This window comes from Schistocerca americana, chromosome 7 (assembly GCF_021461395.2).
Source record: "Schistocerca americana isolate TAMUIC-IGC-003095 chromosome 7, iqSchAmer2.1, whole genome shotgun sequence".
Taxonomy (NCBI): domain Eukaryota; kingdom Metazoa; phylum Arthropoda; class Insecta; order Orthoptera; family Acrididae; genus Schistocerca; species Schistocerca americana.
In genome coordinates this window covers 542082800-542371157 of record NC_060125.1, presented here as the reverse complement: position 1 = coordinate 542371157, position 288358 = coordinate 542082800, and positions in this window count along the sequence as shown.

The window sequence follows — 288358 nt, the reverse complement described above, 5'->3', positions numbered from 1 at the left end:
GTAGGGAGCGGGACGTCTTCCAGCAATTCTGGCAACGCTCTGGCGAGAAAATTGTAATAGTGCCTGCCATTTAATGGCCTAGGTAGCAGATACTGCCCAATTAAACAGTCCCCAACAAAACCGACCCGCACGTTAATGAAAAACCGCACTTGATGAGCTCTAGTAACTGTGGCATGTGGGTTATCCTCACTCCAAACATGCAAATTGTACATGTTGAAGACTCCATCACGCCCGAACGTTGCTTCATCAGTAAACAACACAGAGGATAGAAATGTAGGATGCATTTCATACTGTTCCAGGTACCACTACGAAAACTGTGCCCTGTGTGGATAATCAACTGGTTCCAGGATGTGGACACGCGGTACGTGAATTAGACGTAACATGTGCTCTCGAAGGACTGTTCTTGCATTCGTCTGATTGGTCCCCATGTTACATGCAATTACACGAGTGCTGATTGAAGGATCCCGCTCCACATGCTGCGAGAAAGCTTCCTCAAATTGCAGCGTTCTTACCGTGCGACGGCGTCCCTGTCCAGGTAATCTGCTAAATGACCCGGCCTCACGCAGACGTTGGTACACAGCAGCAAAGGTCGTATGGTGCGGGATACGGCGATTAGGATATTGTTGTTGATAAACCCGCTGTGCAGCTCGTCCGTTGTGGTGCGCTACGTAGTACGCACCAATCATATCAGTGTACTCACCCCAGGTGCATCGCTCCATTAGTAAACAGAGACAATGCACTGCTACACAGGTGGACAGCAGCTGCCTACAACTGAAGAGCGTAATACGCCTTCTAACAACTGAAGATCGTAATACGGCCTCCACCGGTTTAAATAATTCTCATAGGAAAAAATGACATTAGGGAAAAATATTTGTTTTTATGTCCCCTACAACCTCCCAGAGTTTGGCTCAAATGGCTCTGAGCACTATGCGACTTAACTTCTGAGGTCATCAGTCTCCTGCAACTTAGAACTAATTAAACCTAACTAACATAAGGACATCACATACATCCATGCCCGAGGCAGGATTCGAACCTGCGACCGTAGCGGTCGCTCGGTTCCAGACTGCAGCGCCCAGAACCGGACGGCCACGCCGGCTGGCTGCCAGAGTTTGTCGGTTTAAATACTTTTCACCCTGTATACACTGAAGCGCCAAAGAAACTGGTATAGGCGTGCGTATTCAAATACAGATGTATGCAAACAAACAGAATACGCCTATATAAGATACAAGTGTCCGGCAGAGTTGTGACATCGGTTACTGCTGCTACAGTGACAGCTTATCAAGACGAAAGTGAGTTTGAACGTGGTGTTATAATCGGCGCACGAGCGATGGGACACACTCGTGTATGGTAAATATCAGGAATCCGGTAACACATCAAATCTCCGACATGGCTGCGACCGGGAAAATATCCTGCAAGAACGGTGCCAACGACGACTGAAGAGATTCGTTCTGTGACAGAACTGCAAGCCTTCCGCACATTGCTGCAGACTTCAATGCTGGGCCGTCAACAAGTGTCAGCGTGCGAACAATTCAACGAAACATGGGCTTTCGGAGCTGAAGGCGCACTCGTGTACCCTTGATGACTGCACGACACAAAGCTTTAAGCCTCACATGGGCCTCTAAACATCTACATTGGACTGTTTATGACTGGAAACGTTTTGCCTGGTCGGAAGAGTCTCGTTTCAAATCTTATGACGTGTAGGGATGTGGAGACAGCTTCATGAGTCCACGGCCTCAGCATGTCGGCAGACGAGTGTTGAAGCTGGTGGATGCTCTGTAATGGTGTGCGTCGTGTGTAATTGAAGTGATGTGGGACCCCTCATACCTCCAGATACGGCTCTGACAGATGAACTGTATGTAAGCATCCTGTCTGATCACCTGCATCCATTCATATCAGTTGTGTATTCCGATGGACTTGGGCAATTCCAGCAGGACAGTGCGACACCCCACACGTCCAGAATTGCTACAGAGTGGCTCCAGGAACACTTTTCTGAGTTTATACACTTCCGCTGGCCACCAAACTCCCCAGACATGAACATTATTGAGCATATCTGGGATTCCTTACAACGTGCTGTTCGGAAGAGATCTCCAACCTCTCGTACGCTTGTGGATTTATGGACAGCCCTGCAGAATACATGGTGTCAGTTCCCTCCAGCACTACTTCAGATGTTAGTCGAGTGCATGCCACGTCGCGCTGCCGCACTTCTGGGGACCTTACACGATGCTAGGCAGGTGTACCAGTTTCTTTGGCTCTTGAGTGTATATGGACACTGAGGTCTAAGAAAGTCTGGGTGCTCGAAGAGTCTGCTGCAAGAAGTTGGGCTACCAATGTTACACACAATATTTCGTTTGCACATTTGTATGGAATAAATACTTTTCTGATTTTAACTTCATTTCACCAAAAGGCAGAACTGTACTCAGTGAAAGTATAAGAAGTGCATGGCAGTCTCATCGGCACGTCAAGACAACGAGAGAGATTTTTGTTCTGTGCTGAGAGCCCTGGTAATTTTGTCCCATATTTCTATTTGAAATTCCGCTGTTGCCTTCAGCCCACTAGTTTTCTATAACTTTCAGCCCCTTTGAATTTTGTCGTTCTGATCAACAGGCGAGCGTAATGATTGCACAGTCGTTTCCGAACACAGATTTTCTAAATCTGTCGAACAGGCTATCGATTCAATAAGATCGCCATTCTTCCAAGCATTGGCATTTAAGTTATCTGAGAATTGCTGTTACTCTTCCGTATGGATTGTGCTGAACTGTTATAATCCTAGCACAACGCCTCTGCTTTAGTTGGATGTCTCTCTTGCTGTTCAGACTTCATAAGATCTCCAAACATTGTATCAATTCTTTAGAACTGTTCGTACTAACGTCTTGTTGATTAGATGTATGCAAGTTCTGTGAATAATGAATTCACACGTATCGCTATAACGTTGATGTTACGTGTGAGGTCTTTCACATATTCACTCCACCTTCCCAGGATCTTCCGAACATACACTGATGAGCCAAAACATTATCACCACCTGCTTAATGGCTTGGTTTGTCCGTCTTTGGAACGACATACATTACTGATTCTGCGTATCAGAGATTCGATAGTTTGGTTGGTTGGTTTTGGGGAAGGAGACCAGACAGCGTGGTCATCGGTCTCATCGGATTAGGGAAGGATGGGGAAGGAAGTCGGCCGTGCCCTTTCAGAGGAACCATCCCGGCATTTGCCTGGAGTTATTTAGGGAAATCACGGAAAACCTAAATCAGGATGGCCGGACGCTGGATTGAACCGTCGTCCTTCCGAATGCGAGTCCATTCGATAGTTTGTTGGTAGGTTTGTGCAGGTATGTTTCATTAATTGTCCACGCACAGCTCGTGTAATTTAAGTAAGTAACGGGCCACTGTTTTGCGTACGCGATGATGGTGCCCCACAGCGAATAAGATAGGTTCCATAGGGTTTACATCAGGTAAATTTGGTCGCCGAGACATCTACGTGACTTCACTATAACGCTTCTCAAGCCGTTACAGCACGTTCTGGCACCAAGACAAGGACAGTTATACTGCGGGAATATGACATAGCCGTTGAGGACGACATCAAGCATGAAGGGACGCATGTGGTACGCAGCTGTCGGCGTGTCTTCGATTACTACCACAAGTCCCATGCAAGAGCAGAAGAATGTCTCCCACAGCATAATACTGCTCCCACCAGCCTGCGTCCTTTTCGCACTGCACGTCTCCAGCCGCCTTTTACCTCGATGACGGCGTTCGTGGAGACGACCGTCGACCTACAATATAAAAAAATGTGATTCCCCGTAGTACCGACACGTTTCCATTGATCGACTGTTGAAGCCCGATAGTCCCGTGCCAACTGCAGTCGTAGTTGATGATTTCGTTGGGTCGACATTTGAACATGTAGGGATGGTTTGCTGCGGAGCTCCATGTTCAACAATGTACGATGAAGGGCGTGCTCCGAAACACTTGTATGTGCACCAGTATTGTGCTCTTTCGGATGAGATGCCACAGATCACCGTTTATCCTACTTTACAGAACAGACAAGCCTCCGAACCCCATCTCCTGCGAAAAGCCGTGGACGTCCAGCCATTTAGCGACTAGTGGTAGTTTCACTGTCCTTTTAACTCTTTCCGTAGATGCTCACGACAGTAGCACGTGAACATTCGAGCAGTTTCGCTGCTTTCGAGATATTCGTACACAGGCTCTGCGTAATAATAATCTGTCCTTCGCTAAAGTAGCTTATCTCAATGGATTTCTCCACGTGCAGCCCATATCTTCGCTAGGGTGATCCCCCGTCCATGTCTGCTCCGCTTACATTCGTTTGTTACCGCTTCACGTGCCCGCAGTGCCATCCGGCAGTGTACAATTGTCATAATGTTTTGGTTTGTGCGGGGTAGCCGCCCGAACTGAAGCGCCTTGCCACGGTTTGCGCGGCTTGCCCCTTCGGAGGTTCTAGTCCTACCTCGGGCATGGGTATGTGTGTGTTGTCCTTAGCATAAGTTAGTTTAAGTTAGACTGAGTATTGTTTAAGCCTAGGGACCGATGACCTCAGCAGTTTGGTCACATAGAAACTTACGACAAATTTTCAAGAATTTATATGTGTATCTAAAAGGATAAGGACTCAGACGCGGCCAATCGATTCGGCCCTTGTTTGGCAAATCGCTTCTGTACAACCTAAAGTGAATGACTAAGATACTCCTCCCCCCCCCCCCTCCTCACCACACTCATCAGTTCCTAAAGTTGATGACGCGCTGTCGACTTAGAACTGACCGGATCGATAGCTAATTTAAAACTGAGTCTTTTCCATCAACGTATATGGGGTATGCAAACTCATATTTTCGTGGAAACCGAAGGAAGAAATTATCTGCTGCCACTTACCTACCTAACAGGAAAATGCAGTGCAACGAAAGAACCGCTGGCGTAGCGACCAAGGCATGTGGCAGAGAACCTGTGTTCGACTGTCAACAGTATTCCTTTTTTCATTTGTATTTTTTTCCGTTTCGAAACTGGTAGCAATAGGAGGAATAATTAGGCAAGTAAATCAATAAGAAATATTTTTAATAACTAGGTAGACAAATAAATTTCTGTAACGACAACGTTTCACTTCCATACAAGGCTCACTCCAGACAGATACTTCGGGGAAAAGTTTGCCTAAAACTTAAATTTGTATTAGAAGGTAACAAACTCATATTTTTCAGAAACGATTTGCTGCTATTACCAGTCAGCGTTTTATATCTTCCCTACATCGGCAATCATAAGTAATTTTTCTGCCAAATTGACAAAACTGATCTACTACATTTAGTTTCTTATCTCCTAACTTAATTCCGTCAGCATCGCCTGATCCACTTTGATTACATTCCATTAATCTTGTTTTACTTTTATTTATATTCATTTACTTATCTGACGCATTTCCTACCGCTTTCTAATATTATCTCTAAACACTAACCTCGTAATCGGTTACTACTGGGTATCTTTCTTTGTTACAGGCATTTTCTGACATTTATCCGCGTTCAAAGAGAACTACAATTCATGACACCAAATGTAAATTTTGTCAGGTTGATGTGATTTCCAACGATCGTCCAACGAAGGTATTTCCCTACACACAAAAGCATCGTCAGCCACAGTCTCGTAGTGTTACTGATCCTATCTGACACATCGATAATGTATACTGAGAACATTAGAACTCATGTTACAATTCCTTGGGCACACCTGACATGGTGCGTTCGGCACATACAGTACATTTGAAGAAGTGCTTAATGTCGTTTCTGTGTTGGCCGGCACCACGTCGTGCCGGCGCCATTGTGCATGCAGCGACGGTTGTCCAATCAGATAAAAGGCCGCGATAAGCGAGGCCAGCGCTGTTTACCAGGACACGTGGTAAACCCCGGAAGTGCAGGGGCGTGCGTCGGCCGTCCTCTCGTAACGACCTGAACCAGCTCATCCTTTTACCTGGCGCCGTTGCGTTTGTCACGCGCGCTCTACTCTCACTTCAGTTTGCAAAGCATATATTCCCTTCATCACGACAGGCGTAAGGCTGCAATATTGCCCTGTCTTCTCGTACACTATGTGATCAAAAGTATCCGGACACCTGGCTGAAAATGACTTTCATGTTCGTGACACCCTCCATCGGTAATGCTGGAATTCAACATGGTATTAGCCCACCCTTAGTCTCGATGATAACTTCCACTCTCGCAGGCATACGTTTGATTGGGTGCTGGAAGGCTTCTTGGGAAATGGCAGCCCATTCTTCACGGAGTGCTGCACTGAGGAGAGATATCGATGTGGATCGGTGTGGCCTTATCACGAAGTCTGCGTTCCAAAACATCCCAAAGGTGTTCTGTAGCTTTCAGGTCAGGACCCTGTGCATGTCAGTCCATTACTGGGATGTTATTGTCGTGTAACCACTCCTCCACAGGCCGTGCATTATGAACGTGCTCGATCGTGTTGGAAGATGCAGTAGCCATCTCCGAATACCTCTTCAACAGTGGGAATCAAGAAGGTGCTTAAAACATCAATGTCGGCCCTTGTGACAGTGCCACGCAAAATAACAAGGGGTGCCAGCCCCTCCATGAAAAACACAACTACACCATAACACCACCTCATCCGAATTTTAGTGTTGGCACTACACACGCTGGCTGATGACATTCACCGGGCATTCGCCATACCCACACCCTGCCATCGATCGTCGCATGGAGTACCGTGATTCGTCACTCCCCTCAACGTTTTTTGCGCTGTTCAATCGTCCAATGTTTACACTCCTTACACCAAGCGAGGCGTCGTTTGGCATTTACCGAAGTGATGTGTGGCTTATGAGCAGCCGCTCGACCATGGACTCCAAGTTTTCTCACTTCCCGCCTAAGTGTCATGGTACTTGCAGTGGATCGTTATATAGTTTGGAATTCCTGTGTGATGGTGTGGATAGATGTCTGCCTATTACACATTACGACTCTCTTCAACTGTCGGCGCTCCATGTCAGTCAGCAGACGAGGTCGGCCTGCACGCTTCTGTGCTGTACGTGTCCCTTCAATTTCCACTTGACTGTTACATCGGAAACAGTGGACCTAGGGATGTTTAGGAGTGTGGAAATCTCGCGTACAGACGTATGAAACAGTGACACCCAATCACCTAACCACGTTCGAAGTCCGTGAGTTCCGCGGAGCACCCCATTGTACTCTCTCACGATGTCTAATGACTACTGAGGTCGTTGATATGGAGTACATGGCAGTAGGTGGCAGCACAATGTACCTAATATGAAAAACGTTTGTTTTGCGAGTGTCCGGATACTTTTGATCGAATAGTGTATATCCTAACGTGTGTCCTCCAGTTTCAACATAAGACTAAAGAGCCAACCGGTTACACATAAACCGTAAGTGCATTGATCTAGGTGACAACACCTACTAGGGGTGTCTTCATCAGAATGAACTGTTGCTAAATAGGAAAATTACATTGCTAAAACGCAATAGTCAGAATTTGGAGCAGCTATGCTCAAGCCAAAAGTAAAATAAAATGTTCGTCTTTGCCACATGTTCCCATCTGGGAACAACATCAGACTGACGATGTTGTTGCCTGCTGGGCACACATGGCAAAGAGTAGAACGTTTTATTTTACTTTTGGCTTGAGCATAGCTGCTCCAAATTCTGACTATTGCTTTCTAGCAATGTAATTTTACGATTTAGCAACAGTTCATTCTGAAGAAGACACCCCTAGTAGGTGTGGAAAACTAGGTCAATGTACCTACCGTTTATGTGCAAGAGGTTGGGTGCTTAATCCTATGCTGAAACTGGTATACGACTGCTGAATAATAGCTTGTTCAAAACTGTAAGTGTCTCCTGCAGTTTACACGAGGGGCAGTCAAATGAAAACCGAACGCACACTAGAACGGAACCATGGAACGGTTTCATTCAAAAGTAATCACCACACACGTCAAGACGTTTAACCCTTTGGGAGATGAGACCATCAGTTTCCGTTATGTAGAACGCGGTCGGCAGCTGACGAATTCACAACCGTGCTCACTCATGCACTTCGTCGTCCGACGGAGACCGACGTCCACTCATGTCTTTCTTCAGGTCGCCGAAGATGTGAAATCACACCTGTACAGAGGATATTGCAGTGTTTCCCAACCAAACCGGCAAAACGTAGCCTTCGTCCGATTCGCACTGTTGGACGGGCGTCATCTTCCAACAAGAAGCTTCTCCTACTGGCCGAGTTCCTCGAGCTTGGAACCACAGTCAGTGCGCATCATTATGACGACTCTTTACAGCAACTGGGAAGTGCCATAAAATCAAAAAACCCCAGGAATACTATTGGATGGAATCATCCTGTTAAACGATGTGGTCCCCCCTCACAATGGTAATAGGACGAAGGCCACGATTTTGCGAGTTGGCTGGGAAACACTGCAACATCCTCCGTAGGGACCGGATCTTTCACTGTGTGATTTTCACATCTTTGGCGAGCTGAAATAAGATCCGCTTTGGAATCGGTTTCAGTCTGACGACGAGGTGCAAGACTGTGTTCGCTTTAGGATCCGCCAGCGGCCGATCGCCTTCTGCGAAACAGAAATCGATCGTCTCCTCCCCCAGAGGGATATGTGTATTAACGCACATGGTGATTACTTTTGCTTCTCCAGCGAGTCCGTCGTACTTGTGTCCTTTCTGATCCTTTCAGTCCATCTCACCCGTTGTCTTCGTCTTGGTCTGCTATCTCAGATGTCTTCTTTCACCATTCGGCCTTCTCGACGTTTTATGCATCCGTACCACTTCAGTCTCCTCTATTTCATCACTGATACAATGTCCAGCGTTATGTACAGCTCCTGTAAATCGCGGTATTTCCTTTTCTCCAGTCGTCTTTATCCTTCAAAGGAAATATGTTTCGGAACAACACTTTCAAATGTCAGGAATTTTCATTCTGTCAGTTGGATCACAATAAAAGCCTCCGTTTGGTATAGGATCCTGTGGATCCTAATCTTCGTGGCTCTCAGAAGCCACCGAGCGAGGTGGCGCAGTGGTTAGCACACTGGACTCGCATTCGGGAGGACGACGGTTCAATCCCGCGTCCGGCCATCCTGATTTGGGTTTTTCGGGATTTCCCTAGATCACTCCAGGCAAATGCCGGGATGGTTCCTTTGAAACGGCACGCCCGATTTCCTTCCCCGTCCTTCCATAATCCGATGAGACCGATGACCTCGCTGTTTGGTCTCTTCCCTCAAACAATCCAATCCAATCCAATCTCAGAAGCCGTTACTTGAGCAGCTTTCGGAGGCAAACCTTGACCTGTTTCTTGCTTGAGTTCTTGTAGCTATTTCCTGGTCTGTTTCATTTCTTTCACTGAGTTCTGGACGGCGATATACGAACTCTTTTTACCCTTTCAAAGATTTTACCGTCTTCATGTAAAAGCCGCCATCGTTCTCTCTGCTCACTACGAGATATTTGGTCTTATACGGATCTCGGTCATCCTGTGCTAGTAAAACTACATCACTCTGATGTTGATCCTTCTGCCCAGCTGTAATCCTGTCGCCAGCGTTGTTACCGTTGTCACTGCTGTTTCCAGAACCAGATTAAACAGAAGGGGCCCTATCGTACTCCAGTCCTCACCTTGAACTTCTCCAGTGTCTTTCCATTCGCTTTCACTGTGTATTTTGTCTCTTGTAAATACGCTTGTGTTAGTTTCATTAATTTTCTGGGAGCTTGCGCCCTTTCCAGTTCTTGACATACCCTTGCCTGCTTACACTAACATACGCCGTTTGGAGGTCCACAAGAAATGACATTGGACGTCTCTGCGAAATTCTTAGCTCTTGGATAACAATTGCCTTTTTATATGCAGCTGATTTGTCCTTGTGGGAATTCAAGGACCTCCTCGACGTATAGTTTGCCGCTTCGGGAGACAATGCTCAGGATATTACGCTGAGGTGACAAAAGTCGTGGGATAGCGACGTGCACGTATGTGCGGTAGTATAGCGCACACAAGGTACGAAACAGCAGTGCACTGATGGAACTGACATTTGTGCTCAGGTGATTCAAGTTCCCCAAGTGATTATGGCCGCACGACGGTAATAAACAGACTGTGAACGCTGAATGGTAGTTGGAGCTAGACACGTGGGACATCCCATTTTTGAAATCGTTAGGGAGTTTGATATTCCGAGATCCGCAGTGTCAAGAGCGTGCCGAGAATACCACACATCAGGCCTTACCTCTCACCACGGACAACGCAGTGGCCGACGGATTTCACTTAACGACCGAGAGCAGCGGCCTTTGCGTAGTGCTAACAGATAAGCAACACTGCGTGAAATAGCCGCCGAAATCAATGTGGGACGTACGGCGAACGTATCTGTTAGGACAGTCTAGTTAAATTTGGCGTTAATGGGCTACGGCAGCAGGCGATCGACGCGAGTGTCTTTGCTAACAGCACGACGTCGCCTCAGATGGTGCAAATGGCTCTGAGCACTATGGGATTTGACATCTGTGGTCACCAGTCCCCTAGAACTTAGAACTGCTTAAACCTAACTAACCTAAGGACATCACACACACCCATGCCCGAGGCAGGATTCGAACCTGCGACCGTAGTGGTCACGCGGTTCCAGACTGAAGCGCCTAGAACCGCACGGCCACAACGGCCGGCAACATCGTCTCTCCTGGGCTCGTGACCACATCGGTTTTATCCTAAACGACTGGAAAACGTGACGTGGTCGGATGAGTCCCGATTTCAATTGGTAAGAGCTGATGGCAGGTTTCGAGCGTGGCGCAGACCCCACGAAGTCATGGACCCACGTTTACAAAAAGGCACTGTGGAAGCTGGAGGTAGCTCTATAGTGTTGTGGGCTGTGATTACACGGAAAGGACTGGGTCCTCTGCATGTTCGGTTACTTGGAGACCATTTGCAGCCATTCATGGACGCCATGTACCCGAACAACGATGGAATTTTAATGGATGACAATTTGCCATTTCACTAGGCCACAGTAGTTCGCGATTTGTTTGAAGAACATTCTGGACGATTCTAGCGAATAGTTTGGCCACCCAGACCAGCCGACAAATGACGATTCCTCTATAGTTGTTGGATCTCACTGGGTCTCGTTTCTTATGTATTGGGCAGATAACAGATTTTTTTTAATGCTGGGATCCTCTCTCTCTTCAAAATTAAATAGATCGGATTGTAAATTCCATTCTAAGATAGCTCTTGCCCCTTTCAGCATCTCTGCACGTATTCCATCTTTTCCTGGTGCCTTTCCTTTCTTCAACATTTTTATGCCTCCTGTATACAAAGAATATCATTTGTATGACCCAAGCAGAACTCATAGTGATAAAAAATCGTGATAGTGAGGTGTTTAAGTACCTGTGTTCCATTAAAAGAGTCACAACGTGCAAGAGTTCTTAAAGATCTGTCATAGGTATAACAAGATTTATGGGAAAGTGCTGATTGCTGCAAAAATGTCACTTAATCGTAAAATAACATACAGCTTTAAAATAAAAGCAAAGCAACCTGGGATGTCATAAAAAGGAAACAAAGAGAGAAACAAAGCAATAGTAATAGTAATACAATGGTAAGAGAGAGAAATAGTGTAATAAATGATCCAAACCAATTAGCAAACTATGCAGATGAGCACTTTGTAATTATTTCAGAGGAACTACAACAAAAAGTCTCAAAAACAAATACAACACAAGTAAATAATTATCCACTAAGTACATTGATGCTGCTGCCAACTACAAAGTATGAAGTCATGCAAAATACACAACACTAAGAAATAAAATGTTAGTAGGCCTAGATGAAATGCAATCATGTGTACTCAAACACTACATACACAGGATACAATCTCTCTTAACAAACATTATAAACGAATGCTTCACATCAGGGACTCTTCCAGAGTGTTTAAAACAGTAACAGTTGCACCTACAAAAGAAAGGTAGTGCAGAAGTTGTAGAAAATTACTGGTCCATTTATCTACTCTCACCATCCTAAAAAATAGTACAATCAACTATGAAAGACACATTAATGAGTTACTTGAATAAATATAGCTTTTTATGTAAATCACAAATTGATTTCTGAAGTGGTAGAAGTAGAAAATCAGCTGTAGAGGAATACACAAAAGTGGTACATGATGCTCTTGACAAAGAGGTGTGTGTCACACGCATGTCTTTTGATCTTTCTAAGGCGTTTGATACGGTTGATCACAGAATTTCACTAAATAAGCTAGAAGTATCAGGAATAACAGGTTTTGCTAATGTCTGCTTCTCATCACATGAAGAGTGGGAATAACATATACCTCAAATATGTCTAAAGTTCTAGTAAAATACTTATCAGAGGAAGGAGATGGTAGTATAGGAGTTCCTCAGGGTAGCATTTCCGGACCAATATTATTTCTGATATGTATCAATGACTTCCACACCAGTGTGAGATATGGAGATATGTAACAATGTTACAGTCACTGAGAACACGGGAGACCTCGCAGAGAAAGCAAATGGAGCCCTCAAGGAAGTTTACAATTGATCAATAAGCAATAAAGTGACCCTGAACATAAAGAAAGCAAACGTCATAAATTTCAATTTTGAGAGGAAAATGACACTATTCAATTAAATGTAGATGGAACTTCTACAAACCGTGCAATGAATACAAAATTACCAGGATTGACTATTGATTCTCAGCTGGAGTGATCTGAACATGTAAAGATACTTGTAAACAGAATATCATTAGCATATCATGTCCTTAGAGTCACATCATCAGTATATCACTGTCAGTTACATACAACTCACATGTATGTTCAATTATTAGCTATGACAATCTTTCGCCGCGAGGGATTAGCCGAGCGGTCTCAGGTGCTGCAGTAATGGACTGTGCAGCTGGTCCTGGCGGAGGTTCGGGCATGGGTGTGTGTGTTTGTCCTTAGGATAATTTAGGTCAAGTAGTGAGTAAGCTTAGGGACTGATGACCTTAGCAGTCAAGCCCCATAAGATTTCACACTTTTTTATGACAATCTTTCCTGGGGTCAACTGAACAAAATACGAAAACAAATTTTAAGCTGCAGGAGCGGGTCATGAGAATAATACCCAAAAATAGTATTCAAGGTCACTGTAAAGATCGGTTGAAAACTCTGTAGATTTTAACTGCATCGTGTGAATCCATGTACCAATCAGTTGAACAAATCAGAAATAACATTGGTATTTACTGCAGAAACAGCCCTCTCGATGGCGATGGAACAAAATTTAGACTGAACTTATATTTACCTAACAAGAATAAACATTAAACTCAAGACAGCATTTTCTACCATGGAACAAAACTGTACAAAAATTACCAAAGGAGATTAAATATAAGACTTTCACACTACATTTATCTTTCTTTTTGTTTCCTTTTCAGTTAAATGTACTCCCAAAGCTAAGCGATATTTAATACTAACACCTTAAACCTCTTTCTGAACTCAACACTCATTACAGAGAGATGCTGATTAAGTTTTTCGGAATAGCAAATGCGACGTTGCGGTGCTCAAAATGGTCCTAGACCAACTGATAGTGGGTTTGGTGTTATGAAAGGGTGTGTGTATAATGTGTGCAGTGTGTGCAGTGACCAAGACTGAGAAATGAATGGAAACTTTTAAAAAAGTACGCTATCTCGTAAACGATTCGCACTAGAACCCAGCAACAAACACCACTGGCATTCTAATTCACCGTAATTCATTCTGTTGATGTCAATAGGCATTGTTCCATTTAAAAAAGTGTATGTTTTCACCAAAAATACACTTTCTAAGTATCACTATAATCGGTTGAATACGCACATCAATAGCACTTCCCATTTAAGCAATGTTTGTGATGCAAGTGTTAGATGATTCACCGTATATATAGATATATATAGAACTTACCCCGCAAATATTGCGGAAATACATGTATGTATACAAACACTGACAACTTTTAGGGACAGATTCCTTATACAAAAAAAGATACAATGGGCTCTAAAATGCATACTTTAAGAGCAATGAGCACTTGTTCATTTTCAATACTGTGAAACAGATCTCTTCTACTGGAAAACTTGGTTTTCCATATTTTGTAAGAACGTAGTACACACATCAAAAAATGTTATGCATCAACCTGGTTCCCAGGACTCCTGAAAATAGACATTGACTGTGGATACTATATCACAGACACAGTCCCTTTGACCGTTCAGGAATGTCTCTAAACCCGTCCAAAGATATAAACAACCATGCACGAGGAGCGCCTATTAGCGGAGGGGGTCCGACAGCCGATCAGGTTCAGTCATTCCACCAGGAAGGAGGTACACGGCTCGTGTTATCTTGTAGTTCAACCATGCCTAGACGGTCAATACCGCGGTTCGATCGCGTCAGAAAACAGTTGCATACCAATGGGGGGGAGGGGGGGCGGGATGGGAGGGGTCAGCAACTGACCCCAAAGAAGTTTTTAGGCTAAAACTCCTGTCGTGTTCAGTAGTTTATTTCATAAATACATGACATTTATCGTAAATATAATTGATACAATCGACAATAAGAACAGCTTTTGGTTTACACTCATTGTTGAGTTATAGCGAGTGTTATAACTGAAGATGTAGTAGGTCAACAACCACCACTCGCAGTCAACCGGTAAACAGTGTGGTGAGTGGAAGGTAATATCCTTGTGGCATTTGACAGAATGTACAAGAAGATGAAATTGACAGATGACGAAATTAGAAATTTGCTTGAGAGTTCAGACAATGAATTTAGTGGTAAACTATCCGGAAGCTCGAGCATCTGAAGATATTTTCATACAAAATTCGAAAGAATTTGAAAGGGAAGAAATTGTGTCAACAATTGGAATTCTATTAAACTGTGGAGTCCATAGACAGAACGAGGATAGTTTACGTGATATATTTAGTAAAGAAAACTTTCCGATGTACCGAGCTTCATTTTCGGAGCGTAGACTGAGGCTCTTACTGAAGTGCTTCCGTTTTGATGATGCTCTAACTCAAGCAGCAAGGAAACACCCCACCCGGGTTCCCGGGTTCGATTCCCGGTGGGGTCAGGGATTTTCTCTGCCTCGTGATGGCTGGGTGTTGTGTGGCGTCCTTAGGTTAGTTAGGTTTAAGTAGTTCTAAGTTCTAGAGGACTGATGACCATATATGTTAAGTCCCATAGTGCTCAGAGCCATTTTGAAACACACCAAATTTGCTCCTATCAGGAATATATGGAACATGATAGTAAATTTCCTGACTTTTATAATCCTAGTGAGTCAGTCACAGTGGATAAAGAACTTGTGACCTTCCGTGGGCGATGCCCATTCAGGCTAAATATTCCAACAAAACCAGGAAAATATGGAATAGAGGTGAACCTGTTATGTGATTCAGATACGAAATACTGCTTCGCTGCGGATCCCTACGCTGGAAAGCCCGCTAATGAGAAGAACCATCACAGTGGCCCTGAAATAGTTACAAGATTGATTGAAATGTCTAACTTTGTGAAATGAGAAGAACCATCACAGTGGCCCTGAAATAGTTACAAGATTGATTGAAATGTCTAGCTTGAAACAATCTGGAAGAAATGTTACCGTGGACAGAAAGTTCACTACCGTTCCACTCGAATCTGATCTTTTGAAAGAGATAATAACTACAGTTGGTACTATTCGAAGTAACAAACGCGATGTTCCTACAGAACTCCGTCCTGTTTCTCTAAAAAAAAGCTACACCGGGAACAATCCGATTTGCCTTTAGTGATGATGCCACTTTGATCAGTTACGTGCCTAAGAAAGGAAAGGTTGTTACAGTACTGTCAACCCAACATCATGATATGAATGTGACGGAAGAGAAATCAGACATCATCCTATTCTACAATCGTACAAAGTCAGGAGTGGATACATTCGATAAGTGTGTAAGAACGTACAGCTGCCGCCGAGCAACGCGTCGATGGCGACTGGCGGTGTTTTTCAACTTGATTAACATTGCAGCATACAATTCATATGTTGTAGTTCAAGATACACACAAGGAATGGACAAAAAACTACACGACAGAGAGTTCTGGAAGAAAGAAGTACCTGAAAGATCTTGCTCGTGAACTTTGTGACCTCAACATGAAAAGACGCGCTCAAAATGCTGTAGGCCTACACTTAAAATACACTACAGCGTTATCAACTTTTGTCTATGAGTGTAATCAAAATCAAGGTGCTTTGAGCAGAGGAAACAACGTTACGGAGCCGCGGAAAGTAACACATGCAGCTGTGCATAATCTGCCAAAGAAAGGACGCTGTTACTTATGCGCCAGAAGCGAAGAACGTAAGTACATGAAGGCTTGCACTTTTTGCAGGAAGTATCTCTGCCCTGCACACACCAAGAAAGAAGATGTAGTTAGTATTGTGAAGTGTTCTGAATGTGAATCTGAGTAATCCTTGTAATTGTGAAATTAGTGCAAATAAATGTAAAAAAAAATTTTATATTTTACTAAAAATGTCCCAGAAATCCTTTCCCAGTAATAATAATCAACATTTTAGTCTTCTAATGTGCCAAAATTATGAAAATACATATGTAATGTGATTTATCCTAGATAGAGAATGTGTGATGGTTGTGGGGTCAGTCGCTGACCCCTCCCATTGGCGTTGGCCAGTGCAACATACAGCATTGGTATGCAACTGTTGTGCCAGGAACAGCTCTCGATAAGGGAAGAGCCCAGGCATCGGGGACTGAACAAAAGCGATGTTGCTCGGACATGAAGGAGATACAGAGATACAGGAACTGTCGATGACATGCCATACTCAGGTCGCCCAAGGGCTGCTACTGCATTGTATGACCGGTACCTACGGAATATGCTTCGGGAGAACTCTGACAGCAACGCCGACATGTTGAGTGATGCTTTTCGTGCAGCCACAGGGCGTCGTCTTACGACTCAAACCGTGCGCAACAGGCTGCATGATGCGCAACTTCACTCCCAACGTCCATGGCGAGATCCATCTTTGCAACCACGACACCATGCAGCGCGGTACAGATGGGCCCAACAACATGCCGAATGGACCGCTCAGAATTGGCATCTCGTTTTCTCCATCGATAAGTGTCGCATATGCCTTCAACCACACAATCGTCACAGACGAATATGGAGGCAATCCTGTCAGGCTGAACGCCTTAGGCACACTGTCCAGCGAGTGCAGCAAGGTGAAGTTTCCCTGCTGTTTTGGGGTGGCATTATGAGGGACCGACGTACGCCGCTGGTGGTCATGGAAGGCGCCGTAACAGCTATACGATACATGAATGCCATCCTCCGACCGACACTGCAACCGTGTCGGCAGCACAGTGGCGAGGCATTCATTTCATGGGCGACAATTCGTGCCCCCATCGTGCACATCTTGTAAATCACTTCCAGCAGGATAACGACATCGTTCGACTGGAGTGACCATCATGTTCTCCAGAAATGAACCCTATCGAACATGCCTGGGATAGATTGAAAAGGGCTTTTTATGGGCGACGTGACCCACCAACCAATTTGAGGGATCTACACCGAATTGCCGTGGAGGAGTGGGACAATCTGGACCAACAGTGCTTTGATGAACTTGTGGATAGTATGCCACGACGAATACAGGCATGCATCAGTGCAAGAGGACGTGCTACTGGGTATTAGAGGTGCCCGTGTGTACAGCAATCTGGACCACCACATCTGAAGGTCTCGCTGTATGGTGGCACAACATGCAATGCGTTGTTTTCATGAGCAATAAAAAGGGCGGAAATGATGTTTATGTTGATCTCTATTCCAATTTTCTGTACAGGATCCGGAACTCTCGGAACCGAGGTGATGCAAAACTTTTTTTGATATGTATATACATCAAATCCTTAATCACCTAAAACTTGCGCAACGAATATTGCAGAAATGGAAAGTGACATTGATGTGCAGTATTCACAGAATGAATTGGTAATCATTGTGTCGTACTCTTAGCCAATAAACAGATTGTTCTAATACTTAGAAACTACATTTTTGTGCAAACATACACTTTTTTAAATTTAATAATGTCTATATTCATTAACAAACTAAAAGTAGGGCAAATTAGAATGTAAGTGGTGTTGGCTGCAGAATTCTATTGCGTGTCGTTTACGAGATATCGTATTTTGAAATGTTCCCTCACTGGCATTTGCACAATACCTGTGGTAGTACATATTAAAGATCAATACAAATGGGTTCTCCAGTTGCGTTAATTCTGACCAGTAACGAGACAGCTTACCATAACAGGTTGTGTTCAAAATGACCACCGGCAGCGCCAATAAACTCTTCCAGTATAATATGGAACGACTGCCGCACACGCGCTTTCATTTCAGCGGTGATGTCCAAACAGGGTGCAGTATTGCATCGCTGCTTATCGTCGGTTGTAGCTGATATGTCCTTGTAGACAGCATCTTTCATCTTTCCCCGCAGGAGAAAGTGTACAGGCGTCAAGTCCGAGGGATGGACCTCCCAAGGTACAGGTCTTCCGCGTCCACTCCAACGACTTGGAAACAATTCGTGAAGACAGGGTGTAGTACTTCGTGCACTATGTGCCGGACAGCGATCATCTTGCTATTACACGTTCCACCTAGTTTGCAGAGGAATGCCGGCCGAAGTGGCCGTGCGGTTAAAGGCGCTGCAGTCTGGAACCGCAAGACCGCTACGGTCGCAGGTTCGAATCCTGCCTCGGGCATGGATGTTTGTGATGTCCTTAGGTTGGTTAGGTTTAACTAGTTCTGAGTTCTAGGGGACTAATGACCTCAGCAGTTGAGTCCCATAGTGCTCAGAGCCATTTGAACCATTTTTTTTTTTTTTTTTGCAGAGGAACGTTTTCCAGTATTAGTGAAGGTGGTCTGTCAGGAGACTGTGATACTTGCGCACGTTCAAAAAAAAAAAAAATGGCTCTGAGCACTATGGGACTCAACTGCTGTGGTCATAAGTCCCCTAGAACTTAGAACTACTTAAACTCAACTAACCTAAGGACATCACACACATCCATGCCCGAGGCAGGATTCGAACCTGCGACCGTAGCGTTCGTGCGGTTCCGGACTGTAGCGCCTTTAACCGCTCGGCCACTCCGGCCGGCCTGTGCACGTTCAGTGTCCCATCTATGAAACATGGGCCTGTGAGCTGACTGTTTACCATGCCACACCACTCGTTTACACGCCGTGAGCGCTGACGTTGCACCTGACGAAACCAGCGAAGATTGTCAACAGACCAACAGTGCATGTTTCGGCGATTTACTTGGCCATGATTAGTAAACGTGGCTTCATCACTAAACAAGAGACAAGATATATCTGGATTATTCTGTCGATTCTCATAATCGTTTCGACATAGCTCTTGATGGAGACCCATGTGGTAGGGATGGAACATGTTGATGAGGACACTTACCTGACTCATGCCTCTTCCTTGTGCGATCGCGCGGGAGCTGACGTGTGGATCAACTGCAACACCAGCAATAACGTTGATTTACCCCATATCGTAGTCACTTGCTTCCTTCTGTTATGCTGTCTAAATGTTACACTATCACTTTCACGTAACTGGATGTAGAGGTTGATAACTAATTCCCGAGATGGTTGTCGTCTATTCAGGATATCTTGCCACGTTCACCATAACAGAACGAACTGCATTCCTCGTACCCTCTGCGTACACCATGATCATGTCGGCTTTTTCTGCATTGGTAAATCCCGTTGTCCACCCACGACCTACTGCTTGGATTGTCCCACACTAGCTGGCTGGCAAGTCACAGTGCACTCAAGAAACACTCAAGCACACTGTAAGCAAACATATCAACATCGTACCTAGCAGCTACACAGGTTGAATGATACAAATAAGTGCAGTGTGGAAACTTTTCAAAATAACGATAGCTCGTAAACGACCCGCAGTAGAATCCTGCAATCAACCCCATCCACATTTTAATTTCCCCTACTTTTAGTTCGTTAATGTCAATAGGCAATGTTCCATTTAATAAAGTGTACGTCTACACAAAAATTACACTTTCTGTGTATTATTACAATGTGTTAATTGGCTAACAATACGAGCCCCTGACCACCAATACGTTTTTTGAAAATCGCACATAAACAGCATTTTCCATTTCTGCAGTATTTGAGGTGAAAGTTTAGGTGATTCGCCCTGTATACACTGTGCCGACAGAAGTCTTGGGACACCTCCAAATCTGTTGTCAGACTTCCTTTTGCCCAGCGTAATGAAGCAAATCGACGTGGTGTGGACTTAACAAATCGCTACAAGTACCCTGCAGAAATATTGAGCCACGCTGCCTCTATGCCTGTTCGTAACTGCAGAAGTGTTGCTGATGCAGGAGTTTTTGTGCGAACTGACCTCTCATCATTCACTAGGGCTGTCCAGAATGTTCTTCAAACCAATCGCGAACAGTTGTAACCCAGTGTCATGGTACATCGTCATCCATAAAAGTTCCATCGTTGTTTGGAAAAACCAAGTCCATGAATGGCAGCGAATGGTCTCCAAGTACGCGAACATAACGATTTCCCGTCAATAATCGGTTCAGTTTTACTAGAGGACACATTCTATTCCAGGTAAACACGGACCACACCATTATGCAGTCAACAACAGCTTGCACAGTCCCTTGTTGACAACTTGGGTCCATGATTTTGTACAGTGTCCAACACATGGAACCCTACCATCAGATCTTCCAAGTGAAATCGGGCTCAACTGACCAGGCCACGGTTTTCCAGTCGTCTAGGGTCCAACCGATATGGTCACGAGCCTAGGAGGGGCGCTGCAAGCGATGTAGTGCTGCTAGCAAGCGTCTGTCGGCTGTCTCAGAGAGAGAGAGAGAGCAATTAAATAAAAACCGAACAACCACCATATACAAGGGTGAGTCAAATCAAAACCTTAAATATTTTTTAAATATTATTTATTGTGCTGGAGTGGTACAAAGCTGTATCACTTTTCAACATAATGTCCCCCACGCTCAATGCAAGTTCTCCAGCGCTTACAAAGTGCATAAATTCCCTCAGAAAAAAAATTCTTTTCGTAGTCCGTGCAACCACTCATGCGCCGCGTGGCGTACCTCTTCATCAGAACGGAACTTCTTTCCTCCCATTGCGTCTTTGAGTGGTCCAAACATATGGAAATCACTTGGGGCAAAGTCTGGTGAGTTTGGTGGATGAGGAAGACACCCAAAATGCAGGTCCGTGATTGTTGCAACTGTTGTACAGGCAGTGTGGGGCCTTGCATTGTCATGTTGCAAAAGCAGCAATCCACGTCGCTTTGATTTGATTGCAGGCCGCAGATGATTTTTTAGGAGATCTGTGTATGATGCACTGGTGACAGTGGTCCCTCTAGGCATGTAATGCTCCAAAATGACGCCTTTTTCGTCCCAAAAGAGAGTCAGCATAACCTTCCCTGCTGATGGTACGGTTCGAAACTTCTTTGGTTTTGGTGATGAGGAGTGGCGCCATTCCTTGCTCGCTCTCTTCGTTTCCGGTTGGTGGAAGTGAACCCAGGTGTCGTCCCCAGTAACGATTCTTGCAAGCAAGCCATCACCTACTGGTTCAAAGCGCCGAAGTAGTTCTTCACAAGCATCAACATGTCGTTCTCTCATTTCAGGAGTCAGATACCGTGACACCCATCTTGCAGACACTTTGTGAAACTGGAGCACATGATGCACAATGTGGTGTGCTGACCCATTACTAATCTGTAAACATGCTGCAATGTCATTCAGTGTCAGTCGGTGGTTTTCCTTCACTGTGGCTTCAACTGCTGCAATGTTCTGTGGAGCCACAACTCGTTGTGCCTGACCTGGACGAGGAGCATGTTCTACTGAAGTCACACCGTTTGCGAACTTCCTACTCCATTCGTAGACTTACTGCTGTGACAAACATGCATCACATTACTGAACCTTCATTCATCGATGAATTTCAGTATGTTTCATACCTTCCCTACGCAAAAACCGAATAACAGAAAGCTGTTCTTCCCAGGTGCAAGTCGCAAGGGGGGCGGCCATCTTTACACTGATACTGCGACGGTATGTGTGCATCTGCACTACGTTGTCACCTACAGGCCATTCTGCACGCTGTTTGTAGCACACTCGCCTACTTACTGGATGACAGCGCGAAATTTCGATTTGTTATTACAAATTTAAGGTTTTCATTTGACTCACCCTCGTATATAAAGGGTACCCCAGAAATGCTGCGATGAAGTTCGAGTGGTTGTGGAGGGTGTCTTGAGGAAAAATCGAGGATAAGGAACCTGTGTCTGGAAATGTCATCTGACGATGGTACAGAACGTCGGAGTTATAGGCCGTGGCGCCTGCCACTTGGCCACCCGTTCGCCAGCAGACGTGACTCTGTACGCTGACAAGACAGCAGGAGGGACGCCTCACAATACTGCCTATCATTCAGTGATCGCGACTGACTGCCACGACCGCCAGTGAAGAACATGGAGCTAGTTGCTGCGTAAACTGGCCTTGCCTCCTATGAATGTCATGCTCTGTTGCCTTAATGAATGACGATTTGGAACAGGGGTTTCTATCTGCATTTTTCTGCTCTTCACTGTGTTTCGGTGCACAGGAAAAAAATAAAATGCTGATGGAAACACATGTCCAAAACTGCCATGTGCTATGTCAACAGAGAATCACATTCAAAGGCGTCAAGGCCTGTCTACACAGCAGATGGCTCCACCTTCTCCATTGGCGAACGTGGTAACCAGTCACGATCACTGAACGACAAACAACATTCCGAAACATTCCTCCAACAATCCGTCAGCGTACATAGTCGCGTTTGTTGCCGAAAAGCGGGCCTTGTGGCAGGCACCTGTGCCTGTAACTTCGGCGCTCTGTATCGTCGTTGGATGATGTTTCCTGATACTGGTTTCTACCCTCGAGTCTTCATCCTACAACCCCTCTGAGTTTGTTACAACGTTTCTATGAGAGTGTATAGTGGGTGCAAGTGCAGATACTTTTTATATGTGTTACTTTAACATGTAAACACGCCAATGTATTGGTTGTTTTCTGTCTGCACTGAACAGTCTTCCCACAAACACGTCACATAATTTACGACCTGATGTTTTCTGCACAGACGTAACTGCACCGCTAACTGGACTACGCCTGTCCGTACAGACTAACCGTTGCATGTCCACACGTCACGCTTCAACACTAGACCTGCTGGCCATAGGTAAATAAGCATTAATGCCATGCTCTTGCCATGGCATTACCAATCTAAAAACGTAATATTCCTAACAGCTGTAATTATTAGTCTGCAAATGAGGTAATGTTTTTCAGTATTCTGTCCTCAGTCTACACCAAAAATATCAGTTCCTATACCCGGTACGCCCTTTATATACAGCGTGGTCAGAAATTTCCTGCAAAGCTTAAAGGGTGTTGCAGGGTGGGCTGTGCTGACGAATATTTGTTGAGAAAAAAATTCGATACTTTGTGCCATTTCCGAGTTAGTTAGCACTGAAGTTAACCAAATAGGCCCTTGCGCACGGACATTCAAGCGATGTCGCCAAACGTATTCTTTATTTGGTCTCCTAAAACCGAACAAATATGTGATCCAAAACTAGAACATGGAATGATATTAAGGGTCGAAGCCGAGCCAAAGACTGAGCAGTCTCGTGCGCTGTCATGTAGGCCGTGAGAACAATTGACTCTAATTGTATCTGACAGGCCGCTTGAGTCTGCGTGCACAGTTGCCTAATTGGTTAACTTCAATTATAATTAACTCGGAAATAGTGCAACGTATCGAATTTTGTTCCTAACAACTATTTCTCAAAACAACCTATACCACAATACGCATACCAGATTGTCAAAATGTTTTGTAGCACACTACACAATACAAAGGTACACAGTACCCTATAGAATATCATGTCGAAAGTGGAATTACAATTTTGATTAATTACATAAATAAATGAATAAGGTTTTTTAAATGGATTATATACCTGACATTCACATACAAGCACATAATAGCTCTACAATTTTTGTCTGCCTATCGATTCTTATCATAGGCAAGCATCTGATTAAGAATACTATTGGCACATAGTAAACAAATATAATTATTTGCCAAAAGGTTATTGCAGGTATTCGATTGCACAGTAATAGCAGCTGATCGTTAAAAATTTGAATATGCTGCAACGACGTTACCCATTTGTAGCTAAAATAATGAGAAGTAGAGAGAAAGATGAGACGAAGCATTGTATTAACAGCTGTGGGCAGGTAGCCGCCGCTATGGAGATTTATGGGTCGGAGTAACAGACACTGCTAGCCGAGGATAACCCAGCACCGTCCAAGTGTGTCAGTGTTACCACTCCAGGGCGTGTGTCTCGTTATGGGTGACTTGACTAGGTGTCGGGTTATGGCGAAACAAATGTGCCTCGTGGCCTCATACGTATGTCTGGATTTTGAGGCAGAAGCATTCTCATCGTTGGAGTCCAGCAGCATCGCTGTGACCAGACAGTGAGGAGACTGAGAACCGCTAACAGTAGCCATGGGATTGAGACGGCTCCACCAGCCGCAATCGACACTAAGTTCTTCACGGGTCATAGTGCCACAGCATCTCCAACCTGCCGTGAGTGCCTTCTGCCACCAGCACCAGTTTCCTAGTGGGACTAGCTACCTCAGCACCAGCTGCTATCTGACTCCTGCCTGAGAGTAGTGGGTCTAATCCCACACACAACCATCTCTGCGGGCTGCTCTAGTATACACGTGTGGAGTAGAGGGGCCGCTAGGGCTTCACGCCGATGAGGCAAGTAGGACGCCGCTGATGTCACATGTGTGGCCTCCGGAGACTGCCAGCCTACCATGGGCCTTCCGTCAGCACTACAGGGGCCTCGCCAGCCACGAACAACAGGGTGGGTCATATTTCCCTCACTGAGCACCGTCACTTACTCCCCCCCCCCCCCCCCCCCCCATGACTGTAGCCGCCCTTACACTGCTGCCTTCGTAAGTACGCTGTTTAGGTTTTTATATTGGTAACGCCACGTAGCGCTCTGTATGAAAATCACTGGCTGTGCTGTGTGCAGTCTGTGGCTGGGTGGCATTGTTGTAATATTCGCTATTGTAGTGTTGGGCTGTCGGCTGTTAACAGCGCGTAGCGTTGCTCAGTTGGAGGTGAGCCGCCAGCAGTGGTGATGTGGGGAGAGAAATGGCGGAGTTTTGAAATTTGTAAGACTGGATGTCATGAACTGCTATGTATATTATGATTTTTCAACACTATTAAGGTAAATACATTGTTTGTTCTCTATTAAAATCTTTCATTTGCTAACTATGCCTATCAGTAGTTAGTGCCTTCCGTAGTTTTAATCTTTTATTTAGCTGGCAATAGTGGCGCTCGCTGTATTGCAGTAGTTCGAGTAACGAAGATTTTTGTGAGGTAAGTGATTTGTGAAAGGTATAGGTTAATATCAGTCAGGGCCATTCTTTTGTAGGGATTATTGAAAGTCAGACTGCGTTGCGCTAAAAAATATTGTGTGTCAGTTTAAGGACAGTCATGTATAATTTTTCAAAGGGGACGTTTCATATGTCGACCCTTAGCCGAGGATACCTCACTGGAATCTTCTGATTTTTTTCTTGTAGTTTGTGTAATTAGTGTAGCTATTGTTTATTGCTAGCGCGTAATTGTAGAGAGAATCTTCTTTGTAGTTGCAGTCTTTCATTGTTGTTGTGGCATGAATGTAGATTTCCACCAAGTATTTCGCAGCTGCGCTTGCAATTAACTAGATATTATTTTCAGTGCTATGTTAATGTGATTTCTCATTTTGCTCTTCAAATTGTGCTTTTCTGTGTTGTTGTGTGAAATATTGTGAAAATGGTTCAAATGGCTCTGAGCACTATGGGACTCAACTGCTGAGGTCATTAGTCCCCTAGAACTTAGAACTAGTTAAACCTAACTAACCTAAGGACATCACACACATCCATGCCCGAGGCAGGATTCGAACCTGCGACCGTAGCGGTCTCGCGGTTCCAGACTGCAGCGCCAGAACCGCGCGGCCACTTCGGCCGGCTAAATATTGTGACAATAATGGTGTGTGAAAAACGTAATACTAGGCTCCAAAGTAAACTGAGAAATGACAGTGAAGCCAAAGGAGTGTGTTAGCGCCGCCGAGTAATGAATTAACCAATGTTCAAAGTAGTAATTTGGTAATTGTGCATAGGGAAATGGAGCGGGCGGCAAATAATGGCGTAGACAGTGAAACAATTAGTGAACAGGGAAGCATTATCGATCGATTGGTTGGCAATAGCTCGCCTCAGGAATCCGAAATGACAGGACACAATCTCGCAAATACTGTAGATTCAGGTTTTGGGCCCTCACCGTTTTCTCAAATAAGTCAAGACACATTTTCTGCTTGTCAAAATGTGAATGTTGCCGGTGCAAATTCACTGCCGAAAAGCACTGAGGAACATGTTTCAGACACCAGTGCATTGTTATTACAATTAATACAACAAATGGGACAAACACAGCAAAAGCTTCAAAAGTTAGACACAATGGAACAAAATCTTCAAAAGTTAGACACAATGGAACAACACCAGAGACAAACACAGCAACAGTTAGACACAATGGAACAAAATCTTCGGAAGTTAGACACCACACTTGAACAAACACGTGAAGATTTAACTACTGAGTTACATAACATTGAATCGAAATGTCAAAAAGTCTGTAATGACGTAAAAACACAAATTTGTGAGCATTTCCAACCTATTTTTTCGCGTCATGATAATGCATTACAGAATCACAAAGCAGCCATAAAAGAACTGCAAACCATTAATCATGAAAATCATGAGACCTTGTGGTCTAAACTTGACTCAGTTGCATCTACCGACTCGGTTACGCAACTTGCAAAAACTCAGGAAAACTTAAAGGACACAGTAGATACGATTTCAACACAAATGGACACTCTGAAACTTGGTTCAGAAAAACACACAGAGGAAATAATTTCACTATCGGATAAAGTAGCCGAACTTTCAGATCAGTTCACTAACTTATCTACAAAGGTAGATGTTGATCTGAATGACACAAGACCTGTAGCCTTCACGGACACTGAAGAGTATAAACAAATTAGAAAATTCAAACAAAATCAAAATCAAATCAATACACAGTACAAAAGAGAAATCCGGTAAGTACAAGATCAGTTGGCACAAGTAATACAAGAATTACATATTTCAGAGGACACTCTCGCTCCAGTACGGGAAGAGGGACATAGAAATACGGAACAACCACAAAATAATAACACAGGTCATTCCGGAAATTATGAAAGAAATTGGCAAGGTGCACCGAATTTTGAAATGGAACTGCCGAAATGCCGTAACAATGACCGATATGCGACTCGCCGACATGATGATTTTGACTATAAGCTGTTCATTACTACATGTAAATTTAAAACATTTAAGAATTATGGGAACAACATTCATCCACAAGCGTGGCTCCATCAATTCTCTCATTGTTTTCCTCCCAACTGGTCATTAGAGCACAGATTAGAATTTACGTGTGACTATTTAGAGAATGAACGAGCTGTAAGAATGCGATCGGTCATTCGCGATTGTCACAGTGAAGGAGAATTTTACCATGCCTTCCTCTCAGCATATTGGTCTCAAGCTACACAAGACCGAGTAAAACATAGCATCATAATGATGAAACATTTCGAACAATCTGAATTTTCCAGTCTTGTGAAATATTTTGAAGACATGTTGCACAAGAATCAGTACCTGTCAAACCCATACAGCCCCTCAGAACTCATCCGCATTTGCTTAATCAAATTACCTGAACATTTATGACATATTATTTTGGCAGGACGTTGCAAAGACGTCATTGAAGCTTTTCAGGGACTCTTAAAAGAATTAGAAATTGACACTGACAATTTCGGAACTCGAAAACAGGAACACAACAATTACAGGTCACATCCGACGCAATTCCACGATGAAAGAAATAATAACTGGACACGACAAGGCGATTCTCACAACACAAATCGTGACCAAAACAGACACCACCCGTATGACAACTGTTGGCAGAGTTGTAATAATTACAGGGAAAGATCACCTTTCCGCGGTAGTAACTATCACAGAGACAATCAGAGAAACAGACAATTTGGGAACCAAAATAATTATTATCAAGGGAGACAGAATAACTTTAGACGCAATGGTCCAGCGCGCAGTTACGATTCAGGGAGAAATTCTCCACCACGTGACCAACAAGAAAGAAACTATGGAATCTACCGACACGACGACAGACGATATGATCGTAGCGACAGACCTGGTTTGCATCAGAACTGGCGGGATTCAAACAGAGCAGGGCCCTCTCGACAAGGTGAATTTGTAGGAGTTAGACCTCCAAATCCCAATAACGTCGCGCGCCAACAAAGAAACAGGCAATGACTCGCACCGCAGGCAGCCACGTGCGCTGGCTGGCTCAGGGAAAAATTACATAGACGCTAACCTTGAGAAAAATTCCAGTATTCTTTACTGATGATTACCACATGATAACTGCGTCGAAGTTGAAACACTGTGTACTAGGAAGAGTAAAGGTTTACACCACATTTCACATGTAAAACCATTTATTGAGAGATAATCTGCTTTTTAACTTAGTCTTTGCTATAAAATTTTTCACTTCACATTTCTAGTATGCTTTGTCAGACTTAAGAAACTGTTACCATGCAACAATGTTTGAAGTTAAATATCCAGTCAAGAACCAAGAGAACTTATTTAAACAGAAATTACGAATGCATTGTTATAGTGAACAGAAGTCACAGTGTTATTGTGTGTGTACATTCTTGTTGTTAGTTGCACGATTCCGTAATGACTACAAGGCTTACATACTTAGAACATATACTGGTACTGCTAATGAGATTTTAATGCAACATTTTGGTTTAGTTGAAAATACATTCTGGATTTAAAGTGCTTTCTGTGAGATACCAGATGACACAGTGGTTAGTTTATATGACAGCTACACGATTTTATCACAACGCTACTAATGAGTGACAATTTACAGTGTTGCTTTTGCGGTGTTTCTGTTTTATATCTGCACAGTTTTTCTGAATTATTCTGGAAAGTAAAACATGTTTTAGTAGTAACTTTTGTGGTATAGCTACAATGAGACAGCCTTTTCCATAGCACAACAATACGGTACAGCACAGTACTTTCTTCTTCACGGCAATAAGCGTAATAACTAAGATATCTATATGCAAAGCATTTCAATTTTGTTTATCATGAGGTAAGTACATTGACTTCTGCAGAACTTAGCTTTCGGAGGACGATAACTACAACACTTCCACAGAGATTATCTTACAACAAGACGCACAGTTTAGCGCTACAGTACACATATTTGAGTGATTAATTTTGTACTTAAAACATTTATTTTTAAAGATATTTGAAGTACAATGATACAAAGGTTTTCCGTGATACATTTCATTCCATTGCTGTAATCTGTAACACCTGAGGGTACAATTACATTTATCCTCAGGGGGGTACATGCTTACTTTGTGTACCATGTGTTTGGCAAGCACAAGGAGCCCTAGCTAATATGGTATTTGCTTATACAACTTCACACATCGGTACCATGTTTCTCTAACACACAAATTACACAGCTATCTGATCATTTAACTGAGAGATAAACATTTTTTTTTACTACATCACTGACACATGTTTACGCAATTACACAGTTGGGTAACTTCACACTTACAAAATTGTATTTTGTCTGTAATTTGTTAACTGTTCATATTTTTTCGGAACCATTGTGATACTACGAGAGCTTTGAATGATGTATTTGGTAAGGTAGCATGATTTTAAAGTACGTTTGAGGTAGATGACGCTATTGAAATGAGCAGAGAATTTTTTTAGGTTTTGACATTATTTCAGAAAGCTACAACGTTTTTGAGATTTGACTGAGGCGTTATGAAGTTATTTTTACGACGACGATGTGTATTATGCTGTTGAGGTATGTTTATGATCAATAAGATGATGCTACCGTAAATGAGGAATTTGATTATGCTACGTATTTATTTTGATGATATATTGAAGAAGTGTCGACAAATACGTATATGAATAATGAGTAGTGGTTAGGGACTCTGATTTGTGGAAAAGGATGTTGGAAACCAAGAATCGTACTTTAAGAGTTATGAAATGTGTGTAAATGCGCGAATGTATCACAATGCCTACGAAAACTTTTTGAACACTGTTATATTCATAGGATTTTGTTTCTACACATTTGCAATGCAAATTCTCGACCTGTGAAATTTTTTATATGAGACTGTCACTGTAATGCAAACTGGTGTCGTAAATATTTCAATAAGAAAGTAAAGTGACTGCCTTCACGTAATGAGTTGTGGGCACCCAGCTGCGCAACAGTCACCTGGAAAAAACCCATTGGTGTGTGCCTTTCAGAGGCACAGGTGGAAAAAAAAGAGAGACCATTATCCTTGCTATTGACATTCCTTTGTAGAAAGCATCGTAAATACGACACGCTCATTACTTGGAAATGTATGATAACTCGTACTTTGTGCTACTTATGCTTATGAATTGGTGGGAAATGTTCGCACATCTGCACACCTGATTAGGACAAGTGTCTTTCTACGAGAACTGAGAGAATTTCTACTAACTTATGAAATGCCTCATGACTGCTGAATGATGATCTTATGCTTTACTTTGTACATAGTTGCTTATTTCATTTGATATCTGGTTTCCAGCTGTCTTGCAGCATTGGTTTCATAAAATAAAATTAAATGCATTTGCTAATGTGAACACTTTCTGTCAACAGATCTATTAAATAATTATTTTATGATCCACATTCTTCGAAAAAGGAGCTCTTGGAATGGAAAGAACAATAAGAAGGGATTAATAACAGTAACTGCATATATAATTTTCTTTTCAAGTACTTGGTAATTTTTTGTAGAATTAGTTTTTGTGGTGCACCACTTTAATTACATAGACATTACGATATGAATAGACATTTCCCTTATCTACATTGTTATCTTTAGTGTAATATTTTTTCTTCTTGAGCTTTGTCATGTTAAGATATACGTTATTGCATTTGCTGCTGCTGTTTGCCAGGCTTAATGTTGCTGAATTTTACTTTGTATTACTCTGTTAAGCCAGTTTTACTACGGATTTATTTTTCTTGTTTGCTGCTCATTGTCTTATATTAGTTGTAATATTGCTGCTTGCTTTGCAAATTTGAATTTTTTGTCATTGCTGTTTGTGTTAATTGTTTTGTGCTGCTGCATTGCCTTGTCCCTTAGTTTAGCATCTGAGCTCAGTAGATTTAAGTTAGCTTAAGATGGGGTAGGCCATATAAGAGAACAAGTTGTGATGAATTGTAAGAAATGCATTGAGAAGCTACAAGAAAATGGTTTGGCCAAAAAAGTATTTTGAAAGAGGATATGAACCAAGAAAGTAGGGTTTAGGGACAACAGGTTTAGGTAGGATTTTCTTGGAAATAAATGATGAGGTAAGATAATGGAAAATAAATAATGAGGTAAGAAATGTGTGAACATATAAATACAGAAAGCATGCTTGGAAATAATTTTTTTGGTGGAAGCAAATGTTGAAATAAGAGGAAAGATATATGGAATGAAGTTTTGGGGTGGACTCCAGTACTAAATGTCACACTGAAAACAAACCCTGTCCTGTATTTTTGTGTTATTACACTATGTGAATTTGTGTTTTTCCTGTCTTAATGTGTTTAGCTAATAAGAGTTATGTTGTAGAATTTTTCTGATAATATGTTATTTTCTTTGTAAAGATGTTTAGACATTATTTATTCTGTTCTGTTTTAATGCTCATGTGTGAAGTTGATGTTTCGAAAGTCATTCTGATCTTTTATGTATGTACTCATGTCATAATTCCTGTAACACTGATGTATATGTTATTTCGATTCTTTTGTAAAGCCTGTACTACAAATGTTATCTGTATTGTTTTGTACCTTTGTAATTGTATTCTTATGTTATAAAATTGTAATTGACACCAGTTCATCATATTATTACCTTGTAAGTCCCATTTCACTGCACACGTTTCTGTTGGTCATAGTATATGGACAATATGCGAGAAGTAGGGACTGTTAGTGTTTGCACGTGTGTTAATAATTCAGCAAGGGACTGAATAACAGCGTTGCTGGTTCTAAGGACAATTCCAAAAAATTTATGAGTGCTCAAGTGGTGGTTATGGACTTGCTATATTATCCGCAAGACTCTTCAATGGTGACTGTGCACCTGCACTGCCACAACAGATGGCTGCTGGCCATCTCTACAAGGACTACAGTGGGTCTGCATCTTTGATGACCCACCAATGCCATTATTTCTACAACGACTGCAGTGGGTCTGCACCTCTGGTGGCCCACCAATACCGTAATCTCTACCAGGACTACAGTGGGTCTGCTCTGTGATGACCTACCTACCAATATTCTTCAAAATGTCGAATGACTCTGCTGTGGGTTTGCTCTGTTGTGGCCCATTACCTGTCAGCATGTCAAGAGTCAGCACTGTCTTTCCGCTGGAAGGACAGCACTACTTCTTCAAGACTGCATCGAAATCCACTACTTCCGTGTGCATTGTCTTTTACTGCTCAGACTTTGAGAAAAGGAACGGCAGTTTTACTGTGATGAATGATCAGGACTGTCTGTATGGACTGTGAAAAAATTTTAGCTTTTGACCAACATTGTATTAATAAGTGTCTGTATTTGATATCTTTCTTACTGTAATTATGAAAAAATTTTTCAAATCTGTATTGGCCAGTGCCCAAAACAATTTGTAAAACTTTTTGTGGAGAGCATGGGGGCTATGTAAGTACGCTGTTTAGGTTTTTATATTGATACCGCCACGTAGCGCTCTGTATGAAAATCACTGGCTGTGCTGTGTGCAGTCTGTGGCTGGGTGGCATTGTTGTAATATTCGCTATTGTAGTGTTGGGCTGTCGGTTGTTAACAGCGCGTAGCGTTGCTCAGTTGGAGGTGAGCCGCCAGCAGTGGTGGATGTGGGGAGAGATATGGCGGAGTTTTGAAATTTGTAAGACTGGATGTCATGAACTGCTATGTATATTATGATTTTTCAACACTATTAAGGTAAATACGCTGTTTGTTCTCTATTAAAATCTTTCATTTGCTAACTATGCCTATCAGAAGTTAGTGCCTTCCGTAGTTTGAATCTTTTATTTAGCTGGCAGTAGTGGCGCTCGCTATATTGCAGTAGTTCGAGTAACGAAGATTTTTGTGAGGTAAGTGATTTGTGAAAGGTATAGGTTAATATCAGTCAGGGCCATTCTTTTGTAGGGATTATTGAAAATTAGATTGCGTTGCGCTAAAAAATGTTGTGAGTCAGTTTAAACACAGTCATGTATAATTTTTCAAAGGGGACGCTGGACGTTTCACCTTAAATGAAAACAATAGTTTTATTTCTTGTGTCTGTACCAGAAGTTTGTTGTACCTTGTACGTTCCTGTGTTTTTGTGCTGAAGCCTTGTTTATTCTTTTTATGGATGTAATTGCACATTCCTGGTTTGTAGGAATGAAGATCTGAGTTACTTTAGAAATTGTCAATGTATCTTTTAATATTATTACACTTTTTTTGTATACAGTGGCATGGTTAAGGGTGGAATATTAATCTGTTGAGATTACTTCTTGGAGAGTGCTAGTCTTGAATGGTTGGTAACTATTCTAATGGCTCGTTTTTGTAGTGTAAAGAGGGTTTCTAGGTTTGCCCGATTATGATCCGAGAAAGTGAGACCATAAGTAATAATGGAATTCATGTCAGCAAAGTAGACAGTTCTGCTCTGTCTACTACATACTACACTCCTGGAAATTGAAATAAGAACACAGTGAATTCATTGGCCCAGGAAGGGGAAACTTTATTGACACATTCCTGGGGTCAGATACATCACATGATCACACTGACAGAACCACAGGCACATAGACACAGGCAACAGAGCATGCACAATGTCGGCACTAGTACAGTGTATATCCACCTTTCGCAGCAATGCAGGCTGCTATTCTCCCATGGAGACGATCGTAGAGATGCTGGATGTAGTCCTGTGGAACGGCTTGCCATGCCATTTCCACCTGGCGCCTCAGTTGGACCAGCGTTCGTGCTGGACGTGCAGACCGCGTGAGACGACGCTTCATCCAGTCCCAAACATGCTCAATGGGGGACAGATCTGGACATCTTGCTGGCCAGGGTAGTTGACTTACACCTTCTAGAGCACGTTGGGTGGCATGGGATACATGCGGACGTGCATTGTCCTGTTGGAACAGCAAGTTCCCTTGCCGGTCTAGGAATGGTAGAACGATGGGTTCGATGACGGTTTGGATGTACCGTGCACTATTCAGTGTCCCCTCGACGATCACCAGTGGTGTACGGCCAGTATAGGAGATCGCTCCCCGCACCATGATGCCGGGTGTTGGCCCTGTGTGCCTCGGTCGTATGCAGTCCTGATTGTGGCGCTCACCTGCACGGCGCCAAACACGCATACGACCATCATTGGCACCAAGGCAGAAGCGACTCTCATCGCTGAAGACGACACGTCTCCATTCGTCCCTCCATTCACGCCTGTCGCGACACCACTGGAGGCGGGCTGCACGATGCTGGGGCGTGAGCGGAAGACGGCCTAACGGTGTGCGGGACCGTAGCCCAGCTTCATGGAGACGGTTGCGAATGGTCCTCGCCGATACCCCAGGAGCAACAGTGTCCCTAATTTGCTGGGAAGTAGCGGTGCGGTCCCCTACGGCACTGCGTCGGATCCTACGGTCTTGGTGTGCATCCGTGCGTCGCTGCGGTCCGGTCCCAGGTCGACGGGCACGTGCACCTTCCGCCGACCACTGGCGACAACATCGATGTACTGTGGAGACCTCACGCCCCACGTGTTGAGCAATTCGGCGTTACGTCCACCCGGCCTCCCGCATGCCCACTATACGCCCTCGCTCAAAGTCCGTCAACTGCACGTACGGTTCACGTCCACGCTGTCGCGGCATGCTACCAGTGTTAAAGACTGCGATGGAGCTCCGTATGCCACGGCAAACTGGCTGACACTGACGGCGGCTGTGCACAAATGCTGCGCAGCTAGCGCCATTCGACGGCCAACACCGCGGTTCCTGGTGTGTCCGCTGTGCTGTGCGTGTGATCATTGCTTGTACAGCCCTCTCGCAGTGTCCGGAGCAAGTATGGTGGGTCTGACACACCGGTGTCAATGTGTTCTTTTTTCTATTTCCAGGAGTGTATCTTAATTACACCCAATGAAAAGCAAGCTCAGCTTGAATGTTAGTGAGTTAAAAGATGTGGGCTTTCCAGTTTAAATTTTCGTCTGTATGGACACTTCAAAGATTTGTGAGAAGTTCCCGCTCAGTTCCTTTATCTTGTATTCTCAGTTCTAAATCTTTGTTTTTCTTTAATGGACATATTCATTTTTTGAAACATTTAATGTTAACTTGTTCATTTCAAACCAGTTTTGTAGACATTCCAAAATTCTGGTTGCATATTTTTGGCAATTACTGGTTTATATCAGTTACAACAATGTCTGTATCATCAACAAACATGTTGTGTAAGTACCATTGATTGGAATTTTGATGTCTGAAAATGAGATCTGTAAACAATACCGTAGTTTTCAACGTTTGCTGACCTAATTTCAACTACCTGCCTCCTATCGCAGAGAGATGACTGTACACCAGTGACCTTTTACAACTATATATCTATACAGAATCACAAGTATAATGAATTTCACAAAGGAGCTATTAACAAATCTTACATTACTACATACTCAAAAATGAAAAGTACCTTTGATCATGAAGCAGTATAATATTTATTTGTTCATAGTTTGTAAATTTGGTTATGCTTGTGCTTTTGTATAGATACAAAGTTGCAAAAATTCTACACCTTTGGGGAAAAAAATAATTTTTACACGTATAAACAGTTGCTGATGATGTGTGGTCTATGTGTTTAGTCGTAAGTTATCTGTGAACGGCCTAGAAAGCCGAAATTCGGTCCATAACGTAGTATAAAATAAATATTTTTGTAGGACATCAAGGTTACGTATTCAAGTTTTTAGTAAGTCTATGTTTCTCCAAGCACTGACGGAACATTGCGTAAATTTTGCGCTCTAGACAAATGTTCTCCTGTTAGACTAATAAAGAAAGAATTAAAACCAATAAATGTGTAAAAATTTTTGGGCTGCAAAGGGCACGTTATCGTACAACCTGCCAGCCTGCCTCACAAGCTGGAATGAAAAGTGGAAAAAAGAAAGGACGGTCTCTATGCTGCCAGTGGAAGAGGAAGAGACGGTAATTCGTGGTACGCTGGCAAGTGCCCTCTGGTGTGCTCTGCACAGTGGTTTGCAGGTTGTGGACGTAGATGTGGGTGGCGACGACCCGGATCGTGACAGGGTGGCTCACTCTCTGGAGTGTGCGCTGCTCGCCACTGCACACAGTTAAACGGGACGCCTTTGTGGTCCGTCGTTTGCTGAGGTCGGTCGCGGGATGAATTATTAGACCGGTTCCCGCGACACCGCTTCAAAGATTAACGCGCGGCCGCCGCCGCACAAAAGTTGTTAATTTGAAAACAAACAGAGCCGCACCCTTTGTGTCTGCCCTCTCTTGTCCAGCCCGCCGGCCTTGCTACACTGGCGCCCTTCGCCAGAAGCCCTTTCTGCTCTTTCTGCTCGCCCGGCCGCAAGGTTACGTGGTGGAAGTGGACAGGTGGTGTTCGTTCCCATCTCTGATATACAGAGAGAGAGAGAGAGAGAGAGAGAGAGAGAGAGAGAGAGGCCACCTCTACGGTGACCATGTTTCGTCCAAACAGAGGCAGAACGTACTGACAGACGATAGCCGATAGCGAGGTGCAAAGCCCATAAGAATACCGTCATCACCGAGACGAAAATACAAGGCGAAATTTGCGAAAATTGCTTTAGTAAAGTTTTTTAACAGTTTAGCCACTGCTCAGCCAATGACAAATCTTAAAAGAAAATTGTAAAAAAATGAAACGTCTACAGCCGTCCTTATGATCTTATTTACTGTATAGCTAGCAGTTTCGTCGCTTCAATGCGCCATCTTCAGGCGGCCGTAGTTGATGCTGAAGGAGTTATCACGATGCCTTACTGTAAAAGTAAGATAATTGCTAAATCCTAATATTCACCATCGCTGTGTGTTAAGAATCCGTAATTTCTCGTTATGTGCATAGATTTCGAACTTTTGCTAAGAGACATTGGTAAAACCTAGGATTTACCAATGTAAACTGGTAAAAGCTGGATCTCAGTCCCCTCACGGCTGCGTAGCTTCAGTCAGTCTCGAGCATCGTCCGTACAGTCATCTTCGCGACTAGTTTTAGTGGTATTTCCTCTGCAGCTTTGGATCATTATGAGTGATGTAATGCGTGGCTTATTTTTCGAACTTTTAAGTGAATCAGTGAATAAGAAGGACAACAATTTTTATGTAACTGCTGAGCAATATAATATTCCCTTAAGTGAAGTGGAAAATGCAAAAATCGTTTCCAATAAAATATCTGTTCATTATAGACGTTTGAAACGATATGACGTTCTCAACATCCAAATTCGTTATTACGTTCGTTTGGATAAACAGTTTAACGTACTGCATGAGGCTTTCATTGCTGTAAGCCATGGCGGCCGAACACGGACGATTGTGCAACTGAATAGAAAGTACAAGAACGTGACTGGTGACTCAATCGTTACTTATTTGAGATTATGTGAACCACGTCGAAAAAAAGCAAAAAAACACTGAAAAGGGGTGTTGTAGTGATACCTATCATACACAGTGAAATGAATGCACGGTTCCAAATTGACTTAATCGACATGAAGGCAAACCCAGAAAATAAGTCGAAGTCATACTTGTATACCAAGATCATCTGACAAAATTTGTTAGCCTCCGCGCACTAACTTCGAAAAAGGCTGATTAAGTAGCATATCATCTGTTGGTCATTTTTACCACCTTTGGTGCCCCAAGTATCTTTCTTTTTCATAATGGTAAATAGTTTTGAAACCAAGTCATTCAACGTTTACGTGGGTTGTGGAGTGATATAAAGATAGTCCACGGAAAGCCGAGGCACAGTCAGTGTCAGAGGTCAGTCGAAAGGGCAAATCAAGATATCACAAATATGTTGCCAACTTGGGTGGAAACAAATGAAACTTCAAAATGGTCTGAAGGGCTGAGGTTTGTGCAAGCAATGAAAAATAGGACTTATCATGTAGGCGTTACATGTTTATCATATGTTTGGTTCCAATGAAAATGGGCATTGCGACCTTAGTTTTTCCACTTGATTTAATAAAAAATATAAACGCCGAAGAAGACTTGGAAACAATGTTGAACACCACCTCCACTGACTCACAGGTAACTGAAAATGAAGGCCAAGGAATTGATGCCAGTGAATCAAGTACTGGAACAGAAGGAACGGAGGTAGAAAGTGAGGCTGCAGCAGGTGAGGAAGCATCAGAAACACAGGATTTGACGACAGTTAACAACGAGACACCGCCGCCAGCTGATGGTTGTGACGAGACGCTGACAACTTCCAACAGCGTTAATAAAGTGAAACGGATCCGAGAAGCTGCCAAAGAACGTCTTAAATGTTCAAATGTGTATGAAATCTTATGGGACTTAATTGCTAAGATCAACAGTCCCTAAGCTTACACACTACTTAATGTAAATTATCCTAAGGACAAACACAAACACACACACACCCATGCCCGAGGGAGGACTCGAACCGGGACCAGCCGCACAGTAAAGAAGGTCTTCGATTGCAAGGAACCAAAATGAAAGCAGCCTCATGTAACAAAATTCCAAACTCCAGTTGCGCAGAATATGAGAATTAAAGACTAGCTTGTAGACAGAGCAAAAATTGATGCAAAATCTGTAATAGCAGTAGTAACAAATATTAAGGATGACGAATTTTATCATCTTGGTACCAAAGCTGGTAAAATGAAGTAATTGTACACTAGGAACCAATTTACATTGTGCAAGGAAAATTTTATCAACGTCGAAGGACTAGCAAGAGAAGAACTCAGTCTAAGGTAAGTGATTGCAAAACAATCTTTCGTAGGAGACAAGGGTTCAATTGTGCAACTGCTTTAAAAAATGTCCAACTAAAAAATGCTTGTGTAGATCGTCTTCAATGTTATGTAATTCGAACGCCGCAATAGTGAGCCTTGTTGTAACAAAAATTAACGTTCACAAGGTAACATTTTTTACAACATTTTTCACTAATATGGAATATTGCTCGTTACAATTACATTGGAATGCAAGAATGTTTAAAATGCATAAATTTACAATAAAAACAAACTATTTCAATAAATTACTAAGCTGATTTTTTCAATGAATACGGTTTTACCAGCTGGTATGGGCACATCCTAAGATTTACCAACGTCTGTGGGCAAAAGTTCGAAAGTTATGCATATAATAAGAAGTTTCGAAAGTTCGAAAGTAATGCATATAATAAGAAATTTCAGACTTTTACCACAACGTGATGGTAAGTCTTCGGCTTCAGCAGTTAATTCTAGGATTTACCAATCTTCTTACTTTTACAGTAACATATACACTGCATCAGTGGCCAATATAACTGGTTTGCGCAGGCTGCCTGGAACTGTCGTGTGAGCACAACGATGGTTGTGATGCAAAGTATATATGGATCGTGATAACCACTTCGGCATCAAGATGGCGCATTGAAGCGCCGAAACTGGTAGCTACTTAATAAATAAGATCAAAAGGACGACTGTAAGGCGTTTCGCTTTCTTACAACAGTGAACGGCCGTGGTACCCAAGATCTCCACTCAAAAGGGTGGACGTACAAAACTTAAGAGAAAGTGGCTCATTTTCATTTCTGCGCTGTTTACTTTGCCTGTGTATGAATCGTGTCAACCAGTTAGGTCATTTTCAAGTGATTTTCTGTTCAGTCACGTAATGATATCAATGTAGGTTATTAGAAACTTATTACAATAGAAAAATGTACCATATGCATTAAAATGGGAGCGTCGTTAAATTTGCATTTTGTAAACGTCTTGGTTCATGCTGTTCCGTTTCTTTGGCAGCTTGATATTTTAACAATGAGAGAAACTTCTTAGTACAGGGTATACGGTAAGTCAGTTGTCAAAACTGCGATGGTACATTAATACCAAATAAATGGAAATACATATACAAGGACGTTCTGAAACGTAATGTCTCCGAATTTTTTATGTGTAGACTGTTAAAGCTTTTTAAATGAGACAAACTTTATTTGCATCTCAACATATTTATTTCTCATCGTTCTCGCCCTGGCGATGAACACATGTCTCCCGATGAAGCACAACTTTGTTGATACCATCATTGTAGAATCACTGGCTTTGTTGACGGAGCCACAACCTCACCTCTGCTTGTACACCTTCATGACTATCAAAGTTAAGTCCTCGGAGGTATTCGTTAACGTTCGCAAACAGATGAAAATCGGATGGGGACGAGTCGGTGCCGCATAGAGGATAATCGATGACAATGAACCCAAGGAGTCGCAGAGCTGGTGTGTGGTCTGCCATTGTCATGCTGAAATAGAGGGTGCTCCATGTGTAAACGACATCTTCGAATTCGTGCTTTCAGAAACTCGATTACAGCACATTCATTCTCACGCACCGACATAATTATGTTGAACACCGCCATGTTACACGCTACAATTCGGAGCCCTCTTATGTCAGAGGGTTGCAACTTGCATCAGCGAAGCGGGAAAGTCGACAGAGAAATACGCGAGGCAAGTAATACCTCAGCCGCTATTGAGAACAGAATAAAAAAATTCGTAGGCATTACTCTTCAGCACATCCTTGTATTATCAACACATAAATAGATGGGTAGAGTTTGATGAACCTATAAAAGATGCCCAGTACGGTTTCCATGCTATTCTAAGCAAACACTGCATCTTTTCAACACTGATTTACAAATTTTGCAGCAAATCTTCCGGGACTGTGTGTTTTCAAATTCTGATGGATTTGTTCCATCAAAAGCTGATCACGAACCTTAACGGAATAGAAGTAATGTTTTGGTTTATCCCAGAATAAAAAGTCCGTGGGTGGGATCCAGCGATCGCGGAGCTCATTCAAGTAGTACCCTACCTGCCAATTCATTCACAAAATTCATTTAGGAAGTCTCTCACACTAACTCCACATTGTAGGGGTTTTCCATAGTTTTGCCCCATCAGCTTTTCCTTAACCAGCTGCAGATGTTCAAGAAGTGGAGTATTTTCCAGTTTTAACAACACTTCTCGAAACATATTTAGGTAATTTACAGAAGTGACAGTACCGTTAAAAAAATAAGGCCCGATTATCCCATCGCTGAAAATCCCTGCCCATACACTAGCGGTAGGAGAGTTCAACTCTATCTAGCCACACACCTAATACTGTGAAGCCAAGCACGCGCCACTCCGTCGCGAGTTGAAGATCGCGATATCTAGCGGTAGAAACCAAATTAAAATGGTTAATATTTTCTGTCTCTTGTACTGGATTGTTTTTTAACATTGGGATCCATTTCGTTACTGTGATTTCCAAGGTCGAGTCTGCGTATTCTTACCCACGAAAAGCATTCAGCTTGACACCTTCAGTGATTTTGCAAAACCATCTGACTACTACTTTTTGCTACTCATCTAATCACTGCTTACGATTTTATATTATCTGGGGTGATTGTTTCATCAATAATTTTTTGCGCTTTTCATGGGGAACAAGTTTAACAACACATATATTTGTAGTCCATTTTTCTGTTAGCGCTGTGGTTTCTCTCTTGAACGAGCTTAAAAGCAGAAATAGGTGCTCAGACAGTTTGTACGTTCACTATATCATCTCCATGTACTATATTCGAAAATAACACTAGGGAGACCAAATTTTTCTTCTTAGTATCACAGCAAGGAATTTATTAAAACAAGCCAACATTTTTCTACTTCTTTTATTGATAGTACTATTTGACGCATATCAGTATATTTTAGTTGACAACTTCCAAGGATTGTGTGCCTTTTAATTCTTTGTTTCTCCCGTCGATTTTGACGCTATTAGGTTTCTCCTCTTTCATACTAAACCGACACCGCGAGCTGTGTTTTAATTTATACTAAAGAGCCAAAATACTGGTACACCTGCCTAATATCGTGTAGGTCCCCCACGAGCACGCAGAAGTGCCGCAAAACGACGTGGCATGGACTCGGCTGGTGTCTGAAGTAGTGCTGGAGGGAGTTGACACCATGAATCCCGCAAGGCTGTCCATAAATCCGTAAGAGTACGAGAGGTGGAGATCACTTCTGAACAGCACGTTGCAAAGTATTCCAGATACGCTCAATAATGTTCATTTCTGGGGAGTTTGGTGGCCAATGGAAGTGTTTAAACTCAGAAGAGTGTTTCTGGAGCCACTCTATAGCAATTCTGGACGTGTGGAGTGCCGCATTGTTCTGCTGAAATTACCAAAGTCCGTCGGAATGCACAATGGACATGAATGGATGCAGATGATCAGACAGGATGCTCACGTACCTGTACCGAGCGGTTCTTTCGACTCCAAAGCCCATGTCGATGATGTTTCGTTGAATGGTTCGTACGCTGACACTTGTTGATGGCCCAGCATTGAAATCTACAGCAATTTCAGGAAGGGCTACACTTCAGTCACGTTGAACGATTCTCTTCAGTAGTCGTTGGTACCGTTCTTGCAGCATCTTTTTCCGGTCGTAGCGATGTCGAAGATTTGATGTTTTACCGGATTCCTGATATTCAAGGTACACACGTGAAATGATCGTCGGGAAAATCCCCACTTCATTGCTACCTACAAGACGCTGTATCCCATCTCTTGTGTGCCGACTATAAGATCACGTACAAACTGTCTTAGATCTTGATAGCCTGCCATTGTAGCAGCAGTAACAGATGTAACAACTGCGCCAGACACTTGTCTTATAAAGGCCTTACCGACCGCAGCGCCTTACTCTGCCTGTTTACATATATCTTTGTTTCAATACGCATTCCTTTTCCCTGTCTCTTTGGTGCTTCTGCGTATATTACGTTCATTCTGTAATGTTTTACTTGGATTGTCATGTGCTGTCTGTGCTCGTCTTTTGTCTGTGTTTTCGAGATGTATTACTGACTATTCATGGTTCGGATAGGATGCCCATCTGTCGTTTCACCAAGATTTTATCGAGGAGTGACATGTTTTCACGCGACTTTATGTTGGAATTCGTGGCAAATGAAATATGAGTTTTGCAAGTACACTGCTTTACGTGTACTTTGTTCGGTAGATTATGTTGACTACTAGTCGTTTTACTTATGTAGTTTTGTTCTAGATGCAAATTTGACCTGAAACAGGACTTCGGGATATGAAACCGGTCGTCACAAACAGAAACACATTAAACAGCTATTGCGGATTTGGATTACCACTCAATTTTAATATAGACTTTTTTACTATATCATTTTATCTTGTTCGATTGCCCTTGACATTATGTACAAGTTTTTTATCTGTGGTCGCCCGACCTGTAATGCTATTTTTTCTTCAAAAAATGCTGCAGTAACAAAATAAAAGAAAAAATATAACAAGAGAACGGTCTCTGCTTCACAATATATACTTGTGTCTAAATTTAGACAGTAAATCTGCAGATGTGGTGCATCAAGAGACATTAAAATATTGTCAAGGGAGCTCTTTCAGTAAAGCGCCTTGAAGTGGATGCATACTTAAGATGAACAGTGTTACAGCAACTAAGCACAAATGTGAAAAAAAATGTTCTAACAACGGATACACGCCAGCAGTCAGCGGTAATAGCGAAATCTAAACAAATCTTGGTGTTCTTGACCGTAATAACGCTGAAACTAAAACTTTACAATGCGGGTAAGATGTGGCAGTTACAGGCTTCATAAAGCCTGGTGACCATCTGCACGAAATTTTAATCCTAGAACGCTACATGCGGAAAATGTTACATTTTTACTAAACCGTAGTAAATTTTCTACCTCATACAGGATGACAGTTATTGAACTATATGAAACTTCAGAACGTTCAAACAGCACGGTTTACCGTGGGGCATCATGGGAGTTAGTATGTGCTGTATGGTTTGGTTTAGCGAAGAAGCCCACTTTCAATTGGAAGAGTTCGTCAATAAACAAAGGCTCATTTGGGGGACTGAGAACCCGCATTTCGCGATCGAGAAGTCTCTCCGCCATCAACAGATGACTATGTTGTGTGCAATGTCCAGTCACGGATTAATCGGCGCGATATTACTTGATGGCACGGTGCCTACCGAAGGGTACTTGAAGGCTTTGGAAGATGATTTCATCCCCATCACCCAAAGTGACCCTGATTTCGACAAGATGTGATTCATGCAAGACGGAATTCGGGCCCACTGAAGCAGGAGAATGTTTTATGTTCTGGAGGAGCACTTTGGAGACCGCATTTTGCCTCTGCGGTACCCAGAGGCCACTGGCATTGGCCTCGATTGGCCACCATATTCTCCTGATCTGAACGCATGCGACTCCTCTTTGTGTTGCTATATCAAGGCAAGGGATGGTACCAGACCAAGCTCACTACCCTTCGATACACCTGCAGTATATTTGTGTATCTGTGCTGAGGTGTATGTTTTTCAATATATTTCGATCTGCTTGATACACGCGTAATTTCAATCAACTGTACTCTATTTTATAGACATGACGGAACCACATTTTCACCACCGGCCTTGTTTCCATTTCATCTAGTTTATTTAAGAATATTTTGTAGTCGCCTGTGTTGAATGCTTTAGTCAGATCAAGCAATATACCTTTTGTGTAGTTACCTTCATCCAGTGCTTTTAGGACATGTTTTGTAAGATATGTCGTTGCCAGTTCAGTGCCTTTCCCTGATCGAAAACTGGACTGGTCTTTGGAAAGGAGATTTTACTTAAGTAAGCATTTCATAAGTCTATGTTTCACAATAGTTTCTAATTTTTTGCAAAGCATGTGAGTAGTGAGAATGACCTATAATTTTTAAAATTTTTAGTGTCACACACTTGGAGAGAGGCAGTACTTTAGCGTATTTTAAATAGTCAGGCAAGCTACTCTGTGTGAATGATTGATTTATAACATCATCTAACGATGGTATTAGTCTCTCTATAGAGTCCTCAATCAGACAAGTTCGTACTTTGTCCAGACCTGGTGAAAATTTATTTCTCAGTTTCAAAACTGCTTTACAGAGTTCCCCCTTTGTTGTGGGCAGTAATAGCACTGAATGCAATACACGTATATTTAGCTTTTTGACATAGGGTTGGTTTGAATTTTTCCTGTAATTTTCCTACACTGTTAATGTAGGCTTTATATAGGTTGGCAAACATTTCGATCTTTTATTCTTAGAGTCCCTTTGTCTCTGATTTTTATGTTTGATTGATTCGTCTTTCTGGTACCTATCTTTACCGTATGTAAACATGTGGGAAAGCTGAATTAGATTGACTGCTTTTAATGGGGCTGATGTACTTTAATGTTTGAATGATTTTTGACACCTTTTGTCCCCAATCTGTTTTGTTACATTGATGATAATGGACGTAATACTTAAGGAAAAATCTCTACAAATTTCGGTTTGTACAGTGTCATGACGTTTTTAAATTTTTCATTTGCATGTACCTATGTTTGATCTGCTATTTGCCTCTTTGATTTAGAAAATATTCGTCTACAAACACGCATTTTCTTAGTTTTTACTGAAGCCACTTTTATATTTTCGAGTACAACCTGACAGGAGTGGCCGGTAATCCTAGATCTAGTACACCCAAAATACAGTTTTTTATCTAATCCGTTAGAATATGATAAATAGCTGTCATTGAATGGTCTCTTGTTTTTGTTGCACTGTTAACCATTGACTCTAAACTGAAACTTTGAACGGTACTTAAGAATAAGATACAGGTAGCATCAGGATTCAGTGTAATTAAATTTAGGTCTCCACATATGAGGATGTTACCCTTTGGAATGGATATTATATCAAGAACTCTCCACGTGGAGGCCTGTATAAAACTAAGAAGTCAGTTTTCTACACCCATACTGTTCTCTTAATTCTATTGCTGCCCAAGTCAAAATGGCTTTCTTCACTGACTGTGCATAGATAACTTCTGTCATTAAATAGATAATTTTGTTTTACATAAATACAAGAACTTCTACACTTCATAGATATTCTACAGCATGCACATGTGAAACATCCCCTTAGAAAAATTTATCAATTACTGTGCTGATAAACCTCTACGTTACTGATTTTCAAACAGCTGAGCAAAACTGAACGTACTCAGACATTACCCTCTATACTTATTCTGATCAACACTAAACTGACACACAATATTTTTAGCGCAACGCAATCTGACTCAAAAATCTCTACAAAAGAATGGCTCTGACTAACAATAACCTGTACCTTTCATAAATCACTTACCTCACAAAAATCCGCGTTACTCGAACTACTGCAATACTGCGAGCGCCACTACTTCCAGCTAAATAAAAGATTCTAAATACTGAAGGCACTAACTACTGATAGGCATAGTCAGCAAATGAAAGACTTTGATAGAGAACAAACAATGTATTTACCTTAATAATGTTCAAAAGTTATCATTATATATCAGTTCATGATATCCAGTATTACATATTTACTCTGTCTGGCGGACACACGTCCAGATCGTCCACTCTTAAAATTCTGCCATCTCTCTCCCCATATCCACCACTGTCGGCGGGTCACCTCCAACTGCCCAACACTACAATAGCAAATATTTCAACAATGCAAACCAGCCACAGACTGCACACAGCACAGTCAGTGATTTTCATACAGAGCGCTACGTGACGTTACCAACATAAAAATCTGAACAGCCTACTTACACATGCTAAATTGTAGGACTTAAAGACTACGTGATTAATTTCTCATTCTTTGCACCAATGTTCTGTGGTACAAACAACAGAGCTGTCTATACCTTTCCACTCAATGTGTAGAGGTTACACTTTTTTCGCTACACACTGAGTAATTTGGAAAACAACTGTTAAATTACCAATACTGAATTTAGCATTTTCTCTTCTCTTTGTTTTATTGTTGTTGTGAATGACTTTAAGTGCTTCATTATTTCGATTCAATTCACGTATTTTGTTTTCGCAAGACGTTTTTGAATTAACGTGCCCTTCAGATCATATCAGTTTCCCTTATTTTGCATTATTTTACGTATGTCCACAAGCGTTTTATTAAAAGTCATTGGGGCTAGTCTATTTAAATTCATGTTATCCGTTCCCAGATATTTACCATTTAGGAATTTGTTTGGGTAGATAAATACTGCACCAAGTTCATCGCTCTGTTCCCTAATCACATTGTTTATTTTGTTCAGGTAGGTGTTACTCACTGATCTTCTGATTACCAGTCTTGAACTAGCATACACACTTTTGGTACAGCGAATTACGTTTCGTGTTTCATTTGTGATGTCTACTTGGCATCTACAGCTTCGGGTAGAGTTTGTCCCAACATGATTTGCAACACCTTTGAAATTTGTTTCACAGTCACTACTTCAATTGAGATTGAATTTCTTCGTATTCGTGATATTATTAAAATGTTTGCTGGTTTACTCATATCTGGCGCCAGGGTGAACATCGATATCACAGTTCGAAACTACTACATTTTTCAACATGGAGTAGGCAAAACCAAGGAATTCATAATTGTCACCATGTTTTGTTAGGTCACTTTCAAGTTTGCTCTTTTTCTTGTATATCACTGTTTCCCAACTACGTTAATTTACATATGTTTCCACACAATGAGATCTCGTCGTCTTTTTTGCCGAAATTTGCAAACAAGAATTTTCACGCTTTTCTTTGTACTTGTTAAATGGTTTCCATGTACACAAGATGCTGATTCACTTGTTAGCTTAGCGTTTCTTTCTTTCAGAGATTTAATCTCATTTTTGAGAGATACAATATCATTTTGTAGTAGTTTCATTCTTTCGTCATTTTACGTTATTGAACTTACTAGTACAGTCGTTTCACACTGTAAACAGTCAAAGAAAGACCGGAAAATCGTCACTTACGAATTTTATATTAAATTTTGCGCACTTTTCATGAACTCAACAGTTGCATTTTGCATATGGTGGCTTTCTTACACATGTTTTGTTCTGCTTCTACAAGGAACTATTATTCGAGACTGACTTCTTGTCACACTGTTCATTCTGCGCCATCTTAATACATGTTAACATTTTGTGTGGGTGTATGAACTTTCGGCACAAAAATTTGCATTTGTAAAAGGATTGATAATTGTCGAATATTTTACATTGATCTGCATACAGCAGAAGTGGCACGTGTATCACTGAACTGAGTAATTCTATGTTATTCATTTACAACTGTCTAAAGGTTTTACTTTTATAGCAGATTTGGAAATAAAGTGGATGTATACATTTGTTTACACACTTCATATGGAGCTATTGATTGTTTATGCTGGTAGCTTTAAATCTACTGTACAATTACATCTAATCATCTGAAAACAATAAAACGTTCTTATTTTTCTGCTTATTGTTCATTTCCGACCGAGAATCGCAATAGATCGGGTCATTAGTGTGTTACTTACAGTTTAGATGTTGTGGTGTTATTCCCTTGCTTGTGTTGAGGTAACACAATTATTCCCTTCGCTGTTTTCGTTACATATGCATTTTTGAAGATTCGTTTACAAGCACAGAGTTTCCAAGTTATTACGTGTTGTTATGGCTGTGTGGCGTTCATTTCATTCGTTTCGTGTTTGTTTGTTACACAGCGCGCAGGTTTTTCATGGTTAATTCATGTATGTAGGTATTTGTGTGTGTGTGTGTGTGTGTGTGTGTGTGTGTGTGTCAAATGAACAGTAAACAGAAAAATAAAACAAACGTTTTGTCGTTTCGCAGATGACAAGCTGTATACTATATAGTAGATTTAAAGCTACCAGTGTAAACAACCAAATAGTGTCGTGAGAGGTATATGAACAAAGGTATGCATTCACTTTAATTCCATGTTTACTATAAAACTAAAACCTTTAGACATATCATCAATGAACAACGTAGAATGCCTGAGTTCAGTGATATCTGCCTACAAACATTTTACAAATTTAAATATCTTGTGCAAAACCCATTCAAGAGTTTAACATGTGACAACAGCTTTGCAAAAGTCTTGCATAAGGCATGATTCCCCTTCAATTTTTCTTAGCGGTCATGGAAACAAGAAGAATTGCAACATACAAAAGATGATTGCTTCTCTAGTTTTTTTTTCTGCTTCATGATTCAGAAGAACTTTGGCCAGTAGTATCTTGGGTGAGTTATGAGGGTGCTGATGCATCACTAACTCGAAAACCCTTGACCTTCTTATCCCAAGTGTCATGCCTGTCATTGCAGTATATCCAACAAATGTTTTCGAATTCTCTTATGATTCTCGCCGCTGGGTTTTCTTGTGGGTGGCGCGTGGCAGTGAAATTTCCCTTTATCCTCCTCCTCTGTAGCGTTTCCTTCCATGTGTTCAAAACGAACCGTTTCCATCGTCCGAAAAGGCGTGATTCGCATTCCCAGACATAGCTAGGAAGTCTCTGATGAATGCCTTTGCAACAGAGCTCTCAGAAGCTATATTTAGTAGTGTCAGTGTGACATGTTTCGACACTAACTCGATAGCTACGAGGATGTAGCGGTAACTACATTTTCTCGTCATAGTAGGATCCCCATGAAGTCACGTAATTTCCATGGGATATTGGGGGAAAAGAGAACGACATGTTTTGTGGAAGGGCGTTTTGCCTTCTGGTACTTCACACAAACTGCCATTACCTTTCTCACTTACCATCCCATACTCTTAAAACACATCATTTCTTTCAGTTTGCTAGCATACCTCCCTGGACCAAAACCTGCATAGCTAAAGTGGGTGTGCCAGATCAGCTTATTGAACAGTTCCTGCAGGACACATACCGCGTATGCTGATCGATTTAGATTTCTTCTGCGGAATAATAGATGCTTCTCAGCAGATAAAACTACTTCAAGACAAAGACGTCCTTATTTTTCATCTGCTGTTTTACTTTACATAGCACTGCTTGTCTGTTTTGTTCTTTCACTACATTTTGCACGGTAATACCAATGAAGTACTCGTATGTCACATCTTTCAAGAATAGGATGTCAAACCTGATCTCACCGATTTGCTCCTTCATTCCAAGAGTTAACCCGACTGGCGAGCGTGTCAGCACATCAACACCGATGTTGGTCTTAATAGGAAATAAGTATTCCTGTAGGTAAAGCGTCCAATGAGTGAGCTATTCGAGCATGAGTTTTGCGGACATCAACAAATCCAGGAATCTGTGTTCCGTGTACACCACTGCAACTCTTCCAGACAAATAGTATTGGAATGTGTGGTACGCATATACACTGAAGAGCCAAAGAAACTGGTACACCTGCCTAATATCGTGTAGAGCCCCCACAAGAGCACGCAGAAGTGCCGCAGCACGATGTAGCATGGACTGAACTAATATCTGAAGAAGTGCAGGAGGGAACTGACACCACGAATTCTGCAGGGCTGTCCGTAAATCCGTAAGAGTACGAGGAGTGGGGATCTCTTCTGAACAGCACGTTGCGAGTCATCCCAGGTACGCTCAATAATGTTCATGTCTGGGGAGTTTGACGGCCAGTGGAAGTGTTTATGCGCAGAAGAAAGTTCCTGGAGCCACTCTGTAGCGACTCTGGACTTCTGGAGTGTCGCATTGTCCTGCTGGAATTTCCCACGTCTGTCGGAATCCACAATGGACATGAATGGATGCAGATGATCAGACAGGATGCGTTACCTGCCACAGTCGTATCTAGACGTATTAGGTGTCCCATATCACTCCAACTGCACATGCCCCACACCGTTACAGAGCCTCAACGAGCTTGGACAGTCCCCTGCTGACACGTAGGGTCCATGGATTCATAAAGTTGTCTCCATACGTCCTTCCACTCGATACAATTTGAAAGGAGACTCGTCCGACCAGGAAACATGTTTCCAGTCATCAACAGTCCAACGTCGGTAATGACGGGCCGAGGCGGGGAGTAAGTGTCGTGAAGTCGTCAAGAGTACACGAGTGGGATTTCGGCTCCGAATGCCCATATCGATGATGTTACGTTCAATGGTTCGCACACTGACACTTGTTGATGGCCCAGCATTGAAATCTACAGCAGTTTCAGGAAGGGTTACACTTCTGTCACGTTGAACGATTCTCTTTAGTGGTCGTTGGTACCGTTCTTGCAAGATTTTTTTTTCCGGTCGTAGCGATGTCGCAGATTTGATGTTTTACCGGATTCCTGATATTCAATGTACACTCGCGAAATGATCGTCGGGAAAATCCCACATCATTGCTACCTCGGAGACGCTGTATCCCATCTCTCGACTGTAACACCACATTCAAACTCATCACAATAAATCTTGATAACTTGCCATTGTAGCAGCAGTAGCCGATCTAACAACTGCGCCAGAGACTTATTGTCTTGTTGTCTTACACAGGCTTTGCCGACCGCAGTTCCGTATTCTGCCTGTTTACATGCCTATACGAGTTTCTCTGACGCTTCACTGTAACAGTCGTGTGGATTTTTAGTAGTGGAGTTTAGAAACAAACATTTCGTGACTCGCACCATCTGTCATGATCCATATTCTAGCCCACCAGTCTTTCTCCACATACACACAGTGTTCTCCCTTCCCCCTCTCTAGACTTTATTCATATTATCCAATGGTAGCTACTTTTACTAATTCTTACCAGAGTGAACAACAAGGCAGTCAACTTGCCAGCAGCCTGATGGCTGCGGGTCCCGTGTTCTTAAACATAAAAGCTCCTGATGGCTTCCCATCACACTCCAGAGATCATATCTCTGTATTGTTACAGGCCTACCATGTACCAAAATACTCCCTTCCTGTAGAGAGCAACGTATTGTTATATTGCCCTCCTACACTGTATGCTCACGGTTTATCCTCTTGGCGCCAGCGGACGCCCACATTAAAAACACGGTACAATGGCGCTCAGTTATTTGGGACACAAAACTGACCTTGCCTCTTTGGCGGAGTTCAGCCCACACGCTATACACTGTTCCAAACTTTTTACCTGCTCTCCACGTTTCCGTGATGGTGTTTGTTCTTTGGAGAGGCCTACGGTTGCTCATACTGCTCTTAATGGCCGGACACTATCTCCCTTCTTGGCTTGCCTCTGTTCAGCCTGTCGTCAATAAAACTCCACAGAAGTTCCGAAAGAAAGTTCCGTTATTGTTTTGTTTTTCTCACAGAAACCTTACTGCCGAAAACAAATACACCATGGCACAATGAACACCTTGCAATGTTTTCTAAAAAAGGGCCCTCGACATTGAGCCATTAGCCGTAGCGCGTAATCCGTTTAAAGAAATCGCTGTGACAAAACTCAGTGCCCTGCGATGGAAGGAGTTGTCGCCCAGCCTGCTCCACCTCAGCATTAGTTTTCAAGTGACGTTCCCAGAGTGCGGCATTCAGTGCAGCGAAGAGGCAGCCCGAATGAGCAGAATCGTGGATGTAGGCCGGGTGTCCCCATCCAAAACGACGAATCTGATCCTGTGTGGGCCCAGCTGTGTGTGTGTTTTTCCGTCGTTGTCCAAGAGCACAATACCTTCACTCAAGAGCCCTGGTCTCTTTCGTCAAATGGTGGACCTGACTTTGACGACACTGTATCAGTAACGTGCAGCATTGATGGGTCCTTGCTGGAGGAAATCAAGGAGAGTCACAGCTTCCATATCCCAGAACACTATGGGCATAACTTTTCCTGCGGAGAGTGACAAAGTGCATTTTTTACTCACTGATGAACTGGGACGCTTCCATGTGACTGAGGCGGCCTTGTATTCTGGAGTAAAGTGGTGCAGCCATGTCTCATCGCTTGTGACGATTCTGAACATGAACTCATTTCCTCCGCCGTGTGTACTGCATCAAGTGTTCGTGGCTGATTCCCATTCCTGCACTCATGTTATCGAGAGTCAGGTTTCTCATCGGCCATCTTGCAGACTCTTCTCTGTTAGCCAACACCCACTTCATTCTCCACAATCTTCCTTCGTTCTTTGAACACACTACATCAGCCACCAACGTTCTGACGAGACATGACCCCCTTCACAACACATGGTCTGTAGGGGTTCATGGATGATAGACGCACTAGCCTCACATGACCATTCATACTGGATAGCAGCATACACTTCCATTGGCTACCACGTTATCAACAGACCCCAGACTGCCAACAAGAAGTGTACTCGAGTAACCATAGGTCCGCCGGTCTGTTGCTATTCTCTCTTCTTCAGCACTCTTAGCATGCATCATTCCTCCTCCACTGGCGCCTCTTCCGTTACTGAATCGGCATTGGTGTGGATTCGAATGGCGTTTGTTTGTATCACTTGGTGTACCCTCTTTTAAAAACAGTGACGATACTTACTTTCGCAACCTCCTTCGTACATGGACTGGATATATTAAGTTATTGAAATCTACTAAATCGTTGAGTCTTTCGTGACCACTTGTTCACAAATTGATTGTTGTGTTCTGTCTCGGGTTCTTCTGCGGACGCTTGTTTGATAATTTTTCTGACGTTACGCCAGCACCAGCGGCCAGCCTCATCCTCCATTGCTGGTGCTGAACGGGAGCTTGCGGCCGCGGATTGTATGCATCTGGCGCACAGCTTTTTCCGTGGTCATTGACACTGTAGTTATCCCCTTTCTACCTGCAACAGTCGTTCGCTGCAGAACTGAAATCCAATATCCATTCATCTTTAGGGTTTCTTCTTTCCTGTAGTAGCTATTTTCATGTCTGTGTATTAATAAATTGCCTGTTGACTTCTGTCTCGAGTCCTTCGGCCGAATTTTGTTTGATGACTTTTCTGGAGTTTCCACAGCATGGGAGGCTGACATTGTCAAGATTTCACCCTCCAGTGCTAGTGGTGTTCTGGAGTCGAGCTAGTGGCCGTATGCTAAAGTCGTAGGACTTTTCTGTGGTCAATACCACTGCGATTCTCCACTTGCTATCTGCAAAGGTTGTTCGCTGCAGAACAAGTGTCCTGGTGAAGAACAGCTCGGTAACTTCCTAAGACACCTGAACATCCTCTATGCCAACATAAAATTTACATTAGAAAAGCACCAACAACTACCCTTGCTAGATGTGCTGGCCACGAAGGTTGCCGAAAACCTGGGACAGTGTGTGTTTCGAAAACCGATACACATGGACCGATACCTGTAGGAAATATCAAATCACTACCAGAGCGTCCGGCCCGATAGCTGAGTGGTCAGTGTGACGGATTGCCGTTGTACGCGCCCGGGTTCGATTCCCTGCTGGGTCGGGGATTTTCTCCGCTCAGGAACTGGGTGTTGTGCTGTATTCATCATCATTTCATCCCCATCCGGCGCGCAGGTCGCCCAATGTGGCGTGGAATGTATTAAGACCTGCACCAAGGCGGCCGAACCTGCCCCGCGAGGGGCCTCCCGGCCATTGACACCAAACGCTCTTTTCCATTACCAGAGCCGGAAAAGAGGCGTAATTAATAAGCTCGTAACGTGAGCAAGACGAATATATGAGGCCCAGCATCTCAGAGACGAGATGCAACGCATGAAAAGCGCTCTGGGAAGCAGTGGGTACTCCATCAGTTACATAAGAACAGAATCAAACACTCGCCGAAGTGACATACCGCAAGAAGAAATATGGGGTACGCCTTTCTGCCATACATCCCCAGAGTGATGGACAGAATCGGCCGTATATTCCGAAAACACGGCTTAAAGACTATATATAAACCAACAAAGAAGATCGAAGTGCGTTCTACATCGACAAAGGAGAAAAAGGACTCATTAGTAATATCGGGAATATACCGTATACCATGCTCATGTGGAGACGTCTACGTTGGAATCACTGGACGATCAATCAGCACCAGGGTTACCGAACACAAGCGGCATTTCAGGTTGGGGCAGGTGAAGAAATCGGCGGTGCGGAGCACACTTTGTGTGATACCGACCACATAGTAAAATTCGCGTACACTGAAGTTGTTACTATAGAAAAAAGTAACGGCATCCGCATGTTCAGGGAAAAATGACAATAACTTCAATAACAATGATTAAATCCTCAAGGTGAATGGATCCTGGATGCCCGTTGTAGAGCGAGTGACCGTTGCTGGTAGCAAGAGGAGAACGGCACCGAAAATGACCGTGGAGAAACCCTTGGACGTTGGCGCGCCAGGTACGTAAAATCTGCGGCTATAAGGTCGACTCCAGTTCACCACCAGCAACGGAGGGTGAAGCTTTGACAGAGCAGCCACTCGTAATGGCGAAACGCCAAAACAAATCAACAAACAAACGTCGGTCGAAGAACCCGAGACAGAAGCCAACAGAAAATTTATTAGAATTTAATTATGATACGTGAGAGATTTGACAAAAATTCTCCGGTAGCAAAGTTTCTTCTCAGTCTGCGGGAGACATCTTCAGACATAAAACCGCAACAGTCAGAAAAGAAACATGAGGGAATAATTTTATATGTCGAACGCTGTGTCTCAGGCCAGAAGTTTTATCTTAGGTCTTATAGACTATTTGCAACAAATTTCATGAGAGGGAAAGGTGCACTGTGATGGCGTAGAAAATTTCAACAGTTGTCCGCAAGATGCTCGAGAACGATCGCCACGTATTATGTCATGCTACTATCCAATGAAGATTTTGTTTCTCAAAGGAGCGTTACGTGGGATTTCAATTCCGTATGACATTTATGAGTTCTCTCTCCTACGCTCAAAATAAAGTGAAGTATAAAAGTAGGTGAAATAGGTTGCTTAGGAAACTCTACACTATTTTTCCAATTCAGATTATCTTCAATGCTTACATACATAAATTTCAAAGCTTCTGCCTCGCTTCAAATTCGTCACTACGATGCGCACAACGGGAAATGTTGTGGTTTTGTAAACCTAAGGAAGGGACTATTTGCATAAAATCAGTCAATATTTTTTCTTGCTGTTCACCTACTTGCATTAGCTACAAATCCGCAGAGTAAATACCCTGTTTAAAAAAATCACACTGACTTGTTAAAATGCAAAACTTGCATGCAAGTGAAAAGAAACAACCTCGTAGACTGCAAAGAACGGGTAAGTACAGTTCCACTGTGGCACAAATGTGAAAGGAGGACCAAGTACCCGGCCGGAGTGGCCGTGCGGTTCTAGGCACTACAGTCTCGAACCGAGCGACCGCTACGGTCGCAGGTTCGAATCCTGATTGGGGCACGGATGTGTGTGATGTCATTAGGTTAGTTAGGTTTAATTAGTTCTAAGTTCTAGGCGACTAATGACCTCAGAAGTTAAGTCGCATAGTGCTCAGAGCCATTTGAACCATTTTTTTGAGGAACAAATAAATTTACCTGTGAAACCAAAAAGCTATATAACCAAGAGTAACTGTGATACTGTATTTGTTTTACTAGCAAATTAAGATAAAAATTAAAATTAGTGAATACCCCGCTTCCCAGTTTTCTGTGAGTCCCCGAACTGAGAGAGAGAGAGAGAGAGTGAGATTATCTATTATTATTCCCTCTGCACAGGGGTAATTTTGAGTCAGTTTAATTTTAAGGCAACTGCCTCAGAACTATCGTTACTGGTGGTCACCAAGATGCTGATGACCGTTAGAGAAGCTCCTTAGATTGGAGACGGACGCTAGGAACGCAGGGAAAAATTCCTCGGATATAGTTGGAATTAGTACTACCCAGGTAATGTAAGCTTAACAGATCTGGGGAGTTCCCTCAGTACTAGATGGTAGGACTCATAGCTTTTGTCGGGACGGCATTTTAGGGTGGCAAAGGGAAAACAGCGTCTATGTTCACAGACTGCTCTTTTCTTTCTGGGTTTTGAAATACGACCGAGCAGGCTCACCTAGCTTCACTTTTGTCATTGTTCTGGAGCAGGCAAGCAGGCAACAAGTAGGCCGCGGGTCTGCGTGGACAACCACTAAGCCACCGGCGAGATGCCACGGCCTACAGTCTAAGCTACGCGCCATTGTGTTCCGTTATGGATGCTCTTTGCTAGCAAATTTCTCTGTCTCTCGTCTCAGTTTTATAGGGACTTCATACTTCACAAATTCCCTAACTGTTATTCTAACTGACCCTCGATGGCCCGTGAGCTTGGTATTGAATACTTGTTCTTGATATTGGCCACTCTTTCTTCCCGATTTCAGTGCTTAACATTCGTTTTATGTTGTCTCACAAACCTGGAATGCCGAATATATTTCAAGTATGTAGCCGAGTTTGGACTCTTCCCATTGTTATGACTGTGGTACTGGCCTTGCTGCTCAACTACATTCCCACGATGAACTTCGATTAATCCACATCCACAGCGACTGATCGATTCACATCTGCAAGTGGTATGGATTCAGATGCTCCCGTGTCTACATGGTATGGCATCGCCTTCATTGGCTGCCATTTGTCAGCAGAAAAGACAGACGGGCGAGGTGTATCAGCACATAACGTATGTGCTAGATACGTTGGCTTCAGCCTAAAAATGGCGAGAATGAACTATAAAACAGAAACACGTTCAGTACCGTTTTATCTAGCACTTATTATACATTCAGTAACAAGTGAAGCATGTATTGCAGGCCACTGAAGACGTTTCATTGACAGAAGAAGCGAAACGCCTCTGACAATCTGTCAAATAACATTTTATTTAGTTGTAGTGTTAGAACTTGACACAGTAAGAGGATACTAATTATTGTCATCGACTGCTGCTACTTTGATTCTGAATCCATTCGTGTCATTCTTTACTGGCGTTGAAACTTTCACAGACGTTAGTGCTTTTTCGAAATGGAAATGGAATAATTTTGTCTTCGTGTGCTGTTTCTGAGTAATTGTAATGTTAACATCAGTTAGTAAATGATATGTGTGTGTGTACCAAATGTTTTTGACTGGAGCTCCATTTTACTAGTCAGCCGAAAAAAACCGGCAGGTGAATGTTTTCAAACGTCAGGAATCCTGTAAGCTTTTGAAACTTTCAGATATTTCCTTGCGCATCTAGATATGATCAGGTATTTTCACTTTCCCTTGTTGGACACTCATGTCTTTCCTCAGAACCACGGATATGAAGTTAGTGCATACGTATCGCATCATTTACAGTGTTTCTTCCAGATAGAATAAACCTTTGTAAACATAATTTACATCCACGATAACTGCATCTTTGTGAGAACTTCGAGAACACTTGCTAATAGTTTTGTCATAACTATTTCTAAAACTTTGAGGAATTTATGAAAAATATCGTTGATTACCATTTACTTTATTACCTAGAGATTCTTTTTCGGGAACTGTATATTATTTTCTATTTATTCAATCATTATTTTCTCTTCCTTTGACTAGTTCCAAAATACAATAGTTTCTTTTTCTCTTTTAATAAGGTCATTACCTCATAGCAGGAACAACATTCAGGTTATGGGATTTTGTGAGTTTCTATATTGTGTGAAGGAATGTGTTTCCCCTTATGTATTGTATCTATGGTTGTGTTCTGTCCTGATACTTGTCCAGGATGCACGTTTTGCGTTGCGTCCTGAAAAAATGTTACTACTTTATGCGAAATTTTCGCTCTTTACGTTATGAAACCACATGGGCATTAAGTTTTTCGTTGCTTGGATAATTTTTAATGAATGATTTAATGTTGTTTCTTTTTTATGTGTATTTTGTATATGTCTTATACTTTTTATCCGTGTCTTATTATATTAAAATGTTCTTGTGGCTCTTGTTCTATTAGTGCTATTAATGAGTTCAGTTCAGTACGGCACAGTAACTTGCTTTTTCACGGCAATTTGGGTCGTATGGTATTCCTGAAATGTTAGTATAACGGCGTGTTGAAGAGTAATGCCTCCGATTTTTTAATATGAAAACTCTTAAAACTTCTTAAACAAAACGAGCGTTATTAACATTCCACGTAGTTATTCTTCGTGCCTGCATATTTATTTCTTAACATAGTCACCCTGTCCACGAACACATATCTTCCAACGAGAGATCAGTTTGTTGACACCGTCACTCTAAAATGTTTGCGTTACATATCGCCATGTTAGTCTCTACAATTCGGAACCATCTAATGGAAGAGGGCTGCAGCTGTGTGGACATGAAGAATAAAGATAAAGAATGTTAATAAAGTTTGTTTTTTTGAAGAGATTTAAGAGTTTTCACATAAAAAATTTGGAGGCATTACTTTTTAGCACACACTCGTATAAAAGCCTGTGACAAATGAACTTATGTAGGGACAATGTGACAACGCCTTAATGCGAGGTATTACGTTATTTATCTACAGCAACAGGATTTATAAAGAGTAATTCAGAAGTAGATAACAAACTTAAATGTATGGAAGAGCGAACCAAAAAAATTAAATCGTTGTTGTTCACTAGGTATAACAAAATTTAAAACCTGGAGCGTAAAATAAATTTAAGCTGCATTTACCGGCAAGCATGTGTTTTTACAGAGGTAAATAAAAATATTTTGGGACAGACGAAACGCATTCTCTGCATAGATGGTCTCTCTTTACTCGCAGGGAGCTCCAATAAAGCTTTCGCCCTCTTTGGCATTCCCTTGTCAGCTCCACAGACTTTGCCCGCCCCGGGTTCAAAGAGATGCAAAGACTGCGGTTAGCCAGCTGCGTAAATGTCCACACCCGTGCACCCCCCCCCCCTCCACCCTCCGTCCATCGCTTTGTGCCGTTCTCTAGAATAAAACCCAAAACTGATGCGAGCGATGCCTTTCTAAATTTTCAAACCGTAATGCAGACGTTGTCAAAGGAGTAATCCAGTGACTAACAACGGGAAATCGGCTTTGTATAGGCGCCAATACAAATCAGAGGAAGGAACACAGAGGACTGACAGCTCTTCGAACACGACACCTGTCGAGATGATGCACTAACGGCAGATGTACTGACCTAGCACGTAATGTCAGAAGCTCCATAGAGCTGTTGAAAATTTGTAACGAAATACACGGAGACGTGCAGAGGATACACGGTTGGAGCAGGGAGTGTGTGTGTTGACCTTCAACATCAAAAATGTGGCTTAATGTGCATAGGTAGGGGGACATGTCTGAAAAATTCCTGAATAGAATATGCGGAATAATGTCCAAGAAAGTTTTTAAAATACAACGGCCACATAAAACTAAACATCGGAAAGACAAGTTGTAGACTGAAAGTCATTAGTAGAATTGTAGGGATGTATAGTCCACCCACCAACGACGTATCTAACAAAATCTTTGGTCTGTGAATTCATGAGAACTGATCGTGACCCTGCTACCAAATCCAACTACAATTTGTAGTAGATACGGAGAAGAACCAAAGTCGAATAGTGCAGGTTCATGTGTGAGTACAAGTGTAATACCCTTGAAGGAACCATACCAACATTCGTTTCACGCTGGTTAGGGAAACCCCAGAATACACACACCAGAATTCCCAGACTGGAAATGGAACAATACTACTCTCAAAATTAAAGAGAGAAATCAAAAATTGCACACGTTTCAATTACTTTTCGACGCTTTTACTAATAACGCAAATGTTCACAGCAAATTTTTCCGCAGGGATGTGTAAGCGAAGTTCTCGTACTTCAGAGGCCTGTATTACGCCTTTGCTTTGGAGGGTAGACAGAGTTAACACAAAACATTTAACACAATTAAAAGTAAAACTAACGTAAAATGTGAAAGTAATAAGCAAACATAAAAATATATGTTCTGTCGTTTTAATTTATCACATCCTCGGTTAAAACATAACAGTGCGATGTTTTGAATAATATAACAACGGTATAAATGGAAATGTCGTGTGGCTAGGGCCTCCCGTCGGAGAGACCGTTCGCCTGGTGCAGGTCTTTCGATTTGACGCCACTTCGGCGACCTGCGCGTCGATGGGGATGAAATGATGATGATTAGGACAACACAACACCCAGTCCCTGAGCGGAGAAAATTTCCGACCCAGCCGGGAATCGAACCCGGGCCCGGTAAAATGTAGAAACTAATCACAATTTTCTCGCTCTAAAGTTCTCTTTAATGTTTGTTACTTTAGAATTTAGGTTGGAGACCATCAGAATACGTCCAACCTTTCAACCAGAAGGATAATGTCTGAAATTCTGTGGACAGGCATCTGTTGCTTTAGAATTTTCAATCCTCTTCCGAATTTTCCTCCGTTTTCTTCACTTTTGTTCTGGATATATATCAAATGGAGAGAGCAAAACTTTTATTCATCGATTCTAAAAATATCGTGTTCTACTAGCGTCAACATATCTTTTATTTACTTCGAGTAACCCTTTCAAACCCCTCAAGCAGAAAAAATATTACACTAAAGATAACAATGCAGATAAGGGAAATGTCTATTCACATCGTAATGTCTATGTAATTAAAGTGGTGCACCACAAAAACTAATTCTACAAAAAATTAACAAGTACTTGAAAAGAAAATTATATATGCAGTTACTGTTATTAGTCCCTTCTTATTGCTCTTTCCATTCCAAGAGCTCCTTTTTCGAAGAATGTGGATCATAAAATGATTATTTAATAGATCTGTTGACAGAAAGTGTTCACATTAGCAAATGCATTTAATTTTATTTTATGAAACCAATGCTGCAAGACAGATGGAAACCAGATATCAAATGAAATAAGCAACTATGTACAAAGTAAAGCATAAGAACATCATTCAGTAGTCATGAGGCATTTCGTAAGTTAGTAGAAATTCTCTCAATTCTCGTAGAAAGACACTTGTCCTAATCAGGTGTGCAGATGTACGAATATTTCCCATCAGTTCATAAGCATTTCAGTAAGTAGCACAACGTATGAGTAATCATATGTTTCCAAGTAATGAGCATGTCGTATTTATGATGCTTTCTACAAAGGAATGTCAACAGCAATGATAATGGTCTCTTTTTTTTTTCCATCTGTGCCTCTGAAAGGCACACACTAATGGCTTTTTTCCAGGCGACTGTCACGCAGCTGGGTGCCCACGACTCATTATGTGAAGGTGGTCACTTAACTTTCTTATTGAAATATTTACGACACCAGTTTGCATTACAGTGACAGTCTCATATAAAAAATTTCACAGGTCGAGAATTTGCGTTGCAAATGTGTAGAAACAAAATCCTATGAATATAACAGTGTTCAAAAGGTTTTCGTCGGCATTGTGATACATTCGCGCATTTACACACATTTCATAACTCTTAAAGTACGATTCTTGGTTTCCAACATTCTTTTTCACAAATCAGAGTCCCTAACCACTACTCATTATTCATATATGTACTCGTTGACACTTCTTCAACATTTCATCAAAATAAATATGTAGCATAATCAAATTCCTCATTTACAGTAGCATCATCTTATTGATCATAAACATACCTCAACAGCATAATACACATCATCATCGTAAAAATAACATCATAACACCTCAGTCAAATCTCAAAAACGTCGTGGCTTTCTGCAATAATGTCAAAACCTAAAAAAAATTCTCTGCTCATTCCAATAGCGGCATCTACCTCAAACGTACTTTAAAATCATGCTCCCTTACCAAATACATCATTCAAAGCTCTCGTAGTATCACAATGGTTCCAAAAAAATATGAACAGTTCACAAAGTACAAACAAAATACAATTTCGTAAATGTGAAGTTACCCAACTGTGTAATTGCGTAAACATGTGTCACTGATGTAGTAAAAAAATGTTTATCTCTCAGTGAAATGATCAGATAGCTGTGTAATTTTTGTGTTAGAGAAATATGGTACCGATGTGTAAAGTTGTATAAGCAAATACCATATTAGCTAGGGCTTCTTGTGCTTGCCAAACACATGATACACAAAGTAAGCATGTACCACCCTGAGGATAAATGTAATTGTACCCTCAGGTGTTACAGATTACAGCAATGGAATGAAATGTATCACGAAAACCTTTGTATCATTGTACTTCAAATATCTTTAAAAATAAATGTTTTAAGTACAAAATGAATCACTCAAATATGTGTACTGTAGCGCTAAACTGTACGTCTTGTTGTAAGATAATCTCTGTGGAAGTGTCGTAGTTATCGTCCTCCGAAAGCTAAGTTCTGCAGAAGTCAATGTACTTACCTCATGATAAACAAAATTGAAATGCTTTGCATATAGATATCTTAGTTATTACGCTTATTGCCGTGAAGAAGAAAGTACTGTGCTGTAACGTATTGTTGTGCTACGGAAAAGGCTGTCTAATTGTAACTATACCACAAAAGTTACTACTAAAACATGTATAACTTTCCAGAATAATTCAGAAAAACTGTGCAGATATAAAACAGAAACACAGCAAAAGCAACATTGTAAATTGTCACTCATTAGTAGCGTCGTGATAAAATCTTGTAGCTGTCGTATAAACTAACCACTGTGTTATCTGGTATCTCACAGAAAGCACTTTAAATCCAGAATGAATTTTCAACTAAACCAAAATGTTGCATTAAAATCTCATTAGCAGTACCAGTATATGTTCTAAGTATGTAAGCCTTATAGTCGTTACGTAATCGTGCAACTAACAAGCAAGAATGTACACACACTATATCACTGTGACTTCTGTTCACTATAACAATGCATTCGTAATTTCTGTGTAAATGAGTTCTCTTGGTTCTTGACTGGATATTTAACTTCAAACAGTGTTGCATGGTAACAGTTTCTTAAGTCTGACAAAGCATACTAGAAATGTGAAGTGAAAAATTTTATAGCAAAGACTAAGTTAAAAAGCAGATTATCTCTCAATAAATGGTTTTACATGTGAAATGTGGTGTAAACCTTTACTCTTCCTAGTACACAGTGTTTCAACTTCGACGCAATTATCATGTGGTAAATGTCGGTAAAGAATACTGGAATTTTTCTCAAGGTTAGCGTCTATGTAATTTTTCCCTGAGCCAGCCGGCGCACGTGGCTGCCTGCGGCGCGAGTCATTGCCTGTTTCTTTGTTGGCGCGCGTCGTTATTGGGATTTGGAGGTCTAACTTCTACAAATTCACCTTGTCGAGAGGGCCCTGCTCTGTTTGAATCCCGCCAGTTCTGATGCAATTCAGGTCTGTCGTTACGATCATATCGTCTGTCGTCATGTCGGTAGATTCCATAGTTTCCTTCTTGTTGGTCACGTGGTGGAGAATTTCTCCCTGAATCGTAACTGCGCGCTGGACCGTTGTGTCTAAAGTTATTCTGTCTACCTTCATAATAATTATTTTGGTTCACAAATTGTCTGTTTCTCTGATTGTCTCTGTGATGGTTACTACTGCTGAGAGGTGATCTTTCACTGTAATTATTACAACTCTGCCAACGGTTGTCATACGGGTGGTGTCTGTTTTGGTCACGATTTGTGTTGTGAGAATCACCTTGTCACGTCCAGTTATTATTTCTTTCATCGTGGAATTGCGATGGATGTGACCTGTAATTATTGTGTTCTTGTTCTCGCGTTCCGAAATTGTCAGTGTCAATTTCAAATTCCTGTAAGAGTCCCTGAAAAGCTTCAATGTCGTCTTTGCAACGTCCTTCCAAAATAATATGTCATAAATGTTCAGGTAATTTGATTGATCAAATGCGGATGAGTTCTGAGGGACTGTATGGGTTTGACAGGTACTGATTCTTGTGCAACATGTCTTCAAAATATTTCACAAGACTGAAAAATTCAGATTGTTCCAAATGTTTCATCATTATGATGCTATGTTTTACTCGGTCTTGTGTAGCTTGAGACCAATATGCTGAGAGAAAAGCATGGTAAAATTCTCCTTCACTGTGACAATCGTGAATGACCGATCGCATTCTTACAGCTCGTTCATTCTCTAAATAGCCATACATAAATTCTAATCTGTGCTCTAATGACCAGTTGGGAGGAAAACAATGAGAGAATTGATGGAGCCACGCTTGTGGATGAATGTCGTTGCCAGAATTCTTAAATGTTTTAAATTTACGTGTAGTAATGAACAGCTTATAGTCAAAATCATCATGTCGGCGAGTCGCATATCTGTCATTGTTACGTCGTTTCGGCGGTTCCATTTCAAAATTCGGTGCACCTTGCCAATTTCTTTCATAATTTCCGGAATGTCCTGTGTTATTATTTTGTGGTTGTTCCGTATTTCTATGTCCCTCTTCCCATACTGGAGCGCGAGTATCCTCTGAAATATGTAATTCTTGTATTACTTGTGCCAACTGATCTTGTACTTACCGGATTTCTCTTTTGTACAATGTATTGATTTGATTTTGATTTTATTTGAATTTTCTAATTTGTTCATACTCTTCAGTGTCCGTGAAGGCTACAGGTCTTGTGTCATTCAGATCAACATCTACCTTTGTAGATAAGTTAGTGAACTGATCTGAAAGTTCGGCTACTTTGTCCGATAGTGAAATTATTTCCTCTGTGTGTTTTTCTGAACCAAGTTTCAGAGTGTCCATTTGTGTTGAAATCGTATCTACTGTGTCCTTTAAGTGTTCCTGAGTTTTTGCAAGTTGCGTAACCGCATCGGTAGATGCAACTGAGTCAATTTTAGCCCACAAGGTCTCATGATTTTCATGAACAATGGTTTGCAGTTCTTTTATAGCTGCTTCGTGATTCTGTAATGCATTATCATGACGCGAGAAAATAGGTTGGAAATGCTCACAAATTTGTGTTTTTACGTCATTACAGACTTTTTGACATTTCGATTCAATGTTATGTAACTCAGTAGTTAAATCTTCACGTGTTTGTTCAAGAGTGGTGTCTACCTTCCGAAGATTTTGTTCCATTGTGTCTAACTTTTGAAGCTTTTGCTGTATTTGTCCCATTTGTTGTATTAATTGTAATAACAATGCACTGGTGTCTGAAACATGTTCCTCAGTGCTTTTCGGCAGTGAATTTGCACCGGCAACATTCACATTTTGACAAGCAGAAAATGTGTCTTGACTTATTTGAGAAAACGGTGTGGACCCAAAACCTGAATCTACAGTATTTGCGAGATTGTTTCCTGTCATTTCTGATTCCTGAGGCGAGCTATTGCCGACCAATCGATCGATAATGCTTTCCTGTTCACTAATTGTTTCACTGTCCACGCCATTATTTGCCACCCTCTCCATTTCCCTATGCACAATTACCAAATTACTAGTTTGAACATTAGTTAATTCATTACTCGGAGGCGCTAACACACTGCTTTTGTCTTTACTGTCATTTCTCAGTTTAGAGTAAAAATCTCTCGGTGTACATGCCGCGTCAAATCGGGATAAATCTCCAAGCTTTCGACCACTACCTCCATGGTCGTCGTCAGGGCTAAAACTGACTGTCGTGAACTAGCAAGGTTCCCACTTTTATATGCAAAGGACGGCTACTTATTGGCTGGAATACGTCAGCGATATGGCGCGTAGCGAAGCGGTGCCGTCTACTTCCATAGATGTAGTTGCTATCCCGCGTTGCTTGCAGCGCCATCCCTTGAATCAGGAGGTAAAGTGCGAGAAGTTTTTCTCTGCGATTTTTCTTTATCCAGTGCACTCTTCCAAGTGTTGCTAAGTGCATAGCCGTTGTCTCTATTAAAGTTACTATCGCTAAGTCTAATTTCGACTGCTTCCCGGATCACAGAGTCCCAGTAATTCGATGTGTGGGCCATTACTCTGGTTTCTTCAAATAAAATCTTATGCTTGTTAAGCAGGCTATGTTCAGCCACCGCTGATTTTTCCAAATACCTGTATTTCAGGTGGCGTTGGTGCTCGATGCAGCGGTCGGCAACGGTTCTTACAGACTGGGCCACGTAATTCTTGCCGCATTCGCAAGGAATAGTATAAATTCCCGGCACTCTTAAGCCGAGACTATCTTTGACTGGTCTCAACATTTCCTTAATTTTCCTAGGTGGTCGGAAAACTGGTTTTATTCCTTGCCTCTTCAGGACTCTGGCTATCTTGCTCGTTGTAGCACCGCAAAAAGGAAGCCGCGCTATGTGTTGGTCCTCTTCTTGTATGTGGCCGGCATCGTGTCTTACTTTCTTGGACAATACTGATTTAATTTCACCGGCAGAATAACTATTTCTCTTGAAAACAGTCGTCAAATGGTTAATCTCGGGACCGAGGTGGTCCTTGTCGGAAATAGTCCTGGCTCTGTGTACTAAAGTATTCAGCATAGCTCTCTTCTGAGACGGATGATGGAAGCTATGGCTATGCAGATATAAGTCTGTATGGGTTGGCTTCCTGTACACAGAATGGCCCAGTCGTCCATCCGGCTTTCGCTCTACCAACACATCTAAAAAAGGTAACTTCCCTTCCTTCTCTACCTAGTATCGTCGACGTATCTGTAGAAGCATGATGGGCGGAGGTGAGCACTGCTCAGGGCTCGTTCTTCGAAGTCCTCCATGAAAAAATTCGCTATTGCTGGTGACAGTGGCGAGCCCATGGCTGTTCCATCCGTCATTTCATAATAATTTCCACTATATAAAAAATAAGTGGTCGTCAAGGTATGCCGGAACAACTTCAAAATTTCTGAGGAGAAATGAGCAGCCAACAGTTGTAATGTGTCATCCACAGGTACTTTAGTGAACAGAGAAACCACGTCGAGGCTGACCATGATATCACTTGGGCCTATCTTCATCTGTTTTATGATATCAACAAACATTTTTGAATTTTTAATATGATGTGGGCAGTGACCAACTATAGACACCAACAATTTAGTTAAGTGCTTTGCAAGCTTGTACGTAGGAGAGCCAATAGCGCTAACAATCGGTCTCAACGGGACGTTCTCCTTATGAACCTTTGGCAAACCGTACAGTCTTGGTGGCCTAGGTGCTCTCGGCCGTAAGTTCTTCACCAGTTCGTCGGAGAGGCCAGAGTTTTTTAGTAGCTCCCTTGTCTTCCTGCTGAGCGCCGATGTGGGATCCCGTCTGAGAACTCGGTATGTGCTGTCCTCCAGTAATAATCCAACTTTCTTATGGTAATCTGTAGCATTGAGGATTACCGTGGCGTTCCCCTTGTCAGCAGGTAAAACAACTAGATCTTCATCCTTCTGCAACAATTTCAGTCCTTGTCTCTCCTCTCTGCTGATGTTTGACTTAGGCGGCTTGGATGTCGCTAAAATCCGGCTAGTAGCAAGCCTTACGTCATCCGCTGCTTCTTGAGGAAGATGACGAACTGCTTGTTCCACTCCACTAATGATCTCAACCACCGGTAACTTACGTGGAGCTGGGGCAAAGTTCAATCCTTTACTGAGAGCCGAGATGGTAGCTTCATCAAGTTCCTTGTCAGAGAAGTTGATAACAGTGCGGTGAGCGACGCGGGATAGCAACTACATCTATGGAAGTAGAGGGCACCACTTCACTACGCGCCATATCGCTGACGTATTCCAGCCAATCAGTAGCCGTCCTTTGCATATAAAAGTGGGAACCTCGCTAGTTCACGACAGTCAGTTTTAGCCCTGACGACGACCATGGAGGTAGTGGTCGAAAGCTTGGAGATTTATCCTGATTTGACGCGGCATGTACACCGAGAGATTTTTACTCAAGAAATACGTCGCGAAAGACTTCGTAGCCATATTTCTCAGTTTACTTTGGAGCCTAGTATTACGTTTTTCACACGCCATTATTGTCACAATATTTCACACAACAACACAGAAAAGCACAATTTGAAGAGCAAAATGAAGAATCACATTAACATTGCACTGAAAATAATATCTAGTTAATTGCAAGCGCAGCTGCGAAATACTTGGTGCAAATCTACATGCATGCCACAACAACAATGAAAGACTGCAACTACAAAGAAGATTCTCTCTACAATTACGCGCTAGCAATAAACAATAGCTACACTAATTACATAAGCTACAAGAAAAAACTCAGAAGCTTCCAGTGAGGTATCCTCGGCTAAGGGTCGACATATGAAACGTTCCCTTTGAAAAATTATACATGACTGTCCTTAAACTGACACAATATTTTTTAGCGCAACGCAATCTGACTTTCAATAATCCCTACAAAAGAATGGCCCTGACTAACATTAACCTATACCTTTCACAAATCACTTACCTCACAAAAATCTTCGTTACTCGAACTACTGCAATACAGCGAGCGCCACTACTGCCAGCTAAATAAAAGATTCAAACTACGGAAGGCACTAACTACTGACAGGCATAGTTAGCAAATGAAAGATTTTAATAGAGAACAAACAGTGTATTTACCTTAATAGTGTTGAAAAATCATAATACACATAGCGGTTCATGACATCCAGTCTTACAAATTTCAAAACTCCGCCATTTCTCTCCCCACATCCACCACTGCCGGCGGCTCACCTCCAACTGAGCAACGCTATGCGCTGTTAACAGCCGACAGCCCAACACTACAATAGCGAATATTACAACAATGCCACCCAGCCACAGACTGCACACAGCACAGCCAGTGATATTCATACAGAGCGCTACGTGGCGTTACCAATATAAAAACCTAAACAGCGTACTTACAAAGGCAGCAGTGTAAGGGCGACTACAGTCATGGGGGGGAGGGGGGGGGACTAAGTGACGGTGCTCAGTGAGGCAAATATGACCCACCCTGTTGTCCGTGGCTGGCGAGGCCCCTGTAGAGCTGCCGGAAGGCCCATGGTAGGCTGGCAGTCTCCGGAGGCCACACATGTGACATCAGCGGCGTCCTACTTGCCTCATCGGCGTGAAGCCCTAGCGGCCCCTCTACTCCACACGTGTATACTAGAGCAGCCCGCAGAGATGGTTGTGTGTGGGATTAGACCCACTACTCTCAGGCAGGAGTCAGATAGCAGCTGGTGCTGAGGTAGCTAGTCCCACTAGGAAACTGGTGCTGGTGGCAGAAGGCACTCACGGCAGGTTGGAGATGCTGTGGCACTATGACCCGTGAAGAACTTAGTGTCGATTGTGGCTGGTGCAGCCGTCTCGAACCCATGGCTACTGCTAGCGGTTCCCAGTCTCCTCACTGTCTGGTCACGGCGATGCTGCTGGACTCCAGCGATGAGAATGCTTCTGCCTCAAAATCCAGACATACGTATGAGGCCACGAGGCACATTTGTTTCGCCATAACCCGACACCTAGTCAAGTCACCCATAAAAAGACACACGCCCTGGAGTGGTAACACTGACACATTTGCGACGCAGATCCCAATGCACGGTGCTGGGTTATCCCCAGCTAGCGGTCACCTTGTGTGTCTGTTACTCCGACCCATAAATCTCCACACCGGCGGCTACCTGCCCACAGCTGCTAATACAATGCTTCGTCTCATCTTTCTCTCTACTTCTCATTATTTTAGCTACAAATGGGTAACGCCGTTGCAGCATATTCAAATTTTTAACGATCAGCTGCTATTACTGTGCAATCGAATACCTGCAATAACCTTTTGGCAAATAATTATATTTCTTTACTATGTGGCAATAGTATTCTTAATCAGATGCTTGCCTATGATAAGAATCGATAGGCAGACAAAAATTGTAGAGCTATTATGTGCTTGTATGTGAATGTCAGGTATATAATCCATTTAAAAAACCTTATTCATTTATTTATGTAATTAATCAAAATTGTATTTCCACTTTCGACGTGATATTCTATAGGGTATTGTGTACCTTTGTATTGTGTAGTGTGCTACAAAACATTTTGACAATCTGGTAAGCGTATTGTGGTATAGGCTGTTTTGAGAAATAGTTGTTAGGAACAAAATTCGATACGTTGCACTATTTCCGAGTTAATTATAGTCAAAGTTGGCCAATTAGGCAACTGTGCACGCAGACTCAAGAGGCCTGTCAGATACAATTAGAGTCAATTGTTCTCACGGCCTACTTGACAGCGCACGAGACTGCTCAGTCTTTGGCTCGGCTTCGACCCTTACTATCATTCCATGTTCTAGTTTTGGATCACATATTTGTTCGGTTTTAGGAAACCAAATGAAGAATACGTTTGGCGACATTGCTTGAATATCCGTGCGCAAGGGCCTATTTGGTTAACTTCAGTGCTAACTAACTCGGAAATGGCACAAAGTATCGAATTTTTTTCTTAACAAATATTCGTCAGCACAGCCTTTCCTGCAACACCCTTTAAGCTTTGCAGGCAATTTCTGACCACGCTGTATATAAAGGGCGTACCGGGTATAGGAACTGATATTTTTGGTGTAGCCTGAGGACAGAATACTGAAAAACATTATCTCATTTGCAGACTAATAATTACAGCTGTTAGGAATATTACGTTTTTAGATTGGTAATACCATGGCAAGAGCATGGCATTAATGCTTATTCACCTATGGCCAGCAGGTCAAGTGTTGAAGCGTGACGTGTGGACATGCGACGGTTAGTCTATACGGACAGGCGTAGTCCAGTTAGCGGTGCAGTTACGTCTGTGCAGAAATCATCAGGTCGTAAATTATGTGACGTGTTTGTGGGAAGACTGTTCAGTGCAGACAGAAAACAACCAATACACTGGCGTGTTTACATGTTAAAGTAACACATATAAAAAGTATCTGCACTTGCACCCACTATACACTCACATAGAAACGTTGTAACAAACTCAGAGGCGTTGTAGAATGAAGACTCGAGGGTAGAAACCCGTATCCGGAAACATCATCCAACGACGATACAGAGCGCCGAAGTTACAGGCACAGGTGCCTGCCACAATGCCCGCTTTTCGGCAACAAACGCGACTATGTACGCTGACGGATTGTTGGAGGAATGTTTCGCAATGTTGTTTGTCGTTCAGTGATCGTAACTGGTTACCACGTTCGTCAATGGAGAAGGTGGAGCCAGCTGGTGTGTAGACAGGCCTTGACGCCTTTGAATGTGATTCTGTGTTGACATAGCACATGGCAGTTTCGGACATGTGTTTCCATCAGCATTTTATTTTTTTCCTGTGCACCGAAACACAGTGAAGAGCAGAAAAATGCAGATAGAAACCCCTGTTCCAAATCCTCATTCATTAAGGCAACAGAGCATGACATTCATAGGAGGCAAGGCCAGTTTATGCAGCAACTAGCTCCATGTTCTTCACTGGCGGTCGTGGCAGTCGGTCGCGATCACTGAATGACAGACAGTATTCTGAGGGGTCCCACCTGCTGTCTTGTCAGCGTACAGAGTCACATCTGCTGGCGAACGGGTGGCCTGGTGGCAGGCGGCAGGGCCTATAACTCCGACGTTCTGTACCATCGTCAGATGACATTTCCAGACACAGGTTCCTTATCCTCGATTTTTCCTCAAGACACCCTCCACAACCACTCGAACTTCATCGCAGCATTTCTGGGGTACCCTTTATATACGAGGGTGAGTCAAATGAAAACCTTAAATTTGTAATAACAAATCGAAATTTCGCGCTGTTATGCAGTAAGTAGGTGAGCGTGCTACAAACAGCGTGCAGAATGGCCTGTAGGTGACAACGTAGTGCAGATGCACACATACCGTCGCAGTATCAGTATAAAGATGGCCGCCCCCCTGGCGACTTGCACCTGGGAAGAACAGCTTTCTGTTATTCGGTTTTTGCGTAGTGAAGGTGTGAAACATACTGAAATTCATCGATGAATGAAGGTTCAGTAACGTGATGCATGGAGTAGGAAGTTCGCAAACGGTGTGACTTCAGTAGAACATGCTCCTCGTCCAGGTCAGGCACAACGAGTTGTGACTCCACAGAACATTGCAGCAGTTGAAGCCACAGTGAAGGAAAACCGCCGACTGACACTGAATGACATTGCAGCATGTTCAAAGATTAGTCATGGGTCAGCACACCACATTGTGCATGATGTGCTCCAGTTTCACAAAGTGTCTGCAAGATGGGTGTCACGGTAGCTGACTCCTGAAATGAGAGAACGACATGTTGATGCTTGTGAAGAACTACTTCGGCGCTTTGAACGAGAAGGTGATGGCTCCCTTACAAGAATCGTTACTGGGGACGAAACTGGGTTCACTTCCACCAACCGGAAACGAAGAGAGCGAGCAAGGAATGGCGCCACTCCTCATTACCAAAACCAAAGAAGTTTCGAACAGAACCATCAGCAGGGAAGGTTATGCTGACTCTCTTTTGGGACGAAAAAGGCGTCATTTTGGAGCATTACATGCCTTGAGGGACCACTGTCACCAGTGCATCATACACAGATCTCCTAAAAAATCATCTGCGACCTGCAATCTAATCAAAGCGACGTGGATTGCTGCTTTTGCAACATGACAATGCAAGGCCCCACATTGCCTGTACAACAGTTGCAACAAACACGGACCTGCATTTTGAGTGTCTTCCTCATCCACCAAACTCACCAGACTTTGCCCCAAGTGATTTCCATATGTTTGGACCACTCAAACACGCAATGGGAGGAAAGAAGTTCCGTTCTGATGAAGAGGTACGCCACGCGGCGCATGAGTGGTTGCACGGACTACCAAAAGAATTTTTTTCTGAGGGAATTTATGCACTTTGTAAGCCCTGGAGAACTTGCATTGAGCGTGGGGGACATTATGTTGAAAAGTGATACAGCTTTGTACCACTTCTGCACAATAAATAATATTTTAAAAAATATTTAAGGTTTTCATTTGACTCACCCTTGTATATGGTGGTTGTTCGGTTTTTATTTAATTGCTCTCTCTCCCTCTGAGACAGCCGACAGACGCTTGCTAGCAGCGCTACATCGCCTGCAGCGCCCCTCCTAGGCTCGTGACCATATCGGTTGGACCCTAGACGACTGGAGAACCGTGGCGTGGTCAGAGGAGCCCGATTTCACTTGGAAGATCTGATGGTAGGGTTGCGTGTGTTCCACACTGTGCAAAATCATGGACCCAACTTCTCACAAAGGGACTGTGCAAGCTGTTGTTGACTGCATAATGGTGTGGTCCGTGTTTACCTGGAATAGAATGCGTCCTCTAGTAAAACTGAACCGATTATTGATAGGAAATCTTTATGTTCGCCTACTTGGAGACCATTCGCTGCCATTCATGGACTTGGTTTTTCCAAACAACGATGGAACTTTTATGGATGACGATGTACCATGACACTAGGCTACAACTGCTCGCGATTGGTTTGAAGAACATTCTGGACAGTCCTAGTGAATGATGAGAGGTCAGTTCGCTCACAAACTCCTGCATCAGCAACACTTCTGCAATCACGAACAGGCATAGAGGTAGCATGGGTCAATATTTCTGCAGCGTACTTGTAGCGATTTGTTAATTCCACACCACGTCGATTTGCTTCATTACGCTGGGCAAAAGAAAGTCTGACAAAAGGTTAGGAGGTGTCCCAAGACTTCTGTCGGCACAGTGTATACAGGGCGAATCACCTAAACTTTCACCTCAAATACTGCAGAAATGGAAAATGCTGTTTATGTGCGATTTTCAAAAAACGTATTGGTAGTCAGGGGCTCGTATTGTTAGCCAATTAACACATTGTAATAATACACAGAAAGTGTAATTTTTGTGTAGACGTACACTTTATTAAATGGAACAATGCCTATTGACATTAACGAACTAACAGTAGGGGAAATTAAAATGTGAATGGGGTTCATTGCAGGATTCTACTGCGAGTCGTTTACGAGCTATCGTTATTTCGAAAAGTTTCCACACTGGCACTTGTTTGTATCATTCAACCTGTGTAGCTGCTAGGTACGATGTTGATATGTTTGCTTACAGTGTGCTTGAGTGTTTCTTGAGTGCACTGCGACTTGCCAGCCAGCTAGTGTGGGACAATCCAAGCAGTAGGTCGTGGGTGGACAACGGGATTTACCAATGTAGAAAAAGCCGACATGATCATGGTGTACGCAGAGGGTACGAAGAATGCAGTTCGTTCTGTTATGGTAAACGTGGCAAGATATCCTGAATAGACGTCAACCATCTCGGGAATTAGTTATCAGCCTCTACATCCAGTTACGTGAAAGTGATAGTGTAACACTTAGACAGCATAACAGAAGGAAGCAAGTGACTACGATATGGGGGTAAATCAATGTTATTGCTGGTGTTGCCGTTGATCCACACGTTAGCTCCCGCGCGATCGCACAAGGAAGAGGCATGAGTCAGGTAAGTGTCATCAACATAAGTTCCATCCCTACCACATGGGTCTCCATCAAGAGCTATGTCGAATCGATTATGAGAATCGAAAGAATAATCCAGATATATCTTGTCTCTTGTTTAGTGATGAAGCCATATTTACTAATCATGGCCCCGTAAATCGCCGAAACATGCACTGTTGGTCTGTTGACAATCCCCGTTGGTTTCGTCAGCTGCAACGTCAGCGCTCGCGGCGTGTAAACGAGTGGTGTGGCATGGTAAACCGTCAGCTCACAGGCCCATGTTTCATAGATGGGACACTGAACGTGCACAGGCCGGCCGAAGTGGCCGTGCGGTTAAAGGCGCTGCAGTCTGGAACCGCACGATCGCTACGGTCGCAGGTTCGAATCCTGCCTCGGGCATGGATGTGTGTGATGTCCTTAGGTTAGTTAGGTTTAAGTAGTTCTAAGTTCTAGGGGACTTATGACCACAGATGTTAAGTCCCATAGTGCTCAGAGCCATTTTTTTATGAACGTGCACAAGCATCACAGCCTCCTAACAGACCAGCTTCACTAATACTGGAAAACGTTCCTATGCAAAAAAAAATGGTTCACATGGCTCTGAGCACTATGGGCCTTAACTGCTGAGGTCATTAGTCCCCTAGAACTCAGAACTAGTTAAACCTAACTAACCTAAGGACATCACAAATATCCATGCCCGAGGCAGGATTCGAACCTGCGACCGTAGCGGTCTTGCGGTTCCAGACTGCAGCGCCTTTAACCGCACGGCCACTTCGGCCGGCATTCCTCTGCAAACTAGTTGGAACCTGTAACAGCAACATGATCACTGTCCGGCACATAGTGCACGAAGTACTACACCGTGTCTTCACGAATTGTTTCCAAGTCGTTGGAGTGGACGCGGAAGACCTGTACCTTGGGAGGTCCATCCCTCGGACTTGACGCCTGTACACTTTCCTCTGCGGGGAAAGATGAAAGATGCTGTCTACAAGGACATATCAGCTACAACCGATGATAAGCAGCGATGCAATACAGCAGCCTGTTTGGACATCGCCGCTGAAATGAAAGCGCGTGTGCAGCAGTCGTTCCATACTATACTGGAAGAGTGTATTGGCGCTGCCGGTGGTCATTTTGAACACAACCTGTGATGGTAAGTTGTCTCGTTACTGGTCAGAATTAACGCAACTGGAGAACCCACTTGTATTGATCTTTAATATGTACTACCACAGGTATTGTGCAAATGCCAGTGAGGAAACATTTCAAAATACGATATCTCGTAAACGACACGCAATAGAATTCTGCAGCAAACACCACTTACATTCTAATTTGCCCTACTTTTAGTTTGTTAATGAATACAGACATTATCAAAATTAAAAAAAGTGTATGTTTGCACAAAAATGATGTTTCTAAGTATTAGTACAATCTGTTCATTGGCTAAGAGTACGACACAATGATTAGCAATTCATTCTGTGAATACTGCACATCAATAGCACTTTCCATTTCTGCAATATTCGTTGCGCAAGTTTTAGGTGATTAAGGATTTTATGTATATACATATCAAAAAAAGTTTTGCATCACCTCGGTTCCGAGAGTTCCGGATCCTGTACAGAAAATTGGAATAGAGATCAACATAAACATCATTTCCGCCCTTTTTATTGCTCATGAAAACCACGCATTGCATGTTGTGCCACCATACAGCGAGACCTTTAGATGTGGTGGTCCAGATTGCTGTACACACGGGCACCTCTAATACCCAGTAGCACGTCCTCTTGCACTGATGCATGCCTGTATTCGTCGTGGCATACTATCCACAAGTTCATCAAAGCACTGTTGGTCAAGATTGTCCCACTCCTCCACGGCAATTCGGCGTAGATCCCTCAAAGTGGTTGGTGGGTCGCGTCGCCCATAAAAAGCCCTTTTCAATCAATCCCAGGCATGTTCGATAGGGTTCATGTGTGGAGAACATGCCAGTCACTCCAGTCGAACGATGTCGTTATCCTGCTGGAAGTGATTTACAAGATGTGCATGATGGGGGCACGAATTGTCGCCACTGTGCTGCGGATACGGTTGCAGTGTCGGTCGGAGGATGGCATTCGTGTATCGTACAGCTGTTACGGCGCCTTCCATGACCACCAGCGGCGTACGTCGGCCCCTCATAATGCCACCCCAAAACAGCAGAGATACTTTACCTTGCTGTATGATGATGATGATGTTTGGTTTGTAGGGCGCTCAACGGCGCGGTTATCAGCGCCCGTACAATTTCCCAACCTTTGCTCAGCCCAATTTCGCCACTTTCCTGGATGATGATGAAATGATGAAGACAACACAAACACCCAGTCATCTCGAGGCAGGTGAAAATTCCTGACCCCGCCGGGAATCGAACCCGGGACCCCGTGCTCGGGAAGCGAGAACGCAACCGCGAGACTACGAGCGGCGGACTTTACCTTGCTGTACTCGCTGGACAATGTGTCTAAGGCGTTCAGCCTGACAGGGTTACCTCCATATTCGTCTGTGACGATTGTGTGGTTGCAGGCATATGCGACACTTATCGATGGAGAAAACGAGATACCAATTCTGAGCGGTCCATCCGGCATGTTGTTGGGCCCATCTGTACCGCGCTGCATGGTGTCGTGGTTGCAAAGATGGATCTCGCCTTGGACGTTGGGAGTGAAGTTGCGCATAATGCAGCCTGTTGCGCACGGTTTGAGTCGTAACACGACGTCCTGTGGCTGCACGAAAAGCATCATTCAACATGTCGGCGTTGCTGTCAGAGTTCTCCCGAAGCATATTCCGTAGGTACCGGTCATACAATGCAGTAACAGCCCTTGGGCGACCTGAGTATGGCATGTCATCGACAGTTCCTGTATCTCTGTATCTCCTTCATGTCCGAGCAACATCGCTTTTATTCAGTCCCCGATGCCTGGGCTCTTCCCTTATTGAGAGCTGTTCCTGGCACAACAGTTGCATACCAATGCTGTATGTTGCACTGGCCAACGCCAATGGGAGGGCTCAGCGACTGACCCCACAACCATCACACATTCTCTATCTAGGATAAATCACATTACATATGTATTTTCATAATTTTGGCACATTAGAAGACTAAAATGTTGTTTATTATTACTGGGAAAGGATTTCTAGGACATTTTAAGTAAAAAATAAATAGTTTTTTTTTACATTTATTTGCATTAATTTCACAATACTACTTCCTCTTTCTTGGTGTGTGCAGGGCAGAGATACTTCCTGCAAGAAGTGCAAGCCTTCATGTACTTACGGTCTTTGCTTCTGGAGCATAAGTAACAGCGTTCTTTCTTTGGCAGATTATGCACAGCTGCATGTGTTACTTTCCGCGGCTCCGTAACGTTGTTTCCTCTGCTCACAGCACCTTGATTTTGATTACACTCATAGCCAAAAGTTGATAACGCTGTAGTGCATTTTAAGTGTAGGCCTACAGCATTTTGAGCGCGTCTTTTCATGTTGAGGTCCAAAGTTCACGAGCAAGATCTTTCAGGTACTTGTTTCTTCCGGAACTCTCTGTCGGGTAGTTCTTTGTCCATTCCTTGTGTGTATCTTGAAATACAACATATGAATTGTATGCTGCAATGTCAATCAAGTTGAAAAACACCGCCAGTGGCCATCGACGCGTTGCTCGGCGGCAGCTGTACGTTCTTACACACTTATCGAATGTATCCACTCCTGACTTTGTACGATTAGTAGAAAAGGATGATGTCTGGTTTCTCTTCCGTCACATTCATATCATGATGTTGGGTTGACAGTACTGTAACAACCTTTCCTTTCTTAGGCACGTAACTGATTAAAGTGGCATCATCACTAAAGGCAAATCGGATTGTTGGCGGTGTAGCTTTTTTTTTAGAGAAACAGGACAGAGTTCTGTAGGAACATCGCGTTTGTTACTTCGAATAGTACCAACTGTAGTTATTATCTCTTTCAAAAGATCAGATTCGAGTGGAACGGTAGTGAACTTTCTGTCCATGGTAACATTTCTTCCAGATTGTTTCAAGTTAGACATTTCAATCAATCTTGTAACTATTTCAGGGCCACTGTGATGGTTCTTCTCATTAGCGGGCTTTCCAGCGTAGGGATCCGCAGCGATGCAGTATTTCGTATCTGAATCACATAACAGGTTCACCTCTATTGCATATTTTCCTGGTTTTGTTGGAATATTTAGCCTGAATGGGCATCGCCCATGGAAGGTCACAAGTTCTTCATCCACTGTGACTGTCTCACTAGGATTATAAAAGTCAGGAAACTTACTATCATGTTCCATATATTCCTGATAGGAGCAAATTTGGTGTGCTTCCTTGCTGCTTGAGTTAGAGCATTATCAAAACGGAAGCACTTCAGTAAGAGCCTCAGTCTACGCTCCGAAAATGAAGCTCGGTACATCGGAAAGTTTTCTTTACTAAATATATCACGTAAACTATTCTTGTTCTGTCTATGGACTCCACAGTTCAATAGAATTCCAATTGCTGACACAATTTCTTCCCTTTCAAATTCTTTCGAATTTTGTATGAAAATATCTATAGATGATTCCCTAAGATTTCCAAGCTTTTTATTGGTACACATCAAAATGTTATCCAGGATGTTATTATCGAAGTACACGAGAAAAGCTTTACCTGGTGTATCATGTTTTATCGCTGGCTTAGTTCCTTTCGGGGTTCTCATTACGTTAGCAACATATCTCCTTCTTTGATTTACGTAAGGGCTTCTCTTCCATATCATACTTGACGGGGCCACCATGTCTTTTCCAAGTTGATCAATTTGTGCTTTCGGCCTGGGTCGTCTTCTTGTTGGTTGAACATCTATACAAATATGAAAACAGAACCGAACACTGGCAAACTAAGCACTCTACCGAGACAAACATCCTAATATACTCCAAAATATATGCAAAAAGTAATAAAAATCAATACTCACCCTGTTCATTTTCATCCAACTCGCTGCTGTCAGAAACTATTTGATCTGGAATTTCCATGACTACATCTTCAGTTTCACTGCTTGAGCTTCCGGATAGTTCACCACTAAATTCATTGTCTGACCTCTCAAGCAAATTTCTAATTTCGTCATCTGTCAATTTCATCTTCTTGTACATTCTGTCAAATGCCACAAGGATATTACCTTCCACTCACCACACTGTTTACCAGTTGACTGCGAGTGGTGGTTGTTGACCTGCTACATCTTCAGTTATAACACTCGCTATATCTCCACAATGAGTGTAAACCAAAAGCAGTTCTTATTGTCGATTGTATCAATTATAATTACGATAAATGTCATGTATTTATTAAATAAACTACTGAACACGACAGGAGTTGTAGCCTAAAAACTTCTTTGGGGTCAATTGCTGACCCCCCCCCCCATTGGTATGCAACTGTTTTCGGACGCGATCGAACCGCGGTATTGACCGTCTAGGCATGGTTGAACTACAAGACAACACGAGCCGTGTACCTCCTTCCTGGTGGAATGACTGAACCTGATCGGCTGTCGGACCCCCTTCGCTAATAGGCGCTCCTCGTGCATGGTTGTTTATATCTTTGGACGGGTTTAGAGACATTCCTGAACAGTCAAAGGGACTGTGTCTGTGATATAGTATCCACAGTCAACGTCTATTTTCAGGAGTCCTGTGAACCAGGTTGATGCATAACATTTTTTGATGTGTGTACTACGTTCTTACAAAATATGGAAAACCAAGTTTTCCAATAGAAGAGATCTGTTTCACAGAATTGAAAATGAACAAGTGCTCATTGCTCTTAAAGTCTGCATTTATAGCCCATTGTGTCTTTTTTTGTATAAGGAATCTGTCCCTAAAAGTTGTCAGTGTTTGTATACATACATGTATTTCCGCAATATTTGCGGGGTAAGTTGTATATGTATCTATATATACGGTGAATCATCTAACACTTGCATCACAGACATTGCTTAAATGGGAAGTGCTATTGATGTGCGTATTCAACGAATTATAGTGATACTTGGTAAGTGTATTTTTGGTGAAAACATACAGTTTTTTAAATGGAACAATGCCTATTGACATCAACAGAATGAATTACGGTGAATTAGAATGTCAGTGGTGTTTGTTGCAGGATTCTAGTGCGAATCGTTTACGAGATAGCGTATTTTTTTAAAGTTTCCATTCATTTCATTTCATTTCCATTCATTTCTCAGTCTTGGTCACTGCACACACTGCCACGCTTGTGGATGAATGTCGTTGCCAGAATTCTTAAATGTTTTAAATTTACGTGTAGTAATGAACAGCTTATAGTCAAAATCATCATGTCGGCGAGTCGCATATCGGTCATTGTTACGTTGTTTAGCGGTTCCATTTCAAAATTCGGTGCACCTTGCCAATTTCTTTCATAATTTCCGGAATGTCCTGTGTTATTATTTTGTGGTTGTTCCGTATTTTGTTCTGAAATATATACCATATTACAGTTTCTGAGAAAATAACAGCTATAAAAAATTATAACTTCTGAAATAACGTTACTTGTTAATCCTTGTCTTCCGTACAATGAAAAATGAGGTTTTTATCAGCTATTTTTATTGCTCTTCTTATAAACTCTAGACCCACTGGAAGCACTCTTCTACATTTTACGAAATGCTTCAACCGGCAAGCTCTTTGAATATCTTAACCTAAAGTTTTACGTCATTAAAATTGCTTCACATGTGACATAACACGATCGGCTACAACATTAAAGTGCTTGAAATTTCTGTCCTTTTTTGTTTTTTCAAAGCAGCCATTTTCCTTGTATTTACTTTATTAGCTCTCATCGTTAGACACCAAGTTTTTGCTCCTAGTTTCCTTTTTAGAAATTATGCCAAACACTACTAATATTTTCAGAATGAATTTTCACTCCGCAACGGAGTGTACGCTTACCTCAAACTTACTGAGGTAGAAAGGAATGTAGGAGAGAGGTAATGACTTACGTGAAGCTGTGTACTGTGACCGTGAATCGTACTTGTATAGCTCAGTCGGTAACAGCACTTTCCCGTGAAAGGCAAAGGTCAAAGCTTCAAGGCCCAGTCCAGCACACAGCTTTAAGCTTAAAAGCATTTATTTCGCAATGGAACCTCTTATTTCTCAATGATATCACATCAACCGTGAGGATTATCTTCTAAGAACTGTTTTTATTATTTCTTTATTTGTTTGAGGTCGTGATAGCTACCACTACCTTATAAACTCACTCTACGAGCACGTAGCAAAGTATGTTTTCGGTTTTAAGGCCCTGAAATATTCGCTTTGGTATTAAAGTTGGCCAATGAATGAACAAGAACGCGATTTAACTACTGTTAGTGAAATACGAGGTGTGAACCAACTTCCTTTGCAAGATAGAACAGTAAAGGGGCCTCTAACTTAAGTTAAATCAAGCAATCAAGATGTTCAATTGACCTAATACTACCCATCAGTGTATGAAGGGAGATGTGCAATGCAGAAGTAACTGTACACGGTATTTGATAATATCTAACGAATGAAAATAAAACATCTGAAAGCAAAGTCTCGAAGTATTCTCCCTGCGGCAACACGTGTTCTGAATACCACTACAACCTGCACTTGCCTTAATTAGCTAAAATTTGCATATAAACCAGGAAATGATACTGCTATTAAAGGGAGTTTCTAAAAATACATTCTCTGCGAGGGCAGAGCAATAAATTCTGCAATCAGATTGCACTTGCACGTGCTGCATTCGTGGGCCAAGCTTAAATTGGCACATGTGCAAATGAGCATAAAAGCTCGCAGTACTGAAATATCGTTCCATGAGAAAAATTCATAAGCGATTTGAAATTAAACTCTGTTATTATTCAGAAAGTAGATATAATAGCTCATGAATAACACATGCAATTGTCTGCTTACGTATCAGGTCGTTCTACAGAACCGCACATTTACAAAACAGAAAAGTAATCACATACTCCTGACAGTCCATGTAGTACTGTTTATAGAACGAGGAAGTAATGTGCCAAGTGACCGATATACTCGGATGACCCAATGTAAAATGAATATTGATCGTCATGCCCTCTAACAAAGGCGTGAATCGGACAAAGAGCTATTATCACTCATATGGATATGCAACTGCAAAGCACATTTCGTAAATGAACCAAAAAAAACTGTGTACCGCAAGAAGTAACAGCCACAACAATAACCTCGGACGACGTAGCTTCAGAACCCTCATCTCACTATCACAAGACAAATGTCTGTCTGTACTTTACAAGTCTGCGACAGGACAGAAAATGTTCATAGCTACAGGCGGAAATTAAAATTGCTTTGTCTGCCAGTCCACGCTGCCCTATTGAACATGAAATTCTGCGCCAAGCAATATGATTAGCCAGCGAGACTCCACGTTCACAATACTGGCTAAAGACAAGCCTTGCACTACTCAACCAAAGATGGGGCTACTCTATCAGACGAAAACATTGATTCTGAAGTTTCTGAGTCATACGAGCGCTTTGAAGCTCGCGTGCTGATAGACAACGTTGAAGTTGCTTACAGCAGATAGCGCCCCCTGCGAGTCTGGGGGTTACAGTAGGCCCGAGGTATTCCTGCCTGTCGTAAGAGGCGACTAGAAGGAGTCTCACACGTTTCAACCTTTATGTGATGGTCCCCTGTAGGATTTGACCATATTTCAAAATTTTCCCAGAGAGCGAGTAAATTGTACCGAGACCTCATTCTCCAGCTGTTGGGCGAGGTCACCCTCCTTCCACTCTGCAGTACCGTTTTTGCGCTGACGATGGTAATGGACTTGTTTGCACCTGATATCCAGCATGGTAGCCAGTCCGTTGTGGTGAGGACTCCATGTACTCTGCTGGTTGTAGCCCCCTGAACACACAGGTATCGCTCTGCTGATGCCTGCGCCGTTAACTCCCCACGTATGCCTAGGAGCTGATGCCCATCTCCCTGGGGCATCGGGACTCCCAGCAATGGCCATCCTGCCAGGTGGCCTTTGCTGTGGCTGGGTGGCACCCGTGGGGAGGGCCCCTGGTCGGAGTGCGTGGCATCAGGGCGGATAACACGCCATGAAGAGTACTACATCATCACTTGTTTGTGGTCAACCACAACGCAGTCTCTAAGAGTTGGAGGGCTCAATTTAATGCACAGAAGTATGACCCCAAATCTTTCTCCTCCCTGGCCACACCATGGGAGGAATGCCAGGCTAAGGATGGCAGCGAATCTTGCTCGCCCCGATGCCTAGTATGTACGAGAGCTGATGGGTAATCCTTTGTGTCCATGAAGCCTCAGGTCTTTGTAGAGCATTTAGAGGACAAAACGACGTCTATGAATAAGATTTTAACAAAAGCTGGCTCTGCTATAGTTAAGGAGAGGATCCACTTTACTCGCCGAAAATTAGACCTGATTTCTGAAGAACTTTATTGCCTGCATCTGAAGATGTCTGTGGAGATACCCTATGATTCTTGGAATTGGACTGATGGTACAACTTGGGCCAAATCAGACTGGATTCGTGAGGTGGCCATATCCCGACAGACTGCAAAATTTAGTCGACTGAAGACGACATCGCAGCGAGAAACTGTTATTCGACGCCCTGTTATTAATATGACAGGGAGAGATTTGGACGATGCTACGATGATGGTTTTGAGTAAGGGACTGAATTTTGCACCCACGCCACAGGTTCTGCCATTGCCTTCGTTTATCAGCGCCATTGAAGAAGCTGTTAGACCACTTCCCTCTGATTCAGCAGAGGAAATAAGACGTGAAACATGCCGTGCAATTATGAAGGCTCGCCCACAAAGGAGTAATATATCTGTGGCAGAGAGGGCTGCTCTACGCAAGCTTCGCCTGGATACTCAGACGGTGGTACTCCCAGCAGATAAAGGTAATGCTACTGTTTTATTGTCTCGGGACGAATACCATGATAAGATGTACAATTTATTGAGTGATAGCATGTACCGGAAGATCAGCTGGGATACCACTAACCGAGTGGCGAAGAAAACTGTTTCGCTTCTGAATGATTCTCCCTTTCCACCAGAAGTTGTTCGGAGATTGAAACCAAGTGGTCCGGTGCCTCCTAGACTTTATGGACTACCAAAGGTCCACAAGAAAGATGTTCCTCTACCCCCCATAGTGAGTATGGTTCAAATGGTTCAAATGGCTCTGAGCACTATGGGACTTGATATCTTTGGTCATCAGTCCCCTAGAACTTAGAACTACTTAAACCTAACCTAACCTAAGGACATCACACAACACCCAGTCATCACGAGGCAGAGAAACATAGTGAGTAACATAGGCTCTCCGACCTTTGACGTTGCCAGACATCTGGCATCATTGTTGAGGCCTCTTGTGGGAAAATGTACTCACCACATAAGAAACTCGGCTGACTTCATTAGTAAACTGAAATCATTGAAAATGAACCCGTCTGATTTATTAGTTAGTTTTGATGTGGTGGCTTTATTTACAAAGGTTCCCCTTCCAGAATCTCTACAACTTACTGAAAAAAGTTTTGACAAAGAAATTTCAGCTTTATCTAAACATGTTCTGACATCCACATATTTCTTATTTAACAACGAATTTTTTGAACAGACGGACGGAGTCGCCATGGGTAGTCCCTTATCCCCTCTGGTGGCCAATTTAGTTATGGAGGACTTCGAGGAGAAGGCGCTTGAATCTGCTGACTTTAAACCCACGGTGTTCTGGAGATATGTTGATGACACCTTTGTAGTTTGGCCCCATGGTGAAGACAACTTGCAAGACTTCTTAAGACATCTGAACTCCCTCCACGATCAAATAAAGTTCACAATGGAAATTGAAAAGGAGGGATGCCTTCCATTCTTGGATGTTTTGGTTCGGCGCAGAGAGGATGGCACTTTTGGACATGAAGTGTATAGGAAGCTGACGCACACCGATCTGTATTTACGTGCAAATAGCTGCCACCATCCTGCCCAGACAATGAGTGTTCTCCGAACTTTGACTCACAGAGCGCATATTATTTCTGACGAAAGCGGTCTGCAAGATGAACTTTCCCACTTACAGAGAGTGTTTGAAGACAATGGGTACTCTCCACAACAAATACAGAGGGCACTGAAAATGAAACCGAAAGAGGCCACAAAGAAAACAGATGAAGAAACTTTTAAATCGATGGCCTTCCTGCCATATGCGGGTAGCCTCTCATCAAAAATAGGACGCATTCTCGGCAGACACAAAGTAAAAGTGATTTTTCGTCCTCCACCCAAGACAGCTGCACTCGTGGGCTCCGTCAAAAATGATTTGCTGCTCCGAAAATCTGAAGTTTACAAAATTCCATGTGAATGTGGCCTTTCTTACATCGGACAAACAACTCGTACTGTCCAAGAAAGATGTACAGAACACCGGAGGTACACACGACTTTTACAACCTAACAAGTCGGCAGTGGCAGAGCACTGTATTGATAATGGCCACTGTATGTTGTATGACAACGTCGAAATTTTGACAACTACATCATCCTTTTGGGGCTCGATAGTGAAGGAGGCAATTGAAATTCGCTTGACGACGAATTTAATTAATAGAGATAGTGCTTTCAATCTTGATAAATCATGGAATCCGGCACTTGCTGTGATAAACTCGCAAAGACGTCGCCACAGTGCAGCTCACAATGATATATCGATATGTCAACACAGATCAACTGCGGAGTCATAGATACAACTCGCGCATTATGCACGTCTCTGCCGCCGACCAACGTCTCTCGCGCATTTGCATCTGTGGCCGCATGCGCAGTCGCGTGGTACAACAGTATAAAGTGACGATGCGAGAACTGGAGCGGCCGTCTTGCGGCCCACTCTGAAGATGGCTGAACGTTGTACAGCCGAAATATTAGAAGAAGGAGATTTCTTGCGGCTGCACACCCAAAACTTAATGGAACAGTCTTTGCGCCGCCAAAACCTGAAGATTCACATTTAGAGGGCAAGTTTGGGGTGTTGGAGGGATTGTCCAAATTGCAGTCAGGGGCAGTCTTGATAAAAACTGCCTCCTCTGCCCAGTCACAGGCATTACTCGCTTGTGACCTGCTGGGGGATGTTTCCATCACGCTCCATAAGAACTTAAATATGGTCCAGGGTATTTTTTTCCACAGCGACCTTGTTTTACAATCTGATGACGAGCTGCTCGCCAATTTAGAACGACGACGTGTCTATTTCGCCAGATGTATCCATTGGAGTCCGAGGGATAATCAGGTTGCCACTGGTGCCTTCATCTTGGCCTTCGACGGCGACACATTTCCCGAGAAGGTCAAGGTGATGTCTACCGCTGCGATGTCAAGCCATATATCCCTCTCACGATGTGTTGCTTTAAGTGCTGGAAGTTTGGCCATATGTCATCCTGCTGTACTTCCAGCCTCACATGTCGAGATTGTGGAAGTCCATCGCATCCCGATACTCCATGCACATAGCCCTGGGCCGGATCGGATCCACATTCAGATGATGAAACATCTCTCTTCTGGCTACAAGCGATATCTCCTCGTCATATCCAACTGGATATAGTGCGATGGCGTCTTTCTATCGCAATGGCGGGAGAGCACCATCATTCCGGTGCTCAAACCAGGCAAAAACCCTCTTGATGTCAGCTGCAGAGAGCACCATTCCCCTTGCTCGCTAGACTGTAGGATTCTACAGAAGGAAAGAAAAGTAATGGAATGCAATACCTTGGACCGACTGACCTACACTGAGACTAAAAGGAAATTTGAAAGGCTCCATCCCATGTGCATGACAACATCTTATGCTGTCTCTATAACTACTATACCAGCTCCATCTGTTGCACCAATTCCAGTCAGCTCTCAGAGTCGTAAGACAACAGCTGCCCCCTTGATAATGGGGGGGCACTTCCCTCCCTGTATCTCCCGTGCCACCTCCTTCAGGGGCAGCACCCCTTCCCCCACCCAACCAATGGGGACATCAGACACCCTTCTCAGCCAGAGAAGCGGTTCCCACCAGTGGTAAATCGGACTCCCGCTAGTGGCTGAAGCAGTCACAGGTAGGGCTTCATGGTCCTCCTCAGTTCTGGAGACTGAATCAAAGAAGCCCTCCCAGCTAGAGAAACCCAAGGAACAGCAAGAGAAATCGTAAAAGAAGAGCCCCAAGAACAAGGAAATTGCGGTGGCACCCACACCACCGTTACCTACAAGCTCTGCGTCTGAGGATGAGGTGGAGATTTTGGCTTATGCTGAGGACCTAGATCTAGCCGGACTCTCAGACAAAATGGATATCGTCTGCTCAGGAAATAAGTCGGTTGCAGCAGATGACCCTGAGGCTTAAACGGCCTCATTGAATGTTCCATGTCTTCCCAGCCTTGCGATTACATTATTCTCCAGTGGAATTGCGGCGGTTTTTCCCACTACCTGGCTGAGCTATGGCAATTGTTAAGCTTTAAACCTGCTTTCCGCATTTCCCTCCAGGAAATCTGGTTCCTGGCAATGAAAACCCTTGCCCTCCGCGATTATAGGGGATATTACAAGAATCGTAGTGAATATAATGGAGTGTTAGGTGGAGTTTGCTTGTATGTCCTCAACTCGACATGTAGTGAACCCGTGCCCCTTCAAACTCCTCTTGAAGCTGTGGCAGTCAGGAGATGGACGACACAGGAAATAACTGCCTGCAATGTGTCTCTTCCTCCAGATGGTGCAGTACCCGTGAACGCAGTGGCTGCACTGGTCCATCAACTCCCTAAACCTTTCCTATTTCTTGGAGATTTTAACGCCCATAACCCCTTGTGGGGTGGCACCAGTCAGAGATGTCGAAAATTTACTGTACCAACTCGACCTCTGCCTCTTAAATACTGTGGCCGCCACACATTTCAGTGTGGCTCATGGTAGTTACTCGGCCACTTGTAACGCCGGAAATGCATATCCTCGTATTTCCATCTATTGTATTATAATTTGTTTTCCTTATTTTTGTTACCTGAATATATGACATTTCTGTGTCTTTACATATTGTAATTGTTTTACTATTTGTATATATATATATATTTTATGCATTTAAGTCGATGTATAATTGGTTTGTTTCGTAAATATTATTTGTATTTTTACGCTGGGTCTTGCCTAGGGAAAACTGCTATCGAACGATTACATCGATAGATCGCGTGAAGAATCAAAGTGTGTAGGATCTTTGGTAGTGTTAACACTGCCGCGTGGAGCGCGGGCAGAGGAAGAGGGAGTCTGGCTGGAGTAGCGAGTGGAGCAGGTGTGTGGTGTGAAGCTCCCGCGAGTTGCCGCGCTTTCGGGGTTTGGCAGCATGTAATTGCGCTCGACTTGTGATAATAGTTTCTGACATGGTGTCGCGGACGGGAAGCATTAGCTGGCGCACATCAAGAGCCCGTTTAGTCTGGTGGGCGTGTTGAGAAGAAGGCGCGCCAACATCCAGCTTCTGCAACAGCGACGGCCGACAATGAGTGACTGTCGCCACCTCCTCGATCGACGGCTTCAAACCTTCAATCAACCAACAAGGAAGACTGGAAGCACGTAAAGTTTCAGAACTGTATGGCAGACCTCAGCTTTTCAAACTGTTCAATTTGCCTCGCAAAATTACAGCAACTTAGGGTGAACCTTTGTTGCTCATTGTCCCAATTGCATTGCCAAGCAGGGTCCCTTCCTTTTCCGAAATGAACCCGAGTGTCGTTGAAATTCAAACGCCAACATAATTCCATTTCACTGCTTTAATTTCAAAGTTCAGTTTAAGTATTCATCGCTGGCTACAATACTTAGATTACACAAGCACAAATTAAGAGTGCTAGTTTTGTTACCATATTTTAGCTTACCTGTGACTGCAGCTCAGCTTGGTACGTACTAAATTTTGCTATTGTTAATTGTTCAGAATCATTTAATTCAAGTTCAAAGTTAAATCTCTTATTTCTAAATTGCGTAGATTCAAGTAGCTTTTGAAATGATTGTTGAGGTAGTCCAAGACTAACCGTATTTTACTGAATTTCGATGTGCTTCAAAAAGAAAGCTCACTATTAACTTCAGTCACTAAATTAACTTTCGATTTTCCGGTTTTATTAATTCAATTGCTAAATTATGTCAGAGTGTAGCGAAATTTATTACTTCTGACAAACTTTCAGTTTTCACACTACACGTGTCAACCTTCAGTTCCCACGCTTCTAGTGCTAATTATATGTGTAATAACCTTTCTTTTTCAGTTATTATAGTAATTGTCCATAGGACTAGAGACCATAATTTTCCCCAAATCTCAAACATCTAATTACCGCTAGTTAATTGTTAACGTAACGGCCGCACATTTACTTTCTTCATTAACTTTACCCTTTTTCAAAATTAATTTCCACCAGTTTCATTTGCATTTTTCCTTTCATTTAGATGTAACCCTTTCCTCCCTCTTTACCGACAGATTAACTTCGGTGACGATTGCTTTTTCCCAAATTTCCATTAGGTACACGCGGTTTAATTTTTCACTGTCATTTAGGTCGATAAGTGAGGGGGAGGTTACACGTGGCGACCGTGACAGGACAATCTTCGGATTTGAGGTTGTTCTGGGCACGAATTTTGTATGTTGCAAATCTCGTAACAAAGTACTGGTTACGTACAGGCCGTTACGTCAGCGGGAATAAGTAGTGGGAGTAATCCTAATTATATTTGAGATTTGGCATTTATATTGAAAATTATTAAAATGAGTGAAGGCAACAATTGCCAAAATTTGGTAGACTTGGATACGGAACAGTCGGTCGAACAGTGGGAAACGCGCACCGCGGTACCCATTGTTCAGGGGCAGGCGGCTAGCATGAAAGACGCGACCGCTGAAACGCAACAAAGAGCAGAAATGGAATTCCAAACTTTAGAAAAGGTTTCGGAATCGGAAGTGAAAATCAAATCTGAATTCCTTGATGAATACGGGGGGGAAAATTAAAAAGGAAGCCGCTACGGAAGTAAAACCGGTAGTTTCCGGGAATTTAACTGATTTATTGAATGTTTTGATTAACGAAATCAAGAGTCAATCGGCCAAGCAAGAAGATCAGGCTGCCAAGCAAGAAGCTCAGGCTGCCAAACAAGAAGCTCAGGCTGCCAAGCAAGAAGCTCAGGCTGCCAAGCAAGAAGCTCAGGCTGCCAAGCAAGAAGCTCAGTCTGAAAAAATTGAATGGATGCTAGACAATCAGAACAAAGCCATTAACGTTGTTATCAACAATGTTGGAGTTGTTAACACAAAAGTTGATAAAATCAAAGAAGATATTGTTGTAATTAATACCGAAATCGGTAATCTTAAACAGAAAATGATAGGCGTTCAGGCGGAAATTGCGAGCATAAATACTCGTTTTAATTCCGAAATTAGCAGAATCGAGAAAAGTGTAGGAGGATCAGTTGCTCCGATCATCAAGAATAAGGTGACAGAACAAATTCAATTAGTGAAAAAAGAGGATCAAAAGAAGGTGGAAACTTTAAAGGCTTTAGTATCCGAAGTAGATACCAAAGTGACGAAGCAGGCTAATACCTGCGAAGAAAAAAAAAGGGAAGTAGAAACGCTTGCGACAACCACTTGCCAAGTAATTACGAGAGTGTCGGAATTAGAAAAGAAACTTGACGAAAAACAGAACTATGTGCCAATCTATGCACATAGTTCGGAATTGTTGACGAAAGAGGAGCGGTTCGACCCCTTGAAAAAAGGCGGTATACACGCGACGGATTTCATTAAGAATTGTGAAAGAGTTTTACCCAGATCATGGACTGATGAGAGAAAAATTAATGCGATTATTGATGTGTTGGCTGGTGATGCCAAGCGTTGGGGCTTAAACCTCAACATTACGAACCTGACTTTTGACGAATTTAAAAATTTGTTTCTGGCTGAATACTGGTCAGAGCAAAAACAGCAAAGTGTCTGGCGCGAATTTGTCGTATCGAGGCCTTTCGATGCGAATTCGCGCGGCTCGATGAAGGAGTTTTGTGAGGGCTGGATCCGCAAGTTGGAATATTTGCGTGATCGCCGCACGGAAACCGAAATAGTCTGGGAACTCTACATGAAGCTTCCAGATGATACAAAACACTACGTAGGATGCAATTACAGGACAATCAATGATCTCCTGGAAAGAGTTGAGGACGAGGACAACTGGCGCAATAACCGCGGTACTGGTAGAGGCTGTGGTAACAACAACGGGTACCACAGCAACCACAACAACGATAACCATGGGAATAATGCATACCGCAACCATGGCAGCAATAACAATAATGGTTCGGACCGTAATAACAATCGGTACAATGCAAATAATAACAGGAATGACGGAAACCAGTATCATACTAACGTGATACGGGCTTCACAGAATAGTAATAACGCCAGAGGGTGTGATCAGCCGCCTCAGCAGCATCCGGGGAGCGTATCTGCTGGGACGAGACAGGGATACCATTAGCCGCGCCGGTGAGGGGCCGACCGGGCGTGGAGAAATTTTGGCAGCCCATTAACAGGAGAAAACCCAGGTGTCGTCGTTATGAAAATTCCGTGTGGGATAATCAACGGCGGGAGAGTGTGCCAGTGTTAGGAGAAAGGAGTGCGCCCACAAGTAGTAGATCAGCTGTATACACGGCAGTAGAAAATACATTCACTGTCAGTGAGAACAATTTAAGTAGTGTTTCGGAAATCGATTATAAAGTGGCAGCTGTAATACCCACAGCGGAACTGGAGATTGAGTTTAAGAATGATTCGCAATTGTTGAGAGAAGATCAGATGTCGGATAACACGTCCGTCATTGAACGAGGGGATGCAGAGAGGGATGAGGTCTGGTTAAGGCAGTTCGGTCGCTTATACGACGAACTAAGAGATTATAGGGGCCTGTACGGGAGAAGTGTTTATGGGGAGCGCGGGCAGGATTTGCCGCGTCTCGTCCCACAGGAAGATAGTAGTTGTGAAGTGATAGAAAGTTCTGGCCCTAACCGGCAGACTTTACCGAAAATTGTAGTGGTAGAAGTAGCCGACCCATCCGACGCAAACCTCCAGTTTAAACATTGCGAGAGTATTAAGGAGAAAGATTACGAGAATTTTAGTGATAGCCGGACACGATTGGTAGAAAGGCACATAGATTACAGCGTGTATGAGGTTAGAGCTGACATTATACAGTCAGACGATAACAGTGTGGTTTGCGCAGATCTAGAGGAAGTAATTGCAGATACTACTGGGCACATTGCTCCAGGTAGATTAGCAGATGAGATCAATCTGACTAAAGAGGAATCGACGAAGGTGACAATTAGTGAATTGATAGCAAAGCAACACTCACTAGTTGACAAGTTACAGGAAAAGGTTTCGGTATTGGAGGCGAAGCTAGAGACTAAGCCTCAGGACAAACGTGTTGAAATTAAAACTGTATGTGAACAGAGGCTGAAAAAGCCGCCAGATAAACCGGATTTAGGATCAAAGCCGGATGGTTTTTTCTGGAATGACCTGGATATAGACGAGGATTTACTGTGGGAAAATAAAGAAACAGTCGAGGACAAGCGTAGACAGATAGTAGTGTCTGTTAATATGCACGACCTACAACTAAACGTGTTGATTGACACCGGTGCAGAATTGAGTGCTGTATCTGGCAAAATATTTGAGTTACTGAAAGACAGACCTGGCATCGTAGTTATGCCAGTAACAGGAGTGAAAATTATCGGTGCTACTGGGAAGGCCAGTAAACCGGTCACAAAACAGATTTTTGTCAACTCCGAGATATGTGGGGCACGATTTGAACAAGAGTTTGTCGTCGTGCCAGACTTAACTACGGAAGTAATTATCGGGTTAGATTGGCTATTAAAGTACCGTGCAGTGATTAACTGCGAAAGCAAAACTTTGACATGTATGTCACTAGATAAAACAATGATAGTTGGTTTTGACGAGGCAGGAGACGGTGTGCCTGGGCAATACCAGCCTATACACATTGTTAACTGGCCGGATGACATTGACGTAGGAATGAGTTTGAACTGCCGTAACATGAGGAATTTCGGCATTGACAAAAGTGTAGAAAGTGAATTGGAAGAGATAATCAAATTCCCTCCACGGATTGACATTAGTATTGGTGTGAAAAAAGATCGTTTGCGAGAAGTAATGAAGCTAAAAGCCGATGCTCGCATACGTCGTCATGACGCTAAAGCGCGTTTTGATAAGTTTGCAATCGGAGACTTAGTACTTGTAAAAGGTCATGAGAAATCGAGCGAGATAGACAATGAAATCTCTAAATTTAAGTTTGTTTATAATGGACCATATAAAGTCATTGGTATACCTCACACAAATGCTTATTGCTTAGAGTATCCAAGCTCTGGAAAACTATTAGGTATATGGAACATTGCAGACTTGAAATTGTACCAACCTAGCATCGATTAATACCACACAATGAGTAATTTATACAGTATGTAAAATAGAGTGTAAGATTTAACGATTTGCTAGATTGCCATGCTTTTGACTGACCAAGGTCATTAAAGAAGTTGTAATTAATAAGTAATTAATTTTGATTAATCAATTTAATTTTAATCAATTTAATCATGATCTAATCAACTGAAAAAACCAAGCTGCTAGTTTAAGTTTTCAGCTGAGTCACAGTAGATTAAGGAATGTAAATATGATTTTGTAACTTGCTGTAAGATTTAATGAATGTGTGTTTTATTAGTCACTGCCGATGTACTTAGACGCTATTTTAAGTTTCAGGTTAGTACATGCGTGTGATGATGGACAGTGTTGAGTTATCCACTGTGATAGTATTAAGGGACTCCTTGAGATTACTCGGTAGTGAGTTTTTCCCAAAGAATTCAGTGAAACGGACGTTCTGGAAACGCCGTTACAAGGGCGAGTGAGATCAAGCGTGCCGCACAGGCGGGCGCAACAATACTGGCAAGGCGGAGCCGCTGTCGGCTCTTGTGCCGCTGTCGGCATTATTTGTACTTGCGAGTACGGAAGGCGGAGTTGTTTTTCTTCCCGGACAGCTGATGTGAAAGAATTCTGCTGTTAATATTTATGTTTTTGTCGATCTGCTGTACATTATTTTCTTGTTTAGCGTTAAATAGATTCTCGTGACGAGAATATTAATTATGAAAAGGTTATATAAAATGTGTAGTCTATTTAATTATTTATTTGCGTATTTTGATCTACCTGTTTTCATGACCATGCACTCTAATTAATTTTGCAAATAGTATTCCATTTCTTATAGTGTTACGAATTTTAATGATTTTGGAATAGCTAAACCATTTTCTATGTTTTCTATGAATTTTGATATGTTGTCAACCGGTTTTATTTCGTGCAAGATGACAGAGTGGAATAAGATTAGGAGTGTCTCCACTCAAGTATTATTGTCTAAAAATTGGTTTATGGTTAATTAGACGTATGCTAAATTTTTTTGATGTTTTGAGCATATGCATTTCCGCTGTTTCTTTTTTGGGACATTCTCTGAGTCTGTTTACGTTACACGAACATCCTCAGACGATGTGGGGCACGTGTAATGCCGGAAATGCATATCCTCGTATTTCCATCTATTGTACTATAATTTGTTTTCCTTATTTTTGTTACCTGAATATATGACATTTCTGTGTCTTTACATATTGTAATTGTTTTACTATTTGTATATATATATATATATATATATATATATATATATATATATATATATATATATATATATGCATTTATGTCGATGTATAATTGGTTTGTTTCGTAAATATTATTTGTATTTTTACGCTGGGTCTTGCCTAGGGAAAACTGCTATCGAACGGTTACATCGATAGGTCGTGTGAAGAATCAAAGTGTGTAGGATCTTTGGTAGTGTTAACTCTGCCGCGTGGAGCGCGGGCAGAGCAAGTGGGAGTCTGGCTGGAGTAGCGAGTGGAGCAGGTGTGTGGTGTGAAGCTCCCGCGAGTTGCCGCGCTTTCGGGGTTTGGCAGCATGTAATTGCGCTCGACTTGCGATGATAGTTTCTGACATGGTGTCGCGGACGGGAAGGATTAGCTGGCGCACATCAAGAGCCCGTTTCGTCTGGTGACCGTGTCGAGAAGAAGGCGAGCCAACATCCAGCTTCTGCAACAGCGGCGGCCGACAATGAGTGACTGTCGCCACCTCCTCGATCGACGGCTTCAAACCTTCAATCAACCAACAAGGAAGACTGGAAGCACGTAAAGTTTCAGAACTGTATGGCAGACCTCAGCTTTTCAAACTGTTCAATTTGCCTCGCAAAATTACAGCAACTTAGGGTGAACCTTTGTTGCTCATTGTCCCAATTGCATTGCCAAGCAGGGTCCCTTCCTTTTCCGAAATGAACCCGAGTGTCGTTGAAATTCAAACGCCAACATAATTCCATTTCACTGCTTTAATTTCAAAGTTCAGTTTAAGTATTCATCGCTGGCTACAATACTTAGATTACACAAGCACAAATTAAGAGTGCTAGTTTTGTTACCATATTTTAGCTTACCTGTGACTGCAGCTCAGCTTGGTACGTACTAAATTTTGCTATTGTTAATTGTTCAGAATCATTTAATTCAAGTTCAAAGTTAAATCTCTTATTTCTAAATTGCGTAGATTCAAGTAGCTTTTGAAATGATTGTTGAGGTAGTCCAAGACTAACCGTATTTTACTGAATTTCGATGTGCTTCAAAAAGAAAGCTCACTATTAACTTCAGTCACTAAATTAACTTTCGATTTTCCGGTTTTATTAATTCAATTGCTAAATTATGTCAGAGTGTAGCGAAATTTATTACTTCTGACAAACTTTCAGTTTTCACACTACACGTGTCAACCTTCAGTTCCCACGCTTCTAGTGCTAATTATATGTGTAATAACCTTTCTTTTTCAGTTATTATAGTAATTGTCCATAGGACTGGCGACCGTAATTTTCCCCAAATCTCAAACATCTAATTACCGCTAGTTAATTGTTAACGTAACGGCCACACATTTACTTTCTTCATTAACTTTGCCCCTTTTCAAAATTAATTTCCATCAGTTTCATTTGCATTTTTCCTTTCATTTAGATGTAACCCTTTCCTCCCTCTTTACCGACAGATTAACTTCGGTGACGATTGCTTTTTCCCAAATTTCCATTAGGTACACGCGGTTTAATTTTTCACTGTCATTTAGGTCGATAAGTGAGGGGGAGGTTACACACTGATTTATCAATTTGCAGACCAGGACTTTTCCCGTCTATACACTGGAGCCCATGACGACCTTTGTGGGATTGATCACTCCCCCCCAGCGTCGTGCCCACGGATGCCTACCCAGATGGGCTTTAAACAAGGCAGACTGAGTAGCCTTCACCTCTGCTGTCGTGTTGAATCTCCCCCACATGGTGCCATCGATGTTTTGCAGGTAACTACAACGATCGTTTCTGCGGCAGACAACGCGATCCCTCGTTCTCTAGTGTGCCCCTGGCGAAAGACACTCCCTTGCTGGTCGCCGGAAGTCGCTGAGGCAATTAAAGAGCGCCGGCGAGCTCTACAGCGACACAAGCGGCACCCTTCCCTAGAGAACCTAATAGCCTTTAAGCAGCTCCTTACCAACGTTTAGCCGGCCGGGGTGGCCGAGCGGTTCTAGGCGCTACAGTCTGGAACCGCGCGACCACTACGGTCGCAGGTTCGAGTCCTGCCTCGGGCATGGATGTGTGTGACGTCCTTAGGTTAGATAGGTTTAAGTAGTTTTAAGTTCTAGGGGACTGATGACCTCAGAAGTTAAGTCCAATAGTGCTCAGAGCCAGTTGAACCAGTACCCGCGTTTACCTGCTTATAAAACGACGTAAACAGGAGTGTTGGGAGAGGTACGTGTCGACCATTGGGTGCCATTCGTCACCTTCCCAAGACTGGAGAAAGATCAGACGTCTCTTTGGGTACCAGACACCAACTAGTGTCCCTGGCGTTAAAATCAATGGCGTGTTATCTACCGATGCTAACGCGATTGCCGAGCAATTTGCTGACCACTATGCTCGAGCCTCTGCGTCGGAGAACTACCCCCCAGCCTTTCGCACCCTTAAACGGCAGATGGAAAAGAAAGTCCTCTCGTTCACTACACGCCAAGGTGAACCCTATAACGCCCCATTTACAGAGTGGGAGCTCCTCAGCGCCCTTGCACATTGTCCCGACACAGCTCCTGGGCCCGATCGGATCCATATTCAGATGATTAAACATTTCTCGTCTGACTACAAGTGATATCTCCTCGTCATCTTCAACCGGATATGGTGCGATGGCGTCTTTCTATCGCAATGGTGGGAAAGCACTATCATTCCGGTGCTCAAACCTGGCAGAAACCCTCTTCATGTGGATAGCTATCGGCCCATCAGCCTCACCGACATTCTCTGTAAGCTGCTGGAATGTATGGTGTGTCTGTGGTTGGGTTGGGTCCTGTAGTCGCATGGCCTACTAGCCCCATGTCAGGGCAGCTTCCACCAGGGTCACTCTACCACTGATAATCTTGCGTCCCTCGAGTCTGCCATCTGAACAGCCTTTTCCAGACGCCAACACCTGGTCATCGTTCTTTTTTTTTCATAAAGCATACGACACGACCTGGCGACATCATATCCTTACCACATTGTGTATGAGTGGGGTCTCCAGGGCCCGCTTCCGATTTCTATCCAAAACTTACTGTCGCTCCGTACTTTCCTTGTCCAAGTTGGTGCCTCCCTTAGTTCCATCCATATCCAGGTGAACGGAGGCCCGCAGCGCTCTGTATTGAATGTCTCTCTATTTTTAGTGGCCACGAACTGTCTAGCAGCAGCTGTCGAGCCATCAGTTTCACATTCTCTGAATGTAGACGACTTCTGCATTTCGTACTGCTGCTCCAGTACTGGTGTTGCTGAGCGGCGCCTACAGGGAGCCATCCACAATGTGTAGTCATGGGCTCTAGCCCATGGCTACCAGTTTTCAGCCGCGAAGTTGTGTCATGCACTTCTCTCTGGTCGTACCATTCATCCAGAACCAGCACTTAATGACGATCCACTCACTGTAGCGGAGATATATCGATTCTCAGGTTTGGTTTTCGACGTTCGTTTGACTTGGCTTCCTCATCTTCGCCAGCTTACACGCAAGTGTTGGTAGGATCTCAATGCCCTCCGTTGCCTGAGCAACACTAACTGTGGTGCAGATCGCTCCACCTTGCTGCAGCTCTACAGAGCCCTTGTTCAATCCCGCCTTGACTATGGGAGTGCGATTTATGATTCGGCGGCGCCCTCAGCATTGCGTTTGCTCGACCCATTGGACCATTGCAGAGTTCGACTAGCGGCGGGAGCTTTTAAGACGAGTCTGGTGACAAGAGTACTTGTGGAAGCTGGAGTCTCTCCATTGAAGATCAGACGTTCACAACTACTCGCCAGTTACGTTGCACACATTGATAGCTCTCCTGAACATCCTAATTACCGTCTTCTTTTCCCAACCAGGGCGGTTCACCACCAGCATAGGCGGCCCAGGTCAGAGCTAATGACTGCATTTCGCGTGCGATCGCTTCTGTCTGAACTGGAGTCCTTCCCTTCACCACCTCTCCTCGAGGTCCACTGACGGACACCTCCGTGGTGTAGCTGTAGGCCGAAGCTTCGGCTGGATCTTTCGCGTGGCGACTACGTTAACCCCGCGGCTCTCCTCTGTTACTTTCTCTCGGTTCTTGACGTGTCCCGGGGCTCTGAAGATGTTTACACCAACGGCTCGATGGTTGATGGTCACTCTGGCTTCGTCTACGTTCAGGGCGGCGATATTGAACAGCATTCCTTACCCGATGGCTGCAGTGTATCACAGCAGAACTCGTGGGCATATCTCGTGCACTTGATAACATCCGTTCATGCTCTGCCGAGTCGTTTCTACTCTGTACTTACTCCCTGCGCAGTTCACAAGCTATCGACCAGTGCTACGCTAGCAATCTTTTGGTAGCGACCATCCAGGAGTCCATCTATGCCCTGGGACAGTCCAGTCGTTCCGTGGTGTTTGTCTGGACCCCAGGACACGTCGGCATCCAAGGCAATGAACTTGCTGATAGGCTGGCCAAACAGGCTACGCGAAAACCTGTTCTTGAGATCGGCATCCTCGTAGCTGACCTGCGTTCGTTATTACGCCGCAAGGTTTTTCAGGTTTGAGAGACGGAATGGCATAATCTCAGTACCCACAACAAACTGCGTGCGATTAAGAAGACTATGGATGTGTGGAAGTCCTCGATAAGTGCCTATCGCAGGGACTGTGTGGTTCTCTGCCGGCTCCGCACTGGATACGCTTGGGCGACCCACGGTTACCTCCTGCGCCGTGACCCGCCTAAGTGTCGGTGCGGTGCCCGGTTGACAGTGGGCCATATTCTGGTGCTCTGTGCTACTTTGACTGCCCTTGGGACGAAAACTCCGGTTACCGGACTCGTTGCCGCTAATTTTATCTGACAACGCCTCATCGCCTGATTTAGTTTTACGTTTTATTGGTAATCCAGACAACCAGGAGTGATGGTCTGGGCTCTCATTTCCCATTTCGTTTCATAGCAGGACCCTTTGGTTGTCATCCGCGGCACCCTTGCAGCACAGCCCTTCGTGACAAGCCCTACTGGTCTTACGTTTCAGCAAGGCAATGCCCGCTCGCACATAGCGAGAGTTTCTACTGCTTGACTTCGCGCTTGCCAAATCCTACCCTGTCCAGCAAGGTCACCAGATCTCTCCCCAAATGAGAACATTTGGAGAAATACAGGCACGTCCCTCCAACCAGCTCGGGATTTTGACGATCTCAGGCTCCAGTTGTACAGAATTTGCCACGTTATCCCTCACGACGACATACAACAACCCTATCAACGAATGCAAAGCCGAATACCCGCTTGCATAAGGCCTAGGGCTGGACCAACGCATTATTCATTTTCTCCATTTTTGAAGCTCTTTCTCTTGAATAAATCACCCAGTTTTATTTTTAACAATTCTGTCCTCTTGTCTACCAAGTTCACCACATTAAAAGCTTGAGTTGCTGTTGTACATAACAGGCAATCCGTACGGGACCTTCATATTTAGCATGACGAACTGAATCTTGAATAAAATTGTCGTTCAGTCAAAGATTAAATTACTTGTATGTAACACATTGCTTGAATTAAAATACATATCACTTGTTGAATGCATAACCGTGATGTCACAAAAGAATCTTCTTCAGCAGAATGTGGAGACTGAGAGGTGATGACCGTCAGTGGTTGGACTAACAGAAACAGGGATTACGACAGTACACTGTGCTTTAAATAGTGGTGTGAGGGTGAGACAACGCTGATGACAGACATACTGGTGTGACACAGGCAAAAAAAAAAAAAAAAAAAAAAAAAAAAAAAACACTCCGTAAAGTTCTACTTTTGTTATCACGGCAACAGTATCACGTCAGACTAAGGCGCTCATACCCAGCTGCAAGTGTGCGATTTAAAAGTCACCATAATCCAGGTTCTTAATAGGCTCGGAACTTGAACTGTTTTTGGCTACTTACAAGTCACCATTCGTCTTCCAAAATATTAAAAATACTCCGTATCTCCAAGCCTAACCCAACCTCCAAAAACTATCGCATGGGTTCCCTTGCCTCAGACATAAAACAGACGTCAAAGAAACAGTGGATCTGCAACTCTGCACAAACCGACAAGATAGCTACACCCACGAGAGTTGTCGATCTGAATAACTACTAACGATGGCTTTATTAAATGACACAAAGCGGAAGTTAGTATTGTAACTGGGTTTTCTCTTTTGATGCTAGTCAGTTGTCAGGATGAGCATTACTGCAAAGGGCATTTGATTCTAAAGCATTATGTCAGGGTGAAAACACTAAATAAATTCCTTTTTCTCTCTTAACAACATGTGGGCAGGGTGGTGTAATGGAACTTGAATTACGTACCCATTACGGCACCTCAACTCAACCTCTCGATACCAGTAATATTCTACTGTGTTTCTGTATAGTAGTTAACATAATTCTGAGACAACATTCAGATTTGATTTCATTAATGTAGATGTACTTTCGTACATCTATATGTTTATATTGCAATGATATTATTCTTATGTGTATTCTTTCTTTTGTCACTATGACCTTTGTCGTACTTGTAACTCTGATTTTTGGAAGCGTAAGCGGTTATTAGGGAGTTAAACCTTGGACGTCATGTTTGAAAGACGCAAATTGTAGTCAGTTTATAAAATGTCAACTTTAACAGAGAGGAAGATATTTTCAAGTATATTTTATTTTGTGAAGTGAAGTGATATTGCAACAAAAGTAATAAAAAAGATGTGTAACTTAAATTCGGAGTACTGATTACTTATTTTTACAATACCATTGTGCTAACTTGCAAAAGTCTAATCTTCAAGAATGGTTTATTAAACACATCTATAAAACTTTTGAATATCGCAGAATAACACCTAGGCCTCTTTGCATCCGAGTATGGAATCATCACTACCTAGATTTTTCGACGATAGAGCCATGAATTCACAACGAGACCAGCGTGGGAAACACGAAAAGATGAGTGCCTAGTTTATCCATTATTTCATGAAATGACTTTATTAACTGTGGTCTAATGACACCTGCCACATAATATAACTTTGTTGTTGCCCGAAAATGCAATATTTAGCAGCGTGAGCAACACTACAAATCATAATTAATTTTTGACCTTCGTTGTGGTAGGGTTGTTAGAGTGGGTTCTTCCTTGTCTCGGGTATGAGGTAGAATGAAACAGCATTTTTACATAAGATAACTTTTATTGAAAGATTTGTACAATGGTTTCTTACCGGATTGTTCTGGCTGGGAGAGCGGCAGCTGTCCCGTTTGCAAAGCTTTCTGCAGCGTGCGCGGCGGCGTCTAATTACGCCCAGCGGTTTGTATCTCATGTCGCCGTTTCGCCCAGTTGACTGGAGACACGCATCGTGAGGTGGTCCGTTTAATTATTGAGAACGAAGTCGTGAATTGGATGGTGATACCTTGGATGTGGCGTTACAGTGTTTCTCTTCTCTACACGGCTGCGTGTGACAGTGTTGCGCGTCGGCCAGCGGAATAGCGTGAAGGGGGAAGGCCAGTGTCCCGGACTCGAACAACGGACTCCCGCTTGCCAGTCTTCGGCTTTCAGATCTTCATCACCAGCTCACAGGTGACTGCTGTTGTGAGACCGTCTCCTTCCCGTCCTCATGAGTCACCCGGGTACGTAAAAAGCAGACTTCAAATACCTTCTAACTTCTGTCTTCTGGCGGCGAGGCTGCTGCTTGCTATTCCATTACAGCGGCGGACTTGGTGCTTCTGTGTACGATGTAGTCTCTTCCTGCATGACGGTCTTCAGCACCGACTGAACTGTACTGGAACTGAAAACTACTCTCGGGCCCACTGTGTCTCGCGTATTTATTTACTTCTTTTCACTGGAGGTGAACGACTTCACGGTCATTGCCTCTTCTGTCACGTTGAAAAGCTTCTTGAAGAATCTTCTTAACGTCGGTCATTGCCTCTTGGAATGTAGGCGAGGGCCTTTGATCACATGTGACAATTGAGAAACACGTGAGCCGGTCGGGCGATGCCCTGACGGCTGAATCGACAGTTTCCGCATCTGTGGGGAGGGCGATGGCTTCTCCTGAACGTGCTGACTTCAAGCGCCGGCCGTTGCCACCGCTGCTCTGCCCGCTGTTTGCCAGTGTGTAATTCTTCTACACTAAACTAAATTTTTCATTTATTTTCTAATTTCTACTTTACTTCACATTGATTTCACTAATTTATTTACCTATCTTACGTACCACTCAACATTCCTCCACTATTCATAGAAATCGCCCTCGAATTTACCACTCGACATTCCTCCACTCTTCACATGGCAGAAGCACCAACACAAGCAATGAAAACTCTTGACTTAGACGATTACACACGCTTCACATTAAGTATGTTGAAAATACGTTATCACTTTACTAAAGCGCTTTACGCTCATGAATCACATAGTTCACACACAAATCGTTATAATAAGTTTAACAAATCTTGATGACAATGAATAAACAAAAATAGATTTTTCACTTAGAAAATTGCATAGCAACACCTGTTTAATCTACCCTATATTAATGCAAGAATATCTATTCTACAGTATTGTTTATTTTAACATGAGACTGTTTAATATAGACTGAAGTACAATAAACGAAATTAATACATTAATGCTCAAAAGTAACAACTGAAGTACACCGGTTAAGAGTGTGGTATCCAGTTAACGAGGATTTGATGAAATGGTATATTATTATTTGGCTTATTTTTTCGTCTTAAATAAAACAAAACTGTACAAAGCAGAAACACCAACACAAAGGTTCCAGATATACCCGTTCCTAGCACTATAATTTTAGTTTTGTGTTCACTTTTTAACTTTAAAGCATCTTGCATCATAACATTGGCATCAATTTTGCCTTGATGTGAGTTTACGAACATATCTAATGACTTCAGAAGGGAACTGTCAAGGGAGTCATTGAGGTAGGATAGGTTTTGTGTAGGAAATGCTTGCATGGCGTTTTCTGGCCAGTAAATTAGATGGAAGGATGAATTAACATTAGTTGTACCAGTGATCTACGTTCACCTTTTTTTTTAATAAACCGTTATCATTTATTACTTATTTACATGTGTATACTATCCACAGTCTACTATGATTCAACTAGGACATTCGCACCCTTGGTCAAAGATTGTATGGTGCCATGTCTGTATGTTGTGCTGGTGTGGCCACTCTTCTTCCTTTTCGGGCGCTTCCTCCACCCTTCGGAAAATCAGATACTATTGTTGAAGGAATTACATCTGGAGTGCCCTTAAAAGGTTTTAAATGACGTGCATGCAGAATAGTAGTTTGGGTGGGCAGTTGCAGTTTATCGTTGACTGGTGATGTGATCTCAATAATTTGATAAGCACCTCTGTAGTTTGTTACTAATTTCTTTGTTTTTCCTTTCGCAATGTATGGGGTTGACAGCATCACCCACTGACCGACTTTGTAATTTGGATATTTAGCTTGGGCATTACCTAATCTTTCCTGTCGTTCCATAGCCTTTGTATTAGATTTTTGAACCTTTCTCCATACATCCTTCATCATTCGACAGAAATCTTTTACTGTTTCTCCGACTTTTCCGTTTTTTTGCCTGATTACATCAAAAGGGGACAGCATTTTTCTCCCACAGACCACTTCATCAGGTGACATGCCAGTTGCTTCATGCGTTTTGGCGTTATTTACCGACACAATTATTGGTAAATAATTAGAATGTTGGTCATTAATATAATAACTAAGCATCTTGCCAATTGTTCGATGAACTCTTTCTGTGCATCCCTTGCACTGAGGGTGTAACGAAGTTGTGCGTAATTTACGTATTTTTAGTAAGTGGCACAGCTGTTTCATTAATTCAGACATAAAATTAGATCCCTGATCTGTGATAATAGCTTCAGGTACGCCAAATTTAAGTATCCAGTTTGTGATATTCGCTATTTTTGACTTCATTAAAACAGCAAATACGAGTAGTTAATACTTTCAGCCAGAAGGCAAATACTTGTTTGTAAATAATGATTAATGTATAATGAGGCGTCGCATAGCGACGATGGAATTTTCTAGTGATGTAATTTGTCGTCTTTGGGCGGCAATATAAACAGAAAAGTACGGATGGATATGCGATCCTTCACTATTTTGTTCGCTGGAGAACAAATGAAGCCTTGAGCGCTAAAAAGACTTTTACTGTTTTTCTCAAGTAAGACGGACGCAGATTTGTGGCGGTCTGATCTAATTATTTTTACTAAATAAATAAAAACGTGTTCCGTCTAAGTTTTGAGTGAAGTGTAGGAAGAAGAACTGTTGTAACTTACCGTGACGAAGCACGAGCGACTCAAGAGGACAATGGCTATATAAAAGAGCGCTCACTGGACATGATATGGACATAAAAATCTACCGTCATTGTAGTATTAAGCTTAAGGTACGATATATGTTTTAGTTATAATAAATATTTGTTCTGGGAATACTGAATCATTTAGCAGTGCTCATTCCTATTATCTCCTCAGTATTATTTTCATTTTAATTATGCATTTTGCTAATATTACAGACTCCAAGATCAGCAGTCCAATGTGCGTGTTACATTGATAAAAAGAAAACTGTTTTATCGTCTTCTTGCATCAGCTTTAATATTGAATTTCTCTTTTATGTGATGTTACAGTTGTTTTTGCGCCCTTAAGAACTTTCTGGTCCCTTAGGAAATTTTTTTGTCATAACAATAACTTCACAACCGGGTATGATCGTATCTACGATCATGAAGTAATTAGAAAGACGATAACGCAACTTCTTAATCAATAGCACGCTAGTTGTGACTGCCTCAAGCCACGCGAAACCGCAAGTAAAAACTATTCACATATCATAATGCAATATTTTATGACAATGGTCAATCCATGATTCTTACGCCAATTGTGATTGATAAAACAGTTAGTTAAATCTCAATTTCCAACTTTCCATTGAATAGCAACATCACTTCTATTTTGTAACATCACACTTGGCGCCCGAACAGGGACTTGACCAAAAATTAGTTCAAATTCTTGGAAAATTTTCTATGTGCTTGTGTTAATAAATGTTCTGTCGTTTCATGTACACATCGTCTCTCTGTGAGAATAACGGTCAATAATGCAGTTTAATTACCGAGAGAAAAGAAAAGAAAAGAGACGTGAATTTGCTGAGACAACATAGCGGTATTCAAGCCATCAAAAAGTAAGTCAGAATTTTGCATACGCAGTGTAGTGTTTCAGTAGCAACGTTGCTTTTCCAAGTCGATCCACATCCTTTCTATCTCCTTCCCGCTATAGAAAATCTGCTTTATTTTATCTTTCAAAGTAAAATTCTTCGTAGTCTGATAATAGAAATTATTTCTCCCCATTGTTAGTATACCGGTATTGCATTTTCAACATGGTGGATAGTGTGCGCAATTTGCAGTGAAGAGCATCTTCATTCATTAGTCTGAAACGGTTAGGTTCCATCTTGTCTTCTTGCCAGATAGAATTTCATTTGTTGCTCACGCGAGGGCGGTGCTCTTAGCGGACTCACCACGTCACTGACAAACGACGAAAGCCTTGCGTAGCACCTGATTTACTGACGAAAATGGCAGATAGTGAACAGAGACAGGTGACAACAGGAGACGGGAGTGAAGACGTTAATAGTATTCCATACCCTTTACGATCGCGAACGGTAGGTTCCCGTGTGGAAACTGAACTAACCATGTCTGTAACAGGGGAAAGTGACCCTGAAGTCCAAACTCGTCCCGCTGCAGCTACAAATGACCTCGGTGCGTTAATGGAAATGCTGAAACAACAGTTTGATGCAGTAAATGAGAATATAAAAACACAAAATGAGACTATAAAAACACAAAATGAGACTGTTAACGCCCGACTAGATGCTGTAAGCGAATCATTAAAAACAGAGCTAGGCACAATCAAAACAGATCTGCATAAAGAAATTACGGCTGAATTAAATACGCATTTGGGTGAGGTGCAAACTAAGATCAGTGATCAAATTCAGAAAATGCAGAAACAGGTGAAAAGTGAAATAGCTGAAGTATCTGGAACATTAAACACAAAAATTCAGGCAGCTACCAAAGAAATAAACTCAGTTAGAAATGCAGTATCTGACATTGAAGGTGTAGTAGAGGATCTGTCGAGGCAGATAGACTCAATCAATATCGAAGAACAGGTTAAGAGCACCGTGAAAGCACACGCGGAGGCATTGTCGGAACACTACAGTGAATGGATAAAGGGTAAAGACATTTTTATCGAAAAGAAGGTCAGGGAGGAGCTTAGGGAGACTGTCAAGGATGTAACTTATGAAATCTTAGCTGCTCCTGGTAAGTCGGGAGACACAGTAGTTTCTGAATTGGGACAGATTCGGAGGACACTTACACGGGATCTTCCCGAGTGGAAGCAGCAAGTAGTGGACGAAGTCAGAATGCTGAGAAACTGGGTAGAAAATCCGCACACGCATACGCAAACTATAGGGAACAACTCTTTAGACGGTGACGAATGTCAGTCAACTCCTTATCGTTCACCGCCTGATTACATGCAAAACAACAGTCCTGTTGAGTCCCGAGTGGGGAAAATGAATGATCCGCCCACAATCCTGAGTTTAATGCAAGAGGAAAGTGTGATTAAGCATCGCACTTTTCCTGTTTTTCATCCGCAGAAGCGATAAATACACCCCGTCGTGTTCCTAAAGAATTTTTCCGGCATATTTCCCAGGAGCTGGACAGACAGACAGCGTATTCAGTTCGTCACTGGCTTTATTTCTGGTGATGCAGCATTATGGGGAACGGAAATGGTAGACACGTGTAGGAATTATGAAGAGTTTGAGAAAATGTTCTTGGCAAAATTTTGGAGTAATGGGGTACAGCAAAGATTAAGGAAGGAGGTGTATGGTGCGGAAATTTTCAATGAGAAGCATGGAAGTCTCCGGCGATACTTTGACAAGTATCTAGCAAAAATTAAATTCTGGGATTCTCCGATTTCTTCCAAGGACGTAATTATGATTCTCAAAAGCAAACTCCCTGTGTCTATTAGAGAGAAATTAGTAAATGTGTCCGAAGAAGACACGGATGTATTCCTTTCTGTGCTGGATTCGTTAGATTTAATTAGCGAGGATGTGCGCTCCAAGGTTGGCAGCGGCAAATTCTTCCCTGGCAGCCAGCAGAATGCATCGCACGCGGACAACAATGCGCCGAAGGAGAGAGCGAGCTACTGCGACCGCTGTTACCAACCTGCCAACGGTTATCAAAACGCAAACGGCAATAACTTTAAACGGAAGCAGAAAACCAATTACAGTAATCAGCAGAGATACCACCCAATTTACAACCACCAGGTACAACATCAGTACGGAAACCCACCCTTTAATTCTGCGCCTGAGCAGTATGGAAATTCTCCACAAACTAGTGGTAATTTTTCAAATGGGCCAGTGTACAATCAAAGTTATAGGTCGAAATATAGCAAGTGGCATGGGCAAGGCGGAGGCCACCCAGCACAACATAAGAACAACTATTCACAGAATAGAGGACCGCGGAACAATTTTCAAACGGTACCAAATGCGAACTTTCCTTCACAAGGAAATGGTTCTGCCGGCAACCAAAAGATCGGGCGACAGCCGCCGTCTCAAGTATTTTATTCACAAGTGAATGCACCCAGTGGATTTTACCCCTCTACTCCGGCATTTGTACCACATAACCAGCACCAATATGAAATATGAATGACAAACAGGTTAAACATCCTGCGGAAAATTAGAGGCAGCGCCTTTCAGCCTCCTAGAGGTCGCTGCCGGTTCCAGTGGGGGTACTAACGAATACTCTGATTCTGAGTATGTTAATGCGATACGGTACGACCATGAGACCGACTTACGAGATGACCTTGCACCTGACCTAGAAGCTCAAGACATTAATGACATTTATGATGAACAGGTCCAGGCTTCGATTAAGATTTCTATTACTAACATTCCTGTCACAGCCATTGTTGATACAGGAGCAAACATCAATGTGATGTCATCATGTCTTTTCAGACAGGTGTCTTCTGTTTCAAAAATTTTATCATTGCCGATTCAGGGTTGCTCCATATCGGGAGCGATTGGTCCATTGAAACAAAGAGTTAGTTTACAGACACAGCCTCAACTGCAGATAGAATCTATTTCGGTTTCCTGCCTCTTGCGTATTGGAAATTTCCTTGTGTGAACTGTTAATGATAAGTATTGTGTTGAACAGCGCACTGACTACATGGTAACGGCTACTACATGTAAACTTTAAAGTATTAAATGTTAAGTATGAAAAAATTGTTTATAGTGATGGACATTGAACTGATATTTCTTCAACAAGCTGAAGCAGGAAATTGGGGGTGCACCAAGAATTTCAATTTAATTTTAAGTTAGTATTAAGAAAAAAAAAGTGCTTGCGAGGCGATTGCCCGGAGCTATATAAATATGTAAAGGTGAGAAATGGAGAAGGATGCGTAAATAAGCACTTCTCTCAAGGTACAAGAAGATAGATTTATTTTTAGTAATGTAAGTACTTGAAGTTCTGTTGTAAAAGCCCAAATTACCTGCTTAAAAAAAAAAAGGTACATGTTCAAACACTCCAGACAGTGGACAGGAGTAGAAGAAATAGCTTAAAGTTCAGTTAAAGCGTGCTGTTAAATGGAAAAACAAGTGGTAACCCGCATGTGTTCACGCAAGGAGACAATAAGCTGTAGTAAACTAAGTTAGGTGAAATACAGTACAAATGGAGGCAAACCATGAAGCATCAATAATGTAGCGTAAGTACTCCACGAGGCCATTAATTGCTATGAAAGTAAACTATTTCCCTGTGATCTGAGCCCAATGTAAAGAGTATATGAGGAATGTTAGCTGACGAATTGATTTCAGTAAAATCAAGGTACTAAATAACCACACAGCAAGCCCCCTGTATCATAAATAAGTCCAAGTAAAGATCTTCAGAAGATTTGTAGTGTAATCTAGCGACCATTCAATACCCTGATTGAAGGCTAATCTAAAGAACAAGCAATTCAGTGATATTTAAACTTAATACTGACTATAACCTGAGTAAGACGTAGAAGTAGCAAAGCATGCTGTAAGGAAGGAGGTTGAAGTTTATATATGTGCCTATGTTTATTAAGATAATTTTATTTACATGCAGATTTTATTGTAAAAATGTCTCCTAAGACACTCCTCTTATGAAATCCATTTTCCTTGTGCCCGTTCCTTTTGATCCTGGTTCATTAACCCAGCCCAAGGGTCGACTTGTAAAAGGCACGTGTGCTTCGAAGCAAAGCAGTGCTTATGAGAAATGAGACACGTAGCGTGATGAACTTCGCTAGCTTTGGTAATGTTTGTTATGGACCGGTTGCGTAAACCCAGTGAACTGTCGGTAATTCCATTCATGCAAAAAAATAGTAGACACGCGTTACCCTATTTTTTTTAACAGAGAACGATTGCTGAGTACATGAAGCGAAGAGGGAGAACTATTGTTATCCAGTCTGCCCTCAAATATAAAAAAAATTTGGCAAGCACAAAGGAAAGCACAAAAAAAAAAAAAAAAAAAAAAAAAAAAAAAGATTCAGCGTTAAATGTGTACTCGTTAAGTAGTAGACATGCTGCGTGGCAGTAGAAAATGATCTTGGGTGCACTAAAGAATAAATGCAACGAGTGTTGCGAAACCTGTAGTTTTCATAATGAGGAGATGAGCACTTAAAAGAAAGTTTGAAAGAATATTTTTAGGTTCACTAGTGAAAGCAAATCTTGAGATATAAAGAGTCCATTCATAAAGCAGTTGTTCACTGGACTTAACAAAAGGAGTGACCATTAATTGTAAATATTAGCTCGTAAGTGATATTTTGTAAATAGTAGAATTAAGTCTTTCTGTACCAATGGAGGAAACCTGCAAAATTAATTGTTTTGTAAATGAACTCCATCGGCGAAGGAACTAAGCACGAATGCTGTGTGAAGATGCACACTAAAGTGCGACGTGCATAATAAAAGTAACTGTTCACTGTATACTAGTGGTAGTGTTGTACTGCAAGTGTAAAAAAGAGAAGTCAAGGCTACGACAACAGGTGCAACGCAAAGTTCAGTGTTGTTCTAAGTGCAGCGACAGCTAAAACATTCGTCGTCACTTACCTGTGAGCCTCATGGGAGGCAGTTGACAGAAGTATGGAGGCAACTTCAGTGTCCGGCTCCTCCGATGGGAAACGCGCGCGAGGTGTTTGTATCGATGCACTCGTGTGATACGAAGTTCACAAAAAAAAAAAAAAAGGGAGCAATCGACGACCAGCAGCTCTGTTACAGCCTGAGCGCGAACGGATACTAAGTATTGGAGCTCACGCAACACTGTGCAGCCGCTGTGAGTGGCTGACGTGTGGGTGACGAAACAATCCAAACTTTAAACTGCTAACCGCCATGACTTCAATCGTACATACTGGAGGAAAGACATTTGTACACTTGTGTGACTACATTTTCATATGTAAATTAAGCAATTTTCTTGAGTTGAAGTTAAGATGAGTGAGAAGTAGATTGTTAGATTACTCAGACCTTAAAGCCATTAATACCGGCACTCCTGAACACTGCTAAAATGAATTATAATCCTGTCTCTTGATGGACAAAGAAAATGAATGTGCACTATAGGAAGACCCTAAACTCCAGACCAGTCCCAATCCTTAACAAATGTATCCAATAGGTTATAAGCTATACTAATAATTTTCCACTTCTTCTGTTTCATATTGTAAATAAAAACCCGGGAAGCCGCATGAATTCCTGGCACCACAGCGGAAAGGACAGATGTACTGCATGATGAACGCCGTAGACAGCTAACACAGAAAGTGAAAGCATCACGAAGTGTAGTGCTACGTTATTAAACTTTAATTGAACCACAATGAGTCAACAGATGCTCGAACATTGTCTACTCTAGTTTAGTGAAAATAAGCACTCACTGTACTCATGTATTAGTTGTTAAGCTCAAGAGAAAGTAATTCCTGAATTCTATCCCCTGAAGTGCGAAATGAACGTTCACTTATTGTTATAAGCAAATATGGACCAAACTTAAATATGCACATAAATGTTAATCTTGGTATTATGGAATGAAGTGACTGATGAACAAAGAATGAAAAACTTTATTTTGAAAAATGATAAATATCTGATACATGTTTATAAATGTGATTTCAATTTATGTACTTTGTACGCCAGTAACGTTATGTAAATGTCACACCAAAAATCACGAATATCTCATGAGGACATGAGGATCGAGGTAATCCTTCGGCATTCCCTCTCTCCTCATGGGAGGCAATGTGATATTCGCTATTTTTGACTTCATTAAAACAGCAAATACGAGTAGTTAATACTTTCAGCCAGAAGGCAAATACTTGTTTGTAAATAATGATTAATGTATAATGAGGCGTCGCATAGCGACGATGGAATTTTCTAGTGATGTAATTTGTCGTCTTTGGGCGGCAATATAAACAGAAAAGTACGGATGGATATGCGATCCTTCACTATTTTGTTCGCTGGAGAACAAATGAAGCCTTGAGCGCTAAAAAGACTTTTACTGTTTTTCTCGAGTAAGACGGACGCAGATTTGTGGCGGTCTGATCTAATTATTTTTACTAAATAAATAAAAACGTGTTCCGTCTAAGTTTTGAGTGAAGTGTAGGAAGAAGAACTGTTGTAACTTACCGTGACGAAGCACGAGCGACTCAAGAGGACAATGGCTATATAAAAGAGCGCTCAATGGACATGATATGGACATAAAAATCTACCGTCATTGTAGTATTAAGCTTAAGGTACGATATATGTTTTAGTTATAATAAATATTTGTTCTGGGAATACTGAATCATTTAGCAGTGCTCATTCCTATTATCTCCTCAGTATTATTTTCATTTTAATTATGCATTTTGCTAATATTACAGACTCCAAGATCAGCAGTCCAATGTGCGTGTTACATTGATAAAAAGAAAACTGTTTTATCGTCTTCTTGCATCAGCTTTAATATTGAATTTCTCTTTTATGTGATGTTACAGTTGTTTTTGCGCCCTTAAGAACTTTCTGGTCCCTTAGGAAATTTTTTTGTCATAACAATAACTTCACAACCGGGTATGATCGTATCTACGATCATGAAGTAATTAGAAAGACGATAACGCAACTTCTTAATCAATAGCACGCTAGTTGTGACTGCCTCAAGCCACGCGAAACCGCAAGTAAAAACTATTCACATATCATAATGCAATATTTTATGACAATGGTCAATCCATGATTCTTACGCCAATTGTGATTGATAAAACAGTTAGTTAAATCTCAATTTCCAACTTTCCATTGAATAGCAACATCACTTCTATTTTGTAACATCACAAGTTGTTAACTAAAGCTTGGGCAACTGTATTTGCTTGCTGATCCGGGAGACTCACCATAGCTAGATAGCGTGAAAAGTGATCTATAATCGTAAGAACATACTTATTACCAGCAGGTGTTTCATGAAATGGTCCGTAGATATCTACTCCGCAGATTTAAAATGGGCATGAAGCCTCGGGGAGCCTCTGTAAGGGTATTTTTAAATGAGAAAGTTCAGCTCGTTGTGCGCACGGAGTGCAATTACAAACGTATTGCGCAACATCTTGCTTTCTGGTTTGTCACCAAAATCGCTCAGCTACGCGTCTTTCGGTTGTCCGCTGTCCACTGTGTCCTGCAAGGATATGATTGTGGGCCTCTGCCCTTATTTCTTGTCTAAGGTGTTGGGGAAGAACAATTCGCAGTCCAAGTTTTGTTTTACGGCATAATATACCATCTTCAAAGCAAAATTGTTTTTGAGTGCGTATTTTTTGCATTCTGTATCCTCATCTTGTGCCTTTATCCAGTCCTCAGCATCTCGGCTTGTTGCTTCTAAAAGTGCTATTTTCCGACTTAGGCAATCTGCATTCGTGTGTTTTTTGCTTGGTTTATGGTTAACTTCGAAATCCATTTCGGAAAGACATAGGGCGCAACAGTGAGACGACTAGATGGATCCTTTAACCCAAGCAACCATTTTAAAGCTGCGTGGTCTGTAATAACCTTGAATTTCCTACCATACAAGTAGCATTTAAAGTATTTGATTCCATAAATAACATTTAACAATTCTTTCTCCGTTGTGAGATAATTTCTTTCTGCCATTGTTAGTTGTCTCGAAGCATAGGCTATGGGGTGTTCTGCGCCATTAATATTCTGCCTCAAAACAACTCCTACTGAATGACCATTTGCGTCACAGGATAAAATAAATTCTTTACTATAATCTGGGTAGGCTAATGTTGGACTGTGTGTTAACTTATCTTTAAGGGTTTGAAATGCTGATTCACAATCTTCAGACGAATGAAATTTTGCACCCTTTTTCAATAACTGGGTTAAGGGTAGAGCAATTTCAGCGAAATTTTGAACATATTTTGTGGAATACGATGCGAGACCAATGAAACTTTGTACTTCCTTAACGCCTTGTGGTGTTGGGAAGTCCTTAACTGCCGAAATTTTTCACTAATGACATGCCCTAGGTATGTAACCTCTGTCAATGCAAAACTACATTTTTCCATATTTAATGTTAATTTGGCTTTTCTAAGTTTCTGAAAAACGTTACGCAGACGCACAGCATGTTCATTAATGTCTTTGGAGAATACAATAATATCGTTTAGATATACACAACATTGATGAGTTTTGAGTCCTCTCAATACTCCATCGAGTAGTCTTTGAAAAGTTGCTGGTGCGTTTTTCAAACCGAAAGGAATTCTTTTAAATTGCCACTGGCCTCCAGGGGTAGAAAATGTTGTTTTATGCCTATCTTCAGGTGTAACTTCCAATTGATGATATCCGCTACGTAAATCGATTGTTGAAACGTATTTACTGTTACCCAAACTGTCAATGATATCTGTAATGTTTGGAAGAGGATAAACATCTGAGATAGTTTGTTTGTTAAGGTGTCTGTAGTCTCAACAAAATCTATATCGTTGCGTACCGTCGGGAGACTTCTTTGGAATAATTACAATATTTGAATTACAAGGTGAATCAGAATGTTCTATAATTCCATCTTTTAGATGCTGTTCTAAAAATTCATCCAGTACTGGCTGTAAGTGATGCGGAACTCTCTAAGGCTTCCTATAAACTGGGGGGCTATTTCCTGTTGGGATTCCATGCTGTGTGATATCTGTTGCTGGCAGTGGACCTTCTGCATTAAATACATCTTGGAACTCAACTAAAACTGATTCTATCGTGTCTCTATCATTTCCTTTCAAATGCTCAATCTTCTGGCGTAATGCGGTTTTATAGGCGCCTGATTTCTGACCATCAGTAATATCTGACCAAATGAAATCTTCTTCTTCTTCAAAAGTACTGACTGTAGCTACTAATATTCCCTTATGCAATTCTTTGTCCTCCACTCCGAAATTGTCAATGTGTACCGGTACATTTCTTTCTCCCTCAACGTGTTGAACCCGTACAACACTTCTATGTACAAAACAATGTGATACATTTAATTCCTCATTTTCCTCTAATGGCTCTATTATACACATTGTGTCTGTAGGTACCTCGGGGTCAACGGTCATCCAGAAAAATTTTCCTGAGCCAAATGGTATCGTATACCGCGAATCAACCTTCAAGGACGTTGCACGCAGTGTAGTTGATTTCGTCTTCCGGTTGGGGAAATCTTGCGGCAGCGGGCCCTTTGCAGCGAGATCACCTAGCTGAAACACTGTTCCGCGAAGTCTGCTGTCTGGGGTCGATTTTAGGGTGATGTTTATTCAGGAAATCCAGCCCTAGGATCGCGTCGTACCCGTCGGTTACCTTTGTTACCACTTCTACAGCTTCTTGAAATTGTATACTGTGAATAGAGAAAATCAATGATCTACATCCCAATGACTTCACTGTACCTCCTCCTACCCCATTCAATCTATACCTTGGATTGTCACATTTCTTTTCTCCAATGCATTCATTATTCACTTTTGATACGTTTGCGCCTGTATCCACCAATATCCTTGCCTCTATATCCTGTATGGTAGCAAATAACCAGCATTCTGCCTTTGCATTCGCCTTAATGGCATAAAATTTTATTGGGAACGCCTGGCGGCGGCTCCGGCATTCCCGTTTGAGTTTAATTGATTTCTGTTTTCAAAAACTTTCTTAGACCTGCATTCCTTGAATGTGTGACCTATTCTTTGACAATTAGTGCATTGAGGTTGTCTGCAGTTTTTTGCTCTATGTCCCTGTCGATCGCACCTAAAACATCGTACTCCTGCTGAAAATACATTTCGCTTCTCCTTGTATCTGGTGGCAATGTCTATTTCTTCGAAAGCCATCGCCACAGATACAGCTTCCGCTAAGTTTTTAGGAAACTCTGCCCTGACACGACGGGACGATTCAGGAGGTAACCCACGTAAAAATGTATCCAGAGCTCTATCTTCTGCCTCTTGTAAAATAACTTTATTTTCTTCATCACTAGTTTTCAACTGATAGGTGTTAATATTAACTTTTCTAATCCTATCTACAAAGCTTTCTAAAGACTCGTTTTGCCTCTGAGTGATAGTGTTTAATTTTTCCCTGTAAAATCGACAGCTGTTCTGTTTTTGAGAACGTTTAAATTATCCTTTCTTCAATTCCTCAAATGTTGGAGCATTCTGGAATTCTTCATGGTATAATACGTGTACTTTGCCTCTCCTATCAATCTTAACTTTGTCATTTGTAAGAGCTGTTGCAGCTGCTACTAAATCATCAAAAAAGGCTCTTATGTCCTCGCCAGGTTTACCTGAAAAAGGAGTTACCAAGGCTGCTGCTGAGGAATCTAGGGTGGGAGGGATTGAACCGGTTTGCCTAACCTCACACAACTTTTAAATAATGCATTATTATCATTATTAAGCTGTGCTACTTGATTAACTAAGCTCTGAATAGCTTCCTCAGTAGAAACCACTTGTGGTGCTGACTATGACTTTGTACGATTTAGTGTCATCATTTTACAAACTATTAGTTACACAATCTTACTATACTGAATTAAAAATATGTTTAAATACTTTCGACAAACTCTTAAAATTATGAGAGAAAATACACTTCTAAATAAAGAAAATATTACGACTGCAATGCAAACCTCTATCCTTTCACACATTAAAAAGCACTAACTGTGGACCTTTAGTGACTGTCATTCACACCTCATATTGAGCCAAGGTTTTTTTCTCTGACACCAAATGTAACTGGGTTTTCTCTTTTGATGATAGTCAATTGTCAGGATGAGCATTACTGCAAAGGGCATTTGATTCTAAAGCATTATGTCAGGGTGAAAACACTAAATAAATTACTTTTTCTCTCTTAACAACATGTGGGCAGGGTGGGTTCTTCCTTGGCTCGAGTATGAGGTAGAATGAAACAGCATTTTTACATAAGATAACTTTTATTGAAAGATTTGTACAATGGTTTCCTTACTGGATTGTTCTGGCTGGGAGAGCGGCAGCTGTGTCGTTTGCGAAGCCTTCTGCAGCGTGCGCGGCGGCGTCTGATTACGCCCAGCGGTGTGTATCTCGTGTCGCCGTTTCGCCCAGTTAACTGGAGACACGCATCGTGAGGTGGTCCGTTTAATTATTGAGAACGAAGTCGTGAATTGGATGGTGATACCTTGGATGTGGCGTTACAGTGTTTCTCTTCTCTACACGGCTGCGTGTGACAGTGTTGCACGTCGGCCAGCGGAATGGCGCGAAGGGGGAAGGCCAGTGTCCCGGACTCGAACAACGGGCTCCCGCTTGCCAGTCTTCGGCTGTTAGATCTTCATCACCAGCTCACAGGTGAGTGCTGATGTGAGGCCGTCTCCTTCCCGTCCTCATGAGTCACACGGGTGTGTAAAAAGCAGACTTCAAATACCTTCTAACTTCTGTCTACCGGCGGCGAGGCTGCTGCTTGCTATTCCATTACAGCGGCGGACTTGGTGATTCTGTGTACGATGTAGTCTCTTCCTGCATGACGGTCTTCAGCACCGACTGAACTGTACTGGAACTGAAAACTACTCTCGGGCCCACTGTGTCTCGCGTATTTCTTTACTTCAGTTCACTGGAGATGAACGTCTTCATTGTCATTGCCTCTTCTGTCACGTTGAAAAGCTTCTTGAAGAATCTTCTTAACGTCGGTCATTGCCTCTTGGAATTTAGGCGAGGGCCTTTGATCACATGTGACAATTGAGAAACACGTGAGCCGGTCGGGCGATGCCCTGACGGCTGAATCGACAGTTTCCGCATCTGTGGGGAGGGCGATGGCTTCTCCTGAACGTGCTGACTTCAAGCGCCGGCCGTTGCCACTGCTGCTGTGCCCGCTGTTTGCCAGTGTGTAATTGTTCTAAACTAAACTAAGTTTTTCATTTATTTTTTAATTTCTACTTTTCTTCACATTGATTTCACTAATTTATTTACCTATCTTAAGTACCACTCAACAGTAGGTCCCAAAAACTGAATAAGGATCGACGACGCTTGGGATCCCTATCAGATTCTATACCGGTTTTACATCTGAGTTAACTCTCATTTTAACCATAATATACTGCAGATCCGTTGAATAAAGTCTGTGCCTAGTGATTAGATATGACACAAGTGCCATCCCTCTACAAGTAGGGTAGCAGGAATATTTATAAAACCGTCGAGTCTCATGAACGTTGTAGAATCCCAGAACGTATTGTGAACTCAAACAGAGAAGAGAATGCCAACCAACATTAATTCCTCGATGCCAACCAACATGAAGTCCGTAAACACTGGTTATGTGGCAACCAGCTTGAGCTTTTCTCTAGTGATATACTGAAAGCCATAGATCACTCAGGCGGATGTAGTACATGGAGCGTTCAGCAAGTAATGTAATACATTTTCTTTCTTGGACAGCTTCGTTCGAAAACTTGCGGAATTTGTTGTGAGACATCGTGGTATATTCCCGCTTCAGCGGCTTCAGTTGTAGCAGGGCTGCGTCTAAGCAGATATCTGTCACTGAGTCTCTTTCGGCGGAAAACTAGAGCATGTTACACGTTTATAAGCGCTTGCAGAATGTCTTTGGGGACCTAGCAGTCAACAAAAGCATGGTGTATGTCGTCATTGGAACCAGGACGCGTAAATGTGTATCCTGCTTGCCAGCCTGTCGCACACAGCTGCGACTCCTGCATTGTTGGAACGAGCGAACAGTGTCTTCCGAGGTGATCGACGGATCACAGTCAAACACCCCGCTGCACAGCTGAACATCTGTGTTGGTAGCGCCAACACACTACTAGTCCATCACTTAGGGTACTCACAGGTTCCTAACCGCGTAACATAGGACCTTAAAGAGCAACAAATGACCACTTGTACCGAATTGCTCGCGCGTTACGAGGCTGATGGTAACAATTTGTGTCGAACATCGTCGCAGGCGATGAGACATGTTTCACTTCGAAGCGGAAACAAAACAGCCATCCACAGAATGTCGCCACACCACCTCTATTCCGAAGGAAACATTAAGCCGCACCCTTAGCCTGTGAAGTCATAGTGACGGTCTTCTGGGCCTCTGTTTGATGTACTCCTTCAAGGCGCAACGATCAACTCTGGCGTGTATTGTGCAACCTCAGGAAACTGAAGAAACGACTTCAGTGTGTTCGTTGCCACAAAAATGCAAACAAACTTCTGCTACTCCATGACAACACAAGGCCTCACACAAGTTTGTGCACACGAGAGCATCTCAAAACTTCATTGGACTGTTCTTCCCCATCAGCGCTACAACCCGGACCTCGCACCTTCCGAGCTTCCGACTTCCATCCGTTTGGCCCAAAGAACGATCACTCCGCGGCAAGCAGTACGTGGATGATGTGGCGGATGGAGGGGGGGGGGGGGGCGGAAGGGGGGGGGGACTACAAGACGTTGGCTCCGATGTCGACCAGTAGAGTGGTACCTTACGTGCATACAGATCGGTACGGTCGTCTCATTGAATGGAGATTACGTTGAAAAATAGGGTTCTGTAGCCAAAAGAGTGGGGAACAATATGGCATACTGGTATCCCGAATGAAACCAACCTGCTTACAGAAAAACAGTGTATTGCATTAGCTATTAAATGCCCCCCGCATTTCGTTGCCTCCGAAAAACATTTGCCTCTAAACCGCACCAACGATTATGAACTTAAGAGCGATTATATGAGGGATACAAAAGGAAATTTGTGACTGGATTGAGAATTGTGAGGATTACACATGATGTTATCTTGGACGGTGAGTCATCGAGAGAAGTAGAAGTAACTTCAGGCATGTCTCAGGGGCGTGTGTTGGTACTCTCGCTGTTCATGTTGCATATTAATGTTCTGACAGACTACATTAATAGTAACCTCAAACTTTTTGCGGAAGTTATCTAAAAAAGATGGAGAAATAGCCAGTCAGAACACGAATTCAGAGTGATGCAATCAATGACAGCTTGCATTGAATGCATAGAAATATAACATTATGCAGTTCAAAAAAGGGATAAAAGTAGTAGCTCTTGATTACAATATCAATAAAGTACAGTTGCAGTAAGTCAACTTCTACAAATGCCTGGGTGTAACAGTTTGTAGGGATATGAAATAGAACAATCTCATCCGCAGGTGGCAGGCACCGGTTTGTTGACAATAGTAATAGTATTTGTTCTACAACAACAGCAGTACCAGTAATAGTAGTAGCTTTATTCATCCATAGGTGACTTTACAAGGATATTGGTCACATATCGGAAAGGCAATCAGTCTACAAAGGAGACTGCTTTCTTCTGCTTCCCGTATTACACTGGTTCACAAAATTAAAGCAACAAACCACTATTTCCCCGTCCTGTGTCTATTTCACGATATAATCATACAAATTGTCAACAAACGTCCGTACGATTGTATGCTCCACGGAAGATGGCATTCTATCAACAGGCAACCACGCCAACGATGACGTCAGGGCACCTAGTAGTCCTATATCCACAATCGCGGTGCATACAGTCACACACGGTGCAGTATGGCACAGAGAAGACGCTTACCGGACTCTCTGCTGTGAAGGGCCATAAGAAGAAGCAGGACAGTCCAAGACTGATGTGGTCCGATGGATTAAAGTGAATCGTTCTCTTGTTTTTCGGATGTGGCGGCAGTTTACAGAGATCGAAACTATCTCGAAGACCAGAGCAGGGCCGGCCACGTGTGACTTCAGAAGAGAGGATCGTTATTTGGCCATAAGAGTACGACGGTGCCGTCTTAGTAACTGGCATTTGAACTCGCAGCATCCACTGGACGTGTTGTATCGAGGCAAACGGTGCATGCAAGGCTTCGGCAGAGTGTCGTTTACTGTCGGAGACATGCTGTGTATGTGCCTCTGACGCCTCTTCACAGAAGGGAACGTCTCTAGTGAAGTCGTCAAGATTCCACCTAGACGTTCGAACAGTGTGCCAATGTTCTTTTCGTAGGTGAGTCCCTATTTGGTCTGGAGAGTGATTCTCGACGGATTAGCATCTGGCAGAAACGTGGGACACGATTTCCGGACCAGCCATTATGGAAAGAGACTGACATCGAGGATGATACCTAAAAGTGTGGGCAGAGATTATGTTGGCCACTCGAACACCTCGTCATGAAATAGTTCAACTGCTGTCAGGCATCGTGACGAGATCTTGGGACCTCATGTGCGATTGTTGCGAGGTGCTGTGGGCCCAGACTTCGTACTGATGGACGTTAATGCTCGTCCTTATAGAGCACGGGTGGCTGATGTTTCCCCGGAAACGGAAGATATTGCACGCATGGCGTGGCCTGCTCGCTTTCTCGATTTGCATCCCACAGATCACGTCTGATGTGCACTAGGGAGAAGAGATGCAGCACGTCAGCATCCACCAACCACTCTCCAAGAATTGCGAGCAGCGCTGCAGAAAGAATGGGCGTTATTGCCTCACCATGAGGATGGCGGCATCATCCACAGCATGCTCGTCTTTTGTCAGGCCTGTATTGCTGCCACAGGTGGTGACACCCCATACTAAGCGTATTAACCAGTTGTCAATAAACGAAGAACATTTTTGTCTACCATTATGCATGTTGCAGCTGATTACGTTCTGTGTTCTTTACATTGTTTATACTTTACAATCACATGATTATACCGTTTTGTGGCAAAATAAACGCAACCTTGCAAAATTTCCGTTTGTTACGTTAATTTTGGACGCCAGTGTATATTGCTCAAATGTGTGAGGCCCATATCAAGTAGAACTGACGGTAGACATTGAACGTATAGAAAGGGAAGTAGCGCGAATACTCACCGATTTGTTTTACTCAGTGGAGAACGGCACGGAAGCGTAGAGAAGCAGGTGAAAACGTTGAAAACAAACCGATCGCCAAGTCCGGGTGGAATCCCAATTCGGTTTAACGGAGAATACTCTACGGCATTGGCCCTTTTCTTAGCTTGCATTTATCGTGAATATTTCACACAGTGCTAAGTCCCAAGCGTCTAGAAGAAACCGCAGGTGATCAACCCGCACAATTACACAGCAATATTCTTAATATCGGTTTGTCGCAGAATTTCTGAACGTTTTTTCCATTGGAATATAACAAATCATCTTGAGACGTAAAAGCCTCTGTCCACAAATCAGCAAGGACTTAGAGAGCATCGCTTGTGCGAAATTCGGCTTGCCCTTTTCTCGCATGATTTTTGCAAAACATTAATGGAGAGCACAGTCATATTCCTAGAGTCGCGGAAAGCATTTCATACGGTGCACCACTGCAGACTGTTAACAAAGGTACGGTAATACGGAGTAGATTCCCAGATATTGAGTGGCTCGAAGACATAGAAACGTAATAGAACCCAGTAGGTTGTCAAAGACGACGAGCGTTCATCAGAGACAAGGATATCGCCAGGAGTACCATAGGGAACTGTGACAGGAACGCTGTTATTTTCTATACACGTAAATGATCTGTTGCATAGGATGAACAGCAATTTACCGCTCTCTACTGACGACGCTGTGTTGTTCGGGAAGGTGTCGCCGTTGAGTGAGTGGGAGAGGATAAAGGATAACTGCGAAAGAGCTACTATTTGTTGTGACGAAAGGCTCTTAATGTAGAAAATTATAATGCAGATTAGTAGGAAAAACGAACCCACAGTGTGGGACACAACGTTAAAAGCGTTATGCAGTGGATCGAGTGTGTAAGGATGGTAGAAGGGGCGAATGGTCGACTTCGTTTTATTGAGAGAATTCTGGGAAAGTGTAGCTCCTTCTTAAAGGAGACAGCGTATAAAACGCTAGTGTGACCCATCCTGGGTACCGTTCGAGTGTTTGAGATTTCCACCAGGTCGGATTACTGGAAGACATCGAAGCAATTCAGAGGCGGGATGCTAGATTTGTTACTGGTAAGTTCGATCGATAGATGAATGCTACAGAGCTGCCTCGGGAACTCTAGTTGGAAAGTCTGGAGAGTAGACGACATTCTTTTTGCGTAACACTAATGAAAAAATTTAGAGAAGAGGCATTTGAAGTTGACTGTAGAACGATTTTACTGCGGGAAACATACGTTCCGCTTAAGGACCATTACGATAAGAGAAATCATGGTTCGTACACAGGTATATAACTAGTAGTTTTTCCCTCTCTCTGTTTGCCAGTGGAAAGGGCAAGGAAATGACAAGTAGTGGTACAAGGTAGTCTGCCCTCCGCCGTGAACCATTCGGTGGCTTGCAAAGTATGTATGAAGCTGCAGATGAGGAAACACTGACATCTCACGAAAGTCTACCTACAAAATTTGAAGGACCAGCATTTACTGAAAATTAGAAACATTCTCCAGCCCCCTTCATATCGCTTCAGTTACTTATCACTCCCGTAGGAACCGTGAAGGCAAGGTTAGACAAATTACGGCATGCAGGGATGTACATAGGTAGTAATTCCCCCCGCACTCCATACGCGACTGTAACGGGGAAAAAAATTCCAAACTGAACTGCCATGCATAGTACTCTGTGCCATGCACTCGACAGTGGTCTGCGCAGTGTATATATTGATGCAGATGTAGATCTGTATCTCAAGGCGATCACGTCTAACCAGACTAGGCGTGTCAGCAGAACCGTCCTCTTTTATGTGACCCTACCGCTGCTGATACAAACTCTCTCTCTCTCTCTCTCTCTCTCTCTCTGAGACACACACACACACACACACACACACACAGAGGCTGGACGGCACCGCGCAAGGGCGTCCATCCGACCGCTGTGCTCCGCAGACAAAGGTCAACCCAGCACTAGCTACTGCGCAGTGTTCGCTTTTACTGTCTCCGGTATCACGTGTCGGCCTTTCTTCCCCCGTGCGGTCGTGTCCGTCCTTTACTGTCTCTGCCGCCACGTATCGACTTTCCTCCACACGTCCCAAGTCTGATAGCGCCGAGTCCGCCCACTGTGATAACGACGTATCATCTTACTCCTCCTACATTATTCATGCAGTCACCTTAAAACAATGGACTAGCTTTAATCCTAGGAATGGATACTACCAATGATATTTCTAACAACTACGTAGTATGACCTCGAAGCTGTAAGAAAAAGTACTATGTCATAATTCGACTGAATCCCCTGCTCTACTCGTAAATCAAAGACAGTTGCTACCACTCGGTCTATTCCCAACAGACTGCATCAGAAGGAATGTCAGTGAAAGCTGTTTTCTCATGTGACATAACAGACTCATTCGGGTACTGCATAAAGCTCTCTGAAATCAGCCGACTCCTTCCATGTCGATTCTTTTACTTGTATTTACTTTTTCAGATTTGTTTGCGTGATTCAAATATTTGGATTTTCTTCTACAAATTATACGCAGCACTACTAACATTTATATAAAAAAGTATCTTGTCACTGGAAAAAGGAAATTTATCTAAAAGCAAGAAAGAGTAACGCCCCAGAAACAGTCAAATATTATAAGATCTATTGCACTATATTAAACAAAGTTATTAAAAAGTCCAGAAGTATGTTCATTACGTTCGACATTAGCACCTAGAGGATAATAAAATTAACACAATTTGGAATATTGTTGAAAGATAAACAAGGAAAGCAAAAGCACAGTAAGACTGTATTACCATCGAACTGGATGAAAATTTGCTAACAAAAAGTCAGAAGTTGTAAATGTATTTAAGAATCATTTGTTAAGTGTTGTGGACGAACTAGGACCCATATGTTCATTAGGATGCCAGCCGAAGTGGCCGTGCGGTTAAAGGCACTGCAGTCTGGAACCGCAAAACCACTACGGTCGCAGGTTCGAATCCTGCCTCGGGCATGGATGTTTGTGATGACCTTAGGTTAGTTAGGTTTAACTAGTTCTAAGTTGTAGGGGACTAATGACCTCAGCAGTTGAGTCCCATAGTGCTCAGAGCCATTTGAACCATTTTTTTGTTCATTAGGAAAGGCAAAGCAATGCATAGAAGAGGAAATACCTACACAGGTCGAAAAAATTGAAGTTCTAACCACGTCTCCTTCTGGAATTAATTAAATAATAAACTCACTCAAAAGTAAAAGCTCACACGGATTTGATGGTGTTCCCAACAGAGTAACAAAATCTTTTTACCAACAGATAATTATCATTCTTGGCCACACGTGTAATAGCACAAAGAAACAGGGCATTTCCCTGACAGACTAAAATCTGTTATTGTTAATCCACTGAAAAAAAAGGACGGTAGATCTGTTGCAACAACTACAGCCCAGTCTCACTTCCGACGGCTTTATCCTAAATTCTTGTAAAAGTCGTGTATTCAATAATAACTTCACACATTTGTAAAAATAAATTACTGTCAAATTGTCAGTTTAGTTTTCAAGAGAAAGTGCTATATCTGCTTTCACTGATCAAATATTAGAAGCTCTGAATAACCAAAGATCACCTACTTGGATTTTTGTGATCTCTCAAAGGCTTTTGACTGTGTAAATCACGAAATTCTTCCAGATAAGCTTACATATTGTGGCATGAGTGGGACAGTGCCCAAATTCATATTTAACTGGAAGAGTACAGAAGTTTGAAATACACAGTTCACATAATCCGCAAAAATTAGCACATTCTTCAAACTAGGGATGTATCAAGAATGGGGTTCCATGTGGCCCAGTATTTGGTCCCTTATTTTTATTAACATTTATTAATGAATTGTCATTCTATGTTCAGGTTGATGTAAGGCAAGCGATTTTTGCTGATTATACAAGTACGGTAATCAAACCCAATAAGGCCGGCCGCGGTGGCCGAGCGGTTCTAGGCGCTTTAGTCCGGAACTGAGCGACTGCTACGGTCGCAGGTTCGAATCCTGCCTCGGGCATGGATGTGTGTGATGTCCTTAGGTTAGTTAGGTTTAAGTAGTTCTAAGTTCTAGGGGACTGATGACCTGAGCAGTTAAGTCCCATAGTGCTCAGAGCCATTTTTTTGCTAAGGTCACCAGTCCGTAAGCTTACACACTACTTAACCTAAATTATACTAAGGATAAACACACACCCATGCCCGAGGGAGGACTCGAACCTCTGGCGGGACCAGCGGCACAGTCCATGACTGCAGCGCCTAAGACCGCTCGGCTAATCCTGCGCGGCTCCCGTAGTGCTCAGAGCCATTCGAACCGAACCCAACAAACAATGATTAGGTGAGGAAACTGTAAAGAAAGTTTTTCAGAAACTGCAAATGGACTCTTATTAAATTTTGATAAAACACAGTATACACAATTCTCTACAGTAATGGGCATAACATCACTAATAAATGCAGACTTTGAATGCGAGTTTGTACCTCAGGCAGAATATAATTGAAAGAAACACACTGATGATGAGTTGAACCGTAATAGTTCAGCTACTTATACTATGAGTGCCATTGCACGTTTTGGCGATGAAAATATCAGCAAATTAACTTACTATGCCAGTTTTCATTCACTGCGTTCGTGTGGCACCATATTTTGGGGTAATTCATTATTAAGCAAAAAAGCATTTATTGCTCAAAAGCGTATAATCAGAATAATAGCTGGAGGCCACCTGAGATCACCTTCCAGACATTTGTGCAAGGAACTACGGACATTCGCAGTAACTTCACAATATATATTCACATCTGAATTTTTTTATTAAAAACTCATCCCGATTAAAAATCAATAGCAATGTCCGTAGGTACACACTAGTAGAAAGACTGATATTCACCATTCTGGGCTAAACCCAACTTTGGCACAGAAACGAGTGAATTATGCTGCCACAAAAGTCTTTGGCCACTTACCAAATAGTATAAGAAGTCTGACAGACAGCCATCAAGATTTTAAAATAAATTAAAGAATTTATGAGTGACAATTGCTTCTACTCAACAGAAGAATTTTTGGAAATAAATTACTAACTGTACACTTATTGAAAAAATAAAAGGAACTTTTTGTTAAACTGACACGTTCCACATCAGTACCAAGTGACAAATATTTGGTCTATAGAATAAGTATTAATGTATTGGAAGACAGAGCCACGTTTTTAGAAATGATATAATAGGTTTTTGTTGGGGGGGGGGGGGGGGGGGGGGGAGGTAGCTTTCATAAAGTAATAACGCAAATCCAGAGAAGTGAGCAATGCTCAACTTACTTAACTTGCTGGCTTCCAGCGTACACAGGCATCCAGGGAAACTGACTCGCCGATGCTGCTGCCAAGGACGCTTGCTCCCTTCCTCCTCCAGTTCGCTGCTCAGTCCCTCTGCGGGCTGTCACATCATTTGTGACCGGGAAGGCCATACGTTGGCGGAAGTCTCAGTGGCTGGAAGTGAGGAATAATAAATTACATTCCATAAGGACTTCAGTGCGACCATGGATTGCCTCCTTCTGCTCGCGACGGTATGAAGAAGTAACCCTTATTCGGCTCCGAGAGGAACATTGTCCATCGACACACGGCTTCCTCTTACGTCGGGAGGAGCCACCGTACGTCAGAGATGCGGGACCCAGCTGTCAGTACGACATATTTTAACTGAGTTTGTTTTATATGACGACCTGATGGTTGAACTGGATCTCCCACAGGATCTTCCTCTATTATAACTGATTACAAGGCGAATGTTGTTCGTGTCTTAAGATTTTGTTTGGTGTCCGAAATTCTTCCCAAAATACCGAGTGTGAGATCTTAATGTGTCGCAGAGTGCCTGGGTCACGTATTATTTCTAAATCTTCATCCAGCCACTGTTATCTGTCCCTTTTTTACAGCATCTTTGCAGGTATTTTATCCATGATTTTATTTAGTTATTCCGCTGTGTCTCACTGGGATTTTATTACTGGCTTCTCCGAAGCTCACCTTCTTTGGTTTGCTTTTCAATTACAGTGGTGGGGTCAAACGTAGTTTTCCAGTTTACTGATCTTCTTCCATACATTTTCACAACCTTCTTCGGTATATCATTAATGCAAAGGCGCTGATGACCTTGTTGTTTAATGACCTAGACCATAAATCATCATCATCCTCTTTTGGAGAGCATTCTGACGTAGCTGAAGTATTACAGTCGATGTGCAATATCGAAATACCTCCGTACTGTTAATTTATTTCGTCCACACGACAATTTTCTAAATAATATTCATTATATATGACGGTAGTATCTGTTCCCGAAAGAACAGTTACCGTGGATGACCATGCAGCTTTGCTAGAAATGAAATGATAATTAAATGGACACCCTAGCTGCAAACGGGCGTTGATGTACTTCATTGGGGACGTGTTGAAAATGTGTGCCCCGACTGGGACTCGAACCCGGGATCTCCTGCTTACATGGCAGACGCTCTATCTATCTGAGCCACCGTGGGCACAGAGGATAGTGCGTCTGCAGGGACTTATCCCTTGCACGCTCCCCGTGAGATCCATTAATATTCATTAATTAAACACTGATACAATTGCATCGCTAACAAACGGGATAATTTGCCATGGACAAATTCAGCAACATCATAGTTCTAATCTAGGATTAAAATGCAATCTTTTGATGTATAAAGGCGAACCAAATTGTTTTGTTTTTATTTTGACACTTTCGTAATGATTTTCGTTTTTGTGTGCTTTTAGCCCCTCAGTATCCACCTCAGTCATGTTCAGTCAATGTAATGTAAACATGATTTCCATGCAATCTCTGATCCACTGAATCGTATGGAACATTGGCCTTCACTGTCCTTGAAAATTATAGAAATGTTAATTTCATCCGTAAGTCACTTTCTTACTCTGACGTTAAGGATAGACTGACGCAATAGAAATGACGTCACGAGTCATTGGAGAGCATTCCACTAGTTAGAACATTTACTAGCAGAGTGGTGCTGATCATTCTATTCTACTAAATTGTATATTGGTGATGCCGACTACGCCACGTGAAACTGGAGTAACATATCTACATTTTTTTTGCTGAATGGCAATAAACCAACATTACAGTAAATTTTTGTAGGTTTTCTGAACAATTTAGAATCAGCTGAATAATTATATGAAACCGCGGACCTACAACTTTGGAAAAACTAATGATCGCCAGTTATGCATAAATATATCCGTGTGGGTTGTGGATTTGAGAATATACTGGGAGCTCGACTTTCATAAAGAAAACAACAAAGTATGGGTAGAGCTCAGTAACATTATAATAAGGGTAACAATACGATATATAAAGTGAAATTTACGGGAAAATGTCACAGGTATATGAAATAGAATTTTTGGTAACAGTTGTGGAAAACAGCTATCTTGTAAGCTATACAAAATCTGTGAAAAAACAGTGTAGATCGCGATGGTTATTTTATTAAAATTATAGGTTTCGGCCTAGTCTTAGGCCATCCTCAGACAGCACCATCAGCTGAAGTTGGCGATGCGCAGAACAGCAGCTGGAACTGTTTCAGCGACTGAGGTCAACTGATTGTTCTGCGCACTGCCAACTTCAGCTGATGGTGCTGTCTGAGGATGGTCTAAGATAGGGCCGAAACCGATCATTTTAATTAAATAACCATCGCGATCTAGACTGTTTTTTCACATATTTCATGCAAAACATAAACTGGAGTAAGAGAAGGGGACAACTTATCTCCTGTAGTGTTTAATTGTCTTCCAGAATAAAGTGTAGCAATGTGGAGTCTGTATCTGAAAACCACAAAATTCAATCGAAACTTGTAGGAAATATGACTACAAAGTATTTCGCGTCAGAGTCGGACAGAAAACTTGGCTCGTCAAATCCTGATAAAATCACCAGACCTCTATTGTAGACTGTTAATGTAGGACCGAGGGAACGGAATAGGTTCCCAGACACGTGAGTGGCTTGAGGGCTTCCTAAGTAATACAACCCGTTAGGTTTTTTGTTTGGCGAGAGTCCATCACAGACAGGAGTAACGTCAGGTCTGCCCCAGAGAAGTGTGACAGGACCATTCTTGTTCTCTGTACACATGAACGATCTGCCAGACAAGGTGAGTAACGATATGCGGTTGTTAGTTGATGACACCATGGTGTGCGGAAAATTGTTATTCGTTGTGTGACTGTAGGATAATATAGGATCACCTGGACAGAATTTCTATTTGATGTGATGAACGCCGACTTGCTCTAAATGTAGAAAAACTTAAGTTTATGCATATGAGTAGAGAAAACAACCACGTAATGTTTGAAAACTGGATTGGTGATGTCCTGCTTGACACACTTGCGATTATTAAATACCTAGGCGTAACGTTGAAATGCTATACGAAACCGAGCGAGCATGTACGTTCCGTAGCAGGGAAGGCAGTTGCGAGACTTATAGGAGAAGATCAAATCCAACTGCATAATGATTTAGATAAGATATATGTTGTTGTTGTTGTTGTTGTTGTGGTCTTCAGTCCTGAGACTGGTTTGATGCAGCTCTCCATGCTACTCTATCCTGTGCAAGCTTCTTCATCTCCCAGTACCTACTGCAACCTACATCCTTCTGAATCTGCTTAGGGTATTCATCTCTTGGTCTCCCTCTACGATTTTTACCCTCCACGCTGCCCTCCAATGCTAAATTTGTGATCCCTTGATGCCTCAGAATATGTCCTACCAACCGATCCCTTCTTCTAGTCAAGTTGTGCCACAAACTTCTCTTCTCCCCAATCCTATTCAATACCTCCTCATTAGTTACGTGATCTACCCACCTTATCTTCAGCATTCTTCTGTAGCACCACATTTCGAAAGCTTCTATTCTCTTCTCGTCCAAACTAGTTATCGTCCATGTTTCACTTCCATACATAGCTACACTCCATACAAATACTTTCAGAAACGACTTCCTGACACTTGAATCTATACTCGATGTTAACAAATATCTCTTCTTCAGAAACGATTTCCTTGCCACTGCCAGTCTACATTTTATATCCTCTCTACTTCGACCATCATCAGTTATTTTACTCCCTAAATAGCAAAACTCCTTTACTACTTTAAGTGTCTCATTTCCTAATCTAATCCCCTCAACATCACCCGATTTAATTTGACTACATTCCATTATCCTCGTTTTGCTTTTGTTGATGTTCATCTTATATCCTCCTTTCAAGACACTGTCCATTCCGTTCAACTACTCTTCCAAGTCCTTTGCTGTCTCTGACAGAATTATAATGTCATCGGCGAACCTCAAAGTTTTTACTTCTTCTCCATGAATTTTAATACCTACTCAGAATTTTTCTTTTGTTTCCTTTACTGCTTGCTCAATATACAGATTGAATAACATCGGGGAGAGACTACATCCCTGTCTCACTCCTTTCCCAACCACTGCTTCCCTTTCATGCCCCTCGACTCTTATAACTGCCATCTGGTTTCTGTACAAATTGTAAATAGCCTTTCGCTCCCTGTATTTTACCCCTGTCGACTTCAGAATTTGAAAGAGAGTATTCCAGTTAACGTTGTCAAAAGCTTTCTCTAAGTCTACAAATGCTAGAAACGTAGGTTTGCCTTTTCTTAATCTTTCTTCTAAGATATGTCTTAAGGTTAGTATTGCCTCAAGTGTTCCAACATTTCTACGGAATCCAAACTGATCTTTCCCGAGGTCCGCTTCTACCAGTTTTTCGATTCGTCTGTAAAGAATTCGCGTTAGTATTTTGCAGCTGTGACTTATTAAACTGATAGTTCGGTAATTTTCACATCTGTCAACACCTGCTTTCTTTGGGATTGGAATTATTATATTCTTCTTGAAGTCTGTGGGTATTTCGCCTGTCTCATACATCTTGCTCACCAGATGGTAGAGTTTTGTCATAACTGGCTCTCCCAAGGCCATCAGTAGTTCTAATGGAATGTTGTCTACTCCCGGGGCCTTGTTTCGACTCAGGTCTTTCAGTGCTCTGTCAAACTCTTCGCGCAGTATCTTATCTCCCATTTCATCTTCATCTACATCCTCTTCCATTTCCATAATATTGTCTTCAAGTACATCGCCCTTGTATAAACCCTCTATATACTCCTTCCACCTTTCTGCCTTCCCTTCTTTGCTTAGAACTGGGTTTCCATCTGAGCTCTTGATACTCATACAAGTGGTTCTCTTCTCTCCAAAGGTCCCTTTAATTTTCCTGTAGGCAATATCTATGTTAGCCCTAATGAGACAAGCCTCTACATCCTTACATTTGCCCTCTAGCCATCCCTGCTTAGCCATTTTGCACTTCCTGTCGATCTCATTTTTGAGACGTTTGTATTCATTTTTGCGTGCTTCATTTACTGCATTTTTGTATTTTCTCCTTTCATCAATTAAATTCAATATTTCTTCTGTTACCCAAGGATTTCTACTAGCCCTCGTCTTTTTACCTACTTGATCCTCTGCTGCCTTCACTACTTCATCCCTCAGAGCTACCCATTCTTCTTCTACTGTATTTCTTTCCCCCATTCCTGTCAATTGTTCCCTTATGCTCTCCCTGAAACTCTCTACAACCTCTGGTTCTTTCAGTTTATCCAGGTCCCATCTCCTTAAATTCCCACCTTTTTGCAGTTTCTTCAGTTTCAATCTGCAATAGATTGTGGTCAGAATCCACATCTGCCCCTGGAAATGTCTTACAATTTAAAACCTGGTTCCTAAATCTCTGTCTTACCATTATATAATCTGTCTGATACCTTTTAGTATCTCCAGGATTCTTCCAGGTATACAACCTTCTTTTATGACTCTTGAACCAAGTATTAGCTATGATTAAGTTATGCTCTGCGCAAAATTCTACCAGGCGGCTTCCTCTTTCATTTCTTAGCCCCAATCCATATTCACCTACTATGTTTCCTTCTCTCCCTTTTCCTACTGACGAATTCCAGTCACCCATGACTATTAAATTTTCGTCTCCCTTCACTACCTGAATAATTTCTTTTATCTCGTCATACATTTCATCTATTTCTTCATCATCTGCAGAGGTAGTTGGCATATAAACTTGTACTACTGTAGTAGGCATGGGCTTTGTGTCTATCTTCGCCACAATAATGCATTCACTATGCTGTTTGTAGTAGCTAACCCGCACTCCTATTTTTTTATTCATTATTAAACCTACTCCTGCATTACCCCTATTTGATTTTGTATTTATAACCCTGTAATCACCTGACCAGAAGTCTTGTTCCTCCTGCCACCGAACTTCACTAATTCCCACTATATCTAACTTTAACCTATCCATTTCCCTTTTCAAATTTTCTAACCTACCTGCCCGATTAAGGGACCTGACGTTCCACGCTCCGATCCGTAGAACACCAGTTTTCTTTCTCCTGATAACGACATCCTCTTGAGTAGTCCCCGCCCGGAGATCCGAATGGGGGACTATTTTACCTCCGGAATATTTTACTCAAGAGGACGCCATCATCATTTAATCATACAGTAAAGCTGCATGCCCTCGGGAAAAATTACGGCCGTAGTTTCCCCTTGCTTTCAGCCGTTCGCAGTACCAGCACAGCAAGGCCGTTTTGGATATTGTTACAAGGCCAGATCAGTCAATCATCCAGACTGTTGCCCTTGCAACTACTGAAAAGGCTGCTGCCCCTCTTCAGGAACCACACGTTTGTCTGGCCTCTCAACAGATACCCCTCCGTTGTGGTTGTACCTACGGTACGGCTATCTGTATCGCTGAGGCACGCAAGCCTCCCCACCAAGGTCAAGGTCCATGGTTCATGGGGGGAGTGATCACGTAGAAACGCCTAAAGGAACAGTGTCTCCCACCACGTATGTGGGTCTGATGAGAGATTTCGCCTGAAACTATGCAGCCTTCATAAAATATATGTCATACATATCTTTCATAAAGACAATTTTCAGCCGCATTCTGCAGGGGCAATGAAGACGCCCCTGCAGCGTTTTTGATGGGAAGTATTTGATCACCCTTAATACAGCCCTTAATTGTCTCCCTCCGTTGTTCACCTCTGGTGTCCACCGTGGCTTAACAACAAAGTTAGGAAATGTTGTGACTTGGCAAGACAACCAAGCCACTCTGAGGAAGCCGAAAGGCACGCGTTTAAGCTCACGCAGGCTGGCGTGAGGTCTGGAACAGTTAAAGGAAAAGAGACTAGCAAAAAAGGTTCGTAGCTTCTGGAATACTTAACTTTAATCCATAATTGGTGAACATCGGTCTGACGGTACATGCATCACAAGATAAATAGCATATGATAATGGCGCCTTGCTAGGTCGTAGCAAATGACGTAGCTGAAGGCTATGCTAACTATCGTCTCGGCAAATGAGAGTGTAGTTGTCAGTGATCCATCTCTGGCTAAGTCGGCTGTACAACTGGGGCGAGTGCTAGGAAGACTCTGTAGACCTGCCGTGTGGCGGCGCTCGGTCTGCAATCACTGATAGTGGCGACACGCGGGTCCGACGTATACTACCGGACCGTGGCCGATTTAAAGGCTACCACCTAGCAAGTGTGGTGTCTGGCGGTGACACCACATGAAACTACTGCGAAAGCAAAGAGAGCTTCACTGCAGATTTAAACGCAGCCAAAACCTCTCAGACAAACAGAAACTAAACGATGTCAAAGTTAGCGTAAGGAGGGCTATGCGTGAAGCTTTCAGTGAATTCGAAAGTAAAATTCTATGTACCGACTTGACAGAAAATCATAGGAAGTTCTGGTCTTACTTGAAATCAGTAAGTGGATCGAAACAGCATATCCCGACACTCTAGAATGATAATGGCATTGAAACAGAGGATGGCACACGTAAAGCTGAAATACTAAACGCCTTTTTCCAAAGCTGTTTCACAGAGGAAGACAGCACTGCAGTTCCTTCTCTGAATCCTCGCACGAAGGAAAAAATGGCTGACATAGAAATAAGTGTCGAAGGAATAGAAAAGCAACTGAAATCACTCAACAGAGGAAAGTCCACTGGACCTGACGGCATACCAATTCGATTCTACACAGAGTACGCGAAAGACCTTGCCCCCCTTCTAACAGCCGTGTACCGCAAGTCTCTAGAGGAACGAAAGGTTCCAAATGATTGGAAAAGAGCACAGGTAGTCCTAGTCTTCAAGAAGGGTCGTCGAGCAGATACGCAAAACTACGGACCTATATCTCTGACATCGATCTGTTGTAGATTTTTAGAACACGTTTATTGCTCGCTTATCATGTAATCTCTGGAAACCCAGAATCTACTCTGTAGGAATCAACATGGATCCCGGAAACAGCGATCGTGTGAGATCCAACTCGCTTTATTTGTTCATGAGACCCAGAAAATATTAGATACAGGCTCCCAGGTAGACGTCATTTTCCTTGACTTCCGGAAGGCGTTCGATACAGTCCCGCACTGTCGCCTGATAAAGTAAGAGCCTACGGAATATCAGACCAGCTGTGTGGCTGGATTGAAGAGTTTTTAGCAAACAGAACACAGCATGTTGTTCTCAATGGAGAGACGTCTGCATACGTTAAAGTAACCTCTGGCGTGCCACAGAGGAGTGTTATGGGACCATTGCTTTTCACAATATATATAAATTACCTAGCAGATAGTGTCTGAAGTTCCATGCGGCTTTTCGCGGATGATGCTGTAGTATACAGAGAAGTTGCAGCATTAGAAAATTGCAGCGAAATGCAGGCAGATCTGCAGCGGATAGGCGCTTGGTGCAGGGAGTGGCAACTTACCCTTAACATAGACAAATGTAATGTATTGCGAATACATCGAAAGAAGGATCCTTTATTGTATGATTATATGATAGCGGAACAAACAATGGTAGCAGTTACTTCTGTAAAATATCTGGGCGTATGCGTACAGAACGATTTGAAGTGGAATGATCACATAAAATTAATTGTTCGTAATGCGGGTGCCAGGTTGAGATTCATTGGGAGAGTCCTTAGAAAATGTAGTCCATCAACAAAGGAGGTGGCTTGCAAAACACTCGTTCGACCTGTACTTGAGTATTGCTTATCAGTGTGGGATCCGTACCAGGTCGGGTTGACAGAGGAGATAGAGAAGATCCAAAGAAGAGCGGCGCATTTCGTCACAGTGTTATTTGGTAAGCGTGATAGCGTTACGGATATCTTTAGCAAACTCAAATGGCAGACTCTGCAAAAGAGGCGCTTTGCATCACGGTTTAGTTTGCTGTCCAGGTTTCGAGAGGGCGCGTTTCTGGATGAGGTATCGAATAGATTGCTTCCCCCTACCTATACCTCCCTAGGAGATCACAAATGTAAAATTAGAGAAATTCGAGAGCGCACGGGGGCTTTCCGGCAGTCGTTCTTCCCGCGAACCATACGCGACTGGAATAGGAAAGGGAGGTAATGACAGTGGCACGTAAAGTGCTCTCCGCCACACACCGTTGGGTGGCTTGCGGAGTATAAATGTAGATCTAGATGTAGATGCTTACATGAACAGCTGACTACGAAGACAACATTTTGGCACAAACAATGAAGGGCAGACCAGCGTAGAGAATTGTCGGAAAGTACAGGCGGCTCCTTTCCGTGGCGAGGGCACTGGAAAGTTTGTACAACACCAAAACAAATGTCTAAGACGGAGCGACGACTATTTATAGGAGTAGCTAGAAGGGGTGGCTAACTGTTGGGAATAAAAGATTTTTGATTTTCACTGTGGTTTTCACTTCGGGACCGATCGGACCTTACACTCCGAACAGCCCTCGTACAAACACGCAAACGTCGATCGCAAAACTGTAGGTCGAACTGGGACTGAGAAAAGAATTTTGTGGGTACATTAAATGGGAAACAAACTTTGTGTGGAGGTTAAATGTGAATGAGTTTCTGTAGGGACGTTATAAATGAAAAAGAATTTCTGTAGAGAGGTTACACTAAATTAGAATCACATTCCTAAATCATTCGCAGTGGTTAGCACACAGGACTCGTATTCGGGAGGACGACGGTTCAATCCCGCGTCCGGCCATCCTGATTTAGGTTTTCCGTGATTTCCCTAAATCGCTCCATGCAAATGCCTAGATGGTTCCTTTGAAAGGGCACGGCCGACTTCCTTCCCCGTCCTTCCCTAAACCAATGAGACCGATGACTTCGCAGTTTGATCTCTTCCCTCAAAACAGCCCAGCCCCTTATTCATTAATTTTTCTGTGGGGAGGTTACAGCCGTACATGCATGTCCATAGCATCATTGCATCGTACCTCTGCACAACAAAGGCACTGTAATATCGTATCGGATCCTACCATCCATTCATAACAGATCAACAAGATTTTTCGGTTCTATCTCTATCAGAATCTACGTGGTGACAATTATTGACATAAAATCGTCATAACCTCTGAACGGTTTGTGCTCGGACGTTCGAACCGCACGGCTGCAGGGCGTGATGGGAATTAGCATGCGCATGCGCACACGCCTTGTGGTTGTTGGCCATTTGCACTTTAAAATCTCACGGTACAGCATGCCTGAGCGTAAAGCGCTTGTGAAGACCTACTATGCGAGCAGTAACAGCCCAACTTCGACTGAAAAGAAGTTTCCGACCGAGTTAAAGCGGAAAACAACCAGTTCAAATGGGCTAACGATAAAGAATTTGATTCACAAGTTTGAGAGAACGAGTACTGTTTGTGATGGCAGTGTTGGCAGTGTCGGTCGTCCAAAAATGGTGAAAAAGCCTGAAAAGACCGAGAAGACGCGCGCTGAAATCGATCAGCCGAGATGCACAGCAGTTAGGAGACATTGTGACAAATTTTTTTGAAGACCTGCATGTCTTTCCACACAAAATTCCAATCAATCAGCCATTAAGCTCCAGGGCCATGGAATAGCGGTAGTGTTTCGCCAACACTATTGTCCACAGAATTGGCGTGAATACGATTTGTCTTAGGGACGAACCCCACTTTCATTTGGATGCGTTCAGCAGCAAGAAAAACTGGCATATTTGGGGCACTTTGAATCCGTGTTTCGCGATCGAGAAGTCTCTTCACCCGCAACAGGTGACTGTGTGTTGTGTAATGTCCAGTTCCGGAATAATCGATGCATATTCCTTGATGGCACAGTGACTACCGAAAGGTATGTGAAGGTTTTGGAAGATGATTTCATCCCCATTATCCAAAGTGAAACTGATTTCGACAAGATTAGGTTCATACAAGACGGAGCTCGACGCCGTCGAAGCAAGAGAGTGTTAGAGGAGCACTTTGGGGGCCGCATTCTGGCTCCGGGATACCAAGAGGATATTGGCACAGGCCTAGATCGGCTGCCATATTCTCCGGATCCTAACACGTGACTCCTTTTTGTGCGCCTATATTAAAGAAAAGGTGTACAGCAATAACCCCAAAACCATTGCTGAGCTGAAAACAGCCTTTTAGGATGTCATCGACATGATCGATGTTCCGACACTTCAGCGGGTCATGTAGAATTTCGCTATTCGTCTGCGCCACATCATCGCCAATGATGGCAGGCATATCGAACGTGTCATAAGCTAAATCCGAATATCTGTAGTGACGTTTACATGTTGAATAAAGTGTGTGCACGCCGTAGTTTGTAGCTAATTTAAGTTTTTCTTTCTTATAGTTCAATAATTGTCACACTGTATCTTATGTTGAATCTTGTTGTCTGTGCGATGTGTTAATAAAATGTCATTTACATTCTGCTTTGAAACTCATCATTTCTTGTGCGCAACCTATCACTCAGGATAGTAACACTGCGTATTCACATCCCGACCAATACGAGTAACAACATCGCAGTCCTAATTAGCCACGAATTTATCGTTACTGAATTTCAGCAAATGCGATTTCGTAATGAGAAACCCACGACTTAATCTTTCCTAAATACAGAATCTAGTTGGAGGCACTAGAGCCTCCTTTGCACAGTCGCTCTATGTAATTATATCATGAGAAGTGGGAAGCGTGTTTTCTATGTTTTTCAGTCGCTTGTCCACGTTAAAATCGGCGCGTAGTTTAAAGCTCAATTTATTGACAGTATGGAGTAGATTTATTACACGTCATAATTACTAGGCATAAATTAATGTGTTGATATTCTCGAATGACCCATTCCTGGCAGCCGTATTGTTTTTTTTAAATTAGTGTTTTCGTAAGTTCTAAGGCTTTCCCTACCGTATCCACAAATTTTCTTGAACTTATAGTTCAAGTATGCCCTTTTTTTGCGATCGGCTGGGGTAGACTTTACTACGTGTATCGAGAGTGGGATTTTACACTCTGTGAGTCCGACTGCTTACACATTTCACGGTGAGTTAATAACGCATAGTTGTAAGAGCTGCTCCACATATGTAACATAAAACACGAATGACGTTGTGGAGAGCACATTCAGCTGCTGGATTAAACAAATGGCTCTAACCACTATGGAACTTAACATCTGAGGTCATCAGTCCCCTGGACTTAGAATTACTTAAACCTAACTGACCTAAGGACATGCCCGAGGCAGGATTCGAACCTGCGATCGTAGCAGCAGCGCGGTTCCGGACTGAAGTGCCTAGAACCGCTTGGCCACAGCGGCCTGGATTAAACAAATTACAACGTTTTCACATATTTGTGAACTGTGGTATTATATTAAAAGATAGACAAGAATTTCAGTTTTTGTACCTGACGATACTCATGCTGACTGAAAAAATGGCTCTGAGCACTATGGGACTCAACTGCTGAGGTCATTAGTCCCCTAGAACTTAGAACTAGTTAAACCTAACTAACCCAAGGACATCACAAACATCCATGCCCGAGGCAGGATTCGAACCTGCGACCGTAGCGGTCTTGCGGTTCCAGACTGCAGCGCCTTTAACCGCACGGCCACTTCGGCCGGCCATGCAGACTGAAATCGGAAGTTCATAAAGTTGTTCAATTCATAAAAACGACGTGTTCGTCACAATACCGTTCCTGCCGTTAAGAATGTCGTCTGAGCCGATCCATCATAAGGGAAGTCATTGGTAATGAATGGTGCTTCCCAAAATTTTTATTCAACGTGTAACTCACAACCTGCTCAGAGACAGAATTTTAAGGCTATATTTTACCAAAATGACTGGAGGTACCAGCTTAATTCATCGAATTTGTGAATAGTTTTCGAACGTTCCAAGAACAGATTCTCCAAGATCAAAAAATATAAATATGCAGAGATGCTTGAAGACGTGCCACGCAGGGCCTGTTGCAGTTACTACTTAAAGGTACAGTCAGACTTTGCAGTGAGGTAGATGCATAAGTGTCAGAATGTCCCTAATCAAGAACTGACATACAGCATACGTTGCTGCAGAGGCCATGAGAATCATAAAACAAAACACTACCAATAAATACGAGGAACGGATGGAGTCAAACCCAAGAAAACATCTGTTATGTGTTCATTAGAGCTCCGTTCCTTCCTTTCTTCCTTCCTTCCTTTCCTTGCAACGATGCAAAGAAGCGATGGAATATCATACAACGATACTGCTCGTAAAAAAAACGTTAATCTCGCGATAAGACCCCGAAGACCAAGCGATTGTCAACAGGCCACCGTGTCACGAAACGCTTATGTGAGCGAGATTTGCCAGTGGTAACGAATTTAACTTTTCCAGCGAACATCAAAGACTTAAAAGACGAGCTTAATTGGCAGAAGTAATTACCCACTTGAGAGCACATAGGATAGTGTTGTCAGGCGGCTCAAAACCCGCAATTTGTCTCGTAAATTTGTAATTATATGTCATGCGTCGGGTACCGCTAACTAAAGGCTTTTTGCCACTGATTGAGGTGTTCCCAAGAGTTACATTCCAACGTCATTAGTAATGCTAACTATGTCACTCATCGTACCAATGGTAAAGGTATGAATTCCTTTGTGATGGAACGTCCGGACACAAAATTCAACATTTCGTCCTTTGTTTCGGTGTATTCGGTTCCACTTCCTTTCTCGTGCACAAGTGTCTGAACCTCTTTGTTTGTGCCACTGATGGCATTAACATACACTATGTGATCAAAAATATCCGTACACGTCTAAGTGAATGTTAATATGCAGGGTTGTCGGGCGGTGGATTAAAAGTATTGTTATTGCTTCATGAGCCGGCCGCGGTGGTCTAGCGGTTCTAGGCGCTCCGTCCGGAACCCCACGACTGCTACGGTCGCAGGTTCGAATCCTGCCTCGGGCATGGATGTGTGTGATGTCCTTAGGTTAGTTAGATTTAAGTAGTTCTACGTTCTAGGGGACTGATGACCACGGATGTTGAGTCCCATAGTGCTCAGAGCCATTGCTTCATGAGATGATGTTTGTTTGTGGTGTCTTTAATATGCGTATGTGCGACTTTAAATACCACTGACATTTATAAAAGTCTGAGAAACCTGCTGCCGATAATCTCCAGCCCACACGTCCACAATCCAGCCCGTCGAACTGAAATGAAATGTTTTAACAGTCTATTTACAATCAAAAATAGTTGGCAACTACAGCGATGAACGAAAGTATTCCTGTTTTAACAAACCAGTATATTCGAGAAGGGTTCACAAGCAAATTTAATAATTTTGAAATTCATGAAAGTTTTCCTGTCGCAATCGGCACACAATACGGTTTAGAGATGATGATGTCCATGTGACGTTCCAAGTATTACTAATTTTCCTCCGTCTGTTAGTTAAGTACAGTTAATTGTGCACATTTAAACTGCTGACTAAGCTAGGCCACTTGTCACACGGTTTTCTATGACACTATGGGCGGCTCACAATAAACAAAAACATAGAAACTAAAATACAGGCTTCCCAGTAGATTATCAGTCCACGAATGTTCATCTCTACACGTTGGCGAAAAATGTGCGACAACTAATTAGGACGATCAACATTCAAGTCAGTTGTTTTAATGCCATCCGAGGCTTAGCATACGGACAAAAGCACGGCACATTATGAAGCATAGGAGATACAGCACTGGCAGCTGACAGCGATCTAATCAATCTCATATACCACTACGATGGTCCCTTTATTCAGTTGGAGCGGTTTCACACCGGATGACAAACAGAACATTTGTAGTTAGAGCGCCTACAGCACCGGCAGCAGTTCTCATTTGGCACCCTTTCTGACTATAAGATCTTACATATCGTTCTTAGTTCAAGACTAACAACTTCTTCAATTTTTCTGTGAGCAGTGCTGTACTGTATATACGCTGAAGAGCCAAAGAAACTGGTACACCTCCCTAATAACGTGTAGGGCCCCTGCGAGCACACAGAACTGCCCAATACGACGCGGCACGGACTCGACTAATGTCTGAAGTAGTGCAGGAGGGAACTGACACCACGGATCCTGCAGAGCTGTCCATAAATCCATAAGAGTACGAGGGGTTGGAGATCTCTTCTAAACAATACATTGCAAGGCATCCCAGATATGCTCAATTATGTTCATGTCTGGGTATGGTGGCCAGCGGAAGTGTTTAAACCCGGAAGAGTGTTACTGCAGCCAGTCTGTAGCAATTATGGGCGTGTGAGGTGTCGCATTGTCCTGCTGGAATTGCCCAAGTTCGTCGGAATGCACAGTTGCCATGAACGGTGAAACACGTATGTAACGCAGCAGCGATGGCGAGGCATTGTAGCATCTGTGACCAGAGAGTATGCGCTTGACCGCGCGAGTGTTGCGAGCGGTTCTCAGTCAGTAGTAGTCTTGGCGAGTTAGTCAGTCGTTGCGAGTCTGTCAGTTCAGTCGTTGCGAGTCTGTAGCTCTGTCTAGTTGAGAGCAGTACTCAGTCTGTAGTCGTCATGCAGAGCGGTCGGTCAGTAGTAGCAGCCCAGTGCGGTTGTGTGATGTAGGCGGTCGGCGACACTGGTCAAGATGAGCAATAAGGTATACTGTTAATTAATATAATCATTAGATAATGAAAAATTTTATTTATTGTAATTATTCTCCAACAAGTCTCCCAATAATAATTTTTTTTTATTTCAAAAGCATTTTCTCAAAAATTTAATTTTTTATTGAACTCAAGATTTCGTTGCACTTCCCATTTCATTCCACTTCTTTTGAAGAAAAACTCCACTAAAATCACAAAAAAAGAGAATATTATTATTTGCAATGCAGTTCCTCCAAGCGGTGCGCAACAACAAGAGCAGATATGTGACATCGATTTATTCTGAGGTAAGACTTTAATTCTGATTGTTTTACACAGGGCCAAAGACCGATATTTCGGTTTAATTGAATTTTCTTGTCACTGAATGGACTTTAATTTTTTGAAGGATTTATATTTGAGTCAGATTGCGAATTTCACATTTTTGTTGCCATTGTCAGTACATTTCATTGTGGGCAGGTTACGCTTAGAGCCATGTCCATCAGCATTTGTAATTAGTATCGTCCTTTTCTTTAAAAATTTTGTGAGGAGGTTACACTTGGCTCCCATTTCTATCAAGTATTGCTATATTTTCTTTAAAAAATACGGTGGGGAGGTTACACTTGGCGACACCCAGTCCAGGATCGTATTTCGTTGAGAGTCTTTTGAGCGACAGTCAGATATCTGCTCTTATTTGCTTAGATAATTAGGATTTGGCGCAACGCTTTTAATAATATTGTGACTTTCTTTCTACAGGTCAACGGCAATTTGCTGCTTTGTTGTATTTGTGTGTTGCTTTTGCATTGTGCTTATTTGCTTTGTGAAAAATTTTGACTATTGTAAAAATGCCGCGAAAGACTGTGAATAGTGTATCGCGAAGTATTGTGAATGAAATTACCGACTTAAACAACGTGACCGATAGTAATTGTGATACGCAGCGTAATGATGACAATCCTGCGTTCACTAACAATCAGTGCATTCCAACCACTAATGATGACTTTTACCTTAATGATGAACAAACGAACTCAATTGTCTCGTCTGTTAAATTGACGACAATTGATGACGCGGAGCGGTCTACAGTAATGAGCGCTGCCCAGCCTAACACACCCGGTGTGAAAAATTCTCGTGACAAACAGACAAATTTGTCTAATGAAAGTGGTCAGTGTACCGAAAATATGACGGACTCGAGTGAGAAACGTTTTTGTAAATTACAGAATGACCAAATGGTCATACAAAGCGCAACAATTCCATGTACACGAGCAAACAGCACGAATAATAGAGTAGGGAAAGTTACATTGGATCAAATTGCGGCATTTGTACAACTAATGTCTGAAATACTGAGAAACGAGCGCAAACAACGTGAATTAATTGATGAAAGAAATAAACAATCGAATGAAGATCAAGACGACATTAATAAAAAAATCAAACAACTTAGTGAACGGAATGAACAGATTAATGAACAGCTTGATGCCATTGCCGCGCATTATTATTATAATACAAATCAATTACGTGAGGATACCAAGACTTGTGCTAATAACAGTAATAAAAAAGTTGGCACTGTTGCACAAGAATCAAGTAGCACACGTGTAGGTACAACAGAATCACATAAAGACAAGACTAATGAAGTCACTGAACAATGTTCAGCGAACGAAACACAGTTACATGAAATTAATGCAGTCACTGAAGAATGTCCTAAAAACGAAGTACAGATTCGCGACGAAATTAATTTAGAGTCAGTGGAAGTTTCACACACTCCGAATACGGAAGTTGACGAGAAATTTGCACGACAAATCAACCAAATTGACAAAAGTGTTACAGTAACAGAGTTGAAAACTATTTCAGTCACCAATACGTCACAGAATCCGCCACCTTGCGAGCATTTATCAGAGTCACGCAGCGTGTATAATGTGAGCAATTTACAGCAACTTCGCGACTTAAAATCCGAAAAGCCACGCGACTTAAAATCTGAAAAGCTATGTAACTTGAAATCCGAAATGACACAGACGAACAGATTCACACACAAATCCGAACGTGTTCTCAAATCCAATGACGAGAAAGTAGATTACGAGCAATTTTTATCCGCCAGAAGATGTAAAGAATTTAATAATGACAGAACACAGATACACGCTTTGCACTGTATACGACAATTTATCTTTGTACATTCACCGCTATTGCGTGTAATGCAGAAGCTAGCTTTGAACCAGATGCGACAATTTATTTTTGTATTTACAACAGCATTGCCTGTAATGAAGAAATTTGAATTAGCACGAATACAACAATTTGCCTTTGAAATTTTACCGCTATTGCCTGTAACACAAAAGCTAAAATTTATTTGCAGTGCGTAAATGACCTCAGGGGATTCATTACGCTTTAATGAATATGTGCCGTAGCGAGCATAGGGCCCCGAGCTGTAGTAGTGCTGTTTCATCTTTAGTTTTCTGCACTGCTGCCTTTTCTTCTACTATCCTTTATATCTATCAAAACTGCTCTTTAACTATTGCTCTACCTAGTATTAAGAATATGTAATGAAAACCCGATAAGACAAATTTTTACCGAATGTGACAATTTTCATTAGGCACTCCAGAATCACGAGAACTTAAATAACAGATAAAAATCGTAATCATCAGTATGTACAAAATTTTCGGCAGTCGCAACCACATTTTTGTAACAATAGATGTTTTTCACCACAATAGCATGAAAGTCAGCCGCTTAGCATACCTAACCAACAATGCAGTCTACAAGGTCAACCAAACTTTAATGTTTCGCCGCGTGCATGTATAGTCTCAGCGCCAACAAATAGTGACGCATGGCAGCAAAGAAATAACCACGTACAGACAACACACTATTTCAACTCGTATCGCAATGCGCCGTATAGAAATTACTATCATGACAGACGTAAAAATAACGAGCACAATTTTCAGCGTACATTTAATAACAATCGATCTTTTCAGCAGCAACAACCTTGGCAACAACATATTATGATGAATGATCCAGACAATAGGTGTCATCCATAGCGTAACACGTCAGTATGAAATAACAGAACAGTTCATACAGTGGATATGCCACAACATCCTCCCGTAAATAACTGGACGTACGATAGAAATTAACCAGATACAGCACAGATTGCATATTACAGTGACGCAAACATTACTTTTGACAAGCAGAATTTTGCTCACGAGAATGTTATTTGAAGCATGTTTTGTTGAATGCTCCACTATTATCGCACCCAGATCTTACTAGAAATTTTTCCATTGCCACCGACAGTTCTAACACCGCTTTAGGCGTACACATTTTCCAGGAAATTGAAGAAGATGGTTCAATAGTAATCAAAAACATCGCATTTGCAAGCCGCATTCTGTCACCTGCTGAACGAAATTATTCCGTTACAGAACTGGAAACATTATGTGTTGTATGGGCTTTTACGAGATTTCGGCACTTTCTTTATGGCAGACATACCACCGTTTACACAGACCATAGAGCTATACAATTTTTGCTTTCAGCTAAATTTACTCACGACAGATTAAGCAGATGGAAACTTTATTTGCAAGAATTTAATTTTACGATTGTTCACATTCCCGGCACACAAAATGTTATAGCAGACGCACTATCGCGTTCTCTCGGCAACAATCAGCAAGACGTAGCAACCAACTTCTGCAAAACAAATTTCAGTGTCATGTACATTCAACAAGTTGCATTTGAAAACTTTATTTCATCGTCATTACAGGACATAGCAAAGGAGCAAAATAAAGACAATGTGTGGAAAGAAATTAAACAGCTTTGGCAAGATAAGAATAATGTTACGATTAGGAACCACTACACAGTGCGCAATGACATTCTGTTTCGCCGCTCTCATCCTGACAGCAACAGCTGGTTATTATGCATTCCTGACGAACTGGTTAACAAATTAATCTGGTACACTCATTTAAGTTACGCACATTACGGAGCAAGAAAATGTTTTCTTATACTGAGACAGAACTGTTATTTTACCAACATGGAAAAACGTATACGACGAGTTTTAGCGTCTTGTAAAATTTGCCAGAAAGCTAAATCAGACACCACTTCACATATTCCTCCTTTATATCCCATTATACCTGTGAAATTAAGACACATGGCCGCAGTAGATATTTTTGGTCCGATTCCGAGAACTAACAGAGGTTTTTGCTACATTTTTGTCGCTGTTGAGCTCACTTCAAAATTTGTTACTTTCACTCCGTTACGCAAAGCTACTGCTAAAACTGTTTCGAAAGCATTTGTAAAACATTTTCTATTTCATGTAAGGCATGTAATGAAAGTAATTTCTGATAATGGATCTCAATTTCGTAGTAGTGTATGGACACGCATGTTACGAGCTAGAAACATTTCTCCGATCTATATATCCAAGTACCACGCTTCTTCGAACCCTTGTGAAAGATTAATGAAGGAAATTGGTAAGCTGTGCAGAATATACTGCCACAAAAGACATATTGATTGGGATACACACATACTCTCATTCCAAGATGTAATTAATTCCATTCCAAATGAATCCACTATGCTATCTCCGACTGTTATACTGAAAAACGTTGAACCACCGAACAAAATTAAAGAATTAATAGAATTCCCCAAAAATCGTCGCCTACGACACCACGAAATAATTGACATTGCGCTGAACAACATCAAACGTGCCGCAGAGCGCCGGAGAAGACAGCAAAAACAGGTTTGTACACGCCGCGACTTTCACGTTGGACAGAAGATGTTAGTACGTACACACTATTTATCCAGCAAATTAAAAGGTAAGTGCAGTAAATTTGAACTTCTATACGCAGGTCCGTATCGGATTCGCAGCATCCCTCACCCCAATGTTGTACACGTCGAAACTTTGAGAACTAGAAAATCGAAAGGCAATCACCATATCTCAAACATTAAACCGTTTATTGAGTGAAACCACTGTATGATTCAACACACTATGATGCCATTTACTAATGCAATTAATTCACCTGACTAATTATTGATGATTATCGTATTTTTTTTTCTTGGCAAGTGCCCGGCAAGGTAAGGTTAGCAGGTCGCTTTTCTTGTCGTCACACATCAGACCGTGCATATTTTTCCAGATGAATTTACACATTTACGACTATTTCTGCAATTATATTTATGTGACTACTTATTGATGATTATCGTATTTTTTTTCTTGGCAAGTGCCCGGCAAGGTAAGGTTAGCAGGTCGCTTTTCTTGTCGTTACACATCAGACCGTGCACATTTTCCATTTTTTTGTGTATATGACTGTACTCCAGGTTTGTTTGTATGCACTATGAAATAGTTAAGATATAACACACACCAGTCGACTTTGACATTTTTTTTTTTGCCTTATGACATCTCAACATCGTGACTGTTTCACATTTTTTTTTGCTACTGCATTGTATTATTCTGTGTACATTTTTTCGCATCCGAACACTGTCAATGTCTTGGACATATTACGTTTTCTGTCATGTTATGCTGTATGGTTAATTGTGTCACCATAAACCAGTCATTATTTAGTGGGTATAGGATTTAAATGCAAGACATTAATCTTTGTTCATCAATTTCAGAAAGGAATGATGATTCTAAGAAATAAATTTAACATAAATGGGAATTTCACCTACGGAATAAACGAAAGGAGATGCAATAACTTTATGAGGAAGAGTAAAGGGATCAGGATTAACAAACATTAACAAGAATATACTATACTCATCGAAGAATAGCAGTCTTAACTAATTTTTTCTTTCAGAATACAAGGTGATTGATGCAGGCTGTCAGAGAGAACTACACATCTTAGTTTTAGTGATGAAATATGCTAGAGATAAGGAATAGTTATGTAATGAGTAATGAAGTGATTTTTTTGCAGATGATAGTGAATACTGATGAATAATGATGAAGGAAATGGTATTATGAATAATGAAGTTTTTCTCTACAGGTGATGATAATGGTGAAGTTATGATGATATGGATAATGAAGTTTTTTTTTCTTTATGCCACGTAGTTATTTAAGTATTTGTTGCGGTTTGCTTTGACAGCAGGTGTTACATTGCATAGTAGGATGACGGAAAGTTTTGGAAAGGACAGCTATGGAACACATTTTATACACATTTCACTACTTGTTAATTCGAAGTTCACTACTTTTCAGCATAGTGTGCGTTTCTTCTTTCAGGTCAATAATCCGTTTTTGTATTTTTTCCAGGAGAAGTTTTTCATGACACTTACTAAACCTGTTACTTATTATACCTGTTCTAGTACTTGCATTTTTATATTTTTTACCCATTTGTGTTTATCATTTATAAATGTGATCACATGTACTGCCTTGTTACATAATCTTGCTACAGCTGACTCATGACGAATGACGTTACCTATCCTCATTTGCAGCAATAGGTCAAAAGCAAAAAGTATTATGCCTCAGCAATTAATTATCGATCCCAACGCAATGCATTGCTACCAAAAAAATGTATTACCAGTCCCACATAATGTCACTAGTTTATGATAATTCTGAATAATACTGATCAACTCTGAATAGCATGTCACTCGAGTAATGACCTCTTAATGAGACTATATTCAAAATAATGCTTTGTCACTAGCTAATAACTGCCACTGTTTATTGTAATGCCTGTGATTACTAATGATTTGACTGTAATTAACTGATTTTTAATAATGACTTTGTAATGATCTGAATAATACTGAATGATGAACTATGTTTTATTCTATTCAATACTTGATGGCCACTGAGTGCCAATAATTAATGTCAATCAACGAAATTGTTATTAATTATGCCATTAATTAACTCTTGTTTTCAATGTTCATACTTTGTAATTGGAAATAAATGTGACTGTTTCATAATGCTTTGTAATTAGGAAAAGACTAATGATTCTTAATAGATTGGAATGACACATAATTAATTAACTATGGTACTGTTTAATAATGCTTTGTAATTAATTAAGGCTAATAATTCTTAGTATATTGAAATGACAAATGATTAATTAATTAACTGTAATTAGACAAATGATTAATTAACGACAAATGATTAATTAATTAACTGTAATTAGACAAATGATTAATTAACGACAAATGATTAATTAACTGTAATTATACAAATGATTAATTAACTGTAATTAGGAAAAGGTTAATGATTCTTAATTATACTCTGTAACTGAAAAGAATGCGATTATTTCATAATATTTTGTAACCAGGAAAAGAAGGCTACTGATTCTATGTAAAACAATTAATGAACATTTTTCTGTAATACTACATACTTGGTACAGAAATGTTCAATAACTGGGCTATGAATGCCACGAACTATCAATGAAGACTGTAATTGTCAATATTATGTGACTTGATGTCCTTCACCTCATAAGCTGACTACCCTGAATTACTGCAATGTCCATTTGTCCTGTTTATCCCAGTGATCATGGAGCACTATATTTGGTTTTGCACTAATTCTACGTTGGTGTGCCTTGTAAGAGTGTGGTGTTGACACGACATGCTGTCCACCACCATGAGCGATGAAGACATTATTATGGTCCCACTGTTTGGTGTACCTAATGTACTGCCAAAATGAAAACATGGAACATTACTACGACAGTTCAGTGTCTTGACTACACTGATAAATTCTGATGGGAAAAGAACTTCAAGTTGTGTCACTTGGTGTTGTACTACTGTGGAAAGATATGGACTTTCAGAGCAGCTGTGTGCAATCTAAAGTGCTACAACCATGATGCAATCCTTCCCTTTCCTATCCTGATTCTTGTCACATAAAGAAAAAAATTTTTTTTTGGTAACATCATTTATGTTCATAGGTTATACATTTTTCGATTCGCTAAACTCCAGTGTGAGTACACTTATGTCACTGGTCGACATGATTTTTGCCATTATGTTTATTTGTTGTGAAAATACTAAAGACATTTTTCAGTGCATGTGCACTTTGGACATGACTTTTTTTTTTGCCATTATGTTTATTTGTTGTGAAAATGCTAAAGACATTTTTCAGTGCATGTACACTTGTCAACATAATATTTTTTGCCAGTCTGTTTATTTGTTCTGAATATGCTAAAGAATTTTTTCAGTGCCTGTGCACTTTGTTATCTGTCAAATAATTTATATATATTTTTCTGATTTGCTACTATGTTTTGTACTCACATTTTGTCTTTGTCTGATATATTTTGTACTTAGTGCGTGTGCACAACATTTACTTTATGTACTACATCTAATTATTCTTGCCAGTCTGTTTATTTGTTCTGAATATGCTAAAGAATTTTTTCAGTGCCTGTGCACTTTGTTATCTGTCAGATAATTTGTATATACTTTTCTGATTTGCTACTATGTTTTGTACTCACATTTTGTCCTTGTCTGATATATTTTGTACTTAGTGCGTGTGCACAACATTTAAATATTCTGTAAGTTGTAGGATTTTGTTAATTAAAGAAAAATTTTGCCGCGCTTGGCAAGTCCAAATGACTCACCATCGCTGCCAAATTTTTGCCCCCCGAGTGGAGGGTTATGAAACACGTATGTAACGCAGCAGCGATGGCGAGGCATTGTAGCATCTGTGACCAGAGAGTATGCGCTTGACCGCGCGAGTGTTGCGAGCGGTTCTCAGTCAGTAGTAGTCTTGGCGAGTTAGTCAGTCGTTGCGAGTCTGTCAGTTCAGTCGTTGCGAGTCTGTAGCTCTGTCTAGTTGAGAGCAGTACTCAGTCTGTAGTCGTCATGCAGAGCGGTCGGTCAGTAGTAGCAGCCCAGTGCGGTTGTGTGATGTAGGCGGTCGGCGACACTGGTCAAGATGAGCAATAAGGTATACTGTTAATTAATATAATCATTAGATAATGAAAAATTTTATTTATTGTAATTATTCTCCAACAAGTCTCCCAATAATAATTTTTTTTTATTTCAAAAGCATTTTCTCAAAAATTTAATTTTTTATTGAACTCAAGATTTCGTTGCACTTCCCATTTCATTCCACTTCTTTTGAAGAAAAACTCCACTAAAATCACAAAAAAAGAGAATATTATTATTTGCAATGCAGTTCCTCCAAGCGGTGCGCAACAACAAGAGCAGATATGTGACATCGATTTATTCTGAGGTAAGACTTTAATTCTGATTGTTTTACACAGGGCCAAAGACCGATATTTCGGTTTAATTGAATTTTCTTGTCACTGAATGGACTTTAATTTTTTGAAGGATTTATATTTGAGTCAGATTGCGAATTTCACATTTTTGTTGCCATTGTCAGTACATTTCATTGTGGGCAGGTTACGCTTAGAGCCATGTCCATCAGCATTTGTAATTAGTATCGTCCTTTTCTTTAAAAATTTTGTGAGGAGGTTACACTTGGCTCCCATTTCTATCAAGTATTGCTATATTTTCTTTAAAAAATACGGTGGGGAGGTATGAACGGATGCAGATGATCAGACAGGATGCTTACGTATGTGTCACCTGTCAGAGTCGTATCTACACGTATCAGGGTTCCCATTTCACTCCAACTGCGCACGCCCCACACCATTACAGAGCCTCCACCAACCTGAACAGTCCCCTGCTGACATGCAGGGTCCACTGAATCATGATGTTGTCTCCACACCCGTACATGTCCATCCGCTCGTCGATACAACTTGAAACGAGACTCGTCCGACCAGGCAACAAGTTTCCAGTCGTCAACAGTCCAATGTCGGTGTTAATGGGTCAAGGCGAGCCGTAAAGCTACGTGTCGTGCAGTCATCAAGAGTACACGAGTGGGCCTTCGCCTCCGAAAGCCCATATCGATGATGTTTCGTTGGACGGTTCGCTGAAACTTGTTCATGGCCAAGCATTGAAATATGCAGAAATTTGCGGATGCAACAGCACTTCTGTCACGTTGAACGATTCTCTTCAGTCGTCGTTGATCTCGTTCTTGCAGGATCTTTTTCCTGCCACAGCGCTGTCGGAGATTTGATGTTTTACCGGATTTCTGATAGTTACTGTACACTAGTGAAATGATCGTACTGGAAAATCCCCTCTTCATCGCTACATCGGAGATATGTCCCATCGCTCATGCACCGACTCTAACATCTCGTTCATATACACTTAAATCTTAATAACCTGCCAGAGACTTCTTGTCTTATTCAGGCGTTGCGGACCGCAGCACCGTATTCTGCCTGTTTACATATCTCTGTATTTAAATACGAATGCCTATACCAGTTTCTTGGGCGTTTCGGCGTATATTCCAAACAAATATCAGTTAAATAACTCTTCAACTCCAACTTCTAAGATTTTTCTGTCGAGACCGAGGGTAGATTGCATTGTCTGAACTATCTCAGTTCTACCGTCTGTACATCTGTAAAGCTACACAATTATCTTACAATCTGATACAGCTCGATGACTACTTACGATGAACACACTACTGCAATTTTATCGTTGTACCTTACCTATAAAAGCTAGTTAATCCATCACGGTCTTACATGTTTTAGTGCAATAATCGGTTCGTAAAAACCTCTACACTATGTTTTCGCGTAAAACGGAACACAAATCCAATGTTACAGCTTCCTATCTGTAATAAACTACGCTTTTAAAAGACCATAAAAATTGGGTTTTTATTAAAACTGATCAGTCAATCACACTGACACTCAGAATATGCAATATTAATACGGTTTAGCCGGCCGAAGTGGCCGTGCGGTTAAAGGCGCTGCAGTCTGGAACCGCAAGACCGCTACGGTCGCAGGTTCGAATCCTGCCTCGGGCATGGATGTTTGTGATGTCCTTAGGTTAGTTAGGTTTAACTAGTTCTAAGTTCTAGGGGACTGATGACCTCAGCAGTTGAGTCCCATAGTGCTCAGAGCCATTTTTTTGAATACGGTTTACACCATCTACATCTACATCTACATGGTTACTCTGCAATTCACACTTAAGTGCTTGGCAGAGGGTTCATCGAAGCATTTTCATACTACTTCTCTACCATTCCACTCTCGAATGGCGCGTGGGAAAAAGGAACACCTAAATCTTTCCGTCCGAGCTCTGATTTCTCTTATTTTATTATGATGATCATTTCTCCCTCCGTAGGTGGGTGTCAACAAATTGTTTACGCATTCGAAGAGAAAATTGGTGATTGAAATTTCGTAAATATCTCGCTGCAAAGAAAACCGCCTTTGTTTCAATGACTGCCACCCCAACTCGCGTATCATATCACTGACACTCTCACCCCTATTGCGAGATAACACGAAACGAGCTGCCCTTCTTTGCATTTTTTCGATGTCCTCCGTCAATCGTACCTGGTAAGGATCCCATACCGCGCAGCAATATTCCAGCAGAGGATGGACAAGTGTAATGTAGGCTGTCTCTTTAGTGGATTTGTCGCATCGAAGTGCAGCCTTTGTTTTGCCCTCCCCACAGTATTATCTATGTGGTCTTCCCAATTTAACTTGTTCGTAATTGTAATTCCTTGGTATTTAGTCGAATTGACAGCACTTAGATTTGTGCGATTCATCGTATACCCAAAATTTATCAGATTTGTTTTAATACCCATGTGGATGATCTCGCACTTTTCTTTGTTTAGTGCTATTTGCCACTGTTCGCACTATACAGAAATTCTCTCTAGATCATTTTTTAATTGGAATTGATCGTCTGATGATTTTACTAGACGGTAAATTACAGCGTCATGTGCAAACAATCTAAGGGGGCTTCTCAGATTATCACCTAGATCATTTATATAAATCAGGAGCGGCAAAGGGCCTAGGACACTACCTTGCGAAACGCCAGATATCACTTCCGTTCTACTCGATGATTTACCGTCCATCACTAGGAACTGTGACCTCTCTGAGAGGAAATCACGAATCAATTTTGATTGTGACATTATTTAAATACTTAATTTTGCTTCATATAGGTGTCTGGATATTGGTGCACAAAGTAAGAGTGCCTGATGTTGGCAGGGTGACGGGGCACCACCGGTCTCATTCTCTCGCCAGCACTGCTATGTAGTCATAGTGCTTTTTTCTCCTACAAGATACGCACCCTTCCCCTTGGCAACGGATTCATCTCACCTGGGAACTCTTTCAGTGAGGTGACCGAATGTCTGTGGTGGAACGGCAGCGCACCCTTCCTCAAGAGTCGAATCTCGAGAGGGTAGTGATGTTGAACACTGGGATCTGGAGCGGTGTCGATGTTGGAACTCATCTCATACGGGTCAAGTCAGGCCTCTGGACAGACAATTCCGTCTCAGATTGCCTCACAGATGATAGCTTATGACAGGGTACGTTGTCAGCGCCTACAAAGAACCTTCATCTCCACAGTGTTCTTCTAATGCGCCCAGTAAGCAACACTAAAAAACGTGCTCACAGTATTCTGCATTTAAGCGCAGTAAATATACCACACCCTAACTATGGAAAACACCCACAGATCACAACACCAGCTCTTCCACACTTCTGTCGGCTCTACACATGATGGCAGGTAGCATTCTTCAGGCATTCATCAAACCCAGCCCGTTCCATTGGTTTGCCTCAGCATATAGTGTGATTCATCACTGTAAATCACTTGTTTCTAGTCCTCCACTGTCCAGTGGTGCCGTTCTTTGCACTATCTCAAGCGTCGCTTACCATTGAAGGTCATAAATGTGTGGCTTATTAGGAGCTGCTCGAACATTGTATCGAACTCTTTCTAACTCTCTGTTCACAGTCGCTGTATTCACTGGACACATGATAACACTTGAGAATTCGTGAGTTATCTTCCACTGATTTCATGTGATTTTTTACGCCCACCCTTCGCAATGTCCGATGGTCCCTGCCCGTCAGCACATGAGGTCTGTCTTGGCGTGGTTCAGCTGTGGCTATTCCTTCGCGTTTCCACTCTGCAATCACATCACCAACAGACGACTTGAGCAGCTTCAAAAAGGGTTGAAATGTCCCTGCTGGATTTCTTACTCAGGTGACACTCTATGACTAGTCCACGTTCGAAGTCACTGAATTCTCCTGGCCGACCCATTCTGCTGTCACTGCTTGTCTACTGAGGACACAACACTTCCTGATTCCTTTTATCCTGGCAGGTCACCTCTCAAGATATTTAGTGGTCAATTCAGCGTTACTTAGGAGTGTCCATATACCTTTGTTCAGATAACGTAAATACAACTCTAAAATTGTTAAACTGTTAGTAATTAATTTATTATTAGCAGAAGCAGGACCGCAACCAGACCGTCCGCCACATGGTGAATGCAAGAAATAAATAACACGAACAAGTAAAGAAGTGGGAGCAATAGAAGTGGAAGGTGCAGACAGAGAAAGGATATAAGGTAGAGGTGCAATTTGTCGATACTTTTGTTCAATTTGTATATTGAAGAACTATTAAATGAAGTAAACGAAAACAAAGAACAGATCAAGAGGGGCACATGTCAACGCAGGCGACGTAGTCGTTCTGGACAGGTCTAATGCTTCGACCGTCTGTTGAAAGAAATGGGCAGCATGCCCAATATCACATCAGGCCTAACGACAAACGGCGTAAAGACACAGTTGATGAAAGAATGGCACAAAGCAGAATAATAATCAATACTGAAAACGAAATAGCTGTAGAAGAAACGAAAGAATTCAACTGTCCAGCAAGCAAAATTACGAAGGTTGGAAGAGGTAAGAGGGATTTCAAAAATTGACAGGCTCCACGAAGAAAACTTTGTCAATAAAAGAGCGTTTGTGGCAACAGACGTTTCAATGGAACTGTGCAAGAAGTTCGAGAAAGAGAACGTCTGCAGTACGTCTTGTATGTAAGTGAAACAGATACCATCGTAAAGATGTGGAAGAAGATATAGGAAGGGTTCGGAATGAGGTGTTACGCAAGAAGTTAAACATTAAGTAAAGAGATACACTTACTGAGGCTTTGGGTGGCCGCTTGTTGGCATATTGCCTGTTGGCTTGTGTCTCGGGTTCTTTGGCGAACATTTGTTCGACGATCTCTCAGTCGTTTCGCCAGTCACGTGTCGCTGCCAATGTCAAAGCTTCATCCTCCATTGCTGGTGGTGGAACTGAGTTGAGCCCTTGGCTGCAGTTTATACAGTGTGCTACAGTTATAGGTAGAGATATTGTGATAACTATTATCTTAATATACACCCGCCTCAGTGTTTGTTTTTTTCTATGTATCTGCCCACAAACACACACACAGTCTATTACCTGATTTTTTTGCACCGATGGAACCGCGTCATGAACCGTACTACCCCTGTCAGTACAGACAAGCCGATTTGTGTCTACATGCCCACGCTTCAGTACCTGAACAGCCCATGGAAAATAAGCAATAATGCTTTGGCTGTGCAACGTGCACTTGGAGTTACTAATCAACCTAAACGTGTACTACTCGTAATATCTGTAATTATTAGTCTGCAAATGAAGTAAATACTGATGTACTGATGTTCATTACACTGCCTTCAGTCATCAACACCAGTGTTTGCACTTTTGACCCTAACACCCTGCAGGTGCCTGTCACACCGGCGTTTGATGGCTTTTTCTAGGTCATTACCGCGGTGGTTCTCCCCCTCCTACCAGCAGCGGTCATTTGCTGCAGCACGGAAATCCAGAATCCGTTATGCTTGAATCTGTTCTCTTTCTTATTGAAACAGTTCTCATACTTGTAGATTTCTAGGGCTTCCCTAAACAAGTGTGCGTGGTATCACTTCTCCACAGCAAGAATCACCGTGTGGCCGAATTTTATTATGTGTTCGGTCTCACACAGTGCGTGCTCCGCCAAGACCGATTTCTCCACTTGTGCCAATCTGTAATGCCGTTACAAACCGACCAGGAAGATCAAAGAGTGTCTCAGATCGTCAAAAGACAAGAGGTACCCACATGCAATGTCGGAAATTTACTGCATACTCTATACATGTCGAAAAGTCCATGTGGAAATGACAATCCATCACCACCATCATCACTTAGTATAAGCGCCATCACAGGTTGGGAGAGGCAGAGAAATCGGCCGTGGCGGAGCACGCACTGTGTGAGAGCGACCACACAGTTAAATTCGCCAGCTCTGAAATTCTTGCCGTGGAGAAAGCTATCACGCCCGCACGTTCAGGGAAGCCGTAGAAACAGCTTCAGCAAGACAGAGGAGAGCGTCAAGCTTAACAAATTTGGATTCCCGTGTTGCAGTGAACGACTATTCCAGGTATCAAGAGGAGAATCGCAGCGGAAATGACCCGAGAAAAGCCCTCAAACGTTGGTGCGAGAGCTACAGACACATATCAAAATGAGTTTTGCATCACCCCGGTTCCGAGAGCTCCTGAAGATAGACGTTGACTGTGGATATTGTACCACAGACTCAGTCCCTTTGACTGTTCAGAGATGTCACCAAACCCGCCCAAAGATGTAAACAACCACGCATGAGCAGCGCCTATTAGCAGGAGGGGGTCCGACAGCCGGTCAGTTCCAGTCATTCCACCAGGAAGGAGGTACATGGCTAGTGTTGTCTGTAATTCAACCATGCCTAGACGGTCAATACCGCGGTTCGATCGCGTCCGCATTGGTACTTTGTGCCAGGAAGGGCTCTCAACAAGGGAAGTGTCAAGGCGTCTCGGAGTGAACCAAAGCGATGTTGTTCCGAGATGAGGCAAATACATAGATACAGAGACTCTCGCTCAGGCCACCCAAGGGCTACTACAGCACCGGATGACCGCTACCTACGTCTTATGGCTCGGAGGAACCCTCACAGCAACGCCACCATGTTGAATAATGCTTTTCGTGAAGCGACAGGACGTAGTGTTACGACTCAAACTGTGCGCAATATGCTGCATAATGCGCAACTTCGCTTCAGACGTCCATGGCGAGGTCCATCTTTGCAATCACGACACCATGCAGCGCGGTACAGATGAGCCCAGCAACATGGCGAATGGACCGCTCAAGATTGCCATCACGTTCTCTTGCTTGACCAGTGCGTGTCGCATATGCCTTCAACCAGACAATCGTCGGAGATGTGTTTGGAGGCAACCAGGTCAGGCTGAACGCCTTAGGCACACTGTTCAGCGTGTGCAGCAAAGTGGAGATTCCCTGCTGTGAGGGTGATGGCATTATGTGCGGCCGTCATATGCCGCTGGTAGTCATGGAACGGCTGTACGATACGTGAATGCCATCCTCCGACGGATAGTGCAGCCATATCGGCAGCATACTGGCGGGGCATTTGTCTTCATGGACGACAATTCGCGCCCCCATCGTGCACATCTTGTGAATGACTTCCTTCAGGATAACGTCATCGCTCGACCAGAGCGGCCAGCATGTTCTCCAGACATGAACCCTATCGAACATACCTGGGATAGATTGAAAAAAGCAGTTTATGGATGACGTGACCCACCTACCACTCTGAGGAATCTACGCCGAATCACCTTGGAGGAGTGGGGCAATGTGCACCAACAGTGCCTTGATGAACTTGTGGATAGTATGCACGTCGAATACAGGCATGCATCAATGGAAGAGGACGTGCTGCTGGTTATTAGAGGTACCGGTGTGTACAGCAGTCTGAACCACCACCTCTGAAGGTGTCGCTGTATGGTGGTACAACATGCGATGTGTGGTTTTCATGAGGAATGAAAAGGGCGGAAATGACGTTTAGTTGAACTCTATTCCAGTTTTCTTTAGAGGTTCCGAAACTCTCGGAACAGAGGTGATTCAAAACTTTCTTTGATGTGCGTATAATCTCTGGAAGTAGGCAACACTACAGTCAGCCACGAGCAGTGGAGGGTGAAGCTTTCACAATGCCAGCCTCTTGCGCTGGCGAAACGTCAGAAAAATCGTCAAAGAAACGTCGGCCGATAAACCAGAGACAAAAGCCAACAGGCAATACAGTTACAGTATGAAACGAAGAAGAAATGAAAAAAACGTGAGGACAGAAGTTTATAGAAGGCCCATAATCAGAAGAAAGGAAAGGTTTGAAGAAAATCTGCTACAATATCCAGCTGCTGTTACTTTCGTGCTGAAAGGATAGGAACAGTAGAGAAAAAATTGTTGGAAAGAGGCAGAAAGAGTCTCGTGAAGATAGATATCAAACCAGTTGAGAAGCTATAAGAAAAAAGACCTTGGATAGTTGCTTGTGGCGACTGTCTGTGGTGTTGTAAGTCATGAGAGACAGCTGTTCAAAGCCGTCCTTCATCCGGCAACGAACACTTTTAGCAGTGCAGGCGCGATTTTCGCATTTTAATCTCGCACCATGCCCTGACGTAAAGAAAAATATTTCTTTAGAGTAGTTTATTCGGATTGCAATGTTGAAAATCTTAAAATGTTTCACCAGAAGGCCATGACATCAGCAAATACTCCGTTAGAAACACACGTTTTATCTCTTCGAGACTCGACGCGTTATTTCGAGCTTGTATCGTTTACTGCTAAAAAAAAAAAATTTGCATCGTGAGCTACAGAATGGACATAAAGGGCTACGAAAATTATTTGAGAATGGACGAACATAAATATGAATTTATGTTTATGATAGTAACCCTTCATTTCTGCCAAAAAGAATGACATTTAAAGAATTTATCTGTCAAAGATCCTGCACTCATTAAAAAATCTTATGACACTGAAGCTTTCGGTGAAATTACTCTAACCTCAACTTTTACGTAGTCAAAGAATAGAGGCAGTACTTGATGATCGTTACTGATTGATATGAGGAAGGAGCATGTGAAACCTTGCCTAATACCTTCAGCGACAGGCCAAAGCGTATTGCTAATAATGAAATTAAGCGTTCATTTCGAAGATATATAAACGAATACCGTATTTTTTTTTAGTATAAGACGCACATTCTCCTTTGAAAAATTGCCTCCTAAATTCGGGTGCATCTAATATTCGAAATTGACATAAAATGTCCAGTGTTTGATTTACAATTCCATCCAGTCTTAAAAATGCCCATATATTCGATGCCACGGAATCCTGTCTCTATCTGGCAACATTGGATTCAACTGGCAGCAGCAGTGCACCGATCCGATGAACACGAATTGAGGGAATTCACAAGCTTGCTAGCACTGTCTCACCCCTGCACCGCCATCACAAACCCAGAACTCTGTCTAGCCTATGATGCGTATTTGCAGTCTACGCTGCCAGTGAGCTTGAGTTGAAAGTGATTTGTGTTATAGGAAACATTAGAATATTTTTCTTAGCAACCTCACTACTGGCCATTAAAATCGCTACACCACGAAGATGGTGTGCAACAGACGCGAAATTTAACCGACAGGAACAAGATTCTGTAATACGAAAATGATTAGTTTTTCCGAGCATTCACACAAGGTTGGCGCCGGTGGCGACACCTACAACGTGCTGACATGAGGAAAGTTTCCAACCGATTTCTCATACACAAACAGCGTTGACCGGCGTTGCCTGGTGAAACGTTGTTGTGATGCCTCGTGTAAGGAGGAGAAATGCTTACCATCACGTTTCCGACTTTGATAAAGGTCGGATTGTAGCCTATCGAGATTGCGGTTTATCGTATCGCGACATTGCTACTCGCGTTGGTCGAGATCCAATGACTGTTAGCAGAATATGGAATCGGTGGGTTCAGGAAGGTAATATGGAACGCCGTGCTGTATCCCAACGGACTGGTATCATTAGCAGTCGAGATGACAGGCATTTTATTCGCATGGCTGTAACGAATTGTGCAGCCACGTCTCGATCCCTGAGTCAACAGATGGGGACGTTTGCAAGATAACAACCATCTGCACAAACAGTTCGACGACGTTTGCAGCAGCATGGACTATCAGCTCGGAGACCCTTGACGCTGCATCACAGACAGGAGCGCCTGCGATGGTGTACTCAACGACGAACCTGGGTGCACGAATGGGAAAACGTCGTTTTTTTCGGATGCATCCAGGTTCTGTTTACACCATCATGATGGTCGCATCCGTGTTTGGCGACATCGCGGTGAACGCACATTGGAAGCATATATTCGTCATCGCCATACTGGTGTATCACCCAGCGTGATGGTATGGGGTGCCATTGGTTACACGTCTCGGTCACCTCTTGTTCGCATTGACGGCACTTTGAACAGTGGACGTTACATTTCAGATGTGTTACGACCCGTGGCTCTACCCTTCATTCGATCCCTGCGAAACCGTACATTTCAGCAGGATAATGCACGATCGCATGTTGCAGGTCCTGTACGGTCCTTTCTGGATACAGAAAATGTTCGACTACTGCCCTGGCCAGCACATTCTGCAGATCTCTCACCAACTGAAAACGTCTGGTCAATGGTGGTCGAGCAACTAGCTCGTCACAATACGCCAGTCACTATTCTTGATGAACTGTGATATCGTGTTGAAGCTGCATGGGCAGCTGTACCTGTACACGCCATCCAAGCTCTGTTTGACTCAATGCCCAGGCGTATCAAGGCCGTTATTACGGCCAGAGGTGGTTGTTCTGGGTAATGATTTGTTCAAAAAATGTGTGAAATCTTATGGGACTTAACTGCTAAGGTCTTAAGTCCCTAAGCTTACACATTACTTAACCTAAACTGTCCTAAGGACAAACACACACACCCATGCCCGAGGGAGGACTCGAACCTCCGCCGGGACCAGCCGCACAGTCCATGACTGCAGCGCCTGAGACCGCCCGGCTAATCCCGCGCGGCGGTACTGGTTTCTCAGGATCTATGCACCCAAATTGCGTGAAAATGTAATCATATGTCAGCTCTAGTGTAGTATATTTGTCCAATGAATTCCCGTTTATCATCTGCATTTCTTCTTTAATGGCTATTAGTGTAGTTTCGTAAAGGAAAAAAATTCAAGGTATTCATGCGACGCGGGCTATAAACTCAAAGTAATAGCATATGCAGAAGAACATAGTAACAGAGTAACTGAGCGGCATCTGGGGCCTCCACCAACAGAAAAAACCATTCGCGATTGGCTGGCTAGTAAATAAGAAAAAATGAGAAAGACAAAAAGTCAAATAGAGGACCGAATGCAAAATGGCCAAAACTAGAAGATGACGTACTTAAATGGATTTAAGGACACTGTCAAAATGGCATTGGGATTAATACAAAAATGATACTATTACATGCTGATAAGCTAGCGCTTCAGTGGAACTTAACGTACTTGAAGGGTGGAGGTAGTTGGTGTTACAGGTTTGTGAAGTGTCATTGACTTGGCATCTGAACCAAAACCAAAATACCTCAGAACATTCAACAGGAGTATGAAGAGAAAATATTATCATTCCATCGCTTTATTATTCAACATCGAAAGAAAACCACTGTGTATCTAATCCAAATAGCGAATATGGGCGAAACTCCTCTGACATTTGATATGCCGATTAACAGATCTGGTGCCATGGAAAGTGCTAAAACAGTAAAAAATGCACTACACTGTTGTCCTTTCATGGTGCGCTGACAGGAGTAAACTTAATCCAATGGCCATTTTCAAACGCCGGCCGCTGTGCCCGAGACCTACACGGTAGCTCAGCCGAGTTAATCGATCAACGACGAACTGAAACGGGTGTCTTACGACGTCCGCCACGAGCAGATACAACGAACGAAAGCGAACAAAATGAGATTTTTAAAAAAAGCGGTTCTAGGCGCTTCAGTTCGGAACAGCGCTGCTGCTACGGTCGCAGGTTCGAATCCTGCCTCGGGCATGGATTTGTGTGATGTCCTTAGGTTAGTTAGGTTTAAGTAGTTCTAAGTCTAGAGGACTGATGACCTCAGATGTTAAGTCCCATAGCGCTTGAAGCCACTTTAACCATTTTTTGAAGCAGAAAACAATGCCAAAATTCTCTGAAATACGGCCACAATTTTTTGCTCACGTACACAAGAGTTCGATGGACGAGGCTGGTATGAAATTATGGATTAGCGGAATGTGGGAGAGAAGGAAAGATGCTTTACTGAAGAAGAGTTCTCTTCTGGTGCTAGATCAGTTTAGTAACCATTTGAAAAATTCTGTGAAAAGTAATTAGAGACAGGGAAATACAGAGCTTACTTTTTTTCCGGGAGAACTTACTTTACAATTGCAACCTCTTGATGCCAAGACAAATAAACCATTTAAAGTGTATATGAGAGAGAGGAATGAAAAAATGGATGGTGGATGAACCACGATATGAATTCACGCTAAAGGGACCATTAAAAAAAATCTAAAATCAAACAAGTGTGTCCGTGGATAAAATAGCCGTGGTCTAAAATGGGACTACATTGTTAAATCTTTGAGAAAATGAGGCATAAGTAACGCTTTCGATGGCAGTGAAGACCATGTTACATATATGAAGAGGACAATTATGACTACGAAAAGGAAGAAGAAGAAGAAGAAGAAGAAGAAGAAGAAAGTTCAGATGACGATTTTCAGGGATTTTAAAGGTCAGTTCGGTTATATAAACTAAGAATACTTTTTTTAGTCTGGCTTTGAAATCCAGTAATAAAAACGATAAAAAATGTTATGGCTTATAAAATTTTCTTAAAAATTAAGGTGCGTCTTATAGTCCGTAAAATACGGTAATCAAATAAATTGTTTATTTCAAACAGAAAAGTTCTTACACAGGAAATTTATAGCGTATGTAGACCCACGCCTTGGAAAGACTATTACCACTTTCAGTTTCTCAGCTTAAGCCACCTACATTTTTTCCTCACGTCGTCCACCGTGCAGCCACTTCTATGGCAGCTGATCGATGCACCTGTTTGCTTTCACCCTTCTAAGCGTCTATTGAGGTTTTTGTAAGACGCATGCTTGGAAATAGCTAGCATTTCATCCTCGTTAACGTTGAAAAATGATCGTGGTGGTGGTTCCGATAGAGCAGGTAAACTTGGATGTCACACTAGCAGTAGTGGGTGGCCGATAGGGTGTGCAAACACATATCTTAAACAGGTGGATAAATAGAAATGTAAACTAATAGGTGCGTTCGCGTTTTCTTGTGCGCAATATTTCGACTCCCGGCCCAGCCGTTATTTTCAGGTACTGAAAGTGTTGCTGTTATGCGTCCTTGTTGCCTGGACTCCAATCAGACTGTAAACGCTTGTCGGTCTTACGGCGCTACTTACGGTCGAGTTCGGTTTCCCACGACCACTACGCCATCTGTGTTTCGTTTGTTTTCCAGAGCTCGCTCAGACAGTCCGTGAAACACGAATTGTCTCAGTGTTTTCCACCTCTGGTGGATGTGCTGGCGGACGAGATTTTAATAAACTAAATGCCTGACCCCAAGCGTTATTTAAACTGAAACCGCCGTCTCTGTTTATTCTGTTTTCTGAGATCTTAACTTCGATTGACTCCTCAATTATACTGTCCCAGAAACTTGGCGTCGCAATCGTATTTTGTTTCATGATTATCCTGAGGCAATATTGGACGACAGCTGGTGTGTCTGGTTGTTTTAGTCGTGTATGTTCCCTGGATCTCTCCTCGACTGTTCTGGTAGTCTGTACCATGTAAGACACGCCATATTAGAATCTAATGTGACACACACCTGGCTTCTGGAGGCTTAGATCGTCTAGTCGAAGAGAGCGAAATGTAGTGGATGCCATGTTTTTGTACGAGTCTACCGTTTTTCTCCAGATATTGTGCAAAATAAAGTAGATAAGCTAATTTTGGCTTCTCTTCTTAGCTCTCAGTTGTAACCTCTTTCTCAGGCGTTCTCGATCTGGACTGTATGGCCCTTTCAATTTGAAGACCTGAGTACCCATTCCCTCGGAACACTGTTCATAGGTGTTTTAATTCTTCGGCGTTGCCTTCCATGTCCGAAAGTCTTCGAGCTCTATGGATCAGAGTCTTAAGCACCGAATTTCTTTGTAACGGACAGTAAAAGATCGAGGCGTCGAGATAGAGATCAGTGTGCGTAGGTTTCCTCTACACACTGTGACCGAAGGGTCTGTCCGTTCTTTCTTAAACCTTGGAGTGCCAATGACTTATTTTATTAATTTTATTTTGAAGTACCAGTGCTTTTAGCATGAAATCATTGATGCTGTTGGAAGAGGAGACATCTAGGAGTAAACTGATGGCACTATCGTACACAATAGCAGTCTCACTTATGGCACTGAAAGCAACAGTCGGCGCAGAGATGGGGCTACGTGATTGTAGGGCATTGTGACATGCCGTTTGTTTTTTATAGTGCCCATAGAGAGGAGATCACTGAAAGTGAAAGTAAGTATATTTACAGTCATTGTAACTTAAATTTGGAAGTGTACTACCGCTTTTATGAGTAGTTTCTAAACGGAAGAACTGGCGCAGTATACAGTCGTTTTGAGCAAAATTTATTAAATTTTAGACCAATTTGTGCTTGTTATTTGGGACTGTAATTTATTTTAAGCAATGTTCATTGAAGTTTCGAGAGGTGGGATTTTGTCTAAGAATTTGCTTTCTCATATATCACATGAAATGATGAGTGGGTGAAATCTGTATTTCCCAGTAGTTCCAAAGTGACACCCATTCCTTAAAACAACTGATTGTTTATTTTTACCAATTTCTCCTTGTATTTGTTGCTTACGATGATAACAAAAAGTCACCTCCTTAAAACAATTGATTGTTTACTTCTTCTTGCATTCATTGCTCACTATGATGGTAAAGGTTAATTTTGTGAAAAGTTTTAAAATTATATTTTGAATGATTGACTGATCTGGCTTTGTAACATAATCCAGAACGGTCTTGCTGTGCTGGTACTGTGATCGGCTGGAAGCAAGGGGAAATTACAGCCGTAATTACCACTGGCAAGAAAAACATTTTTGAAGAAGATAAATTTGTTAACATCAAATATATATTTAACAGTTAGGAAGTTTTTTCTGAAAGTGTTTCTAGGGAGTGTAGTCATGTATGGAAGTGAAACATGGACCACAAACAGTTTAGACAAAAAGAGAATATAAGCTTTCGAAATGTGGTGCTACAGAAGAATGTTGAAGATTAGATGCATAGACCACTTAACTAATGAGGAGATACTGAATAGAATAGGGGTGACAAATTTGTGGCACAACTTGACTAAAAATAACTATCAGTGATAGGACACAACATGAGATATCAAGGGATCAAATGGTTCAAATGCCTCTGAGCGCTATGGGACTTAACACCTGTGGTCATCAGTCCCCTAGAACTTAGAACTACTTAAACCTAACTAACCTAATGACATCACACACATCCACGCCCGAGGCAGGATTCGAACCTGCGACCGTAGCAGCAGCGCGGTTCAGGACTGAAGCGCCTAGAACCGCTCGGCCACAGCGGCCGGCAGCGGTAGGATACCAACCCCATTGTCACCTGCCATATTCCACAACTTCCTTCTACGCTGTTTGGCGCTTTAGTGGATACAGGAGCGAGGAAGAGATGGTGTTCGTGAGCAGGGAATTCATATATTAATTTATTCTACATCTGATATCAAGTACTAAAAATAATACATAACTTTTTTGCTGTATTTGCAGCGTCAGTTGCTAACAGTAGCCTTGTATGTTGAAACACATACAGATACCAAAGATTTATAAATCTGTCACTCTACAATACAATTTCTATGCAGAAGATGTCAACCCCAGGCCACAATGACAGTCCTTAAACATTATTCAACTAACAAACATATACAAAAGGGTCAGTGCATGAATGTTCGAACTTAAGTTCACCCGCCCCGAAGAGGGCTGTCCCCAATTGAGAACGTATGGAACATTATTGGATGGGTCGTCCAACCATCTCGGACATTTGACGATCTAACATACAACTTGGACAGATTTGAGAACGACATCCCACAGGAGGACATCCAGTAACTCTATTAACCAACACCAAACCGAGTAACTGCTCGCATAGGGTCCAGGGGAGCGTCAATGCATAATTGACTTGCTCAGTTTATGAAGCTCTTGAATAAATCATCCAATTCTTCTGAAACTGTAGTCCTTTGTTTGTCTATACATGTACATCACACCTACCGAATTCCGTCCCATTCGATTAAGTCCTTCGTGGTGCGTCGCCTTCTTGTTTTTTTCCTTAGTGTGTAATGGCACATTTGACAACTGATACGAAACGTTCTCTGTGCTTTATCAGTGATCTCCTACAATGTAATACGACTCTTAGAGCCGGAGCTCAGTTTCGGCTGGGAACAGCATTACGCACTGTCCTGGTTTGAGGAAGTATGCTGAAGTTCACCTGAAGAGATAGAGGGAAACGAGAAGGAACCGGAATCCGGAATCAGGAACCAGGATGAACAGGAAGAGGTTCGAAGCCTCGCCCCCCGAAACTCGATAGTGTGAAAGCTGTTGACCAGCCTCGCTCGGGACTTCAGAACGTACGCAGGAAGTGGAGAGCCAATCCTAGCCCTGAGAGGCACCATAAGCTTCGACATGTTGGAGGTGACTGTTTACTCCGCGCCCGGCTCGCTGCAGTATTCATGCAGTTGCTCGCAGGATCGCCGGCACTAACGCGCGGTATTCCATTATCTCGCGGGGCTACCATTAATGTCGCTGTGTGCATTAGCTCTAATGAAAGTAGAGTGCATTAGCACAGCCAACTTTCGCAATTAAGAGTCGTTGTCATGCGAGCTGGATGTATTCCCAGATTAACACGGGGTGGAGGAAAGTGAGTGATGGAACTATAAACTCAGAATGGACGATATACAACTGCAAAAATTTCCATGGCAAGCCATACTATCCTCTTGGTGCAGAGTAGTGGGGATTCAAACGCTATAATAAAAACTAAGGACCAATAATGACGAAAAGACAGGAAATATATAGCCATGACATGAAGGGCTTATTTCAGTAGTACTACAAGCCCATTTTTGTTCATTCTGATATACACAGTCCTAAAGTTAAATGAGCGCTGAAAAATCTGCAGTTGAGATACCAGAAATATTCGAGTATACATACTTCAACATTTCAGGTATCACAACTGCAAATTTTTCAGCGCTCATTTAACGTTAGGACTGTGTATATCAGAATGAACAAAAATGGGCTTGTACCACTATTGAAATAAGCCCTTCACATGCAAAATACGATTTTGCTCTTAATTTTTAAGTACTTGGAATTACCTGAAAGTCTAAATTTCATTAAGACTTTTTATCATCAAATTTGTATTATGTTTACACACCATTAGCAGGAGATAGCGTAGGCTTTTTTTTTTTTTTTTTTTTTTTTTGCTGCCTTTTAAAACAATTTTTCCAAATATTAAGGTTTTATGGAATGAATAAGATTGTTAACAAACGTATCGGAAAACACATTTTTTGCCGATTGTTTCAGTAATTGTTCTTAGCGTAACTGAAAACTTTCGGTGTGCATTGTGGTACAAATATAAAAAGCAAAGAATTTGCAATCATCAAATAAATGAACTGCTAATTCTAAATGTACAAAATACCGCACTAAGTCCACAGTCATGCAACACTAAAACAAATAAATAACTGTCAAATCCTCTTCACAAAAATTTATAGGTCAGTAATTCAGATTCCACAGTATCAAGGAGCGGAGATTAGTAAAAATCTGTTGGTTCATATAGTAGTTGTTCAGGAGGCTTTGGAGCTACCACTTGATCTGCAATATTTGATTTGTTGATTTTCTTTATTTAAACTTACGACTTTACGACTTGTCGCCTGGATATGTTTCTTATATTTCATTTTATCTGTTTCTACTATCGTGTTATAATTTCATGTATTGACACGTTGCATGACCATGGAGACTTCTCCTTAATTTGGTCCCACAGAACAATAAATAAATAAAGACAGTTTTCGTCCATTGTGTCCAGAGTCCACAATTTCTACGTATAATAAATACTTGTGTTCAGAAAATGATTGCAGGAATTTGGAGTCTTTTTCCTGCAGCTTCCAGCTTCTAAGATGTTGTCCTCGTCTGGTGCACTTTGTTCTGCCTATGTTTCCTATGTACTACGGGTCACACACACTTTGCAACTCATATTATAGATATGTATATGCTGACTGAAGCGACGAATGAAAATGTGTACTAACGCCAGGATTGGAACGCGGAGCTCCTTCTTACAAGGCAGATGCACTAACCACTACGCTATCCTGGCACAACCCCTTTGTGCAACTGCACTGAACACCCTGGCGTTGGCGCAGATTTTCATTCGTCGCTTCGGTCTATGTCTATATACATATATACGTTATAGACGTTTGAGACTTAAAAAGATCTGAGGAACCATACACTCTCATTTAATCGTATACACTTGAGCAGCTTCTTTTTGAGGATAGCTAAAATTTCTGCCTACTGTCTCTATGGTACAATGTGTCAGCGCATATTTCTCCTTTTTTTTCAGAATATCATCTGCTTCTGTATATAATCTACCAATAACTGGTAACACACATCTTTTCTGTCAGTCAATTGAGGCACTGCTGATGGATGTACTACCGTTTTGCGTTTATTATTTTTAACTTCGATATTGCTTCAAATTCGGTGACGGAAATTGAAAATGATAGTGAACTGTGGATCAGAAAATGAAAAGCAGCTTTTTTGTTGGTGGCATGGTGCACTAGGAAGCTGGAATGCAAGATTCTGTGTGTGTGTGTGTGTGTGTGTGTGTGTGTGTGTGTGTGTGTGTGTGTGTGTGTCGAACGCGCTTGCATATGTGTTATTGTGTGTGTGCGGGAGGGGGGGCGGGGGAGGGGGCGTGTAACAAACATAGTGCTTCTCGTTTAATGATCCGGAGATTGCTTCTCAGAGGTTTAATAACCAGAAAACTAAGTAGCCAAATAAAAAATTACTGAAACAAACGGCAAAAGGCGTCCTTCCAGATAATATTGTTTCACTAAATGCTTCTCATAAATCAACAGAAATTAGTTAACGAATTGTTCTCATCGTACTTAAGGCATATAATTATAGAATATAATACATTTAATGCACAAGATGCAGAATTATTTCTATTATGTGCATTTTTACATATCAAAGAGTAAATTCCAGTGACAATGCGTTGTTCACGGAGAAGAATTAACAACAAATAACAATGTGTGTGCTACAACATAGTTTGGAGCTTCTTAAGCTAGTTACTACTGAAACTTTTGGACCTACACTACTGGCCATTAAAATTGCTACACCAAGAAGAAATGCACATGATAAAAGGGTATTCATTGGACAAATATATTATACTAGAACTGACATGTGATTACATTTTCACGCAATTTGGGTGCATAGATCCTGAGAAATCAGTACCCAGGACAACCACCTCTGGCCGTAATAACGGCCTTCATACGCCTGGGCATTTAGTCAAACAGAGTTTGGATGGCGTGTACAAGTACAGTTGCCCATGCAGCTTCAACACGATACCACAGTTCATCAAGAGTAGTGACTGGCGTATTGGGACGAGCCAGTTGTTCGGCCACCATTGACCAGAAGTTTTCAGTTGGTGAGAGATCTGGAGAATGTGCTGGCCTGGGAAGCAGTCGAACATTTTCTGTATCGAGAAAGGCCCGTATAGAACCTGGAACATGCGGTCGTGCATTATCCTGCTGAAATGTAGGGTTTCACAGGGATCGAATGAAGGGTAGAGCCACGGGTCGTAACACATCTGAAATGTAACGTCCACTGTTCAAAGTGCCGTCAATGCGAACAGAGGTGATCGAGACGTGTAACCAATGGCACCCCCTACTATCACGCTGGGTGATACGCCAGTGTGGCGATGACGAATACACGCTTCCATTGTGCGTTCACCGCGATGTCGCCAAACACGGATGCGACCATCATGATGTTGTAAACAGAACCTGGATTCATCCGAAAAAATTACGTTTTGCCATTCGTGCACCCAGGTTCGTCGTTGAGTACACCATCGCAGGCACTCCCGTCTGTGATGCAGCGTCAATAGTAACCGCAGGCATGGTCTCCGAGCTGATAGTCCATGCTGCTGCAAACGTCGTCGAACTGTTCGTGCAGATTTTTGTTGTCTTGCAAACGTCCCCATCTGTTGACTCAGGGATCAAGACGTGGCTGCACGAACCGTTACAGCCAAGCGGATAAGATGCCTGTCATCTCGACTGCTAGTGATACGAGGACGTTGGCATCCAGCACGGCGTTCCGTATTACCCTCGTGAACCCACCGATTCCATATTCTGCTAACAGTCATTGGATCTCGACCAACGCGAGTAGCAATGTCGCGATACGATAATCCGCAATCGCGGTAGATTATAATCCGAGCTTTATCAAAGTCGGAAACGTGATGGCACGCATTTCTCCTCCTTTCACGAGGCATCACAACAACGTTTCACCAGGCAACGCCGGTCAACTTCTGTTGCAATCTTTCCTCATGTCAGCACGTTGTAGGTGTCGCCACCGGCGCCAACCTTGAGTGCCTTGTGTGAACACTATGAAAAGCTAATCATTTGCATATCACAACATCTTGTTCCTGTCTGTTACATTTCGCGTCTGTAGCATGTCATCTTCGTAGTGTAGCAGTTTTAATGGCCAGTAGTGTATTTTTGTTGGATGTCTTGGAGAGAATCACTAATTAGTTTCAGTTAATAAAGGTCCGTGGAATTAATTCAGTCGCTATTCATTTTTATGAAAGAGAGGTTTCATTGTACAACAGCGTGCAAAAATAATAAAATTGGGCCTTCAGCAGCTATCGTATTATTCGCATCTTCCAGCAGGAACAAATCTGTGAATATCCGTTCAAGTGATTATCTAATGAGCATCTAGCTATTTGCTTGTCGTATTTTCGTAGCGACAACAGCGACCTCTGAGATTCAGAACTTTGCTCTGCACATCGTTAGTGTACCAATATTACTTGGTTTTTATCGCTTAGTTTCTGTGCAGGGTCCGTTTGGTGTTTGTGGCATAAATGGATAGATTAAAGGCCACATAAAGCGAATAAACGCAACATTATTGCCATATTCGGAGTCATTTTCTCACAATAACGGCAGTCACGCCATTGGAACGAAGCTATTTTGAAACCTGGCGGAGATATCGCTAATGTATGAAAGCGTGAACACGTAAATCCATAAAATATTCTCAGTAGTGGTCAACAGTTACACGACAGTAAGTCAAAACGTATCTACATCACATTTTTGTAATTTACTGTGACTGTACACAATTTACAGCGAGATCAGTCTTCAGAATTTGGGCACCCTGTCTTTCAATTCTATTGGTCTAACGCTGAACAAAATTTCCTATACCGTCAGACAAAAAGATTTTCGATTGAGTTGTAAGCCGTGTAAGCACAGCTTTCTTCATCTCTTAACTGACAACAGCCCTCGGCGTTTGTTTCAGATCGCAGGCTCTGACTCGTTGAAAAGCATGTTACTGTAACCTTGGCTATTTTTTTACAGGCATTGGTCTAGAATTTGCCTTAATGTATCCCCAAAAATCTCTGGGAATCACTTTTCCTACAGAGGACTGAAGTTTGAATTTCTTTTTCGCTGGAGATCTAGAATGTTTCCCTTCCATGCTACGGCGTTTGACCTCCCGCACAAAGTGATGAACGAATGTTTCATTTCCAGTGATGATACTTACAAAAACATTTCTTCTTCTCAGCCTAACGCTCCACTAGCTTCTGGCATTATTTACACGATTCCACAATTTCGACCGGTCTTGCATAGCCTGTGCGAAATTTTGAGACTCTTCTGGATACCGTCCTATGCGTAATTATAACTGACGTGCTTTTGGTATGCCACATCGTCAATTGTCGGTTATTCAAATTCAAGTCACCGACTTGCTCAGTGTTGGCATTTGCTGTGGATCTACAGCACGTCCCGCTCTTTCCTCGCCCTCAAGGCTTGTTCGGCAGCTTTCGAATTGCTCAGTCCCCTGAAAACCACTTTGCCGTTCTAAAACATTGTCTCCATATCGTGCTGAATCTCAGCTACGGATTTCAGGCCCTTGTACGCTTTCAGACCACTAAAAACGGGTTGCAGAACATTGTTATTTGGTGCAAACAGAAAGTGGCGCAGCCTTGTTTACTTCGCAACAGCACGAAACGAACTTAATGTGACAACTGAGGCCTGGCGCAAGCGAAGAGAACGGTGTCATCTACTAGCCGACAAGCGCCCAAGCCGTACTGCCAACCTAATGACCTATAAACCAAAGTGTCGGTGCTTACTGACTTGTCCTGGAACATCAGCTCTTCTCGTAATTTTAAGAGATCCGACCATGATCCCGACAGTTGGTTATCGTACTATGGGGTGAGATATTTACTTCAGCCACGGTCGCACAAAACATTAATCTGCAGCGTACATGTGCTTGATGCAAATGTAATTATTTACTACAAAATCAATTACAAAATATGCTATGCTTCGTCTGAAATAAAAGATGACGTGTTTTAACTAAATTTCGTCGTCTTCAAAAAACGGAAAAGACGACTAACTGCATGGCACTCATTCACTTTAATTGAACTGATAAATTCGAAAAATCATTCACTTTGAAGAAGCCACGGACGATTCGACATTCCTATTTCAACGAAACACTCTTCTCAGTACACTATTAACCATTTTTATCATAATTCCACCTATTCTCGACCCTCGACCCTTCCAGCACATGTTCATTCGACCTAGTCCGCCTCACTGCTGCCCCTGCTCGATGCAACACGACAGTCGCATGTCTCGCCCGAAAAAGGTGGGAAACTACAGAAAGTTCTAGGTTCGCCAGCTATCCCCTGCTTCTAGGTAGATGGATGACACGGATATGGTTCAAATGGCTCTGAGCACTATGGGACTTAACATCTGAGGTCATCAGCCCCCTAGACTTAGAACTACTTAAACCTAACTAACCTAAGGACATCACACACGTCCATGCCCGAGGCAGGATTGGAACCTGCGACCGTAGCGGTCGCGCGATTCCAGACTGAAGCGCCTAGAACCGCTCGGTCACAAAGCCGGCGAGACGGATATCGATCACGACAGCCTAGCAGCTCCTGGACCATTTTCAAGTGCTCATTAACTGCCGTGTGGTTGGTGACCTCGTGCTTGTACTGTATAACCATGGCAGTGGTTGTGACGTCACAGGTGTAAGCTCACCGCAGAATAAGCAACATTATCGTTCAGCGTCTGCTGCACCAGCTTTATTTAACCTCGCGATCTGCGGGCTCCTCGCAGTGCTTAATTGCAAACAGCCGTCTTTACAGGTGTTATGAGACACGAGAACGTAGCTTTCCGAGGTGATATTCTTGGAGGTCCCGGGTTCGAGTCCCAGTCGGAGCACATATTTTTCAACTGTCCCCCTTTGACATTTATCAACTCCTGTAAGCAGCGAAAGGTCTAGATTTCATTATAACTTCGTTCTTGGATAAACGTTTCTCGGTTAGCTTGCCTCGGCAGCTTAGTTTGTGTACTGAAGCTTCCAACAACTTCTGTCTCCACCGCCACGGGTTAATCGTTGTACCAATAGGCTACTTCATTACGTAGCTGGCCGAAATATGTCATTTAGATGCCACTAAGCAACCGTATGTACACAAACTACCAGAGATATTAGCGCTGTCTCTAATGAAGGACCATTAGCAGCGACCTGGATTCCGTTAGATGTTCTCTCTAGCCTCTCGCCATCGAGCGCCCGTTTCCGTGGCCCACTAAGGGTGTAGGCGCTGTGGCAGTTAGTTGCAGATTCTGATCAGAACGGCTTCTTTGATGACACGCACTGGAGAAGACATTTTGACAAGTCTTCTATTGCTAAACACAGATTAACAATAAAACATGCGCTTCTGTTTGATAAAACGAATGTCTTATGGGAAAGGGAATGGTACACATCGTTTTCGAAGAAACCATACCAGCATCTCCTAACGATCGATTTAGGGACATTGAGAAAAAATTTAATCTGAGTTGTCGGTCGGAAATACGAAACCCATTCCGCTGATACGTTTGTCCAATGTAACGAGTACAGTTCCGCCTCTCTCTGTGGGACTGTAGTGGCAGACACCACCCACACATCCAGTCTCCGTGGTGATCAAAAAGAACAATACAGACGTAACGGCAGAACTTATGTGTTCATGGCTTAAGTGGATGAAATACATGAAGAATTCGGACTAGAGATGGGCAACGTAGTAGCAATATGCGGTCATGTACACTCACCGAGAATGATTGGGAGATGTTGGAACCTGCAGAAAAAAAATCGCACAGTGGGGCGAGTATAGAGGCTGCCACCATTGGCCAAACAGCACAACATTAACATCATGGACATGGAACCTGTAGTGAGGTCCGACCTTTGTCAACAGGAGGAGACGTCTGATGTTATCGCGGAATTACATTGTAGCAATTACGAGATTAGTTTCTACACGCCTTCATGTTCAGATTCCAGAGATAACGAATGATGCTGTTGTACACAGAGAATTCGCGATTCTCGAAAATCGTAGCGAAATGCTGGAAGATATGCTGAGGATCGACGCTTGGTACAGGGAGCGGCTTAAAAAATACTCGTTTGACCAAAACGTGAACATGTTAATCAGTACGGGATCTATACCAGGTAGGACTGATAGGAGAAGTAGAGAAAATCCAAAGGAGAGAAGCGCGTTTCGTTATAGTTTCATTTAGCAGGTACGAAAGCGTCAACTCCAGTGGTAGACATTGCAAGAGATGTGTTCGGCATCACGGTGTGGTTCCAAGACAATATGTTTCTGAAAGAATCAACAGATATATTGCTTCCTCTTACGAACATCTCACGAAAAGACCTAGAAGATGAAATGAGATAGATTCGAGCCCACGCGGTCGTTCTTCTTGCTAACTATATCTGCGACTGGAACAGGAAAGTGGGGAAGTGAGATTGGTGTACGAAGTACCCTCCACTACACGCCGCGAAGTGGCTTGCGGAGTATAGATCTAGACGTAGGTGTAGAAATGTGTGATCACACGTGGCACTACTGAAGCTACAACTTATCTTAAGGAGTTACTTTCGACAATATTGACTGAATTACATTCTTTGAAACTCTGAAGATAGCACGGATAAAGTGTGGGGAGCGAACTTTAATCGAGAAGGATTGTAGCTAATTCGCGATATTATTCAATCTACACAATGAGCAACCACTAAGGGAAACCAAAGAGTAGTTAGGAAAGGAAACCTGTGTTCAGGGCGAAGGAATAAACTTTAAGCTTGTCAGTAACATTGTAATTCTGTCAGAGACGGGAAATAACTTGGAAGAGCAGTTGAACAGAATGGATAGCGTCTTTAAAAGAGGTTATGAAAATTAATAAAAGCAAAATACTAAAACTTACCGACTTACAACAAGAAACAGAACGCATAAAATGTACTGCAGTAAACAGTGGTATTCTAGAGTTTTGCACTGCAAAGAAGCAAGGGAGAGGATGTTATGGGTGGCCGGTATTTCTGCAGCACAAATGCACACGTGGATTAATACTGTTCTTTAATTATATGAACAGTTACTTAACTGGAATAGAGCCCATGTGTTGTGTATTAGGCCGGTCGAATGGCCGCCGGTTCTAGGCGCTACAGTCTGGAGCCGCGCTACCTCTACTGTCGCAGGTTCGAATCCTGCCTCAGACATGGATGTGTGTGATGTCCTTAGGTTAGTTAGGTTTAAGTAGTTCTAAGTTCTAGGGGACTGATGACCTCAGAAGTTAAGTCCCATAGTGCTCAGAGCCATTTGAACCATTTTTTTGTTGTGTATTACAAACTTTAGTCCCACTGCTAGTCCCGCTATAATCACTGATCTGGTCGCTATGTATGCATGGTACGTGAACTGGGCCCTCTCTGTGAATATACTGACAGATGCGAAACTCGATGAGTGAGTCAGTGAGGCCCTCAGGCCAGCGGCGGCGGCGGCGGCGGCGGCGGTGGCAGCTGCTGCCGAGAGGGCGTTGGCGGCGTGTTGCTAATCGGTGTGTCTCTGGCCTCTCTCTTGATAGATGCGCTTGATCTAGCGCCCACTATGGATCTTTGCTTCATCTTTGCCGACCAGTGTGCTGACGATAGCTTACGCCAGCACAAGTATGATCACTCAGCCATTAAGAAAATGCCACAACAGATAAAAAAATAAATTGAAGAAATAAAATCAAACTACACTTACAAATGACAGTACTCTCCCGAAACTCGACAGTGTCTATGGAGCAAGCCATCAAAAGTTCACAAATGTTTTTATTTATTATTTTGATTTCAGAAACTAGTAACAAGGTTGGCCAGTACAACTGCTGAGCAGTCATCATCAGAATCATTCAGCTTATTACAGAAGAACGGGTCTCAGTAATGGTCACAGAATACAAACTTGTTACAAAGTAATGTGTCATGGACACAATATGCAAAATTGTTACAGAGTAACATGTTACAAAATTAAAAGTTGTTTCAGGGTACTCTTCCACAGTAATGGTCATAAAAAACACACTTGTTACAGAGTAAAATATCGTAGTAATGTCCACAAAATATGTCTGTACTTTTTACCATTACTGTTACATATTACTCTGTAGTAAGTTTGTATTTTGCAGCCATTACTTGTACACATTACTCTGTAACAAGCTGACTGTTTGGGATGGTGACAGTTTGGTTGTAGAAACCGGTCAACCTACCTATACAAATTCCTGAGATAAAGGCAATGTCTGTAAAAACATTAGCGAACGTGTTCTAGACTCTCTAGACTTAATATGCAAAAATGCCATATTTTGAGTAGTGTCAGATACACTCGCTAGGTTGTTCAAAAACTCGAATATAAAAATCAGCTTCAGCATTATTCACAACTTAAACAGGAGTCTTATTCGTACTATAAAATCAACGGTTACAGATCTTCACACATCTGGCATTTACAACATTGCCTGCAGCCAATACAACAAATATGCTAGCGCATGCTGAAAAGTGATGGCTCCGAATTTTTATGTGATTGTTCTTTAAACTTTTTAATTAAAAAAAACTTCATGATCATTCCGCGTCTTTATTCTTCATGTCTACACGTTTATTTCTCAACGTAGTTACCCTGGCGATAAACACACTTCTCCCAAAGGGAGACCAGTTTGCTGACACCGTCAATGTAGAATGTCTGACTTTGTTGACGGAGCCACAGCCTCGCCTCTACTTCCACGGCTTCATCACTATCAAAGTGATGTCCTCGAAAATGTTCTTTAAGTTTTGGAAACACGTGAAAACGCGATGGGACCACGCTTAGGGTACCACCGTAGTCCTTTAGCGGCAGAGGGATGCAACGTGCGTCAGCGAGCGGGAAAGTCTAGACGAGTGATATGAATGGCACGTGACACCTCAGGCGATGTTTAGAAAACAATTCAAAATTCCGAGCCATTACTTTTCAGCACCCTCTCGTGTGTGTAATATCGGTTGTAGAAACCGGTCAACCTACCTATACAAATTCCTGAGATAAAGGCAATGTCTGTAAAAACATTAGCGAACGTGTTCTAGACTCTCTAGACTTAATATGCAAAAATGCCATATTTTGAGTAGTGTCAGATACACTCGCTAGGTTGTTCAAAAATTCGAATATAAAAATCAGCTTCAGCATCATTCACAACTTAAACAGGAGAAATCTCAGAACTGGATGTAAACGCCACGTGGGCTGTAGAAGATTAGAGAAATGTAACATATCAGCAATAAACTGTATATATATGTGGTAAAGTTCTATGGACCAAACTGCTGCCGGCCGCGGTGGCCGAGCGGTTCTAGGCGCTTCAGTCCGGAACCGCGCTACTGCTACGGTCGCAGGTTCGAATCCTGCCTTGAGCATGGATGTGTGTGATGTCCTTAAGTTAGTTAGATTTAAGTAGTTCTAAGTTCAAGGGGACTGGTGACCACAGATGTTAAGTCCCATAGTGCTCAGAGCCATTTGAACCATTTTCATCCAACCTGCTAAGGTCATCGGTCCCTACGTAATGTAACTTTAACTAACTAACGCTAAGGACAACACATACACACATGCCCAAGGGAGGACTCGAACCTCTGACGGGGGAAGCCGCGCGAACCGTGGCAAGGGGCCTTGAATCGAACAGCTACCCTGCGCGGCCCGATTAGCAATAGCAACACATGTTAAAGATCCAGGCCACTCTTTGTAACTCGAAGACGACCTGGAAATATGGCACTAAATTATAAAAAGGAAAAGAGTGGAAGACGTAGACATAATATTCTTACAGAAATAACTGAGTTTAAAAACTCAAAATTCATTAATAGCCTTACGCCAGTTCAATGCAAACGATTCGAGACGCGTGAGAGTGTAACAACTATTTAACTGTTACTATCGGGAATATTGTTTTGAAAGAAGCATTACTCGATACCTAGTCACATACCGAAAGACTAGCATATTGTTAGAATTGTCTGAAGTGTCTGAAGTTTACCTTCATCTAGAAACGTTTTGTGTAGTGAGATACGTCCAAGTGTCAGACGCACAGTGTTATAGCGTTAAGTCATACAACAGCACCGCAAGTGTACCAAGATTATGAAATGAACGAAATGACACAATTTCAGAGACATTACTGGTTTATACTAATATGATTCTCTGCATGTAGGCTGAATCGTCGAGTGAAAATTTTTATGAAGGCTGGGAATCGAGCCCTGGTCCCTGCTTACCGGGTAGCTAAGTCAGTCACTAAGCCACCTTGTCACAGTGGTTCACGTAACTGCAAGCATTACCACGGCAGGCCTCCCTCCTCGATCCAGATTCTTACTGTCACCCCATTCTACTTTAAATCCCCCTTTACGCATGCATGCATACATACATACATACATAAAATCATATGCGTATGACAGCAGTAATGTCTCTGAAATTGTGCCATTTCATTTTTAAAAGTACCTGCACCTGCGTTTTGAGGATGGACCCCCCCATTTACGTTCCATGCTGCGGTGCTGTTCCAAAACATGGAGAGCCTCGGCAAATCCGTTCGTATGTAATGGGGAATTTAAAAGCGGACTGGGGCGACAGCGAGAATTTGGATCGAGAAGGGAGGCGTACCAGGATAATCCGTGCAGTTGTGTGGACTGCTGTGCCGAGGCGGCTTACTGGCGAACGCACCTGCCTAGTAAGTAGGAGGGCTCGATTCGATTCCCGGCCTTGGTACAAATTTTCGCTCTACAGTAGTAGTCTACATACATAAAATCTTATGAAACGAGTCTTGCACCGTAGCAACCGATCCCAAAAACCTTATGCACGCATTCCACACACGCCGTTTTCCAACTCAACATCTACATCTTCCTAAGCTTTACACGAAACCAGTAACAGCAGATACCAAAGGCTGGCGACTCATGCCCCCACCACTCCCCCTTCCCTTGCTCGCCCCCCCCCCCCTCCCACCACGCTACACACACACACACACACACACACACACACACACACACACACACACACATTCACAAACAGGTACTCCATCAGCAGAACAGTGCCCAAAGTATCTGTCTTAATTTAGATTAATTAAGTACATTTTACAATTAAGTAACCTATGACGTCTATCAAAAAGTTTCTGTTCGAAGTCTGTACAGTGCAGAATCGTCATACCAATGAGGCAAAAACGCAGTGAGTATTCAAGCACTCACTCCACCGGCGCACCATGTTGAAGGTACCTGCTTGGCAAAACACTGTCCTGTTGTGTGAAGAAGTCCGTAACTGCCTGCTGCACAGCCTTGTCCGACAGGAATCGTTGACCCTTTAAGAGATTTTTGAGGGACCAAAGGCACGATAATCGCATGGGCAGAGATGAGGACTATACGTTACTTCCTTGAATGTCTCGCACTTGAGTTGGCTTAGCTTCTCCGTTGCAGCATTTGCGATATGAGCGCGGAACTTGCACACCGTTCCAGAAAGGTGATTTTCGACAGATACTGTTTCATACACATTCATTGATCTCCGATCGGTATCTACCACAGCCAAGAAAAGAGTAATAGAACGTTGGTCCGGTTTGGACGCATTTGGTAATGACGTCGCCATAGTTCACGTTTCCGCAAATATCACATGCATTTCGGAAAGACACGATTGCCACACTAACCCCTTACCTACATGTCGGTGCTTGTATACCCGCATCGGAGTCGCGCTACGTCGCATACACACTACAGCAATGCCGTCAAACCGAAGCGTTTTGGTCGCCCCTTATATATGACTGGATTTACACTGGTCTGAAGATGAGCAAAACACGCTCGGAACCGGTGCATTATGCCGAGTTACACAGAAAATAAACGTAAATGAGGCTGATATCAGTTTAACACAAATAATTAGGATAACATGTATGGAATGTAGTCCAATATAACCAGTCGATGCTGAGGGAATTAGATTAGTAAATGAGACACATGAATTTTGCTATTTGTGCGACAAAATTTCTGATGATGTACAATGGAGAGGACATACAATGCAGACTAGAAAGAGTAACTAAAACGTTTCTGAAAACGAGAAATTTGTTAACAGCAAATATAAATTAAATGTAAGGAAGATATTTTCTGAAGATATTTGGAGTGTGCTTTGTACGGAAGTGGAATGTAGACGATAAGCAGCTCATCAAGTAGAATCACATGAAATGTGGTTCCAGAAAATAATGCTGAAGATTAGATAGCTAGATCGAATAATTAATAAAGAGGTGTTGAATCGAAATGAAGAAAACAACATTTGTACCACAATCTGACTAAAATAAGAGATTGTTTGGTAAGGCACATCAAGAAAAATTCAAGAAGGAAATAAGGGGAACCATGGGGAAACTGGAAATTTGTGGCAAGTTGCTGTGGGACCAAACTGCTGAGGTCGTCCGTCCCTAATCTTACACACTACTTAATCTAACTTAAGCTAGCTTACGCTAAGTACAACACACACGCACACACACACACACACACACACACATGCCCGAACGAGGACTCGAACCCCAGACAGGAATAGCCGCGAGAACCGTGACACGGCGCCTTTGACCACGCGGCTACCATTGGGGGATTGGAGGGGGGGGGGGGGGGGAGGCGTCGTGTAGAGGACGAGACCATACTTGAATATATGAAGCAGGTTCAGAAGAATGAGGGTTGAGTCGTTGTGCTGAGAGCAAGACACTTTGTAGAGGTTAAACTACCACAGAGAGCTGTACCAAACCAGTCCTCGGACTGAAGATCACAGAAGGAGCAGCACGCCCTCATGTCAGAGAAAAGAGAAACTAAAAAATGCCAAATTTCATGATCGTAGGTCAACGGGAAGTACCCATTAGGCTGTAATGAGTAAGTTTCCGGGTATGAAATTATGTGAAATAAATGGCCGTATCTTATGACTGCAGTGACTTTGAAGCTTAACTTTCTTAACCCCACCAAGGAGCCGTAGACGTAAGTATGTGACATAAATTGCAACTTGATACGTCTATCAATTCCTGAGAAAAACGTTTCTTAACAGACGAACAGACCGTCTGACAACGAAAGACAAAAAGATTTTTTATCATATGATTGCAGATTAACAGTTTTCGGAGTTTTTCCTTTAGTTGTACCGTCAAACCTTGCTCCTCGCTAAATTTCATGATTCTAAACTTACAGAAAGTATCCTATAGGTTTTGACGAGTGAGCTTGCGAGTATCAAAATATGTGACATTAATGGCCGTAATATTTGATTGCATTGATTTAGAAGCGTCAATTTATTACATCGCCATGGTACCGCTGACCATAGAATGTGGCATAAATTTCAACTTAATACAGCTATCCGTTCCTGAGGAGATTGCTGTTACCACTCTGATAGACAGGCACACAGACAGATCCTGTAAAGGTTCCTACTGTACTGCAACTTATGCTGGTTTACCTACATAAGTAGAGGTTTATTTTTACCTGTCTGCTTTTATCCAATCACTCGCCTAAGTAGTTTACGGCAAAGATTAAAACGCGGTCCGCCGCAGCAATCAAGCCTGTGGATCTAGGGAGAAAGAAGAAGAACATTAATTTACTCAACAGTTGACTTCTTTTGTACTCAGACTGTGTGTGTCGAACTCTTTCGCGGCTAATTAAATTTTTGGCACTCATATTTCCAGTTTAGTGTGTCATTTTCGCTATAGTCAGCTCAAATGTACATACGACAGATTACAAATAAAAACGGCCGTCATTTAATATTCACTATACACATAGCAGCTCTGTTATTCCTCCTCTGACTACACAGTGCCGACCGGCCGCCGTGTCATCCCTGACCTCATTCTGATATGGTTTGGAGAGGTATGTGGTCAGCTCACCGCTCTTTTGGCTTTTGTCAGATTTCGTAAATATGTAAGGTAGTCAACTAGCACACAAGGGAAGTAGGGTTAGGGACGAATTTTATTAAACAGGAGTAGAGTGTTACACATCAGGACAGTATGTGAATGGGAGAGAGATAACTTTTCTAATTCCCTACACCTTGGTCCCACTCATTACAAGTCCTCAATGGCCTTCAGTTTTGCTGTATTGGATTAATCAATTTGCTTCAGTACCCTAACTGCTTCGTCAAAACCCTGATAAGTGTTGTTGCATGCTACCTAGTGGTTCTTACATAATGTCACAAGAGTAACGGAGGCAGATTGGTATTTACTTGTGCTACATTTATCTGCTGAGCTCCCTCGGATTCACAAGCAGAAGTGTTGATGTCGCACTCTTGGTGACCGACTAACCGTGTGGAAATGTTACGCCTAGAGGCGTTGATAGTTCCACATGGTTGAACAATACTGGGCTGTAGGGACTTATTATCTTGATGCGTTACACTTTCTAGAATTGGTACCAGTACTTCGCACTTAAATAGTCAGGGGACATCACGGGGCAAGGTGCACACCGTTTCATGTACCTATCGAAGAAAAATTCCTGGCAGTATGGCTCAAATGGTCCAAATGGCTCTAAGCACTATGGAACATCTGAGGTAATCAGTCCCCTAGAACTCAGAACTGCTTAAACCTAGCTAACCTAAGGACATCACACACATCCATGCCCGAAGCAGGATTCGAACATGCGACCGTAGCGGTCGCGCGGTTCCAGACTGAAGAACCTAGAGCCGCTCGGCCACAGCGGCCGGCTCCTGTGAGTACTGGCGACTGAACCCAGGTCCTATGCACAGCAGTGAGCTACACTGAGCCCTGGTCTACAGAAAAGGACTTTCTCTTATACAAAAATCCAAGAAAAATCTTAATTAGGGAGAGATATCTGTCCATAAAAATGTAACAGCACCCAGAAGGCTCCTGTAACGTCAACAGCCTACGTTTTTACGTAATCTATCTCGTGACGAATTGTAATTTCCAGTAGCAATCCTCCAGATTGTTCTGGGGCGGGTGTTATAAGAGCTCTTCAAGCAAGCCTGGGTTACTCAAGTAGGCGGCAGCTACGGCGCTGAGCCGCTGTGATTAAAGAACGCCGCCGCAGGCACCGTCCGCTCGCCACCTGATCCCCTGGAATTGACCACCGACTTTCCAGAGACGGCACCACCGCGGCCTTCTCACCTCCAACTCTCGCTGTATTCCTTCTCATCGTGATCTGGGGCTTCTGTCGTTCTCTCTACGTCTCACTCATTGACTTCTGTTCGTAGAAACGAGCCACACGCTTGTACTTCCTGTTTCTGTTGTCGGACTCAAGTTTTTAATAACTTGTGTTCGGGCTTTCAGCCGTATTGTTTTGAGTCCTTTTAAGGGTATGTGTGATTAAGTGTTTTAGGAAAATAAAGTTTGTATGTTTTGTGAAACTGACAGTAACTTATTTTGGCCCCTTTCCACAACTATAACCTGATCCGCTCTGTCGTGCGAAACTACACTCCTGGAAATTGAAATAAGAACACCGTGAATTCATTGTCCCAGGAAGGGGAAACTTTAGTGACACATTCCTGGGGTCAGATACATCACATGATCACACTGACAGAACCACAGGCACATAGACACAGGCAACAGAGCATGCACAATGTCGGCACTAGTACAGTGTATATCCACCTTTCGCAGCAATCCAGGCTGCTATTCTCCCATGGAGACGATCGTAGAGATGCTGGATGTAGTCCTGTGGAACGGCTTGCCATGCCATTTCCACCTGGCGCCTCAGTTGGACCAGCGTTCGTGCTGGACGTGCAGACCGCGTGAGACGACGCTTCATCCAGTCCCAAACATGCTCAATGGGGGACAGATCCGGAGATCTTGCTGGCCAGGGTAGTTGACTTACACCTTCTAGAGCACGTTGGGTGGCACGGGATACTTGCGGACGTGCATTGTCCTGTTGGAACAGCAAGTTCCCTTGCCGGTCTAGGAATGGTAGAACGATGGGTTCGATGACGGTTTGGATGTACCGTGCACTATTCAGTGTCCCCTCGACGATCACCAGTGGTGTACGGCCAGTGTAGGATCGCTCCCCACACCATGACGCCGGGTGTTGGCCCTGTGTGCCTCGGTCGTATGCAGTCCTGATTGTGGCGCTCACCTGCACGGCGCCAAACACGCATACGACCATCATTGGCACCAAGGCAGAAGCGACTCTCATCGTTGAAGACGACACGTCTCCATTCGTCCCTCCATTCACGCCTGTTGCGACACCACTGGGGGCGGGCTGCACGATGTTGGGGCGTGATCGGAAGACGGCCTAACGGTGTGTGGGACCGTAGCCCAGCTTCATGGAGACGGTTGCGAATGGTCCTCGCCGATACCCCAGGAGCAACAGTGTCCCTAATTTGCTGGGAAGTGGCAGTGCGGTCCCCTACGGCACTGCGTAGGATCCTACGGTCTTGGCGTGCATCCGTGCGCCGCTGCGGTCCGGTCCCAGGTCGACGGGTACGTGCACCTTCCGCCGACCACTGGCGACAACATCGATGTACTGTGGAGACCTCACGCCCCACGTGTTGAGCAATTCGGTGGTACGTCCACCCGGCCTCCCGCATGTCCACTATACGCCCTCGCTCAAAGTCCGTCAACTGCACATACGGCTCACGTCCACGCTGTCGCGGCATGCTACCAGTGTTCAAGACTGCGATGGAGCTCCGTATGCCACGGCTAACTGGCTGACACTGACGGCGGCGGTGCAAAAATGCTGCGCAGCTAGCGCCATTCGACGGCCAACACCGCGGTTCCTGGTGTGTCCGCTGTGCCGTGCGTGTGATCATTGCTTGTACAGCCCTCTCGCAGTGTCCGGAGCAAGTATGGTGGGTCTGATACACCGGTGTCAATGTGTTCTTTTTTCCATTTCCAGGAGTGTAGATTTCACACTTGTTTTCCTCTTCTTATTTGAGAATCCATTTATGAAGTTTTGCCCTCGAGTTTTGAAACATCTTGTAGAGATTTCCAATATCTGCAATCTACAAAGCACCACATGTATAAGACATTCTATAATGATGTTATTTGACATATAAGTGTTAAATGACAGAAGTTATTAAAATTGCTTTAAGATATACACAGGCTGGGCTTTACTTAAAAATATTTCACGTAAAAGCTCGGCTAAAGGCCACATACTGAACACTGAACAACTCAACGCTTACGGCCTGGATAACAAAGATTTCAATAGGAGCCAAATCTCTTTTTTAAAATAGTTTTAAGCAGATCAATCTTGACAGCTTAGTTTAAGTCGGCTGAAGGCCTTATTTTAAAATTAAAACAAACTAAAGTAATAGACGGCTAAAGGCCTCGCGTAATACTTCAGACTACACCAAAATCAGAATCTAAAACCAACAGAAAAGTGGTGCTCAGAAGTGTTCCAAGGGTCGGCCTGAGGAGGCAACTCTAACCTATGGTTAGGTGAGACAGGCAGCCAAAAGTAAGATTAAATAATCGATGGCAACCCGACCCAGGGACGGCTGAAGTACCGACCAACCACCTAATCAATTCCCTTCCGCCCGACCAACGGCACGACAACTGAAAAAGTCAGCGAGGACGAAGAGACCAGCAGCACTACGTCTTCAAATATTGGCGTCTAAATACAGCCAAGGTGCAACAACCACTGAAAAATATGAACAAGACCAAAGGCTGCCGAACTACACGCCGCGCCGTCCCAACCGACCGACTGACTGACTGACTGACTGACTGACTGACAACTCCAGTGCGCAGGCAGCATTGACATAACTGCTCAGTCGAAATCACACAAGCTAGACATAGTTGCACGTAAACTCTTCCAGAAGAACTCGAATAATCCTAAAAGCAATCACTGTGAAACAACAAGAACGAATCACAAGTCGAGACACACAGAGAATCCATAAGCGGTCGGCGACCAAATACACGGCGTCAGATGAGAGGACCGAGCGAACGACCTACCAAGGTCGTCCCTCCGCCAGACTCCTTCCGTCGGACAGTGCATGTGTGTCGCAAGCGGTCGGCGAGTACTGGCTGTCCGGACCTCACGGCCGCTGCGTCCCCACTGAACTCCGGCAGCCACGTCCCGGAAATACTAGCGGCTGCGCAGAGATAGTACGACACTGCACTTATCTATAAGCGCTGCTGCTGCTGCCACTCACGGGCAAGCAAACCAGCAACTTAGTGACTCCAGTAAATCGAATAGAAAAAGGAGACGGCGGCACCGCAAAGACAAGCTGTCAAGAAATAAACGGCACGAACGCGAGCCGCACACGGCTCAAAGTGAAGTAAACATTGGCTCTAAAATGCGTAACGTAAGAGTTATGAGGACCTCTTCATCTTCGATACGGTGAAACATATCTCTTTTTACTGGAAGGTGTTTGTTTTTCATATTTGTGGAGGAGACTGTACATACCAAGACAGGAAAAGACTGACCAGCAAACATGGACTCTTAAAAGCATACCTTAAGAGCTATGAGAACTTGTTCAGTAGAAGCGATGTCTTTCACAGTAGCGAAGATCGACAAGTGGTCACACGTGCGCATTTTATAGCCCATGTTTACCGGACAATTTTTTTTATCTTTTATTTTTTTTTGTCCAAACTACCACATCTCTTAACACCTAATATATGGTTTCATACATTTTGTTAGAAAACCGTGGCTATTAAGTGGTGAAGTGTGGAGGGTATACACTCGCATCTAGCCATAGTTTGATTTTGTTTTACTTTATTGCAAATCGGCCGGCCGAAGTGGCCGTGCGGTTAAAGGCGCTGCAGTCTGGAACCGTTATACCGCTAAGGTCGCAGGTTCGAATCCTTCCTCGGGCATGGATGTTTGTGATGTCCTTAGGTTAGTTAGGTTTAACTAGTTCTAAGTTCTAGGGGACTAATGACCTCAGAAGTTGAGTCCCATAGTGCTCAGAGCCATTTGAAACATTTTATTGCAAATCACGGTTACGGGGTTGGTCTTCGCTAGTATAAAAGTTCGTTGGGCAACAATACGAATACCTCTATTCGACACATGGTTTCACTCACTTATATCAGGTGAAAACAATAATAGAGTCCTAACATAGCAGAGAAACGTCGAAGTTGCTGAGGTATTGTTATAAAATACAAAGAGATGCTCTTAAGAAAACTTTACCGCTAAGTTAACTTCGGAGGTACTTACGACAAACAGATGCAAAATTAGAAAAGAATTAGCGATTTTTGTAAATCACAAACTTATTTTACAAAATGGAATTTAAATGAATGCGACTGAGGAAGCGTGTAATATCACAGGTACCATTTGAATACTGCAGTCAACCAATAAAACCAACTGAACGAATAAATAAGGGGCACTGATTCTGCAAAGGTATGCACTCACTAAATATCTGATTGGTGGTCGTTATGAAAGGAAGACCCCAAACGAGTTTTTATCCAGAAACGAAATAATAAATGTATCAAGCAAATATTGTTTAGCTACCAGGGTGTATTAGGCAGAATGACTGCCATTCTTGTAGCTTTTTTGTTAAGAAGCACATTTTATATTTTTTATTCGGTAATCCACTTCCTCTCTTCAAGACCTGTTCATAAACGTATTACCATGTACAATTCACGTAAATATGGCATTAAAAATGCAGCACAAAATGTGCTGTACTAGCATGTATCCCAGGTAATGTAACTCGTCCACTTTCTGGAGCAGCTAGTAAACAAACGCAAACATAAGGAAAATGCACAGCTGTCATTCAGTCAGCCACCTTCAGTTGAAGACTTGTGTGAGTCCAATGTACAAGTACTCCAACGAAGATCAGTTACAAGTGCTACTCTTCTATGGAGAATGTTAGTTAGTAAATCTGTAATGACCTTCCGTTTCCAGCTCTCTACTGTCAACTTCAGAATGTAGGTCAGTTACATTACCCCGGACAATTGCAGTATGTGCTAATAAAGGAAAGAGGAAGTCAGTTCTGGGTTGCGTTTTTAATATCGCCATGTATACATGAATGGTAGACTGCAATACTTTTGTGAACAGGTCTTGAGGAGAGGAACTGGGCTGCCAAATAAGATGAATAGGGCGATTTATGTCAAAGACACACTACGCTTCATATTGTCGTAACGAAAAAAGTTAGAAGAACCGAAATCGCGTTGGTTAATGTGTCCCTGGTAGCTAAACAACAATGCTGCTTTCCAAAAAGTTATTTGCGGTAATCAAGATAAACGTGACACCATAATATAAGGGACGGAGGAATGAAAACGATACAGATGCAAAAAAGTAAGTAAACTTTATTATTTCATAAATAATCGCCATAACTGTTAATACATTTACCCAACTTTGAGACAAAGTGATCAGTGTGTTTATGCAAAAATGTTTGCTCCTGCTTGCTCTGACCGTCGCCACGCTCTTGTAGTCGGAAGTCGATTTATTAATTTTGAAGTAAGTTAATAATTGGGGCGGCTCGTCACATTTTCACAGCACTTGGCACGCTGAGATAGTGACACACTGCAGAAGAAGTAGCAACAGTAGAATCTGAATTAACAGCTTTGATTATACTCATCTTTTATTGTTCTTCTTTGTTGTAAGTTGTAGGCTCGTAGTCAATTCTGAAATGCAACTTTTTATATACGTTGACAATTTACATTTTCTTATAGCTATATGGAAGTGGATTTCTAGTTTTGTGTCCTCAACTAGGGAATCGGTCATTTCATATGATCCAAGATCGGTTAGAACATCAATCTCACCATAACCAGTTTTATTACGCTACGGAACTATGACTGTACCCTGGTTTGCAGCTCTCCGTTCGAACCAGACCGACAGCCACGAATGTCATTTTCCACGGCTCCAAAAATATGAGAATCTTACGGGGATGGGGAGGTATCGGGACTGTGTGCAGAATGTGAGCGGGCTTACATGTTGCTAAGTTTGTTTCGACTCGCTGTTGATGTTTCGCTGGAAGCCCTTAACATCATCCGTACAGTCTCGGTACCTTTCCATGCAATTACCATATTTTTGGAGCGCTGAAGAAAGAGATTCGTAGCCGCCGATTTGTTTCGGACCGTCCTGCCTCGTAGTGGAATAATTGTATTAATGTTATGGCTATTACATTTGAAATATAAATGGTTTACTAACTTTTATTCCGTCTGTCTCGTTTTCATTTGACTGCCTCTTATAGGTGTGCTAAATTCATTGGCATGCACATACTTTTGTTGATTGCTCAGCAGTGTCGTCTACTTTTCAAATCCAAAGAAAGAGGTCGACCGCCGAAAATATGCTGTTAAGCGAGTGCAGCATCTACTGCGGGGGCTACACCCCTTGGAATTGTTTGGCGACCCGCCACGCGGTCTTGTCAGAAGAACGGCCACTGCTAACAAGCAGTTCTCCTGTTGGGCCAGAATAACAAAGTGATTGACACTTAGACAATGAAAGGACCGCCGTTGTCGGTTAGCTGTTACACGCACATCCAATATGGCTGCGGCAGCAACAGCTGTTCAGCTTTGTACTGAACTCTGTCGTACGTTTTCCGTTAATCTGCAGCACTCACTTTACGTTGCGGGGTCGTCATAACCTTATCGCCCTGGTGCTCGCTTTTGCTATTAGCTACGGACATTCTTTTGCGCATTATAAAAAAAGAATCAGAATGAAGAAAGAATGCGTATGATGAAAATGAATGGTGACAATAATGTTAGCAGTCGTAATTGTCATCCGCAGAGCGATATGGCAATGGCGAGCGAAACAGAGCGTCGGCCGAGCTGGTTCTCTGGTTGGTTGCTGCTATGGTGTGTCTTTTGTAAACGACTAGCTGTCCATCACATTGTTTTTCTCTCCTAGGTATGGCGTACTGACGAGGAGAACACAGCAATTGCCATATCCCGATTTCCTACAAACTTAACTCAGAGGAACAGAGGTCAAAATAAGCAAACACGTGTCTCAGCTTATCCGTAGATATTCGACTTTTTCTGAGAAAACGACGGTGAAAGTTCTCGAGGTGCTCTGTATGCCTCTTGAACGGGTGAATAGTTCAACAGAAGTGGTTCAAACCCGCGTCCGGCCATCCTGATTTAGGTTTTCCGTGATTTCCCTAATCACGTCAGGCAAATGCTAGGGTGTGTGACGTCGCAAGTTATAACGGGATAACATTTATTTCAGTAAAATACGTAGACGTGGAGCCGGTGGCCGTGAGGAGGCTGCAGGAAGACGCCTCAGCTATGAATCACAGCGCAGCTGACGCTATGTGGCCGTGCAAACGGGCTACCGTGACACCTGCTACGACTGTATATCATACCCCCAACGAATCTAAATAAATCATAGTAACTACTAACCAATTGTTTTCAAACTTTGTATACTACTTTTTGTTATTCAGTAGAAGATGTCACAAAAATTGAGAAAATTACCTAAAAACCATAAAACCGACACTCAGGGTATAAAATTCAGTTAGGAACAATAACCGTTTGTCTTTTGTTATCAACTGAAATCATAACCAAATTTCTCAATTTGTAGAATCATTTAATTGGGATTTTTATTTTCAAAAACTTTAATTATTTCGCCTTTCGTAGTACGAAATTCATGAAAAATTAATATTTGTTTATTATGTTGTTGTGGGAATAAATGAGAATGAATGAGAGTGTGTATGTGGGACATACATAAAATTTGATATTACTTTCTGTGAGACATTAGTAATCCGGTCCGCAGCTCGTGGTCGTGCGGTAGCGTTCTCGCTTCCCACGCCCGGGTTCCCGGGTTCGATTCCCGGCGGGGTCAGGGATTTTCTCCGCCTCGTGATGACTGGGTGTTGTGTGCTGTCCTTAGCTTAGTTAGGTTTAAGTTGTTCTAAGTTCTAGGGGACTGATGACCATAGATGTTAAGTCCCATAGTGCTCAGAGCCATTACTAGTCGGATGGTGGGAAAGCTGTATTGCACCGACATTGCTGACGACGTCTGTCAAGGTGTGATTACTTACAGCCAGAATATCAGTTTGAAATGTAATCGGTTTCTAAATTGTTTTCAAGATTATTTTTCCTTTCGGTCTTTTCATTAAATATCATAATAATATTTGCATTTTATAATGATGCAAATTACTTTCTGAAGAGTGATTGACTTAGCCAAGTTTTAGCGCGAGAATGATCTCGAAGGATCATCGTGATTGGTCAGTCAGACTGATCATCTAAGCAGGATTAAGCTGTTCCCGCGCGCAGAAACTTAGATATGCAGGGAGTGGTGTAGCATCGGGAGAGTCGATCGCCATCTATCGGACGCGAAAGTTCATGGTAAATGTCACGGTGCTCATTATGTGTAAAATGAAGAAATATTGCGTTCTCGCGTTTAGTACGAGTCGTGACTAAAGCAGTCGCAGTTACGAACATTTTGATGGAAGTTTGAAGTTTCTGGATTGTTTTGTTGGAAAGTTACTAGCGTATGAACTTTCGGCCTTACTGAAAATTCCACGTGGCAAATTCTATATTCATTTATGGAGTTATTGGCGAGCACGTCTTCTATGTAAGACCACTGAATGAGACCGAATGTAGAACTCGCAAATAGTGGTGAATCAGAGACTGTGAGATCGCAAACACGAACGGGTCGGACATGTGTAGATTTCTGGCTGCTTTACGTGTGGAATTTGTTGTTTGACTGAGGACTGAGAATAGCACCTCACTAAATGTGGACTTGATTGCCATAAACGTGTGTTATTAAGCAATAAACATTGAAATTTTATGACGCGTATTACAGTCAAAATTATGCCATATTACCACCCGAAATCTTGATAAATGGGAACTTTCAGGGACTGTTTCCTCCACTAGAGTTACGCGGATTCTGCTGGGTAGGTATCAGGTGACGTTTTCTTCAACGCTACTTTTTCGTCGTCTACTAAGTACCTACGACTGCAGAGTGAAGGGACGCCGTAATGAGGTAGGTGGACGACGAATGTTCAAGAAAAATATTTTTACCCGCCCTGCCACAGGTGGATCCTTTGAAAGGGCATGGCCGAATTCCTTCTCCATGTTTCCCTAATCCGATGGGGCCGATGACCTCGCTGTTTGGTATCCTCCCCCGAAACAGCCAACCAACCAATCAACCAAAGTGGATAACGTCACAATCAGACACTTTCGCGCCCTATGTTCTAATCCCGATTATTATTAATTTATTGTTACGTTTGGTTCTAATTAATCTATCCTTGTCGGTAGAAGATATATTTTCCAATATCTATTTAAATAACGTTGTCCATGTGTGTTTACTAATTGTATGCCCGGTGAATTAATTCAGAACAACGTGAATGGAAAAAATATGTGCAGCTGCTTTCAGTGAAATTCCTGTAGTGTATCTCGATCATAATCTGTTGCAAGCGCCAGTTTTCGGAAAAATGATCTGTTCTTCGTGATTTGCCGAGAAATTATTGCCAACGCTTTAAATCATCAGCACTGTTAAAGACGTTTCTTTCCCGAGTGAGATTCATACGTAGAAATGTCGCTGTGCCAGAACCTGCCTTAGCGCGTCATCGTGGTGTTCGGAACTTCTATGTCTCGAATGTTTCTACGATCGGTATAATCCAAGGGGAAGCACCAAATCTTCCTGAGGAATAAATTTAAGAATAAAATGTAAGAATTGTGAATTGTGATGCAGCGTCAAGGGTAGCCGCAGCCACGGTCTCCGAGCTGATAGTCCGTGCTGCTGCAAACGTCGTCGAACTGTTCGTGCAAATGGTTGTTGTCTTGCAAACGTCCCCATCTGTTGACTCAGGGATCGAGACGTGGCTGCACGAGCCGTTACAGCCACTGCTAGTGATACGAGTCCATTGGGATCCAGCACGGCGTTCCGTATTACCCTCCTGAACCCACCGATTCCATATTCTGCTAACAGTCATTGGATCTCGACCAACGTGAGCAGCAATGTCGCGATACGATAAATCGCAATCGCGATGGGCTACAATCCGACCTTTATCAAAGTCGGAAACGAGATGGTACGCATTTCTCCTCCTTACACGAGGCATCACAACAACATTTCACTAGGCAACGCCGGTCAACTGATGTTTGTGTATGAGAAATCGATTGGAAACTTTCCTCATGTCAGCAAGTTGTAGGTGTTGCCACCTGCGCCAACCTTGTGTGAATGCTCTGAAAAGCATATTGTAACCTCCCAACAGAAAAAATAGTTATAACATTCACATTTAGTGTAACATCCCAACAGTTTAAATACCGTAACCTCGGAATAATAAAATGTGGCTAACCTCTAAATAAAATTGTGGCTCACATATAACCTTTCAATAATTAACTGACTGCGAATTTAAACTGGTAAATTTTGGACGTCGGCAGTGCTGCGTCATGGTCCTGAAACATCATTCTGAACAAATTGTAAATTCTTACCTCAATGAAGTCGCCGGATAACGCGTATATATCTGCTCCTATAAGAAACTTTCCTGGCACAGCCCAGTGCAATGCTGGCCGATAGATTTGTCATGCATAAAGAGAAACAACTGGTTTTTCTTTACGATAATCGGGATGACCATGGATAGGATAAATTAGTAAAATCTTCAAATTCAGACGAATGATTGTCAAAAGTTAACTTTGTAAGAAAGATTGTTATTAAAAGATTTAAAAAACGTTTACATGGGACTTGATATAACAATAGTACAAAATCAGCTGTTACAAATTACATATGCGTGCAGCTATGAATAGTGATTCTTGGTTTTACCTTATACTACATCCCTCAGGCACCGCCATCGCTCTCCACGACCTGACCCAACCGCCCGACTGCGAGCTACTACTACTGCTGCTGCTGCCGCTGCCGACACTGCTCTCTGGTCTGCGATTCTATTGTAGCTTGCATATCGCAGCCAGCGCATGATAAATCCATCGAAGTTACATCTGCTCGAGTGCGCTAGCAAGAAATTCCTTAGTCATGGACCTCTTACAACATGAGCATTGAAAAACATTACAACCGCTGAAAATACCACACACACGTATAGCATAATAGTAAATATATGGCGTATATTGTGAATCACAGTCGTACTTTTACAATTAATATGACACCCCCCCCCCCCCCTGTATCTCTAACTTGATACGAAATATCCGTGTAGTAACTTTCTAAAGTCATGGGTAGATAAACTAAAATATTAAATAAAACAAAAACACTAATTTGATTTCGAACACGGGGCGCAAGAAAAAGAGAGGGCGCAATACTGTTAACTATGCCACCAGTTTGGCTGAGGTTATTGTACACTATAAGGTATCTCAATTAAGTCGAAAACTTTAACGGTCGTTTTCTCTGAAACGGTCGAGTATCTACGGAAACGCCGAGATGCGTGTTCGCTTATTTTGACTCCTCTTTCCCAGATTGAGGTTTTTGGGAAAGTAGGTCGTGGCACTTGCCGTGTTTTCCTCGTTCTAGTCGCCTCGCTGCAGTGTTCCTCAGTGTATTAGCGTCGTCCAGTCAGTTCAGAGTACTGCTGTCAGGCTGACGAGTGAGACAGTGCTTGTTCTGCGCCAACACAAAGTTCGTAGAAGTGTTCACTGTGCAACTGCACGTTGTGTTACGGTGTTCAAAGTTTATTGATTCTGAACAGTGTACCTATTCGACCACAGCAGTGTAGTGGACCTGTCAACCACCGTTACCTTGCAGCACAGTTGCTACGAGGGATATTCGGAAAGGAAGTTCCGATCGGTCAAGAAATGGAAACCACTGTGAAAATCTAATAAAGATTTGCACATTTGTGTTCGACAGTGTCTCTAGTATGCCTGTCGGTTGCATCACTTCGCTCTTTTCAGTTCTGAGCGTGTAGTGAGCACATAAATATGCGTAGAAAATAGTGTCTCCCCCCAAGTATGAGGTCCTGGTGAGAGATTTCGCCTGAAGTTATGCAGCCCACATTACAGAACTGTCATATGGTTCGTACTTCGTGACAATTCTCGGTCGCATCTGCAGAGCAATGAAAATGCTTCTGCAGCGTTTGTACATCTACATCTACATTTATACTCCGCAAGCCATCCAGCAGTGTGTGGCGGAGGACACTTTACGTGCCACTGTCATTACCTCCCTTTCCTGTTCCAGTCGCGTATGGTTCGAGGGAAGAACGGCTGCCGGAAAGCCTCCGTGCGCGCTCGAATCTCTCTAATTTTACATTCGTGATCTCCTCAGGAGGTAGAAGTAGGGGGAAACAACATATTCGATACCTCATCCAGAAACGCACCCTCTCGAAACCTGGACAGCAAGCTACACCGCGATCCAGAGCGCCTCTCTTGCAGAGTCTGTCAACTTGAGTTTGCTGAACATCTTCGTAACGCTATCACGCTTACCAGATAATCCTGTGACGAAATGCGCCGCTCTTCTTTGGATCTTCTCTATCTCCTCTGTCAACCCGACCTGGTACGGATCCCACACTGATGAGCAATACTCAAGTATAGGTCGAACGAGTGTTTTGTAAGCCGCCTCCTTTGTTGATGGACTCCTTTTTCTAAGAACTCTCCCAATGAATCTCAACCTGGCACCCGCCTTACCAACAATTAATTTTATATGATCATTCCACTTCAAATCGTTCTGCACGCATACTCCCAGATATTTTATAGAAGTAACTGCTACCAGTGTTTGTTCCGCTATCATATAATCATACAATAAAGGATCCTTCGTTCTATGTATTCGCAATACATTACATTTGTCTATGTTAAGGGTCAGTTGCCACTCCCTGCACCAAGTGCCTATCCGCTGCAGATCTGCCTGCATTTCGCTGCAATTTTCTAATGCTGCAACTTCTCTGTATACTACAGCATCATCCGCGAAAAGCCGCATGGAACTTCCGACACTATCTACTAGGTCATTTATATATATTTTATATATATTTTATATATATTTTCGATGGGAAGTGTTTGATCACCCGCATTACAGCCCGTAATTGGCTCCCTCTGTGTTTCATCTCTGCTCACATTAACTACTGGCTATGAAGACAACATTTTCGCACAGACAACGAGCTATAGAGGAGCATAGAGAATTGGCGCGAAGTACAGGCTACTGCCTTCTATGATGAGGGTACTGGAAAGTTGGTACACCGCTGCGACAAATGTCTAAGTCGGAGTGGTGACTATGTAGAGCAGTGGTCGAAAGCTGTTGCTAACTGTTGCAGATAAAATATTTCTGATTTTCACAGTGGTTTCCATTTCGCGATCAATCGGAACTTACTTTCCGAATAGCCCTAGTATTTGGCTGCTTCGTACTTGCATCAATTGCGCCACTAATTACATAGTACTGTAAACTGTCACAGCGGGGGCGACCCTTGAAAGATAAGTTGTTTCTTAATAAAGTGTATGTGTTTGATTTCAGTTGCTTGTGTACTAATCTCTCCCTTCAGCTCATAAACAACAACAAAATGGCTCTGAGCACTATGGGACTCAACTGCTGAGGTCATTAGTCCCCTAGAACTTAGAACTAGTTTAACCTAACTAACCTAAGGACATCACAAACATCCATGCCCGAGGCAGGATTCGAACCTGCGACCGTAGCGGTCTTGCGGTTCCAGACTGCAGCGCCTTTAACCGCACGGCCACTTCGGCCGGCGTAAACAACAACAACAATGCAGTACACAGGCTGCGAAATTCAAAAATTACACGTCTCCGCGTTAGAGAGCCATACTACGAACTTGACGGGGGGGGGGGGGGGGGAAGGGTAATGAGAGGTGGAGTCTGTGGTAGATGAGCTTTTGAGTGCAATGTTCACTGCACTCGCAGTGAATCGAAGCAAGCATCACGCAGACAGGTAGGGACTGATCGAAGTGCGCTGCCCTGCCTGAACGGAATGAATAGTGCATGCGTGTGGGAGCGGTGGCCTGCGCGAACTGTGGCGTCGATAGCGAGGCCAGAGCGGGTGCTGGTCAGGGCGCGCCCCAGGCAGCGTGATGGCCTGCCGCAGGAACTCGTACCTGACCAAACTCTGCTTCATAACAGTTCACACCTTACACTGTACATAATGCTGACAAACCGCAAAGAAATCTGTACTGTTATATTCTAGAATAAGTAAAAGCTAAACTCCGTCTGAAGAGACCTCGGAAGGCCCAACGGTATCAACCGATCGCTGTGTCATCCTCAGAGGATAGGCGACAGGGGATGCAGATACGGCGGGGCAGGTGGTCAGCACACCGCTCTTCCGGCCGTTGTCAATTTTCGTGCCGGAGCCGCTACTTCTCAGTCAATTTCACAACTGGCCATTAAAATTGCTACACCAAGAAGAAATACAGATGATAAACGGGTATTCATTGCACAAATATATTATACTAGAACTGACATGTGATTACGTTTTCACGCAATTTGGTTGCATACATCCTGAGAAATCAGTACCCAGAACAACCACCTCTGGCCGTAATAACGGCCTTCATACGCCTGGGCATTGAGTCAAACAGAGCTTGGATGGCGTGTACAAGTACAGCTGCCCATGCAGCTTCAACACGATAACACATTTCATCAAAAGTAGTGACTGGCGTATTGTGACGAGCCAGTTGCTGGGCCACAATTGACCAGACGATTTCAATTGGTGAGAGATCTGGAGAGTGTGCTGGCCAGGACAGCAGTCCAACATTTTCTGTATCCAGAGAGGTCCGTACAGTATCTGCAACATGCGGTCGTGCATTATCCTGCTGAAATGTAGGGTTTCGCAGGGCTCGAATGAAGGCTAGAGCCACGGGTCGTAACACATCTGAAATGTAACGTCCACTGTTCAAAGTGCCGTCAATGCGAACAAGAGGTGACCGAGATGTGTAACCAATGGCACCCCATACCATCACGCCGGGTGATACGCCAGTATGGCGATGACGAATACACGCTTCCAATGTGCGTTCACCGCGATGTCGCCAAACACGGATGCGACCATCATGATGCTGTAAACAGAACCTGCATTCATCCGAAAAAATGACGTTTTGCCATTCGTGCACCCAGGTTCGTCGTTGAGTACACCATCGCAGGCGCTCTTGTCTGTGATGCAGCGTCAATGGTAACCGCGGCCACGGTCTCCGAGCTGATAGTCCATGCTGCTGCAAACGTCGTCGAACTGTTCGTGCAAATGGTTGTTGTCTTGCAAACGTCCCCATCTGTTGACTCAGGGATCGAGACGTGGCTGCACGAGCCGTTACAGCCACTGCTAGTGATACGAGGCCATTGGGATCCAGCACGGCGTTCCGTATTACCCTCCTGTACCCACCGATTCCATATTCTGCTAACAGTCATTGGATCTCGACCAACGTGAGCAGCAATGTCGCGATACGATAAACCGCAACTGCGATAGGCTACAATCCGACCTTTATCAAAGTCGGAAATGAGATGGTACGCATTTCTCCTCCATACACGAGGCATCACAACAACGTTTCACCAGGCAACGCCGGCCAACTGATGTTTATGTATGAGAAATCGGTTGGAAACTTTCCTCATGTCAGCAAGTTGTAGGTGTTGCCACCTGCGCCAACCTTGTGTGAATGCTCTGAAAAGCTAATCATTTGCATATCACAACATCTTCTTCCTGTCGGTTAAATTTTGCGTCTGTAGCACGTCATCTTCGTGGTGTAGCAATTTTAATGGCCAGTAGTGTAGCTCCTCAACTGCCCTCACAAGGGCTGAGTGCACCCCGCTTGCCAACAGCGCTCGGCATACAGGATGGTCACCCGTCCAAGTGCTAGCCAAGCCCGACAGCCCTTAAATTTGGTGATCTCAAGAGAATCGGTCTTACCACTGCGGCGCCACTATTGGCATTCCAGTACAAGTAGTAATAGAAGATACGAGGGGTTTTCTCGGCCAGTTTTGGTTGAAAATATGCAGAATTTGTTGTGGGACATAGTGGAATATTCCCGCTTCCGCCCGTATAGGTTCATGAAGCTCCGCGCTGAACATAGCCTTAAAAATTGCGTTTGTAAAAGAGGATTATTCCAAGCATAGAACTGTAATTGAGTTTCTTTTGGCGGAAAACCAGAGCATCGGGTCGCAGATATTCATAGACGCTTACGGAATGTCTACAGAGACCTGGCAGACAATAAAAGCACGGTGAGGCGTTGCGCGAGGCCTCTGTCATCGCCGCAACGAGGCCGCACCAACCTGTCCGATGTCCCGCGTGACGGCTGGTAGCAAAGCTGTGACTCCTCCAATGTTGGAACGTGCGGACACACTCATTCGAGGTGATCGACGGGCACAGTGAAACACCTCGCTGTACAACTGGTCATTTATGGGATAGTGCTGCTCACACACTCGTCCACCAGTTGGAGTACTCAGATATGTTAGGTTCCTCGCCGCCTGATGGACGACCACGAAGAACCATCTGTGCAGAATTGTTTGGGTGCTACGATGCTGATCGTGACAATTTCTTTTCGATCTCGTCACAGGCAATGGAAGATAGGTTCATTACTTCGACCTGGAAACAAGACGACAATTCACGGAGCGGCGTCAGACCACCTCTCCTCCAAAGAAAAAGTACAAAGCGCCACCCTCAGCCGGTAAACTCATGACGACAGGCTTCTAGGACTCTGAATGAGTTGTTCTGTTTGATGTCCTCCCTCATGGTGCAACGATCGGCTCTGAAGTGTATTGAAGAAAGGAATTCACAGTGTCCATCGGCACAAAAAGGCCAACGAACTTCTCCTTCTCCATGACAACGCAAGGCCTCAAGTCTGCACACCCGAGAGGAGCTAACAAAACTTCCCTCATCCACTCTGCAACACGGATCTCGCACCTTCCGACTGCCATCTGTTTGACCCGGCTGAAAGTAGACGGCTGTGGGGAGGTGAGAAACAAAAGAGAATTGATAATTCTGGGACAGGGAGAGGCCAAATGAACCTTGACGGCTACTTGCTTTCCTGTACCTGGTCTGTATGTTCACTCGTATTTGTCTCTTCTTTATTATTATTCAAACTGTTCTTTGCGACGCTACCCTTTTCTGTTGAAACAGCCCTCGAACATGCGTAGAATTGAGAATGAGACAAAACTGGCAGTTTACGGCAATAGTTACTTTCATTAATAGTGCCTGATATTACACTCCTGGAAATTGAAATAAGAACACCGTGAATTCATTGTCCCAGGAAGGGGAAACTTTATTGACACATTCCTGGGGTCAGATACATCACATGATCACACTGACAGAACCACAGGCACATAGACACAGGCAACAGAGCATGCACAATGTCGGCACTAGTACAGTGTATATCCACCTTTCGCAGCAATGCAGGCTGCTATTCTCCCATGGAGACGATCGTAGAGATTCTGGATGTAGTCCTGTGGAACGGCTTGCCATGCCATTTCCACCTGGCGCCTCAGTTGGACCAGCGTTCGTGCTGGACGTGCAGACCGCGTGAGACGACGCTTCATCCAGTCCCAAACATGCTCAATGGTGGACAGATCCGGAGATCTTGCTGGCCAGGGTAGTTGACTTACACCTTCTAGAGCACGTTGGGTGCATTGTCCTGTTGGAACAGCAAGTTCCCTTGCCGGTCTAGGAATGGTAGAACGATGGGTTCGATGACGGTTTGGATGTACCGTGCACTATTCAGTGTCCCCTCGACGATCACCAGTGGTGTACGGCCAGTGTAGGAGATCGCTCCCCACAACATGATGCCGGGTGTTGGCCCTGTGTGCCTCGGTCGTATGCAGTCCTGATTGTGGCGCTCACCTGCACGGCGCCAAACACGCATACGACCATCATTGGCACCAAGGCAGAAGCGACTCTCATCGCTGAAGACGACACGTCTCCATTCGTCCCTCCATTCACGCCTGTCGCGACACCACTGGAGGCGGGCTGCACGATGTCGGGGCGTGAGCGGAAGACGGCCTAACGGTGTGCGGGACCGTAGCCCAGCTTCATGGAGACGGTTGCGAATGGTCCTCGCCGATACCCCAGGAGGAACAGTGTCCCTAATTTGCTGGGAAGTGGCGGTGCGGTCCCCTACGGCACTGCGTAGGATCCTACGGTCTTGGCGTGCATCCGTGCGTCGCTGCGGTCCGGTCCCAGGTCGACGGGCACGTGCACCTTCCGCCGACCACTGGCGACAACATCGATGTACTGTGGAGACCTCACGCCCCACGTGTTGAGCAATTCGGCGGTACGTCCACCCGGCCTCCCGCATGCCCACTATACGCCCTCGCTCAAAGTCCGTCAACTGCACATACGGTTCACGTCCACGCTGTCGCGGCATGCTACCAGTGTTAAAGACTGCGATGGAGCTCCGTATGCCACGGCAAACTGGCTGACACTGACGGCGGCGGTGCACAAATGCTGCGCAGCTAGCGCCATTCGACGGCCAACACCGCGGTTCCTGGTGTGTCCGCTGTGCCGTGCGTGTGATCATTGCTTGTACAGCCCTCTCGCAGTGTCCGGAGCAAGTATGGTGGGTCTGACACACCGGTGTCAATGTGTTCTTTTTTCCATTTCCAGGAGTGTATAAGCGCGCAATGGATAACTGGGGAGAGAATGACGGAGGTCCAAAGCGAAGAGCAGAACGTGTCTTTACTTTTCCGTGTTTACTGGTTATTAAAGGGACTGCGGTTGCACATTCTAATATGTGACCTAGTGATCAGTCCAGCTTTGTCTAGTCGGCTTGTACTGATGGCACCCGACTTATTCTACGGATGCACAGGGGATATTTGTCTGCGTGTTAAAGATTCTTCTAATATCATTTAACTGTTTACTAACTGAATTAACTGAATAACATAACATCTTCATCGACATACACCACGGTTCACTACGATTTAGACAAAACATTCATTGACACACAATACAAAATGGTTCAAATGGCTCTGAGCACTATGGGACTTAACTACTGTGGTCATCAGTCCCCTAGAACTTAGAACTACTTAAACCTAACTAACCTAAGGGCATCACACACATCCATGCCCGAGGCAGGATTCGAACCTGCGACCGTAGCGACACACAATACAATTGGATTTTTACAGTAGATACTGTTTCCAGCAGTTTGTCATCAATAGTGTAGATGAACAGCAGCGGATTTGTTTTCCTGTGTTTGGGCAGTATGTTACATTTATTTACGTTCATGGTCAACTGTCGAATCCTGCACCATTCACCAGTTCTCTGCAGGCAATTTTGTAAATCTGCACTTCCTTCTGGAGTTGATACTTTCTTAGAGACAACCGCATCACCTTTCCACAGTATAATTGTCCGTGCCTCGGAAGCAGAGTGGTCCTACAGTTGTTTGAGGAGCATTATAGTGAACGCACAAAGATGTCTCGGTGATCAAATCCGCCTGACGTAAATCCTATCGAACCCATGTGGGTCGATATCGGGCAACACTACTGCATACGCAAATCAGCAGCCCGTTATTCACGCGAATTACGTGACCTATGCGTAGACATAGGAGATATGATGTCATAAACATCGAATTGTGTGAAAATAAAACTGCAGGGTGAAATTAGCTATACACACAGGTGAACTATGCGTACAAATATTTGTAAACATATTAAACGCCTGTGAAATGTGTGTGGCAAGTACATACATGGACAAAGCTCCTCCTAAGCGCCTGTGTGGATTTCAGCCAAACTTGGTACACTTATGACATACTATCTGGAAAGAAATGCTTTGGGAGTAACAACCGACAACCTCCTACCGGGGCTGGGGTGAAAACGTGGAGAAAGAAGGGAGACGAAGTCATGTGCTGGGAGAGGGGGAATCAGGAAATGGACTAACAGAAGATTGGAATAAATAGATAACTGGGCTGTGCAGGTACTAAGCTATTGGCAGTATAATAAACTGCCTATTCAAACGTATAGTTAACGTAAATCAAGACTAACCATGATTATGGAGCGCTAACCTATCACAGAGTTAAAGATCGAGAGCTATGCTACGACATGTGTGTGTCGCAAACTGCTACTACCATACACACATCTCAATCTATTTCTCACCCAAAACATCGATTACTGAATGCGACCAAGTTGTAATTTTGAATGTTTATGGGCATGACTTCGACAATTTCATAACCACAAGCGACACAAAAACATCGCCTCCAAAATTACGCACATACCAACAAGTAGAAACAAATTAAACAAATTTTATAAAAATACTTTGCCTCGACGTTGCAGTTGCAGCAACCACCACTTTTAGCAGTGCCGCTACACGGTGATTATTCACATTGCAGATTTAATCAAACAAAGCAGCTATATAACAGTGCTTTAAAGTAACAGAAAAAGCAAAAGAAAATAAACTTTCAGTTTCATATCTGTGCGAGCAGAAACACACCTCATTCATATGTCTGCAGTCACACTACATTCAGAATAGATAATCAAAACCATGCCATCTACCTATGTGCAGTCGGCCGGCCGATGTGGCCGTGCGGTTAAAGGCGCTTCAGTCTGGAACCGCGTGACCGCTACGGTCGCAGGTTCGAATCCTGCCTCAGGCATGGATGTGTGTGATGTCTTAGGTTTAATTAGTTCTAAGTTCTAGGCGACTGATGACCTCAGCAGTTAAGTCGCATAGTGCTCAGAGCCATTTTTGAACCTACGTGCAGTCATACTACATTCAGAATAGATAATCAAAACCATGCCATCTACTTATGTGCAATGTTCTGACCATCTCTATTTTAATCTCATTATACCCGCTATCAAGTGCAATGCAATATATTTCTGTATTTAAATTTGAATCAATAAATACGTGACAAACTTTTAGACTGATTCTTCCAACTGTTAATTATGGAAGCAACAATTACTCATTAATTTAGTTAGAACAGTCTTTAGTTCAGGATTAAATACTCGACCACAGCCCCTACAGAAAAGCAGATGACATGGAACTTCGAAACCCCGGAACTCCGTGGCCAGAGGGCGACAACAGTACTCCGCCTACGCGAGGACATTAGAGATCATTGGCAAAAGTATCTCTTCATACATCCGCCATCTCACGTGCCAAAAATATGCCCACACATATCCATCCATGAGGCGGCTATTTAGACCGGAACACGAGCTCTGGAGACAGTTATGTCGCAGACAACAACATCATATCTGCACAACGCCGTGCCAAGGTTTGAGCTTCGACTTCTGGAGACTGTACCACCTCCTCAGCTAGAACTATTTAGTGATCAAAGACATGCTGATTGAGACTTTGTGTAGCTGTACTGCTTTTCATCTAGCTGAGAACATAGTGTCAGACTGGAAGTCCACTACTGTTGGTTCCCACACATCTTCAACGAGGTACACCATAAGGTTGGTTAAGAGTTTATTCTTCTTAACTGAAGCTTGGATTTGAAGTTCGGTTTTAAACCTGGAGTGACAAACTTATCTTTCCATTTTAACCTAAAGTTACTAGGACTTCGAGACTCTGCTCATTAAAGAGTATGTGGATACAGAAACTTAATTCGCAACGGCGCCTGGGGTTGGTCAGTTAACATGTGAGCAGAGGACAAAAGAGAGGAACAATGTAAATTATTTGCATGTTTAGAATTACTCTTACATATTGTATGTCCCAGACTGCGTCAGCGAATGTGCGGAGTTTATGCGAAACAGCAGGAAATTCCGCTGAGCAGCGTGACTTGTGACTTACATGAAGAGTTTGTTCCAAAATTCGAAGTCTGATTTGTTTATGTCAGCTGTCGTAGGTGATCCGTGCCATTGTTTCGTAGAGAAGGTCAATGGCGAATGGCGCAGTGATAAAAGTATTTTCTTAATGCGAAATATTTTCATGTATAGGCTGTTCTTTTATTCTGAAATAAATCTTTCATTCCATTACTAAGCATTTAGCTACTTTCATTCCTTTGAGCATTATCAATCTGCCTGGTAATGTAAACTGTAACCAAAGTTATGGCAGAGATAATAAAAACAAGAAATCAAAAAAACATATACGCCTAAATTACTTACAGCACAATAAAAATTGTTGTACTTGGACTCTATATCATGTTATATAACATTAGACGGCAACATATTGCCGTCCCTAACGAGAGTTTACATAACCTTAGACGGTACGAGCACAGTTTCTACATACATCAACATTCAACATAATTCACATTGCAGACGTCAATATACAAATTTCATATGACACTACTGTCGAATGACTTAATAACTTTCGATCCCAATAGAGAAATCCACGTGCAAAATGGAAAAAGCGCAACCCTTGTACTGGTTTTGTCACCGTGCAAGCATTAGAAAACTAAAAAGAAATATATTTAAAAGTGTTGCGTGTGACATAGAAAGAAATTGTTAAAAGTTGATAACGGCTCTCCTTTAGCAAAGTAAATCGTTTATTACTAGATAAATCGTTTATTACTGGAAAAAATTTGAAATTTGTGGTAAGTTCCCATGGGACCAAACTGCTGAGGTTGTAACAACAACAACTGTACATATAATAATTTATTCTTCTGATTTTCGATAAATTAGTGTAAGCGATGTTCTGATTTCATTTTTTTTCTTTTCATGTCATTATGTTAAAGAAACTGTAAACAATTTTCGATGTGAATATTAATGTTTATGTCAAATTGCAAGCAATGTTATAACAAAATGGAAATGTAAGAAATGTTGAAACTGTTGTAAGATGTTAAAGTTGTAATTGTGCGCCTGGTCCATACGTAGGCAATGTATTAGGATATGCAGAATGCAAAACCTTTGGTGAATACCCTGTCTGTAGGGGAGCGGTAAAAGATGGATGGCAGGCGAGCGCGGGAAAATGCACACGGGCGCGGCACGGCATAACGGGATCACCAGTAGTAGTCGGAGTTGGGCATCGGTATGAGAAACACGCTCTGGATCGAGGAGGCTCTCCTGGAAAACGTGATTTCATTGAGTCTCGGATGTGCCGTTTCCGACGACTATACAGCATGGCTATATTCCATAGGCACTAAATGGAAAAGTATTGCGACGCTAAGAAGAAGCAAAGTGCCGATACATCAAGAGCCATAGCTGTGATTGTATGTGTGCTTTGCGCCTCGCCATCTCGCCGCCCGCCAACCGCCGCATCGATTCGAACAGGTTGAAACTTTTAGTACTGTATTCGTGTGGACCAGTGTTACTTTTGTTCCTGACTGTTCAATAACAACTTAACTTTTACCAGAACTGTCCTATCATTTAATTATCCTCATCACTAACCTAGACAGGGTCCTTTCCACATGTTGTGCAATCCGAGTGTCCCGAAATGAAGATTTAAAGTTTATGTTAATGATACTTACCTGCAGACCTATCTATGTTAGAATGATGTTTAAAGAACTTTGTAGTTAATGAATATATAGGTCTGGAAAAGTTGGAAGATAATGTTGAAATTGGTTTAGTAATGAAGTTTAATTATTTGAGGCAGATAAAATGGTAATTAAATGAGCAGGAAATAAGACAAAAAGAATAGTAAATCATATATTGGAAATCTTGAGTGCTTCATGATCTCAATAATTAAAATTTCAGTACAGTGATCATAACAGTTTCAGGGTCCCTCCCCCCCCCCTTTTTTTTCTTTTCTATTCATTTAAATTCTGAAGTGTACTGAACTGATTTGACCAGAAAAGTTAAAGTCAATATAAAACCAAAATTTATTAGTGTTTTGCCTTTTTCAAAATTGACATTGTATGTATGTTTCGAAAGTGCTATTTCTAGGGTAACCTATGCCCGATTTTAATCAGATCAATGGACAGTACAAAGTTAGTAGTAAACATTATAGTGTATTGCTGTGTATTTTTGGCTTGTCCATATTAGTACAGAAAGTGAAATTATTAGGTCAGTAGATTTTCTGGTTCTAAAAGTTACCATATTATGAAGTGTTATTACGTGTTGTTTTGTATGAAAATACAGCAACTTGTACAGGGAAGAAACTCAGCTAGTGCCTAATTAGGCTGGCGACCGTTTTATTAACAAATTGGTAGCATCTGCTGTGTCGTTTCTTGTCCGTCATAACGTGTAGTTGCACTTCAGGCTTGCCTGACGTATCATTGTTGTTACTGAGTGGGTGAAAGTCTGATTTTGCCTCCATTCTGGTACACGCGGTCAACATATATACCAAAATCCTTTCTTATAAGGTGAAGCCCGTCAACTTACCATAGTACAGGCTTTAATAAGTATCGTACGCAGTAGCGTAGTGTTACAAGGTCATCGGTCCCTAGGCTTACACACTGCTTAATCTAACTTAAGCTAACTTACGCTAAGGACAACATCCACAACCCATGCCCAAGGGAGGACTGGCTTTATTACTGGATAAATAATGTAGTTAATGCAAGTGAGACGTAGCCTATATGGTCACTCGAGTTATAAAGAAGAAAGACTCCTCAAAATAGCGATATTTCGATAGAAATGAACACTGAAATCCTTCAGAGAAAATCTTCAAGGAAAGGCAACTCCCTAGAGCAGAAGTCATATCTCGGGTCCTACTGAACATAAAGATAAGGGGTCTAGTTTTTTGCATAGTTTTCGGCCAAGCAATCATTTCTATATCCATCGGAAGAACGGACATACTGCAGCTATCCTACAGTGCAGGGCCAAAATTTAAACGCTGCGCAATTCCTCTAGCCCAGGCAGTTTGAGAAACCTGCTTTGGTTTTTGCATTAGGTGTGGTCTAGAGTGGAATTCGGAGGCTTGTAAAAGTATCATTTCTGAGAAAACTCCCTTAAACAGAGTTCTTTGACTATCAAAAGTACCAATTCTGAGGATGACCACTTCTATAATTTCTATTCATGGCAGATCGTCGAAATTTTTGCCATATGTTCTTAAGATGATATTATCTGGGAGCGTCGAAACTTTCTTCAGTATCATCATCTGTTACCGAGATCATGAGCTTCAAAGTTACCGTACTAAATACGCAAGCAATTTCCGGCCTGAGACGTAAATGTAGTGAACACATGGCGGAGGCTCAAGGATCATCAGAGAGCTCCTCGGGTCACCAAACTATGCTTTTAGCCAGCATTTGTTCATAAATATAACTTCATGACGCACTCTCTCTGTATGATGGGCACTTCACACCTGCACGAATATGCCCAAAGTGGCACTGCAGTGACAAAAAATTAGAAAAGAAAGGCCTTAGATTCTTGAAAACAACTTAAAATGACTGCCAAAAAGCATGAAAAAGTGGAAAGAGTGCAAATTCGACAAAAAATTTTAATAGCATTTCTATTCTTTTGAGATTCAAATGATAAACCAAGCGATTACGATGAACTGTGATCTACAGGGTGGTCCATTAATAGTGACCGGGCCAAATATCACACGAAATCAGCATCAAACGAAAAAACTACAAAGAACGAAACTCGTCCGGCTTGAAGGGGCAAACCAGATGGCGCTTTGGTTGGCCAGCTAGATGGCGCTGCCACAGGTCAGACGGATAACAGCTGCGTTTTTTTAAACAGGAAACCCAATTTTTATTACATATTCTTGTAGTACGTAAAGAAATATGAATGTTTTAGTTGGACCACTTTTTTCGCTTTGTGATAGATGGCGCTGTAATTGTCACAAACGTATAAGTATGCGGTATCACGTAACATTCCGCCAGTGCGGACGGTATTTGCTTCGTGATACATTACCCGTGTTAAAATGGAGCGTTTACCAATTGCGGAAAAGGTCGATATCGTGTTGCTGTATGGCTATTGTGATCAAAATGCCCAACGGGCGTGTGCTATGTACGCTGCTCGGTATCCTGGACATCATCCAAGTGTCCGGACCGTTCGCCGGATAGTTACGTTATTTAAGGAAACAGGAAGTGTTCAGCCACATGTGAAACGTCAACCACGACCTGCAACAAATGATGATGCTCTAGTAGCTGTTTTAGCTGCTGTCGCGGCTAATCCGCACATCAGTAGCAGACAAATTGCGCGAGAATCGGGAATCTCAAAAACGTCGACGTTGAGAATGCTACATCAACATCGATTGCACCCGCACCATATTTCTATCCACCGGGAATTGCATGGCGACGACTTTGAACGTCGTGTATAGTTCTGCCACTGGCCACAAGAAAAATTACGGGACGATGACAGATTTTTTGCACGCGTTCTATTTAGCGACGAAGTGTCATTCACCAACAGCGGTAACATAAACCGGCATAATATGCACTATTGGGCAACGGAAAATCCACGATAGCTGCGACAAGTGGAACATCAGCGACATTGGCAGATTAATGTATGGTGCGGCATTATGGGAGGAAGGATAATTGGCCCCCATTTTATCGATGGCAATCTAAATGGTGCAATGTATGCTGATTTCCTACGTAATGTTCTACCGATGTTACTAAAAGATGTTTCACTGCATGAGAGAATGGCGATGTACTTCCAACATGATAGATGTCCGGCACATAGCTCGCGTGCGGTTGAAGCGGTATTGAATAGCATATTTCATGAGAGGTGGATTGGCCCGCACGTTCACCGGATCTGACGTCCCCCGATTTCTTTCTGTGCGGAAAGTTGAAGGATATTTGCTATCATGATCCACCGACAACCCCTGACAACATGCGTCAGCGCATTGTCAATGCATGTGCGAACATTACGCAAGAAGAACTACTCGCTGTTGAGAGGACACGTGTTGCCAAATGCATTGAGGTTGACAGACATCATTTTGAGCATTTATTGCATTAATGTGGTCTTTACAGGTAATCACACGCTGTAACAGCATGTGTTCTCAGAAATGATAAGTTCACAAAGGTACATGTATCACATTGGAACAACCGAAATAAAATAATCAAACGTACCTACGTTCTGTATTTTAATCTAACAACCCTACCTGTTACCAACTGTTCGTCTAAAATTGTGAGCCATATGTTTGTGACTATTACAGCGCCATCTATCACAAAGCGAAAAAGTGGTCCAACTAAAACATTCCTATTTCTTTACGTACAACACGAATATGTAATAAAAAATGGGGGTTCTTATTTAAGAAAACGCAGTTGATATCCGTTTGACCTATGGCAGCGCCATCTAGCGGGCCAACCATAGCGCCTAGCGCAATCTGGTTTCCCCCTTCAAGCTAGGCAAGTTTCGTTCTTTGTAGTTTTTTCAATTGACGCTTATTTCGTAAGATATTTGGCCCGGTCACGATCAATGGACCACCATGTATATGTTGAGTATCCAGAAAAATGTAAAGCCGATGATTTTGTAAGTCTCATATTATGTGTAGTTATTTACTTTTTATAGGGGTCAAAGTATATAAATGTTCGGAGTACGTAAACGAATTTTCAAAACTTTACTGACCTACGAAATTCGTTTTGTATAAGCATTACACATTGCTGTAGCAGGTAAAAGAAGGGATCCAGCGGAAAAGTACTTCTGTTGGAGCATAAAATATGCGACTATATTCCTCTTTAACAGACTGACAGGGAAATGGGTTATCAGCTGCTTCAACCCTCATTCTGCCTTCCTCCTTATACGCCATTACTCCTGAAAAATTGAATCAACATAATCCAAATCTTATCGTTCCTCCATCCTTAGTGCGAGATCTATCACTCTTAAAGAAAAGAAAAACTCGTGAAGTAATGTATTTAAAAATATAATATTAATTCGAATACTAGTGACAGCAAAACTGTGAACTCTTAAACTTCAATATTATTATCTTCAATCTGACTTCCTCATTTGCGTGTAACATCACGGCATATTGATAATTTTTACTTTATGGATCGTCTGACTACAACTGAATGAAACACAATTTTCGTGCCATACGAGTTTCGCCTTTACTGCCTGCAAGGCATCTTCAGTGGTCTGGAATATGTACATATTTTTGCTATTTAGTTTACATTTTGGTCACTGTACCTGTATGTTATAAACAGTTCTGCTGGTTGGTTTTTGCTATTATGTAGAAATATTTTGAACTATACTTACAGGTTGCGTGGACTATTTTCTACCTATTAGGCTCCTGTTCCATTTTTGGTGTTGTTCCTCTTCTTATAAATGCCAATTTGCGGTTTCTTCCCACATTTCACAGCAGTAGGAACTGAACACTTGTTTTGATGCAATGTTTTGGTTTATGTTGCCGACTTCAGCTGTTGTTGCCAACGATCTAATGTCATTGCCAATATTCGAGTGTAATTATTGAAGTATCGGTTATCTGTTTGTGTATGAATTTGTGTGTGTGTGTGTGTGTGTGTGTGTGTGTGTGTGTGTGTGTGTGTGTGTTTTTGTGTGATATTTTCTTTTTTCTTTTTTCTTGAAGATATTAATACAGCTATGTCAAGCATTGCCTGTCGACATGTACAACACGTTCAAAAAGTATATCTGAGACTCCTTAAGACGATACAGCACATAAAATTCAACAAAACATGCAAAAATAACGGTTTAATTCCAAGTTACATTAATGCAAATGTTCAAAAAGTTCTACAGTGGCACAAAAGTCGAAATCAATTCCAGAACGATATTGGTTACTAAATGAAATTAAGATGCTATATTCGAAAAACCAGTCCCTAAACTTGATGCTCTATGAGACTCATCTAGAATTGGCACAAAACGTAGGAAACGCCACAGTTCTCGTGTCACTGATAGAAAAAACTGAACACAACATATACACAGCAGTGAAACATTTTCAATACAAGCATAAACAGAAGATAATGAAACTAACAGTAAAAAAGACACAAAAATACGTTTCCATTTTAAACGTGAAACCACAAGAACACCAACACGCATTACATCCACGTTTAGTTAACCTAACAGAGACAGAACTACACTAAAAAGAAAAAATTCTCTTGGAAAAATGGTTGAAACACTGTATCAATACAAAAGTAAACAAGCAATACATAGAAAATCTCATAGTAAAAATTGGACACGCCGTTACAAGTGAAGAACAACAAAATAATTGTGAAATAAACATAGGATTGACAAGAGAACTAGTAAAAAAGAAATAAAAGGCATAATAAAACAAACATAGCACAGCAGACACACAATAAGAACAACCAAACAGTAGCAGCCATCATGAAAAGGTTAAAACAAAAGTTAATAAACAACAACATATCAATAATAAGAGCAGAGAAGGGAAATGTAACAGAACTCATGGACAAAGAGTAATACATCAAAAAACTAAGGAATACTTAAAACACCAAAGCCATACAAAAACTGTAGTCAGATATAATTACACGATTCCAGACAAACTTAAGCAAACACCGAAAAACATTGAACACACACTCACAGACAAGCAGAAATGTGACATAACATAGAAAAACCCACAAGCACCAACATCCTGCAGTCAGCAAAGGTACATAAAGATGGAATGCCAATGAGAGCTGTTATCAACTTCAAGAAAGCACATAGCCAAATACCTCCAAAAGTTAGTTACGAAACACTATAAAGTAGAAAACAACAGAACAGCGATAAACACAGGAAACGTAATAGAACATATACAGAACATACAGGTACCACACACAGATCACTGATTTCATTCGACATAGAAAATATGTATACCTCCATCATTATCACAGAAACAATAGAAATCATAGGACAAAGTCTCTCATCCCTCAGGAGCCACACCACAGAAGCAATAAAAGAAATAACAAAAAATGCTCTGATTGACAACTGAGCAAAATTACTTTCAGTTCGAGAACGAATATTATCTAGAAAGTGATGGACTGCCCATAGGATCTCCAGTATCAGGAACATTAGCAAACATTTTCATCAGTCATCTAGAAAATTAGATATTTGAAAAGATAACCACTAACTAAAATTTCAAAATCATATATTGGTACAGATATTGTTGTTATTGTGGTCTTCAGTCCTGAGACTGGTTTGATGCAGCTCCCCATGCTACTCTATCCTGTGCAAGCTTCTTCATGTCTCAGTACTTACTGCAACCTACATCCTTTTGAATCTGCTTAGTATATTCATCTCCTGGTCTCCCTCTACGATTTTTACCCTCCACGCTGCCCTCCAATGCTAAATTTGTGATCCCTTGATGCCTCAGAACATGTCCTACCAACCGGTCCCTTCTTCTTGTCAAGTTGTGCCACAAACTCCTCTTCTCCCCAATTCTATTCAATACTTTATCATAAGTTATGTGTTCTACCCATCTAATCTTCAGCATTCTTCTGTAGCACCACATTTCGAAAGCTTCTATTCTCTTCTTGTCTAAACTATTTATCGTCCATGTTTCACTTCCATACATGGCTACACTCCATACAAATACTTTCAGAAACAACCTCCTGACACTTAAATCTATACTCGATGTTAACAAAATTCTTTTCTTCAGAAACGCTTTCCTTGCCATTGCCAGTCTACATATATATAGATGACATTATTTCTCTGGTAGATGAGCCAAGTGAAAAAACAGTTAAACTCCACTTGGAAATCAGCAAAGCTCACAAGAACGTAAAACTCACACTTGAAAAATAAAAATAAAATCAAATAAATTTTCTTGACAGTACAAGAAAAAACAATACGGCAAGCAAACATTTAACATCTTTAGAAAACCACAGCCAGAGACACAATAATACATTTCACGTCTAAGCATCCCTACAACCAGAAGCTTGCAGCACTAAGACATATGTTACATAGACTAAACAGAATCCCACTCAACAAGAGAAACTATGAAAAAGAAATGAGTACAAACAGCCAGGAACAATTAGTATGACACACATGTAGTATACAAGCTCAATAACAAAAAGGAAACCATAAATACAAAACAAACACAAAATTTCCAGAATACAAGAGAACTCACAAATTGCAAACTTACAAACATACACAATAACAACACCACACAGAAAAGAACCAGATGGTACACTATGACTTGCACACGTAAGTTAACACACAGAGTTGCAAACATCCTAAAGAGACAGGGTTCCCAAATAGCATATAAGACTGGGCAAACCCTCGAATCACATCGAAGCCAACCAGCTACCAAGAGGGACAATTCCAACAATCAGGAATATATAAACTTGAATGTCGAAGCTGTGATGCAGTTTACATAGGAATGACATGCAGGAATTTTAAAACACGATACAAAGAACATATCAGGTGTTGGAAGTACGAAACCATTCCACATTTGCAGAACATTTAAATCACCATAAACACCATCCTACAAACATGGAACAAGAAATGAAAATAATGAGAATAAGCAACCATGACAAACATCTTATACAAATGAAAGAAAACTTCCACAGTCACAAAATCATCGCTGTAAACAAACATGTGATAAATGATCAAACACACATCAGCACAGGCTCCCTACTACACTTAATAAAAGAAATGATAATACAAAAATCGTCCCTCTCACACAACCCCAAAAAAACTCTCCCCCCCCCCCTTCGCCTCCTGGACACACACACACACACACACACACACACACACACACACACACACACACACACACACACACAAAAAAATTGTATCACACCAAAGCACATACATACAAAAATGCATACACAAACAGATCACAGATACTTCAATAATTACAATCTGAACATTCGATCTTTAGCAATAACATATGACAGTTGGCGACACAAAATAAAACATTGCATTAAAACAAGTGTTCAGTTCCTAGTGCAGTGAAATGTGGGGGAAAAAACCCAAACTGGCATTTATAAGAAGAGGAGTAACACCAAAAATGGAACAGGAGTGTAATATGTAGAAAATCGCCCATTAGGCCTGTAAGCGCAGTTCAAAATATATAGCAAAAGCCAACCACCAGAACTGTTTATAACCTATAGGTGCATTGACCAAAATGTAAACTAAGTAACCAAAATATTTACATATTCCAGGCTACTGAAGATGCCTTGCAGAAAATAAATGCGTAACGCATATGGCACAAAAATTGTGCTTTATTTAGGTTGTAGTCAGGCGGTCCATAAAGAAAAATTATCAGTATACCATATATTATTATATTTTAGTAAGGTGCCTTTGTACAGCCATCAGACACGTTAAGAGATGCATTTGTAACCATCAGTTGTATAAACAAATCCCTATTTTCTACCGGTTTCGGTTACTCAGACTATCAGCACTGGATGAAAAGGCGTACATCTTTCTCTTAGATGTCTCGAAAGTTCTGAACGTTTCAACGATTGTACATGCCCATTTATTATATATCATGACCTCAGATAGCAACAAATTTCTCTGAGAACAATATACTACCAAATGTAAAGGAACCATCAAGAAGACTGATGAATTATCCATGACATTTCTTCTACATTTGGTTGTGTGTTATCGAAAGACCAATTTGTTACTATTAAAGGTCGTGATACGTAATAGTTGGGCTTGTAAATTCATTGTAAAACTGAATACTTTCGAAACGACTGAGAGAAAGATGAACTGCTTTTCTATCTAATGTATTTGCCTTTTCTTTCTGTGATACAGATGATGGTTAAAATTGCATTTCTTTAATTATATTAGAACAAATAAGTCCTCGGTCACAAATATTAAGTCAAAATTTATTCTAATATAATTCTGACACGGTCACTGAACCTTAGCAGCTATGTTCGAAGTTTTGCATTTCTTTAAGTTCAATAGTATTGATGTACTTATAATTAACGCTCAACTCATGAGTTATGTGATGGATCTTAGTTTGGTTTACCCACAGAGCATGTGTCATTTTATAAGCATCGGAACTCTGTGTGGGGCAAAGATGCAATATAAAAATACTCGTGTTACAAAGAGAAAGGTACGTAAGGAAAAAATGAACATATATCTGTATTCTTTTGTTTCCTTAAGCTGATATCAAATTTTTCACTCTTCATCTATCTGTCTGTTCCCGTCCGTGATTCTGGTTAGACGTGTTGTGTTTATGAGCTATGTGTATTGCAATACATCTTCTGTAAAGGGAGGCAGTTTCTTCCATCTCTAAATTATTCAACCGGAAAATGATACCTGGAAGCCAACCTGGAATCTTCGAGCTTAACGGCGACCTCATTCATGATTGCATCATACTGCATTCTTTATCACGGAGATGGAAGACTTTCCCTTTTCTTCGAGAAAGAAGAGGTAAATACCGTTCTGTTAAAAGTAGAATTAATATATTAATCCCTTATACTGTTTCAGTGGCAATCGTAGCGAGAAACTGTGGAGGTGCGAACTTACAGCGTATATTGCTGCTGCTGAAATTATCCGCCAGCTACGCAGTTCGAAGTAATCTACATTATTCGTGCCTCCCTTATGTCACCAGAATATCTACAACAGGTGATGTTATATCTTTATCATTGCCATCTTTTGTGCGGACTTCTATTGTTAAAGAAAAGAATAACATAATGAGACAATGTGTTTTAAGACATGCTTTTAATTCGAATTTTAATGACGATAAAACTATGAACTGTTAAATTTCAATTCAGAATATCTACTTACAGTCTGTACTCTACTCTCAAGTTGTGGATGTGCATAATCTCTCACTCTCCCTTCCTCCCTGTGTGTGTATGAACATACATGCTTCATACTAGTAGATACACTGAGTTTCAGAAGGAAGTATAGGAGACGTATACTTATGTGTTACTATTTATCTCACAGCTTTCATCACCCCCCCCCCCCCCCCCCACAGCAACGAATATACACTTAAGAAACTGAAGCGTACATATATGCACTAGGACGAATATGAACTGATGAGAATTATATTTAAAAAGCTATCACGTGTACGTGTACTTCGTGGTAGCAATCATAAGAGTTATTCTTAGAGGCGAGACTTGAAATTTAATCCATGGAAGCCTGCGAGATGTAACGCCTAAGAGTTTTGAGTAACATATTATGTGCATATCTCCTATACTTGCAGCTTCAGAGTGGCTTGTGGGCCGTAAGAAACTATATGACACATCATAGTGTGCAATCTCCTTACATCTCTTCACGCAGTTGGGAGGTGTTGCTTGCTGTGTCTGCATGACGTACGAAATGCTTCAGTGAAAGCTGCGTCCACACTTTTTCAAATCCCAGTAGAACCATCTTGAATGAAGAGTGTATATGAAGACTTGGCTTGCTCAGTGTTAGCGCTCACGTCTGTGGAGGCCATGCTTGCACAGCATTAGATAGTGCCCCAAATAGTGCCCCAAGAGTAGTTAGCCCGTTGCTACTGTTAATTCTGCAACACAATCACTTCAGAAAACTTCCACACATTCGTACTTACATACCTCATATTGACAGTTATACAAAACCAGCAGTTACTGCTACAAATCTAGTTGCTATTTCTACACAGTCGCTTGTTATTTCTATAAACCAAAGAATATAAAAGGTACTGAAAAATATCAGAAGCTCTAGAAATATCGAAACAGTCTGAATTTAGTCCCGAATGTCCAAACTTATTTGTTCCACGAAGTTATACATTACACAGGTAACGCGTAAAATGATACTCGCAGGTGGATTTAAGTCAGCCTGTTGAAATATAACACGTTTGGAGTTATTTGTGCAGATGTCAACAAGTGAATCCGCTGCTGGTGCAGTTACCTGTCCTGTGTGTTTGTATATCTCTCTTCTGCTTCTTGTAGTCTTTAATTCTTACGTTATTTTATACTAAAGAGTTGAAAGAATCTTCTTTTGGAGCTACAAAACGTAACCACAAAATTCCAGAATTCTGTGACTCCTATATTTACAAGTTGTTGGTGAAAAAGGGAGCTGCTGTAGATAATTCAGTAGTGTATAACTCTAAATTACGAGTGACCTATCTGCAAAGCATATTAAAATCAGTGCTGATATTCTTCAACGGATTTGCGTCGATTCTACCCCTAAAATTCGAATTTTCAGTGGCATAATAACAAATCATGATTGGTTTAATGGTCCCAGAAACTCTCTTGATGTTTGTCTTTCAGATTTCCCCAATATGGTATGCAACTTCAATCAGCCGCTTGAGATAAATGCCCCATATGTCAGATGAGGTTAGGAAAACGTACATAAACAGCTATAATGTGTCACATCGCTGTCTGATATCATTGAATGGTATTCAACCGGTGTTACATATCAACTCTGAAGACACTGGAAACGTTTCAAGATTGCAGTTCCAGTTAGGCGCTAATAGAAATTTTCAGACTATGTATTGACATGCATAAAAAAGGGACTTTTATGCAGGAACACACAGGAAATTACCAAAGGTAATTGCAGACAATGCCCGCATCTCGTGGTCGTGCGGTAGCGTTCTCGCTTCCCACGCCCGGGTTCCCGGGTTCGATTCCCGGCGGGGTCAGGGATTTTCTCTGCCTCGTGATGGCTGGGTGTTGTGTGATGTCCTTAGGTTAGTTAGGTTTAAGTAGTTCTAAGTTCTAGGGGACTGATGACCATAGATGTTAAGTCCCATAGTGCTCAGAGCCATTTGAACCAATTGCAGACAAACATGCTGTGAAAGATTTTGATTCAAAGACCGATAATAATTGCTCCAAATGGCCAATTATAACTCGTTTAACTCCAGCAAATGACAATGAGCTACATCTCTCATTATCGGCCATATTCAGCTGCATTAAACTTTGCAAACATTTCATTTCCCGGCAATCTGAATCACGTGGAAGTATCTGAAAAAACAACGAAAATTTATCTGTTAATGTGTTCGATATTTACTACTCTGCATGCGAGTGAAGGGTTGTAGGAGGGAAGAAAGAATACAAAGGGAAAAATCTTAATGAGGTTCCATTGTACATATCGAAATATCACAATCTTGAAAAACAAGTGAATCGCTTAATGCTATCGGTTGAAAAGGTGGAAATTCACCATTTTTGTTGTACGAAAATCCCTTTGAGCTAGCATAAAGTAGCATTACGCCTCCTTTATTATACGAGGTGCATTCAAGTTCTAAGGCCTCCGATTTTTTTTCTCCGGACTGGAAAGAGATAGAAACATGCGCATTGTTTTAAAATGAGGCCGCGTTTATTGTCAATACGTCCCAGAGATGGTAGCACCGTACGGCAGATGGAATTTTACCGCCAGCGGCGAGAATGAAAACTGTTTTAAATACTTAAAATGGCGACGTTTTCCTTACTTGAACAGCGCGCAGTCATTCGTTTTCTGAATTTGCGTGGTGTGAAACCAATTGAAATTCATCGACAGTTGAAGGGGACATGTGGTGATGGAGTTATGGATGTGTCGAAAGTGCGTTCGTGGGTGTGACAGTTTAATGAAGGCAGAACATAGTGTGACAACAAACCGAAACAACCTCGGGCTCACACAAGCTGGTCTGACGACATGATCGAGAAAGTGGAGAGAATTGTTTTGGGGGATCGCCGAATGACTGTTGAACAGATCGCCTCCATAGTTGGCATTTTTGTGGGTTCTGTGCACACAATCCTGCATGACGACCTGAAAATGCGAAAAGTGTCATCCAGGTGGGTGCCACGAATGCTGACGGACGACCACATGGCTGCCCGTGTGGCATGTTGCCAAGCAATGTTGACGCGCAACGACAGCATGAATGGGACTTTCTTTTCGTCGGTTGTGACAATGGATGAGACGTGGATGCTATTTTTCAATCCAGAAACAAAGCGCCAGCCAGCTCAATGGAAGCACACAGATTCACCGCAACAAAAAAAAATTCGGGTAACCGTCAGTGCTGAAAAAATGATGGTGTCCATGTTCTGGGACTGCGAGGGCGTAATCCATACCCATTGCGTTCCAAAGGGCACTACGGTAACAGGTGCATCCTACTAAAATGTTTTGAAGAACAAATTCCTTCCTGCACTGCAACAAAAACGTCCGGGAAGGGCTGCACATGTGCTGTTTCACCAAGACAATGGACCCGCACATCGAGGTAACGTTACGCAACAGTTTCTTCGTGGTAACAACTTTGAAGTGATTCCTCATGCTCCCTACTCACCTGACCTGGCTCCTAGTGACTTTTGGCTTTTTCCAACAATGAAAGACACTCTCCGTGGCCGCACATTCACCAGCCATGCTGCTATTGCCTCAGCGATTTTCCAGTGGTCAAAACAGACTCCTAAAGAAGCCTTCGCCGCTGCCGTGGAATCATGGCGTCAGCGTTGTGAAAAATGTGTACATCTGCAGGACGATTACGTCAAGAACTAACGCCAGTTTCATCGATTTCGGGTGAGTAGTTAATTAGAAAAAAAATCGGAGGCCTTAGAACTTGAATGCACCTCGTATTGTAGCATACGAGTGCTGCTTATGCTGTTTTCAATCTAAAGCGAAGGTGGGTGCGCATTTAGATGATTGTTCGCAATTCATATAGTCAGCAGTGTCATGCCCAATACACAGAAATAGTATATAGAATTTGACAAGTATAGCAAGCAATTAAAAGCACAGTTTGTCATATGTTCAGGTGCTGAATGTTTGCTACAGCTGAATATTACTGTCGAAATTCATGCCCATAAACCACATATAATGGATTTTTATATACTCTGTTCTAACTGTGAGGAATATTCGAAGTTCCAGCTATATCTAATGCTGAATGTATGAAATGGTTTAGCAAATACATATATCTGATTACTGGACACACAAAAAAATTACTTGTTTCAAAGTGAGGAGGTGATCCTTAGCTTCAATGAGGAAGAGGCATTTCGAATACAGACATCTCCTATATCCGCAAGAAACATTTCTGTCAAACTCATTTGAGGCACAGAGATCACTGTAATTTTACAGGCAGAGTTGAAGGAGCTGCGCATGCAAGCTGTAGTTTAAATTATAACTCTGATTTTAGAGCGCCAGCAGTGTCTTACAATCTGACAAACCACGAAGCTCATATCACAATTACGAACCTTTGTGAACAAATGGGCGAAACCGAGCGTAATAAAATTGTGAAAATAAATGCAGGACATATTTCCGTAATTGTGATAAACATGCAAAAGTGTAAAACATTTACTGAAACTATCTCAGTGGGACATCATTGTTACATAAAATTTCCATTTAATCACTTCTTTAACTATCGAATATGTTCTCTAGAAAAATTCTCATATTTAAAACATGTTGAACTGAAAATGACAATAGAGTATTTGCCTGACGGTGAGTAGTTTGATTTGAGTAATAAGAAAGGTGTGTTGCGTGAAGTTTTGGTCCTACAGCCAGGTGACGTCAACATATAGCCATGACATTTTGGCTGACAACTACTCAACTACTTTCAGGTGAGTTTTAAACCAGCGATGGCTGATACACATCACTAACTGCATGTAAACAGAAAGTATGTGATAGGTGTGTTTGTGTATGAGTATGTACATGACATATCCGTTTTATTTGATGAGTAGCTGCTATCAATTGAAACAGTCAAAAGCTTGCTGACTGGCGAAACAACAGTCAAAGAATTAGAATATTTTCAAAGAGCGTGGAAGGTGTGTCGTTTATTTAAACGCAAGACATTGTGAGATTTCTCTGACTTACGTCTGAAAACCCAGGCCTTGCTAATGATCGATGTTATGAAAATTTCTGTACACTCTGCACAAAAAAAGTATGAATAGGATCTAGCCCTTTGTGAAATGCTTTGGTGAAAACTAATGTACAACTGCAGGTTGCTATGGGAATAGAACAATTACAATTCATTAAATGTGGCATCTTAGGCGGTGTGTTCATGTTGACGCTCTGTTACAAACAACGGGTTCACTTATGATTGTAATGAAAAGTAACGATGAATCGTATATTACATAGCTGCATTTGGGCACTGTTGCAATACCTACCACTCCTTGATTTTGCATTGTTGTCTACAGACAGTTTTGACATCATTGGCTTTCCATGTAACTCAGGCATAGTTTACGTTTTTAGAAGTAGATCTTCAGTACTCAGAAAATATCCATGGACTCCTTTCCGACTTACCATTATGCTCAGAGGAAACACCAACACCACTAAGCATCAACAACCCAAGAGTTCTAGAGAAGCTGATCACATTATATGAAAAAAATCAAAGAAATTTAAAGCAGAATCTGAACAACAACTTTATCCTCAGAAAAATTCATTATCGTTATGACAAGCTTCCAGGATGAAACTTTATATCTTAAATCTCAGGTACGAATTGACTGTAAGAAGCGAATTCGAACAGAATCTTTTCAAAAACTTATGAATATCTTGTAGCTACCTCTTCCTAATCGGGCTACTCGATTGCGATATAATTGACCATGATCACGTATGCCTAACGAAATTTCACTGCGAGTAATGCTAGTATTACCGTAAGAAAATAATACCGATTAGTAGGTGAAAAGTGTTCAACAGATCCTTCTGAAGGAAGAATCTATTGTAAACCTAATCTAAACACTTATGATAATTTTGAAATGGATGAAATAAAGTGCAATTGCTCACGAACTACACAGGGGGGGGGGGGGAGGTGGGGGGGAGGTGGGGGGGAGGTGGGTGGGAGTGGGGGAGGGGGGGGAGTAACCATGTAATATTTAATACAAAAAATACTGATAATAGAAAAAAAACACTGATAGCCAAAATGGGGAAATTTAAACTTTCGCCAGCCCATTATGACAATGAATCTCCATCTCCACATTCTTAAGAAAGGTAATGCCAAAGAAATTTAAGCAAATAATCACTGTGGTTGCAACAGAAGGTTGCTTTCAATACTCGCGGCTTAACGATTCAGGCGCAACCACACAGGCGCGAGGATAGCTGCACACCGCGTAGGCGGGAGCGCCCAGGAATCACTTCCGCTCTCTTTCATGACTCAGGCTGCTGGCGGCGCGACAGACTCTCCATATCCATCGATAAACAACGGCACAGCTGCTGCCATTTAGTCGCTGCTATCGATAAATTAAAATAAATTTTCCCTGGCTATTATCCAGCAATTTATAATATTTCCATTATAATTACAATCAGTTACATACAGTCAAAAATAAATACAGTATTGCATCCATTACATATAAACTATAGGTTATGCAATGAAGCTTTCCTGTCTAGTACAAATTATCAATGGATATTAAACGCCGAAAAATTTTAGGTGGTGCAGAGGTATTTTACCTGCATTTTCTGTGTTGCAAACTGTGTTTCTGACGATGCATAGTATGCGAGACATGAGTGATGTGAAGCTATTAACGAGTTGTGAAGATTGATATAAAGCAGCTGCTCTGCCTTCAAGACCAAATTTCAGTCACAGTTTTGTATTTAAAGAGATTTAAAGAGAAAGGGGAAATTTAAACTTTCGCCAGCTCATTATGACAGTGAATCTCCATCTCCACGTTCTTAAGAAAGGTAATGACAAAGAAATTTAAGCAAATAATCACTGTCGTTGCAACAGAAGGTTGTCACGCTTTTCCACTGCACAACAGTTCAGAGAAATTAATGGATCAGAAAGAAATTAGTTTGCAGTTACTGATTGTGAAATATTAAATTTTGAAAGTAAAGTAAATGAAATTACAGGTTAAATAAATATAACTAAAACTTTTTTAGGTAAAAAAATCTTTGAGTAACCTCAGCGTAACGTAATGCAAACATCAGAAAAAGGCGCAGTTTACTTTTTATTATTGAAAGATTGAACTGAATTCACTTTGAGCAACCGAGCAACTGATTTTACTTTTAACACAACAACAATAAAATACATACCAAACCAGCAGAAGTTACTCGCTAAGCTAAATACATAATAAATGAAACTGCGCACGCTTAATTTGTGCTACATGTTTCGTTATTAGTTTTGCCAGTGAAATTTTATGTCACTTTAAGAGAATGAAGTTAATACTTAAAATTTCAAAAATTAGTTAAGCCCTTGTTGTGCAATAAAAGGATGAATGGGTACTGAGGCAGAAACGCTGGACTGAAACTGTTCATTAGCAAACAAACAAAAAACTGGCAGTAAATACTTAATCAATTTTCATATTTTTACGACACTCGGTGGCTGCATGGGAAGGAAAGGGACCCTGCTTGGTAACAATGTCTGAGGACAATGACAACACAGGTACCCTACAAGTTTTAACTATTGCAGGTTATTATTCAAGTTAGTCATACTTTGTGAAAGTAATCCCTCTAGGAAATGCCTCTACAAGGTTTACTGTTTTTTTTTCTGTTTATTTTCACTTAACGGTCTTAGGATGTTGTAGCTGTGCGGATGACAAAGAATATAGCAGACGACGATGTGGAGCTGCTGATTGGGATTGGATAGTTATGGAACAGACAATAGATAGAAGTGCAGCTTCCTCCGCCTCTCCCCTCCTAATGTGCTCTCAATACTCGCGGGTTAACGATTCAGGCGCGACTGCACTGGCGGGAGCATAGCTGCACACCGCGGCGGCGGAAGCGCCCAACAAGCACCTCTGGACTCAAGCACCTCTGCTTCCTCTCTGCTGGAGGCGCGACAGAGACTCTCCATACGCAAAGGTAAACAACGACACAAGCACTACCAAATAGTCGTTGCTATCGATACATTAAAATAAAGTTCCCCTGGCTATTACCGAACAATTTACAATATTTACATTATAATTACAATCAATTATATACGGTCAAAAATATATACAGTATAGCATCCATTACATATTAACTATAATTTCTGCAATACAGCTTACCTATCCAGTACAAGTTATCAGTGGATATTAAGCGCTAAAAAATTTTGGGTGGCGCAGAGGTATTTTACCTTCATTTTCGGTGTTACAAACTGTGTTTTTGCCGAAACTATGTATAATATGCGAGACATGAGTGATCTGAAGCTATTAACAAGTTGTGAAGGTTGATATAAAGCTGCTCCTCCGCCTTCAAGACCAAATTTCAATCACAGATTTTGGTTGCTACTGAAATACGTTGTTTGTTGATTCGTTTTCGATAAGCCCATAGCTGAAGAATGGGTATTTTAGGCATTTATAAGACACTTGTTGTAGATTTCCATTAGAGGCATATAATGAAGAAATTTGAGGACAAAAATGATAAAATTCATTACACAGACACAGATAGTTTAATGTATCTTATTTACGACATCAAAGGTGAAGAGCATCGCTAGTTTGATACTTTGAGTTATCCTGACAAAAAAAAAAAAGTTGTAACATCCATGCGTCAATTACAAAAAAGGGGGATTAATGAAAGATGATTTATCAGAGGACATTACTACAGAATTCACGGGAAAAATGCAACAAAAATGTGTGCTAATTAAACTGAAACAAAACGCATAATGCTTGGAACGAAAGGAGTGAAACGCTCATCAGGAAAAGGATTAACCACTGATAATTACCGAAGATGTGTATTAAATGTTGTTGGTAAATCGACTGCTCAGTGTACAGTTCGATCCAAGTTAAACACTGTTTTAACTATAAAGCAATATAAAGTGGCATTATAGGCATACTCAATTATAAAGTGAGCGCTGTTGTGTGGGGGTGATGTTCGAGAAGGTAAGACTAGTCAGCAGTTGTGAGCACATCAGGAAGAGATTTAAAATTCATTTAGCAGTAAAATACTGGTTGTGGGCGGACATGTACGTGTGAATGTAATGTACTCAAACTGTAAACAACGTGTCTTTGATGTGGAAAAGATGTAAACTGAAATTGTAACCTACCTTTTGGTTAAGCTCAGCCTCCCAAGAGGAAAATCCTTCTGGTGTGTTTGTTGTTTATTTAATACCTTCGCCTTCATATATGTATTTATTATTGTATTTGGTGGTTTACAAATTTAACGACTGTTATTGACGGCCTTTTCATCTAGATTTTAAATTTCACAACTTGCTTGAGACCATTCGCGCGGGAAGTAGTTAACTGAGTAATTATCAGATGTTACTTGTATTACGTACGGGAAGTGTTCTGTTTGTGACCGTCATTTAGTACACACACCGATTCCCGTTTCCTGAATTATCCGATGAATTGGAGTTAGCTTAATGCTGTTGCCTGATTATGTATACCTTTTATTGTATTTTTGAGATTGCATTTTATGCGTGTTTTACAGGCAGGTTATCCGACTTACTCGGACGGGCTATTGTTGAGGCGTCCCGCTTCGCAATGAAGTCAGAACTTACGTTGTTTGGGCACGTCCACTTCCAGAGTTCCTGTGGGAATTTTATGTTGGATTTTAATCATTTACCGTTTTTTGAATTTGATGCCTAATTCAACGTACTTATTACTGTTTCCTGTTTGTTCTGTTCTCGAGATCAACATAGTAATTATTCAGCTTTCAATAAATTTTGGATAAATAGCAGCATCGGTCGTACATATTGAAATCCTTTATTTTATAGATCGAGTTCGGTCACTGTGTAACCATCTTCAGTGCAAATTATTTGAACCTTGTAGGCCCATATCATAATAGTACAACATTTTCTGAGAGTTCTAACATCTACTGCGATGATTACTTCCATCAGGTATCGTCTCTTTTACTGCATACAATAATTTTTTTTTTAATTTGCAGGAGAGCTTATCTTGTAACCTTAGCAGTAACCGATCAAACGTACCGTCGAAGAAATAAAGTATTTCAATATTTACGACCGATGCTAGCATTATCCAAAATAAATTGACAGTAATACGTTCGCGGTGTAGACCTTTCCCAATGGAATTAGGCATCAAGAATATTAAGCCTTTGCTGCTGTTGTGATTTACTGTTCAGTTTGAATTCAACTGGCTCCTCCTATAATCTTATTATGTCTTCATCAAGATTAGTTGCTGTTCTCTTTAGCAGAAAAATGAAATTATTATTTTGAATCTTTTATGTTCTGTGTTTGAAGCGAAGCTTTATCTTGGAATAAGTGTTATTTAGTACTGTTCTTGTAACGAATGATGTTCAGTGCCCACTCGCCCAGCCCTTCTTCGTCCAAACTCAATAAGCTTGCACTGCCACGCACCAGATGTATTATGAAAATGAAAAATGTAACACATCGGTAGTAGAAGTAGAAAATATGTTACAGAACGCTTCCATAATATACTATCAGCAACACAACACAGTATTTTTCTTTTGATCTATACGGATAAGGCCTGCTTCAGCCTGCGAGGCACACGGAATATTCCGGCTTCTTGACGCATATTTACAATTGCATAGATCGCAACAGATGATAGCTTTCGTGAAATCGTTTGCTTTTGTAAGAGAGTGCATGTGCGAGGACTTGGCTGCATGTAGATATTGGAAGTATGCTCTCTGATTAGGCTGTTTCCAAGAAAAGGACTGTGTTAAGGAGAAGTTAAAAATGTGGAAGGAAAGAAGATTAAACGTCTAACGTCTCATCGACAAGGAAGGTGTGAAGGACAGGGCACAAGCTCGGGTTAAATAGTGTAAGTACAGTGTAATACTAAAGCATAGCGGTCTATGGCGCTGCAGTCACGGACTGTGCGGCTGGTCCCGGCGGAGGTTCGAGTCCTCCCTCGGGCATGGGTGTGTGTGTGTGTGTGTGTGTGTGTGTGTGTGTGTGTGTGTGTGTGTTTGTCCTTAGGATAATTTAGGTTAAGTAGTGTGTAAGCTTAGGGACTGATGACCTTAGCAGTTAAGTCCCATAAGATTTCACACACATTTGAACATTTTGAACTAAAGCATACGGGAGAGGAGACGACCATTATAAAAACAAAAGAAAATATAAAAACTTAACACTGAGGTCAAAAGCTAGTTGATGACTTTTGTATGTACAGTAGCTACGGACAATTACTGTGCACACATAAAATTAAATAAACAGAAGAGTGAAAACGCCTTGAAGTGAAGCCTACAGAAGACATGGGCGGATATCAATGTAACTTCGTGTAGATATAGAAAATGTTCAAATGTGTGTGAATTCCTAGAGGACCAGTCTGCTGAGGCCATCGATCCCTGGACTTAGATATTACTTTAACTTATGCTAAGAACAACACACACACCTATGCCCGAGGGGGGATTCGAACCTCTAGCGGGAGGGGCAGCGCAATCCGTGCATGGCGTCTTAAACCTCGAGGCCACTCCGCGCGGCACAGATACACAAAATCACCGGGTGTGTAAATGAGTAGAGCTGCGACACTATGACATGTAAGGTGACCACGCAGTACAGTAGTGTTATTCGTGAATAGCTTCTTTACCAGACCTCGTATGGTCTGTAAGGAGCGACAACAGCGTCAGATGTTGAGTGAACTCTCTGAAGGACATGGAGATGCCACTTATTCGGGTGAGTCAGTTTTATCAGCACCTGACACGATCTGTTAAGTCTCTTTATGAGTCTTCATTACGTCGGCTGCTCGAACCGCTCCATATCCAGATTTGTGCGCCTTTCGCGTTGAACAGTGGCACGAAGTTGGACTGCACGGCGGCAAGAGGGTCTTCAAGGCTCTGGTCGACCCCGTAAAACCGCCTCAAGAAAGGTTCGCCATGTTGTGGACCGAACACACAGCAACTCCTTCACATAAGAACCTCCCAACCGAGAACAAGTAATGGCAGTGGCGGCTGCTGTGTAAGAGCACAAATGCACGTGAACACCCTAAATTTGGACACCTTGCGGACTTACTGGCCATTTTTCTTTGAATGCTGTTAAATGTAACACAGATGCTGCAGCCTGAAAGATACGGCACTTAAATCTACCGCGCTGCTGCTCCTCTACACTTCATGAAACTTGGTAACAGTGTCCTTAGCACACCTTCAGTTGTGCACATTTTAAGGAGCTTTTGCCAAAGCGAAGCTCGCGTGACGTAATAGCCTTACGGGCCAAATACATATGAATTTGATAAACAATGTGATCGACTGACGATGTGCACAGCTAGTCCTTGCCACTCAACTAGAAGTTTACATCAGTGCGACCCAATAATAGCACACTGCAGCAGACTTATCCCCATTCGCTCAGCATAGGTCGTGCTAGATTGTAGCACACATCTCAGATATGCTGGTTCACTCACTATATACTGTACTAAAATTAGACCGGATCTGTGTATATGTTAAAGCTGTACTGGCAGTAAACCTATTCTGTGTGTTTCTGAAAGAGTTACAGTATATTAAGTTATGTCATACATTAATCCATTTAAGGCGCTGAAAATCATAACGGTCTAAAGCACATCACTATCCATTGTAAGATTGCAGCATTTATTCATGCTTCTGAAATCTGTTGATCTTATGGTGAATCAGGTTTATCTGTGCTGTGTGCCCACATTATATTATGAAAATTCACGAAAAGCTGTGCCACTGGTTTCTCTGATATTTACTTACATGTGCGATCGACCGCAGTGTGCTTTAGGCCCTTATGGATGTCAGCGCCACATTGGTGTCCAGTCAACTGACTACTATGTTGGTAGACATTACTGCCCGAGGTTGATCATTTCCAGAAACGGCATTTTGTGTTTAGAGTCGGTTATTTACTACTCGGGAATCGACTTTCATGTGGAGTGTGAACATAAACTATGTTGTATCTGCCGGCCGAAGTGGCCGTGCGGTTAAAGGCGCTGCAGTCTGGAACCGCAAGACCGCTACGGTCGCAGGTTCGAATCCTGCCTCGGGCATGGATGTTTGTGATGTCCTTAGGTTAGTTAGGATTAACTAGTTCTAAGTTCTAGGGGACTAATGACCTCAGCAGTTGAGTCCCATAGTGCTCAGAGCCATTTGAACCATATGTTGTATCTATTTTAAATACGAACAGAAAAGTAAAGATGTGAGAATGGGCCGTGCATCGTGCTTGCGTAGCTCATTCAGTAGAGCATTTTCTTGCAAAAGGTAAAGGTTCCGAGTTCGAGTCTTAGTCTGTCACACAGCTTTACTCTGTCACGAAGTTTCATATCAGCGCACACTCCGCTGCAGAGTGAAAATCTCATTCTGGACATAGAAAAGGAAATTACCTCGGAAAGTTAACCGCAAAGGAACTATGGTCTCCAAGAACAGATCCTTTGTCTGAGAGAGTGACGAAATCAAATAAGGGTGACTACAAGCGAACATTTAACCTGGCAGTGCACACTTAGCGTAAGTTGTGTGGGAGCACCGTAAGAATATCCGATTTTCAGCCCAGAAGTAAATTCGTGAACTAATACATCCGTTGGGAATCTTGTACATTTGTCTGAAGAAACGAAAGTGAACGAAGATTCCAATTTACACAAAATTCGAAATGGAGAGTTGCGAAACCTTACACATTTTTTTCACTATTGCCCTGAACTGTACTTAATTATGTACAGAGCAACAAAATTCCACAAAAACAATTCTTTCTTTTGTCAGATAAGTTATGCATATTATTATTATTATTATTATTATTATTATTATTATTATTATTATTATTTCCTTCACTTTCTCAGACGTTAAGTCCGGTTAAAAATGGAGTGACGCGGACCTTGATCAAGCGTCACTTCCTTTTAACTGTACGGTATGTGTTATATTGCATTTAGGAACTTTCGGGTAATTGAACATGTATCAATAATTACGGATTTCTGTAGTTGTATATATATGTTTGGATGTAGCTGTATTGCATTGATGTACTGATGGATATTGTGTGGTATGACTCCTGTAGTTGATATTATAATTGGTATGATGTCAACTTTATCCTGATGCCACATGTCTTTGACTTCCTCAGCCAGTTGGATGTATTTTTCAATTTTTTCTCCTGTTTTCTTTTGTATATTTGTTGTATTGGGTATGGGTATTTCGATTAGTTGTGTTAATTTCTTCTTTTTATTGGTGAGTATGATGTCAGGTTTGTTATGTGGCGTTGTTTTATCTGTTATAATGGTTCTGTTCCAGTATAATTTGTATTCATCATTCTCCAGTACATTTTGTGGTGTATACTTGTATGTAGGAACGTGTTGTTTTAAAAGTTTATGTTGTAAGGCAAGCTGTTGATGTATTATTTTTGCGACATTGTCATGTCTTCTGGGGTATTCTGTATTTGCTAGTATTGTACATCCGCTTGTGATGTGATCTAGTGTTTCTATTTGTTGTTTACAAAGTCTGCATTTATCCGTTGTGGTATTGGGATCTTTAATAATATGCTTGCTGTAATACCTGGTGTTTATTGTTTGATCCTGTATTGCAATCATGAATCCTTCTGTCTCACTGTATATATTGCCTTTTCTTAGCCATGTGTTGGATGCGTCTTGATCGATGTGTGGCTGTGTTAGATGATACGGGTGCTTGCCATGTAGTGTTTTCTTTTTCCAATTCACTTTCTTCGTATCTGTTGATGTTATGTGATCTAAAGGATTGTAGAAGTGGTTATGAAATTGCAGTGGTGTAGCCGATGTATTTATATGAGTGATTGCTTTGTGTATTATGCTAGTTTCTGCTCGTTCTAGAAAGAATTTTCTTAAATTGTCTACCTGTCCATAATGTAGGTTTTTTATGTCGATAAATCCCCTTACTCCTTCCTTTCTGCTTAATGTGAATCTTTCTGTTGCTGAATGTATGTGATGTATTCTATATTTGTGGCATTGTGATCGTGTAAGTGTATTGAGTCCTTCTAGGTCTGTGTTACTCCATTTCACTACTCCAAATGAGTAGGTCAATATTGGTATGGCATAAGTATTTATAGCTTTTGTCTTGTTTCTTGCTGTCAATTCTGTTTTCAGTATTTTTGTTAGTCTTTGTCTATAATTTTCTTTAAGTTCTTCTTTAATATTTGTATTATCTATTCCTATTTTTTGTCTGTATCCTAGATATTTATAAGCATCCGTTTTTTCCATCGCTTCTATGCAGTCGCTGTGGTTATCCAATATGTAATCTTCTTGTTTAGTGTGTTTTCCCTTGACTATGCTATTTTTCTTACATTTGTCTGTTCCAAAAGCCATACTTATATCATTGCTGAATCCTTCTGTTGTCTTAATAATTGGCTGAGTTGTTGATTTGTTGCTGCCAGTAGTTTTAGATCATCCATGTATAGCAAATGTGTGATTTTGTGTGGGTATGTTCCAGTAATATTGTATCCATAATTTGTATTATTTAGCATGTTGGATATTGGGTTCAGAGCAAGGCAGAACCAGAAAGGACTTGATGAGTCTCCTTGGTATATTCCATGCTTAATCTGTATTGGCTGTGATGTGATATTATTTGAATTTGTTTGGATATTAAGTGTGGTTTTTCAATTTTTCATTACTATGTTTACGAACTGTATCAATTTAGGATCTACTTTGTATATTTCCAATATTTGTAGTAACCATGAGTGGGGTACACTATCAAAAGCATTTTGGTAATCAATGTATGCGTAGTGTAGCGACCTTTGTTTAGTTTTAGCTTGATATGTCACCTCTGCATCTATTATCAGTTGCTCTTTACATCCTCGTGCTCCTTTGCAACAGCCTTTTCGTTCTTCATTTATAATTTTGTTCTGTGTTGTATGTGTCATTAATTTCTGTTTAATGACTGAAGTTAATATTTTGTAGATCGTTGGTAGGCATGTTATGGGGCGATATTTAGCTGGGTTCGCTGTTTCTGCTTGATCTTTAGGTTTCAGATGTTATTCCGTGTGTAAGTGTATCAGGAAATGTGTATGGGTCTGCAATGTAACTGTTAAATAATTTAGTTAGATGTGAATGTGTTGAGGTGAACTTCTTTAACCAGAAATTTGCTATTTTATCTTTTCCAGGGGCTTTCCAATTGTGAGTAGAATTAATTGCTTGGGTGACTTCATGTTGCAAAATTATCACTTCAGGCATTTGTGGTATCATCTTGTATGTGTGTGTTTCTGCTTGTATCCATCGTGCATGCCTGTTATGTTGTACCGGGTTTGACCATATGTTGCTCCAGAAGTGTTCCATGTCTGTTATGTTTGGTGGATTGTTTATTTTAATGTGTGTGTTATCTATTGTCTGGTAAAATTTATTTTGGTTTGTGTTGAATGTTTGGTTTTGTTTCCTTCTATTTTCACTTTTTTTGTATCTTCTGAGTCGTTTGGTTAATGCTTGTAATTTCTGCTTCTTTTCGTCTAATTGCTCTGTCGCTTCTTGTTGTGAGATTTTACCTAACCTTTTTCGTTTTTTTTCTGAGATTTCATTTCTTATAAATTGTGTTAGCTGTCCGATGTCTTTTCTCAGTTTTTCTATTTTGATCTGTAGCCTGTGTTGGCATGCTGGTTTTGTGGTTTCTTCTGTGTGTTGGTTGGTTCTGATCTCTGCCTAGTGTGTATATTTAGTGTAGTGAGTGCTCCTATATAAACCAGTAGTTGTAACTCTTTCATAGTTGTGTTTTCATTTATTTTGTTGTGTATGATTGTGTTGATAGTTTTTATTGTTGTATGGACTTGTGGGTTATTTGGCGGTCTATGCAAGAATGGTCCAATGTCTGTATTTATGTCTTTGTATTCTATATATGTCAGCTGAAATTTTTCTTCTATATCTAATATGTGTGTTACTTCGAGTTCTATTTGTGCTTGTTCTGGTGGCTGTCTTAAGATTTCGTTTTCCTCTGATTGTTTAATTGGTGCGTGTTGTTCTTTGTTTGTTTGCTCTGGGATGTTTGAGTCCATTACTGTATTTTCTTCTTCTTCTGATTGCACATTATTTTGTTCCAGTATTTGTTGTACTTGTTGTTCGATGTTTTCTAATTCTGACTGGGGTATCCTGTTATTTTTTATTATTACACGGATCTGATCAGCTAGTCGTGGTTCTGTTAAAAATTTTAATTCTGGGTATCTGGTAATAAATGTTGTGTATACTTGTGATCTGTATCCAGTTGTGTTGGTTCCTAGGTTTGTTGCTCGGTAATAACAGAACATGAGGTGTCGATTAACTTCATCTGAGCATCTCATCCTCTGTCTTTGTTTTCCTTCTAGGGTGGTTGCAGGAAGCATATCCTGCAAAACACCTCTATTTGGATTTAAATCATTTTCCAGTTGGCTAGCAGTGTCGTTACCATTGTGGGCGGGCATAGGGTTCAAGCGTCGTCCCCGACCATGACGGCGCTTGTCCGAGGCTTCTTTAGTTCTGTCCTGAACCAACTAATCACACTAAAAGGGGGGTTAGCCCTATTAGTGGTTTGTTCTTTTCGTCGCCTTTTACGACTGGCAGAACATACCGGAGGCCTATTCATTTCCCGGGCCTCCGCGGGGATTATTATTATTATTATTATTACTATTACTGTTGTTATTATTATTGGCAGTGGCTGTAGTTGTATAAACTTGTTGATAAGCATTGCTGTTATACTGCAGATGCTATTAATTTAACACTCTCAAATTTATTTGAGTCTAAAGATTTGTGAACACCCAGAATGTATACTGACGAGCCGCCGCTGCAACATCCTTTGTCCTCCCACACCACTGGTGAGAGACCAGCAGAAGCCGGAATAGCGAATCACTGTCCCATGCTTAGGCTGCCGTTCACTCCACAGTACAATCGCTTTGTTTGGAGTAGTGCCGCGACCGGGAAGCATGGACTGCTGAAAGCTGGCATTTTACTGTGTTCAGCCATGAGTCGAGGTTCTGCACTACCCCGGAGAGGAGAGGTCCAATTATGCCGACGTTTTTCTGAGGCGAAGCTGCAACACCCTTGTCGCTATAATATGGGGAGCCATCGGATATGACTTCAGGTCCCAGTGTCATTATCTAGTACATCAACGCCCATGTAGAACAGTTGTGGGCCAGATTGTCTCAGCAGGAGATACAACAGCTTTAGCCACCCTTCCCAACTAGATCAATGCAAGGATGCAGGCCAGAGAGGGAGAAACGTCATATTGATGAAAGGACTCAATCCTTCAAGTTGTTTGTAAGTTTGATGTAATTTTATAATCACTGAAATCACATACCAGCTCATCCAGTGACGTTTCATTTCATTTTCTCGTCCCCTTCTGAGTGCTTCGCACTTTTTGTAAGGCAATGTGTGTGGAGACGCCAAGGCAAAGACTGGGAAGAGTATGAAATTGATAGATTAGAATCAGTGAAGACCAATCAAAAACGAGGATATACAATTTTGGATTACTAGGAGAAAAGGAAAGCAAAGGAGTGGGCGACGAAACAGACAGGATGGAAAGATTTACTTATAAATAAATTGGAAGTGGGTGGCACCAGAACCTGGTTAACCCACATGGAGGCCTGAGGTTAAATATGTGTGTGGCCCTTGCTTACATAGTTCTAACACATTTCTGTGAAAATACTGTTGGAATGGTAACCCAAAACATGTAACTCTATATCAGCTATGCCATGCGTTAGATGACATTATACCTAATGGAACTTTTCAGTCGCACTTTTAAAAAATACACAAAGTTCCCCGATTACATAAATCTAATAAATAAAACATGAGTACCTCAAATATTTCTTTTCCTCGCTTTCGTCCTAGCGAAGTCCTCTACCACATTCTTGAAGTCAAGAGAACTGGTCACCTCATGTTCAATTTATAACAAGGCGCGAGCGGAGAAGCGTTCTTCTTGCATTGTAGAACGTAATTTGTTCGTGATAAGAACTAGTTTGGAGAATTCTCTCTCAGCTTCACAATTCGCAATCGTTATTGAGAGGAAAATTCGGTAAGGAATCATCATCTGTGGAAAAATATTACCAAGATCATTTTCAACCAATAATTGTATTAAGTCGACTCATGGAAAGTTTAGCAGCCCTTTCTTTCATAGAACGCTTCAAATGTTCCTCTTTTGCATTTCCTTTCGTCGCTATATTCTTGATACACTTGCTCACTTAAGTTCTTAGCTTGGTTTCTCCATTCATTAAAATTTTCAGTGACTTGACTGAAAAACGGAACCAATGATCGCAACAATTGACATACACTAATTAAGTCCATTTGAGACAACACATCATCCCATAAAACAACCAATACTTGCTGCCTCCAGCTTTTGCGAAGCGATTCTGCCTGATTTCTTGTCGCTTCCTTTTCTTCTTTCTTGTAATGACATGCTAACGGTGTAGAAATTCTGTCGAACAGCAGATATGCTTCCTCACAGCACAACCATCTAGCTTCGGACAATGTCTTAAGTCGTCCATAATTCTTCACGAGAACGTGCCAAAGATGATTAGAAGCTATAAAAAAAGTCATACAGTCATTGCAAAACGTGAAAAGCACCAACTGATTCTAACGATTCAACCGAGCGAGATGGCGCAGTGGTAACACACTGGACTCGCATTCGGGAGGACGACGGTTCATTCCCGCGTCCGGCCATCCTGATTTAGGTTTTCCGTGATTTCCCTAAATCACTCCAGGCAAATGCTGGGATGGTTCCTTTGAAAGGGCACGGCCGACTTCCTTCCTCATCCTTCCCTAATTCGATGAGACCGATGACCTCGCTGTTTGGTCTCTTCCCCCAAAACAACCCAACCCTCTAACGATTCATCTGCGCTGTTTTGGACTACGAGTTTTAACGAGTGAGCAACACAGGGCACTTAAAAGGTAATGAATTCAGCTCTTTTATACTTGCACTTAAACCTCATTATTTCCCACTCATGTTTCTGGTATTGTGATAGGATTGCGAACGACAATCTTCTATTCTAATATTGTACTTTTCACGTGCATTTTCATAAAATTTTAGTGAATTTCACATTTTATTTGACTATTTACTATTTGTGATTAAATTTCCGAGGACGAGTGGCAGGCTTGGAAAACCGAAGTCAAACCTCGGTAAATAATTATGCGAATGACGTTGTTTACAATCAGTAATATAGTAAGTCACAATGTGCGAGACCACAAAAGTAATGTACAGTTACTCGTCGGATGCCCTCTCGACATCACACTTTGCAAGATGGTATTTTTCATATACACATGGAAAACATAAACTAAAAATTTATGCAAATACGTCATGAAAATGCACGTGTTGTTTTTCGTTATATTAACTATCAAACGTCATATAATTTAAATAATATGACCAGTAATGAAAAAATAGATGAATAATTAAGTTTGAGCAGCAATCGAACCGTCGTGTCCCATCCTCTCGTCTTATGAAGCTCGAACGCTAACCACTTCACCATGAAGCCTAACAGCCAGCGCCTACGCACAGATACATAAGTCACACAATAGTGCCGTAAAACTTCTCTCGCAATTTTCTCGGAATTGCCACAGTAGTGCACCTTACTACTTGGCCTTAAGTTGTGTTACTGGCCTAATAAGTTTGAAGTAACTCTGTAATCTCAACGTCGTGGCCACCCCTTGTACGTAGATAGCATCTATATTTGGATATGTTCTTCCTTTCAGCTATTCCAAATAAAATATTTAATTTCATTAAAACTAGAATATCAAGGTAAGAGAGATAATTTTTATGTGGACACCACATTCGCTACTAACTAGACTTTCAAGTTACCCATTCGCAGGTTTTATTGTGTAATCCTAAAATAATCTTTCCGGCCGGCCCCACATCAGTATATACTACACATTTATTGAGTAGTCTTCGGAATCAATTACTACTCTGTATGCTTGTATTTTGATACCGGGAAACTCATTAACGCTCCCATATTGACGGAGCAATATGCGTCAACTGCGCAACAGATTTGCTGATACAATTACAGGGGCAGCTGACGAACGCCGCTGCCTACAGCGTAATGAAGCCGCACGCAAATGCTACACCATGTGACTCCGCATCGTATTAACTGAAATGGACAGTCGATCCTCGCTGGTGGACGAAATTAAGTCCTCGCGGAAGCGAAGCAGTTTCAAAAAACATGTTACATATTACCTCTTTCATTAGTTAATATCGCAGCCCTTTTGACATAATTGGCCATGGAGGGATGGTCAAAACATTCAGCGATATGACGAGAACGGATATTCGGAGCAAAAAAGTACAGCACACATGGGTTCTAAAATGCATAACTTAAGAGCTGTGAATGCTTTTTCGGTACAAGATAGTAGTTTCACAGTAGCCAAGATGAAGAAGTGCTCATAGGTTTTAACGTATGTAGTTTAGCGCCCATACTAGACTTTTTTGCTTCGAGTGATTGTTCGTGTCATATCCCTGAATATTGACAATTCCTCCTAGGTCACCCTATATATATTGCTGTGTGAATTCGGCAAACTTTTGATTGCGTAACGCAAAACAGGATCCTCGAAATGCTAGCAAAAACGGGGTTCACGTTACAGAAATACAGGAGTAATTTACTAATAAAAGTTGTAGATTTGCCACCCCAAATTTAGCAACACGAATTTATACCACACACATTAGTGAGGGTACATTGCAATCCACAACAAAGCATGTGTGGCGCTCTAGAAGACGACGCATCCCTCCCCCCCTCCCCCCCTCCCCCCCTCCCTCCCCCCCTCCCCCCCCCCCCCCTCACAGCAGCGCACCCACACTGAGGTCAATACAGAGCCGAGGTAATATGAGCTCTGCCCAGTTCGTGACCCAATCTGACGGAGTCAGCATCGCAGTATAAGACAAACGAGATAGTTCATGTTTGTGATGCACTTGTTCATTTAAATATTACGTTTTGTACTGTAACAGTAAATTATGCGGCAAAGAAGTATGTGAAAGTTAAGTAAATCTTTTATTCATTAATATGATAAAGTAAACTAATATGTCATGTGTTCTAGTTTGACGTGACAATTCATTAAGCAACCAACGAACCTTTAGCTGTAGCCGGATGAAAGTAGTTTCGCCTGGTCACAATAGATTATACACTATGTGACCAAAAGTATCCGGACACCCCCAAAAACATACGTTTTTCATATTAGATGCATTGTGCTGCCACCTACTGCCAGGTACTCCATATCAGCGGCCTCAGTAGTCATCAGACACCGTGAGAGAGAAGAATGGGGCGCTCCGCGGAACTCACAGACTTCGAACGTGGTCAGGTGATTCGGTGTGACTTGTGTCATATGTCTGTACGCGATATTTTCACAGTCCTAAACATCCCTACGTTCACTGCTTCCTATGTGATTGTGAAGTGGAAACGTGAAGAGACACGTACAGCACAAAAGCGAACAGGCCGTCCACGTCTGTTGACTGACTGACACCGTCGGCAGTTGAAGAGGGTCGTAACGTGTAATAGGCAGACGTCTATTCAGACCATCACACAGGAACTCCAAACTGCATCAGGATCCACTGCAAGTACTATGACAGTTAGGCGGGAGGTGAGAAAACTCGGATTTCATGGTCGAGCGGCTGCTCGTAAGCCACACATCACGCCGGTAAATGCCAAACGACACCTCGCTTGGTGTAAGGAGCGTAAGCATTGGACGGTTGAACAATGGAAAAAACGTTGTGTGGCATGAGGAATCACGGTACGCAATGTGGCGATCAGATGGCAGGGTGTCGTTATGGCGAATGCCCGGTGAACGTCATACTCAAACGTCTGTACTGCCAACAGTAAAATTCGGAGGCCTCGGTGTTGTGGTGTGGTCGTATTTTTCATGGAGGGGGCTTGCACCCCTTGTGGTTTTGCATGGCACTATCAAAACACAGGCCCACACTGATGTTTTAAGCACCTTCTTGCTTCCCACTTTTGAAGAGCAATTCGGGAATGGCCATTGCATCTTTCAACACGATCGAGCACCTGTTCATATTGCATGGCCTGTGGCGGAGTGGTTGCACGACAATAACATCCCTGTAATGGACTGGCCTGCACAGAGACCTGACCTGAATCCTACAGAATACCTTTGGGATGTTTTGGAAAGTCGAATTCGTGCCAGGCCTCACCGACCGACATCGATACCTCTCCTCAGCGCAGCACTCCGTGAAGAATGCGCTGCCATTCCCCAAGAAACCCTCCAGCACCTGATGGAACGTATGCCTGCGAGAGCGGATGCTGTCATCACGGCTAAGGGTGAGCCAACACCGTACTGAATTCCAGCATTACCGATGGAGGGCGCCAAGAACTTGTACGTCATTTTCAGCCAGGTGTCCGGATACTTTTGATCACATAGTGCATGTCACATATCCAGGTTAAGAAGCACGTTAGACAAAATGGCAGGGCAGCTTGAGTGCTCTTTTTCTTAACTTGTATGTCGAAGAACTATCAATATAATTAAAAAGAAATTTTTAACTGTGGATAAAAGAGCAGATGAAACTAATACAAATGCCCAGGTTCACGGACAACACGCTGCTCCTAAAAGATGGGAACTGCTGGTTTACTGAGCAACTATGAGGTTAGTGGTGATAGACTGCGAACAACAAGCCTCCACAGACAGAAAAGTAAACGATTTAAAGGGAAATATGTGGTTCTGTATAAATACGTTTTTTCTAAGAAAATGGCAGTCGTTAATAAAAATCACATTATACAAGTCATCCAACAAAGTGCAGACAGAAAGTTGAATTTCCGAACGGAGAAGATGGGGGTTACGACACCCTGTGACATAGCTGTCTTAAACCATTTTCACACGGGAATCTAAGTAATGAATGAATTCTGTCAACAAGTTTCACTTGTATGTAGTTTTTCTCATAATTATGTAGGAATGTGTATGAAATTAAACTGAGTATTAACGTCGGTATAATGGTTCAAATGGCTCTGATCACTATGGGACTTAACATCTGAGGTCATCAGTCCCCTAGAACTTAGAACTACTTAAACCTAACTAACCTAAGGACATCACAAACATCCATGCCCGAGGCAGGATTCGAGCCTGCGACCGTAGCGGTCGTGCGGCTCCAGACTGAAGCGCCTAGAACCACTCGGCCACAACGGCCTGCAATTTGTCTTACAATCAAGTGAAGCCTCGTCGAACATTCTTCGGTAGATGGCAACTATTTCTAACTTAATCTAAAAGCCTAGTGCATGTCTAAGTGTATTTGTTGATGTGTGTACAGAGTATAATTAATGACTTAGCTGGACATATGCAATGCACCGTGTGGTTATAATTAAACTGACAGTGTTCCGAGTGCTGCAGTTCGGGCTGTACACGTCGCATGAAGCTGAAACATCGCAGATATGTTCATTAATCGGTGCGCTCACGTATTACGCCCAAAAAGTAATAGTTTCCACTTTCTTGCCATGAAAATATGGCGTTGTAAGCAGTTAGAATGTGAAATGTTTACCGTTTTGATGTCAGTATACTGTTTGTCGATGCGTGTTGGTTTCTTTTGCGAAGTCACTGTTGGTGTAAATGGTTAAGAAGGTTGAAGTTTTCCGTACGAAATGCAATGGCTATTGAGAAGAAAGACCGTGCATTCACTAGTGGTACAGCTGTTGTATCAGAATGCCAGCAATAGCAGCGCTGCATTGCGAGAATATCGCTGAGAGAAACAGCTTTGATGAGACCCCATCTCAATAAATTGGCTACAGAACATGATCAAGAACTTCGAAGATACAGGTGAGTCAGGTGGTGCAGCAAGAAGAGGAAGGCGATCCATTCCCATGACGTTTGTTGCTGCAGCGGTAGCCGGACGTGCGGCGCATGCCTCAAATTCTGCAGCTAGCGGTCGAGCTGTGTCTCAGGAATTGTCTCTCCCCCATTTTACACTGGTATCCCTATAAAACTGAGAATACGCTTCAACATGATGAGCTACAACGCCGTGACATTGCTCTTCGTTTTTTGGTACTCGCAGAAATGGAAGATATGAGGCCAGGGAATATTCGTTGTATGGACGAGGCACATTTTACTTGCACGTGCCGTGAACGCACAGAACTGTCGCGTATGAACCGTATTCCGCCACATGTTGTGTAGTAATGTCACTGCACTCATATTGTGTACCATGGTTTCACAAGCTCTTTCATTCTCGGTCTGTTTTCCTTCGAGGAAATTACACCTCGTAGGCCTGTTAGTTGTAGAGTGACACTTGCACATTATGAGGACTTGCTTGCGCAACACGTGATTCCAGCATTACAAGAATGCAAATGTGTTCACACCACTATTTTCATACACGATGGGGCGACATCATATGACGCTTTTGAGGTGAGAGATTTTCTTCGAAAAACCTTCGGTAGCGAAACGTAATCTCTACGCAATTTCAAGATATATTGCATTCCAGGTCCACCGACCTAAATCCATGTGACTTTTGGTTGTGGAGATACCTGAAAGATCGTGTCGCGGAGGGACGTATGCGGACTCTTCCTCATCCGAAGGATAGCGTAAAACGACATATCGCTTTGATTACACCGGATATGCTCCGAGCGAGTGTCTTCAGTGCCTTATTACGTATGCAGCATGTTCAAATGGTTCAAATGGCTCTGAGCACACTGGGACATAACATCTGAGGTCAAAAGCCCCCTAGAACTTAGAACTACTTAAACCTAACTAACCTAAGGACATCACACACATCCATGCCCGAGGCAGGATTCGAACCTGCGACCGTAGCGGTTCCAGACTGTAGCGCCTAGAACCACTCGGCCACTCCGGCCGGCATGCAGCATGTTGCTGACACGATACTGAACATGTGTTGTGAACGTATCTTAATAAACGTGCTAGAACCACCGTTATCATGTGTTCGTTCTTCAGCCCCCCTCACCCTCCCTTTTCCTCAACCCTCACCACATTCTCACGGCTTACAGCATCATACTTTCATCTGGTGGCAGAAAACGGAACTATTGAAACTTCCTGGCAGATTAAAACTATGTGCTGGGCCGAGACTCGAACTCGCGATCTTTGCCTTTCGCGGGCAAGTGCTCTACCATATGAGCTACCCAAGCACGACTCACGCCCCGTCCTCACAGCTTTACTTCTTCCATTACCTCGTTTCCTACCTTCCAAACTTTACAGAAGCTCTCCTGCGAACCTTGCAGAACTAGCACTCCCGAAAGAAAGGATATTGCGGAGACATGGCTTAGCCACAGCCTGGGGGATGTTTCCAGAATGAGATTTTCACTCTGCAGCGGAGTGTGCGCTGATATGAAACTTCCTGCCAGATTGTGTGCCGAGCCGAGACTCGAACTCGGGATCTTTGCCTTCCACGGGCAAGTGCTCTACAAGTTTTAATCGCTCGCTGTATATGCAGAGACAAGGAAGTTCAAGTTTTAGAGAGAATTTACCAGTACGTGAACGAGAGCAATCGCAGCGAATGTTGCTGCTCCGTGATGAAGTAAGTAGCGATTTTGGATGGGAGTTAGTATCGATCTGGAGTTAGGTTTCTCTGAAACAATGAAACTCGTTTAGAATTCTCGCGAGTGAAGAATTCAGTATCGTTTTACCTAAATTCGGATGGAAGCAGTATCGGTGTTTGTTTGGTCACGAAGCACTTCACGTAACATTTGTTCAGTTGCTTATCACGGTTCATTTCGTCGTGAGTCACGAGTTGGCTTAATGATTTATTAGGTAATGGAAAGTGGTGAACTTTCCTTTCGAATCTTTGTGCGTATGTAACTGCGCGTTAAGTGTGGGCTTACTTAATCTACCGAACCACTAAACCCTTTCATGAGAAATGATTAGTATGTTAGTACTGCTTGCCAGTATGGAACCATAGCAATAGTACTATTACGTGTGTTCCATTTAAATGTCGTCTTAGGTGTACGCTCCATAATTGAAAAAAATGTTTATAACGTAGCTGCTTAGTTAAACCACTTGCACTCTGTGAGAGAAAATCCCTTCGTACGTTTATGAAAGTGTGACCCCTGGTCGGTCGTTCCGGTATTCATTAATTAAAAATTCTTTGTGCAATTTCCTATTGAATACAAGGACTAAGGCCAATAACCAATTAAATTTCATAAAATATCAGATGATTTGGCACCCGTGGCCGAATAAATTACGTTAAGCAATGAGTTTGTGCACAGTTAGCGCTCAGCTACCCAAAGTCCATGTTATAAGGCGACGTGAACTTTGTTGTAAAAGGCGAAACTCACTTTCATCGTGTGCCTGTAAAAGCGCATCTTGTTGAGCATGGGGCCCCATAACTGACTTGTTGTTGTTGTTGTGGTCTTCAGTCCTGAGACTGGTTTGATGCAGCTCTCCATGCTACTCTATCCTGTGCAAGCTTCTTCATCTCCCAGCACCTACTGCAGCCTACATCCTTCTGAATCCGTTTAGTGTATTCATCTCTTGGTCTCCCTCTACGATTTTTACCCTCCACGCTGCCCTCCAATGCTAAATTTGTGATCCCTTGATGCCTCAAAACATGTCCTACCAACCGATCCCTTCTCCAAGCAAGTTGTGCCACAAACTTCTCTTCTCCCCAATCCTATTCAATACCTCCTCATTAGTTACGTGATCTACCCACCTTATCTTCAGCATTCTTCTGTAGCACCACATTTCGAAAGCTTCTATTCTCTTCCTGTCCAAGCTGGTTATCGTCCATGTCTCACTTCCATACATGGCTACACTCCATACAAATACTTTCAGAAACGACTTCCTGACACTTAAATCTATACTCGATATTAACAAATTTCTCTTCTTCAGAAACGATTTCCTTGCCATTGCCAGTCTACATTTTATATCCTCTCTACTTCGACCATCATCAGTTATTTTACTCCCTAAATAGCAAAACTCCTTTACTACTTTAAGTGTCTCATTTCCTAATCTAATCCCCTCAGCATCACCCGATTTAATTTGACTACATTCCATTATCCTCGTTTTGCTTTTGTTGATGTTCATCTTATATCCCCCTTTCAAGACACTGTTCATTCCGTTCAACTGCTCTTCCAAGTCCTTTGCTGTCTCTGACAGAATTACAATGTCATCGGCGAACCTCAAAGTTTTTATTTCTTCTATAACAGACTTACTCTGCCTATTTTCATGTTCACCCAACAACATTGTCATTTACTGCAGCAGTGTAAATGGGCTCTTCGAGACTGGACGTTGTGACAGTGTAAATATATCGTATCCTCCTATGAATCACCATTCTTTGTTACACCTCATTGAAACCACATGTACCACAAGGAAAATTCTTTGTCGACATACATTGCGTAAATGATTTAGAGCGAGATGGTCTGTTACGCACCATTATTTTTCTATAGTCTATGTTCTTATTTGTACAAGGTACATTAAAAAGATTTCTGTATCTACCTCAGTACTCTATAAGCCACTCCATGCGGGGTGGGGTAAACTTCTAATATCACTTCTTTACCCCTCCTTCCCCCCTCCCCCCCCACCCCTCCGCCCCTGTCCATGTGGAAGAATGATTGTTGGAAAACTTACTGTGACCTCTAATTTCCAATATTTTTCTTGTTGTGGGCTTTTCGTGAGACGTATGTGAGACGAGATAATATGTTGCCCTACTCTCGAAATTCCAATAGTAAACCTCTCCGCGATGCACAACACCCCTCTTATAGCATTAGCATTATAGCATTATAGCATATCTCTGTAATGCTTTTGTCTGATTGAACGATTCCGTGACGAAAGGCGTCGCTCTTCGTTACATGTTGTCTCTCTAATCAATTACTCCAACCTGCTAAGAATCCCACAGTCGCAAGCAGTATTCAAGCATAGGTCAAACTGTGTTTTGTAAGACATTTGTTTTGCACATGAATTACATTGCAGGATAATGCCCCCCACATGCTGCCATTTTTTGGAATACCGCAGAAAGATATTCGTTGCCGTCGATTTGCACGCCCGGGTACAATCATGGTTAGCCGCGCGGGTTAGCCGAGCGGTCTTAGGCGCCTTGTCAAGGTCCGCGTGGCTCGCCCCGTCGGAGGTTCGAGTCCTCCCTCGGCCATGGATGTGTGTTGTCATTAGCAAAAGTTTGTTTAGATTAAGTAGTGTGTAAGCTTAGGGACCGATGACCTCAATAGTTTGGTCCCATAACACTTTGCCACATATCATGGTTACGAACGCTGCAAACATTTTTCCATGAAGGAACTGACCATCTTGCCTCGCTGAGGGAGAACCGTATTAACAGATATGGCTATTACTTTGGCAATAAGAAACAATTTAATTACTTTTTTCATCTGACTGCCCGTTACTGAGTATGAATTATTTCCAGTCTTCTATTAACTCACCTCCTCCGTTTCCTTGTTTCTCTGTCTCCTCCTTTCCCTTCACTATCTATTTCCTCGGCCCCCTCTGCTGTCCACTTCTCCTGCACCTCCCTCTGTCCATTCGCTCTCTGTCTACATCTTCCCCTATTGTGTATCCATTCGCTCGTCCCCCTCTGTCCATCACCTCCTCCCCACTTCTCTCTCCAAGTTATCATTCCCACGCCAGTAGGATTCTGGACATTCTTAACCCCACAGTATTTTTTTCCAGATTGTAAGTAATATGTATACCAAATTTGGTTGAAATCGTTCCAAGCGCTTAAGATGAGCTTCCTACCCGTGCCTTCGCTAGCATACACACATGTCAGATATATTTCACATAAATTTAACACATTTCACACGTATTTGTACACATATTCACCTGTATCTCTAGCGAACCTCGTCCTGCAGGTTCACTTTCACGCAGCTTAATGTTTGTGACGCCGTATCTCCTCAACCGTGTGCCGTACAGTCATATATTATTGTAGGCACATGCAGTGACATATGTGACTACTGTGTACGAAATGCGTTGCGAATACTGTCAATAGCAAAGAAATAATAAATTAAAACTTCATTCCTGATGCGGCAATTTCTCACACATCTCACTGTTTATGACGTCATATCTCCTGAATTATATGTCGTACTATGATATAATTCTTCTGGTACATTTAGTGGTATATGTGAATATCGTCTGCAAAATATGTCGCTGACATAGTTAGTAGTAGTAAAGAAGTAACAAATTAAATCGTCATGATTCATGCGGCATCCACACCGAAAATGTGCTAAGCGATGAACTGTTTTGCCTTCCATTATTTTGTGGGGACTGTCAGCGATAAAAAGTCTGGAAGAGATTTGAAATTATGTGTCAAGTTTGTTGCAAGTCACGAAGTACTCTTATTCTGAAATACTGCATGAAAAATTTTGGGTATCTACATCTACATTTATACTCCGCAAGCCACCCAACGGTGTGTGGCGGAGGGCACTTAACGTGTCACTGTCATTACCTCCCTTTAGCGGGTCGTGGGCTATACAGCTTTTCCATTCCCATCACCTCCCCTTTGATAGCTAGGTAGCTGTTACCCCACAGCGATTATCTCCTGACAGTAAGTGATAAGTGTACCAAGTTGGGCTGAAATCGGTGTAGTGGTTTAGGAGGAAATGTAGATCAAAAAATTGTTCAAGTGGCTTTGAGTACTATGGGACTTAACTTCTGAGGTCATCAGTCCTCTACAACTTAGAACTACTTAAACCTGACTAACCTAAGGACGTCACACACATCCATGCCCCAGGCAGGATTCGAAACTGCGACCGTAGCGGTCTCGCGTTTCCAGACTGTAGCGCCTAGAACCGCTCGGCCACTATGGAGGCAGGAAATGTAGAACATACATACACAATTAAACAGGATCAATCACCTACAACTTGCACCTCAAGTATTGTAGAAATTGGAAGTGCTATTCATGTGTGATTTTCACAGAATTGATTGGTAGTCTGTTGTGCTCGTACTGTCAGCCAATAAACAGATTGTCATAGTTCTTTGAAAGAGAACTTTTAACATTGCAGCGCGTCAGAAATCGTGAATAACTTAATGATTATAAAGAATCCTCCTCTACTGCAAACAGAAACCGTATGTTGACCTAGGTTTCGGCGCGGATAACCACGCCTTCTTCGGAACACACTAAAACTACGAAGTGCCTAAAGAGGCATGGTCCAACATTAATACAGAGCGGCCAAAAGGGCAAAAGACTAGCATAAAATGTAAAATAAACGGTACGTGTGTATCAGTTAAACCTGAGAGCCCGCGGCCCACCGAACGTTGGGGGAGGGGGGGGGGGGGGGGGGGAGTGACGAAGCAAGCTTCTGATGTTTGAACTAAGTACAGCTATTGACATGGTACACATGTACCGTTTATTTTACATTTTATGCGAGTCTTTTGCCCTTTTGGCCGTTCTGTATTAATGTTGGACCATGCCTCTTTAGGCACTTTGTAGTTTTATTGTGATCCGAAGAAGGCGTGGTTATCCGCGGCGAAACCTGGGTCAACATCCGGTTTCTGTTTGCAGTCGAGGCGGATTCTTTATAATCATTAAATTCTTTGAAAGGTATTTTTGTGCAAACATGCACTTGTTTAAATGGAACAATACTTTACTGATATTAAGAAACTATAAGTAGGGTAAATTGGAATGTCATTGATGTTTGTTACAGAATTCTAGTGCGAGTCGTTGACGAGATATCGTATTCTGAAAAATTCCCACATCGACACTTGTTTGTGCAATTCAACCTGCGTTGTTCCTAGGTACGATGCTACTTGTTTGCTTACAGTGTGCTAGTGTGTTCCTTGAGTGCGTTGCGACTTGCTAGTCAGTTAGTGTGTGATTGTGAAAGTAGTAGATCCTGAGTGGAAGATGGGACTTACCACTGCAGAAAGAGCCCACATGCTCATGTTGTAAGGAGAGTGTCGGAAGAATGCAGTTCGCTCTTGTACTGTGTAAGCGGCAAGTTATCCCAATAGACGTCGGTCATCTCGGTAATTACTTATCAACCCCTTCAATCATTTGTGTAAAAGTTGTAGTCTAAAAACTGGATAACGTAACAGAAAGAAACAAGTGACAACGGAAGAGGGAGAAATTAATGTTCTTGCAGCTTTTGCAGTTAATGCGCACGTTAGCTCCAGCGCAATCGCACGAGGAAGCAGCATGAGTCAATTAAGTGTCCTACACTTCCTCAATCGACATAGGTTCGACCCTTTCACATCTCTCTCCATCCAGAGCTGCATGAAAACGAGTAAGAAAATCGTGTTACGTTCTGTACACGTATATTAAGACAGAATAGTCCAGATATATCATGTGTCTTATTTAGTTCAAAATGGTTCAAATGGCTCTAAGCATTATGGGACTTAACATCTGAGGTCGTCAGTCCTCTAGATTTAGAACTACTTAAACCTAACTAACCTAAGGACATCACACATACCCATGCCAGAGGCAGGATTCGAACCTGCAGCCGTAGCAGCAGCGCGGTTCTGGACTGAAGCGCCTAGAACCGCTCGAGAAACAGCGGCCGGGTCTTATTTAGTGATGAAGCCAAATTTACCAATCGTATCCAGGGAAACCGCCGAAGCACGCACTGTTGGCCTGTTGACAGTCCTCGCTGGCTTCTTCAGGTGGCCGGCCGGGGTGGCCGAGCGGTTCTAGGCGCTTCAGTCTGGAACCGCTCGACTGCTTCGGTCGCAGGTTCGAATCCTGCCTCGGGCATGGATGTGTGTGATATCCTTAGGTTAGTCAGGTTTAAGTAGTTCTAAGTTCTAGGGGACTGATGACCTTAGAAGTTAAGTCCCATAGTGCTCACAGCCATTTGAAACTTTTTTCTTCAGGTGGAACGTCAGCGTCCATGGAGCGCAAACGTGTGGTGTGCGATAGTGAACCATCAACTCATACGCCCGTTTTCGATAGACGGAACACCGAACGCATACAAGTATCACAGCCTCCCAACAGACCATCTTACACGGACGCTGGAAGACGTTCCTCTGCAGATTAGGAGAAATCTGTGATAACAACATGGCTGTCCAGCCAATAGTGCACAAAGTACTACAGCATGTCTTCACTGTTTCCAAATCGGTATACTGGACGGCAGAGTATCTGTACCTTGGCCGGCCCGTTACCCGGATTTGACGCCTTTCTCTGTGAGTAAAGCTGAAAGACGCTGTCAACAGGGACTCACTAACTACACCCGATGATATGCGGCGACGTATTACTGCAACCTCCTCGGACTTCCCGCTGAAATGCTAGCACGTGTGCAGCAGTCGTTCCATACCAGACTGCAAGCGTGTATTGCTACTGCCAGAGGTCATTTTGAACACAACCTGTGATTTGTCAGTTGTCTCGTCACTGGTCAGAATCCACATAGCTGATGTATGCACTTGTGTGTGGTACCACAAGTACTGTACAAGAGCCGATGTGGTAACTTTTCAAACTACGGTCTCTCATAAAAGACTCGCACTAGAATCCTGCAACAACCACCACTAACATTTAAATTTTCCCTACTTTTAGTCTGTGAATGCCTATAGGCACTGTTCCATTTCAGAAGTGTGTGTTTGTACAAAATATACACTTTCCGAGAACTGTTACAATCTGTGTATTGGCTAAAACTACGAGTCCTGACTACCAATCCATTCTGCGAAAACCGCACATCAAAGCACTTTCCATTTCCACAATATTTGCGATGCAAGTTTTAGGTGATTCTCCCTGTATAAGTGCACCCATTTGTGTAATACGTATGGATTCCACCTGAGATACAGCCGACGGTAATCCGTAGGTATTTCATGATCTCCGCTGCTTCTTGTGGAGTATCGCCAGAAGCATTATCGGAAGTAGCCTATTTCTGCAATACATTAAATTCATTTGCGTCCAGAGTCAGCTGCCATTTCCTGCATAAGTCGTCGGTCCTCTGCAGGTGATTCTGCATTTCGCTACAGCCTTCTGACGGTGCAGCCTTCCTACAGCCAACAGCAGCGTTTACGAACGGTTCCCGACGTTATGCACTACATTATTTATATACACTGACCAGCCAGAACACCACAAACCCCTGATTAACAGCGTGCTGGTCCAGCTTCTGGAGGCGATGCAGCAAAGATTCTAGGCGGCATGAATTCGACAAGTGTTTGGTAGGATACAGGAGGCGCGTGTGGCAACCAGATGTCTCCACGCAGGTCACGAATTTCCAATAAATTACAGGACAGTAGTTTGTAAGAACGGACTTGGCGCCCGATATCGTCTCAGATGTGTTCCATCGACTTAGATCAAATGAATCTGGTGGCCAAGACATCAACCTGAGTTGGCTGTCATGCTGCTCAAACAATGCAAGACTACTCAAACCTCGTGACATGGATAGTTATCACACTGGAAGATGTCATCCCCTCCGAGGAAGACATCAAACATGGAGGAATAGAAGTGGTCCGTAATAATCTTCACATAGTGCAAAGTTGTAATGCTGCGTTCGATTAGGACGGCCGGGGTGGCCAAGCGGTTCTAGGCGCTACAGTCTGGAACTGCGCGACCGCTACTGTCGCAGGTTCGAATCCTGTCTTGGGCATGGTTGTGTGTGATGTCTTTAGGTTAGTTAGGTTTAAGTAGTTCTGGGTTCTAGGGGACTGATGACCTTAGAAGTTAAGTCCCATAGTGCTCAGAGCCATTTGAACCATTTTTGAACCTTCGATTAATACCACCATATCCACCAAGCGCAGGTGGATGTCTCCCATAGGATAGTAGTGCCCCCACTGCAGTATTTAGTTTGTAATCTGAAATGTTTGATAATCTTGTGCGATTTTCTGGACGCCACAGCCTTTTACAAGGGTCCAGAAACTATTTATGTTAACAGCCAGAGCGTGCTGTCCAAAGTCTTCAGTCCACAGGTGCAATGCTCAGTTTGCGGAAAATGAAGTAAAATGTACTAACTCTCTAAGTATAATGAAAAGTAGTCGCGAAGCATAGCGATAAATAAGTCTCCTGTTGTTTAAATTATCAATGTTGTGTGTCTAAATTTCACACACATAAGCACCAATTTCGAAAATCATTAAAGCTTGTCTCATCCTACTCAGCACTCGACTCCTTGTTACCATTCACGCAAATTTGATTGTCAGTTTAAATCTGAAGAATCGTCTCAGACACTGGCTACGCTGTTTTCTATAATACACACAAAACAATACCGAGAACTAAACACGAGCTTTCCAAGATATAAGCGATATAACATTCGACCTAAACGCACTAAGATACGCATCATTGTACGCAGCCGAGGCTTAAGATGCCACTGAAGTGGACAAAATCAAGGCACGTTTTTTAGCGGAGCGCAGCGCTTTACCATATGACCAATAACGATCGAATGACTTAGGTGCAGATGCCTCGTTCTTTGCATTTGCTCGGCGCGGACGGCGAACGAAGAACTCCCTCCATAATCGCTCCCAACTTTGGCAGCAGCGCCCAGTCGCACCCTTTACGAGTACAAAATTATTTATATCATTACTAGTTGATGTCTAGCGACGAACTCTTAAATTTGGAATTCCAGAATTTTTTCAAACCGAACCGAGGGTATAGTGTGACCTCTCAATTTTCTCCGTTTTAATTTCTGTATGTCTGTAAAATAACAATATTATCTTGAAACTCGTTACAGTTTCATTAATACATGTAACAAATATAGTGCTCTCATCTTGGCTTTGTAACTCAATAGCAAGCGTTAGTTATTCACACTCGTTGTGGAAAATTTATGTGTGAAAACTGGTTTCTTCTTAATAATTCAAAACTCAGATGAGGAACCTTCATGAAAACATCTGCAATATGGTTTTTTTTTCTGGTAAACTGAAGGAAATTCCAGTAGTACAACCGTAACTTTAACATTACACACCTCCAAAATTTCGAAAAAGTGGAATACCCTCTGTTATTATGACAAAATACATCGGCGTCCAAAAGTAGAGCTTTCTAACGTTAATATTACGCGCCTTTTAAAACCTCACAAAAGATGGAGTTTTGAAGTAACTAATAATCAAAACGTGTCGATATTCACAATATCGAACCCTTTCATAGTCTTACACAATCTGAGCAAGTCTTGAAACAATATTTAAACATTCAATTTTGCATTAGTGCATAGTGCAGTTTCCTTGTCATGCTATGCTCTGTTGGACCTTGGTCAAGCAATGGAAAAATCAATACATTACCTGCCATACTAGCATCTGCTTGCTTTCCAGTACCACGCACGAACCTGCTCCGATGACACAGTGCACGTTTCCAGCAGTCATTTGCCTAAATGACACCGTATCTGGACGTGGCCACAGACCTGGTGCTACAGCCAGTGTAATTCATCCGACCAGGTGACACATCTCCAATGATTCGTGGTTCAGTCTCGATGATCCCGTGTAGTCGTAATTGCTGATGACTTACAGTCAACGTGCAAAGGTGCGTGGCTCGTGTTCCCGCCATCTCTTATTTCACATCCTTTTTTTTATTTTTTTTTTTAGCCATACTGCTACCTCGTTACGTTAGTTTCAATTTCTGTTGTCACTGAGTTGCTGCTTTGAATGTGAGTGAGCGGCAGTAGCAGCGCTTATCGATATAGCCCTGCTGTATTATCTTTGCTGACTGCTATTACTTCCCGGTTGACGTCTGTCGTGGGAGAGTTGGAACGCGCTTGCAGTGCAGTTCGGACCTGCCAGTCGTAGAGTTGGGACGCGGCGGATGGCGGTCGGGTTGGAGCAGTAGTGAGGCTCGGATAGCCATGACTCGCACGACCATCGCCGGCACACGTGACCTGAACTGGGGACAGTCTTGGTTGATCGACAGTTGGTCGTATTACCGGACGACGTGTATTTGCTCTCCGATCGCTTATGGGTTAACGGTGTGTGTCTCAACTCGTGGTTTGTCCGTGTCATTGCTCGGTCATTGCTTTTAGCATTGGTTGCGTTCTTCGTTCTAGTGTTGTGAAATTGTGTGTAGCTTGTGATGTCGACTGCTCAGTTATTTTAGTGCTGTCTTCTTGCTGGAGTGCGAGGGGTCGGTCGGTTGGCGTGGAGCAGCGAGGAAATCTCCGCGGGTCGTAGTTTGGCCGGGCCCGCTGGCGGTCTCTACGCAGTGGCAGTGTGTGGGGCTGTTCCCATTGCTACGAGGTCCGTGGATTTAATTTACCAGAAAGTCAAGACTGTTCACATTGTGCCATTTGGTTCTCCTTGTTGGCTGTTGGGGCATTCCTGCGCGCAACATGTGTGTTCGAGTTGGCGAAGGTTTAACCACCATCCGATGGAGTGAGTCTAAGAGCCCAACTGTATTTGGTTATTTGCAATTGAAACGCACCAGCGGAATTTTCTGTCTTGTGGCTGTTAACGTTCCGGTTACCTGCCCTGGCCGTTGACGTAAATTTTGGCAGTGTCCTTTCCTCACCGTGTTGTCGCTGTCCAGCACAGTGTGTAGTTCGGTAGCTTAATGTATGCTTGGTTGTGGACGTCCATGCCTTTTACGTTTGCATTGAACACCCGGTTGTGTGCTGGTCGAGTGGAGCGCAAGTTACCTTGTCGTTGGGTCTGTTGACTGTCTGTTGGTTGGGCTGTCGTCGGGTCGAGAATGGTTGGGCCCACTGCGTGTCTCACCTACGTGAACGTTAGTATTTCAAGTGCTGGCCGACCCCCCGAAACTTCTGAGCGCCGTTAGCTGCACTGCCTTTTCTTATTTTCTGTTGTGTGTATTTGTATGGCTCATAGCCGATGGTTTTGAATTAAAGTTGAATTGTTTTTAAGGGTGTTTTAAGTCATGGGCCTTCAGCCGCTTTAAAATAAAAGTTCCTTGTTTTTCAAGTGTTAGATTGTTTGGGCCTTGACCCTAATTAAAATATTGTTTAAAGATAAAGCCTTGGGCCTTCTGCCTACTAAAAATTATTTTAGTTTTGTTTTAAGCCATGCCCCTTCAGCCGTTTTCAAATTAGGGATCTTTGTCTTTCTAGCATCAGACTGTTTGGGGCCTTCAGCCTAATTGAAGAAAAGCCTTCTGCCTTGTGTTTTTTTTTATTCAATTTTACCTTGAATCTTAAATCATGGGTTACTGGAATGACTTCATAATGTGGCACGAGAATTTCCGTCATCCCAAATGCAGGTGTTTAGGCAGTTTTGAACTATGTACCTGGTGAACTGAGGCTCATCTGTAAAAAGAAAAGAGCATGGCAGCAAGAGCATCTCCTCACTATGATATAGCAACCACGCACAGTAACTGACACGTAGCGGAAAACCAGCTGGAGGCGTTCTGTAAGTGGTAAGGGTCCACAAGACTACAGACGATCGAGTGAGGCACATGGTGGCATGGGCAATTTCTACTACTCGCCGTCGGGTTCTCGTCTACGTGGTACAGGACGTCCTCTTCAGTAAACCTATATTAATATGTAAATTGGAGACGAAATAGGTCTTTCTGATGGAAAATATGGTTGGGAAGTCAATAACATTAACTCCTGTTTAGCATTCTTTAGTAACTTAGTTCAATGTTCAGTCAAAGAAATTGTATTAAAAATGTTTTCAATTAAAATAATAATAAAAATTATCAATTGAAAATAGACTCACGCCCAATAAAAACTGAAAGTGCAAAATGAATCTTGAAACACTTACTTTATAAATTAGGATTTGTTTCATTTGTTTCAATAACAGACCCGATTTGCACTCTTGTAAAAGTGAGCGATCCATCATTTTGAACGTACATCATGACTTATTCTGATTCGGTCATCAACAGTAATTTTGCCACCCAAACAGCTAAATGCATCTATTACTTTTAATGCCTCCCTTCCTAATCTCATTACCTCAGTATTTCCTGACTTAACGAACCACACTCCGTTGCCCTCCATGAGAATGTTCAAACATAAATATCCTACACAATTTAGAATGTTAATATTTACGAGATGTCTCAGGCAGGAAAGGTAGCACTATTTCAACCAGTTCCGTGGCACGCCAAAAACAACATTGCAAGCACTGAAAAACTCAGAACATTGGGTAAATCTGAAGAGTTTATTTGCTTACAAAACTAGCGCTTTGACGTTATGTAATGTTCCAATGTGTTTGGCAAAATAGTATAACTTACTATTCTGGAATCTTAAGAATCTCGACGCTTGTTTACATGTAAGGTGGCAGAATAAATGGCCAGATTCACACCTTACATGAGACCTTTACAAATCGCAATGAGATGGTGAAGATGACACTTAACGTAAATCGACAGTTATGAGAACATTTGCCTATGAATATGTTATGCAAAAGGGGATGACAGTCAATCGACGGTAATTAACACACCATTCCTATACAATGCATGTCTTTGAGCAAAAGGTAGAACAGGGAATGCGAGTTGAGTCGCTTTTACTTTTGAAAAGCCAGCTCCACAATCGCGTAGCGAAACCGCGCTGCAGGAGTTACGCCGGCAACAACTTACGGGGGTGGCAGGAAAGAGGACAGCGACCCCGGGCCAGGTGATTAAAGCTGGAGGGCCGCCCGTAGCGAGGGCATCGGTACAAGAGCAGAGAAGAAGCTTTAGAAAACTGCATTTCGAAATTCCAATGGGATACGAAAGAAAGCAAGTGACGCCTTTTCGTCCAGCGAGTGCAACACACAGAAAGGTCAATGCACTTTGGGCGTCTAGAACGGGCACAAATCGTCCGATTGGCGGAAATTCACTAGGAAGGAGAAAACTACTGAAATTTCGATTCAGTTTGATAGAAGGGACGTTCCGATTGGTAGAGGGCGTTTCTACAAAATAAGAGGAACGCTCCCATTGCTCGGACAAAGCCGTGACGTGAAAAACGAACGCAAGTGGGGGAGGTAGTTCTGCCACGAGTAGGACAAGAGAGAAATTTGAACTGCCGTCAAGTGCAGAACGGAGCGCTTAACGCTCTGTACGACGCAAAGAAGAAACTGGTGTGGACACTGCGTTCGCAACGGCTGCACTCCAGCTAAAATTAGGTGTAGCAACGTTTAGCTCCAACTGTGGAGAAACCAACCAGCCAAATTAGTTAATTGTTCTTGCAAGAACTGAGAGGGCACTATAATATGCACGTTGCTCCAATCATACGCGTGTATATCGCCACATGAGAAGACTAGGGCTGAGTACATGTTTTCTCGCATAACGAGAAACAAAGGGAAAGTTTCTGCTGGAAAGTTCAGCAACGGCCAGATTAGTTTTGTAGGAATTTCAGTTGGAGAGAGAGGCCTTGCAGACAGCAGCAAGTGGCAGCTTAAAGGTAAATACCGCGTACAGAGGCGTAAACTTTGTTGGTTCACCAACTTGCTTCCACTGTAAACTCGAGCGGCCTTGGGTAATCTTCCGCTCAAATTTGTCACTTGACTAACCATCCACCGTAGACTTGATTGTCATCCTAAATAATACCGAACTTTGAACCGCAATCGGACGATTTTCGTAGTACTGACCAACATCATAACGTATGTGTAGGACCGATTTTGTAAAGAAACGTCAAATTAAACTCTCATATTGTTGTGCTTAGGAGTAGAGAAACTTCCAATTAAACTTTCATAATAATGTTGTTCCAGAGAGTTAATATTTAACATTGTTGTGTATAAACATTTCACTTTCTGATGTTGGCAAGATGCGTTATCCATTGCGCTGTTTTTACGTTAGCGAGTTGAAAACTGTGGCAAAAGCTGTAATGTGGTGAGAAATAATGCGACATTAAACTTGTCATTTCACCTCACACATTGATCTCAATTCATGAATAAGCAAACAATAACTAAACCCCCGCAACCTTAGATATACAAAACCAGTATGCAAATTTTATTTAGTTTTCTCCACTCACAAACTTACAAGTGAACTGTGTGCTGATTTCGAGAAACACTTTTCTTTGAGAAACTTCGTGAGTGGTCCGTTATTCCATCCTCTCCCTGGTAAATACAGCCACTTGCCTGCGTCTGCGTTCTCCAGTAAATCACCGCCACAGGCGACCACGGAACGAACTGTGAGAAGCCCCAGCAGCAGCGGGCGTGGCGGCAGCGCAGCTCCACGCCTCGCCCACCACCCACCTGCCGCCCCTCCTCCTCCTCCTCCTCGACTCCAGGGCTCCATTTCCGGCGTCGAAAGGCACGAGGGAGCGTCTCCTGACACGGTTACCTCAAGGGTTCCGAGGCGACAGTTGCAGGAGGACGGAAGCGCTGTGTTGCCAGGAACGAAAAGAACGTGGAACTTGAGTTTCCCCCGGCGTATAAAATGTTCAAACGACTTCCGGCTATGCAGCCGAGTGACGTCTCCGACAACTGCCCATACTTCGGGAGTTACGACCTCGCTATTTTTAAGACTCGTATGCAACGACAGAGAACGCTGTCCGAGCAAATTTAAAACGTCGTTAGCTGAGGCTACACCGACCGAGGACCATAATACGGCATACGTAGGAAAAACACATGGACCATAAACAACTAGGACGACAGAATAACCAAAGATGAGCAGTATCAGAAGTTATGGTTAGTTAAAACCAAAAAATTAAACATCGCTCTCATCCAAGATATAGTTTCAGATTATTATGGATGCCACTTGATAATTGTATAACCAGATCCATAATGGTGCAAGGAGCCAACAAAAGCTAAAGAACCTTTCAGTCGTTTTAGTAATCTGTTCCAGCAGGACTGGCAGAGAGACAGTTGCTCCCCATAGGAACTGAATTTTTCGCACAGCGAAGCGAGTAATGAGAAAAGAATGGCGGTCGTAAAACATTTCTTGATATCGGCTCTCACAAAATCATTAAAGGATTAATAAGTAGCCGGACGTGGTGGCCGATTGGTTCTAGACGCTTCAGTCTAGAACCATATAACCGCTACGGTCGCAGGTTCGAATCCTGCCTCGGGCATGGATGTGTGTGATGTCCTTAGGTTAGTTAGATTTATGTAGTTCTAAGTTCTAGGGGGCTGATGACCTTAGATGTTAAATCCCATAGTGCTCAGAGCCATTTGAAACATTTGATTAATAAGTGGGTAACTGCATCTATCCATAAAACTGAGAACCCTGATGCAGATTAACCCCAGCTCTATCTACTCTCTGCAAGTACATGAAAGGAAGCCACACGTTTAGGCAATTAATAAACTACAAAAACAAAATGAAATATAAGTAGGGAACATCGGGATGACTCGGCTGCGTTTTAGATCTGCTTAACAAAGCGGCAAGAGATGCATTAAGTAAGAGTAATGATGACCCCAACAAATCCGCCCCTCAAACGCATAACCGCTGTTGGACACTAAATGATTCTTTTTGGAAATTTGTGGTAAGATCTTATGGGACCGTACTGTTGAGGTCATCAGTCCCTAAGCCTACTCACTACTTAATCTATCTTAAACTAAACACACACGCCCATGCCCGAGGGAGGACTCGAACCTCCGACGGCAGGAGCCGCGCGAACCGTGAGAGGGCGCCCAGACCACGCGGCTACCCCGAGCGGCAAATGATAGTTCTGATCGTATCTCAAATCTGGGCTACGACATGCATATATCTAAGCCTGCCCAGCCATCGAGAATCCCTCTAGTATGAGACGAAATATCAAGTCACATTGCGCAGTCAAGTTTAAAAGAAACGATCGTAAACACTAATCATTCTCCTCCAATGACAGCCCACCCTGCCATGTGTTCGCAGCAGAATCACAACTCATTGTGAAGAAAACGGTTGTCTGCTGTGGCCTGCCAGCAGCAGCGACATATCACTCGTGGAGAGACGAGCTGAGTCTCGAAGTAAGTCTCTGCAGCTCTCTTCCATGTCTCCATCCAAGTGTCTTCATCTCCACCTGCCATGAAGTGACTCCAACTTTTTATGCGTTATCTACCTCTTCCAGTCTTTCCCGTCAAAGCTCCGCTCAAATGTTCCTCAACCAGAGCGAAATTTTCGAAAAAACTCACTGTTTTCAGTTCTGAACAACAAATAGCCATGCCAACAACTGATGTAACACGTTAATAGGGGTCAGTAGATAGGGTTGAATAGTTCAAATTTCTTGGTATACATATTGACGAAAAGAACTGGAAGAAGCTTATCACTCAACTTCTCAAACAATTAAGTTCAGTCAATTCTGCTCATCGTGTAATTGCTTATCTTGGAAACAAGTTGTATCAGTGTCTTGACACATTTTGCATATCTCCTCTCAATAATGTTTTAGTGAATAATTTTCTGTTGTAACCCATCGCTTACAAAAATTTATTGACTGCACAAAAGCGAGCAGTAAGAATAGTATGTGGTGTTTATTCATGTACACCATGTTGGTACTTCTTCGACGAGCTAGGCATTTTAACTTCGCCATCACAATACGTATATTCGCTAATGAAATTGGTCATAAATTTTAAATCACACTTTCAGAAGAACAATGAGGTCCATACCTGCAACACTAGAACCAAAAATGATCTTTATTATCCATTGTTAAAGCAGTCAGTGGCTCACAAAGCAATTCAATGTGCAGAAACAGAAATTTTTGATCATTTGCCAATAACATAAAATGTCTGACAGGTAGCGAAGCAAGTATTAAATCTAATTTAAATACATTTCCTCTTGACAACTCCTCTTCCACTGACGAATTTGTACTTTAAAACGGGTGGCTAGTAACAAAAGCAGAACTAAAATTAATAACATGCTCATTAAGAGGATGTAAAATTAACACATGCATTCCCTGCGATAAATGTATTATCAGACCATGATGCACAACTGATTAACTTGCAAAGCTTAGCAGGGTGTACAGTTCAGAAACCATTACGTAAAAGTGTAAGGCTGGTCAACCCAGTATCTACAGAGCACTTCAGAGAATGTTTAAGATATTTAACTGAGAAGATATATATAATGAGCCACATGCCAGTGATAAATACAACACATTTCTTGATAAATTTATATCCCTTTTTGAACACTGTTGCCCCAAAAAAATTACTAAATGTAACACCAAACAGTTTTCAAAGAAACCTTGGATCACTACAGGTATTGAAGTGTCTTCAGAAAGGAAAAGAAAACTGTATGAGGCAGCAAGAATTAGTAAAGACCCAGAAGCAATTTTACGCTATAAAAATTATTGTAATATAGTGATAAAAATTGTCAGAAAATTAAAAAATATGTATATTAGACAGGAAATTAACAACTCAGGCAATAAAGTAAAATCAGTATGGAATGTTGTTAGAAGAGAGACAAGCAAAGTAACCACTGGGGTAGATAGTATTACTATTAAAGAGACTGAGACCGTCGTAACCAACATTACACAAGTAGATAATCTATTTAACAACCATCTCTGAAGTGCAGGTGCAAAAATTGGTGAGAATAGTTCAAAAGAAAAAGCCAAGCATGACATGGAAGAGTCAATTTTGAGAAATCTTAGATTTATATTCACCTAACAACCTCTTGTGAAATAAGAAAAATCATTAAATCTTTGACAAATAAATGTATTGTTGGAGTAAATGACATCTCTCACAAGATATTAAAACAACGTGAAGCAGTTACAGCTGATGTTCTGAGTCACATCTGTAACGCATCACTAACTCAAGGTATTTTTTCAGACAGTTTGAAATATGCCATTGTCAAGCCTCTCTAGAAAAAAGGAGACATCACAGATGTCAATAATTATCAGCCACTATCCTTGCTCACAGCATGTTCAAAAATTGTAGAGAAACTAATGCACTCAAGAGTGGTTAGTCATCTCAGCAGTAATGGAATACTTGATAAATCACAGTTGGTATTTCAAAAGTGCTGTTCCACTGAGACAGCAATATGCAATTTCACTTTCAACATTATGGAATCTTTAAATCCTAAAATGTCACCAATAGGAATTTTCTGTGATTTATCCAAAGCATTTTACTGTGCGAACCATGGCATTATGTTACAGAAATTACAATTATATGGTATAAATTGAACAGCATATGTCATATCTACAGGACAGGAAGCAAAGTGTTTCTTTAAGTTGTTTGAGTGACTTAAGGAAGTTTCTCACTTCATCTAACTGGAGTGAAGTTACATTATGGGTTCCACTGGGTTCGATCATGGGTCCCCTTCTCTTCTTGATATTTGTGAGTGACCTTCCTTCTTATATGAAACAAGGAGCTAAACTGACACTGTTTGCTGATGATACAAGCGTCATTATTAATTCTATGAAAGAAACTCCAATAGAAAATGATACAGATAATGTTTTTGAAAAGTTATTGATTGTTTTTCTGCCAATGGGCTTTCTCTGAACTTTGAAAAAAACACAGATCATCCACTTATCTACTGCAAGGAGTACAGTTTCTTCAGTAAATTTAACACATCAACAGAAGTCAGTAGCTAGGGATAGAGCATACCAAGTTTTTATTTGTACACATAGATGAGAATCTTACTGGAAAATTCATATTTTGGGTCTCCTAAAGCGACTAGGTTCAGAAACTTTTGCAATAAGAGTAACTGCTAATTTTGAAGATATATAAATTAGCGAGCTAACCTATTTTACATACTTTCACTCTCTGATGTCACACTGAATAATATTTTGCAGTAACTCAACACTTAGGCAAAAAGTATTCATTGTTCAAAAGAAAGTGGTTAGAATAATGTGTGGGGCTCATAGTCATACATCTTGTAGGCATCTCTTTAAGAGAGTAGGCATTCTTACAACGGCCTCACAATACATTTACTCAGTAATGAAATTTGTTGGCAACAAAATGGACCAGTTTAAGAACAGTGACATTCCTGATCATAATACCAGAAGAAAGAAAGACTTACACCATCCTATACATAACCTATCTTTGGCACAGAAAGGGGTAAAATATGCTGCTGTAAAGCTCTTTGATAAATTACCAGATGAAATAAAATGTCTGACAGCCAGTAGTAACAGTTTAAAAAATAAATGGAAATCATATCTCCTTGACAACTCCTCGTATACCATAGATGAAGTTTTGAATATTCATAAACAAATCTATAGGTATAACATATGTACGAGGTGCGGCTAGAAAAAAACCGGACTGATGCTGGAAAAACACATTTATTTACAATTATTTACAATTTCATGTTATCTCCTTCAATGTACTCTCCTCCTCGGTCTCTACACCGCTCCATAGGAATTTTCCACTGTTCATAGCAATGCTGCAGATCATTTTCGGTAAGTCCATACATTACTTCCGTCGCTTTTTCTTTTACTGCTTCAACAGTCTCAAATCTAGTTCCTTTCAAAGCTGACTTGACTTTAGGGAAAAGAAAAAAGTAACAGGGGGCGAAATCAGGTGAGTAGGGTGGATGATCTAAGATGGGAATGTTGTGTTTTGCCAAAAATGTCTTCACTGACAACGTACTGTGAGCTGGGGCATTGTCTTGGTGAAGGATCCATGACTTTTTTCTCCACAAATCGTTCCGTTTTCTCCGTACTCGCACACGTAGGGTAGCCAGGACGCTAATGTAGTAATGCTGATTCACTGTTTGTCCCTCTGGTACCCAATCAAGGTGCACAATCCCTTTGATGTCAAAAAAACAATCATCATTGCCTTGAATTTCGATTTTGACATTCGTGCTTTTTTTTGTCGTGGAGAACCAGGAGTTTTCCAATGCATCGATTGGCGTTTAGTTTCGGGATCGTAAGTAAAAAACCACGATTCATCGCAAGTAATAACATTTTGTAAGAAGGTGAGATCACTTTCAATGTTTTCCAGGATGTCAGAACAAATCATTCTTCGGCGTTCCTTCTGTTCAATTGTGAGACACTTTGGAACCATTTTTGAACACACTTTGTTCATGTTCGTGAATAATCTGCCTAACACTTTCCTTGTCAACTCCTGTTAACTCAGACACTGCTCTGATTGTTAAACGGCGATCTTGTCGAACAAGTTTACCGATTTTTTCAATGTTTGCATCAGTTTTTGCTGACAATGGTCTGCCAGTGCGAGTGTCATCACTGGTATCTTCACGGCAATCTTTAAATCGTTTAAACCACTCAAACACTTGTGTTCGCGATAAACAATCATCGCCGTACACTTGTTGTAACATTACAAACGTTTCACTTGCAGATTTTCCTAGTTTGAAACAAAATTTGATGTTAACACGCTGTTCTTTCTGTACACTCAACATTTTCCGAAACACAGACAAAACGTCAACTACTTAAAACAGACGCCACGGGCAGACTGAGTGCAGGAGGCAGATGAAACTCGAGCAGTAGGCGGAGCCAGAGTCACGTAACAGGCCACGCGACTTTCAGCCTTATTGTATTCGTTTTATTGTTTCACCAGTACTAGTCCGGTTTTTTCTAGCCACACCTCGTATTTCGTGTCATTTAAGTGCTTGGGGTAGGTAACAAAAATTTTAAGCTTTTTTTTAAAAAATCTTCATTCATGTGTGCATTTCTTATGCACTTGATACATGCCACATCATAACGGTTACCGAGAGATTGACCAATGGAATACGCAAGTAACTGAGTTTCACTGTGTTTCTACTCCTATCATCTTCATACAACACAACACTAAACACGTATACGTATCCTGTAAACTGTCTCATTCTACATCATTTGGAGTTGTAACACCTTATATTGCTCCTGTCTAGAGCCTGTGTATTGGAAGAATGACTCATGTGTGCACAGTGACAGATGGTCTGAAGCGGGTTCAGTCGAGTACATAGGTCTGCTAGAGGACAGCAGCGGACAGGGCTAAACAGAAAGAACCACAATGTAGTCAAGAATCGCGACCACCAGACTCCAGCAGTGCACAGAGACATTCAAGAAACAGGTCAAGAGAACGTTTTCGCTAATTGTTCTGTTTATTTCTTGAATACTTTTTTGTTTACCTGTGTTTGTGCAGTTTTGTGTATGCTTTTAGTAGTGTGAACGATGCGTGAATGTGGTCTAAAGTAAATACATAGATCGTTATTCTGCTGATGAACGCTGTACAAACTAGCGTGTGAAAGTTTTAGGACAGTGTGAATGCAGACGATGGGGAATTTTGTATCGTAATATATTAAGTAAGTTTATGGTAAAAGGAAAGCTAATTCGAGTGCAAATGAAAATAGTTAATAACGCAAAGTATAAAGAAAATATCAGTGTGTTAAATATTTATTTCGGGATGAATTGCAGTGCGGAAATGTGTTACTCGTTGATTGGTTAGTCACGCGGGAGAATTATGTTTTTCTATTGGCCTTAAAGGAAACTGGCCAGTAAGAACAGAGTATTCTTCGCCTTCTTTCTCTTAGAGATATATAGAATGCTTACAGCAGTGTAAAGGAGTCGGAGCCCAGGCTTTCAATAGCACGGTAGTGTGTAGTATGAGCTCCGAAGGAAGTTATAATTTGTCCGTTTGAAATATGTTACATGTCTCAGAAGTGTTTTAAAGTGAAGGCATATTTATTCTGCTTTGGTTTTTATGAAGTACAGACGTTTTACGTAATTTTGTATACGAGTAAAGACAGTAATTCCGTGTGGCATATTGAGCAGATCGGTGACTAAAAACTTGAGTGCATTAGACACCGATAAACTTAATACTATGGCAAGCATCTTCATTTAGGAACAATCCATGGTTAGTAGCTGTTCAGATTTCGGGAAGTATGTTACCATAAACTTGCTAACGTGAATGAAGGGGTTTGTGCATGACTGTGATAGGATTAGCATGGGCTTGGCAGTGAACGTGTACATTATCAAGGTTCAGAATATACCGAAGTTTTGCCAGTATTACTAGCTTTCATTCAAAATTAGTACCTTTTCCCGATTCTAGGAATAGTTACGTTGTATGCAGTCTGGCGCGAGTTGCAGTACGGTAGGTTTCTGCCCGGCTTTCCTACCGGCGATATGCTGCAATGAGTTCACATGTCGGGAAAACAGTCAAAAAGCATTACATTGAATCCGTGGTTGAGAAATTTTATGAAAGGCCTTATAATTTTTTTTTGTGATTTTAGGGCGCACAGCTTCAACGGTCATTAGCGCCCAGACTACGTTAGGAATGCACCGCGAGGCACAAGTTTAAAACAGCAACGAAAAGAGAAAACACGATAAAAGATCGACAGGCATAGGATTAAAAAAACAGCATAATCAAATGTCCTTAGACAGGTTGGTCAAGTTGATAAAACGAAGGACGCGAGCAGCTGCTCCTGGGTCATCCGCTAAAATGGCATCGAGAGTACATGGCAGGCCAAGATCAAGACGCAGTGTAGTAAAATCCGGACAGGACGTTAAAATGTGGCGGACCGTCAGCAATTGCCCACATGGGCAGAACGGCGCCGGCGCAGCCGTCAGCAGATGGCGATGGCTGAACCGGCAGTGTCCAATTCGTAACCGGGCCAAAACTACCTCCTCCCGCCGAGAGGGGCGTGAGGAGGTCGTCCGAGCCGTGGGAAGAGGTTTCGAGGCCCGAAGCTTGTTGTCCGTAAGTGTAGCCCAATCGGCATGCCACAGCGATAAAATGCGCTACAATCAGATGAAGGGACACAACAAGAAGCTGTCCGAGGCTGGAGGACCGCAGCCTTGGCCGCGGCATCTGCAGCTTCGTTCCCAGGGACACCGACATGGCCAGGAACCCACATAATGCTAACCGGAGAACCGACGTCCACCAGCTTCTGAAGAGAGCATTGGATCCGGTGCACGAAAGGGTGAACCGGATACGGATCACTGAGGCTCTGGATGGCGCTCAGGGAATCGGAGCAGATGACATAAGCAGAATGTCGGTGGCGGCAGATGTAAAGAACAGCCTGGTAGAGGGCAAAGAGCTCAACTGTGAAGACCGAACAATGGCCATGGAGCCGGTATTTGAAACTTTGTGCCCCGACAATAAAAGAACAACCGACCCCGTCATTGGTCTTAGAACCATCTGTATAAATGAAGGTCATATTAATGATCTTCGAACGAAGTTCGACAAAACGGGAGTGGTATACCGAACTGGGGGTAATCTCCTTTGGGAGCGAGCTGAGGTCAAGGTGAACGCGAACCTGAGCCTGGAGCCAAGGTGGCATGTCGCTCTCGCCCACTCTAAAGGTTGCAGGGAGTGAAAAAATCAAGGTGTTGAAGGAGGCGACGAAAGCGAACTCCAGGGGGTAGCAGAGCAGACACATACAACCCGTATTGACGATCGAGGGAGTCGTCAAAAAAGGAACGATAAGACGGGTGGTCGGAAATTGACAGTAGCCGACAGGCATACCGACAAAGCAGTATACCGCGCCGGTAGGGCAGTGGCAATTCACTGGCTTCAGCAGGAAGACTTTCGACGTGACTAGTATAAAATGCTCCGATCACAAAACGTAAACCCCGATGTTGTATGGAGTTGAGGCGGCGTAAGATGGACGGCCGTGCAGAGGAGTATACGAAGCTCCCATAATTCAGCTTTGAGCGGACTATCGACCGATATAGGCGAAGTACGACGGTTCTATCCGCTCCCCACGACATACCACTGAGAACACGGAGGACATTTTGAGAACGGGTACAACGGGCAGACAAATAAGACACATGTGGAGACCAGCTAAGTTTCCTGTCAAATGTAAGACCTAAAAAATTTTGTTGTCTTCACGAATGGGAGAGCAACAGGACCGAGTCGTAAGGACGGTGGGAGAAACTCTTTGTAGCGCCAGAAGTTAATACAGACCGTCTTCTCGGCAGAAAAACCGAAGCCATTGGCGACACTCCAGGAGTAAAGATGGTCAAGAGAACGCTGAAGACAGCGCTCCAGGAAACATGTACGCTGCGCGCTGCAATAGATGGTAAAATCGTCCACGAAAAGGGAGCCTGATACATCAGCTGGGAGGCAATCCATTATTGGATTGATCGCTATGGCGAAGAGAGCGACGCTCAAAACTGAGCCCTGTGGCACCCCATTCTCCTGGTGAAAGGTGTCCGACAGGACAGAACCCACACGTACCCTGAACTGTCGATCCATGAAAAAGGAGCGAATAAAAAGAGGGAGACGACCGCGAAGGCCCCATGTATGCATGGTGCGGAGAATGCCCGCCCTCAACAGGTATCGTAAGCCTTCTCCAAATCAAAGAACACAGCCGCGGTCGGGCGCTTCTTCAAGAAGATATTCATAATGAAAGAAGTTATTCATAATGAAGGTCGACAAAGTAACCAGATGGTCAACAGCAGAGCGGCGCCTACGAAATCCACATTGTACATTAGTAAGTAGGCGTCGAGATTCGAGCAGCCAAACCAAACGAGAGTTAACCATTCGCTCCATCACCTTACAGACACAGCTGGTAAGCGAGATGGGTCGATAACTGGATGGCAAGTGCTTGTCCTTCCCCGGCTTAGGAATTGGTACAACAATAGACTCGCGCCAGCATGGTAAGCGAGATGGGTCGATAACTGGATGGCAAGTGCTTGTCCTTCCCCGGCTTAGGAATCGGTACAACAATAGACTCGCGCCAGCATGCGGGAACATGTCCCTCAATCCAGATGCGATTATAAGTACGAAGAAGGAAACCTTTACCCGCAGGAGAAAGGTTCTTCAGCATCTGAATATGAATAGAATCAGGCCCTGGAGCGGAGGACCGTGACCAGCCAAGTGCATTATCAAGTTCCCGCAAGGTGAAAGGGGCATTATAACTTTCACGATTCGAGGAGCGGAAGTTAGGTGGCCTAGCCTCCTCTGCTTGTTTTTGGGGGAGGAAGGGAGGGTGGTAATGAGCGGAGCTCGAAACCTCTGCGAAAAAGCGGCCGAAGGCATTGGAGACATCCTCAGGGGCCACAAGGACGTCATTCGCGACGTGGAGAAGAAGTAGTGTGAGGGATGGAATATTCAGCAGCAATGAGAATGACTTCTGTGAGGTGTGCGACCTGACTATCGCAGCTTGTGAAGGTTTGATACTGAAATGTCACCCTGGAAGAGAAGAGCCCCCAGTCTGCTTTGGAGACGTTCCAACTAGCTGAGCACGGAGAGGGGGTATGATGCAGGAGATGGATGACACACGGGAAGTGGTTGCTCGAATATGTATCAGAAAGGGCATACCACTCAAACCGGCGTGCAAGTTGGGTAGTACATATAGAGAAGTCGAAATGGGAATAGGTGTGAGATGTGTCCGAAAGAAACGTAGGGGCGCCAGTATTGAGGCAGACAAGATTGAACTGGTTGAAAAGGTCTGCTAACAGGGAGCCCCTCGGGCAGGATGCTGGAGAGCCCCAAAGGGAATGGTGGGCATTGAAGTCTCCAGTTAACAAAAATGGTGCAGGTAGCTGAGCAATAATTTGCATCATGTCTGCCCTGGTAACGGCAGACGACGATGGAGTGTAAACGGTACAAATAGAAAATGTAAAAGTGGGGAGAGTAATTCGGACGGCAACTACCTGCAGGCTGGTGTGCAATGTGATGGGATCGTAGTAAATATCATCCCGGACCAGCAACATAACCCCTCCATGAGCCAGAATACCTACCACAGGGGGTAGGTCAAAACGCACAGAGGTGTAGTGTGCCGAGGCAATGTGATCGCATGGGCATAGCTTCGTTTCCTGGAGGGCTACGACGAGCGGACGGTGCAAGCGGAGCAGCAACTTCAAGTCCTCTCGGTTAGAGCGAATGCTGCGAATATTCCAGTGAATAAGTGCCATCGTGAGAAGAAAAGGAAGGTGAAAGAAGGGGTCACCTCGAAGGCCGCTGTGGGCCTGGCTTCGAGCGAGTACTGCCGCCGCTATCAGTAGGCGGACAGTCATCGTCCATTGGTTCTATAGGTTCGTCGGCCATCTCGTTAAGATGGCCGGGAGGAGGAGCTTCCTCCGCCGGTGGACGGCCAGATGTTCGGCTACCAGCGGTGCGGCCAGGCGAAACGGATGACGGCCTGGGGAGGCAACCGCTGGGTGGGGCAGGAGAAGAAATGCGCCGTGGCGGAGAAGGAGAACTGTGCTTCCTATGAGCCTTCTTGGAAGGTCTTTTAGTGGAAGTACTGGTCGACGGCTGGGAGTTCGAGGTACGTAGGAAGTCTGCACGGGACGGTTCCTTCTTGAAGGCCCATGCATCTGACTTCTGGGTCTTCGTCTTGGCAGAAGCTGATGAAGGTGCTTGTGTTGGAGGGGTGACGGGAGGAAGAGGAGACGTCGACCGCGCGATCTTAGCACTGGCGGAACGGAGGACCGTGGTGCTGAAGGTCAGATCGCATGTCTGCGTCGCCACCTCCCTGGTAGTCCGAGGAGAGGCGAGGACAGTACTGTATTTCCCCGCTGGGAGCAGCGTGGGGTTCCTACTAGCAAATAGCTTGCGAGCAGCCGAGGTGGACACTTTCTCTTTGACCCGAATTTCCTGTATACAGCGTTCTTCCTTGTAGATGGGACAGTCGCGGGAGGACGCTGCATGGTCACCCTGACAGTCCACACAACGAGGAGACGGAGGTGGACAGTCACCCTCATGGGCATCCCTGCCACAAGTGACATTTAGCCGCATTGAAACAAGACTGGCGAGTGTGATTAAAACGCTGACACTGGTAGCAGCGCGTAGGTGTCGGGACATAGGGGCGAACAGAAATAACCTCGTAGCCCGCTTTGATGCGCGATGGCAGCTTAACACTATGAAAGGTCAAGAAAAGTGTCCGGGTCGGTACAAGGTCATTGTTGACCTTTTTCATGACACTATGGACAGCCGTCACGCCCTGCTCAGCGAGGAAAGACTGAATCTCCTCGTCAGTCAATCCGTCGAGTGATCGAGTATATACCACACCACGAGACGAATTCAAAGTGCGGTGAGCCTCCACCCGGACAGGGAACGTGTACAGGAGTGTGGCCCGAAGCTGTTTTTGTGCCTGAAAGGCGCTCTCAGTTTCTAGTAACAAGATACCATTACGCAACCTGGTACACGACTTGACAGATCCGGCTATGGCATCTACGCCCTTCTGTATAACGAAAGGGTTGACAGAGGAAAAATCCTTGCCGTCCTCAGATCGACAAACTACGAGGAACTGTGGGGCAGGCGGGAGTACTTTTGTCACTGGTTGCTGGTCAAGTTTCCGTTTTTGGACAGAAGTCGAGAGAGAAGAAGAAGAGAAGTCCATTGCGGAGGAATCCCGCATGATTGCCAGCGTCTCCGATGGCGCGCTCCTTCCTTGTGGGGACCCTCTCAGAAGGCACTCCCGCCTTAGGTGAATGTTTACACCTGAGGTCACACCTCCCGAGAAACAGACGGAGGAACTAATCGGCATGGTCAGAAGGTATCAGCTCAGGCAATCACCCCTCCCTGGGCCTGGCCTTTACCAGGGGGTACGTGCGTGCCTTACTTGTCTACCCAGGGCAGGGAATTACGCGTTACCCCGTCACCGGCTACGCGTGCGAACGCGTGGGTCGGCCTTCAGGCGCGCACAGGGAGGAAGAAAGAAGAGGAAAAGGAAGAGAGAGAGGACAGACTGTCTCAAACGCCGAGGCGGAGACCAGAGAAGGCAAGGAGAAGGCAATGGAAAGAGTAAGGAAGACTGAGATGGAGAAGAGCAAAGAAAGGAACCAACCAAAGGAAGGAAGAAACGAGAAGAAGTGAAAAACCAAAATGACCGCAAATAGAGGTCGTGGAACCGTCCGTCTCCGGACGCAGGCGCTAACTACCCCCTTGAGGGGGAGGGACTCCTTTTAGTCGCCTCTTACAACAGGCAGGAATACCTCGGGCCTATTCTAATCCCCGGACCCGCAGGGGGGAGGCCTGATAATGAAAAATTTAGTAAATCGGTACATGCGGAATTTTGAACGGAACCCGTTTCGAGTCGCCGGTGAGACTCACAAGAAAGAAGAAGATATTAAACGATCATAATAACAACTAGGGCGCATCGAAGCAGCAGACCGCGCCGTAGCAGTATCAACGAGCAGCAGTACGGCAGAGCAGCGCTGCCAACTTACACGACCAGCGGGGACCCTGAAACTAGTACGGCAGACAAACAATGTCAGTATTGCAGTTTCAGCACTCCGAGGCTGCACCATTCAGCGAAAGGTAAATTTCTTACATTTGTTGTGTGTATTGCTGAAAGACTGAGTAATATGGGAAGTGGTAAATATTTTGTAAATACGATAAAAGAGGAAGAACTCTCATTCAGTGTGAGTGCTTCACGAACTACCGCGCCTGAACTGAGAGAAGGAGTAGGTGTTAAAGTAGAAGAGGAGGTTTTTGGCGATATTTCTGTGTCATTTACGGACAGTGGAGTGAAATCTGCTTCAAGGATATCAGTTAATGTAGTTAGAGGGGATAATGTAAATCCTAAACGTGGCGTTAAGCCTAAAATCGGTAACAACCAACTGTGTGATTTCAGTGTTGGTAGTGTTACTGAATCAAATATGGATACCAAATTTGGTGCAGTAACGGTGGAACAAGGTAAACAGAAAACAGTAATGCATAAAATAGAACCTGGAAGTATGCAAGAAATGTTTGCAGCATTAATGGGTTCTATAGAAGATGGAAACTGTGTGATGACATGTTGGTAGTGTTACTGAATCAAATGTGTCAAATGCGGATACCAAATTTGGTGCAGTAACGGTAGAACAAGGTGAACAGTAATGCACAAAATAGAACCTGTAAGTATGCAAGAAATGTTTGTTACCATCTTCTACAGAACCCATTAATGCTGCAAACAAAATACTAATTTCGCTAAAACAATTGGTCACAAAATTAGTAAACTTGATGAAAAATTCGGAAAGCAGACTGCTGTTTTAAAAGAAATGTGGAAAAATGATTTGAAGTCATTAGAAAGTAAAGTGGATGCCAACCTTTCATTAAAACTGCAAAAAGTGAATTAAGAAATGTCTTGAAAAAGGTTGCTATTGCAAACAAAACAAAGGGTAGATTTGATAAAAGGAAGTGTGCAGAAAGTAGAGGTCAGTATAGCTGCACTAGAGTCTATATGTGTAAATGACCACAAATTATTAGTAAAATCAGTTCAGAATATGCAAATGTATGAAAGAAGTAAAAAGTGTGTGTGACCAAGTGGGTGTGTCTGAAGAAAATATTCTTCAGCTAACTAACCAGGCAGAAGAGGTTGAAAATAAGTTGGATGAGCATATCAGTAGATTATGCCATGTTGAAACTAACCTCAGACATGGAATTAACAGTAGTGGGTGTAGTTCTGTAGCAGAATCGTCTGAAATATCATACGTCACTAACAGGCAGTTTTTAAATTCCGATCCAACAGGAAATGTACATCCAAAAGAATTATGGAATGACTTTGAAAGTGTTCTATCTAGTTTGTGGTCAGACAGGCAAAAAAATCGGGGTTCTTGCATCTAAATCCTGAGCTGGGGAAAAGTTTAATCCCAGAAAGGAGAGTGTAAGAAAGTTCGCATTGAAGTAGATGAGAAATTTGTCATATTGAAATAATAAAATCAAGCCAGAACAAATTGATATGGGCTTGGAAGGTAAACTGCCCATGAACTGGCGAAACGAAATTATTGCAACTCTCTGGGATGACATTCATAAATTCATTAGTTATTTGGAGAGAGTTGAGAAGTTGTTGCATGAGGAGTAGTATGCAGATCGTAATGTCAGACCACCAAATAATGCAGAACCGCGGCAGAATGTAAACGTTAACAGAATTGTCGTGTGCCATGGAACTAGCAGGAGCTTAGATTCCAGGAGGTGGCACTATCCAGCAAATGATAGGCCAAATAATGGGGAGTAGGTGCACAATTACCGATCGTATTCTCCAGTGCGAGAGTATGATGTTTCACCAAGGTGACAGCAAATGGGGGTAACAGCAAAAAATGGTACAGAATCTCTCAATTCGTTAAACTAAATGCTGTCTGTGAAAGGGCTAGCGTTGACAAGATGGGAGGTATTAATTTGAACCCTTTAGCAAAACCCTTCGTACGTGTAAGTGAGGAGCAGAAGAAGGCAGTAAGAATAGACGAAACGAGCTACATAAAAATCTATACATTTAACACAGGTTCACGGAATTTTTTGGACAGACATAAACAAAATAAGCACTATATTGTGGATGAAATGGGTGTTGCATTAGCGGAAAATGTGACAGAACCTGATTGAAAGAAAGTCTTTACCAACCAAGTTGAAGTCGAGTCATGTTCTGGGGAAGGAGAAAGTGCAGAAGCTGCAGAATTATGGGAGATTAGTGATGTTAGTGTAGAAGTAATACTAGCATCTATAAATGACGACATCTGTTAGGCTATAAAGGAGGCAGGAAAATGGTGACCAAAATGGGTGTCAGTTAATTAATTGTGAAAAAAAAGGAAGAGAGAGAGAGGAAAGGGATAGTGGCGAAACGCCGGCAAAAAATTTTGAGCTGTTATTGGTGGACAGAATAGTTAGTATGGGGGAGAAAAGTGATGAGAGTAATTCCGCAAAAATCTGTGTAATTTCTGGAAACAGGGAAGGTTCCGATAGAAAACAGGTTTTGAACGATTTGTTGAAGTAGTGTTCCGACAACAGCAATGTAAGGAAAAAATTGCTAGAGAAAACATTAGGAAAAAAGCATTGGAACGAAAAATACGCCATGATGCTAAGGCTCCACCAACGAATTTCCAAATTGGAGAACTGGTACTAGTCAAAACAAGGGAAAAGTCAAAAAACATTACTGCAGAAACGAAAAAGTTTACGGACAAATACATGGGTCCATTTAGGGTTACTGAATTGCCACACCCAAATGCGTATAGATTAGTATACTGGAAATCTGGGAAACCATTTGACTTCAGAAATATTATCAATTTGAAAAGATACATTAGTCCAGAGGTAGATGTGAGATAAGCTTGGAGGGCTCGGAGGGTGTTGCATCTACATCTACATCTACATCTACATACATACTCCGCAATCCACCATACGGCGTGTGGCGGAGGGTACCTCGTACCACAACTATCATGTTCTCTCCCTGTTCCATTCCGAAACAGAACGAGGGAAAAATGACTGCCTATATGTACGAGCCCTAATATCTCTTATCTTGTCTTTGTGGACTTTCCGCGAAATGTAAGTTGGAGGCAGTAAAATTGTACTGCAGTCAGCCCCAAATGCTGGTTCTCTAAATTTCCTCAGTAGCGATTCAAGAAAAGAACGCCTCCTTTCCTCTAGAGACTCCCACCCGAGTTCCTGACGCATTTCCGTAACACTCGCGTAATGATCAAACATACCAGTAACAAATCTAGCAGCCCGCCTGTGAATTGCTTCTATGTCCTCCCTCAATCCGACCTGATAGGGATCCCAAACGCTCGAGCAGTACTCAAGAATAGGTCGTATTAGTGTTTTATAAGCGGTCTCCTTTACAGATGAACCACGTTTTCCCAAAATTCTATCAATGAACCGAAGACGACTACCCGCCTTCCCCACAACTGCCATTACATGCTTTTCCCACTTCATATCGCTCTGCAATGTTACGCCCAAATATTTAATCGACGTGACTGTGTCAAGCGCTATACTACTAATGGAGTATTCAAACATTACAGGATTCTTTTTCCCATTCATCTGCATTAATTTACATTTTTCTATATTTAGGGTTAGCTGCCATTCTTTACACCAATCACAAATCCTGTCCAAGTCATCTTGTATCCTCTTACAGTCACTCAACGACGACACCTTCCCGTACACCACAGCAAACAGCCGCACATTGCTATCCACCCCATCCAAAAGATCATTTATGTAGATAGAAAACAACAGCGGACCTACCACACTTCCCTGGGGCATTCCAGATGATACCCTCGCCTCCGATGAACACTCACCATCGAGGACAACGTACTGGGTTCTATTACTTAAGAAGTCTTCGAGCCACTCACATACTTGGGAACCAATCCCATATGCTCGTACCCTAGTTAGGAGTCTGCAGTGGGGCACCGAGTCAAACCCTTTCCGGAAGTCAAGGAATATGGCATCTGTCTGATACCCTTCATCCATGGTTCGCAAGATATCATGTGAAAAAATAGCGAGTTGCATTTCGCAGGAGCGATGCTTTCTAAAGCCATGTTGATGCATGGACAGCAACTTCTCTGTCTCAAGGAAATTCATTATATTCGAACAGAGAATATGTTCGAGACTCCTGCACCGATGTCAAGGATATTGGTCTGTAATTTTGAGGATCCACCTTTCTACCCTTCTTATACACAGGCGTCACCTGCGCTTTTTTCCAGTCGCTCGGGACTTTACGTTGGGCAAGAGATTCGCGATAAATGCAAGCTAAGTAAGGAGCCAATGCAGTAGAGTACACACTGTAAAACCGAATTGGAATCCCATCAGGACCTGGCGATTTATTTATTTTCAACCCATTCAGCTGCTTTACAAACCCAGGCATGTCTACCACTATGTCCTCCATACGGGAATCTGTACGAGACTCAAACGGCGGTATGTTTGCACGATCATCCTGCGTGAAAGATTTCTCAAATGCTAAATTTAAAATTTCAGCTTTCGTTTTGCTGTCTTCCGTTGCCAGGCCAGACTGATCAGTGAGTGACTGGATGGAAGCCTTCGACCCGCTTACCGATTTTACGTAAGACCAGAATTTCCTTGGGTTTTCAGCAAGATCTTTTGCTAAGGTATGACTTGGTAGTGGTTGAATGCTTCGCGCCTTGCTCTTTTTACAGCAGCACGAATCTCTACTAACTTTTGCCTGTCCTCATTCTCCCGATCTTTCTTGTACCGCGAGTGCAACTACCTTTGATTCCTGAGCATTCTCCGAATTGCGCTGTTAAACCACGGTGGGTCTTTTTCGTCCGTAACCCACTTTTTCGGCACGTACTTGCCCAATGCGTGATTTACAATGTGTTTAAAATTTGTCCATAATTTTTCCACGTCCATCGTACCGGAAATAAATGAAGTCGTTTCATTTACTAAGTGGGATGCTAACAACTGCTTATCTGCTCTTTCTAGTAAGAATACTCTCCTAGTCTTCTTGACCGACTTTTAACTTTCGTAACCATAGTCGTAATGGCAACATCATGATCACTAATCCTTGTCTCAACACTGACACCATCAATGGGTCTGGTCTGTTCGTGGCTACCAGATCTAAAATATTTCCATTACGTGTTGGCTGTCGATTTAGCTGCTCAAGACAGTTTTCGGATAATGTGTTCAGAAGTAATTCACACGACGGCTTGTCTGTACCACCTTTAATGAATCCATAGACATCCCAGTCTATACTAGGTAGGTTGAAGTCGCCTCCGACTAATATAGCATGATCGGGGTACTTCTGCGATACAGAATGTAGACTCCCTTTGAATTATTCTAGAACTGTCACGGTGGAACCTGGTGGCCGGTAATAACACCCCACAATTAACTTTATTTCCCTAGCTCTGTTAAACGTGTCCAGACAACTTCACAATCCCACTCTATTTCAACCTCAGTAGACAATATTTTTGTCAACTGCAATGAAGACACCACGTCCTACGGTGCCTAAGCTGTCTTTCCGATACATGTTCCAACCCTCACTAACTTGCAACCTATACAATGATAGGTGTTTGACAAACACCAGGTACTCGACATATTGACAATGCTATTTCAGTTTCATTTCGTAATGTAAATCTTCCTCTTCTGTCATTCTGAGCTGAATCTTCTTTAATTTTCTTCTCTATCATTGAAGGTAAAGTGTTTGAGAGCCTCAGAGGGCGTTATGGTGTCTTACGGCGAAATAAGTTTTATGGTGAGAGAAATGGAGGTCAAATTGTAATGGAGAGAAGTGACGACATAAGTATGTTGACGTAGGAAAATAATTAAGGTACACAGGAAATAAGGTCTTTCTCACTATCAAAATTTTTCAGCGCAGGTGGGCCTTCAGACGACCAAAGAGGCAAAAATCAGACGGAGCTAAGTCCGGACTGTAGGGAGGATGAGGAACAATTTCCCAAACCATTTTCCTGATTTTCTCCTGCGTCATAAGAGCTGGGGTTTGGCATTGGCATGGTGTAGTGTGATGAGCTACCCTGAAGCTGTGGTCCGTTGATCTTGATGGCACGTTGCAGCTTGTCCACTGCGGCCGGCTGTGTGTTCGTGGCAGGCTTATTTATAGTGAAGTAGCTCTCTGAATAATGTGTGAAACAGTTTCAGAAGTATCAGTGATCCACATTTCTGCAATTCCACTAGCTAACGCCAGTACAAATGAGGCACTTGAACTACACTCATGCTCATAAATGAAGGATAATTGCGGAATGTGGTGCCACACAACGTGGCACTACACAAAACTGGCTCTAATAGCATAGGCAGATAGGGAACACAGACGACACAGATCTGCAAGTCCACGGTATTGGTGATACGTTGAGAAAACCGCCCCGAAACACATGTGCTACAAAACGCCACTGTTTCCTGTGCATGTACCCCGACATCAGTGTGGGATATGATCACCGTGCACACCTACACAGGTCGCACAACGGGTTGGCATACTCTGGATCAGGTGGTCGAGCAGCTGGTGGGGTATAGCCTCCCATTCTTGCACCAGTGCCTGTCGCAGCTCCTGAAGTGACGTAGGGGTTTGAAGACGTGCAGCTGTACGTCGACCGAGAGCATCTCAGATGTGCTCGATGGGATTTAGGTCTGGAGAATAGGCAGGCCACTCCATTCGCCTGATATCTTCTGTTTCAAGGTAGTCCTCCATGATGGCAGCTCGGTGGGGCCGTGCGTTATCATCCATCAGGAGGAAGGTGGGGCCCACTGCAACCCTGAAAAGGCGGACATACTTGTGCAAAATAACGTCCCGATACAACTGACCTGTTACAGTTCCTCTGTCAAAGACATACAGGGGTGTACGCGCACCAATCATAATCCCACCCCACACCATCAAACCACGGCCTCCATACAGGTCCCTTTCAAGGACATTAAGGAGTTGGTTTGGTATCTGGTTCCTGGTTCACGCCAGATGAAACCGTGGCGAGAATCACTTTTCAGACTATACCTGGACTCGTCTGTGAACATAACCTGGGACCACTGTTCCAATGAGCATGTACTGTGTTCTTCACAACAGGCTTTTGGGCTCTCCTGTGACCAGGGATCAGTGGACTGCAGGTCTCCGGGCGAATAAACCATGTCTGTTCAGTCGTCTGTAGACTGTGTGTCTGGTGACAACTGTTCCAGTAGTGGTTGCGGTAAGGTCCCGAGCAAGGTTACTTGCATTACTCCATGGCCGTCTGCGGGCACTGATGGTGACATATCGGTCTTCTTGTGGTGTTGTACACTGTGGACGTCCCGTACTGTAGCACCTGGACACGTTTCCTGTCTGCTGGAATCGTTGCCATAATCTTGAGATCACACTTTGTGGCACACGCAGAGTCCGGTCTACGACCTGCTGTGTTTGACGAGCCTCCAGTCGCCCTAGTATTCTACACCTCATAACGTCGTCAATGTGTGTTCTTTGAGCCATTTTCAACACACAGTCACCATTAGCACGTCTGAAAACGTCTGCACACTTACTCACTACACCGTTCTGTGAGATGCACCAACACACCTCTGCGTATGTGGACTGCTGCCAGCGCCACCGTGCGACGACCGTAGGTCAAATGCACCGCATTTAAACCCGCAAACCGATCACCAGAGCGTTGTTTCACAATGTATCAGTATTATCCTTAATTTATGAGCATGAGTGTATTAAAAGCGAGATACAAGACCTAAATAAAACCTATAAATCTTCAAGGGAGAGGTATTGAACGATGTATGACTATTACAGATAATTTTGCACTGGACTCGCAAGTGAACTTAACGTTAAACCAGTTTCTCACAGGTTTGAGGCATCACATAACATTGTGTTCCTTTAGTAACTCAGCGAGCAATTTGAAGTACCAAATGAAAAAATTGGTGCATGTAATAACATTTTTTGACTCATACTCTTTTTTTGCGTTGTTTCACACTTCTCTATCGTACCTACATCTGAAAACTGCAAACCATTTCTACATCTAGATCTACATTCATACTCCGCAAGCCACCCAACGGTGTGTGGCGGAGGGCACTTTACGTGCCACTGTCATTACCTCCCTTTCCTGTTCCAGTCGCGTATGGTTCGCGGGAAGAACGACTGCCTGAAAGCCTCCGTGCGCGCTCTAATCTCTCTAATTTTACATTCGTGATCTCCTCGGGAGGTATAAGTAGGGGGAAGCAATATATTCGATACCTCATCCAGAAACGCACCCTCTCGAAACCTGGCGAGCAAGCTACACCGCGATGCAGAGCGCCTCTCTTGCAGAGTCTGCCACTTGAGTTTATTAAACATCTCCGTAACGCTATCACGGTTACCAAATACCCCTGTGACGAAACGCTCCGCTCTTCTTTGGATCTTCTCTATCTCCTCCGTCAGACCGATTTAAGTCAATTAAGCACAGCCATGAGAGCTAAGATCACGTGACTTGATGAATAGTGACGTGACGGACAACATGAAAGCACCGTGAGATGACGGTGCCGTAACGTGACGTGACTGTGCTGTGACGGCCAGTGCGAACTGGCTTGTAAGTAGCGTGCCTGTAGAGAGTGATCGGAGCACAAGCAAAGCACAAGTTCCACTCACAGCCTCGACGTCTGATCAACAGGAGGAGTCTGCTGGACACTACAGCCAAGTCAAGTTTCTTCGAATCTACTGAGCCATTAAATTCACTTGACGGTTATTCCACTGGGTATCAGTGACAGGCAAGAGGCCGTTATTTTATATCTCTGATTAAAGCTCAGTCTTGCGCGTAGCGTTCGGCCAACACTTAGGTTCCAGTGCGCACTCTGTCAGCAATAAACTGTGTTCTGTTTGTTTGCTGAGCTTTTAACCAATGTGGTCGCGGTCCTTTAACTCTTTTTAGGTTTCCGTGCCTCAATCTGTAGAAATGGAATCCTTATAGGATCGTTTTGTTACCCACCCGTCTGCCTGCCTGCCTGTCTGTCCCAGTGTTAACAACCCTTTTCGCAGAAACAGGTGGACGTATCAAGTTGAAATTTAAGTCATATATTAGGGTCTCATGACCATTCGTAGTTTACAAATTTTAAGCTGCTAGGTCAATGCAGTCAAAAGATACGACCATTTGTTACATATTTTGATACTCACTCATCAAAATCTATAGAGTACGAGAATCTATGGAGTACTAGATCACGAAATTTGGCTAGAAGTAAGCTTTCGCAGTGCAAGTGAAGTAAAAAACCTGAAAATAGGTATACGGTAATTTATCACATAAAAATATAATTTTGCAATTACGACATATAGTGCATTCGTCATACGTCAAAAGCATAATAGACTAACATTACTGCATTCAAACATAAAATGTTAAGTTTTAGTTGTGTTTTAGTATGTAAATAAAAATATTTTAATAATCTTCTCTTTGTACGTATGTAAACTGAAGTCCCCTGTTCTATTGTTTTTGTATGTCCGAGTTACTCTGAGGAACTATTATAGAGACTTCGATACGAGCTTGGAATTTCTGGGACACATATTTTTGGCTAGATTTTGGCGATTTTCGATTCCCAAGACGGATATATATGGGACGACTCAAGTGGTTGTCGAACGTTGTACTTCGGCCAGACGTCACAGATCATACGCCAGTTAATTGAACAAGTGCCCCGAAAGGTTATTTGTTATTTGTACAACTGGATACAGCACTGTGATGGATGTTAAGTCAGCAAAGGATTGTATTTTTATTGTCATTATGTTGTAGATTGCTTTCTTTTAATTATTTTTCTGCCTCGTGATGACTGGGTGTTGTGTGATGTCCTTAGGTTGGTTAGTTAGGTTTAAGTAGTTCTAAGTTCTAGGGGACTGATGACCATAGATGTTAAGTCCCATTGTGCTCACAGCCATTTGAACCATTTTTCTTTTAATTAATGCTGTTTAATACGAGCTTTGGGTCAATATTCGATCACTTAACTGGCAAAACTTGCTCCTGTAGCAGAAGATAAAGCTCGGCTGTGTGCCATATATTATTGCTCTAAGTTTCTGCCAAACAGCATGGTTATTTAAAAGTAGGTGTTTTGTTCACACGTATTGAACGCCACTTGAGGTGCTACTCAAATTATTGAACGTTATTTAAATGTTAAGACCTTTCTGATCATAAGTCTGATCGGCTGAATTTTTTTAAACACATTTTGCTAGATGATTAAAGATAGAGGAGGAGGGGGAGAAGGGTACTTTAACCGCACCTTTTTTAAATATTGTACTCTAGTCAGTTACTTCATATATCAAAATCTTGAAAAATATTTATTGTTTTTAACGAATTCTTCTAACAGATTCGGTAAATGTTATAAATTTTTCACTTACGCTTTACCCAAAAATTTAAGCCTTAGCAGCAGATGTCACTTCCCCAATGAATGTAACATTCAGTATTTCAGGATCAGGTCCTTATTTACCCATTAGTATCTATTTAAATAGTATGCTGTGAGAAAAAGTTAACGAAATTTGTGTTTCTTATTTTTTTACGGTTTGCGTGAAGTATCATCCCCTCTTGATATTACACGTTACTGATTGTGTAATAGTTATGGACTCTAATGACACATCAGTATGTTTTTGATGTAAATTAACAACAAATAACGAATTTTGCTTTTTTTCAACTGGTTTAAGGTGGATATAAAGAAACCTCCTCCCTGGTAATGCGTGTTAGTGAAATTGCGTTTGTATTGCTAGAGAGAAGGGCTAAATCCCGGTAGGCCTTCGTAAAATCTGTTTTAAAGAACGTGTACAATTAACTGCTTGAGGGCCACAAGCCCTTTACTCTGTTGCAAGGTTTGTTTTGAACGTCCAATGTGACGGTTGTTGAAATACCAATGTGTGCAAACGCAAGTTTAATACTGTGCGTTTGTGAAAATAAATGTTCAATAAAAGGAGTCATTGACTAACTGCTCAAAGATCCCTTATCCAAGCCAATCTGCGCCAAGGTTAATCGAGCCCTTCCACTAATCTAATCCAGGTAACGTATGCTATCACATTCCGCCAGCCGCTGTGGCCGAGAGGTTCTAGGCGCTTCAGTCCAGAACAATGCTGTTGCTACGGTCGCAGGTTCTAATCCTCCCTCGGGTATGGATGCGTGTGATGTTCTTAGGTTAGTTCTAAGTACTAGGGGACTGATGACCTCAGATGTTGAGTCCCATAGTGCTCAGAGCCATTTGAACCTATCACATCCAAACATCCCATACCCCCTCAACACCTAAAGTTTCAATTAATTTCCATATCTGTATTTGGGTGATTTAGTTTTCTGTCATTCAGGCTTTTTTGAGCATACTCAATTTTGTAGCTGATATGGCTCTATAAATCGTACACTGTGTGTCAAAAGTACCCGGACACCCCAAAAACATACGTTTTTCATATTAGGTGCATTGTGCTGCCAAGTACTCCATATCAGCGACCTCAGTGGTCATTACACATCGTGAGAGAGCAGAATGGGGCGCTCCGCGGAACTCACGGACTTCGAACATGGGCAGGCGATTGGGTGTCATTTGTGTTATACGTCTGTACGCGAGATTTCCACACTTCTAAAGATCCCTAGGTCCACTGTTTCCGATGTGATAGTGAAGTGGAAACGTAAAGGGACAAATAAAACATAAAATGGCGCTGTTGAGTTAGGCAACACTCTCCCCACTTCATCACTATGGATTGATAGAGGATGGGAATACCGAACGTGGTGTGTGTGTGTGTGTGTGTGTGTGTGTGTGTGGTGGTGGTGGTGGCGGCGGCGGTGTTGGTGGTGGCGGCGTTGGTGGCGGTGTTGGTGGCGTGTGGTGTGTGTGTGTACAGTTCGTATTGTAACGAAGTTGTGAGGTTGATGTGTCAAACATGTTCGTGATAAATTTTGTTAAAACTCATTCGCATGAACTCGAGTAATGACAGAAACAGAGAGGAAGGGAGAAGGCGAGTCAGTACGTAGCAAAAGAGCGAGGTCGTCAGCACATTACGGCACTGTCTGCCGAGTGAAGATAGGTTGCGCATTCATCGGAGAAGAGACATTGACAAGAAAACGAAAGGGAATGAGACAAGCTTGTTTGTTAGCTCGTCAGATATATTGCAAAAAACTCAATCGCTTTCATAAGAGCACACAGCGGGGGACCGACACAGCAGTTAACAGCCTGTTGAGTGAATACAGCAGAATAAGGAAGACGCATGACGTCATTACGAGCCGAGCCTTGCACCATGGCCTCATGTTAGCTCGCTTTAAATAGTCCAGCTCTTGTCATGAGTTGATCATTGGGATCGATGGGATTCACAATAATAGCACTCGATTCTATGATCACAATACTGTAGTGAATCTATGTCCTAGATGCCCTGCCACAGTCTATGAACAAAACAAAGGTGATGGCCACTTGATGAACTTCACGCTGCTCCTAGGAACTGGCTGTCTTCGGACAACGCCATATCGTAGAAGGCTGCCAGTAAGGGTCTTGAACGTGGAAGGCGGAAAAAAGCCTCATGGGGTCTGCGTTCTTGTTCAACACCGAGGCGCGTCCAGGAACTGACACCTACCAGGGGTAGGTACGAGGTCAACTGATCACACGATTACCGACACCAAGTACATCATGGCCAGTCACCAAAGGTCAATGCAGAATTCAGAGTGGGTCCAGCAGGCGGGGTGAGAACCACTTAGCGCTGGGCAACGGCCGAGACTGCTCGCTGTCAGTCCGGTCGCTGACATCTTCTCCTGGACGTGCAGACACTGAGCGGACTCGACGAACTTCAGCTAGAATCCAACACGGAGCTGTATGAGCAACGGCCAAGGCTGGGGCAATAGAACAATGACTTGTAGACATTGAAAATAAGAGATTCAACTCGACAAATGTTTTACTAGCACTGTTGACGCTTCACAGGTTCCCAACAATTATCCTGACTTCATGCAGGGGTGTCCCCGCACGGCCGTCTGTAGCGCGTATTAATGGCCATATCGGAATTTATGAACATCTAGAAACCTCGAGGCAAAAACAGTGGAAATGTGATTACTAATACAGCCGTGAGCAAACCTGCTGCCGTGTTGCTGTTCTCTTAAGAAAACCGTCGCTCATGAAAAAATAAACTTGTGGTCCGTCCCAGAATCCTCCAATGACGCACGTAAGAGCAAGGAGATTACAGAAAACGGAAGGTAAGAACCTCACAGGATTCGGGACGCAGCATGCGATGGAACACTGCAGTCATCACACTCGAGCTGTGCGAGCTGTCGAGGAGAATAAGTTATCTAAGAGCCCAATGTGACAGTGTTTATTCATACTGCAGAACGTTTTACTAGGTATGTTGAGCTAATCTCTTGGATAAAACACACCACAGTGGCAACAGACCCTAAGTAAATGGGACATCGGAGAAACGTTACATGCTACCTTAAAGGCACTGTAAAGAAACGAACAGGCACTTTACATTGTTAGTACATATATTCGTCTGTCTCGCAAAAGTCTAATGTCATATTCCACTTTGAATGTACTGGACTCCTAGCATTCTTAAGCTTTCTGGCGTTGTTGATTGTTCCAACGATCCTGGGAGACTAAAGATACTTACTGATGCAGTAGTTACAAATTTTCGTAACATTTAACAAAAAATTCGGTGACTTATAATTGAGTTTAATTTGTTGATATGGCGGACCGATCAAAAGCATAGCTTACGTAAAACTCAGAGATCGTTCACGGACAGCGTTCCTGCCGGAGTAAACGCAGGTGTCGACGCGAGGTAACACGGAGTCACAAATACGTGCAGTTAGTCATTAAGGCCCTCGTAGGCCAGGGAAAAAAGAGGTGGAGATTAAACGAGAGCGGTACTGCATCTGCGGTCATTTGAAGAGTTGTCTTTTTTTCAGTCCACATATATACACTATGTGATCAAATGTACCCGGACACCTGGCTGAAAATGACAAGTTCTTGGCGCCCTCCATCGGTAATTCTGGAATCCAATATGGTGTTAGCTTGATGACAGCTTCCACTCTCGCAGGCATACGTTTAATCAGGTGCTGGAAGCTTTTTTGGGGAATGGCAGCCCATTCTTCACGGAGTGCTGCACTGAAGAGAAGTATTGATGTCGGTCGGTGAGGCCTGGCACGAATTCGACGTTACAAAACATCCCAAAGGTGTTCTATATGATTCGGGTCAGTACTCTGTGCAGGCCAGCCCATTACAGGGATGTTATTGTTGTGTAACCACTCCGCTACAGGCCGTGCATTATGAACAGGTGCTCGATCGTGTTGAAAGATGCAATCCCCATCCCCGAATTGCTCTTCAGCACTGGAAAGCAAGAAGGTGCTTAAAACATCTATCTAGGCCTGTGCTGTGATAGTGCCACGTAAAACAACAAGAGGTGAATGCCCCCTTCATCAAAAACACAGCCTCCCAATTTTACTGTTGGCACCACACATGCTGCCAGATGACGTTCACCGGGCTTTCGCCATACCTACACCCTACCATCGGATCGCCACATTGTGTACCGTGATTCGTCAGTCCACACAACGTTTGTCCACTGTTCAATCATCCAATGTTTACGCTCCTTACAACAAACGAGGCGTCGTTTGGCATTTACCGGCGTGATGTGTGGCTTATGAGCAGCCACTCGACCATGAAATGCAAGTTTTCTCACCTCCCGTCTAACTGTCATAGTACTTGTAGTGGATCCTGATGCAGTTTCGAATTCTTGTGTGATGGTCTGGATAGATGTCTCCCTCTTACACATTACGACCCTCTTCAACTGTCAGCGGTCTATGTCAGTCAACATACGAGGTCGACCTGTACGTTTTCGTGCTGTACGTGCACCTACAAGTTTTCACTTCACCGTCACATCGGAAATCTCGCGTACAGAAGTATCACACAAGTGACACCCAGTCACCTGACCACATTCAAAGCCCTTGAGTTCCGCGGAGCGCCCCATTCTGCTCTCTCACGATGTCTAATGACTAGTGACGTTGCAGATATGGAGGACCTAACAGTAGGTGGCTGCACAATGTACCTAATATGAAAAACTTATGTTTTTGGTGGTGTTCGGATACTTTTGGTTACGTATAGTACAAATACGTAAATAGTTACTATTTTATCCCTGATACCTTTATTATCCTCATTCCACACAACCACAATAATTTTTGTTATCTCTGATAATTGGCTTGAGACAGTAGAGAAACTGTGAGTCTAGGCAGCCAATAAATAAACAGCAGCTTTGGTGTTAAAATATCTTTTGTTCAGTGGTATCATTTTTTGAAATATCTGGACGGTAGGAACAGCGTTAAATGAACTTGACTGTCAGTTCCTGCAAAAATGTTAAGAATACGAAAAGCCAATGACGGCGGGATTGCCTCGTGGGGAGATCATGTCATCCGGCGTTCGCTGCGACGTGAGCAAAGTACAGTCGTTTCCGGGTAGAAGGAGACACTCTCCGTCTACGGTTCCCTGCCTTTCCTAGTGCGGCACCTGGACGCGCATGCTCTGATGTGAGGAGGGCTAGCGCCCCGGTAATGAGACGGCAGCGCGTCACCTCTGGCCTTTCTATGGGTAGCAAACGGGACAAGGCCCCGAACGTACCGCGAGACACACGGGGGTTGTGGACCGCAGGCAGACCCTTTGTAAAAACAACGACGCTGTAGTACTGTACATATAAGTAATTTTTTTTCCATCTGATTTTTCGATAAACTTGTGTAATTAATGTTCTGATTTCATTTTTTTTGTGTTTCATGTCATCGTGTTAAGAAAACTGTAAACAAGTTTCAATGTGAATATTAATGTTTATGTCAAATGTCAAGTAATATTGTGATAGAATTGAAATGTAACAAATTTTGAAACTGTTGTAAGATGTTTAAAATTGTAACTGTGCGTCTGGTCTATACGTAGGCAATGTGAGGATATGTAGAATGCAAAACCTCAGGTGAATACCCGGTCTGTCAGGGAGCGGTAAAAGGTGGATGGCAGTCGAGCGTGGGAAAATGCGCACGGGCACTGCACGGCACAACGGGCTCAGCAGTAGTGGTTGGAGTTTGGCATTGGTCTGAGCAACACCTTCTGGAGCGAGGAGGCTCTCCTGGAAGACGTGGTTTCACTGAGCCTCGGGTATGCTGTTCCAACGCCCACACAGCATGGCAATATTCCATAGGCACTAAATGGAAAAGTATT